General features: G+C 38.5%; 3 long non-coding RNA genes and 1 pseudogene across 3 annotated transcripts; 1 reads left to right on the top strand and 3 right to left on the bottom strand.

Moving 5' to 3' along the window:
• Window positions 1–142,432: 142,432 nt before the first annotated feature.
• Window positions 142,433–148,000, bottom strand: LOC135231182 (uncharacterized). Its single transcript, XR_010321728.1, has 3 exons — window positions 145,535–148,000; window positions 144,531–144,612; window positions 142,433–142,967 (listed from the first exon to the last, which is right to left on the bottom strand). It is a non-coding gene; the product is annotated as an uncharacterized LOC135231182 (long non-coding RNA).
• Window positions 148,001–150,039: 2,039 nt separating this feature from the next.
• On the bottom strand, window positions 150,040–226,320 carry LOC111753172 (uncharacterized). Its single transcript, XR_010321727.1, has 3 exons — window positions 217,223–226,320; window positions 160,882–161,023; window positions 150,040–153,179 (listed from the first exon to the last, which is right to left on the bottom strand). It is a non-coding gene; the product is annotated as an uncharacterized LOC111753172 (long non-coding RNA).
• A 2,928-nt stretch (window positions 226,321–229,248) lies between these two features.
• LOC111753173 (uncharacterized) lies at window positions 229,249–267,787 on the bottom strand. The gene is made up of 3 exons (XR_002788056.2): window positions 263,329–267,787; window positions 240,754–240,833; window positions 229,249–231,409 (listed from the first exon to the last, which is right to left on the bottom strand). It is a non-coding gene; the product is annotated as an uncharacterized LOC111753173 (long non-coding RNA).
• Window positions 267,788–286,346: 18,559 nt separating this feature from the next.
• Window positions 286,347–288,358, top strand: part of LOC135231181 (high mobility group protein B1-like) — a 4,022-nt pseudogene continuing 2,010 nt past the window's right edge.

Raw genomic sequence — 288,358 nt, 5'->3', positions numbered from 1 at the left:
GGAGTTGTCTGTGAACTCTCTGGAGTCCGGGTCCTTTAAATAGGTATGAAAATCAAATTCACTTAAAAGCCAAATGAACAAAGAAACAGAGTTTAGAACAATTGTGTAGTACGATTTAGAAAAAAATAATAAATTGAAAATAAAATGCATTAAATTGTTCAGAGTGGTTATCTGTAAATAGTGAAATTCATTTCCCCTATACTTTTGTGAATTTTCAAAATTTTATAAGTAGCCAAAAACCCATTGCTGTCAAGTTGATTCTGACTCATAACAACCCTATAAAGAAGTAGGACAGAGTAAAACTGCCCCGTAGGGTTCCCAAGGAGTGGCTGGTAGATTTGAACTGCTGACCTTTGTTTTTGGTTTGTAGCTGAGCTCTTAACCACTGCTCCACCAGGACTCCTTTATAAAGTGGCAAGGATTTATAAATTCTAAATAAAATGTATTTTATTGGTTTCCAATTAAAAAGTAAAATATGCATTATTTTTATAATTGTGGAATATATATATATACAGGATATATACTTTTCAATTTGCATGGATTTTTTTAGATTAAACCTAGAATGTTATCTGTGAAGTGAAGCCTTACCTCTGTACCATCCCTGGGGCACATTGCTTTTAGCTAAGAAGCATTAGAAGGTCTACAAATTTCAGTATAAACGTTCTTGAGAGCATACCATAACTGCTTCCCCATCCCACCCACCCATACACACAAAACCTCTGTCTTGGCCCTGTGATGTCATAAAAACCTACCTCCCTCGATTATCCTCTCTAGCATCTCCACAGCCTTCTCTTAAAACTACCTTCCTCATCTTTCGAACCACTCTATCTCAGCACATGTAAACACACTCAGAAACACATAATTTTCACCCATAACAATAAAGCCCACCGCTCTCAGCTGTGGCATACATATGCACATATGTTATAACCTGTCTCTATGAAACAGCCTGTGCATTTAGACTAAATAATAATGGAAAATGATTTACTCGACATAGTCCCAATATTCATATATTATTTATTATAGTAATTAGCTTGATGCATATCAGAAAAGTGGAGTGCCGTTTGCATTTTTTATGCATAGGTTTTTGGGGTTTTTTGTTTTGGTCTTTTCCCTTTACCTTTCTTTCAGCTACCCATTAAAATATTTTACTAAAAAATAAGAGAAGTGCTGAGTGAAAGGTGGAATCTCTGTACTATGGTTGCAGCTCTTCTGTAAATCTAAAATTATTCTGAAGTAAATGTTCAAAAAAAAAAAAAACAAGAAAAGGGAGAGAAGGAAAAGCAGAGAGAGAATACGAGGAAGGAAAACAAGGGGGAAAGTGGAGAAAAAGCAAAGTGTGTGGTTTTAGGGACCAAGAGATAGCGGGACCCTCACATATTAAGGGTAGAATCATTATGTCTGCATTTGCGTATCCGATGATCTGTGGCAATCAGTTTTTAGTACTGAGATATAGTGTTAATTAGGGCTTATGTACCTCCAAGTCAATTAAATTTGGTTTATTAATGCATAATTCAATATTGTTATGTATAGCAGAACACTTAAAAGGATTTTAAAATGCTGTCTTCTGATGTGGCCTGAAATATTTCAAGGAAACACCCACTGTCAAGAGTGTAAAAAGTGAATAATTATGGGAGCCCTAAAACCCCACAGTTGAGCAGACAAGACAGCTGCTATTATTAAGCACTCCAAATTGAAAGTATGGATTCTATCATTACAGGAACAAAGACAGCGCTGTGATAATTAAGGAAGAGCTATCGTTTCCATTTTTGCTAGTGTTTTTGGTAGAATATTTAAAGCCACGAAAGGTTAAAATAGAGAGCTCAATTTCTCTATCTTGTTATTCGCTTAGATGAATGCATTTTTCTACCAATAGTAGTCATAACAGAGCTTCCGATCCCGGCGACATCAAGAGAAGACAGCACCAATCTTGGCAAGAAATGAAATGATAATAAACATAGCGTAGACTCAGTGGGGGTGATATTGTTTAATATCAGCGGTGATTGAAACTACCTTCTAGATGACTGAAGCTTTGTTGGCCTCGTCTGTTTATATTAATTCCTCCTTTTCAAAGGCCATTATCTGAAATTGCGTGTTATATAACTTGTGCCGCCTCCCTCCAGCCCACAGCACCACTTCTAAAGCAACTTGATGGTGCATATTGTGGAGGAAAAAAGAAAAAAGAAAAAAAATCTTCCTTAGGGTCAGCATCCAAGGAGATTACAATCTTGAGACTGTAATGGGAATGGATTAAACTTGGAACAATTTTCTTTTGTCATGTGAATTGAATCCTGTTGTGCTATTTTCTATACTCCTTTCAATATTTGTCACATGCGCATGCACACACACACACACACAAATGATCTATGAAAGTGTTAGCACTGCTTAAGCAATGCTGGTCTTATTGTAACCTGGTCAGAATCTTACAATTTGATTGGATCTGAATTTTCACTCCCTGAGAAAACAAAGCAGGAAGACAAAGACAAATCTACTCAACAGCCGACATAACACACAAAGGTCAATATCCTTTGATTCAAGCAGGCTTAACAAGGACAATCGATGATCTTCATGGTGATATCATACAAAAAAAAAAAATTGAAAGAGAAAAGAAAATGTCACAACATAAATCTAACCTCGTGACAGCAATTACACCCTCTGTAAGGGGGAAAATTACATGGTACAAAGGTAGTTCGTTCTCCAGGCAGCATCAGGTTTTCAGGTTCCCATTGTGGGCTCCCCCTCAGGTGTCAGACCTTCCACATTCTCCTTAACTACCAGGCTTACACCAGTGGCTGCCAAGGTGATTTCAACTCATGGCAACCCCATGTGTGTCAAAGTAAAACTGTCGTTCCCTGGGGTTGTCAAAGATTAATTTTTCAGAAGTACGGTGACAGGGCTTTCTTCTGAGGCACCTCCGGATGGACGTGAACCATCAACTTTTCAGCTAGCACCCAAGCACATTAACCATTTACACCACCCAGGGTCTTCAACTACCTCTGAAGTTAAGATGGAGCCATTCCAACATTGACAGCACCTGCAGACTTTGATATTGCATTGAATAGACCAACACAGAGGAAAAAAAAACACGTGTTAAGGAAAATAACAGACTCACTTTCTCAGAACTTGGTTTTAACCTCTAGCGTGCCTTTGTATCAGGTAGAACTTCTGGCTGCAATGCACAGTCTTCAGTACTCTGGCTGCATGCAAATTTATTCATTTGGATGAAACCTAAAAATACAGTATTTGCACTACTTATTTTTACACCTATTTCAAGTAGTTCCATGAGCAACAAAATAAAATACATCATATTAGAGTATGCAGAGAAAAAGAACTACATGCTTTAACATAGTTGAAGCCTAAAGTATTTCATCTTTTATTACGTGAACCTAAGTGCCCTATCCCATATTTGTTTTACTTTAAAATAATTCATTTGCTGGCACATATTTTTCAAGTGTTTGGATGGAACATAGGATTGTTGTTGGCCCCCGACTCATGGCAAACCATGCACAATGGGATTTGACCATTGTGATCAATAGGGTTTTCACTGGTTGATTTTTGAAAGTAGATCTCCAGACCTTTCTTCCTAGTCTATCTTAGTCTGGAAGCTCTGCTGAAACTTGTTCATCATCATAGCAACACACAAGTCTCCAATAACGGATGTGTGGTGGCTGTGCTTGAGGTACATTGGCTGGGAAATGAAACTGGGTCTCCTGTATGGAAGGCAAGAATTCTACTACTGAACCACCACGACCCTCTAAACATAAGGATCAGAAAATCAAGGCTTCAAGTCAGTACAATCATGGGTTGATGTGCTATTTTCACCCTGTAACATCAGAGATCAGCACTGTCTTTTGGACCAGAGTTTTCACGTGTGCTTCTTTCTCAGGAACAACTCAGACAGAAAAGACTAGGCCTTAGTCCTATCACGTCACCAGAAGGACTTCTGAGTGTTTCTGAAAAGAGGTTTACCAACTAAGAGACACTCCTTCAAATCCACTTCACTCTGTTTTACATTTACATGCTGCTGGTGACTCGAAATCTTAAATAGGTACAAGTAATACAGTCATATGGCATCTCTACCAGTGTAGTCACAAAACAGGCCTATACCACTATTTCCATCAGGATTTTTCCTAAATATAAAAATTGATGGAACTGAAGAACCAACTGATAATATTAAATAATATTTACTGAGTCCTTGTCCCATGCTGGATGCTAAGCACTTTACGTGTCAACTCCCTTATACCTCTATCTCATTTGATGTTGTTAGCTGCCATCAAGTTGGCCCCCAACTCATGGATACTCCTGGCACAAGGGAAGGAAATAGAGCCTAGTCCTGTTCCATTCCCATGATCAGGTGTAGGTCAGGCTATTGTGATCTGCAGAGTTTTCCTTGGCTGATTTTTGGAACTAGATTACCAGCTCTTTCTTTCTAGTACCTCTTAGTCTGAAAGCTCTACTGAAACTTGTTCAGCATCATAGCAACGTGCAAGCCTCTATTGACAGAGGGGTCGTGGCTAAGCCCCCAGGATGGAAGGTGAAGTTTCTAGCACTGAACCACCAACAGCCCTTCTATCTCACTTAGGAGGGAGATGAAATTACTGTACCATTCTACAGAAAACTGAAGCTTAAAGAGGATATATAATTTACCCAAGTTAGCACAGCTAGTAAGTAGCCAATCTAGGTCTAGGATTGGTATTTAAAGGCCCAATTTATTCTCTCTCTACCCCTGCTCTTGATATGGGGCCATCTATTAACTGACTGATAGAAATAGTTATCCAGAGCCTTCCAACATTCTGAATGATGGTGACTAAGCTTTCATTTAAAAAGCTGCACTGTTGAGGTGTTGAGGCAGAATGATTAGGGCAGTTGCTATCTATATCTCTTCTGAGATTGTTGGGCCAATTTCATTTATTATTTATTCCAAGCACCCAAATATCCTGTGTGCTGCCATAAAAAGGGAAAATAAGCAAGCAGATATTTTTAAATACGGATAAAAGTATAGACAAAGAGATAAAGTTAGAGCTACAGATACTAGATCAACTATCTGAACCTGAAAATGGTAAATCGCTTTTCTCAACCATAACTAAATCAGAGCCTGAAAAACAGTCTGAATGTCAATACACATCTCTCGACCTTACAGTCAAAACTGCTCATTGTGCGTCATTATCTTGAGTTGTAATGCATAGCAGCTGCTTGGACACCTGGGACAAGTCATCTTTTATGAATGTTCTGATCCTGTAATCCATCAAGAATGTTTTTCTTCATGTGTGGGCTGCCTGGTACTCTTAACACCAGGGTTATCTAGAAACAGGACTAGAGCAGTGGAAAATCTCAGTGGAAATCATTGCTTTCGTTTAATAGTTCTTGACTTTGAAAAATCTGTAACTCGTATGGCACATCAAGACCTGAATGATCTCTGAAAGTCTTGCAAGAGTTTTGCGTGCCCTAAAAAGCAATACTAAACAGTATTATGTTGTCCCTGTGCCTGCAACTGTTGCCTATTTCTCAAATTAAAAAACAGTAGCAAATGAACAACTCTCTAAACATAATTGCCTCTGAGTTTTGGAGAGTTGGAAATTGTTGATAGAACTTAAAGGACGGCAATATGATATTAGTAAACAGTGCACACATTGTTATTGTTGTGTGCCTTCAAGTCAATTCCGACTCATAGCAACCCTGTATGACAGAGTAGAGCTGTGCCATAGAGTTTTCTTGGCTGTAATCTTTATAGCTCATCCTCATAGCCACTCTGTAGTACACAGTAGAACTGGCCCATAGGGCCTCAAAAGCTGTAAATCTTTATGGAAGCTGACTGCCGCATCTTTCTTCCACAGAGCAGCTGATGGGTTCAAACCTCCAACCTTCTGGTTAGCAACCAAGTACTTTAACCACTGAGCTAGCCACAGGGTTGCTGTGAGTTGGAATCAACTTGATAGCAGTCGATCTGGTTTCTTGGGTAATTTTTATGGGAGCAGATTGCCAGGTCTTTTCTCCTGCAGAGAGGCTGGTGGGTTTGAACCCCCAACCTTTCAGTTGGCAGCTGAGCTCTTAACTGTTGCTCCTCCAAGGCTCATTAACACTACACTTAATATTGATAAATATTTATTTATTACAGACTAAACTGTTGTTATTTGGAATTATGGTTTATGTTCCTTTCAGAATTAGTAAAAGTGATAGTTGCCAATGGGAGCAACACTGGACAAGAGGGGAGTTTTAAAATTATATAGAGGACATCATTGGTTATATTGATTGTGAGTGTGCTAAGATATTTAATGCGTCAAGACTCGGCATGCTATATGTCTTGCAAATGCACAGAGTTGTCCTGTACATTTTCTAAATGTCTCCCCAGGTGTTGAGATGTGCAGACATTGAATGACATTATTTATCTTCCACACTAGTTGAACATATTATTTTAATACAATTACTTTCTTTTCATTTCTTAAAATTATTAAGCTTAGGATATTATACTGATTTTCATATTACATTGTAGGTGTTTTTGTCTACGAATTTCATTTCAGAAAAGTAAAGTGTATGTTATAAAATAGTTGTTATGGAAAGAGACTTATCTGATACAGCTGAGAACTACAGGGAAAGAAATGAAGGCATTAAAGTGTAGTAAAGCATAAGACTGAACCTTAGAAACATCTAAACCATAAGATGTACAAAGAAGTGTAATTATGGCAAATTATGAGGGGTAAAATCTGCCAATGTCATGTTTTAGTGCTCAGGTTTGGTTTAATAACTCAACCTTCTCTGCATCCATAGCGAACCAGCTAGGTGAATGTTGATTCAGGGCTATTTCAATACCTTACGAGAGTACCATTTAGAACTGTTCAGGAAAAAGTTGCTACTACCACTTGTCTATGTCAGGCTTTTGTTGCATATTGTGGTGATGATAGCAGTGGTTTTATTTATTCTTTAGTACCTGTGAGAATTATTTATGACTTTTCCAAGTGAAGCTCTCAAAAGCTAAGGCAAGAAAATTAGTCCGGAAATTCTTGTTTGAACGACTCTAACTTCAAAGTATTTATATTTTAGCCCATCTGGGCTATATGACTGGAGTCTTGCCCAAAAAGATGTGACCTTTGAATATGCTTCAAATACTCAGTAGGCCAGTTGGAATGAATGCTATGGGGATCAAAGAACCTGCTTCTTTAGAGAATGATCAAGACGAAGGTACATGTAATCATCCCTAGTGAGACTGGGTCCATGTACTTGATAATTTGATCACCTGCATGATTATAAATCTTAAAATGTACTCACTTCTGAATACCTTTTACTTATTAAAGAAACATTGACATCTAGCCATATAATGCAGAATTATCTTCAAAGAACATCTAATCAGTTTTATTTTCTCTGAAGCCAAAAGGATCATTAACTCAGCTAAAACTCCAAAGAAAGTAATAATTGAAAACCTAAATTGAACTGTATAACAAGATTGTTTCTAAATATTGCTCAATGGTAATTTTTCTACCAACAGAAGTATGTATGTTATGAAGTGTTCAATTGTGGCTGGAACAAATGATAGGAGTGATCCGTGAATGAATGTATCTCCACAGTAACTGAAAATACTAATTAAAACCTTATTTTGGAGATATGAGTAAAGCTAAAGCACAAAGAAGTTTCCATATATGCTTTTTTTTCTTCTAGAAAGATCATAGTTAATCACATTTGTGTAAATAAATAAATAAACATGAAACCTAGATGTGCTTTCTATGTGTGCCAGGTGCTCTTACTTAGTTTTTACATATATTAACTTAATTATCACAACAACTCTATGACGTGAGTACCACATTTCCCAACTAAGAATCTGGTGAAGCAGCTTGTCCTAGGTCACATGGTAATGTAAAACTCAATGACATATGATCTGGAATGCATTAAAATAAAATTCCATTCAACGAGCTAATAAGTGAAAATATCAGGTAATGTAGTAAAAATTCAGATTTCATTTTACTTGAATCCATAATCAACACCCATGGAAGGAGCAGTCAAGAGATCAAAAGACACATTGCATTGGGCAACTCTGCTGCAAGGGACCTCTTTAAAGTATTGAAAAGCCAAGACATCACCTTGAAGACTAAGTTGCGCCTGACCCAAGCCATGGAATTTTCAATCACATCATATGTATTCGAAAGTTGGACAATGAATAAGGAAGACTGAAGAAGAACTGACACCTTTGAATTGTGCAGTTGGCAAAGAATATTGAATACACCATGGACTACCAAAAGAACAAACAAATTTGTCTTGAAGAAGTGCAACCAGAATGCTCCTTAGAGGCAAGAATGGTGAGACTGCGTCTTACATACTTTGGATATGTTGTCAGGAGGAATCAGTCCCTGGAGAAGGACATCATGCTTGGTAAAGTACAGGGTCAGCAGAAAAGAGGAAAACCCTCAACGAGATTGATTGACACAGTGACTGCAACAATGGGCTCAAGCTTAACAACGATTGTGAGCATGGCACAGGACCAGGCAGTGTCTCATTCTGTGATACATAGGCTTGCTATGAGTCGTAACCAACTCGATGGCAGCTAACAACAAGAACAGTGAAAATTCAGGGAGCCTGGTTGTGCAACGAATAAGTACTCGGCTGCCAAACCAAAAGTTGATGGTTTGAACCTATACAGCCCCTCTGCTAGAGAAAGACTTGGTTATCTGCTTCCATAAATCTTAAAAATCCCATTGCCATCGAGTTGCTCCCGACTCGTAGCAACCCCATAGGACAAAATAGAACTGCCCCATATGGTTTCCAAGGCTAAAGTCTTTACAGAAACAGACTGCCAATCTTTCTCCCCAGCAGCAGCTGGTGGTTTCAAACTGCTGACCTTTCAGATGGCAGCCTAGCACTTAATCACTGTACCACCAGGGCTCCTTACACCTAGGAAAACCCTGTGGGGCAGTTCTACTCTGTCTCATGGGGTTGCTATGAGTCGGAATAAGCCTGATGGCAGCCAACAACAACAACTGTGAAAATTCAGAACTATAGATCTGTAAAGTTAAGACTCTTGCAGTAAGTAGTGCTAATTTAAGCAAAAAAGGCTGTAAGGGAGACTTTAGGACTGCCTTACAGAACCCAAGAGTAGGCTGATGGCTAGACCTATGGAAAGACTACATCAAGAATAGAAAAGCTGTCAAAAGCCCCACAGATTTTTTTTTTTTTTGGTCTCTCACATCTGCCTATCTCAGGCTTGGCTGCTGAATTTCCCTGTCTCTTTCTTTTCTCCAGTTCACATAACCATCCATGGCTTTCAACCCATTTTGTTAGTTTCCGGTCACAAGGAGCAATAAATTCTCTCAGTCCAAATTCCTGGGTAAGGGTCTTTAATTGTCCAGATTGGCTAAAGTAACACCCAATAAATGAATAGTTAATTAATCATAATGAACCAAACAAACCAGCACCAACTCTATAATTTATCCCTAATAAGGTTTACGGCTATGAGCTGGAATCGACTTGACAGCAATATATATATATTTTTTTAAGGGTTATGGCAGAGATTACTAGACGATGCTAACCATTACCACTATCTATTCCTGGTCCACCCAACTTTATGCAGCTTTGGGCCAGAGAGTACCAATCTGACTTCTGGGAGCCACTCCTGCCACCACATAGAATGATAATTTCCAGAGTTTTGGACAGATGCCTTAATAGGGCATCTACCTCAAGAATAACATGGTTAAGTTGTCAAATAAATATTCAAGAGAGAAACTTGCAAGTGGCTCTAGAAGTTCCTCCCACACTGGCCTATAGTTTTGTGGAATCATTTCAGTGTGTCCAGGTCAGATTGTCAGGTTTTTCAGGTCAGAAACTATATTTGACTAGATTATTTATAACATTTGGGTCCTAGGGAAGTAACATTAAACTAATTTATAGGAAACAGCTAAAAAAAAAAAAAAAAAAAAAGAGAGAGAGAAAAGAAAAACTCAGTCCTAGTGTAATAGAGTGAAAAAAAAAGGCCTGAATCAAGAATGGCAGAATCGTGACTGATCCTAGGATATAAGAATCCTGGTATGGATTGAATTGTGTCCTCCAAAAATATGTGCATCAGTTTGGATAGGCTGTGATTCCCAGAGCTGTATGATTGTCCATCATTTTGTCACCTGATGTTATTTTCCTATATGTTGTAAATCCTACCTCTGTGATGTTAATGAGGTGGGAGAGGTGGCAGTTATGAGGCAGGACTCAGTCTACAAGATTGGATTGTGTCTTGAGCCAATATCTTTTGGGATATAAAAGAAAGAAGCAAACAGAGAGACGGGGAACCTCATACCACCAAGAAAGCAGCACTAGAAGCAGAGTGCATCCTTTGGTCCCAGGGTTCCTGCGCGAAGAAGCTCCTAGTCCAGGGGAAGATTGATGAAAAGGAACTTCCTTCAGAACCAAAGAGACAGAAAGCCTTCTCCCGGAGCTGACGCCCCGAATTTGGACTTGTTGCCTACTAGACTGTAAGAGAATAAATTTCTCTTTGTTAAAGCCAGCCACTTGTGGTATTTCTGTTACAGTAGCACTAGATGACCAAGACAACCTCTCAGGAGATCATGTTATAGATCAGCTGCTTAATAAAAACAGCCACATCACATTGGATAATCATTGCTGGTAAATTTCCCTTTTCCCCTCTAAGGAAAGTATATGTCATCTAAACAGATAGTGCCAGACCTCTAGGATCAGGGAGCAGTCTACACCAGGTAGTAGTGTAGGGTAAACACTGAAAATTCACGCTTTTCTCCCTCTTCTCTGCAGTTTGCCTTCTCTGAGTAATAACTGCTTTAGCTACATTCTAGACCTAAGAATACCATTGTGATCCTATAGGAGTAGTTCCTAGATTCCTCAGCAAAATATTTTCAAGCAACTCTTAGCATCAAATAAGTTTTCAAGGGCAATTTTCATCTTCTTTATTCAGATTTTTTACTAGTTTTGACACCAGAAAATAACCTTTTAAGTATATGTGCATGTATTGAGTATACATGACATATGAAATACAGCTTAATTACTATCAAGATCATATTGTAAGCAAAATTCTAAATAAGAGATGTAACTGGCGGGGTCAGAATGAAAGGCCAAGAAGAAGTATAAGGACAAGTGAATCAAAGCAAACAACAGCTTAGCCCAACTAATAAAGAATGTTTGCCTCGAGCAAACAGCTCTTATAAAGAATTCTTTATATGAGTTTAAGCTAACGACGGTTAATCTAAAACAGAGATGAGAACTTTGAAGGGCAGAAAGCTTAAATTAAAGGTAATGAAACAATATGGGCAGAGATGGTAAGAATGGTGACACAAATCGAAGTAGATAACCAACGTTACTGAACTGTTGGTGTAGAAATTGTGAATGGATGCATGTTTGGTCATGTATGTTGCCACCAAAAATATTTTTAAAAAAGAACAAGTAATGTCTGGGTTTGTCAGGCTGGATGAAAAATACAAGGTCAAATTGTACCTGTATGAATACAGTATCGGGTGGAATTTCCAGGAGCCAACCGATTGAAATTACAGGGAATCAATCATCCACAACCTACCAAACTAGTTGCATTTGGTCATACGAGTGGTGTACTGCACAGCCCTAGAGGACACTTCACATATTAGTCATATTAGAGTTGCATAGTTATTACAAACCCATGACAGATAAGAGCTTCTCTTAAGGGTGATAGAAACAGTGGGAAACAAATAAGGGTGATGGTTGTGCAGCATGGTGAATACAATTAATATCACTAAAAAAGAGAGAACGTACCTTGAGGAAGGGGTGCCTTTTTCAAATTCACATAAAGTTGCTATATGGGCTAAAGTGGTGTCAATGATAATTTTTGTATAGGTAGAATGCAAATGAAATTAAAGGTTACAATGGAAACTCACTGGTCAATATTAACAATCATACTTTTTATTTATTTTTTTATTGTGGTAAAATACATTGCATTTAAAAAATGTGCTGTTTCAACCACTCTTAAGTATACAGTTCAGGGATATCAGTCATAATTAACCAGGTTATGCAACCATCACCGCTACCCATTTTCAAAAAGTTTTTGTCACCCCTACCCCTTTAAGCAATAACTTTGTTTTTAAGAATAGACAAAATATCATGTGTTGGGCAGGAAATCCAGCGCCTCATCTTTGGGCTGTAATACACAATCAGTGGAGACCGCCTAGTTACCCACCTAACTGTAGTAACCGGCTCTTCGTAGCTCCTGATTTTGCTTAAATAGATTCTAAGGCCACGATTTGATTTACAATAGCTAAAATTTCTTTTCTCATAATAAATTGTTCGTGTCTTAGAATTTTATACAAAATTCTAAAGAAATCCTCCACATTTATTCTCTCTGCATGTGTGTATGTGTGTGACTACGTGCGCGTGTGTGTGTGTCCTTGAGGTAAATTAGATATTCTGTGAGTTTTTAGAATTTGAGTTTCCTTAAATTATGTAATTTGTTTAGTAGAGAAAAAGAAATCACCAGAGAACAAGCTTTAGCAATCGGGTTTGAGGTGTTGAGTAAAGGAGGCAGAAGGTATCACGATTAAAAGTGCTTTAACTGCGAACTACAGCCCTTATGTTGGAATGTTAGGTAACTAACCAATGGTTTATTTTATAATTTGAAAGCCAAACTAAAGTTGAAAGGAAACTCTGTCTTGCCAGTGATGCTAGGCTTGGAGATGCGCATATTCACATGGGAGGCACGCAGCAGGTATGAGAGCTTGGGGCTATTGCTGCTGGCTGTTGATTACTCTCTGTGTAATTTGAAAAGCTTTCTATTCCCACAGCTTTATGTAATATATCAACAGTAATGGATTCATAATCATTATCTAGACTACTGGAGGTTTGGCCACTGTGACAGATGTCTTCTCAATTTCACATCACAGGCTCTGAGTTTTTCCTTCTCCCTCTGGAAAATATCTTACATAGGAATCTAGCATTTATGTATCTGATATTATGTTTACTTCCAGTGGTGACATTAGGCATCAATCTCTAACTTCGAATGAATAGTTAATTAGCCATAATTAGCCAAACACACCAGCACCAACTCAGCATACTTTTTCTCCACAAGGGCTTATGACAGAGATTACTAGATGATGCTAAGCATATGGTTAAACTCTGGATATACCTTTGTTTTTAATATTTGTAATGGTCCCTTTTTTTGGCTATAAATTTAGAAGCACTATTCTGTCTTAGATTCTCTACATGGAAAATGTAGAGGAATAATTCTCAAACATCTCCACAAGGCCTAGCAGTAACCCTTAGTCAGAAAAGGTTGTCTCTACCACCTTAACACTATTGTCAAATTGACAACTCTTTTTTTTTTAATTTTTATTGTGCTTTAAGTGAAAGTTTACAGATCATGTCAGTCTCTCATACAAAAGTTTATATACACCTTGCTATATACTCCTAATTGCTCTCCCCCTAATGAGACAGCCCACTCCTTCCCTCCACTCTCTTTTCCTGTCTACTCCTCCAGCTTCTGACACCCTCTGCTCTCTCATCTCCCATCCATATAGGAGATGCCAACATAGTCTCAAGTGTCTACTTGATCCAAGAAGCTCATTCTTCACCAGCATCTTTTCCTATCCCATTGTCCAGTCCAATCCCTGTCTGAAGAGTTGGCTTTGGGAATGGTTCCTGTCTTGGGCTAACAGAAGGTCTGGGGGCCATTACCTCCGGGGTCCTTCTAGTCTCAGTCAGACCATTAAGTCTGGTATTTTTACTAGAATTTGGGGTCTGCATCCCACTGCTCTCCTGCTCCCTCAGGGGTTCTCTGTTGTGTTCCCTGTCAGGGCAGTCCTCAGTTGTAGCTGGGTACCATCTATTTTTCTGGTCTCAGGCTGATGTAATCTCTGGTTTATGTGGCCCGTTCTATCTCTTGGGCTCATAATTACCTTGTGTCCTTGGTGTTCTTCATTCTCCTTTGGTCCAGGTGAGTTGAGACCAATTGATGCATCTTAGATGGCTGCTTGCTAGCGTTTAAGACCCCAGATGCCACTCTCCAAAGTGGGATGCAGAAAGTTTTCTTAATAGATTTTATTATTCCAATTGACTTAGATGTCCCCTGAAACCATGGTGCCCAAAGCCCCACCCCTGCTATGCTGGCTTTGAAAGCATTCAGTTTATTCAGGAAACTTCTTCGCTTTTGGTTTAGTCCAGTTGTACTGACCTCTCCTGTATCATGTGTTGTCTTTCCCTTCGCCTAAAGTAGTTCTTATCTATTATCTAATTAGTGAATACCCCCTTCACTCCCTCCCTCCCTCCTCCCTCACATAACCATCAAAGAATAATTTCTTCTCTATTTAAACTATTTCACAAGTTCTTATAATAGTGGTCTTATGCAATATTTGTCCTTTTGCAATTGACTAATTTCACTCAGCATAATGCCTTCCAGATTCCTCCATGTTATGAAATGGTTCACAGATTCATCACTGTTCTTTATAGATGTGTAGTATTGTGTAAATATACGATAAATTATTTATTCATTCATCCATTGATGGGCACCTCGGTTAAGTCCATCTTTTTGTTATTGTAAACAATGATGCAATGAACATGGGCGTGCATATATCTGTCCATGTAAAGGCTCTTATTTCTCTAGGATATGTTCTAAGGAGTGGGATTGCTGGATCATATGGTAGTTCTATCTACGGCTTTTGAAGGAAGCAACAAATCGATTTCCAAAGTGGCTGTAGCATTTTACATTCCCACCAGCAGTGTATAAGTGTTTCAGTCTCCCCACACCCTCTCCAACATTTATTATTTTGTGTTTTTTGGATTAATGCCAGCCTTGTTGGAGTGAGATGGAATCTCACTGCAGTTTTGATTTGCATTTCTCTAATCGCTAATAATCGTGAGCATTTCTTCATGTGTCTGTTAGCTACCTGAATGTCTTAGTGAAGTGTCTGTTGATATCTTTTGCCCATTTTTTAATTGGGTTATTTGTTTTTTTGTAGTTGAGTTTTTGCAGTATCATGTAGATTTGAAAGACCAGACACTGATCGGAAATATCATAGCTAAAAACTTTTTCCAAGTCTGTAGGTAATCTTTTTACTCTTTTGGTGAAGTTTGTGGATGAGCACAGGTATTTGATTTTCAGGACCTCCCACTTATCTACTTTTCACTTCTGCCTTGTTAGCAATGTTTTATATATTCTGCCTTGTTAGCAATGTTTTGTTTATGCAACATATTAAAGCTCTTAACGTAGTCCCTATTATTCTTCCATAATCTTTATCATTTTAGATTTCATGTTTATCTCTTTGATCTATTTTGAGTTCATTTTTGTGCGCAGTGTGAGGTGTGGGTCTTGTATCATTTTTTTGCAGATGGATATCCAGTTATGCCGGCACCATTTGTTAAAAAGACTATCTTTTCCCCATTTAACTAATTAGGGGTCTTTGTCAAATGTCAACTGCTCATATGTGGATAGATTTATGTCTGGATTCTCAATTCTGTTCCACTGGTCTCTGTATCTACTGTACTTGTACCAGGCTGTTTTGACTACTGTGGCAGTATAATAGGTCCTAAGATCAGGTAGAGTATGGCCTCCGATTTTGTTCTTCTTTTTCAGTAACGCTTTGCTTATCCAGGGCCTTTTTCCCTTCCATATGAAGTTGGTGATTTGTTTCTCCATCTCATTAAAGAATGTCATTGGAATTTGGATTGGAATTGCATTAAATCTATAGATGGCTTTTGGTAGGATAGACATTTTTACAATGTTAAGTCTTCCTATTCATGAGGTATGTGTTTACACTTATGTAGGTCTCTTTTGGTTTCTTGCAGAAGTGTTTTGTAGTTTTCTTTGTATAAGTCTTTTACATCTCTGGTAAGATTTATTCCTAAGTATTTTATCTTCTTGGGGGCTACTGTAAATGGTATTGATTTGGTGATTTCCTCTTCTATGTTCTTTTTGTTGGTGTAGAGGAATCCAACTGATTTTCGTATGTTTACCTTATATCCTGATACCCTGCTGAACTCATCTATTAGTTTCAGTAGTTTTCTTGAGGATTCCTTAGGGTTTTCTATGTATAAGATCATGTCATCTGCAAATAGAGATACTTTCACTTCTTTATTGCCAATCTGTATGCCTTTTATTTCTTTTTCTAGCCTAATTGCTCTGGCTAGGACTTCCAGCACAATGTTGAATAAGAGTGGAGATAACGGGCATCCTTGTCTTGTTCCTGATCTCAAGGGGAATGCTTTCAGACTTGATCCATTTAGGATGATGTCAGCTGTTGGCTTTGTATAAATGCCCTGTATTATGTTAAGGACTTTTCCTTCTATTCCTATTTTGCTGAGAGTATTTATAATGAATGAGTATTGAACTTTATCAAATCTATTTTCTGCATCAATTGATAAAATCATGTGGTTCTTGTCTTTTGTTTTATTTACATGATGGATGCATACCTGGTAAAAATCACACTTGTCATGGTGAATTATTTTTTTGATATGTTGTTGAATTCTATTGGCTAGAATTTTATTGAGGGTCTTTGCATCTAAGTTCATGAGGGATATAGGTCTGTAATTCTCTTTTTTGTTGTGTCTTTACCTGGTTTTGGTATCAGGGATATGTTGGCTTCATAGAATGAGTTTGGGAGTATTCTGTCCTTTTCTATGCTCTGAAATACCTTTAGTAGTAGTGGTGTTAACTCTTCTCTGAAAGTTCGGGAGAACTCTGCAGTGAAGCCATCGTGGTCAGGGCTTTTTTTGTTGTTGGGAGTTTTTTTTATTACGTTTTCAATCTTTTCTTTTGTTATGGGTCTATTTAGTTGTTCTACCTGTTTTTGTGTTAGTTTAGGTAGGTAGTGTGTGTCTAGGAATTCATCCATTTCTACTAGGTTTTCAAATTTGTTAGAGTACAATTTTTTATCCTAATCTGATATGATTCTTTTAATTTCTTATTTGGGTTATTTGCTTCTTCTCCTGTTTTTCTCTTGTCAGTTTGGCCAATGGTTTATCATTTTTTTTTAATATTTTGGTCTTGTTAACTCTTTTAATCATTTTTCTATTCTCTATTTCGTTTCAGTCTGCTCTAATTTTTATTATTTGCATTTTTCTGGTGCCTGAGGGTTTCTTTTGCTGTTCTCTTTCTATTTGTTGAAGTTGTAGGGATAATTCTTTGATTTTGGCCCTTTCCTCTTTTTGGATGTGTGCATTTATTGATATAAATTGACCTCTCAGCACTGCTTTCTCTCTGTCCCAAAGGTTCTGATAGGAAGTGTTTTCATTCTCATTGGATTCTACGAATTTCTTTATTCCATCCTTAATGTCTTCTATAATCCAGTCTTTTTTGAGCAGGGTATTGCTCAATTTCCAAGTGTTTGATTTCTTTTCCCTGATTTTTCTGTTATTGATTTCCGCTTTTATGGCCTTATGGTCAGAGACAATGCTTTGTAATATTTCACTGTTTTGCATTATTCTAAGGCTTGCTTTATTACCTAATATGTGGTCTATTCTAGAGAATGTTCCACATGCACCAGAAAAGAAAGTATACTTGGTTGCTGTTGGGTGGTGTGTTCTGTATATGTCAATGAGGTCAAGCTGGCTTATTGTGGCATTTAGTTGTTCCGTGTCTTTATTGAGCTTTGTTCTGGATGTCCTGTCCTTCACTGAAAGTGGTGTGTTGAAGTCTCCTACTATTATTGTGGAGCTGTCTATCTCATTTTTCAATGCTGATAGAGTTTGTTTTACGTATCTTGCAGCCTATTGTTGGGTGCATAAATATTTAATATGGTTATATCTTCTTGGTATATTGTCCCTTTAATCATTATGTAGTGTCCTTCCTTATCCTTTATGATGGATTTAACTTTGCAGTCTATTTTATCAGAAATTAATATTGCCACTCCTGCTCTTTTTGGATTGTTGTTTGCTTGGTATATATTTTTTCCATCCTTTGAGTTTTAGTTTGTTTGTGTCTCTAAGTGTAAGGAGTGTCTCTTGTAGGCAGCATATAGACGGATCATGTGTTTTAATCCATTCTGCTACTCTCTGTCTCTTTATTGGTGCATTTAGTCCATTTACATTCAGCGTAATTATGGATAGATGTGAATTTAGTGCTATCATTTTGATGTCTTTTTTTGTGTGCTGTTGACATTTTCTTTTTCCCATTTAATTTTTTGTGCTGAGTAGTTTATGTTTATCCTCATATTTGTTATTGTTGATTTTGCTTCTGCTGAGCCTCTAAATTTTTCTTGTATTTTATTTTGATGTGTAGCATAGTTCATCTCCTTTGTGTTTACCTTCATATTTACCCCTATTTTTCTAAATTTAAATCTAACTTTTATTCCTTTGTATCACTTTGTCTTCCTTTCTATATGAAAGGTCTATGACTACGAAGAAATTCTTAGTCCCTCTTTATTGTTTTAATGTTGTCTTCTTTTACATAATAACATCGCCATTTCCCTGTTTTGAGCACTTTTTTTTATCTTGATTTATTTTTGTCATTTCTCTGAGTGGGTTGACGTCTCGTTGCTCTGTCCAGTGTTCTAGTCTTGGGTTGATACCTGATATCACTGATCTTCTAACCGAAGAACTCCCTTTAGTATTTCTTATAGTTTTGGTATGGTTTTTATGAATTCCCTAAACTTCTGTTTATCTGGAAATGTCCTAATTTCACCTTCATATTTGATAGACATTTTTGCTGTGTGTATGATTCTTGGCTGGCAATTTTTTTCCATCAATGCTTTATATAAATCTTCCCATTGCCTTCTTTTCTGCATGGTTTCTGCTGACTAGTCCTAGCTTATTCTTATTGACTCCTCTTTGTAGGTGACTTTTTGTTTATCCCTCGCTGCTCTTAAAATTCTCTATCTTTGGTTTTGGCAAGTTGGATTATAATATGTCTTGGTGACTTTCTCTTAAAAATCTACCTTACATGGAGTTCAATGAGCATCTTGGATAGATACTTTCTCATCTTTCATGATATCAGGGAAGTTTTCTGCAAACAAATCTTCAATAATTCTCTCTGTATTTTCTATTGTCCCTTCCTGTTCTGCTACTCCAATCACTCGTTGGTTATTTCTCTTGATAGAGTCCCACATGATTTTTAACGTTTCTTCATTTTTTTTTAGTTCTTTTATCTGATTTTTCTTCAAATATATTGGTGCCAAGTGCTTTATCTTCAAGTTCACAAATTCTGCCTTCCATTTGCTCAATTCTGCTCCTTTGACTTCCTATTGAGTTGTCTAATTCTGCAGTTTTATTGTAGATCTTCTGAATTTGTGATTGCTGTCTGTCTATGGATTTTTCCAGCTTATTAAATTTTTTATTATGTTCCTGAATAACCTTTTTAATTTCTTCAACTGTTTTATCTGTGTGTTCCTTGGCTTGTTCTGCATATCACCTGATTTCCCTCCTGATGTCTTGAAGGGTTCTGTACATTAATCTTTTGTATTCTGCATCTGGTAGTTCCAGGATGCACTTTCGTCTAGAAGACCCCTTGATTCTTTGCCTTGAGAGCTTGTTGAGGACATCATGGTCTGTTTCCTTATGTGAGTTGATATTGACTGTTGTCTCCAAGCCATCTATAAATTATTGAATTAATTTATTTTATATTTGCTTACTGTGTCATAGCTTCTTGCTTTGTTTTGTTTTCATATGCCCAGATGGGTTGCTTGAGTGAGCTAGCTTGATTATTTTCACCTTTGGAGCTCTGACGTCCTGTCCCCAGCTGGCTAGAGCTGTTATCAGGTATATCAGTCTAGGAATCCATTCAGTTTTCTTGTATGAATTCAGCTCAGGTTTCCAGGTAGCTGATCATCAAATGTGTGGCACAGGCTCTGTTCTACAGTCTTAGAGGGGCAGGGGTGATTGGGGTAGGTGCCGGTATGTGGTTGCAGCAGGGGCTCATGCTTTGAACAAGGCAGGGGGCTGAGAATCATCCCCCAAGTGTCTCTGAGGAAAGCATGTCCCTCTTCCCTAGAGAGTACAGGTTGGTGGGTTCTGCAGACAGACCATGGGCATCCAATGTTTTTGGTTGTAAGGACTGAGAGGTACCTTGGACTCCTGTCACTCTGACTGGGTGACCTGAATGGAGCCACCAGTCCTCAGGCCCTGATGTGGGTAGGTGAAGACCCTGTTTAATAGGCAAAGCAGTGTCAAACATCAAACATCCACCTCTCCACCACACAGCAGATACAGTTGTAGTCTGCCAACAAGGGCCTATTCTCTTTAAATAGGCCCACACAGGTCCATTCAGGGAGAAATGCACTCAAAGTCCATGGACCATTTATGCCTGGATAGAAGCCACTTCTATCCTGAGCTCCCCTCCCCTTCCCCCGGTGAGTGGAGCTGGCAAATTATCTTTTCCTCCAATTGCAAATTTATTCATTCCCAAGGCTGGAAGGATGGCTCTAGGCACTCAACAGGGCCTATCTCAGTCTCAGGGAAATCAACAGCTGCTGAAGCCAGCTTGGGGTAGGAGAGCACCGTAAAATATAAGCAAGTACTTAGCTTTTGCCAAGAGCGCCGTTCTTCTCTGGTTTCAGAGGTGTGAGTAGGCTGTGTGACTGGCTGCTTCTCCCTGAGGGAACTGCAGCTGAATGCTAGTACCAGCCCACAGTAGCCACTACAGAGAATGATGCCTGAGGGCTCCTGATGATTTAGGTCCGGTAACTCCTCTCTGCTTCTGAACTGTCCCTTCTTCCCCCTGCTGCTCAGTTCATTTTCTAACTTTGCCTTTGATGTTCAGGGCTCCTAGCTTGTTCTAAATATACTCATTTCACTCATTTTTTTTTTGATCTTTTTTGTAAAAGGGCTCACCATTGCCTCTTTCTATTCTGCCATCTTGGCCCCACCTCCAAACTGACAACCCTTTATAAGGGATATTTCACACATATTCAACACACCTCATATTTTTAGCTCTTGTTCAGTAGATTTCTGGTTAATGTATAGGAAAAGAACATTCCCCTCTGTTTATTGTTCAGTTTCTTAACAACCACTTGGGATTAAGACATACATACATTTACCGTAACTACTACTAGTTGAGTTTGAAGAAATAACTGCAAACATCTGGTATTACTTTATCTTTGTGATTTCTTTAGCTTTGAATAAAAATTGTTGTTGATACTGTTTTGAAGTATTTGTTACCTGATATGTTTCATCTAATTCCTGCCTCTTTTTTCATTTTCATTTTTAATACAGTGTACCAGTTGCTACTTTGAAATAATTTTGAGCATCTCAGATACAGGAGTAGATAATAATAATGAGTTACATGAGAGAAAGACAGAGAAAGTGAGAGAGTGCCACAGAAAGTAGGTCCTTTGGAGGCAAAGATTTTTGTCTTTTTGGTTTATTATAGAGCATCCAGAAAGCTCAGACTAAGAGTTTAAAAAAAAAAAAAAAAAAACTGTCTCCCTCGAGTTTGAATGCTTTTGAAGAGCTTACCTTTCTCCATTTGCATGTTTTCTTATTCATCTGACAGTAGTGGGAGGTGAGCTGGAAAGAACTGTGAAAAGTATATGCTTGGTATGGATGAGTCTGAGATTTTCATAAGCAATTCCATTTTCTAGCATCTGCGATCAATTTCTTATAATGGATTGAATACAAAACTCTTAATGCATCATTTGAAAGTTCTAAATCTGCCTAGTCTACCATGCACATCCTCCACTTTATCCTTTACTGCATTAGGGAGGTCTGTTTAGTCATATGGTGACTAACTCATTGAATGGCCCCAAGAAATATGCCTAAACAGATTACCTATTTCAGTGTGTTAAAGAAGGTCTTAGGTCTAATTGGAAAGCCAATGGCACTCCCTTGTTAGAAGTCCAGGGACAACCGTAAGATAGAGCTGACACAGAAAAATGTTTCTGATCAGGAGATCAAAGATAGTTCAGCTTCTTTGCTTAAACACCATGTCACCTTGGGCAATGTACTTAATCTCTCCACATCTTGGTTATTCATCTGTAGAGTAGATAAAATAATAATACCTAGCATTGGTGTGAGTGTTCAATGCTTGAACAGTAAGCACTGAAGGAGTAATGATAGCTGCTATATTTCACAAGTATACATAGTATCTAGAAATGTCAGACTTGATTCATTTTTATTAGGAGCCTGGATTAATTCCACTTTCCCTGGAGTGGGCAGAAGTATGGTATTATTTTTCTTTTGAAAGAATACTCCAACAATGGAACTGTGCAAAATATGGAACATAGCTCCATTGCCAAAAGATTTCAATGAGGCCTAAGTGGCCCCTTGTCATGCATGGATAATGAAGAAATAAAACCCAGATATGTGGGTTTCTAGATAGCCAAGGAATCCCTCTGACTGGAAGGTCTGGTGATTTGTCCCAAATTTTGAGGTCATTGAAGAAAAAAGTTGGAGGACTGCTGGAATAAATTGACAAATAGGGTAAAATATTGATGATAAATTCTTAAAGGAGAGAAATAACTCCAGCTGTTACATACTTTCCTTCACTGGGAATCCTAGCAAAGCAATGAGGGTTGACTCTGTGACAGCAAGCTTAGAAATGTAGCAAGTAAGATTTTGGGTTCTACCATATTTGTTAAAATCTAGCCATTATGCCCCCAAATGACTGAAAGTCTGGTCAAATCTTACCTATTACCTGAAAGAAAACAATCTTGGTCCTAGCTCAACATGACTATTCAGGTCATCTCTTAGGCCAGAGAGCCAAACTTGATTGTATGCCCAAATTAATAATCTTATTCTCTCCTTTTCTATCTATCTACCCTTTCTTCAAAGGAACCCTGATGGTGCAGTGGTTAAGTGCTTGGCCAATAACCAGAAGGTAGGTGGTTTGAACCGACCAGCGAATCAGTGAGAGAAAAAACCTGCATCCTTCTCCTGTAAGGAGTTCAGCCTAGGAAACCCTATGGGGCAGTTCTACTCTGTCATAGAAGGTCTCTATGAGTCAGAATTGATTCAATGGCATACAACAACAGTTTCTTCAAGGTCCAGATTTCATTCTTTGTGATCAAAGTTCCATTCTGAAAGGAATATGTTACGTCCTTACATTTCTTCATAAAGGACCAGCTACAAAACAATCAATGGTCTCACTGCTAATATTGATTGCTTCTCAAAGCAAAGTTCTAATGCTGGAGTCTGCTAAAAGGACTCTCTTGTGCAACAGTGAGGATGCAAAGGAGCAAAGGCAAGAGAGAAACATGTCTGGCTACAATTTTATTAGAGACAGTAACTTCTCTAAGGTCATGTTAGACTCTGAGATTCCATGATTCAATGACTCCTTTCACCTATGCAGAAAAAATTGCAGCCTTGTTTCTGTGAAAGCCAGGGCCTTCTGTTTAATCAGACAGCAGTTGTCCCAGAAATCAGTTGGTAAATGAAGTATCAGTACTACAGTCAATTTTAAGGAGACTTTTGAGTAATCCACGAGCCTAGATTATAAAGGACTAGTGATAAAAAGAACTAAAAAAAGGAAAAAAAATGTAAAATAAAATCCATGGCTTGAAAAAACAGCTTCACTCAAAAGTTTGGAGAACTAATCTTGCTATATTTTTGGATTTAAAGTAATGTATATGTTTCACATGATTTGGTTATACTATTTGGTACTATTTTTTTTTTCTATATTGTATTACAATGATTAAAAAATAAAAAAGGTTGAAAACCTCTTTTTTTCTATTTCAGATTAAATAATTCAGTGTAATGCCTCAAAAAGTGAAATCCAATTTCATCCATGACCTCTGAGGTCTTTTTGGTCTCTACTCTTCAAGATGCTAGGAGTCTAAGTCTATGAAATGCTAAACATGCAACCCAAATCTGCCATGACCAAGTCGATTTCAGGTTTCCATTGTTACCAAGCTTGCGGACTAGATGGATATGGGCTTCATAGAGTGTTTTTCATAATTTATCTGGTTGTCTTTCGGTGCTTAATCCTTCAGTGGGAGCGACAGCTTGACATAATCACCAGCTTTAAATAGGTAATTCCATTCACTATCAGTTTTTAATTTTATTTCCTCATTCTTTTATTGATGCAGCAAAATGCTGATTAATCTGCAGAGCTCAGGCAAGCCCAGGGTTGTCAGTATTAATTTTACACTACTGCACTTTCATGTTTGGTCTTATACAGTAATTAAAGGAAATCATTATGAAGTTGAAATTAAGCTAGAAGTATAATTCTCGGCTTTAGTTTGCATGAGTCCAATAGATGATTCATAGTAATCTTTATTATTTTCTTCATTTAGCCAAGATCTTCCTTTTCTAGTAATATACTTAATCTCATGTATTTTTTAATTTTTTGTCAATGTCTCTTTTGTTTTATAGGCTATAACCTCCTCCAAAAAAAGTCAAAGTAGGTGGGAGTTTTTTTGTTTTGTTTTGTTGTTATTGTTTTTAATTTGCTAAGAAGACAAGTTTGCTAAGAACAGTGGTTCTCAAAGCATGGTCCCCAGAGGAACAACATCAAAATCACATGGGATCTTGTTAAAATGCAAATTCTACTAATCAGAAATCTAGGTGTGGGGCCCAGCAATCTGTGTTTTGGCAAGCCTTCTAAGTGACTCTCATGTATCTTAGTTTTAGAACCTGCTATAGGGTTTTTATAGCTATAGCTACTAACCAAAAGGTCAGCAATTCAAATCCCCCAGGCACTCCTTGGAAACCCTATATGGCAGTTCTACTCTGTCTTATAGAGTTGCTATGAGTCAGAATCAACTCGATGGCAAGGAGTTTGGTTTTTTGGTTTTTCTGCTTGTTTGTTTGTTTTTAATAGGGCTTCTAAAGCATTTCACAGGCCGTATCTACCTTAACCCTCACAACAGCCTGTGGAGTGACATCATTCACCCTATTTCATAAGCGAAAAAATGAGGGATCAGAAAAGTTCAAAGACTTCTTAAATTCACATAACTGGTAAGTGGCAGAATCAAGATTCAAACCTGGAATTCCAGAGTATTCTTTCTATCACATTAATGGACTTCAAAAATGTTTCAAATACACAGCTGTTCAATGTATACGTGAGATAACACGAAGTTATATAGGGCTACAAATCCCCACCCACTTACCTATAAACCAGGCCCCATATACAACACACACTCTCACCTACACCCAAGGTGGACACTCAGTCATCTGTTGGCAAGTTCTTCAAACCGTAACATGCAGGGCTTCTGTATAGATTATGTCCAGACTGGTAAAGGTCTTTCACATCATGTTAGAGAAATTGAGCTTTACCTATTAATCAGTGTATGAATTAGAACTTTATGCTGACCCCAGTAATGATATGCAGCCTCTAAACATTTGTTGGCTAAAGATGAGTAAGTAGAAACATAAAACTCCCAGATTTTCATGGATAACTCTAATAATGGGAAATATCTCTGTTAATGACCCCAAATGGAAATAAACAGTCAAGATCCCATAAGAGTCCACAGTGCCCCTCTCCCACTCAACCCAGCCTCCCTCACATAAAGGTGTTTTTTTGTTTGTTTTAAAGAATTTCCAAATCCTAATTACACCATATCCTTAGTTGTTGGATCCTTGTTAGTGTCAAAGTTGTTGCCTTTGGAGCAGAATTCTTAATTCTGATTTGCCTAATAACCATGCATCGCCAAGAATTGCCCTCAGCCTCATCGCATTATCATTTGCACTTGACAATTAGAAAATAGCTGATGCTCAGGAGATAGACATAGAGAAATAATTTTCATAGTTGTGAAAGGAGCAGTTAGACCAATTAAAAAATTACTCTGGTGGAAATGAAGGTCTGGGTTCTCTGGGAAAAATGGGAACTGACAGAACTACCAGGAAGAGACTATGCCAAACCGATGAATTAGAAACCTCAGTCTCTAAAACGAGGAGGTCCTTGTGAGCAAAACAGCGTCCCTAGGATTAAAAAACCAAAACCAAACCCACTGTCGTCGAGTCAATTCAGACTCATAGTGACCCTGGTAGCATAGTGGTTAAGTGCTACTGTTGCTAACCAAAAGTCATCAGTTCAAATCTGCCAGGTGCTCCTTGGAAACCTTACCGGGCAGTTCTACTCTGTCCTATAGGGTCGCTATGAATTGGAATTGACTCGACGGCAGTGGGTTTTTTGTTTTTTTTAAATGTTTGGTGGAATTCACCAATGAAGCCATCTGGATATGGAGTTTTCATTGAGAGCTGAATTTTCATTACTGATTTAATCTTTTCATCATATGCTTATTTAGATTTTCTATTTCTTGAGTTAGTTTTGGTAATTTTTGTGTTTCTAGAAATTTGTCTATTTTCCCTAGGTTATATAATTTGTTGGCATGTAACTGTTCATATATTTCCTCTTAATATCCTTTTTGTTTCTACGAGGTTTACAGTAATGTCTCCACTTTCATCTCTGATTTTATTTACGTTTACTTTCTTTTTGTCAGTTGAGCTAAACATTTGTCAATTTTGTTGATCTTTTCAAAGAACTGATTTTTTGTTTTGTTGATTCTATTTTTGTACCCTGTGTTTCATTAGTCTTCCTTATAATCTTTATTATTGTCTTCCTCCTTACAGGTTTTGGGTTAACTTGCTCTTCCTTTTCTAGTTCCTTAAAGTATAAAGTTAGTTTATTGGTTTGAGATCTTTCTTAATGTAAGAATTTACTGCTATAAATTTTCCTCCGTTCACTGCTTTTACTGCATCCTATAAGTTTTGGTATTTTGTGTTTTTATTTTCATTCATCTGTAAGTGTTTTTCAATTTTCTTTTTGATTTTTTGATCAGTTGGTTGTTTGAGAAAGTGCTCTTTAATTTCCACATGTGAAATTTTTGGTTTTCCTTCTGTGATTGACTTCTAGGTTTTCAATTTTTATCAGAGAAAGTGTACTGTATGACTTTGACTTTTCAAAATTTATTGTGTTCTAGTGTATGGTCTACCCTGGAGAATGTTCCATGTGCACTTGAGAAGCATGTGTATTCTACTGTTTATGGAAGGAGTGCTCTCTATATATCTGTTCACTCTAGTTGGTTAGTATATTTGAAGTTTTTTATTTCCTAAGAGATCTCATTTCTAGCTGTTAAATCCATTATTTAACATGAGGTATTGAAGTCTCCAACTATTACTGCAGAACTGTCTATGTTTCCCTTCAATTTTGTCAATATTTTCAACATACATTTTGGAGCTCTATTATTTCGCACATATATGTTTGTAATTGTTATATCTTCCTGATGAGTTAAAATTTTAATCAGCATATGTTGTTGTTGTTGTTAGGTATGGTGGGGTAGACTTCATCCCATAGTGACCCAGTGTACAACAGAACAAAACACTGCCCGGTCCTGCACCATCTGCACAATCATTGTTATGCTTAAGCCCATTGTTTGCAGCCACTGTTTCAATATATCTCATTGAAGGTCTTCCTTTTTTTTATTGACCCTCTACTTTACTAAGCATGATGTCCTTTTCCAGGGACTGATCCCTCCTGATAACATGTCCAAAGTATGTGAGACGAAGTCTCACCATCTTTGCTTCTAAGGAGCATTCTGGCTATACTTTTCCAACACAGATTTGCTTGTTCATTTGGTAGTCCATGGTATACTCAATATTCTTCATCAACACAATAATTCTAAGGTATCAATTCTTCTTTGGTCTTCCTTATTCACTGCCCAGCTTTTGCATGCATATGAAGTAATTGAAAGCAGCATGGTTTGGGTCAGGGGTACCTTAGTCCTAAAAGTGACATCTTTGCTTTTTAACACTTTAAAGAGATCTCTTGCAGCTGATTTGCCCAGTGCTATGCGTCTTTTCATTTCTTGACTGCTGCTTCCATGGGTGTTGATTATGGATCCAAGTAAAATGAAATCCTTGACAACTTCAGTTTTTTCTCCATTTATCATGATGTTGCTTATTGATCTGGTTTTGAGGATTTTTTTTTTTTCTTTTTGTTGAAATGTAATCCGTACTGAAGGCTGTGGTCTGATCTTCATCAGTAAGGGCTTCAAGTCCTCAGTTTCAGCAAGCAAGGTTGTGTCATCTGCGTAATGCAGGTTGTTAATGAGTCTTCCTCTAATCCTTATGCCATGTTCTTCTTCATATAGTTCAGCTTCTCAGATTATTTGCTCTGTATACATATTGAATAACCCTGAGTTACACCTTTCCTGATTTTAAACCATGCAGTATCCCCTTGTTCTGTTTGAACAACTGCCTCTTGATCTAAGTACAGGTTCTTCATGAGCACAATAATGTGTTCTGGAATTCCCATTCTTCTCAGTGTTATCCATAATTTGTTATGATCCACACACTCAAATGCTTTCGCGTAATCGATGGAGCTCAGGTAAACATCTTTCTATTACACACTGCTTTCGACTATGATCCCCCTGACATAGCAATTATATCCCTCATTCTACATCCTCTTCTGAACCCGGCTTGAATTTCTGGCTGTTCCCTGTCTATGTGCTGTTGCAATTGCTTTTAAATGATCTTCAGCAAAATTTTACTTACGCATGACATTTATGACATTAATGGCATTGTTTGATAATTTCTACATTTCGTTGGATCACCTTTCTTTGGAATAGGCATAAATATGGATCTCTTCCAGTCATTTGGCCAGGTAGCTATCTTCCAAATTTCTAGGCATAGGTTAGTAAGCATTTCCAGTGCTGCCTCTGTTTGTTGAAACATCTCAATTGGTATTTCATCAGTTCACGGAGCCTCGTTTTTCACTAATGTCTTCAGCACAGCTTAGACTTCTTCCTCAGTAACATCAGCTCTTGGTCATATGCTACCTCCTGAAATCTTTGAACATCGACCAATTCTTTTTGGTACAATGACTATGTGTATTCTTTCCATCTTCTCTTTTTTCTTCTTGTGTCATTCCATATTTTGCCCATAGAATCTGTTATGGTTTGAATTGAGTACCCCCAAAAATGTGTGTCAACTTGGTTGGTTCATGATTCCCATATGCCATCTGATGTGATTTTCTTATATGTTGTAAATCTTACCTCCATAATGTTAATGAGGTGAGATTAGTGGTAGTTATGCTAATAAGCCAGGACTCAATCTACAAGATTAGGTTGTGTCTTAAGTCAATCTCTTTTGAGATATAAAAGAGAGAAGTGAGCAGAGAGACATGGGGACCTCATACCACCAAGAAAGTAGTGCCAGGAGCAGAGCAAGTCCTTTGAACCTGGGGTCCCTGAACTGAGATTCTCCTAGACTGGGGGAAGACTGAGCCAACACAGAGAGAAAGCCTTCCCCTGGGGCTAGTGCCCTGATTTCAGACTTGTAGCCTACTAGACTGTGAGAAAACAAACTGCTTGTTGAAGCCATCCACTTGTGGTATTTCTGTTATAGCAGCACTAGATAACTAGGACAAAATCCTTCACTATTGCAACTCAAGACTTGAATTTTTTCTTCAGTTCTTTTAGCTTGAGAAAAGCAGAGTGTGTTCTGTTCTGGTTTGCTAACTCTGTGTCTTTGCACATTTTATTATAATACTTTACTTTGTTTCCTTGAGCTGCCCTTTAAAATCTTCTGTTCAGCTCTTTTACTTCATCATTTCTTCCATTCACTTTAGCTATTTGATGTTCAAGAGCAAGTTTCAGAGTCTCTTCTGACATCCATTTTAGTCTTTTCTTTCTCTCCTATCTTTTTAATGACCTCTTGTTCTGTTCATGTATGATCTCCTTGATGTTGTTGCACAACTCATCTGTTCTTCAGTCATTAATGTTCAATTAGTGTCCCACCTGAGGACTCATCTTCCAGCACTGTATCAGACAATGTTCTACTACTCTTCATAAAGTTTTCAGTGGCTAATCCTTTTCAGAATTAGACTGCCAGGCCCTTCTTTCTAGTCTTTCTTAGTCTGGAAGCTCAGCTGAAATCTGTCCTCCAGGAGTGATCCTGCTGGTATTTGAATACCAGTTCTATGAGTCAGAATTGACTCGATGGCAACGGTTTTTTTTTTTTCTTTTGGGTAGCATAGCTTCCAGCATCACAGCAACACACAAGCCCCCACAGTACCACAAACTGATAGACGGTTGGGGGAAATCAGTATATAAGTTTTTTCCTTGTCTATAAAAAAAAAAAAAATTTTTTTTTTAATAGTAAGAGTTTTTTTTTTTACATAAAGCCCATTTTTTCTGACATTAGTACACCCTCTCAGCTCTCTTTTTGTTACTATTTGCATGGAATAACTTTTTCTATTCTTTCACTTTCAACCTGCGTTTGTGGATCTAAGATGACTGTTTTTCAGAAAGCACATTATTGGATCATTGTTTTTTTCTTTATCTATTCTGCCAGTCTCTGCCTTTTGACAGGAGCTTATCCATTTATATTTAAAGTGATTGCTGATAACAAAGAACTTATTTCTTCCATGTTTCTATTTGTTTTCTGAATGTCTTATACTTTTTTTGTTCTTCATTTCCTCCATTACTACCTTCCTTTCTGTTTATTTTTTGTAGTATAATGTTTGGTTCTTTTCTCACTTTATTTTTTGAATATTTTCCTAATGATTATTATAGGGATTTCAATTAACAGCCTAAATTTATCATAATCTAGTTAGTTTGATTAAATTTTTCTGTATTGATTAGGTTCTATAAAAAAAATTTTTTTTTACATATTAATACTTTTATGCATGTTAATGTAAATTTATAATTTTTTATATACATCTGTCTTTTAAATCATGTAGAAAATAAAAAGGAGTGACAAATCAGAAATTTAATAATACTGGTTTTTATATTTATAGGAGCCCTGGTGTTGCAGTGGTTAAAGTGATCGGCTGCTAATTGAAAGATTGGTGGTTGGAAACCAACAGCAGCTCCAAGGGAGAAAGATGTGGCAGTCTGTTTCTGTAGAGATTAACATCCTTGGAGACCTTACGGGGTTGCTATGAGTCAGAATCGACTTGATGGCAGTGGTATTCTTAATATTTACTCATGTACTTATGTAGGTACCTATACCGGTGTTCTTTATTTCTTTGTATGGCTTTGAGTTACTGTCTAATGTCCTTCCATTTCAGGCTGAAGGGCTGCCTTTAGCAGTTGTTGTAGGGCAGATCTACTAGCAACACACTCCATCAGCTTTTGTTTATCTGGAAATGTCTTAATTTCACCTTCATTTTGGAGCATAGTTTTACTAGATTCCGAATTTGTATGTGTGTGTGTTTTTTTTTTTCTTTCATCACTTTAATTCTATCATCTCACTTCTTTGTGGTCTTTGTGTTTTCTGATGAGAAATCTGCTATTAATCTTACTGAGGATTCCTTGCATATCATCAGTCACTTCTCTGTTTCTACTTTCAAGATTCTCTCTTTGCCCTTGGATTTTGACAATTTGATTTTAATGTGTTTCAGTGCTGATCTCTTTGTGTTTGTCTTTCTTCAGGCTTGTTGAGCTTCTTGAATGAGTACATTTTTATCTTTTATCAAATTTGGTTAAGTTTTTGACCATTATTTCTTGAAATATTCTCCCTTCCTGTTCTCTGTCTCCTCTCTTGCTGGAGTTACCATTATGCATATGTTGGTATGCTTGATGATGTACCATAGTTTGCTTAAGCTCTTTTTGTTTTGTTTTTTCATTTGTTTTTTTCTGCTCTGGAGGTTAAATAATTTCAGTTGACCTCTCTTAAAGCTTACTGATTCTTCCTTGTGCTTGCTTAAATCTGCTACTGAAACCCTCTAGTGAATTTTTCATTTCAGTTTTTGTATTTTTCAGCTCCAGAATTTATTTTTTGGTTTGTTTTCATAATTTCTAAAATCTATTGATGTTCTCTATTTGTTTACACATTGTTTATTTGGTTCTTTTAGCTTTTTGTTCATACTTTCCTTTAACTTTTTGAGCTGATTTAAGGCAGTTGATTTAAAATTTTTGTCTAGTAAGTCTAAAGTCTATACTTCCTCAGGGAGAGATTCTATTAATTTATTCTGTAAAAAGGCCATACTTTGTTGTTTCTTTGCATTCTTTATAACTTGATGTTCAAAACTGAACATTTTGAATATTATAATGTGGTAACTCTGGAAATCAAATTCTTCCCCCTCCTCAGTGTTTGTTTTTCTTGGTTGCTGTGGGCTGCAGCTGTTCGTTTAGTGGCTTTTCTAAATTATTTTTGTAGTCTGTATTCTTTGTCATATGTGGTATCAGAAGTTTCTGTTCCTTTAGTTTTTTTTTTTTTTCTTTTTTTTTTCAGCTAGTGTTTTGTCAGATTTCCTTGAATACCTGGAAAGAAAGAAAGAAAGAGGAGAAGGCAGTGGAGGAGGCGGAAGAGATAAAAAACAAAAAAATAATATAAAAACAAAACAAGTCCCAATTTTTGCAGACTGGCTCTGTGCTGGAGCACTCCTTCAACATTTAGCCAGGTCATTTATAACTCTGCCTTGGCCTTCACTTCCTGTTTTCACTGAGCCTAGAGATCAATCAGAGGTGAAAGCTTATAGTCTCAGGTTGCTTTCTGATAATGTCTTCTGTCCTGAGCAGAGCATGGCAGTCTAAATTTTCTTTTGAAGGTCTTAATTTCCCAAAGAAACTCTCTCTCCAACTTTTTCTCCCAGGTTTTTGGCACTGTACCGTGTGCCTCAACCATAATATTGTGCCCCCGATGGCTGGGATTTGTTTGTTCTCCTTACAATGTTTTTTGAGGAATACTCCTCTCTTTTCTGCCCTAAGTTCCAAGTTGGGCAAAACAAAGACAAATACCTTGTGTTATCCTTCGTGTAGCCCCAGACTGCTTAGAAAAGAAAATTATTTGTGAAAAAAGGTTTGTTTGGCTCCCAACAGTGCCATGGAACAGGGTCTCACACTGATAATGAGGATTACTATCTTACAGAATGCCATCCCACCAGAGAGAGGTTTGGGCAAGGGCAAATGAAAACAACACAAATTTTTCTAATGTTTTTTAAGTTGCCTTTTCATTGGTTCAGTGTTTGCTTGGGTACTGTAAATGTTTGACTCTTTTTTTCAGAGTCCTAACAAAGTTGGTTCTGACAGTTTATGCTTGATATATATATATATTTTACAATTCTATGGATGGAAAACCCTGGTGGCATAGTGGTTAAGAACTATGGCTGCTAACCAAAAGGTCAGCAGTTCAAATCCACCAGGTACTCCTTGGAAACCATATGGGGCAGTTCTACTCTGTCCTATAGGGTTGCTATGGGTCAGAATTGGCTCGACAGCAATGGGCTTATAATGGAAGGATGGGTGCTTAGAGCTGCTTAACCAGTAACAAGTTGACGTAGAATAGATTCTGATTCATGGCAGCCCCATGCGTATCAGGGTAAAACTGTGCTCCATAGGGTTTTCAATGGCTGCTTTTTTTTGAAGTAGATGATTAGGCCTTTCTTTCAAGATACCTCTGGATGGACTCAAACTTCCAACCTTTTGCTTATCAGCTGAGTACCTTAGCCATCTGTGCCACTCAGGGATCCCTTGGAGCTGCTTACTCTATCATTTTCTGAAGCTGCATTTTTCTATAACCTCAGAGCATTGTTATAACAATTAAACAAGATAAAACATCAAAAACACTTATCTCAGTCAATATAACTATCACTTCTAATTTGTGCCTATAATAGATAAAGAACCCAGGTTGCGAATGATTATAAATGTGTGTGTGCATGTACATGAAATTTATTATTTTATATGGGTTATCCCTATGACAGCTTGACTCTCACATTCCTTCTATGGTTCAAATAACTACTTCATAACATATTTATTTTATCAAGTTCACATTTTTTTCAAAATGAGTCACTTTCCCATAATCTTGTCATCTACCAATTATAAATTTCTTCTTAGGACAGGCTACATATGTTTTTTTCTTCTTATCTCTTCACTTCCTCCCCACTGCAATACCTAGAGTAAATTGTAGGCTTTCTGTAAATTGTTTTTCAATGAATGGATATTTATAATCGTAACTTTTGAAAACAATACTGCAAATGTTTTATCCCAAGATAACATAATTTGCTAATTTCTTCTCTAAGCATTTCAAATGCAGAATATCCGAACTGGAATATTTATGCAAATGTTTGCCTTGTGAGGTAGCAATTGATGGGAGGATTTCTACCTCATAGAGCTCTAAATTCAGGAGGATTATATGGGGCCTGGAGCCCTGGTGGCACAGTGGTTAAGAGCCTGGGTGCTACAAAAGGCTGACAGTTCAAATTTGCCAACCATACCTTGGAAGCTCTAATGGGCAGTTCTACTATGTCCTATAGGATGGCTATGACTTGGAACCGACTTGATGGCAACACGGTTTTTTTTTGGCAGTTCATTTATTATGATTTCTTATTTTATAAAATAGTAAGCTAAAACCCAAATTGACCCAGAGAATTGACTTATCAAGGACTCAAGCCATAGTCATCTAGCCTCTGTAGCAGGCTGCATTTAATTAATATCCTTGGCTTCACTGCAGCCCAGACCACAGATGATCTAATAGCTTTAAGCGGCCCTAAGAGTACTTTTGTCTATGGGGGAAGAAATACATTAGCATTCATTCTGCTGTACTCTCTCAAAGTCTTCTCTTCCCTCCTCTCTTCTCAAAAGTACACACACACACAACTTTCACACACTCAACAAAGCAGAGTCTTTCTGACCACCAGGGGGCCGCTATGATAATGGACAAACTGAGAACAAACATCTTCCTGAGCCACTCCCCTTGTTTTGTTAAAGAAACAACTATGTGGATAATAAGAATATGAAAAATATTGCCTTTCAAAAACTGGAATCTGTATTTAAATGACTGTACCTACTTAAACTCATTCTGGTAGTAAAATACGATGTAGCCAAAGAACTTAGTTTTGACATATTTTCATTCATTAACTGTATTCAAATCATCATTCTCCTTCAAAAATGACTGTATATTTTATGATTTTAAGAAATTATTGTTTTTATGTGATAAATTGTATTATAGATAGTGTTTTTAAAGTCCTTAGCCTTTTTTTAGAAATATATTTCAAACTATTTATGGATGAAAATGAGATGATGTCCATGATTTGCTTCAAAATATTTTAAGACAAAAGAGGAAGTAGATGGAAAATAAATGAAACAAATTTGATCATGTGTATTATACATAGGTCAAAACAACGTAATTTAGATACTATATGTACACTTATTTATATAATCTAATTTGATATTTAAATGGCATAGGTAGATGGATAGATAGAAAGATAAAAATCTTACAAGGAACCTCAAATATAATCACTAGATTTTTAGGGCAGGATTACAGAATTTTTTATCAATGTTTTTCAGTTTTTTTCTGCTTTACGTAATGAATGTGTATGAATGAATACTATCATCAGAAAAAAAACTATAAATAAAGTTTTTGAAGATAAAATGTAAGAATTTGGGGACATTAAAAATTGTATAAAGAAGAATAATTATATCCATTTCCCCCTGCCATATTATAGAACGTCATCAAGTAAAACCACTGCTGTAATTTAAGAGCGGGTAAAGTAGTTTACGTGTAAACTATAAGTAGGTTCCTTCTTTACTCAAAGTGTATCTATGCCATAAGTACTATTTTAGTGGCCATCAAATCAGATCCAACTCATGACGATGCCTTGCATAACAGAAGTAACTGTTGCCCAGTCCTGTGCCATCCTCATGATTGTTGGTATGTTTGTATCCACCGTTGTGGCTACTGTTATCAATCCAGCTAACTGAGGGTTTCTTAGAGCAGTGGTTCTCAATCAAGCAAGATATATCTTCTGCTCCCCACCGCCCAGGGACATCTGGCAACACTTGGAGACAGATCGTTTGTCACAATTTGGAGAGAGTGTGCTATTGGAGTCTAGTGAACAGAAACCAGAGATACTGCTAAACATCCTATAATGCGCAGGAGGGCCCCCCACAACAAAGATTTTCTGGCCTAAAATGTCAATAGAGCTAAAGTTGAGAAAACTTTTCTTAGAATCATGCTATTTCAGAGCTGGAAAGAGTCTTGGTTCCACATAGTACCTTCACACTTGAAATTCAGAAGCTATGAAAATAGATTTTTTTTTTTCCCTCAATAAGTGTCGAAGCAAATACTATCAAGATAGTGAATTACACCTGGGCCAACAAAAATTCTGTTGAAACTAGATCGATCAATCGATCTATCAATCTATCTGTCTGTCTATCATCTATCTATCTATCTATCTATCTATCTATCTATCTATCTATCTATCTATCATCTATCTATCTATCATCTATCTATCATCTATCTATCTATCATCTATCATCTGTCTATCTATCATCTATCTCTCTATCATCTATCTATCATCTATCTATCTATCTATCTATCACCTATCTATCATCTATCTACCTATCATCTATCTACCTATCTATTTACCTATCTATCTATATACATTTTTTTTTTCTGAGAATTGTATTTTTTAGTGTTTAGAGCCCTCAAATATGAGAAGATTCTCAAGTCAAGGATACCAGCGTGGTTAATTTTACCCTATCCATTGCACAAAGAGCTCAGAAAAATTGTTGAATCTAATTTAGACAGTATAATCACTCATTACAATAAGAAGCTTGATTTTTTTTTTTTTTCTCCAGAACTTGGCTCTAAAACCATTGTCCCAGTTAGACCTGTCAAAAGAGGTTTTGTTGAAAATGTGTTATGAATTGACCATGGCCATCTTTAAACATGGGAAATCAATTTAGAGACCATTTTTTGGCAGCTTTAAATTGAGCTCTTCCAGAATCACTCAGACAACACAGAACCTTCATAGAGTTGTGCAGTGAAGTTGAACTGGCAGACCTCACCTACTCTGCTTGATATTAGCAAAATATAAATATACCTAAACCTCAGTAATGACAATGTAATATTATAACAAGGATCACACCTCTCCATATTATAATAAAGATCTAATACATTAGCTAATTTTGAATGTGTTTTAAATAGCCTTGCAACCGGTTCTTCATATAGAAAATCAAGCTCACCCCAAGTGAATCATGGATCTGAGCATGGCAACAATGGCTACCACCATAACAAAAATAGAGATGACCAGATATTACATGTCTGCCTAGAAATTGGCCAAAAAAACAAAGCAAAACTCCCGTGGAATTTGAATCTAATCAAGTCTCTATCTACCTACCAATTTATAGGAAATCTAGACTGTGGGAAACTCCATGAGTCTAAAGACGCACCCTCTTCAACAAATAAATTGCAAATAACTTCTTTTTAAAAAAAGAAATGAAGATGGGGGTGCTGTTTATATGAAAAAACACTTAAATATTAATAAAAAGTAGGTAAAACTAAACTACAGTGTTCAGGGATACTCATTTGGATGATAAAACAGTGAAAGAAAGGATGAAAGTATAAGATAGTCGTTTATTTTAGGAAAGGAGAAGAGTGTTGTGATTGAGACAGAGCCCATAGGTGACCAAAGTTTTGTTTCTTAATCTAGATGGTAGATGCATTTGTAATAATCCATTAAGATCTACGTTTGTCTCATGCAGTTTCCTGTATCTGTTTTATTTTATAATAAATACTTGTTTTTTCCTATAAAAGCAAATCACTCTTTACTTGACTATCTCAGGTGACCTCATACACAGATTAAGAAAATGATGTATAAAGGTCATACGCAGTGTCCATGGTGTCACAGGGTTAGCATTGCCCACCCAGGTAACACCACACAAGGAGAGTTTGAGCCAAATATTCTTAAACCGTACTTTCTACACACAATCTTTGCCTTACATTTGTGGTCTCTTACCACTTTAACTGACATAAACTGAAAAAAAATGACTTTCTAATATAAAAAGTTGGTGTTCCCATAACTGTAGTGCTTAATCACCACTTCTATGACGGTTTAGTACCACTGAAAATGCATATCTCCAATCCATCATGGGTAATGGTAAGTACTGCATGTTTTGCAAAATTACATTTTTAGCATTTCATTATATACACAGTAAAATGGGTGACACTTCAAAGGTCCTAATGACTTGTCATTTGCTGAAATTGGTTAGGTCAGTAACTCTCATCGCACTGCTCATTTGTAGCCAACTCTCAATTATCCATGGGTAGATTATCCAGAGGAGGCATTGCATTAAAATTCACATCAACAGCCATCAATTCTTGACTACAAGATGTGCGCCTGGGAGGATGCTTTTGACAGCATTTGCTCCAGTGCCTAACTTCACAGATGAGAAATATAAGATTAAATGACTTGTCCAAGGCCAATCGTCTGATATATGGTAAAAAGATAGGACTAGAATCCAAGTTTGTTTGGCACCAGGACCAGTAGTCTTTGCATCGGTATCTCTTGAATAATATACACACTGTGTTCTTTTCCAGGATTTAACTTGTTTTTTGGTGATGTTTACCTGTTACTTGTGATCCGGAAATGCTACCACTGCTACTCTTTGCAGGGAAAAAATGTGCTTCATTGGAAAACTATGCATTGTCCATAGCACACCCTTCCTCATTATTTGATTCTAATTGTATGGGAGCTATTTTAGAACTGTAAGCCATAGATAATTTTGTAAGTTGCTGTTGGGTCGAATTTGACTCATGGCTGCACCAGATAGGCAGAGTAGAACTGCTTCATTGGATTTACAAGGCTGTGACCTTTCTGAAACAGATTGCCAGGCCTGTCTTCTGTGGAACCCTTGGGTGAGTTCAAACTTCCAACCTTTTGGATAGTAGTCCAAAGTTTAACTGTTTGCGTGATCCAGGGACACCAAATAACCCATAGCAATGCAAAATAATTTTTGTCTATACATATGTAAGTTTTATTTGGTGGACATTCAATTGCCATCCCTCCACAACTATGAAAGAGGACTGTTGCCTCCATTTACACATTCGATATTCCTGGTTTATAAATGTGTCTGTTCTTTGGATTCCCCTTTGAACCAGGTATAATATTTTGCTTGGTTCTCTCATTCATTAATGAGTTAAATGAAATCTTTAATGTGTTCTTTTGTATATTCGTATGAAAGTCATGGTTTTCCCTTTTTTTGAAAACTATTTTTAACAACCACTGTTACTGTTCCTACTACCACTAAAAATTACTTTGTATATTAATACCACTGAATTAAGAAGTTTTGTATTATCAGAAATTCACCACATTCTGAAAATTGGGCTAATATTTTTCTTTGACTATCTTATCTAATCTTCATAAAAATCCTATGAGGTAAGTAAACCTTATTGTTATACCTCCATATTAATGAAGAACCTAAGGCACACAGAGGGTAATTAACTTGCACGTGGTAACACAGCTGGTGAAGTACCTAGAACTTGATTCCCAATTGTATCCGACTCCAGAATTCATGGTCCTAATCATAACACCATATTGGCTGCTGGCACAATTTCACTTAAGCCAGATTATTTCCTCCTCTGGGGAATGGAAGGAGAAATACAGACCGTTTAGAAAGAAGTTGGACAACTGAAGAAAAGGTGATGTTTTGCCCAAGTTTATTAGAAGACTGTATCTGTATCTCATCTTAAATATGAATATGGGTGGAGGGATTACCACAAGGTCAATGTAATCAAATTGAACTCAGATTATTCATTATGTTTTAATTGTTATATTGGAAATACCGGAAATTCCTGAGATACCACAACTGTAAATAACATGGTATAAATATACAATACAAAAAATTCTCCTAATGTCAATAGAAAAAAAGTATCAGGATGTTTGCTATCAAGGATCACCTATTTCCTAATTTCCTTTATTATTATTAAAAATTATGATTATGTGTTATCACTAATTCCAAAAAAATATAACCGGTTTGTACATAGATATACTTTTATCTACCCAAAACAGACACTTTCAATAGATATTTGTAAACATTTGCATATATAAAAAAATATTTTTTTAAATATAAATCCTGTAACATATTTATTTGCCCTTACTAATTTTTATGTGTTAACCTGATTGAAAGTCCATGTTTGACCTTTCATTTTCACATTTCTGAATCTTACTAAATCTCTCCATCCTCTGAATTTCTCTGGTGTTCTTTCATATTCTTGTCTCTGAACTATTCACATTCCACCCTTATTTATTATCAGGGTCAATTTTTCCTGATTCTTTACCTGCAAGACCACTAGCATGTGGAGCCTAAGTGACCTGTGTGATAAGTCATAGCTTCAAGTTCAGTGGAACTCTTTCATGCCCACTGATGGAAACATTCTCCCACTGAGAAATAGACATCTGATCTGGCAGAACCTAAGACTGAGTTGATAGAAACCACAAATCCACAAGTGGGTTGGTCATTAAGAAAATGATGAGGGAGATTAATGCTACTTCAACCACCAGATTCTTGTGTTCAGTAGCTAGAACACTGGACTCTTGCATTCTAGCTATTGGGTGAACATATATCAGCCACAGGTTCAGTGTGCATGCCACATCCTGCAAGGCGTTGTCCCTGAACACCACTGGAGCATTTTCCATCTGTATTCTCAACCTCGTATTTTATTGCTCACCAAGCAGGCTGCATTTTGCCCTCTAAACGTTTTTTCAAACTTGATCCCAGTACAGTTCCCTTTTTTCAAATCTTTATCATCTCTTATTTGGATTTTGCAATTGCTTCTCCTAACTGGTCTCTTTGCTTCTTGTCTCATATTCATTCTCAATAGTGTCAATAAGCATGATATTTCTAGGATACACGTTTAAGCTTGTCATGTTCTTAATTCAAGACCTCTGATGGCTCAACTTCCTGCAGAATAAAGACTCCTACTCCTTGGTATAGTACTTATGATTTTTGTCATCTGGCTTTTGTTTTCCTTCCTATATTAGTCTCCCACTATTTCCTAACACCAAAACTATATTAGCCTTACATGTCTATCAGTTTGTCATTCACACAGTTACTATATCAAAAAGAATTGGTTAATGTTCAATATTTCAGGAGGTAGCATATGGTCAAGAACTGAAGTTCACTGAAGGCATTGGAGAAAAACAAGGCTCCAGAAATTGACAGATCACCAGTTGAGGTGTTTCAACAAATGGATACAGTGCTGGAAGTGCTCACTCATCTATGCCAAGAAATCTGGAAGCAGCTTCCTTTCCAACTTACTGGAAGAAATCCATATTTATGCCTATTCCCAAGAAAGGTAATCCAACCGAATGTGGAAATTATAGAACAATATCATTAACATCACACGCAAGCAAAATTTTGCTGAAGATCATTCAAAAAGGCGGCAGCAGTATATCGACAGAGAACTGCCAGAAATTCAGGCCGGTTTCAGAAGAGGACTTGGAATCAGGGAGGTCATTGCTGATGTCAGATGGATCCTGGCTGAAAGCAAAGAATACCAGGAAGATGTTTACCTGTGTTTTATTGACTATGCAAAGGCATTCGACTGTGTGGATCATAACAAATTACGGATAATATTGCGAAGAATGGGAATTCCAGAACACTTAATTGTGCTCATGAGGAAACTATACATTGATCAAGAGGCAGTTGTTCAGACAGAACAAGGGGATACTGATTGGTTTAAATTCAGGAAAGGTGTGCGCCAGGGTTGTATTCTTTCACCATATCTATTTAATCTCTATGCTGAGCAAATAATCCAAGAAGCTGGACTACATGAAGAAGAATGGGGCATCAGGATTGGAGGAAGTTTCATTAACAACCTGTGTTATGCAGATGACACAACCTTGCTTGCTGAAAGTGAAGAGGACTTGAAGCACTTATTAATGAAGATCAAAGACCACAGCCTTCAGTATGGATTACACCTCAACATAAAGAAAACAAAAATCCTCACAACTGGACCAATGAGCAACATGATGATAAATGGAGAAAAGATTGAAGTTGTCAAGGATTTCATTTTACTTGGATCCACAATGAACAGCCATGGAGGCAGCAGTGAAGAAATCAAAAGACGCATTGCATTGGGCAAATCTGCTGCAAAGGACCTCTTTAAAGTGTTGAAGAGCAAAGATGTCACCCTGAAGACTAAGGTGCGCCTGCCCCAAGCCATGGTGTTTTCAACTGCATCATGTGCATGTGAAAGCTGGACAATGAATAAGAAGGACCAAAGAATTGACGCCTTTGAATTGTGGTGTTGGGGAGGAATATTGAATATACCATGGGCTGCCAAAAAAACAAACAAATCTGTTTTAGAAGAAGTACAGTCAGAACTCTCCTTAGAAGCAAGGATGGCGAAACTGCTTCTTACATACTTTGGACATGTTGTCAGGAGAGATCAGTCCCTGGAGAAAGACATCAGGCTTGGCAGAGTACAGGGTCAGTTGAAAAGAGGAAGACCCTCAAGAAGGTGGATTAACACAGTGGCTGCAACAATGAGCTTAAGCATAACAACGATTGTTAAGGATGGCTCAGGACCAGGAAGTGTTTCATTCTGTTGTGCATAGGGTCGCTATGAGTCGGAACCAACTCGACGGCACCTAACAACAACAACAGGCATAATAAAAAATATGCAGGTAATCCTGTAATACTTGATACACAGCAGTAACAGCATATATCCCATTAATTATAATACCACATAACTAACATTTATTAAAAGCCTATAGAGTTGCTATGAGCCAGAATCGACAGCAATGTTTTTTGTTTTTTGTTTTTTTTTAATTACATGCAGGTCTGTACGTTCATCACAGGGGTTACATCAGCCTATGTGAATCAGTCAACTCCCAAACCCTGGGCTTCTTGGGGATAAGAATTTGTTCTCTTCTCCTTCAATGTCTAATATATAACCTAATACAAGCCTTGATGATTGGTGTGCAATAATCACTGAACTGAATTAAATTGAATTGTTTGGGATACGCTCTGTTTACCACCATTTCTTCTACATGGTTAACAAAACAGTCATTCTTTTTTTGTTATGTCACTCAACACATTGAAATTTCAAACTTAATTCTTGCCTGAGGGTCATTCTTCTAAACAACTGGCTCCAGTCTTGCATAACAATTTCATTTAGCCTGATTTTAGCTTTTTATCTCAACAATAACAGCTTCCAGAGCAACAGAAAGAACTTTCAGACTTGTTATTCCAGTAGGAATTGGTGAAGGTGAGGGCAGAGGAGAATAGGCAAAAGCTCCATCATGTCTGGCACACGGAACGTTTGCTCTTCTTTCTGTCATGTGTGCCAGCGCCTCTGTTTAACTGAGTCGAGGATTAAAGTATTGAACAAGCAAAGAGTTGCTCAACTCACTGGAGAGGCAGGTCTTATTCAGTATTTGACGGGTAACCTCTTCATTTAATTACGATCGGTACTTATTTAAAAATTCCTGTATGGCCTATACACAAATTCTTTGCTCCTTCAAAAAAACAAATTCTTTGCTCCTTACCAAGGTTGAAAACATGTAGTAGTCTGCCCTTGGGAAACTGAGAGAGTCTTCCTTGTCTCTAGGCTGTGAAGGCTGAAACAAATTAAGTTTCCATCTGTCCCCTGGCTGTTTGAGTTTAAACAATCTCAAAAGAAGTCTAATAAACAGGCAGACAAGACTCCACTTGAGTTGGAAACCTGTTTATAATCTAAAGCTAAGAAGTTTAAGGAATCACAGACCAGGCTTGGGCATGTTAGATCTATAATGAAGATTCAAAGAATTGCAATTTAGAAGGAGGAGTAGAACAAGGCGGTGCTGCTGAATGAAAATGAACGCAATTTGTTTTGCTTTTTCAATGTGTCTCAAGGCAAGAAGGAGGTCAGAAAAGCTATAGGAGTGTTCAGAAAGTGATCTGTGTCATAGCGGAGTGGCAAATGGCCTATGTAAATTAAAGCTCTACGCCAAGGTGAAAAGCACGTTCTCAGTAGGTAGACAATGCCATTTAAGGAGACTGATGGTTAAAGCTACCTCATTGCTAAGGTGGCCTAGATGCTCATTCAATAAATATTTACTGCCTGGTCCCGGAGTACAGTGGTGAGCACTAGGCTTTGCCCTTGTAGTTCCAATATTTTAACATAGGAAACTAACCAAAAAAAAAAAAAGTTTTTGTTAAGGATAAATTTTTAAAAGCTTACAACTTGTGGCAAGACCCTAAAGAAGACCAGTACAACAAAAAAAAACTTTATACTTCTAATGATAAAGTTACTAAGGCCACATGTGCAAAGATACCCCATACTTGACCTATGTCTGTGGAGTGGCAAAAAACAAAACAAAACAAAAGCAAATCCTAATACGTGCACACATGCACGCACACGCGCACACACACACACACACACACACATACACACACACAGAGTTCATACCCTAATTCTTCTGATGACTCATTTAGATCTGTTCCAACCGTAAGTTTTGACCGCTCTGGACTTTCCTATCAGTCAGCTATCTATGGTAGCCAGAGGGTCTGATTTTTATGTACGAAGGACACAACTGCCTATTGAAACGTGGCTCTAAGTTTTGAGTTTAGAAGTTTAAATTTTCTAAATCAGGACAACATAAAGTAAATGACGGGCCAGTTTTTCTATTTCATGTAGTCCAAGTGCCCATGGATTCTGATTACTTAATGTCAGTAATATTTAATATATCACCTTCACAAAAATGCGGTAACTTTGTTAGCAGGCTGAAAGAAGAAAAAATACACAGAAGAAAAAGAAGTGTGGGTGGAGCTAAAGTGAAGTTATAAGAAATAAAATCATCATTAAAATGTACCAACCTAACAGTCCTACATGGCAAAAATCAATCCCTGATGATGTAATGATCCATATATTATTTTAATGAAATGTCATCTCTCAGAGAGAATATTACTGCCTGTCCTCTCACCCAAAACAAAAGTCTAATAAAATCTAGATTTAGAAGACTCAGGTGCTTTGCGGAGTATCACAAATTCTGTGATTGCTTGGGAGTGTTTATCAGTGATGTCAGAATGTTTGTAAATCTTCCAAATACAAATATACATTCAAATTTCCGTTTTCATATGCCATGAGTACATACAATCAGATTCATTATGCTTTCATTTCTTCAAGTAGAAAAAGAAATAATTAAACAGATAATACCAACAACTTTGTTTTTTTCTCTTATCTTTTGTTCTCTTGCTTGGTTTTTAAATGGATCTTAAATATTCAGATTTGAATTAATCCACGGGTCATGGGACTCTGTCAACACTGATCCATGAGCCACCCTCTTTTGATTTTTTTAGTTGTTCATTCATTCCTTTCTAGTAAATAATAAACATCTATGACCCCGACACCCAGGCCAAGAATCAGAACACTAACAATTGTTTATATATATCTTCGTGTTCCTCCCTGTTCTGTCCTTCTGCCTAATTCTCTAGTCCAAGTTATCCATCATTCTCCTTTTTGTATCTATTATCCCCTTGTGTTTTGATAATAACTTTATTATATATAACACATGCTTAAGAAATAGTTTTATATGAGCTACTTCTACATTTTTTAAAGGCTATCATGTTATATACAGCTTCTGAGATTTTCTTGTCACCTAATAGATTATGATTATCCATGCTACAAAGAGTTGTTTTTCACTCATTTTTACTACTGCATAATATCATATTGCATGAATAATTTTTTATCCATTCTCCTCTTAATGGTTATTGTGTTTTTTTTTTTTTTTTTTGCTTTTTCTTCTTTTTCTTATGGCTATTTTGAACAGCGCTGCTATAAACTTTCTTATACATGTCTCCACGTATAGATAAGCATATATGCCACTTTCATTTTTACGTAGGAGAGAAACTGATTGGTCATAGGATAGAATAATGTTCATTTTCGCAAGATAATGCCAAGTTGTTTGTCAAAGTGGTCGTACCATTTCATTCTCCCATTAACAATGTATGAGACCTAACTGGTCCTTATTCTCTCCAACAATTGGCATTATCAAATATTTAACCATTTCAATCAAATGGATGTAAAATGGAGTTTTATCGTAGTCATGATTTACAGTAAGCTGATTACTAATTCAATTATGTCTTCATACATTTGCTGTCTACTGGACTTCTGATAATTTTATTGTACAATTGTACTAAGCACCCTAATGGTGAGTCATTGATTCTGGGTAGGAAAAGTGTTGTTAGTCAAAACCACTCTAATTTAGTATCTAAGTTAGGAACTCTGCTATGTATCTATAATTTTACCACCTAATAACTCCAGAAATTCTGAAATAAAAACTGATGAATCTCAAATACTCGGGATGCTTTCTGAATGTTGCAGATGTTTTAATTTAATATATAAAAATTAGTTGTAACTTTTTGGAGGTTTAGCTTTATGGGAAAGTAGAACTCTTCAATTGGGATTGGCTTATGTTAGACCTAGGCTCTGCAGGTTGGGTGGGTGTAGACTTTTCTTCTAGTCTGTAAATACCTCAATTCTACTTTAGGATGCACAGATAAGCATTTTCTTTGTCTTTTTTTTGTTTCATAGGGGTTTATTTGGTTCCTGGATGACATAATTTATAAAAGAACTCAAGTAGGCTAAAATCTGTGTACAAAGCTGTAAATCGTTGCTCTATTTACATCGCCATACTTAGTAGTAGCAGGACTTATCTACAATTCATCTATATGCTCAATGATAGAAATATCAATTATCCCCCTCCCTCACCATCCAAAAGAGTTGTCAAGATGGTCTGATATGTTGTGTGCTTTTTTTTTCCTTTAGGGAATCTAAATATTAACAAACTTCTCATCTTGGCTAGGCATCAGAAAAGGGAGAGCAGGAAATCAAGAAGAGAATTTAAAAGCTAGAATTAACATGATCACAGGAGATAAGTTGTCTCCAGTCCAAATTCCAGGGGTGCTACCTTGCTTGAGGGCCCATGGCACCTCTCCAAGTAAAATGATGATATATTCATATCCTGCATAATGATATCGCCCAAGTGGGAGAAAATGTAGAAATTATGTAGTCAAAACTCAATTACTAGCCTCTCAAAATAAAGAGGCTTTCCTTTTGGAATTAGACTCTATTATTTTTGGCAAAAATTAGAGATTGACTTGTTTTGGGAATTCATTTTAAATATATTTTGTTCTATAATAATCAGCACAGGATTGTTCAGCAGCTTTTCAGAAAAAAAAAGTGATATTTCAGTTGCAATGTTGTATCTCCTCACAGATTTATTTTGTCAGTTTTAAATAAAAATGATCCTTGGGTTTCTTACATTTTTCATTTTATGGTCTTAGACAAAAACAACGTCAGCAAAAGGACATCAATCTGTATCATACAGCTGAATAGCCTGTTCCTCCATTCCAACCAATCAATTCAGACTTTTGCAATTATTCCTCATGTTTGAATATTTCCATCATAGATGAAAATTAATCCTTTTGAAAATTGAATAATATTTACAAATTGGTTGTAGCATACATTTTTATTTAAAGCTTCCACTATTAATGTGCAACTCATTTTAGGGCACAATTTGTGTACATAACTAGTTGTCTTCGGTAGATGCAAAGAATATTGACAATGGCACCTGAGCGGTGGGTGAGTAGAACAAGAGAGGAGAGAAACAGATTATACCATAAATGATCAATCATAGCCACAAGTGGAGCTTTGGCAGTGGAGCAGGACCTTGCAATCATTCTTCAAACCACTGCAGCAAAATCACATCTAAAGATTCAAACGATATGCCTGACGTGAGGTATATGGGGTGGTACTTAGCGAATTCTGACTTTGAGTTAGGGGATATATCCCTAACTTTCCATTCTCCTAGGTAAGATGGTGCTCTGGCAGGTTTTATCCAGTCAACCAACAAACATTTATTGCATACCTACCATGTGCCCAGTACTTTGAGAGAAAAAAATATACATATTTGCTGTCTTCAAAGAACTCATTGCTTTTGACTCCGACTCATAGCGACCTTAGAAGACAGGTTCCATAATTATCCATACTCATTTTACATATGTAAAAACAGAATCACAGGTATGTTAAGAAATCTTTCCACGATTCACCAGCTAAAAAAAAAACCCAGCTAGTAGGTGGTAAAATGAGGTTTGACTCCAGGCAGCCTGGACCCAGAGCCAAGTTCTCAGCCTCCACACTAAATGTCTGTGTATAGATGACAGCAAGTAATTAATGCTGCTAGAACCAGCAAGGAGGGAACCGTATAGGTGGATATTTCAAAAATGACTCCCCTGAGTACAAAGAGTTAGATGACCTCTTTTCAGTGTCCCCACCGCCTTTGGCATACCTCATTTAGAGCACTATTCCCGGGATGTTGGGATTAAAGAGTGTCTTGGTATGTTGTTTGTTACTTTCCCAATGCCTGACACAGTGTCTGGCACATAGTAAGTGCTCAATACATGTTTAGGAGTAAACACGGTAAAGGAAATTGATGCAAGATACTGTTTATATATGAAAATTGAAGTTATTTGCAGAGTGATTAAGGAAAGTTTACTAGAGCAGATAGCACTGAGTTTTCATTTGGATAAAATGAGTTGATACATTTAAGATGTTTCAATGCCAGGCACATAGAACAAGCTCAGTAAGTGTTTAATACAGAGATTTATTAATATCGAAATTATTAGTTATTATTTATCAGAGATGGGTCTATACAGATGTGCAGGGGGTTGTCAGATGGACAAGAGAGAGCAGGACATAATTTCTGCTTTTACTCATACTTAACATCCCTAACTCAGTGTGTGCTGATAACCCCCAACTCTTTTAACTTAGATCTATATTCTCAGCTTTTTAACGGCTCCTCAATCTGTATGGTAGCACGCTGGCAATAGTTGAGGAGAAGGCAAGAGGACTGTCTTAGTCACCTAGTGCTGCTGTTACAGAGGTTCCCCAAGTGGATGGCTTTAACAAAGAGAAATTTATTTTTTCACAGCCTAGTAGGTTACAAGTCCAAATTCAAGGTGTTGGCTCCAGGGGAAGGCTTTCACTCTGTGTCGGCCCTGGAGGAAGGTCCTTGTCCTCAAACTTCCCCTGGTCGAGGAGATTTTCAGGTGCAGGGACCCTGTGTCCAAAGGATGCTCTCTGCTCCTGGTGCTGTTTCTTGGTGGTACGAGGTCCCCAACTCTCTGCTTCCTTCCCTTTTCTTTTATCTCTTGAGAGATAAAAGGTAGCATAGGCCACATCCCAGGGAAACACCCTTTACCTTGGATCAAGGAGGTGATCTGAGTAAGAGTCTTGTTACAATCCCACCCTAATCCTCTCAACATAAAATTACAATCACAAAATGGAGGACAGCCACACAATACTGGGAATCATGGCCTAATCAAGCTGACACATATTTTGGGGGGACAGAATTCAATCCATGACAGGAGCTAAGGCCATTAGTCAAATATAGAAAGAGAAAAAGACCAAGGCTATAACTTTGGAAATCCTCTAAATTTGGGGGAATAATAGATGGGGAAAAAAAAAAAAAAAAAAAACAGAACATTAAAGAAGAATAAAATATTAGAGAAGCCAAAACTAAAAAAAGAAGCTTTAGGGAAGAACGAGGCATTTATACATTTATGTTTCCTATGTGTTATAGAATCAGCTTTTTTTTTTCCTACTTTGCCGCACACCCAAACATAAGTGTGATATTTTCTGAAAGTCTCTGCAGCTCAAATGTGTGCAATAATAAAGTCTCTTTTTACCCCAACCTCTCCTAAACCTAGCACATTTCATCATTTGTGGTACTTGCGGGATTATTTTAGATACACTTCTCATCAGCACCAGCCTCCACTGCACGGTGATTTAAATTTCACAAACAAAATCAACAGCTGGTGAGGGTATTGCTGCTTATATTGCAGAGCTGTGCCATCTGTTTCAGTGCTGCCATTTGCAAAATTTCTTATATGACATGTTGCACGATCATTTCATATGTGAAGTTCATGATAGATCCTTCTAGCAGTGGCCTTACTGGAATCAAAATTGGCATGAATTTTGGTTTTGAAAAAGACCCTTTCCAACAATAAGGTATTGCTGTATATTAACGAAATTGAAAGAACAGTATCTCATATAAATGCCTTTGGCATACAAGCAGAATTCCTGATGCTGAGAACTGCCCCAAAGAGTTTCCAAGGAGTGCCTGGTGGATTCGAACTGCTGACCTTTTGGTTAGCAGCCGTAGCACTTAACCACTATGCCACCAGGGTTTCTGTTTTTTTGTTTGTTTGAGAGCTGCTGGAGTAAAACCATGTAATCAGAGACGTTTCAGATTCGTGGCCTCCAACCTCAGCGGTTGCCAGGCTACATTGCTTTGTGTTCAGCACCACCTCCTAGTCACATTTTCTTTAGCGGTCATATAACAAAATCTCACTTCTCCCCAAAACCCAGACTTGATGCCTCCTCCATCACTCTTAGCTTATTGACATTATATTCTACTTGTTCAAGAAAGTGAGACCATAACACAGCTCCTCCTGCCGTCTTTGTCTCCTGGCATCTAGAGTGTATTTCCATCTACCTGTGTCCTTTCAGCTTTCCTTCTTATCTTAGCGAAAGAGGATTTCTTCTTTCTATTTAAAGCTCTCTCTGCTATGAATTCTAATGTTTCTTTGGGGACCTGGTTTCATCATTTATCCTTCTTTTCTCTTTCCCCCTCCCTCTTTCTCTTTCTTTCCCACCTTCCCCTCTCCTTTCCTCTTTTTCTTCCCCTTCCTCCCTTTTCCCTTTTTTCCCTCTCTGTCTCTCCCACTCTCCTCTTCTTTTTCTCTCTCTCTCCCTCCCTCTTCCTCTCCCTCTTTCCTCTTTTGCCTGGCTCTTTCCCTAAAATTTATATACACTTTTATTTCTCTCAAATCTTGAATAAAGAAACACCTCTTTGAGACTCTATATTCCCTCTACCTCTATTTTCTTACTGTCAAGCTTCCTTAAAAATTTCCTAATAAGCAATTTATTCCACAAACTGCTGTCATCTGGCTTCTATTCCCTGCACTCTACTGGAACTGCTCTTGCAAAGGTCACCAAGGACTTTTATATTTCCAAAGACAGTTTTTATTTAACATGACCTCTGCAAATGATTACTCTCTCTTCTCATTCTGAAGACTTCTGTCCTCTCTGACTTTCTCAAACACCAGACCTCTTTGTGCTTTGTACTTTCATAGCTCTCAGGCCCTATTGGCTTTCATTTGGCTTGATTTTCTTCTCCTGCTTTGTTTTGACTGGTACCCTGGTTCCAGGCTACATGGAACAGACATGTTAATTCCATTTTGTTCTTTCATCACAAGCTGCCAATGTATTCAGCGTTCCACCATTACAGGGACCATGTTCTGAACTCTTGCCTTTGGCAAAGGCACCTAAACAATACAAACCAAACTCTTAGCCTACTAACCCACCCAGTGAGAGACATATAGAACATAATTTAGTAATTGATCTGTGTTCTATTATTATTGTAGTGAAGTTAAGTCCATATGAGTAGTTAAGATGTGCTATTTGTTTGGTTGTCCCTTCAAGGTCAGCAATGGCAACTAAGGATGAGGCAGTATGATGCATTTGTGGGCATTTATAACAAGTAATTTGTTTTGATTGGCATAAACGGAAACTGTCAAGTCGATTCCGACTCATAGCGACCCTATAGGACAGAGGAGAACTGCCCCATAAAGTTTCCAAGGAGCAGTTGGTGGATTCAAACTGCTGACCCTTTGGTTAGCGCCTGTAGCACTTAACCACTATGCCACCAGGGTTGAGGGTCAAAATGAGGAGCAGTAAGAGGTAAAGGTGGATATTGAAACCAGCTGATAATGAAGGGCTTTGTATTTTCTGTCAAGACAGTAGTTACATGCATTAAAAAAAGAAAGAAAGAAAAAGTATATGGAAATTGTAAAAAGATACATGGCTGACCTCATATCCAGAGATTGCTACTTAGTAGGTCTGAGTTTGAGTGGCAGGGAAAAGCTCTCATATAATTTTGAAGAAAACCACCAGTTGAAAACCATCATGCTAAGGAGTTTGGATTTTAGGGGGAAGCTATACAACTAGGATGATTGGCATAATTAAATTTTCATAATTACCAACTTCAGTAGGGCTCTCAGTATTATTTACCACTCTAGCCACATTTCCCCCAAAAGCTTCTCCCTTTACTCTCTACAAATTACATCCATTACACACAATTTTTTTCTAATTTTCCCCCAACCAAATTCACAAATTATCTTGTCTAAATCCATTCTTTCTTTTTTGCTTCTTTCCTCCTGTAAGTAAAGATTAAGTATCCCTTCTCTTTTCAAGGCTTATCTCTCTCCATCTGTCTTGTATGTGCTATTCCCTCCCAGTCTTCCAGGAACACCTTTTTTTAAATAATCTTTAATGTTTGATTTTTTTCAAATTCTCTCCCTTATCTACTAGATCTTGTTTATCAATATTTGAAGGTACTAGCGACTTGAGTAAACTTTAAAAATAAAATAAGTCCCGTGACCTGATAGCTCTCTCCAGTTACCATCCTTTCTGTCATCTATCTTTCATAGTCAAATGAATTACAAGGTTGCCTGCTTGCCTGCTTCCTACATCTCATTAACTTGTCAACTAATTCCATTCTAACTTCTCAGCATCACCCTACACAAACTTCTCTGGCTAAGGTCAAAATAAGCAATCTGTGGCTAGACAATAGATGTATCTCAAATCATTCAGACCTCTGAGCACCATTCAACACAGGCAACCGCACCTTCCTTTTTGAAAGAGTCCCTCCTCTTGGCATTTATGATTCCACATGCTTCTGGTTTTCCTCCTACTTCATTAGTCCCTCTTTTTTATGATTCTTTTCTGACTCATCTTTCCCTACTTGACCTTGAATTGTTGGAATTCCCCATCTCTCCACCCTGGGCACTCCTTCTTCTCATTCTGTATTTGCTGACTCCTTGATATTTTCTACTTTCATAATTTTAAATACCACCTGAATACAAATGTGTTGTGGATTAAATTATGTCCCCCAAAACAAGTGTTGTAAATCCTAACCTCTATACTGTGGCTATAATTCCATTTAGGAATGGTTTTTATTTAAGAGGCCATGTCAGTGTAGAGTGTATTTTAAGCCAATCACATTTGAGATATAAAAAGAGCAGATTAGGCATAGAGAGGCAAGCAGAGATGGGGTAAAATAGATACCACACCACATGAAGATCATCAGGGAACCAAGGAGTAAGGACTTTCCCCAGCGGCGACAGAGAAAGAAAGCTTTCCCCTGGAGCAGGTGCTCTGACTTCGGACTTCTACCCTCCTAAACTGTGAGAAAATAAATTTCTGTTTGTGAAAGCCACCACTGGTGATATTTCTGTTATAGCAGCACTAGATAACTAAGATACAGTGGATCCCAATTTATGCCTTTTCTTTACATCTGTCCTAAGTCCAGACCTATAAATCTAACTGGAATCACAAGCCTAACTGAATTCTTGCTCTTCCTTCCAATATGATCCTTTACCCACTTTGCTTCCTGATTCCAAGCCAGAATGTCACATTTAAAGATACTTTCTTTGTGCCTATTCTATACCTAAATACATCTTAAATATATTCACTTCTCTGTAATACCACAGTCAGAATACAGTCCAAGCCATCAATCTGTCTTAGATGGACTGCTGAACCATATAATGCCACCACTTCTAATCCTGACTATCTCAAATCTATTATTTTAAAAAGCAACCAGAGTGATAACTAGAAAGATTCTAATAAACTGCAATCAGATTATGTCACCTTTCTACTTTGAACCTTGACAAATTTCCATTGCACTAGGGATAAAATCCAACATACTGCACATGGCTTATCACCCTGCCCCATCCAGAGCCCACCTTCCTTTCTAGTTTCATTCTCTCCCTCATTTGCTACACAATAGATACACAGCTCTTTTCTATTTCTGAAACATGCATGTTCTTTATTGCCTCAGGATCATCACAAAAGTCATCCCTTCTGTCTGGAATGTTCTTTGCACATCTCTTATTACCCACTTCAGAGCTCTAGTGGCACAGTGGTTATGAGTTGGGCTGCTAACCAAAAGGTTGGCAGTTCAAGTCCACCACAGAAACCCTGTAGGGCAGTTCTACTCTGTCCTATAGGGTCACTATGAGTCAGAATCGACTTGACAACAATGATTTTTTTTTTTTTTTTGGTACTACCCACTCCAACTTCTGCTCATGTTTTGCATTGTTAACTTCAGCTCATCCTGCAGGGCACAGTAAAATGTTACTGTCTGTGAGAGATTTTCTCTGGATCCTTCTCTCTATGTAAAGACCTAATTATAATCTCTCATCATACTCTTTACTTTTCCTTTATGCAGTTAACTACAACTTATTGTTAAAAATTCTTTTCTGTGGTTATTTATTTAATAGTTCTTTCTCCCATTTGACTCCATGAAGGCAGAGAACCATGCATTGTTTTTGTTTATACTATGTCCTGAGTCTAGTACCATGTTTGACATATAGCAATGAACAGTACATACCAGAGAGGCACTCAGAGGTTTTAAGAGAGTTGCCACGGGTCATACTTAATTTTTGAGAGATCCAAGTAAGTGACATCAAGAACAACAGACAAGAAAGAGATAACCCTTGAGTTAAGGAAGAATTTTAGAGGGCTATCACTACAATTGGAAACCCTGGTGGCAGCAGTGCTTAAGTGCTACGGCTGCTAACCAAAAAGTCAGCAGTTCGAATCCCCCAGGCACTCCTTGAAAACTCTATGGGGCAGTTCTACTCTGTCCTATAGGGTTGCTATGAGTCAGAATTGACTCGACGGCAGTGGGTCTTTTTTTTTAATCACAACAATCTGAGTGAGACATAGAATCTAAGACAGAGCAGTGTCAAAAAAGATGGGGAATAAGTGATAGATTTTGAAAGATAGTTAGAAGATGTTGTAAATGGACTTGGTGAAAAAATTTAATGTGGTTGTTTAAAAAAATTGAAAGAGCCAGGGCGGCTACCTGGATTATGGTGTGGAAAACAGCTTAGCGATACTATTAACAAAGTTAGGAAAAATGTACAAGAAGAAGAAAATTTTGAGAAGTTAATGAGGTTAGTTTTAGGAATGTCTTGTGAGACTTCCAACTGAAAGTGTCTAGTTGGTATTTAGATACACATCAGAATAGACTGGAAGTTGTCAGAATATGAGTAGCAGGGGAAGCAATAGGAGAGAATGCAATCTTTTGGGAAAGAAGAAAAATGTGTTAAAGAATGGTAGAAAATAAAATATAATCTCCACTTTCTTCTGAAAACCCACTAAAATATCACGAAAGATTGTTTTTTTAAAGGAATACACACACTAAGGAAGGTATAACAGAACGGAAGACAACGGAGACAAGAGATGCCAGTAGATTTTTTGAGGATGCATTAAGGCATAAAAAATGACTTAAAACAGTGAATGTCAAATTTCTCAATAATATGCAAGGCAATTGAATCTTCAAAAGTTTTAAAAATTTTATGCAGAAGGCAGGTATGAAGAGTAAGACTGGAAACCAGGAGATAAGCTGACAGTCTAGGATGTCCAGCCCTATGGCCAGATAACTCTTCTCACCTAGAAAAGAGACCAGGGTTTATTCTCAGGAAAAACTGAATGAGAGACACTTGTCTGTGGGAACAGTAGGCATGAGAGAAAGCAAGCTTAAGAATTCAAGGTAAGCCAAGGAGAAATTTATAAATCCACAGATTAAACTGGGGTCCACTGGCTGCCTTTCCTAGCTCAACACTCAGAACACTTGCAGTCAGATAGAAGCACACATATCGAGAAACTCTGTGAGCCTAGAGGAAGGGCTGATAGATGCTGAGATTTGAGGATTACACATTGAAATGATCTAGCCCTCATACGATCAACCTTGAGTGAAGCCCAATGGCCAAGAAACCCTGCCCTAAAACTTAGAATGTCAAGTATTTCTTTTATTTATGTGTAACTAAATGCCAACAAGGATTTGAAGAATGTCTTATGTAACATGACCTTGAACACAGAAAATCTTAAGGAATCCACTAAATAATCGTTAAAACTGATTAGCAGTTTCAAGGTTGTGCCTGGATACAAGATCAAAAGACAAATAGCAGCTGTATTTCTATGTACTGTTGTTGTTAGTTGCCATTGGGTCGATTTCAACTCGTGGTGATCCCATGTATGCAGAAGAGAATACTCCATGGGGTTTTCAAGGCTGTGAACTTTTGAAAGCAAACATCCAGGCCTGACTTCTGAGGCACCTCTAAGTGGGTTCAAACTGCCAACCTTTCAGCTAGTAGTCAAGGGATATACTGCACCACCCAGGTACTCCTTTCAATATACTAGCCACGAGTAACCCAAAAATAAAATTAAGAAAACATCTCATTTATAATAGCAGCAAAATAAATACCTAAGAATATTTTTTTAATAAAGTGCAAGACTTGTATACTGAAAAATATAAAATCCTTATCGAAGGTAATTAAAGAAGACCAAAATAAATGGAAAGATATTCTGTGTTCATGTATGGGAAGATTTAACACTGTTATGATGCACTATTCTCCAAATTGACCTATAAATTTAATGCAGTCTTTATGAGAATCTCCAACGGTTTTGTTGCAGAAATTGACAAGCTCATCCTAAATTTCATATGGAAATTCAAGGAACTCAGAATAGTTAAAACAATCTTTAAAAAGGACAAAGTTGGAAGGCACATACTTCCGATTTTCAAAACTTTCTAAAGCTAAAGTAATCAAGATAGTGTGGTACCAGCATAAAGACAGACATCTATATTGAATTGACAGCCTAGAAAAAAAATCTTACATTTATAGTCAACTGATTTTCAGCAAAGGTGCCAAGAAAATTCAATAGAAAAAGAGGAGTCTTTTCAACAAATGGCCCTGGAACAACTGGAAAGGAATGAATTTGTACGCCTAACATCATACACAAAAATGAACTCAAAATGAAGCAGAGATCTAAATACAAGAGCTAAAACTACCCAAACTATTACAAAAAAAAAAAAAAAAAACTGAGGAGCAAATCTCTGTGACCTTTGGTCAGGCAATAGTGTCTTAGATATGCCACAAAAAGCACGAGCAACAAAATAAAAATAAAATATAAATAAATTGGGCTTTATCAAACCTAAAATCTGTGCATTGAAGAACACCATCAAAATCATGAAAAAACAGCCAACAGAATGGAAGAAAATGTTTGCAAATCATATAGGACAAAGTACTTGCAGGCAGACTATATAAAGAACATTTAACAACTTGACAATAAAAGGACAAATAAACCAATTAAATGATGTGCAAAGGGTTTGAACAGACATTTCTATGAAGAAAAATATAAATGACCAATAACCACATGAAAATATGTTTAACATCATTAGTTATTCCCCATTGCCATCTAGTTGATTTGTACTCATAGCAACCCTATAGGACGGAGTAGAACTGCCCCATAGAGTTTCCAAGGAGCAGTTGGTGGATTCGAACTGCTGGCCTTTTGGTTAGCAGCCAAACACTTAACCAATGTGCCGCTAGGGCTTCTTATTAGTTATTAGGGAAATGCAAATCAAAGCCACAATGAGGTATCGGTATCATTTAACTCCCACTAAATATGTTGCCATAAAGTTGACTCCGACTCATAGCGACCCTATAGAATGGCTACAATTGAAAATAGAAAATAGCAACTGTTCACCAGGATGAGGGTGGGGAGAGGGAATTAAGACCCTCATACACTGCTGGTAGAAATGTAAAATGATGCAGTCACTTAGGAAAACAGCTTGACAGTTCCTCAAAATGTTAACCACGGAATTACTATAAGACCCAGCTATTGCAGGCCTCGGTATACCCAAGAGAAATAAAAACTTCTGCCCACACAGAACTTGTACATAAATGTTCACAGTAGCATTAATCATAATAGGGAAAAAGTAGAAATAGCCTTAAAATGATGAATGGATAAATAAAATGTGGTATACGATGGAAGGAAGACCGAAGAAAAATTGATGCCTTCGAATTATGGTGTTGGAGAAGAATATTAAACATATGGACAGCCAGAAGAATGAACAAGTCTGTCTTGGAAAAAATACAGCCAGAGTGCTCCTTGGAAGGAAAGATGCAAGACTTCATCTCACATACTTTAGACATGTTATCAGAAGGGACCAGTCCTTGGAGAAGGACATCATGCTTGGTAAAGTAGAGAGTCAGCGAAAAAGAGGAAGACCCTCAAGGAGATGGATTGACACAATGGCTGCAACAATCAGCTCAAACATAATAATGATTATGGAGATGGTGCAGGACTGGGCAGTGTTTCACTCTGTTGTACACAGGGTCACTATGAGTCAGAACTGACGAGACAGCACCTAACAACAACATACCATGGAATATTGTTCAGCAATAGAAAGAATGAAGTACCGACACAACTTACAACATGGAGGAGCTGTAAAAACATTACGTTTGGTGAAAAGCCAGTCGTAGAAGACCATGTATTACATAATCCCACTTATGTGAAAAGTCCAGAACAGGCAAACCCACGGAGAGACTAGATGAGTGGTTGTCTGGAGTTAGGGCAGAAGTTAGGGGAAAAAGAATGATTGCTAGTGCATATGGGTTGGGATTTCTTTTAGGGGTATTTAAATATTTTAAGATTAGATTGTAGCGATGGTTGCACAATTTTGTGAATGTACTAAAAACTGTAAAATGGATTATCAAACTAATCAACAAACCTAGTTTGTAGTAAATAATAACAGAAACAATAACAAACATTTGTACAACCTTAGCCTCATACTAAAATATTTTAAACAGCCGAGAATAAGACACAAATTGATTTCAGGCCTTGAATGATGAAATCATTCAATACGGTTCCAAGCATCCTGGGGTTTCCAAAAAATCTAAATTAATGATTCTAAGTTCCTGAATCTGGCAGAAATCTGAGATCATATCTTCCATCCATCTCCCTTCAGGAAGATTCGGTAAAATCAAACCCACAAAAATAGGTCATCCTCGGTGCTGGTTTAAAATCATACTAGGAGTGCAGTTTCACAACCTCTCTTGGTTAAGGTTACAGTTATTTGATCTAATGGGATACTCAGGCAGAGGCAAGAGTTTCTTCTTTCGATCTTTATAAACATGACATTGAACAGCCTGGAAAAAGATGGAGGTAGGGCAATAGAGAAGCAAGGGTACAGCTAAATGCCTCAGAGGAGAGTGTTCGAGGTCAGGCAGTGAGACTGAGAAGCAGTGAGAGATAGAAAGGAAAACCGACATGGCAGAAGGCAGACAGAGAAGAAAGAAATGGGATAGAAAAGGTAAAAAGAGTAAAGAATGAGTCAGAGGAATTTTGAAAAAGCCAAAAAGAGAAGGGAAAGGAAAATTATATATAAATATATATGGAAAATTAAATATATGCATACATAATTTATATATATTTATAAATATATATATTGTATATTTAGATATAGTATATATATATTTAAAAAGCTTCTGTTTAACATCTTAACCTATTCTTTAAATATTGATGAAATTGGAGCAAAGTGAGATATTTTGGCTCTGCTACTTGGTCTTTACTGGGGACACTGGTGTTCAGTGGTAGAATTCTCGCCTCCCTGAGGGAGACCCATGTCTGACTTCCAGCCAATACACTTCATGTGCAGTGACCACCCATTTGTCAGCGGAGGCTTGCATGCTGCTATAATGCTGGTAATCACTGGAGATTGGAATGCGAAAGTTAGAAACAAAGAAGGATCAGTGGTTGGAAAATATGGCCTTGGTTACAGAAACGAAACAGGGGATCCCATGATAGAATTCTGCAATACCAACAACTTCTTCATTCCAAAAACCTTTTTTCACCAACATAAACAGTGACTACACACAAGGACCTCGCCAGATGGAATACATAGGAATCAAATAGACTGCATTTGTGGGAAGAGACTATGGAAAAGCTCAATATCATCAGTCAGAACAAGGCCAGGGGCTGACTGGGAAACAGAACATCAATTGCTCATATGCAAGTTCAAGTGGAAATTGAAGAAAATTAGAACAAATCAGTGAGAGACAAAGTATAACCTTGAGTATATCCCACCTGAATTTAGAGGCCATCTTAAGAATAGATTTGACATGTTGAACACTAATGACCAAAGACCAAATGACTTGTGGAAAAACATCAAGGACATCATACATGAAGAAAGCAAAAGGTCACTAAAAAGGCAAGAAAGAAACAAAAAAACAAAACAGATGTCAGAAAAAAAAAAAAGAGACTCTGAAACTTGTTCTTGAATGTCGAGTAGCTAAAGAGAAAGGAAGAAATGATGAAGTAAGAGAGGTGAACAGATGATTTCAAAGGGCGGCTCGAGAAGACAAAGTAAAGTATTATAATGATCTGTGCAAAGACCTAGAGATGAAAAACCAAAAGGGAAGAACACACTCTGCATTTCTCAAGCTGAAAGAGCTGAAGAAAAACTTTAACCCTCGAGTTGCAATACTGAAGAATTCTATGGGGAAAGTATTAAACGACTCAGGAAGCATCATAAGAAGATGGAGGGAATACACAGAGTCACAATACCAAAAAGAACTGGACAATGTTCAACCATTTCAGGAGGTACCATATGAGCAGGAACCGATGGTACTGAAGGAAGAGGTCCAAGCTGCACTAAAGGCATTGGTGAAAAACGAGGTTCTGCGAATTGATGGAATACCAAATGACATGTTTGGACAAACCGATGCAGCTTTGGAAGAACTCACTTGTCTACGCCAAGAAATTTGAAGGACAGCTACCTGGTGAACCAATTGGAAGAGATCAACATTTATGTCAACATTTTTCCCAAGAAAGGTGATCCCACTGAATGCAGAAATTATCGATTTTTTTTTTTATCACCAATATCACACGCAAGTAAAATTTTGCTGAAGATTATTCAAAATGCAGCTGCAGCAGTTTATCGACAGCGAACTGCCAGAAATTCAAGTCGGATTCAGAAGAGGATGTGGAACTGGAGATATCATTGGTGATGTCAGATGGATCCTGGCTGAAAGCAGAGAATACCAGAAGGATGTTTACCTGTGTTTTATTGACTATGCAAAGGCGTTCGACTGTGTGGATCATAACAAATTATGGATAACTTTGCAAAGAATGGGAATTCCAGGACACTAAATTTTGCTCATGAGGAACCATTGCATAGATCAAGAGGCAGTTGTTGGAACAGAACAAGAGGATATCACATGGTTTAAAGTCAGGAAAAGTGTGCATCAAGGTTGTATCCTTTCACCATACCTATTCAATCTGTATGCTGAGTAAATAATCTGAGAAGCTGGACTAGACAAAGAAGACTGGGGCTTCTGGATTAGAGAAAGACTCAGTAACAACTTGTGTTATACAGATAACACAACTTTGTTTGGTGAAAATGAAGAGGACTTGAAGCACTTACTGATGAAGATCAAAGACCACAGCCTTCAGTATGGATTACACCTCAACATAAAGAAAACAAAAGTCCTCACAACTGGACCAATAAGCAATTTCATGATAAATGGAGAAAAGATTGAAGTTGTCAAGGATTTCATTTTACTTGGATCTATGATCAACAGCCATGGAAGCAACAGTCAGGAAATCAAAAGATGCATTGCACTGGGCAAATCTGCTTCAAAAGACCTCTTTAAAGTGTTGAAAAGCAAAGATGTCACCGTGGTGCCTGGCCCGAGCCGTGGTGTTTTCAATAGCCATCTATGAATGTGAAAGCTAGAAGATGAATAAGGAAAACTGAAGAAGAATTGATGCTTTGGAATTGTGGTGCTGGCAAAGAATATTGAACACCCCATGAACTGCCAAAAGAAAGAGTAAATCTGTCTTGGAAGAAGTGCAACCAGAGTGCTCCTTAGAAGCAAGGATGGCGAGACTATGTCTCACATACTTTGTACATGTTATCAGGAGAGATCAGTCCCTGTGGAAGGATATCATGCTTGGTAGAGGGTCAGCAAAAAGGAGGAAGACCCTCAATGAGATGGATTGACACAGTGGCTGCAACAACGGGCTTAAGCATAACGATGATTGTTGAGGATGGTGCAGGATAGGGCAGTGTTTTATTCTGTTGCACACAGGGTCTATGTGAGCTGGAACCAACTCAATGGCACCTAACAACAACACAATGATGCTGAACAGGTTTCAATGGAGCTTCCAGACTAAGATAGAGTAGGAAGAAAGACCTAACAATCTACTTCCAAAAATCAGCTATTGAAAAAAACCCTATGGGTTACAATGGTCTGACCATAGGAATGGAGCAGGACTGGGTAGTGTTTCCTCCCATGGAGTTGCCATGAATCGGGGATCAACCCCAGGACAGCCAATAACAATAACCTTTGCTTTTTTCTCCAGGAGCAGAAGGGGTAGTTTAGACAGGCAATGGAAAATATACGGATGAACTGAACTAGCAATAAAGTAGTCCAATATTTTACAATATAGTAACCCTGAAATAACAAAGCTGAATGGCTTAGTGTTTTCTGATGAATTAGCTAAATAATAAATACAAACTTTTTTATTTTATCCAATTTATAATAAATATTAATGGCAAAAACGATACAAAATAAAACAAAAATTGCACATAGTAAAATTTGTTCTTGACTAAAATTTGACCAAAGAAGGGAAACTTCTTGATAAAATTCTTACCTGTAAAATTTGATTTAGAATAATTGGACTTGGTACGTATAATGCCAAAAAACAAAATTTCTACTTGCAGATGTTATAATTGGTTGATACGAATTTAAAAATTTTTGATTAACAAGACTTCATTTCCATTGAAAATTTCACATGGAAAATAATGATGATGATAATTTCAGGAAAATAGAAATGAACATTTAAAAAACTGAATATAATTTGAGTGTGCTAGGCAGAAAGTTGATTAAGGAATTAAATTGGCTTAATCGGGGCGGGGAGAACCTTCTCTGTACATATTTCTTTTATCCAGGTATGTTCTTCTCCATGTGCTCAGGAGACATTTCTGAATTTGTATATGCTGAGACTTAATGAGCTCCTCTGTGTCTATTTCTGAGAAATCTTTATTTAGTTGTGCTTCTGATAAACATTGCAAGTTCAAGAGAGTAAGTGACCTGTATTTCCCGGGATGAGAAGGGAGCAGATGATCTAATAGATTTTCTTGCCTCTAATTTTTGTGACTAATATAGAGGTTCTGTTTTGAAAGGATCAATTTCTGGCTCTATTCTGGTTTAGCTACAATACTTAGAATAAAATGTGTTCTTTCCCAAGAGCCATGTCCTCAGAACTACCTTAAGCATAATTTTGAAAGGGATAAGCAAGTCAGGATTAGAAACCAGAGTGGCCATGAAGCTCACCAAAGGCCTAAAGGAAACAGAGGTGGCCTAATTAAATTCTGACAGTGGGGTTAAGAGAAGTCCTTAAATGTTTTCCCTCTCCCTGGTTTCAGGTTTCTCTATGGAGGACCTGCCACCGCTGTTGTTTGCTGCCTGGTAGATATTACAACTTATAGTGACCCCATAGGACTGAGTAGAGCTACTCCATAGGGTTACCTAGGCTGTAAGCCTATAGGAGCAGATCACCAGGTTTTTTCTCCTGTGGAGTCACTGGTGGGTTCTAGCCACCCACCTTTTAGTTAACAGCCAAAAGCTTAACCATTGTGCTACCAGGGCTCTGATTTGCCACTAGAGGAATTCTTTTGTCTCTTGTTCCACCCTCTCCCTCACTTCTCCTTATCTGATTAGTAAATTGAAAGAGGGGCCAGTGGTGGTTCAGTGGTAGAATCCTTTCCTTCCATGTAGGAGAGACATGATCAGATTCCCAGGCAATACAACTCCTGCACAGCCACCACCAATAAGTCACTGGAGGCTTGTGTGTTGCTATGATGCTGAACGGGTTTCAACAGATCTTCCGGATTAAGACAGACTAGAAACAAAGGCCTGGCAATTTATTTCCAAAAATCAGCTGGTAAAAGCCCTGTAGATCACAATGGCCCAATCTACAACCAATCACGGACATGGCACAGTACAGGCAGCATGCATTTCCACTGTGCATGGGGTAGCCATATGTCAGAGGCCCAGTAGAGCGAGAACAGCAAAGTTGAAAGAATGAATTGATTATGCCCTTCTCAGTCCCCTCCTCTACCTCTTTGGATGCCAGTCTACCCTCAAGGAAGATGCGTTCTGTGCTCCTCGTTGCTATAAAATTCAAAGGAACACCCTTTCCTCCTGCCATGGCCTCCATATCAAGAACAATCTGTGATTTTTCTACTTCCGCCTGGTCAACAGACTGAAAAATCTATCCCATTAATGGAAACAGAATTAGTAAGTCCATTTTGCTGCATATAAAGCTGAAATATTGATGATCAGTCAAACTCTCATCTCTCAGATGGTTCCAAACTCAGGCAGGGAAGAGAAGGGTCTTATTTATTGGCTGTTAATGCTCACATATAAATCCCAATTCACATTTTTTCTCCTCTTTAGTTATTTCCAAACCCTGGTGGCATAGTGGTTAAGTGCTAGGCTGCTAAGCAGAAGGTCAGCAGTTCAAATCCACCAGGCACTCCTTGGAAACTCTATGGGGCAGTTCTACTCTGTCCTATAGGGTTGCTATGAGTTGGCATCGACTCGAAGGCAATGGGTTTGGGTTTTTTGGTTAGTTATTTCCTTTCATGGAAGCCTATGGATTTTTTAAAAATAGGTTTTGTGTACCTGTACTTTTTTTTTTCTTTTTAGGGAAGGAACTAAAAGTCAGAATTTGGGATACAGTTAGCATTTTGGAGGTCTTGTAGAATTTAAAAGCCCTAGCATTCTTTAAATTTAGAGGACACAAAATTCAAAGGACAAAAGAATGGAGTTGGACAATGAAAAGAAGCTGGGGTAGTAGGTAAGGCAAGGAAACATATGTTTACCAGGAACAGGCTTGTTTTATGAAGAAAAGATATTGAAAACAAATAGAATATGTTTTAACCTACAATATGTGGGTAATGTAAAATAAACAGAATTATCTTGAATAAATATAGTGTAGTTTTTTTTCTTTAATCTCAGAGCACATCCATATATATATACATTTTTTGTGTGTGTGAAATTGACCTTATATTGGGAAAATTAGTTTTGAGTCTCATGAGATTTACCTTTTAAATAAAATGAGCATTTGGAAACCCTGGTGGCGTAGTGGTTAAGTGCTACAGCTGCTAACCAAAAGGTCGGCAGTTCAAATCTGCCAGGCGCTCCTTGGGAACTCTATGGGGCAGTTCTACTCTGGCCTATTGGGTCACTGGGAGTCGGAATTGACTCAACGGCACTGGGTTTTATTGGCTGTGTTAGTATTTTGCAAAAGGAGCCCTGGTGGCGCAGTGGTTTAGTGCTCGGCTGTTAGCCAAAAGGTCGGTGGTTCGAATTCACCAGCAGCTCCTCTGGAGAAGAGACCTGGTGATCTGCTCCTGTACAGATTACAGCCTAGGAAACTCTATGGGGCAATTCTACTCTGTCATATAGGGTTACTATGAATTGAAATCAAATCAGTGACACAACAATAACAATGTTACTTTGCAAACAGTCTGGTAGATGTTTCAGTCTTCCCAGATCATATTGGATTTATTCAGTAATGTAATGGAAACTACTCTGCAAGGGAAGCATACGTATCCCGAGGATTAAACTTCTATTTATGCTTGTATTCGTTATTATCATCAATGAACACCAAAAAATTGTTATTCCTATTAAATGCAGAAAAAAAAAAAAAAAAAACCTGTGAGAAACAAGGGAGGAAGCTCTGACTATGAAAATGAAGATCTCTCTAATAGGCTTCTCTGGCTACCCTGAGAGTAGCTCCCAAGGAAATCAGAAATCCTAAAGTAGGTGAAGTTTGTCTTTCAGAAGTTTTCTCCTGCTTTGGGTTCTCCCTTAGGAAACATTTAACCTCATGATGGCCTTTCAGGGCTTTGAACTTGGACTATCTTGACTGAGACAGTAAGAAGAAAGCACTTTTGCTTTTCCCCAGTCCCTCCAATTCATCTGGCTCATTCCTACACACCCTGGAAGACTCCAGTAAATGTTCCTTTCTCTGAGTTAGAGACCTCTCTATTTCTATAATTTCCTGTGCATACCCAAGCAGGGAAGACTAGAAGGAATGCCTTAGCCCAAAGGAGAAACTGTGGCAGTAGGAAATGTCAGAGCAGGTAGTGCTTTCTCATACCCCATAATCACCATGGATACATTTGTCTGTTCTACCTTCACCAAGGCCCAGCCTCTCTATTATTACTCTTTTCCAATTTGATAACAATTGGGAGATAGAAGCCCTCTACACGAGTATTCTTACCCATAATATAAGCATCCCTGTTCACAGAAAACTCTCCAGTTGTTCTAATCTATATCCAATCCAGACATTCATTGAGCTTACTAACAAGCTACAGAGGCAATTAACTGATTGGAATTTTATCATTATCATTGTCATTGTAGACAGGCACTTAATAGGTGTCCCTAGAGTACTGCACATTGCACTAGATGCTAAGAGCATCGTCTTCTTTCCCCTGGAAAAGATTTTAATGAATAGAAAATAGCTAAAATCTAAATACAAAAGAGAAAGGCAAGGGAAATAAAAGGGATTAATAATTGGTCCTTAAGTAAAGAGCCACCTGGACTTTGCTCGTTCCTTTCTAATACCACTAATCACAAGTCACTCAAATATTTAAAGGAATCTACTTATACAAATATACTTATGGATAGTTAGATAGATGTAACAACATCCATAAATGTCTAAAGATCTATAGATCCAGACAAAGGTGTATCTGGAAGATCTATCTACATAGATTTTTATCCAGTACTAAATGCATAGACACATATTTCAAAAAATAAGTCTCATTAGGTGCTCTTAATACATTTTATATGAGGAGCTAATAATAGCTTTAATTGATTGAAATTGATTGAGTGACTTTAAGAATTTATTTTCCAAATATCACCTGAACTTTCTAATTCAAATGTGGGCACTAAGCTGCAGCAATCTTGCATACACTCCAGGCAAGAGCTGCCACAGGAACTAAGTAAGGAAATTTTAAGGCTAAATACAAATAGTTAAGCAAAGATGTAAGTCTAGGCCTAATTTAATTTGTAAGCCTCAAAGTAGTATGGTGTTATTTAACCTAGTACGAATGAGCTCTCAGAAAGTGTTTTATCTTTAGCCTGAATAATAGGAAATAAATAAGCCCAGAACATGTAGATCTGAAACCACTGGTTAATAAAAGAACTTTCCCAAGCAATAAGCTAAAACCGAACATGTGCCAAACATGTACAAGGTTTTGACCCAAGGCACACCTTACACCAATCCTGCCTCAACAACATGTAGAGGTCAGGATCTACAACACATAAAATGGAGGACCGCCACACAAAACTGGGAATCATGGCGTAGCCAAGTTGATACGTAACCCCAAACATCACAGTTCCATATAACTTATTTGCATAGTCCCACTCAATCATTGTATGTGAGTCACAAAGACCATGGCTAGAAGGGCCGTATTAAGTAATTCATTGCACCACACAAAATTAAACATCAGTACGGGCCACATTTCAGGAATGCAATGTAATGTAACCTGGGGAGTGGTTTGGATAACTAGAAAGCCTTATACCTGATGTGTGAGTTATTTGTCTATTTGTTTGAGTGGCACACTGTTTGTTTAAGGTGAGTTCTGCTTAAGGACTGTTCAAAGGGAGAAAGTGTATTTGCTGATAAGGAAGAAAAAAAGTCACTCCATTTTGTGTAGACATTCTCAGGAGGCAGCATTTAACAGACAGGAAGTTCACAGGTACTGGAAGGCAGAATTTTTTCCACTGAACAACAGGCATCTGATAATCTATCTGGCTGTTAGAACACACCTGCTAGCCACGTCTGCCCATGCTGGCAAAGGCAGAGCCAAACACAAGAAAACAGCAGAGGGCAAATATCCACCACTCTGCTATCAGTGGACACTTCTCTGTGGATCATTCCTTCTGGCCAGCTGACCCTTCCACCATTGTCTGTATTCTAGGTCCCCAGGTATTAATTCCCCTTTTGAGATCAAGTTCTTTCCAACATTCTATGTGTGGCTTTATGCCTTCATGGTCTCCAGACTCCCAGCTAAGTCTCTTGGTTCCTACTGCCTAAATTGTAATAAGGCTTAGATGAGATTATGAATGTTGGATATGCTCAGTGAATAATAGTTGGTGTTAGTGTTATTACTTCTCCCCAAAACTTAACCTCAGCCTACTTCTCTAAACCACAAAAGCAGGTGGCCTTGGGAAGGGATCGAGACAGCAGAGAGGAGAAGGAGTAATTGTCCTGTGACACAAACTTTAACGGCCTAACCAGTGGAGAAAGAGGACTGATTCATAGGTCAATAGAGATAGAGTCACTACCAGAAACAACATGATGCAGAAGTAAATAAAGAATGCTGTGGAGGACAGAGTCCCAGGGCGGTGCAAATGGTTAACGTGCTGATGTTAACTAAAAAGTTGGCAGTTCAGTTCCACCCAGAGGTACCTTGGAAGAAAGGACTAGTGATCCACTTCAATCAGCCATTGAAAACACTATGGAAAACATTTTTACTCTGACACACATGTGGTCATCAGGAGTCAGAATCTACTCCACAGTGACTAACAATGACGACAATGAAAGTCTTCATCGAGGAAAGCAAGACCATAGTTTGTAAATACATTCAGACCTAACTTAAGTTCTCTCATACTAATCCCTATTCTATATGTTCCCCCGGGACTGATTTATTTGACTTTGACTCCTACTACAAGATTTTTCTAGAATTATCAGAACACCTTGTGTCCTGTTATTGCACCAATTAGCTTTTGCTATGTAACAAACTACCCTAAAACTTAGTGGTTTAAAAGAACAGCCATTTACTTAGTTCGTGAATCTGTGGATTGGCAATCTGGTTATGGCTGATCTTGACTGGCTTTACTCATGCATCTGTGATCAGCTGGCTGATATCAGGCCTGGCTGGTTTTGGATGACCATTGCGGGGACAGCTGGGATGGCTGGGGCTTATCCTCGCATATCTTTCATTTTCCAGCAGGCTAGACTGAGCTTGTTCACATGGTGTGTTCGCAGAGTCCCAAGAGCAGCAGAAGCAGCAAATCAAGGCTCAGCACATGCCTAGCATGTCTTTTAGCATATTTTATGGGCTGACACAGCTTCAAGGGGTTAAAAAAAAAAAAAAAAAGGCAGGGAGGATTTTACTTTTTGATTAGAGGAACAGCAAAGTCACATTGTAAAAGGGCATAGCTATAGGAAGGGAAGTACTTAGCATTAACTTGCAATCTATCGCAGCCAATCAGTGGACTCACAGAGGAAGTCAGAGGCAGATTTTCCTTGCCGGGATGGACTAAATTATAGTGATGCACTCAAGATAACCAAAAAAAAAACAAACCCAGTGCCATCCAGTCGAATCCGACTCAAAGCGATCCTACAGGACAGAGTAGAACTGCCCCATAGAGTTTCCTAGGAACGCCTGGTGGGTTCAAACTGCCGACCCTTTGGTTAGCAGCCGTAGCGCTTAACTACTACGCCACCAGGGTTTCCGCACTCAAGATGGGGGCTGGTAATAAACATGTCTAGTATCTTCACTGATAGAGAGCAGATACCAAGCAGGTCAGACCTATTACTGCAGCCTAAAATTTCATTCCACTAGATAACATAACATAGTATTTAAAAGCCAAGATTTATATCAACATAGCTTAAAATACTTTAGAATCAAAAGTATTTAAATATTGCATGGCAGTTAGTACATCTTTTCTGTAATTTGGGGTAGGATTGGGAGGAGCCAGGAGGGAATAATTTTGCTATTGTTTGCTTCTTCTGGTATAGTTGTGTTAGAAAAAAAAAAAAAAAAATCAACAGCCAGAATAGCTTAGATATGAATCAGAGTGGCAATGTCAACTGCAGTTGTCCTTTCTTAGTGCAGAATTCCAGCTTGGCCAAGAAGGTCTGAATAGAAGGGTAAGAAAGGAAGAAGGAAAGGTTAGAACAAGGGAGAGAAAGAGTATCTGTCACTTGGTCTGAATCATAGGTCATGGGAATGGTAATATATTTTTCATGTACAAAAGCAATAAAACCAAACCCATTTCTGTTGAGATGATTCCAACACATGACAACCCCATATGTTACAAAGTAGAACTGCTCCATAGGGTTTCCTTGGCTGTAACCTTTACAGAAATAGATTGCCAGGTTTTTCTTCTACCGTGCCACTGGGTAAGTTCTAACTGACAATCTTTAGGATAGTAGTCAAGCATAAACCATTTGTGCCACCCAAAGAATCACTGTCCGTTACTGTATTCGATGTGTGAGATTCATAGGTACAGACCCTTTCCTTATAGTTAAGAAAATATCCTTCTGCTGAAAGAGACAGACCCAAAGGCAAATATCAGTAAAACAATAAGCACATGTACAAGATTCCATGGAAGCACAGCAGAAAGATCTAGAAGAGGAGTTTACAATGAGAGTGGGCATTGGCAGAGGGGATGCCTGGGCGTGGGGGTAGATCATAGATTTCTCAAGATATTACAAGGTACAAACATCTGAACTGATGCTTGAAAAGTAGTGTGTTAAGAACTTGGAGGGGTGCTCAAAATAGAGAGAAAATTAAATTAGACACTGGGAATGAAATAAGCAAATCCCTGAAGCATAGGAAAACATATTTTTCTGGCAGGACCAGAGAAATGTTGAGAGTGGGGGAAGCATTGTTTCGAAAGCATCTAGTTTCTGTTTACGGTGATGGAAAATTTGGCAATGGACGTTGGTGATAGTTGCACAATGGTGATTAGTATAATTGGCCTCTCTGAATTGTACACGTCAAAAATGTTCAATTGGCAAATGCTTAGTTGTCTATGTTCTTACGACAATAAAAAAAAAAAAAAGAGTGGCCAGATTATAAAGCACATGGAAAGAAGTACAAGACCTAAGACTAAAAAACTATCCATTCTACCCAATAGAACTAGAATATCCAAGGGCTTAAGATTCCCATCTTCAGGGACAGAAATCATGGGGTTGGGGAGTGTCATACCCCACCTCCACAGCTGCATAGTATTTAATGTCTGGTATTTTACCTCGGCCTATAATGAAACTTTCATTAAAACCCAAAACCTTCAGTTGATAGACAAAATATTGCCCTAGTTGTAAAATTACTTAAACAATTTAAGCAAGAAAAATGTAAATTATATATATATATATATAAACCAAACCGATTGCCATTGAGCCTATTCTGACTCAGAGTGACCCTATAGGACAGAGTGGAACTTTCCCATGAGGTATCCAAAGAAAGGCTGGTGGATTCGAACTGCTGATCCTTCGGTTAGTAGCTGAGCTCTTAACCACTGTGCCACCAGGGGTCTAGTTAGATAGACAGATAGATGATAGATAGATGATAGATGGATAGATAGATAGATAGATAGATAGATAGATAGATAGATAGATAGATAGATAGATAGATAGATAGATGATAGACAGACAGATAGACAGACAGATAGAAAGATATAGACATACATTTGTGTGTATATAGATATACAAAATGTATATGTATAAAATGTGTGTATATACATATATATAAAATCTGATAGTTTCACCTCTGTTAACAATGAAACTCTCATGAAAACCCAAAGACTTCAGTTGATAGACAAAATATTGCTTTAGTTGTAAAATTACCTAAACAGTTTAAGCTAGAAAAGTCTAAATAAATTATATATCGATAGATAAAGATTTGTATGTATGATAGATAGACACAATGTATATATACAAAATATGAATGTATACATATATAATAGTGTGTATATATACACATATACAAGGAGCCTTTGTGGCACAGTTGCTAATAATATACGCACACCCAAGAAAGCATTCTATTTTTACCAAATTCTCTTCTCTATCTACTAAGGAGCTAAGGGACTTACCTCATTATAAGTCCCAGGGATATGCTTTCCTTCCCACAAAAGAGGAAAAGGGGGAGGGGAAATAGATAAGTTTCCAGGGATGGTTTTGCACACAAATGACAGGCATAGGTTTCTAAAGGACGGTTTCCAACCTGTTAATAGTTTTCTGTACACAACAGCTGCAATCCATGAAGCAGATAAATATTCATGGCACAAACCATTTATATGTATTGAATGTATATTCATGAACAAATGGCTTCCCCTGCCCTTAATAGTGTTTGCTGTGCAGTCAGTGAAGAATGGACCAAGCTTCCCCTGGCTGCTACTGCTGAGTACCTATGGCAACATCTTCTGAATGTCAGTTCTGCAGTGGTTACAGACGGGACAATAGCCATGAAAAACACAAAAATGTACCCAGAATCACTCCTCACTCTTTCCAGATATTGGATCACAACATCTTCATGCATCGAATATTAATGGCAAATTTTATATGGCTGCTAAGTTATTTTTCAGGAAAAGTATTACATATTCAAGCCTGTGTAACCATATGTGCACTGTAATATCCATGGTTGACCCTTCTCTTTCAAATATGCTTTGTCACACCACTGCCCTCCCAATGAGCTTTACTAAGAATGCTGGAAGTGGCGTTTGAATAGGCTGAATAGTTTTCTCAGGTAATCCAGCATCCAGTTGCCATGGTCTCAATCAGAGTGTTATGTGCAGCATGGACGCACGAGAATGACAGTGTGAACTATTCAACAAAAGTCTTTGTTATTGAGAAAGTCTTAGTAGATGGTATGCACTTTTGAAATTGGGCACATCGTTTGACAAAAGCGTTGTTTGCTCCATTAGTTTATCCAGGAGGCAGGCAAGAATAGAAACAGGTGAGGAAATGTGCCTTGTTGAACAAGAATCAGGAGTCATTATAAGGTTTTCAGGCACCGAACAAAGCCTGCTAAAAACAAAAAAAGAATAAAATGAAATAATTTAAATAGTAAATACAGGCAAAGGAGTCCTTCAGCTTTGCAGACAAGGCCTCCTGGTTCTCTCTCTCAAATCTCCTTGGTCATCTCCCAGCCCCCTTTAGAATCAAAGCAAAATAATTTTGACTCAATCAGAAATGCCAACCTTTCCCTTTCTCTTTCTTGGCATTTGCTGTCGACACAGCCCTAAGAGGTGTGTTTTGAAGACCATTGCAATAAACTGAAAACACAATCTGAGACCATTCTGTCCTTCACATTTTTATAAGGATACTCAGTTTTATCTGAAATTTACTTTGCAAAGTTAAATAGCACCTAATCCTTCCCAGCAATTTCCATCCGAAATTGTACATTGTAACTTAGTATAAAATATGAAAAAGTTTGAGCTCTTGGTGCTATGGAGACTGAAATGGCATATGGTAATTGATGAGGAAGAAGCAACTTGCTAGACATATTGAGGTTCCAGAAACATCATGGATTGTAGATATACTTGACTAAGATGAAGCCATGCCTCTCTAGAAATAAAATGGCTGTTACCGTAGTTTCAGTATTTAAAACAACTGGTGATTTTGTCTAGCATTGTATTTTAAATTTTCTATAAAGATATGTACCTGAAATTTCCGTAAATAAATAAAAAGGTTCTCTAGAGGATGGTGAATCTCTACAGACCTATAATTAATTCCCTAGCTTCCTCCCATGTACGATTATACAATATGGGGCACATTACTATAATCTTTCCCCCCTGTCTAAATAAAATGCTTAGTATACATGTCAGATTCCTATGTCAAATTTATACCATCCTTACTAATGAAAAACAGTTCATATTGCAGTTCAATAGCAATCCTCAATTGTCAGCCACTTCATCTGAAATAAAAATTAAAGGCATAGAAATTGATCTCATCTCATTCATCCATTTATTTGAATTATTTCCTCAGTTCTTATTATGTTCCGATGCTGTGCTACGTAGTAAACACAGTCCCGTCTCTCAGTAGGTTTTTAGTCTAAAAGGGAAAGCAAATGAAGCAGGCACGCATAATGCAATGGGCGAAGTGTTCCAGCAGGAAGAAGTACAAGTGTCATAGAATTCAGAATATTTAAGACATTTGCCAAGGCCCGCAAGACAGTAATAAAGCCTGGAATCGAACTCAAGTGTGTTAGGCTCTTAATCATCATACTACACCTGCTGCCTATGTGAAATATTGATTTGTCTGTACCCAAACTCCCATACATAGGAGTTGCCACCTCAGAACAGCCACAGGAAAGTCTCTTCCTTCTTAAGAAGGATTGTTTAGACTCATGTAACATGGCTGATCTTAGCCACAAAAAAGACCAAGGTGAGAAGTAGAAAACAGGATTCTCATGAGGAGTCAGGGCTCCATTAGCAAAGAACAAGAGCAGGAAGGCTCTAGCTCCATCGGGTTCCTGAATCTCATCTGGTCTCAAGGCCAGTCTCATTGCTCATTGCCTAAATTCAAGAGCTGGGATGAGCTCTCTTCTCTCAGCTCACCAGCCTATGGGAAAACTGCCACTCACTGCTTCCTGGGGCTACCACTTTAGGGGATGTTGTTGTCTTGGGGAGGAAGGGGTAATGGCACAGATCTAGCCTATCCTCTAGTTCTATAACTGCATTTGCAACATTCCAAATACCACCCCAGGGCAAGAACCCTTTGTAAATGTTGGCTCTGCATAGGAGCCCAGATGTTACAGGAGTTATCAGTTAAGCCCTAGAGGCAAAGACATGAGCACAGAGAGAAAGGAGCAAAAACATTGTGAAGTGTGTGGTTAGTGTCTATATCATGATTAGTTCAGTACTTACCCTAGGGTGTCATGGGTCAGTACTAAACTAAAAGGTGATTGAGAACCAACCCAGAAGCACATTCTGAGTCCTGAAAATCTATCTTTTTAAATGATATATGAAATTTTACCCTCTTGTTATTTGAGAATTTTATAGACCTTTCACTAGGTAGATAGATGATAGATAGATAGGCAGGCAGGCAGGCAGGCAGGCAGACAGACAGGCAGACAGATGACAGACAGACAGGTAGATAGATAGATAGATAGATAGATAGATAGATAGATAGATAGATAGATAGATAGATAGATAGACAGACAGAGAGATAGATACCCTTGGAGAAATTCCAGAGAAAATTTACAATTGAGAAGGTATGAAGCTACTTGAAATCATTCATACTGGAATATTTACCAGCTACAGTTCTCAGCAATCATCTATATCAATAGATAAATATATAATTTTTCTTTGTTGGGACAGGAGAAGGTGACTATTGAATGTAGGAAAATTGCAAAATTATGAAAAATGTTGCAGCTTCTGTACTGATATCATGAGTCAACATTAATTGTTCACATTCTACCAATCACCACCCAAGCACCAGGCATTCTATGCGAGGTGGCTCTTCATGCCTCAGTGCAGTGGGAGCAAAGCTTTCTTTTGCAGGGAAATTAAAAAAAAAAAAAAATTGAGGCAGGGCCAAGATGGAAGAGTGGTCAGACACTTCCTGTGGTCTCTTTTACAACAAGGACCCTAAAACATAAGTGAAGCAATATATATGACAGTCTAGGAGTCCTGAACAACAAAGAAAAACTTAAGGAGTTGGACTGAGCAGCAGGAGGAGGGAGAGACAGCTCAGAAGCATTGAGAATTTGCCAGACCTGACCTGACCAGCACCCTGAAGCCGGGATCAGCCAGCATGCATGAACTGAGGCAAGCAGTAGTGCTCAGGGTGTGTTTTCCACACCAGGAGAAAACAAGCTGTGGAGAGTCTGCACAAGCCTTGGATCCAGGGAAAACAGCACTGAATCTGTGAAAGTTAAGGGCAAGCATCTGACCTACCATGCATGATCAAGAAAACCCTTTCTTTCCCCCCTGGGAAGTACCTTCCTACCATTCACCTGCCAACTCCCCACTCTGCTCTGATCCTGTCCCAGCTTCAGAGATTGCCTTACCCCCCCGGGCCAGAAGTGGGACTTGTTGCATGTCCTGAGCCATTCTCCTGGCTTTGGAGAGGGAAAAAAAATTAACAAATAACAAACGGGAAAAAATAATCTGCCAATTCTTCTAAGCCAGGACCTCAAGGCACAGCCCCTTTGCCAAGGCACGGGCATAAGGGGTTCACAGACTGTGAATGCCTTTCACCCCTGCCTAGACCTGTGTGGGCCCATTTCAACAGCATAGGTCTTCATTAGCATAGTACAACAGGGTATATACCTGAAGCCTATTTTCAACTGCAACAGCTAAGAGGGAGATGTAGATTAGTGACATTTGACACCACCCTGCCCATTAAGCAGAGTCCTCACCTATCCACATCAGAGGCCTGAAGAGTGGTAGCTCCACCCACTCCACCTAGCCACTCAGGACAGGGGTCCAAGAAGTGGTGCCTCCCAGTCCTTACACCTAGCAGCATTGGGTGCCCAATGTCTGGCTGCAAAACCCACCCACCTACATGCTCTAGGGAACAGGGATATCCCTTCCACCCAAGTACTCAGGGGCAGCTGTCAGTCCCCTAAATTGCTCGTCACATAACCCCCCACTGCAGCCAGATACCTGTGCCTGTTTGAATCACCCCTAAATAGCTCTGCCTGTCTAGGACCATAGGTGAGAGCCTGCACCACACAGTCGGTGACTGATGACCTGGACACATGAACTAAATCAACATAAGCAAAATAAAAAGACTCCTGGGGTCGCATACCTAGGAACACTTCTAACCACCTAGTGACAGGATGTGAGAGCTTGAAAGATACCAATAATCAAAGTAGTTCACATGATCAGCCTATTTGGGCATATAAAAACAAAACAAGAAGCTAGAACACAGTAAGCAAACATAAAATAAACAAATATAACTTATTGATGGCTTGGAGACAACAATATCAAATCACATAAAGATGCAGACCATGATGGCTTCAGCAAGTGACCAAAACAAAGAACCAAGAAACCACCCAGAGGAAGATAAGATCTTGGAATTACCAGGAGTAGAATTCAAAAGATTAATATACAGAGCTCTTCAAGAGATCAGGAAGGAGATCAGGCAAAACACAGACAAAGTAAAGGAACCTGCCGCCAAAGCAATAGAGGAACTTAAGAAGGCTAAACAAGAACAAAATGACAAATCTAACAGGCTGCAAGAATCCATAGAGAGACAACAAATAGAAATCCAAAAGATTAACAATCAAATTTAGGAATTAGACAACTCAATATAAAGTCATGGGAGCAGAACTGAGGCAATGGAAGTCAGAATTAATGAGATGGAATATAAAGCACTTGATACCAATTTATTTGAGGAAAAATCAGCTAGAAGGATTTAAAAAAATGAAGAAACCCTAGTAATTATGTGTGACTCTAGAATCACCTATGAGTGATTGGGGTACCAGAACAGGGGGGATAACAGAAAATACAGAGAGAATTGTTGAAAATTTGTTGGCGGAAAGCTTCCCTGATATCATGAAAGATGAGAAGATGTATGTATCCAAGAAGCTCATTGAACCCCATACAGGGTAGATCCCAAAAAAGTCACCAAGACGTATTATAATCAAACTTGCCAAACCAAAAATAAAGAGATTTTAAGAGGAGCTAGGGATGAATGAAAAATCATCTACAAAGGACAGTCAATAAGTCTAAGCTTGAACTACTCAGCAGAAACCATGCAGGCAAGAAGGCAACAGGATAACATATATAAGGCCTTGAAGGAAAAAAGCTGCCAGCCAAGAATTATATATCCAGCAAAACTGTCTCTCAAATATGATGGTGAAATTAGGGCATTTCCAGATGAACATAAGTTAAGGGAATTTGTAAAAAACAAAACTGTGAGAAATACTAAAGGGAGGCCTCCGGTTAGAGAATCAATAATATCGGATAACAACCCAAGACTAGTACACAGCACAGAACAACCAGATATCAACCCAGATAGGCAAGTCACAAAATAAGTCAAAACTAAAACACTAAAAACTACTGGACCTAATAGAAGATTTCAGCAGAGTATCAGGATACAAGATAAACACACAAAAATCAGTTGGATTCCTCTACATCAACAAAGAGAAAGTTGAAGAGGAAATCATCAAATCAATACCATTTACAATAGCCCCCAAGAAGATAAAATACTTAGGAATAAATCTAACCAGAGATGTAAAAGACCTATACAAAGAAAACTACAAGACACTACTGCAAGAAACCAAAAGAGACCTATATAAGTGGAAAAACATACCTTGCTCATGGATAGGAAGACTTGAAATTGTGAAAATGTCTATTCTACCCAATCTACAGATACAATGCAATCCTGATCCAAATTTCAACAAGATGAAGGAATAAATCACCTACTTCATATGACAAGGGATGAGACCCTGGCTAAGTAAAGTATTACTGACAAAGAAGAACAAAGTGGGAGGCCTCACACTCTGATTTGAGAACCTAATATACCACCATTGTAGTCAAAACAGTCTGGTCTTAGTACAACAACAGATACATAGACGAATGGAACAGAATTGAGAATCTAGACACAAATCCATCCACATATGAGCAGTTGATATTTGACAAAGGCCCACAGTCAGTTAAATGGGGGAAATGCAGTCTTTTTAACAAAGGGTGCTGGCATCACTGGATATCCACCTGCAAAAAAATGAAACAAGACCCATACCTCACACCACGCACAAAAAACTAACTCAAAATGGATCAAACACCTAAATATAAAATCTAAAAAGATAAAGATCATGGAAGAAAAAATAGTGACAATGCTAGGCACCCTAATACATGGCATGAACAGTATACAAACATAGCTAACAATGCACAAACACCAGAAGAGAAACTAGATAACTGGGAGCTCCTAAAAATCAAATACTTATGCTCATCAAAAGACTTCACCAAACAAGTAAAAAGATAACCTATAGACTGGGAAAAAAAATTTGGCTACGACATATCTGATCAGGGTCTAATCTCTAAAATCTACAAGATACTGGAAAACCTCAGCAACAAAAAGGTAACCCAATTAAAAAATGGGCAAAGGATACAAACAGGCACTTCACCAAAGAAGACATTCAGGTGGCTAACAGATACATGTGGAAATGCTCAGGATCATTAGCCATTAGAGAAATGTAAATCAAAACAATGAGATACCATTTCACCCCAACAAAGCTAACACTAATCCAAAAAACCCAAAATAATCAATGTTTGCAAGGTTGTGGAAAGACTGGAGAGCTTATACAGTGCTGGTGGGAATTTAAAATGGTACAACCACTTTGGAAATTGATTTAGTGCTTCCTTAAAAAGCTAGAAATAGAAGTACCATAGGATCCAGCAATCCCACTCCTCAGACTATATCCTAGAGAAATAAGAGCCATCACATCAATAGATATATGCACACCCATGTTCGTTCCAGGACTGTTGGCAATAGGAAAAAGATGTAAACAACTTAAGTGTCCATCAATGGAGGAATGCATGAACAAGTTATGGTATATGCACACAATGGAATACTATGCAATGATAAAGAATAATAATGAATCCACGAAACATCTCACAACATGGTTGGATCTGGATGGCATTATGCTGAAAGAAATTAGTTGCAAAAGGACAAATATTGTATGAAACCACTATTTTAAGAACTCAAGAAAAGGTTTAAACACTTTAGAAAATATTTCTTTGATGATTACGAGGGTGGGAAGGGAGGGGTAGGGGAATTCACTAACTAAATAGTGAAAAAAAAAAAACAAGGAAACTTCTTGCCATCTAGTACATTCTGACTCATAGCAACCTTATAGAACAGAGTAGAACTGTCCCATAGAGCTTCCAAGGAGTGCCTGGTGGATTTGAACGCTGACCTTTTGATTAACAGTCATAGCTAGCTCTTAACTACTACTCCATCAGGGTTTCCAACTAGATAAAAATAGTAGGCAAGAATTAGGTGAAGCAAAGGACAACACATAATATAGGAAAATTCAGCACAACTGGATTAAACCAAAACCTAAGAAGCTTCCTGAACACAACCAAACACTTGGAGGGACTGAGTAGGGCTGGGGTGTGGGGACCATGGTTTCAGGTTACATCTACCTCAATTGGCATAACAAAGTTTATTAAAATTATGTTTGGCATCCCCCATTTGATGAGTGGCATCTGGGGTCTCAAAAGCTTGCGACCGGCCATCTAAGATGCATCAACTGGTCCCAACCCACCTGGAGCAAAGGAGAATGAATAACATCAAAGACACAAGGAAAATATTAGCCCAAGAGGCAAAAGTGCTACGTAAATCAGAGGCTCCATCAGTCTGAGGCCAGAACTAGATGGCGCCCAGTTACCACCAATGGCTGCCCTGACTGGGAACACAACAGACAGTCCCTGATGGAGCAGGAGAAAAGTGTGGTGCAGAACTCAAATTCTAGTAAAAAGACCAGACTTACTGGTCTGAATGAGACTAGAGGAACTCTCAAGGACATGGCCCCAGACTCTCCGTTAACCCAGAGCTAAAACCATTCCCAAAGCCAGCTCTTCACACAAAGTTTAGACTGGACTGTAAAACACAAAATAATAGTCCTGAAGAGTATGCTTCTTAGATGGAGTAGATACATGAGACTAAGTGGACAGCTCCTGTCTGGAGGCAGGATGAGAAGGCAGAAAGGGACAGGAACTGGTTGAATGGACATGGAAACCTGGGGTGGAAAGGGGGAGTGTGCTGTCACATTATAGGGATTGCAACTAGTGTTACTATCAATATGTGTATAATTTTTTGTATGAGAAATTAACTTGAGCTGTAAACTTTAACCTAAAGGACAATACAAAAATTTTTAAAAATTCAAATGTAAAACCTGATGGGGATATAAGTTGCCTGATTGTAGTATATTTACATGCCCATTTCAAATAACCAATGGAATTACTTACAGCTACTCAGGATTCATTTACGTTAGAAAATTCACCTTGACAGGAACTATCTGCCCTTGGTCACTGAGGCTCAAGCCTAATCTATTTCTCACTGAAACACACCTCTATCCTCCAGGTTTGCTGTGGGCAGAGTGATTTGCAATGTGTTTTTTGCTTCACTGAAAAAGTGACTCAGGAGAGATGGAAAAACTGCCCTGAGTGGATTCCAGCTGACGTTTATTTTTTCTCAACCCACAGAACCCAAAATCAAAAATGTCTATAAGCTTTTCTCATATTTCAAAACTTCATAAAAGTACACCAGACAAACAAACAAAGCCAAACACAACAGCAAAAAATATGTTTTAGAGGAATTAATTCAACACAATGCTGTCGTTGTTCCCCAAACTGGGGCAGGAAGACATTACCAGCCAGGGACAGGCATGTGCTTTTGGGAACAAAAGCTTTTCCGACAAAGGCAGGCAGCAGGTGTTTGCCCACAATGGATGTGACCGTGACCTTTTAAAATTAGTGGCTACAAAGGCCTGAGGGAGCTGTTGTCAACCTCCATGTCTAACCCTGCCACTCCTCATTTTGAAAATTCCATTATTAGGAAGGGACAGTAAGCGACCAATTCTTCGTGTAGACTTGTGTCCTGGTTGGAAGACCAACTGGCGCACACAAATGGGCTCAATCCTGTTAGCTCTGTTGAAGAAGTTCATCCTCCTCTGGTCTGTTCTCTAACGGGAACTTAGGTGCCCAGAGCTGGAGGCAGCAGGTGTCAGGACAAGGGTGTGCATAAAGAAATATCAGCACAGAAAAAGCACTCTGTTTAATATACACATTGAGGCTTGTATACTCAAGGTGAAGCAAAATAAAACCTGCTAACTATTTCATGTTATAGTCTTCTAAGAAATACAGAAGAATTTCCACTTCATTCATACATTACATAGAATCCACAAAACATATGATCCAAAGTGACTCCTATTTTGGATTTAACACCCCTTCCCTGGTCTTCTGTTCTTAGGTGGGTATGTGCTTCCCTTATGTCTCATTTAGGTTTCAGCGTCAGCAAACTCTATTTTCATTTATATAAGCTCACATTTTACAACAGGATGTTATAGCAATCTCAAAGGTTCCATTCACCATGATGTGAAAGAGATTTATTTTGCTTCGATGATTCCTGTCAGAAAAGAAGCTAATATGTTTGTTTTCTTTTTTGCTTTTTTTTTTTTTCTTCATGAATCAGGGGCTACTTTGAGGTAGACGCAGTCAAGCTATTCCCCCAATATATGAATTATACTTTCTTAGTCCTTTTTTTGACAAGAAGCCCTGATGGTGCAATGGTTAAACTCTTGGCCGTTAACCAAAAGGTTGGCAGGTTCAAATCCACCCAGAGGCTCCACAGGAGAAAGACCTGGCAATCTGCTTCTGTAGAGATTACAATCTAGGAAACCCTATGGAGTTGCTCTACTCTGTCACATGGAATTGTTATGAGTAGAAACCGACTCAACAGCACCCAACAACAACCACCACCAATTCTTTTTGAAAGCCCAAGAAAGGAAAGTGGTTGACATGGATGTACTAGATCTTATACTTCCCAGGACTTTTCACATTATTTTATTCACCCCTTACTAAATCCCATGAGAAAAATCACATTATTAGTCCCCTTTTAATGATGAAGAGATGAAAGCACAGAGAAATAAAGTAATGTTGCCATCTCATAAGTGGTGGACCTGGGGTTTAAACCCTCTCTGTCCTGAAGCTGATTCTCCTTTCACAATACTACACACTCTTCTTGTATTATAACAACTCTATTCATTTCTGCTTCTTTCATTTCCCCAGTATCCCACATCAGATATAGAATCAACTGGACAATAGAGGTATTATTTTAAAATGAGGAGGAGAGCAAGAGCAGCTGAGTAAGGAGCTATGACCCCAAGATAAAAAAAAAAAAAAACAGAGCTGGGAAATCTTGCAAAACAAGAATGAGAATGATAAGGGGAGGGAAGGGAAAAATGTTTATTCTCTGAGAACTGAGGTCTGGTTCCAATTTACTTTGAAAAGAAGGTCAATGAGAATGAATACTATTTCTTTTCAGATATCTTGTAACTTCCCAGCTGGTTGCCTTTTTTGTTATCCCAGTCTTGTAGCTACTGGAAGGAAAAAAAAAAAAATCTTTTCAAAGATTGAAGAATTTTGCTTGTGTCACTGCTGAGCTGAGGAGCAATTGGAAATTGATTAGAGGCATAGTGGATCTGGCACCTGGAGGAAGTATTGAAAGGAATAGCAGGAAGTAACAATGTAAACGGGTAAATTTTGTGACCCCTGAGACTTTTGGATAAGAAGAAAAGGGTGATTTTATTTCTCCTCAAAAATATAATAATATCTGATGTTTTTTGAGTACTTTCCATGTTCCTAAAACTATTTTAAGCATAGGGCATCTGTTAATTCCTTTAACCCTCAAAAAACCCTATGAGATGTATATTTTTATACCCCATCTCATAGAGGGAGAAACTGAGGCCCAGAGATATAATTTGTCCACAGTTATACAAGCCATTCTTTTTCTTTTTTACCCTTCATTGTTTTACTCTTTAAAACATTTCTTATAAAGAAGACCTGGATTTACTTATCTCCAACTTAACTCTTTAACAGAATAAAATTTAGTTTCCTTCTCCCCCACCCAGCCCAACAACACACAAACATACCATTCAGAAGCATGACCAATGATCTTTTAAGTTCTAATTTCAGCAAGCTACTTTTATTCCTCGTTCTACTTCTCTTCTCTGAACCATTCATACTGTTGACTCTCCTTGCCTTTTGAACAAACAGGTGTGTCCTACCTGGCTCTGCTCCTATTTTGCTAGCTACTTAGCCTCAATTATCTTAGTAGTTTCAGGCATTTATTTACTTTTGGATATCTTCAGCCTCTGTCCTCCACCAGCTTCTCTTCTAGTTCCAGAAAACAAATCTCAGTGACATACAGAAAGTGTGGGCAGGAGGACATCAGAATCCCCTGGAAGACTTTTCAAAACTATTGATGTCCTCTCCCAAGATCTTGGTTGTGCTGATATACCCCTATACCTTGTTGAAGGGTGGAGGCAGAGAAAACTATGTTATCTCCTTCCTTAATATCCAGGGAACCCAATTAGATGGATACTTGAGAAGGAAGAGTTCATTGTCTTTTTTTTCCAAAAACTATAGAGTCTTCCTGTGTTGAAATCAACTCAACGTCATCGGGTTTGGTTCTTGGTTTATACCTCTCTCATTCCCACCTCCAGAATAGGTACTCCCAAAAATCACTTTTGGCTGTCTTTTGCCTGCCTCTTTATCTTTTAAATAGCACATATTGAAAATAATAAAAAGAAGGAACTAGAGGTTAGGGAAGAGAAAAGAGGGAAGTATGTGGAACAGACAGTGTGTGTTTTTTCAAAGCAACATTGGGAAAGAGACATAGAGGAAGCTGAGGCCTTGGAACCCATTGCCACTTCTGTTATGGGGGAAATGGTAAGAGCAGTCTGGGATGTTTTGGTGTGCTGTGACAAAAAGTCACCAAGAGCAGAGATGTGCTAGGCAATGCTGTATTTTGAGGTGAGAAAGGAGTGTTTTGAATATGGCCTCTGTATGTCAAAAGATTCTCTCCTTTAATCCTCCCATTTAAACATAACAGTAAATAACCTATTTTACTATTTGTGTGTTAGTAAGTATACTTTTTGCTTGGTCAAACAGTCTTAACAAGTGCTAAAATTACTATTTTGGGGGCCAGACACTTTGCTAAGAACTTTCTATGTACGGTTTTATTTCATCTTCACTACAACTCCATGAAGAAGATACTAGAATGGTATTCTTTTTGCAAAGGAACCAAGAACTATCCCCGGCAAAAGCAGGAACCTGTGTCAGTCTGATACTAAAACCGATGCTCTTAAGCAATGTTATTCCACATCTAATGTGATTGCCCAACATCATTTGTCATCAGAGAAATTCAAATTAAAAACACAATGAGATACTGCTGTACATCCATCAGAATGACTGAAATTAAGACTGGCACCACCAAAAGTTTGCAAGAATACGGAGTGACTGTAACTTTCAAACACTACTGGTAGAAGTGTCAAACACTCTAAACACTTTGGAAGAAAGTTGGGCAGTTTCTAGCAAATTTAAATACATACCTACCCTTTGACTTAGCAATCCCACTCCTATATATTTACCCAAAAGAAATAAATACACATCCACATCAAATATCTATAATGAATGTACATAGCAGCTTTATTCATAATAGCAAAAAACTTGAAACAGTTCAAGTGTCAGGAAAATGGATAAAGATATTGTGATGTATGGTTTCAGTGAAATACAACACAGCAGTAAAAAGGTACAAGCTACTAATACGCTCAGAGGAATAAATGGATCTTACAGGTATTATGCTGCAAAAAGAAGCCAGACACAATAGCGTACATTTTGTGTGGTTCCATTTATATGAACTTCTAAGACAGGCAAAGCTAATCTATAGGTAAAGAAAATGGAAACAGTGGTTGCCTCAGAGCAGCGTGGGAGGGGATGACTTTCTGAGATTACAAAATGTATTTTATATCTTAATAGGGGTAAGGGTTACATGGGTTATATCTATTTTGTCAAATTTGTGCAGTCAAGATTGGGTCATTTCAAATTACATAAACCTTACCTTAAAAAAAGAACTATATAGAGAAATAATGAAGTGGGGGAGACAGGAAGAAGGGAGGGGTCTAGAAACAAGAACAGTGGAATGTGGATAACTGTTGAAGCTGGGCAATGGGGAACATGGAGAAACAGTATTCTGTTTATTTTGTGCCTGTTTGAAATTTTCATAATAAAAATTTTCAGAAAGTAATTAACAAATTCTTAGTAACCTGTTAAAAAATTAAGATACAAATGAACAGGTGGTTTGAAGCCAGATTACTGATCAACGGGGTCCAATGAATAAACCAAGTCTGATCATGTTTCTTAGCTTCTGTAAGATTTTGACAGCTTTTCCACTCCCCACCCTATAGAATACAATGTGAGTTTCCCATACAGTTCACAAGAGTCTTTATAGAAAAGATGTACACACACACACTGAAAGTAGTATACAGAGTTCTTTGAAATATATTGTTCTATTATCGACTTAGAACATCTCTATTAAGATTATCCCAGTTTGAGAGGTAAAACAATTGATATCGATGAAGTGGTTAAAAAGTGGATGGATTATAAGTGGTAGAGCCTGGAGAAGATTTACTTTTTTCACTCCTCCTTTAGTTTTTTTCTCTGCCATTTATTCTACTCCCTCTGTTTTTTTTTTTTCTCTGTGGGAAGCAGAGTTCCAAAATGACCCCAGTTCCAAACTCCTGGTCTACATGCCCTAAATAATTCCCTCCCCTAAAGTGTAGACATTGGTTACTAATCAGTCAACTTCTGAATTCATCAAAAGGGACATTATCCTGGGTGGATCTGGCCTAATCAGGTGATCCTTTTAAGCCACACTGCTGTTAAATCAATCCCAACTCATTCAACTCTGTAGGATAGGATAGAACTGCCCCATAGGGTTTCCAAGGCTGTAAATCTTTACAGAAGCAGGCTGCCACATCTTTCTCCCATGGAGCAGCTGCTGAGTTTGAACTGCTGACCTTTTGGTTAGCAGCCAAGTGCTTTAACCACTGTGCCACCAGGGCTCCTGATCCTTTTAAAAGAAGGTGCATTTTCAAAAACATGCTCTCCTGCCAGCTTCAAAGATGAAGCAAACTGCCATTTTGTGAGGATGCCTACGGAGGAAGTCATATGGCAAGGACCTGAGGGTGACTTCTAAGAGTAGTGGGTGGACTCCAGCTGACAGCTAGCATGAAAAATGTACCTCAGTCAAAGAGCTTCAAAGAACTGAATTCTGTCAATAACCACATGAGCTTGAAAGATATCTTTGGGCCCTCAGATGAGGTCATGGCCTCTGTCTCAGTCTGGTGCGACCCTTAGCAGAGAACCTAGCTATCCTGTACCCAGACTCCTGACCCACAGAAACCTTAAAATAATAAATACGTGTTGTCATAAGCCACTAAATTTGTGGTAATTTGGTACACAGCAATATAAAACTAATACCCCCTCCTTTTTTCCTTTTGTGTTCCAGTCACTCTGAACTTTTCTTCATTTCCTAACAACTTCCCTGACTGTGGTTTTGCAAGGGCTGTTCCCTTTGCCTGGAATGCCTTTTTGTCTCCTCTGCCTATCAAATACCCACTCATGATCAGCTATCCAATCAGCTCTCCCTCTCCTGGTGGCCATGGATGATTGCTCCCTGCTCTGTACTTCCACCACATCCTGCTCATGCTCGCTGTCTTTCTCCCTCTCATTAGAATAGGACTGACTTGAGAGCAGGAACTTATACTCTTCATGTTTATGTCATTTAGAGCTAGCACAGAGCTTAGAACATAGTAGCCACTCAGTAAATGCATTGTCTTTCATTTGGATGCTTTTGAAGTTTTTTCAATTTTGTTGTTGTTGTTAGGTGCCCTTCGAGTCGGTTCTGACTCATAGCGACCCTATGCACAATAGGACGAAACATTGCCCGGTCCTGCGCCATTGAAACAATCGTTTTTATGCTTGAGCTCATTGTTGCAGCCACTGTGTTAATCCACCTCGTTGAGGGTCTTCCTCTTTTCTGCTGACCCTGTACTCTGCCAAGCATGATGCCCTTTTTCAGGGACTGATCCCTCCTGACAACATGTCCAAAGTATGTAAGGCACAGTCTCGTCATCCTTGCCTCTGAGGAGCATTCTGGCCGCACTTCTTCCAAGACCGATTTTTTTGTTCTTTTGGCAGTCCATGGTATATTCAATGTTCTTCGCCAACACTATAATTCAAAGGCGTCAACTCTTCTTTGGTCTTCCTTATTCATTGTCCAGCTTTCACATGCATATGATGTGATTGAAAATACCATGGCTTGGGTCAGGCACACCTTAGTCTTCAGGGTGACATCTTTGCTCTTCAACACTTTGAAGAGGTCCTTTGCAGCAGATTTGCCCAATGCAATGAGTCTTTTGATTTCTTGACTGCTGCTTCCATGGCTGTTGATTGTGGATCCAAGTAAAATGAAATTCCTTGACAATTTCAATCTTTTTTTTCCGTTTATTATGATGTTGCTCATTGGTCCAATTGTGAGGGTTTTTGTTTTCTTTATGTTGAGGTGCAATCCATACTGAAGGCTATGGTCTTTGATCTTCATTAGTAAGTGCTTCAAGTCCTCTTCACTTTCAGCAAGCAAGGTTGTGTCATCTGCATAATGCAGGTTGTTAATGAGTCTTCCTCCAATCTTGATGCCCCATTCTTCTTCACATAGTCCAGCTTTTCATATTATTTGTTCAGCATACAGATTAAATAGGTATGGTGAAAGAATACAACCCTGACGCACACCTTTCCTGACTTTAAACCAATCAGTGTCCCCTTGTTCTGTCCGAACAACCACCTCTTGATCTATGTAAAGGTTCCTCATGAGCACAATTAAGTGTTCTGGAATTCCCATTCTTCGCAGTGTTATCCATAGTTTGTTATGATCCACACAGTCGAATGCCTTTGCATAGTCAATAAAACACAGGTAAACATTCTTCTGGTATTCTTTGCTTTCAGCCAGGATCCATCTGACATCAGCAATGATATCCCTGGTTCCACGTCCTCTTCTGAAACTGGCCTGAATTTCTGGCAGTTCTCTGTTGATATACTGCTACAGCCGTTTTTGAATGATCTTCAGCAAAATTTTGCTGCGTGTGATATTAATGGTATTGTTCTATAATTCCCACATTCGGTTGGATCACCTTTCTTGGGGATGGGCATAAATATGGATCTCTTCTAGTAAGTTGGCCAGGAAGCTGTCCTCCATATTTCTTGGCATAGACGAGTGAGCACCTCCAGCGCTGCATCTGTTTGTTGAAACATCTCAATTGATATTCCATCAATTCCTGGAGGCTTGCTTTGCGCCAATGCCTTCAGAGCAGATTGGACATCTTCCTCCAGTACCATCGATTCCTGATCAAGTATCTGTCAGTTTGTCATACTGTGGGGTCTTGTGTGTTGCTGTGATGCTGGAAGCTATGCCACCGGTATTCAGATATCAGCAAGGTCACCCATGGAGGACGGGTTTCAGCTGAGCTTCCAGACTAAGACAGACTAGGAAGAAGGACCCGGCAGTCTACTTCTGAAAAGCATTAGCCAGTGAAAACCTTACGAATAGCAGAGGAAAATTGTCTGATATAGTGCTGGAAGATGAGCCCCCCCAGGTTGGAAAGCATTCAAAAGATGACTGGGGAAGAGCTGCCTCCTTAAAGTAGAGTCGACCTTAATGACGTGGATGGAGTAAAGCTTTCAGAACCTTCATCTGCTGATGTGGCATGACTCAAAACGGGAAGAAACAGCTGCAAACATCTATTAATAATCGGAATATATGAAGTATAAAAAAAGTAAAAAAAAAAATTTATTTTTATTTTTTTTTCAGTGTGAATCTAGGAAAAATGGAAATCGTCAAAAATGAAATGGAACACATAAACATCAATATCCTAGGCATTAGTGAGCTGAAATGGACTGGTATTGGCCATTTTGAATTGGACAATCATATAGTCTACTATGCTGGGAATGACAACTTGAAGAGGAATGGTGTCGCATTCATAGTCAAAAGGAACCTTTCAAGATCTATCCTGAAGTACAACGCTGACAGTGATAGGATAATATCCATATGCCTACAAGGAAGACCAATTAATAAGACTATTATTCAAATTTACAGACCAACCACTAGGGCCAAAGATGAAGAGATAGATTTTTATCAGCTGCTACAGTCTGAAATTGATCGAACATGCAATCAAGATGCATTGATAATTACTGGTGATTGGAATGCAAAAGTTGGAAACAAAGAAGAAGTATCAGTCATTGGAAAATATGGTCTTGGTGATAGAAAGAATGCAGGAGATTGACTGTTAGAATTTTGCAAGACCAACGACTTCTTCATTGCAAATACCTTCTTTCAACAACATAAATGGCGACTATACATATGGACCTTGCCAGATGGAATGCACAGAAATCAAATTGACTACATCTGTGGAAACAGACGATGGAAAAGCTCAATATCATCAGTCAGAACAAGGCCAGGGGCCAACTGTGGAACAGACCATCAATTGCTCATATGCAAGTTCAAGCTGAAACTGAAGAAAATCAGAGCAAGTCCACGAGATCCAAAATGTGACCTTAAATATACCCCACCTGAATTTAGAGACCAGCTCAAGAATAGATTTGATGCATTGAACGCTGGTGACTGCAGACCAAACGAGTTGTGGAATGACATCAAGGACATCATCCATGAAGAAAGCAAGAGGTCATCACTGAAAAGACAGGAAAGAAAGAAAAGACCAAGATGGATGTCAGAGGCAACTCTGAAACTTGCTCTTGAGCGTCGAGCAGCTAAAGCAAAAGGAAGAATTGATGAAGTAAAAGAACTGAACATAAGATTTCAAAGGGCCTCTCGAGAAGACAAAGTTAAGTATTATAATGACATGTGCAAAGAGCTGGAGATGGAAAACTAAAAGCGAAGAACATGCTTGGCCTTTCTCAAGCTGAAAGAACTGAAGAAAAAATTCAAGCCTCAAGTTGCAATAGTGAAGGATTCCATGGGGAAAATATTAAACAATGCAGGAAGCATCAAAAGAAGATGGCAGGAATACACAGAGTCATTATACCAAAAAGAATTAGTCGATATTCAACCATTTCAAGAGGTGGCATATGATCAGGAACCGATGGTGCTACTGAAGGAAGAAGTCCAAGCTGCTCTGAAAGCATTGGCGAAAAACAAGGCTCCAGGAATTGATGGAATATCAATTAAGATGTTTTTCAATTTAGCAGACATTTATTTTCAGACCTCTCATAGTGTCTCTGGAAAAGAAAAAAGATTAGTAAGTCCTGTCTCCTATCTCTACTCTTGTAGGAGGAATAAGATTGACACGCGAACAGTTGTAAGAGGCGGAAGATGACCTGTGTCACAAAAGAGACCGAATCCAGTTCTGTGCGCGTCTCAGACAGGGGAGGATCACGGTCTGCAGGATGGAGGAGAGCCTGACACTGCCTTCCAGGCTCATCTGAGCATTTTAGGAAGCAATCCTTTTCCATCATCATCAAGGAGGTTTGGCTTAGTCATCTAGCACTGCTGTAACAGAAATACCACAAGTGGATGGCTTTAACAAAGAGAAATTTATTTCTTCACAGTAAAGTAGGCTAAAAGTCCAAATTCAGGGTGTCCGCTCCAGGGGAAGGCTTTCTCTCTTTGTTGGCTTTCTCATCAGTCTTCCCCCAGACTAGGAGCTTCTCTGCGCAGGGACTGTGGGTCCAAGGATGCGCTCTGCTCCCGGCTCTGCTTTTTTGTTGGTATGAGATCCCCCTGTCTCTCTGCTCTCTTCTCTCTTTTATATCTCAAGAGATCGTCTCAAGACACAATCCAGTCCCGTAGGTTGAGGCCTGCCTCCCTTAAGGCAACTGCCACCCATCCTCCCTCATTAACATCGCAGAGGCAGGGTTTACAACATACAGGAAAATCACACAATACCTGGAATCGTGGCCCAGCCCAATTGATACACACATTTTTGGGGAGACATAATTCAGTCCATGACAAGGTTGGAACAAGGAAGGACAAAAAGGTAGCTGCTGTTATCTTTCAGGTAGCTGTATGGTGGACACACCTCTCCCAGCATTCCATTGTTCTTTGAGAGCACATTGGAGCACAACAGCTGTGAAAACCGTTATAGAAAAAGGCAGGTCACAGAGAGGGAAAGGGCTGTTGAGCACTGCCAGCTTCCCTTTGAGACCCTGAGGGCAGCAGGACCATGAGAGACTTGGCGACATATGGTCTTGTTTGATGTAGTGTGTGGTGCTTCTCACAGGAGCAGGCTTAGCTGCTCTTGGTGAGAAACCTGAGGAAAGCGTCCCTACAGCTGCTTATGTCAACCTGTGCATCATGTGGCTGCTTGCGCTGTGAGTCAGGTACCCACATCCTGTTGCCTTATGCTCATCAGTTCTCCCTTTGAGTGGTATCAAAGAGGATATGCTTTTTTTTTATTTTCAAACAAATGTCTGTTATTTTTTAGCAGAAAGTAGATGCATGTATGAGTTCTACAGAAGTCCATCAATTGTGGGCCAGGCTTAGTTCCCCCATAACACTCTGAAGCCTGTAGCACAGACTGAACAGAGAGTCGACACGCTTAATCATTTGGTATAATTAAATGCTCTTTTCTTTAATTCTCACCTATTTCGTTTGCACCATTCAAATAAACCTGTGGAGAATTGTACACAGCACCTGTAATATTAAAGTTTACTTATACTTTAAATTAATCAGATATTTTGATCCAGCTATTTCTTTGAGCTTGCAAAATGTGGTGGATATAAAGTCATGATTATGTTGAACTCAGTTCTACCTCTTTGAATCTTATTTACTTAATTAAGTAGGCTAAAATAATAACCAGATCATTAAATCAATATAGGTGCTCATACAGAGATCTTTGTTTTGATCAAACATTTTTAGCTCTGGACGGGTGTGAAGAAAAGAAAGGGGGTCAAGATTTAATGGAAATGGACCAAGATTGAGGGGACAGTTACACGATTTTTCCCGATTTGGACCATCCCCTCAGCCTATACTGTTTTGGATCATTTATCGTCTAAAGTCAACAGTACCCTGGTTTCCTGGAGTAAGGACCACAGAGAAACACCTCCTTTGGCAGCCACCTCACTTTGGGACTTTCCAACATTCTCCTCAGTCTCTAATACACTTAATGTAGTGATGATGACACATGTCTTGGCAAAATACCCCCATGCTTAGAAGTAGAACAACTCCAATGTTCTTGATTCTATTTTAGGTTTTTACTGAATTTATCTGCCCACCACAGTCTGACTCCTTTAAACCTGGCCTAGTTTTTTCAGACCTTAGCTTGATTCGGCATACAAATTTTCCAGAATAAAGAAAGCAATCACGTTGCCTACTAGAATTGGAACGAGGTATTGTAAACAATGTTGTATTAAGCCATAAATTTCTAAACCCTGTGGTCTCCATTTAAGTTGGTCAATGTTTATGATGTTTCCATTCATTTGCTCATTAAATGGGACATGAAACACAGCTCATAAAAATAAGCTCATGACTTGAGAGTTATAAAGAAACTCTTACAAAATTTTCTACATTTTGCTCCTGTTCACTGACTGCTTTTAACTTTTCTCAGTGGGTTTTTTAAGGAACCATGGGCTGGGAAAACTAAATTTCAGAAGTTTGAAAGGCATTTGATGATGGGAAGTAGAAAAAGTAAAAGAGACGTTATGAAAAGCAGACAACCTTTAACTTTGACAAATTAATATCTAAAAACAAAGGCCCATATACATTCATCCACTGTACATTTACATCCATTTTGGCAGTACATACATCAACTGATAAATGAAGAAATACTGACTGCTCCAATGATGGTGCTCGCTCACTCAACAAGAGTACAGATTTGGGAGCTCTCTTACTTTCATCTATATAGCTGAGTTGATTTTATTGCATTTGTCTCTATTATTTTATTACATGAATGAAAGTAAAAAATTGAAAATGATAATATGAATTATAAAATTTATAAGTCCAATATGCTAGAAATGAAGACAAAATCATTGTGATAAAATGTCATTGGATAGTTATTGCACTAAATCAGGCCAACTAAGTCAATTCAACTGTTAAAGAACAGAACTCAAAATAGCATAAAATATTAGAAGTAGATCTCCTAAGATTGCTAGGTGAGATTTAATTGTTTTGTTGTTAGTTTCCATCAAGTTGGTTCCAACTCATAGCAACTCCACACACAGCAGAACAAAATGTTGCCCACTCCTACACCATTTTCACAATCATTCCTATGTTTGAGCCTGAGACAGATTACTCAATAAGTAAGGTAAGAAAGTGCTTAGAGTGTCAAGAGCGGCACCAGTTGTCCAAAGCAAAGACCCATAGATGTCAAGCAGACAGGACACAAGGAAAAGCAAGTGCTTCAGTGGAAGGAAACTGGCAGAACACTAAACGCGTAAGAATGAACTGGGTGGAAATAAAGTTTACAGAGGGTCACAGGTACACCCATGCCTTAGTTATGAGGTCCCTACTACTTCGACACTTTCGTTGACATCTGTCTTTTATGGTCCCCTCCTGTGTAATTGAAAACCCTTAACCTGATGGGTGTCTTAGGTGTATACAATTTTTCCTAATAAACAAGAGTTAGGGGTAGGCTGTCAAGTCTAACTCTTGCTACATTTTTATAGTGGGAGATCAAGAGAATTTTACATTGTTGAAACAACTAAGTTCACTGACTCATTTTCTTTGTTGTAGAATATATGGAATATTCTTTTTATGGAAAATGTGGTATATAGGAAAAATCTTAACACCCTACCTCCACTAAAAATTTTATAATCCAGTTCATCTCATTCTGCTAAAATGCCATATATCTCTTTTGCATACAATGGCTAATATTATAGTTATCTTTAAAAAGAAATTACATGAAATTACATGATGTATAGCAAACACGTACACACACATGCAAACACTCACGTAAATATATATATATATATATATGTATATATAAGTAAACCCTCTTGGTGTAGTGGTTAAGAGTTTGGCTGCTAATCAAAAGGTTGGCCGTTCAAATCCAGCAGGTACTCCTTGGGAACCTCATGGGGCAGTTCTACTCTGTCCTACAGGATCACTATGAGTTGGAATCAATTTGACGGCAACAGATTTATATATATAAAACTCAAGTATTCTATTCAAATGCATGGACAAACAGAGGAGGGGGACCACAGATTGTCAGTGTCTGGCCCTGCTTTTAGCCCATTATTGCAGCTGTTGTGTCAATCCATTTCATTTAGGGTTTTCCTCTCTTTCACTCACCCTTTGCTTTATCAAGCATGATGTCCATCTCCAGGAACTGGTCCTTCCTGATAACATGTCCAAAGTGAGACAGTCTCCCCATCCTAGCTTCTAAGGAACATTCTTGCTCTACTTCTGCCAAGACAAATTTCTTCCTTCTTCTTCAGTCCATGGTATATTCAATATTCTCTGTCAACACCATAATTCAAAGGCATCAATTCTTCTTCCTCAGTCTTCCTTATTCATTATCCAGCTTTCCCGTGCATATAAGGTAATTAAAAACACCATGGCTTGAGTCAGGTGCAATTTGGTCCTCAAGGTGACAGACATCTTTACAGAGGTCTTCTGTGGTAGATTTGCCCGATGCAATGCGTCATTTCATTTCTTGACTGCTACTTCATGGGCGTTGATGTTGGATCCACGTAAAATGAAACCCTTGACAACTTCAATCTTTTCTCCGTTTATCATGATGCTGTTTATTGGCCCAGTCATGAAGGATTTTTGTCTTCTCTATGTTGAGGTGTAATCCATACTGAAGGCTGTGGTCTTTGATCTTCATCAGCAAGTACTTCAAGTTCTCTTTGCTTTCAGCGAGCAAAGTTCTGTCATCTGCATAACACTGGTTGTTAATGAGTCTTTCTCCAATCCTGATGCCATGTTCTTCATATAGTCCAGCTTCTCGGATTCTTTGCTCAGCATACAGATTGAATAAGTATGGTGAAAAAAAGAATATGACCCTGATACATACCTTTCCTGATTTTAAACCACAAAATATCCCCTTGTTATCTTCCGACATCTGTCTCTTGGTATATGTACAGGTTTTGCATGAGTACAACTTAGTGTTCTGGAATTCCTATTCTTCACAATGTTATCCATAATTTGTTATGACCCACAAAGTTGAATGCCTTTGCATAGTCAATAAAACATGGGTAAACATCCTTTTGGTATTCTCTGCTTTCAGCCAGGATTCATCTGACATCAGCAATGATATCCCTTGTTCCATGTCCTCTTCTGAGACTGGCTTGAATTCCTGGCAGTTCCCTGTCAATGCACTGCTGCAACCATTCTTGAACTATCCTAAGCATAATTTTGCTTGCATGTGTTATTAATGATATTTTTCAATATCTTTTCTAGACTAGTAGGAATGGCTAATAATAGTAGTTTATAGTTACCCACCACTTAGCACATACCAAGGGCTCTTTTAATATATATACTACATACATTTCTTCCCTCACATGAGTGCTATTATGAGAATTAAAGTATATACTTTATATATAGTTGTATATATAAAATATATACATTACATAATATATAATAAATATATATAATTTAATTCTCATTAGTTCTTTTTTTAATTATGACGATTAAATTTCTTTCACATCTTTTATTTCCTTTGTGTCAAATATTTCACTATGCAATGCTAGTTTCACTGAAGTCATTGGGTCCTCATGCCTCAAATATATATATTATATAGAGAGAGAGTATATTGTTATATAATATATATATGCAGTATATAGTTATATATACAGTATATTTTTATATAATATATACAATTTAATTCTGATAACAATGCTATAATATTGTTATGGGAATGTTTTTCTTTCTGTATACACAGTTTTGACCCTTTTAAATATTTATCTGCCACCACAGATAAAATGAGAAATAACAAGAAAATTGATGAAACAATGCTTTTAAGATTTTTTCCTGATAAATTTCAGAAGAACACGTAAATCTAAATGCTTATCTGTGATGAACTATTGAACCCTTGGAGAGTCTAAACTGGTTGAACCTTGGATATTATGAACAACAACTATAGTAACACAACAGATGATGGTTTGAAAGGAAGTCATATGTTGGCAATAAATGTTAGTCTTCAACCCAAATAACACATTTTATACCGTAGCCAATTCGTTTTGGTAGTTTGTAATTCCACAACTAGATCAGTAAAGCGGAACATTCAAGAGAATTTGTGAAATAAAAAATTGGTTTCATTTAAAAAACTAGACGTATGGTCAATTTGACTAATATAATGTGTTAAAGTACAAAAGGGAGAAAAAACAGGAGCAATTGTCTGATGCCATAAAATAGAAAAACCCAGGTTTTTTATTTCTTTCCCAATATCACAATTCCAGGGGAAAATAAATTTATTTGTGATTGGGTTACTTATCCATTCAATTTTTTAAATAAAGCTTTTCCTGCTACTACCCTCCAGGAATGAACACCAAAAATAAGGAAGAAAGAAAATCTTAATTAAATTGTATAATAGTCAATACTGCCATAATTTTACAACTTAAAATAGTGTATGCAAATAGCTTAAGAGACTACCATATTAAAACTTTCTGTATCGTAGAGAATTCTAATAAAAAAGTTATCTAGTATCAGGCCCTGACAGCCATAAATTGAGTTTAAGTCAAACTGACCCAGAACTATAATCTTACTTCCACTTACAGAGGAAAATAAGAGTGTGGTAATCGTTAGCACTATTTCCCCAAGAATAGCGGAGCTGTATTTATTACCTTCCTACAAAAAATTTTTTTCTTTAATGGAGAGTCATTCAGTGAGCAGTGTTGTTTACTTCTTTGCAAGCTTGACTCCCTGGAGAAGGAGTTCCACTTGATCACATCTGTATCACTCTCAAAAAACGTGACAGAATTCTTAGGCAATGCAGAAGTATAACACTAATGACGTAACTCGAGGAGTGTGGGTCCTGCCCAGTGTGACCCCTGGAGCCAATTGACAGATGCCAGGCCTCTGAGAAAGAGAAAGCAGACTTTATCGCAAGCTCGTCAAGCAAGGAGGTCAGAGACTAAGTCTCAAATCAAGCTTCCCAAGGTTGGGGACTCTAGGGCAGTTACAGGGTTTGGAACAGGGAATTTATGCATAATTTATGAAGCTTCTGGGAAAAGGCGAGTAATTTCAGGAACTAGTTCACATGTATGGGCATGCAGTAGGGGGTGCAATATCCCAACTAGCGGGCATGTGTTTTTCGGGGGTATGACACACGAAGTTTATCTAAGGCCAGCTTTGTGGCTTATTACTCACGTCTGAATGGAGAGAGGGTGGCGGTGTGTGGTGAAGTGGCTTGAGCAGAGAAAGAGTAAAACGACCTTGAGCTGCTACACAGAATGCCTTATCAGGAGCTCACAGAACCCAGGTGTGATGGAAGGAGGGAGAACAGTTTAACCCTGTTGGTTACAGTGAGAATAACTAGGTTTATTTAGCACCTACCATGGGCCTTTCGGAAACCCCGGTGGCTTAGTGGTTAAGTGCTAAGGCTGATAACCAAAAGGTCAGCAGTTCAAATCCACCAGACGCTCCTTGGAAACTCTATGGGGGCAGTTCTACTCTGCCCTACAGTGTCACTATGAGTCGGAATTGATTGGACGGCAGCAGGTTTGTTTTTTTTGGTTTGGTATGGGCCTTTCAGAGCCCTGGTGGTACAGTGGTTAAGAGCTCAACTACTAACCAAAAGGTTGGCAGTTTGAATCCACCAGCTCTCTGCCCTGTAGAGTTGTTATAAATCAGAATTGCCTCAATGGCAATAGGTTTGGTTTGGTTATGGGCCTTTCAGGAGTCCCTGGGTGATACAATCAGCTAAGTGGTTGGTGGTTCAAATCCACCCAGAGGTGCCTCGAAAGAAAGACCTGGTGATCTGCTTCTGAAAGGTTACAACCTTGAAAACCCTACGAATCTGTGTGTATATGCCTGTCTATCTCCATTGCATATGCACAGAGGCTGTGCCTCAAACTTCCAGGCAGCCATTAAACTGCTAGGAATGAGACACATACACCCACTGGTATCAACCATTCTGTGGGTGCTACATTCATCTGTGATAGAGCCAGATACAAGAGATACTTAGACAGTGTTGGCAAAGTGAAAGCCATTACTATTATTTGTAAAAACAAACAGTAAACAATAATAACAAATTTCCAAAGAAGAGCCGCTTACCCTTCCGCCAAATCACCCATGTCCTTTCTTATGTCTCTGGGCAGACACGCCATGGCTCAGGTCAGATGCCGTGTTCACGTCACCGCTGCCTCTGGCCACCACCACGCTACCCCAGAGGTTTCTATTGCGCCACTGGGCCTCGCTGGGCCTCACTACTGGCTGGAGGACCCTTCCACAGAATCTCCTGAGCCTCTGCTGCCAGCTCCTGCCATGCTACCTGGGCCTATGGGGCTCTCTTGGCACCACACTACCCAGGCCCCTGCTGCCCAGGTCAGGAGGCATGCAACCTTTGCACAGGGCACACTTAGGCCTCTCTTAACCCACACAAGCAAACATTACAGCTCTTTTACCTCTGCTGCCAAGCCTCCTGCCCAGAGGCTTCCAGCTCTGCCCTACTGTAGGAAGGCTCCTGTATGAGAGCCTTATTTGCACAGACATAATAAACTGTCCAATTTGTGCAAGGGTTTTGCGTACATTATGTTCATAGTTCCAGTCAATTATTTTGTGGCAATTTCAAGACCATGGCTAGAAAGATCATATAAAAGCAATTAACTGCACCGAAGGGGCGCAGTTCTACTCTGATACGCATGGAGTCACCATGAATCGGAATTGACTTTACGGCAACTGGTTTGGCTTTTTTTATGGGCCTGTCATTATATACATTTTCTCATTTAATCTTCAGAGCAGTATTTTAGGGGAGCATTATGATTCTCATTGTACAGATGAGGAAACTGAGGTCTCAAGGATTTATACTAATCGATTGTTACATAAACGCCATAACTATTATTGTATTCACACGTATAGCCATTATCATTATTAATATTAGTAGTAGTAAAAAATAAAATAAAATGACTTGACCCTGGAAATGTATGGTAGCCTGCAAAGCAGAGATTCAGTGTTTTGCAAAATGAAACCTCTTTCACCAAAATGTTAATATGCACCTTGATTTTGCATAAGGTGAAAAACAGTGCCGGTAAACTAGTCAAGAACCTTACAATTTAGCTTTTAAGATATATTCCTCGGTATGTTCCCTGGAAATAGTAAGCCTTAAAACTGTGTTTTAAAGAAAAATGGCCACACATAATATAAGTAAACGATTGCCTTCGAATGTAAATCTCCTTATTCATAAACAATCACCGTTCACTGAGTCTAAAAGGGAAACCTTCTAACTGAGTGCGCTCTTCACCCAGAACTGAATGACTAACCAGGCAGTACAATGGAGGGACTAGATTTGCAAAGAAAGCTTAACAGATAGGCTAGCCCGAGCTAATGAGATCTGTGCATATGACATAATGTGGCTGTTGAGCGTCCTCAGGCCTCAAACCTCCAGGCCTTTCCCTGGAGATCTGTAAAGAGATGGGCTACAGTCCCCATGTAAGACAACTAAAAGAAAAATTAATGTAATTAGAACATAAAAATGGAAGTAAAGTAATTCTCAATGAACCACATGCCGTTTTTAAATAATGTCTTTGACCAGTTTGAGATGAAATACATAACGTGTCACAGGCACATCTTTCCTAATGACAAGTGTCCTACCAGCCACCACGTACCTGGGTCCATTCATTTCTTCCTTTTCTTTCTCATCTTTTATCTCCTTTGTGTCAAACCTCTCGTAATGCAATGCTATTTTCACTGAAGTCTTTGGGTGCTTATTGTTGTTTTTACCATTTCAATAAAACATTATACGGGGAAAATATGTTTTCAGAAAACTGAAATCATTGATATTCACGTACACACGCACACAAAAGCAAATGAAAAAGAGTTTAATCAAAGTCATGCTGAGTTTGCTGCTAAGTGCTGTATGGGCTGACAAGAGACTATTTTGTAATTTTATCTAATGCTTTTTATACAAAGTTTTAAAAATCCATTCTTTGCTCACTCTTAAGAAAGAACAATTATACTTTGTTTTTGGAAAAGTAAAACGTAAACACACAAATCTGTTGGAAAGGAAAAAAAACAGAAACATTTAAATTCTGTTTCCAGACTATCTTTAAATCCCAGTTAACAGAATCTCTGCTTAGTATCTTGTACTGGAAGCTATGTTTTTGTATTTCATCTTCTGAAAAGGGAATGTAATATGTAACCACTAGCTAATAGTTGAGAAATTATTCAGAAATACACTAAGTCCTAAAAGCGCCAGATAAATTATACCCATTCCCAACAAATTGTTTCAGGTAGTTTTAATTGTCCGAAAGGGCCTCTTTAAATTCTGAGATTCCGCTTTTTTCATTCTAAACAAAAACGAAATTTTCTCTGGTAGAGCACAGACCTCAGGTACCTCTCCATCATCCCATGGAATTCACATAAAGGAATTCTGTCTGTCATTGTGAAAGGTTTCCAGAATGAGGGTTTTGTCAAACTGGCCATGCCTGTATTAAAACTTTTCATTCATTCATCAGGATAGTTTTTGCATTTTTGTACTTATCTAGCAATCTCTTTCCTAAAAGGTCAAGATTCTTTTAACTTATTTGCACATCCAGTTTTTTTTTTTTTTTTTTTCAATCCCATTCCTAGCATTTGTATCTATGAGTTATCAGGATTGAATCTGAATGTAAGATTTAACATTTTTTTTTTTTTTTGAGCCATCATCTCAGGTAATAAGCAAATGGGAAAATAAGTCAATCGGAATTCATTATAAAACAAAGACCTATGAATAACTGGCATGCCAGCTTGTAAACAAGCAAGAGACCCGGTGGGTGACCTTCCCTGGACTAAACTCTAGATGACCCCTGGAAGGCATTTGTAGCTTAGAAGGGATACATGCCCACTGTGAGCCCTTAAGAAGGCAAATGAGCCATTTCACGGCTGATGCCCATGCACACACACCTGGGGGACTAACCCTTTCAGATTTCTTAGGCTCTATTGTTAAGGAGATTGTTAAGAGTTTGGATATTTTTTATAATCATCTGATATTGCTGATGTTTACTCAGCCCGGCCCATCCTGTTCCTGGGTGTCCGGTATTTTCAGAACACTGACTCATTCAAGCACTCAAGCACCACTTAGGACATTGCAGTAATAACCTGCTAAATGCCACCTGAGTCTGTGAATACCCAAGTAAATATTCCTGGTTCCTACCTTTGATTTCACTGAACTGGGGGTGGGGGGACGGGAGGTGGGGACAGCACATGGCCTTTACAATAAAAAACATTGTATTCACTTTAGTGTGAGAGTTAGAACTCAAACTTTTCCAAAGATTTTTATGACCCAGCTTCAACTCCATTGCTTCAGTGAACTCAATCAATCATTCCTTGATTTTATACAATTACAAGGGCAAGTGTATAGGTCTGTACTCCTGGAGATAAGTGTGTATATATATGTATATATACATATAGAGAGAGAGAGAGAAGGTACTACATTGGCCCTGGTGGCACAGTGGTTAAGTGCAATGGCTGGTAACCAAAAGGTCAGCAGTTTGAATCCACCAGGCGCTCCTTGGAAACTCCATGGGGCAGTTCTACTCTGTCCTATAGGATTGTTATGAGTTGGAATTGACTTGACAGCAACAGGTTTGGGTTTTTGTTTTTTTTTTTTTACTATATCACCAAACCAAACCTACATAAACCAAAGGAAATTTGCTACTTTTATTTATTTATTTTTGACCAATCATTAAAGCTTTATTAGTCCAGCGACGTGGTTATAGGTTTGTATGCTGGCTTCTTGAGTGTTCTCCATCAAATTTATAGAAAAATGCATCTTGCCATATCTGCATAATATCTGAGTTGTAGGAAATCTATTACAAAGAAGACACAATCCCTGTTTGCCAAGGAGGTGACAGTTTAATGGGACAGTTTAACCCCATGTGACAGCTGTTATCGGAGTACAACTGGAGCCCAGAGGTTGAATCTCATGCAATCTTGGGGAATTTCAGGTGGAAGTTATTTTCAGAGGAATACTTTCCGATTAATAAAATGATGCCTAACATAATTTGTACTGCATATAGAATGACCACCTGAAAAAATGTGTTTACTTCACTCAGGTTAATTATTCAGATGCTTGCTTCAGGCTTTATACAGATTTTACACCTAATCAAGCAGTCCTTGGAGGTAGATTTTTCTATCAAAGCCAAAGGTAATCATAAGGAAGAAAAATCTGCCTTAAACAGTAAAAGTTAATCTTGTATTTCTAATGTGTATGTATACAGCACAGAGTAACAGGGAGTATGGAAATAAGGATGGGAAAAGATGGAATTTCTGAGTTCTAATTTGCTACAAATTATGACTTGGACAAGCCACTGAACTTCTTTGTTCTCAGTTTTCAAGAAGAAATTACAAAGACTTTGAAATCAGAAACACCTAAATGTGAATCTCATCTCTGCTCTGTATTATTTGCAAACTTAGAAAAGTTCAAAAATATATCCACTTGCTTTCTCATTTGTACCATGAGGATAACAGGAACTATCTAAAAAGTTGTTTGTGAATGAAATAACATTTCAAGTTCCTTACATAACTAGCACTCAAAATGAATATTTATTTTCACTTGAGAGAATCAAGATGAAAATATTTTAAAGCAATAAGTAAGTTCTATTCCAATGTACAGAGTTCCTGGGTGACATAAACAAAAACATACTACTAACAAAAGGTTGGCAGTTTGAGCCCACCCAGGGGCATCTTAGAAGAAAGGCCTGGCAAGTTACTTTTTGAAAGAAAACCCTACGGAGCACAGTTCTACTTTGACACGCATGCAGTCACCATGAGTCGGAACTGACTCAAAGGCAACTGGTACTGGTAAGAGATTGCTACCTTTATTGGTGGTTCAAACTCACCCAGCTACTTCAAAAAGTATTAGTAATTTTATGGCTGAGAACATGGTTTTGATATATATCACCAAGATTAGTTACCTATTTGTTTTTAAATGAGATGTTCTACCTTGATTAGAACAGCCATGAGTAAACCTGTATTAGTCTGTATTTCAGAAAATGTCAAAATTCGATACCTTGCAATTCTCAACAAGAAATCAGCCTCAGACAACATAAATATAAATATTATATGCCTGCACTTGTAACAAGGCTTTAAATTTTATTTTAATAAATAATTATTTTAAACATAGACCACAGACAAGTGAACATAACCCATTAATTGCTACATGTTCTGCTATTGAGCATGGGTAGTGTTTGGTCTTTAGAGATGACTTTAATAATATCCTCACTATGCCATATATGAAGCCCTGGTGGCAAAGTGGTTAAAAAGCTTGGCTGCTAACCAAAAGGTCAGCAGTTTGAATCCACCGCTGGCTCCTTGGAAACCTTATGGGGAAGTTCTACTCTGTTCTATAGGGTCACTGTGAGTCAGAATTGACTCAACAGCAACAGGTTTGTTTTTTTTTTTTTTTTTTGGTATGCCATATATATGAATATATATATATAAATTTATAAATATATGTAAGTATATCAGTGGCACTGGGTTTTTGTATATATACACTTGTATACACATATAAACATATTTAGTTATATATATGTGTATATATGTACATATACATATACTGGTGTAATGGTTAAGAGCTACAGCTGCTAACCAAAATGTCGACAGTTTGAATCCACCAGGTGCTCCTTGGAAACCCTGTGGGGTAGTTCTACTCTGTCCTATAGGGTCGCTATGAGTCGGAATCCACTTGACGGCAACGGAGGGGGGGTGTGGTTGGTATATATGTGTATATATATATGTAGTTATCAGGAATATCTTGTTGCATAAAACAAAACCATTTTGATATTCCTGATAACTAAATCACTTCATATAACAATATATAGAATATATAAAATGTGGAGTGGTGGCCAAGATGACAGATTTGTCACCATACCACACCATCCCTCTGTGGCAAACACTCAAAAAACCAAGCGAAACACATACAGATGTCAATATTGGAACCCTAAGCATCAAATGAAGGGATAAAGAACTAGATTGAATATCAAAAGGCAAAAGAAACTGACTGAAAACAGTGAACAAGGAAAGGTGGAATGGAGGTGCCTAGTCAATGGGACCATCTTAAGACAAAGAAAGCTACGATGTCGGGTGAGAAGCACAGGAGGCAACTTCACAGAATTCCTATCAGGGCACAGAGATACTGAGAAGACACACCCGAATTGAAACAAGGTGATCAGTGGCATAAGCTCCCCTATCCCTGCAGCCAAGTTCACCAGGGACCACTGTATGAGTCCCCCCTTTTTTCTTACAAAAGACAACTACAGTAACTACCACAGTTAGACAATCCTGAGCAATAGTAATAAACAATAATTTATGAATGGACAAACAGGTAGATAGATACACCAAGAGGTGCATGCAGGGATGTAATGGAACACACCCACCAGCAACTATATGTTTGGTGGTAGATATTTCTACATACATAATTGTAGGTGTGACTCATATAGAACACACAAGGGGTGAAGTCAGAGAAATGTCTTAGACATAATCAAACACCTCAAGGGATGAATTTCCTAGGCTGGAAGACAAAGGACCACAGACTCGGGGAATATCTACATTAATTGTCACAACACAGTACGTAAAATCAGTAGTAGTCTGCACCCTACTTTGGTGAGTTGCATCTGGGGTCTTAAAAGCTTGCGAGTGGCCATCTAAGATACAACTGTGAGTTTCTTCCCATCCAGAGCGAGGGATAGTGAAGAAGACCAAAGAGTCAAGGGAGCAATTAGTCCAAAAGACTAATAGACCACATGAATCACAGCCTACACAACCCTGAGACCAGAAGATCTAGATGGTGCCTGGCCACCACTACCCACTGCTCTGTCTGGGATCACAACAGAGGGTCCTGGACAAAACAGGAGAAAATTGTAAAACAAAAAAAATCAAACATAAAAGACTGGCTTGCTGGTCTGACAGAGACTGGAGGAATCCCCGAGACATGGCCCTAAGATGCCCTTCTGACCTGGAAACGAAGCCATTCCCAGAGACAACCTCCCAGCCAAAAGATAGAGAAGCACATAAGATAAGCAATAACATCCAAGAGGAATGTACTCCTAAGAACAATGAATTGTAAGATGAGAAGGCAGGAAGGCGTAGATAATTAGGGCAAAAGAAAATGGGGAAACCAGGGCAGAAATGGGGAGAGTGCTGACACATTGCGGGAATGAAACCAAGGTCATTATGTACAAACTATCGAGTGGGAAACTAACTTTCTCTGTAAACTTTCACCTAAAGCACAATTAAAAAATATATATATATATATATATATGAATATATACAACGCTGGGTAATGATCAAGTGTGACACGAGTTAGCAGCATCCAGGAAAACCTCCAGATTCTGTAAATTAGTTGTCACACTTGGCCGTTAGCCACTATTCAATGTCGCTGTTGGCTGCTTTCGAATCTACCCTGAATTCACGGCGACCTCCTCCACCGTGAACTAATCTCTGCTCAGTCCCGTGCCATCCCCACCATCAGTTGCAGATCAGATCATTGTGATTCACCCGACTTTCACTGGCTGATTTTCAGTAGTAGACCGCCACACCTTTCCTCCTAATCTGTCTTAGTCTAGAAGCTCTGCTGAAACCTGTTCAGCGTCATGTGAACATGCAAGCTTTCATTGAGAGGTGGTGACTGTTTATGACTGTTCAGAGCACGGTTGGTGCGCTGGTTGAGAATCGAACTCAGCTGTCCGGCATTAAAGTGAGAATTCTACCACTAAACCGCACTGCCTTCCCACACTCTATATATTCTATTTATTATAACACGAAATGATTTAGTTATCAGGAACATCAAGAGGGTCTTTAGCTAGGTAGGTAGATAAGCAGATTGGTAGGTAGGTAGGTGGGTAGGTAGACAGAGAGATGGTCTGTGCCATCTAGTTGATTTCGACTCATAGCGGCCCCATGTGACAGAATGGAACTACTCCATAGAGTTTTCTAGACTGTAATCTTTACAGGAGAAGATCATCAGGTCTTTTTCCCATGGAGTCACTGGGTGGGTTCGAACTGCCAACTTTTAGGCTAGCAGTTGAGTGCTTAACCATTGTGCCATCAGGGCTTTTTGTTAGGCTTAGTACTTTTTTTTTTCTTCTAGATGAATTAAAAGGATACTCTGGGAGAAGGAAAACCATCACAATAAATACTAACGTCATTCCAAAACAGTGTGTGACAGCAACTGCAGCATACCTAATACTATATGAGGACAGTATCCTAAATGTGTCATCTGTCTGAAATCCATTTTATTAAATGTTTATAAACATTTAATAATGGAATTGTTAGTGAGGTTATTGTATGTGGTCCAGTGGGTGGTCAGAAGGAAATTATATTCAAATCTCTACAGAGTACCTATAAGCAAGCCTTTCAGATAGGTGCAGTGAGAAACACAAAGATGAATAAGACAAAGACGCTTTGCTCAGGGAGAGATAGACCTCATCACAACTGACTATTGTGCAAGGCACAAAGTGGGCGCTCGACGTTCTTTATATGAATGAGTTGTTATCAGTGCTCTCATAGAAATATAAACAATACACTAAAGGAACATAAGAAAAGTGGAATGCTCATATTGCATGATCGGGAAGAAGGCGGCATTTGAACTGAGCTTCAGAGAATCAGTAAAATTTTAAATGGGAAAGAGAGAATGGAGAAGATGTGCAAAAGCAGAAATGGAGACATTCCGTGTCCACCTGTGCCTAGTGCTGCTGCTTTCCTTCACAAACTCTATGTTTTCTTCATTCAAAAAAGAACTAAACTTGTCTTTGATTCTTAACACTAAAGATGATTTGCCTGCTGCTTTGGCAAGTGAGCAAGCCTCTTTTGAGCTCCTATTCCCTCACGTATAAACTAAGAATCGTAACCAGCATCATGGAGGGGTATCTGAACATTAACTGAGACGCTATGTTTATGACCGTGTCTGGCACCTACAAGGCTCCCCATATACCATGCTAGTATCAACTGCAGCAATTCCAACAATGTGCATTGCCTGAAACGTCAGATTTGTGTCTAGAGAATAATTGTGTGAACGGCTGAACATAATCAAACCAACTGTTTTTTCCTCGCATATAGCTTTTTTTATAGCTTAGCTATAGTCTCATGATATTTTTTGACCCTTCTAGACTTCCTCTCAAGTTAAGGAGAAGCAAAATGTTCCATTTTGTGACCTCAGAGGCTCAAATGCATGTCCTAACGTAGATCAACAGACACACGTCTTAAGAATTAAAACATGTCTTTATGATTCAGGTAACATGAAGATGGGTTCATCAGTTATTAACCCACATGGAAATAATTCATCCTTAGTGTTAGATTTCAGAGAACATATGCCATGTGAGAGGTTTTCTGTTACAAATATTTATGGTCTATGGCATAATATTTTTAAATATATTTATAGAATAACTCAAAAAATATTTAGACCCCAGGCTGGGCTAGAATGTTAAAGTATGAAATATATAATTTCAAAATGGCACAAACTGGATTGCCAGGCATTCTCTGACTCATCATTTAGAACAGCACTTTCATTATTAAATGTTTATAAACATAATAGCCCATATATCTTTTCATAACCATTAAAGTAAATAACCCAAAAAGATCATTTTGAAAACTATTATGTTTATTGTCAAGCAAAGCAGTATTTAGATTCCAGCCTAGAAAATGGGAAAATATAAATCAAATGCAGTATCTAAGAGTGGGGAAATTAAAAAAAAAAAAAAAAAAAGCAGCAACTTTTAATAGATTGACCTTTCAAAAAAAAAAAAATCCTTAGTATTTCTTTCTAAAGTATTCTTTGAGTTGAATGAAAGAATTTGAAAAATCACTTAGACAGTCTCAGAGTATGAAAAATAAGAAAGGAGGTGCATATCCCTCCGCCCTTTGGAATCATTTGCTGTCATTTAGGGATGATTTGATAGACACATGTGCACTGCAGGAGCAAAAGAAATAAAGCAATAGTTAAGAGTCTGATGGAATCACTTGGGGCGGGGGGGAGCAAATGCTTAATGCACTTGGTTGTTACTGAAAAGGTTGGAGGTTGGAGTCCACCTAGAGGTGCCCCAGAAAACAACCCTGGAGATCTAATTCTGAAAAATCAGCTATTGAAAACCATAGGGAGCATAGTTCTACTCTAACACACACATGGTCACCATGAGCCAGAATTGATTTGATGGCAACTGGATTGGAAGTTTCTGAAATGATCATTGTCCCCAGAAATGAAAAGAATAATGTTTACTATGAATAAGGCGTCTTGACTGAATATGGAACTTTTTTCCATTTGCCCTAATCCTTAATTTCTTCAGATTGCAGTTGCCATTTTCCCTGGAGTCTTCAGCCAAGGGATGGGAAAGCATAAAACAAGATATGGGGTAAATCATGAGAAATGAAGGAAAAAACTTATTATGCTTTTCCTGCTATATCTTTTTGGTGTGAAAATGACAGGGGGGAGGGAATCTGAAAATTAAGAGAGACTTAGTTGTTAAAATTTGGTTTTCAAAACAAGATTGGTTTGTATTACTGTAATGTCTACTAACACACATTTCTGTGGATTAATATGGAAACAAATCTTGTTTCCTCACCATGCTTGCCAATATAATTTATTTCTTTTTCAGAATTACTTTACAATAAAAGGTAGGGGTGGAGTGTTTCTTTCCCCCTGTTGTTGCTGCTCAGGCTGAATTACTCTGGAAGGATTACACGATGATGACAATAATATCAATTAAAATTTCAACAGTGACTGTCACACATATATATAGCATTTTATGTTATCCCATTTAGTCTCCAAAACCCTGTGGGATAGCTTGTTGTTGTTGTTAGGTGCTGTGGAGTCCGTTCGGACTCATAGTGACCCTATGTACCGCAGAACGAAACATTGGCTGGTTCTGCTCCATCCTCACAATCGTTGTTATGCTTGAGCCCATTGTTGCAGCCACTGTATCAATCCATCTCGTTGAAGGTCTTCCTCATTTCCACTGACCCTGTACTTTACCAAGCATGATGTAGCTTGAGTAGGTGCTATTATCATTTCCAACTTATGCACGAGGAACCAGAAGTTTCAAGGAACCAATTGACTTACTCAAGGTCACATGTGTTACCTCTGGCACAGGAACTCAGGTTCTCTCCTCAGTCCATCCTTGCCTAAGCTTCCGATCGGCTTTCCCATGAAGTATACATTCTCTCTCCTCTCGAATACCACACAACTTTTAAAGGTTCTTAAGATGTATTTGGAATATGTGATTTATACTTGGGAGCCCCTTTTCATTTTCAGAAAATACGTAATTTTTTTCTTTTCACAAAGCTTATCAATCTTTCAGAGTAACCCAAGAATTGTTGCCAAGGTTGTTCTCAAGCAGAAAGCTTACAGATATGTATTCTAATAAAATAAAAATAATTTTTTGTCTTTGTTATTCAAACATCAAAGTGATTTTGATATAAACTCCTAAATTGAAACTCACAAGGGCAGACGCTCTAAATCTGCTTTATCAACCGCAATAGCCACTAGCCACAAATGGATATTTAAATTTAATTTAAAATTAATTGTTAAATGTTAAATAAACAGGAATAATATGGGGGAAACAAATTAAATCAATTCACACACACACACACTCACACACACACACACCTGGTAATTGAACAAGGGTTACTCTTAACTGCAGAGGCTTAACTAGGGTATGGCGGGTATGGCAGGTATTGCACTGGCCCTGGGTGAGTGCTACCACTGAGCAGTTTCTATTAACCCAGTATGTCCAGGGGTCATAAAGGGCACCTACGGCATGTACTGAAATTGCACCTCTGTCCAAATATCCGGCACCCCTCTTTTAGAAAACTTTGCCCTAATATTGCTCAAAAATACAAGTCAAGGTCACTAATCCTTTAATTAACATATTACCGTGTTTGAGGAAGGACTTTGGGCCACCCCAGGTTAATGGGAACTGTTCAGATGTATCACATACCCAGGGTCAGTACGGTATAGTGTGAATGGTGGTACCATCAGTTAAGATACAGACCACAGGGGTAGCCATGTGATGCCTACCAGTACTAATGTGAAGATTATGGATAATAATTCAAAATTTGAAATTCCAGACACAGATAGCAATGTTATATCATCAGTATAACATTCTCTTAGGGTCAAGGGTAGTACTCCTTTGCTTACCTTCTTCCCAAATCTACCTCGAATGGTAAAAAATTGCTTTATCTTTCACATCTTTTGAGTAGAATGTTAAAAAATTTCCAGAGGATCTAACGTATTTCTGTGGATAAGTTTTAGTCAGTGAAAATGCTCATATCAGATCTTTCCTACTATGAAAATACAGAAACATTTATTAAAACAAAACAAAAATTCTATGGCTGAACAGGTGAAGGGTTAAATGGTATAGAGAGAAATTATTGATTGAGAAGAGAAAAAAAAGCGGAGATGCTGGAAACAATAAATAAATATGTTTCTATCAAGAATATCTTTTCTTTCTTCATGTTCTGCCTCTGCTTTTACTATTTATTTTCATATTTTCATCTATACAAGACATTTTAGCATCTGCGCTCACAGGAAATTCCTCTTCCTTCTAGTCAGGCAGGATGCATGAATGAATCCCTCTAGTAAACATACTAGATAGGCAGGCTCTTCCAGGGACTCAGAAACTTGGGGATTAGAGCAGCAACTAGCACCCTTCCACACAGGGACTTTTCACTGCCCTGCCTATTGGGATGCCTTCTGCCAGCTCTAGAATTAAGGCTGGACAATGTTTAACTCCTTGGTGGTCCAGGAGTTAAGGCCAGTCCAAAGTATTAAGAGAGAGGTTTTCTCTGTGATTCCCATTTAATTTTTTATTAACAATGAAAAAATTGAAAAATATTTGTTTCTGACACTATTTGCTGCTGGCTATTTTTGACACATAAACAATACTTAATTTTAAGCTCCTTAAATTAAATTACCAGGTTTGTAGATTAAGAGGAAAATTTGCATATTGTCCATGGGATTGTTGTGGGTAGGAAGTTGTGGAAAGAAAAGGTCTATATTTGCCATCACAGCTCAATCACTCTCTCTTCTACCACTATCGCCACCAGAAACAGTAGGGAAAGATCAGTGTCACATTCACATTAGTCTGTGTCATATGTCAGCAAACTTCAACCAGCAGCCGAAATCCAGCCCTTCACCTGTTGTTGTAAATAAAGTTTTATGAAAACACAGCCTGTCCTAAATTGAACTGTGTCCCCACAAAATATGTGTCAACTTGACTAGGCCATGATTTCCAGTATTGTGTGGTTGGCCTCCATTTTGTGATTTTCCTATGTGTTATAAATCATAATGTCTGCCCATGGTTAAAGAGGATTAGGGTGGGATGTAACACCCTTGCTCAGGTCACATCCCTGATCCAATGTAAAAGGAGTTTCCCTGGGGTGTGGCCTACACCACCTTTTATCTTACAAGAGATAAAAGGAAAGGGAAGCAAGCAGAGAGTGAGGGACCTCATACCACCAAGAAAGCAGTGCCAAGAGCACGGGAGCAGAGTGCATCCTTTGGACCCAGGGTCCCAGTGCAGAGAAGCTCCTAGTCCAGGGGAAGATTGATGAGAAGGCCAACAAAGAGAGAAAGCCTTCCCCTGGAGCTGACACTTTGAATTTGGACTTTTAGCCTACTTTACTGTAAGGAAATAAACTTCTCTTTGTTAAAGCCATTCACTTGTGGCATTTCTGTTATAGCAGCACTAGGTGACTAAAACACCTCCACACCCATTAGTTTACATATTATGTATGGCTGCTATCACACTGGCAAAATTGAGCAGTTCCAACAGAGATCATAGGGCTCACAGATCTTAAAATATTTCATATTCGGCCCTTTCAGAAAAAGTTTACTTTGATCACTTTGATCTAAGGTAAAGCAGGGTCAATATTTAACATATTTTAGTTCTTTTGACAAATACTTGTGGAACCCTTACAGAGTGCTAGGTTCTAAGGATATAAAAAAAAAAAGGATATAACAGAGAACAAATCCAATACCATCTTTTGTCTCACAAAGCTTCTCCCCACCCTACCCCTCACCCCTCCTCCCAGTTTCACTGCTACAGTCTCTATTTAGCTTTTTTCTTCTATACCTATTAAAAGGCACAGGCAGGTGTCACAGTAGAGCAACAGGCGTAGGATAGGGTATCAGCTAGAGTTGCCAAATAAAATACAAAACACCCAATTAAATTCAGCAAATATGTTCTGAGTTGTAAAAGCGGCTGTGAATGGAACCAAACCATTTTTTGGTTTGGTTTTTTTAAACAAACCCATTGCTGTTGAGTCTATTCTGACTCATAGCACCCTATAGGACAGAGTAGAACTGCCCTGTAGGATTTCCAAGGCTGTAGTCTTAATGGAAGCAGGCTGACACATCTTTCTCCCAAGGAGTGGCTGGTGGATTCAAACTGCTGACCTTTTGGTTAACAGCTGAGAGCTTAACAGCCGCACCACCAGGGCTCCTTTTGAGAATGGAACGAAATGCCATGAAATAATTCCTTCCCCTAGTGGTACATCCAGAGAGGGTCAAAGAGAAGTGGTCAATCTACTTAGAGTATTTTTATTCCATTGTCAAGGCACACAGGAGAGTGATGATGAAGTCAATGGACTTTAAGCATTAGGACAAGACCATACCTGCTGTGAGTTACAGGTGTCGAGCTATTTAGAAAATGATGCTAATAAACATTAAATGCAATTTTTTTTTTTTTTTAAGGAGGGGAGTATAAAAAGCTTTCTCCTCTTCTTTCTGGAAAGAGAATCTGTGCCTAGTGCAAGGAGGAAAAAACTGAGTAGAATAATTCATGAGTGTTGAGAAATGTGAGAAGCACCCTTGTGTACAGGTATACATCTCATGCTAAAAAAAACCCTGGCTTAACAAATCTGGGTTCTTCATCTTGTGATAACAAGAACAGAGAACGGGAAGGACAAAACCTGGTGGTGGCTGAACTTGTCACTTGGGTGTAAAACCCAGATCCAGAGAGTAGTCACATGGGCAGAATCGAAACCTTCCTAGCAGCATAACAGTGAGAGCCACGCAGCTAATTCCCAGGAACGGAAAAGCAGGCAAGAGACACAGTGTTTGCTATCTATGATAGAAGAGAGCACCAATGCTACCCATCAAACTAGTTATTTGTGTTTTTGGAAGTAGCGGCTATTTAATTCTTAAGTATAAATACTGTAGAATATCAAACACAGTGAAGAACTTTGTAATGGGGGGTTAAAAATCAAACCTGGCCTATATCAGCTAAATCATAAGTAACATCTAAATTTAAAACATAAATGAGAAGCAGCTTGTTTTCAGGTCACCCCTGAAGGGACTTCATCAGATCTTGAGTTTGTCCCAGTGGCAGACTGCACATTTTTTCCCCCAGCTGTTTCCCAGGAAGGATTTTCTGGTTGGTTACACTTGCTCCCACTCATTGGTCCAGTGCTCTGGCAGAACAGGAGATTCTAAACTAGTCCAGAAAAAGAGCGTCATGTACACTACTCTGCTGGGCGCTAAGGGCAGAGGTTTGATCCATGTGCATGCTCCTGGACATTCATGTTTGACTAAAAGGAACCAAATTTTAGATAAACTAATGTAGGACAAAGGGGAGAGCCTGGTAGCACAGGACCTGTGACTGAGGCGGAGGCAGCAAGAAGAGAGTAAAAGTGAGTGAGGTTACCAAGGGAAGTGTGGTGAATAGGGATGCTCTCTTTGACGGGCATCCCATAGGACAAATGTCTGCTGGCGTTGGCTGAGGGAGGTTGCTACAGCAAGAGAAGACTGTGCCAAAAGAGTGATGAGAGGCTTGGAAGGAGAAGGAAGGGGGAGGAGAGGAAACAAGGAAGAGGAGAGCCTGGTGAGAAAGCAAATGTGCCAGTACAAATCCTTCTGGAAAACCTGGTGCCAGCCAGCCAACACAGGAAGTTCATGTTGAGGGCTGTGCTCAGTATAGCGTACCCATTAACCTTGGTGTTGTTGACAAGGCTGGAGAAAGAAGGTGCTGATAATGAGGGGTAGGATCCACAAGATGCAAATGTTTTTTGAAAGTGCTAATTTGTTTGCAGAGGTAAAATATTCTGAAAAGTTTCCCATTTCCACTGGGTTTATAATGGTCTCACCAGTGAGCTGTTTGAATTCAAAATTAAGATTTACTTTGAAATGTTTCACCTTAGAAAGATGGAGCAGAAGCATAAGAAAAGAATGTGCTTAACTATTGTTGTTAAAGCCAAGTATTCAGTCAGCCTTCTTCTCCTGCTAAATATTCAAATTGAAGAACCAGAGGATGAAGGGGAAAATAAATGCATTTCTTATTAGAAAATGCAAATTAGTGCCTGCACATTGCCTAAATTCCTCCAATATATCCATTCAGTTGTTTTCTTTCATAACCATCTAACTAGAAAAGTTATATAATTTTTTTGTTGGTAGGGGAGTGGGAAACTCTGTAAATTTTCTTTTTTTCAAAAATTGTACTTATAATTAAAGAAATGCAAATTAAAGCTATAAAATAACTATTCTCCTGTCAACATGGTGAAGATTCAAAACGTTGATAAGTTCCCAAGCTGATATTAAAAAAATAATAATAAAAAAGTTGCTACAGAGTAATTCATGGTGGCGTAGTGGTTAAGTGCTATGGCTGCTAACCTTTGCAAAGGGTCAGCAGTTCGAATCTGCCAGGCGCTCCTTGGAAACTCTATGAGGCAGTTCTACTCTGTCCTATAGGGTCGCTACGAGTCGGGATCGACTCGATGGCACTGGGTTTGGTTTTTGGTTTTGGTTTAATCTACCACTATATAAGGAGAATTTCTGAGTCTTAAAAGTGCTAGAGCTAGAAAGGCTGGCATTATCCAGTTTGGTGGTTCACAACTTTCACTGCACAATGGAACATCTGAGAAGCCTTGAAAACATAGAGATGCTCAGGACCTCAGCCCAGGCCAACTGAGGCCAAGCCTATTCTGTATGCACAGCTAAGACTGGGAACCTTGTCTAACCTCTTACCAGCAAGATAAGGACATTGGGTATTGGGAAGGATAAATGACTTGTCAAAGGTGTTAACTAGGCGGGTTGGAAGATGTGTTATTCACAAGATACTAATTGATGGTCTAGGCTGCATGGTAGCGAATGACCCAGAGAGTGGAATTAAGCATAACTTCGTTATTAAAATCAGAAAATTACAAGGCATTTTTTTCTTATTCCCAGATATACTTTGCCTGAAAAGCATCATTATTGATGATGTTTGTCCATATTAGTCCAACATTAGAAAAATAGACCTCATGCTGCCTTAATTGTGAGGAGATAATTTCTTAGAACATTGCGTCTGGAAGAGTTTAATTGCCTTAATTGCTTGCATCATAACTCATCAGCCCATCAAACAAGTTGGTAGGAAGACTCAACAGCTTTATTTAGATGTATTAATGAATGAATACCACAACCTGTGTTATTCCTCAATATAAAGACCAGGAACATATTTTGTTAATTATTCTCTTTTTTTTTAATCTAGGAAAATGTCTAAAATTTAATACACAAATCATAAGTTTTGAACTATTCTACAAATAAACCCCCACACTCCATTGCTGTCAAGTCCATTCCAACTCACAGCAACCCTATAGGACAGAGTAGAACTGCCCATAGGGTTTCCAAGGAGCAGCTGGTGGATTCAACGGCCAACCTTTTGGTTAGCAGCAGAGTTCTTAACCACTGTGCCACCATGACTCCAAATAAATCCCAGGACACATTTAATTATTATGAATATTTTTAAGATAACATTTTGCTCCAAAAATTTTATTTACTTCACAATTTTTCAATCAATGAAGAATTTGAAATTCACTTCAAATTCTCACTGAGTTTTCTGCTAAAGTTAAAGAGATCCTTCCCCACACACCCATCATGGTTGCACAGCTCAGAAATCAGAGTTGTTCAGCTTTTCCCACTAGAGGAAGTCAGGAGTCAGAGGCTGTTTGAGGGCAAAATTGCAAAATTTCCTCTCCAGCGGTACCAGCTTCCAAGTCTCAGATACCCGTCCCATGAGTCTGTGTCATAAACATGCCCCATTTGAAGAATAAGAGGATTATAGTATAAAATGAAGTCCTCTTAACCCTTTCTAAGTCTTTGAGACATCTTCCACCATGTATGGACAAATCAAAACATGGCTTGAGGTAGGACAAAGAGTAATAATTCATGAAAGGCTGAAAACTCCACGGTGAAATCATAATATGCTTAGATGTGTACAGAGATCTAAAGTCAATTTATAGCACTTACCTTAATGTGTATGATCATTCTAAAGATATATCAGAAATGTCTTTGGTCTGTTGTTGGCTTTTTAAATTTCTCCTCTAGAAAAAAAAATAAATTCTAACAAACTTTTCAATATTTTCTATGAACAATGTAAATAAAGCTAGACTCCAGCTTAAGCAATAACTTCTTAAGCGTTTTCCCCCTCTCAAATGAGAAGACTTTAGTTATTGAGACCATTATTTTGCCGTGTGTATTTGAATTCATTGTTTGTGTTTATCTTTGTTTGTTTTTGTTTATTGTTTTCCCACATGTGGAAACAGTTAATTTAAAGAGGAGCCTCTATTGGCATATTTGGAGCAGCCTCATTAAGTCTTTCAAAACATTAAATCCTCTAGTTTTTATTTCCCTTTAGATAATGTGATAAATCCTGTGGGCTTTTGCCTGAGCTAAACAATGTGACATTTATTTATTCAAAAGCATTTTCCAAGAACCACCTAAAAAAAAGTTTTCTTTTAAAATTCCATAATAATATTATCCTAATCCATCATTTTGCTTGCTATTTGCATAGTCATTTCGTTGGCTAGTTTATGATAAATGGAATTGAAAGGATTTTCTTACACTGTCATTTTTCACATAACTCTTTTTATTACTAGAACAAAATTAAGGGTATTTTCCTCCTGAGACTCCTTCCACTGGTCTCAACTTACTGAAGAAACATAGGGCTACTCTGGCATCCTGCTGATCTTATATATGAAACCTGTCTTCCTCTGCTTGGCTCCCCTCCCACTTTGACTCCCTGAAGACTGTATATGAAACAACGGTCATGAGATCTCCCATCCGAGTCTATGCAGACAAAAGCACGAGACATCCAAGATTCCATCACATCCAAAGCTTTCTACCAGCCATTGAATTTATACTTCTTTTGTTACCTCTTCTCAAGTCCGTTATGACTTTAACATGGCATGTCCAGCTTCCGTAGCACATTCATCAATGGCTGAAGTACACTATTTTTCTCTAAGTCAAGTTTGAGCACCTATTAGATGCCAAAGGGGAGTGTGGCAAAAGGTAAGACTAGATAGAAAGGCTAGTTGAAGTTCATATGTGGTCTTAAAGACATGGTAAAGAATTAGAATTTTATTCTAAATGTGATGGAAGGGGGCTACGGAATTCGGCAGTAAGGACAAACCCTCTAAAGAATGTAAAAATTGAGTTGCTTAAATAGAGAAGTGTTATGAATTGAATTACTTCCCCAAAAAATTTGCGTTGTAAATTTCAAGCTCCATGCCTGTGGTTATAACCCCATTTAAGAGTGGGCTGGGATTGTTATGTTAATGAGGCAGGATTAGCATAGGATGTATTTTGAATCAATCTGTTTTGAGATATACAAGAGATTAAATAAGCAAGCCAGCAAGCAGAGATGAGGGCAGATAAACTCCATGCCATACGAAGATCACCAAGGGGCCAAGAAACAGAAGCTGAAAGACAAGGACCTTCCCTCAGAGCCAACAGAGAGAAAGTCTTCCTCTAGAGCCGGTGCCCTGAATTCAGACTTCAAGCCTTCTAACTGTGGGAGAATAAATTTCTGTTTGGCAAAGCCACTCACTTGTGATATTTCTGTTATAGCAGCACCAGTTAACTAAGACAAGAAGTAATAATGTAAACCAGATGCGGTGGATTAAAAATTAAATGGGCAGTAAGAACATGGACTCAGGGAATATACGTGAAGAAACTACCTATACCGTCTCTAATAATAACCCATGTAAGCCTAGTTGGTATTTAATATGAGGAATTAAATACAAGTTTAATGCCTAGATCTAATGCAAACATTTCTGCACCTTCAGTGGAAAAAGAACCAGCAGTACTTGGGCAAATGACTTAGGCCTATTATTTAAATAGGTGAATTTTTTTCTCTTGTAAAGTGACTACTTATAGAACAAGTTTTAATTCTTCCACAGCTTGTATTCAGGATACTCTAAAAATATGTTTTCCCTAAAACCCATACTAGTGCTGTCGAGTTGATTCCGACTCATAGCGACCCTATAGGACAGAGTAGAGCTGCCCCATAGAGTTTCCAAGGATCGCCTGGAGACAGATATTTATGTACTTGCACCACTATGCCATATAGACTTAGGAGGTTAAGAAATAGTAGGTCAGGAGATTTTTTTTTTTACTTATGCCATCAGGCACTAGATACCATTAGCTTCACGTCCTTACTCATTGATATTTCACAAGTGAAATCTAGAAATCATCTTTGTGCTACCCTGTGACTTTTCTTTCTCACATCAAACTTCTTCAGTGATTATATGAAGCCTTAAGTAGGTCATAATAATGGCCAGAGATTACCATCTGCTTGCCAGTGCAACCTTGGAAGATAGCACTACATTTCATAAACAGGAACTTTTGGTTTATCTCACCTAGCTAAGAGTAGTCATAATACAACTGGGACTTCTCTCGAAAATTTGCAGTGATAGCCAGAGAATATATTAAATGCTTACTTTTTTTTTTTTGGCCTATTTGGTGGATTGGTGGGGTTCAGAATTCTAATTAAAATTAAGTGAGATAACATATTCAAAATGCTGAGCACTATATCTGGTACAAAATGTTTAGGGAATGAGTTATTGGAGAAGTAAATCGATGTACTCTGCTATTATAGTAATAGCTAATAACACAGCTGTTATCAAGAAGAGACTAGAAACATGTCTTGGACAATTACCAGGAAATCAGGCCATACCTTTGCTCTGCTTGCATTTCCTGGTTAATTTTTCTCCTTCTCTAACTGGCTTTCTCTGCTGCTCTGTTCCCAGGGTTTCTCCACTGCTCCTGAGTTTAAATCCTTGTAATATGTTAATGTGTTACTATTTATCTACATTCTTTTGTTCCATGTTTTAAATCTCTGGGATGATCTGATTGGTTCGGCTTAAACGTAGTGTCTATTGAAGGAAGGAAGGTTTACACACGACGAGCATGGTTTTTGGTTAAATTATCTAGGAGTCACACATAAATGGAAGGCAACCCAACTGATACCCAACTGATAATTGGTGGGGGTAACATTTTATTGAAAGTAAAATAAACTAAAAGAGATCAGGAGAAGATGCAAGGAAAGACCAGAAGACAATGATGACTTTGAATCAAATGGAAGGAAGACAGATTTGAAGTCAATAATCACGGAAGAATCATGTATAATTTAGTGGGGCATCTTTGTGTTCATGGTCTGAAAATGCACTTTGATTAAGGTTTGCCACATACATATGTTTCCAATTAACTGTATTTTGAAAATCCTATTATATTCATCTCATTAAGATGTATAAGTGATTTTTTTTTCAGGCAACTTATATACTTATAGTGCATTCTTACACAAGGATTAGGAAATATGAGATCTGGCTTATGAACCTTTTCACATTTTCTGTTACTTCTTGTACATTTATAAAACAAGAGTAGCACAAAAGTCCACTTCCGAATACATTTTTTCATATTCTTTTATCGTTGAATGGAAAGTAGTTTACATTAAAGGAAAAAAAAATCTGGTTAAACTTGAGTTTCTGCCGAAGTAGCTGAAGATTTAAGATGGTCTAGGCTACAAGTTGAAGTTTGGAAAAACAATTCAACTTGCTGACTTTTATCCTCTCTTTTTGACAAGACGGCCATGGGTAATTTAGGCCTCTGGCTATGAAATGTGAACCTGTCCACCTGTATTATTGATGAATACTAGATGGGTTCAGGTACCAGCGATTTCGGTTTCTCTGCAAAAAGACCAAAAGGAAATTTCCTGAGATGAAAAAAAGTCAAATGGACAACAAAAATATGGTGATAATAATAACAACTAGCATTTATAGACTACTTATGATGTGCTTTTTTTTTTTTTATGATGTGCTAGGCATTGTGTTTGCTAAGTACTATAAATGACTTATCCAATTTAATTCTTAAAGAGTACTATCATTGTATCATTTTGAAGATGAGAAGATCAAGTCCTGAATAAATTAAGTAGCTATCTAAAATCATAGCAGCTAGTAAGAAGATAGAACTGAGATTTTACCCCAGGTAATATGTTTTTTTTTAATATGACTTTAGGAGCTCTGGTGGTAGAGTGGTTAAGTGCTTGGCTGCTAACCAAAAGGCCAGTGGTTCAAACCCACCAGCAGCTCCGCAGGAAAAAGATGTGGCAATCTGCTTCCATAGAGATTACAGCCTTGGGAACCCTATGGGGGCAGTTCTACTCTGTCTTATAGGGTCACTATAAGTCACAATCGACTTGACAGCAATAGGCAACATGACTTTAGAACCATCATTCTCTAACAAGTATTAACTTACTACACTTCACTGTGTGTATCTTTCACATTGAGGATTAAATTTCAGGCAGATTCAACATGCCATTCAAGCACTCCCTCTTCTCTCGGGGCTAAACCGTATATCTTAATTCTTTTAAGCATGAGATGAAAATATCTGGGCAATTGAAATAGAGATAGGTGAAAACATTTTATGTGTAACTATTTCCTAGTTAATATAATTCACAAACAGTAACTAGGTATTACTTGCACTTCAGCTGTTTAAATGGTTCTGAGCCCGCAAGCTAGAATTTCTCATTTCTGGATGGGGAAGGAAGCAGTGGGGAAAAGTTGATAGAAGGATTATGCCCAAGACTATAATTAGTTATCTGCAGGAAATCACAAAGAACTATTCCAGAAGAGAGGATGAGTGTTCTGATCTTTCTAATTACTATCTCTGAAGAAAGATTGTAAATCCAGGTGGTAATTTGGTTATAATATCCAATCATTTATGGTAAAATTCAACTGTAACCTTCAACCATGGTAAAATAACATTACAACTTCTTTTGCTTTATTCTGGATAGAAATGGGCACATTTAGTGATGTCACTAGGGTTGGTGGCACCCAGTGTGGTAATTCATACTGCTAATTATCACAATATTGTAGGCAAAAGGCCATAAAATTTGACAAAATCAGCAACTGTAAGAACACCAACAACAACAAAAACAACAGTGTGTGCTTGTAGCACATGCAGACAAAACCACAAGGTTTGAAGGATTGCTGTAATTGGGTAATAATGACAGCTCTGACCATAGCACATTACAAGGTTCAAAAAGTAAATTAGCAGAAAGCTTTAGCCTTGTAAGTATATCGAAAAAATGTTTTGTTGTTGTAACTAACTGCAGAGATATTTTTATAAAAATAATAATAAATTTCTGCTGAAGCACTACACAAAAATGTTATAGAAAGTCATTTGGTGACACCCCCTCTGACAGTGTCATCCAGTGTCATCTGCACTGTCCACAGTGCCCTAAGGATGCTTAATCTATTTATATAAATATGGATATATAGAGATACAGATGTACCAAAAATGATAAACAAGGAATTTGCATGTTCTTCATCATTCTAAATAAAATAGGCAGATATCTTACAAGGGAGATCTCAGTAACCTTGATTGTCAAATCTTACTTAAAATAATGGCCATAATTTATTATTTTCATTTACTCTTATGAAAAATAAAAATAATGCATGGTGTCCAGAAATTTTCAGCTCCTTTGTTTATTTGCCGGTGATATCGTAACACTTCCTTACCATAAAATTCCAGATTTCTTCCTACTGTGTGGATGGAAATAAAAGGGAGACAGAAACCTTCTCCCAGGAGTACACTAAATGTGGGACAATAAAAACAAGGTTAAAGAGATTTTCATGGGAAAAAGCAGATGGTTTCCTTACTTCAGCATTAGCAGTTCAAACCAAAATCCTGAACCACAAATTCTTTTACCCTACCAAAGAAGTCTTCATCAAGAATACTCTGCTTTGTCTAAAATCAAAGTAAACAGCACTCATTTTGAAAATGTATATAGATTCAGAGTTGGAAAGCATAATTAAATTTTACTGTATCAAATATTTTCAAGTATTTTCTAGAAAGTAGATATGTTCTTTGCCATAGTGAAGATCAGAAAATTTCCTAAACATTTTCTTTCAGGATCTAAATTTGAAGAGAATTTAAATTTATCTATGTGTCTTTTTAGCTATGCTCCTTCTCAGTATTATTTCAGTAGTTGATTTTGGAATGACAACGTATATCCTTAACTTGTAACAGTCTTCTTAGAGTTAATAATGTAGAAATTTTCAACCATATAGATTCGTTTAACTTCTCCTCTGTTCTTTATACTATAATTGTCAAACACATTACGTATTCTTATAAACCCCATCGGAAACCCTGGTGGCATAGTGACTGAGTACTATGGCTGTTAACTGAAAGGTCGTCAGTTTGAATCCGCCAGGCACTCCTTGGAAACTCTATGGGGCAGTTCTACTCTGTACTGTAGGGTTGCTATGAGTCAGAATTGACTCAACGGCAAGGGTATAAACCCCATGAGACAATATTATAACGTCTCCTTTTTAAGAGTCATATATATTTAAAGACATTAAGGAAAAATAATCTGCATATTTAACCTGATATTTACCTTTCTTAACGCTCTTCATTGCTTCCTGAGGATCTGAGTTTCTATTTACTATCATTTCCCCTAGTTCTGAAGAATACTCATTGTTGTTGTTGTTAGGTGCCGTTGAGTCAATTCTGACTCTTAGCTACCCTAGGTACGACAGAACAAAACACTGCCCTGTCCTGCACCATCCTCAGGATCCGTGTTATACTTGAACCCACTGTTGCAGCCATTGTGTCAATCCATCTCTTTGAGGGAATGCCTCTTTTTCTCTGACACTCATCACGCATGATGCCCTTTTCCAAGGACGGATCCCTCCTGATAAGTCCAAAGTATATGAGACAAAGTCTCCACTTCTTGGCTTCTAAGGAGTGTTCCGGCTGTACTTCTTCCAAGACAGATTTGTTCGTTCTTCTGGCAGTCCAAGGTATATTTAATATTCTTCACCAACACCATAACTCAAAGGCATCAATTCTTCAGTCTTCTTTATTCGTCGTCCAGCTTTCACGTGCATATGAGGCCATTGAAAATACATGGCTTGGATGAGGCACACCTTAGTCTTCAAGGTCACATCTTTGTTTTCTAACACTTTAAAGAAGTCTTTTGCAGCAGGCTTGCCCAATGCAACGTGTCGTTTGATTTCTTCCATTGGAGTGGATTATGGATCTAAGTGAAATGAAATCCTTAACAACGTCAATGTTTTCTCTCTTTGTCATGATGTTGCTTATTGGTCCAGTTGTGAGGATTTTGGTTTTCTTTTCTTTATGTTCAGGTGTAATCTATACGGAAGGCTGTGCTTTTTGATGTTCATCAGTAAGTGTTTCAAGTCCTCTTCACTTTCAACAAGGAAAGCTGTGTCATCTGTATAATACAGGTTGCTAATAAGTCTTCTCCAACCCTGATGCCACATTCTTCTTCACATAGTCCAGCTTCTCAGATTGTTTGCTTAGCATACAGATTGAATGAGTATGGTAAAAAGATACAGCCCCGACACACACATTTCCTGATTTTAAACCGTGTAGCATTCCCTCGTAGTGTTCAAACGACTGCCTCTTGATCTGTGTTCAGGTTCCTCATGAGCACAATTAAGTGTTCTGGAATTCCTGTTCTTCGCAATATTATCCATCATTTGTTATGATCCACACTGTCGAATGCCTTTGCATGGTCAATAAAACACAAGTAAACGTCTTTCTGGTATTCCCTGCTGTCAGCCAGGATCAATTTGACATCAGCAATGATATCCCTGGTTCCACATCCTCTTCTGAATCTGGCTTGAATCTTTGGCACTTCCCTGTCGATGTACTGCTACAGCTTCTTTTGAATGATCTTTAGCAAAATTTTACTTGTGTGTGATATTAATGATATTATCCAATGATTTCTGCATTCGGTTGGATCACCTTTCTTGGGAGCAAGCATAAACATGGATCTCTTCCAGTCAGTTGTCCAGGTAGCTGTCTTCCAGATTTCTTATTATAGACAAGTGACCCCTTCCAGCATTGCATTCATTTGTTGAAATATCTCAATTGGTATCCAGTCAATTCCTGGAGCCTTGTTTTTCACCAATGCCTTCAGTGTAACTTGAACCTCTTCCTTCAGTACCACTGGTTCCTGATCATATGCTACTGCCTGAAATGGTTGAATGTTGACCAATTCTTTTTGGTATAGTTTTTCTGTGTATTCCTTCCATCTTCTTTCGATGTTTTCTGTGTCATTTAATATTTTCCCTACAGAATCCTTCAACATTGCAACTCAAGGTTTAATTTTTTTCTTCATTTTTTTCCACCTGAGAAATGTCAAGAGAGTTCTTCCCTTTTAGTTTTCTAGCTCCAGGTCTTTGCACATGTCATTACAATGCTTTACTTTGTATTCTTGAGCCACCCTTTGAAATCTTCTGTTCAAATCATTTACTTCATCATTTCTTCCATTTGCTTTAGCTACTTGATGTTCAAAGCAAGTTTCAGAGTCTCTTCTGACATCCATTTTGGCCTTTTCTTTCTTTCCTGTCTTTTAAATGACCTTTTGTTTTCTTCATGTATGATGTCTTGATATCATTCCATAACTCCTCTGGTCTTCAGTTACTAGTGTTTAATGGGTCAAATCTTCTTGAGATGGTCTCTAAATTCAGGTGGGATATACTCAAGGTCATACTTTGGCTGTCATGGACTTCCTCTAATTTTCTTCATCTTCAACTTTACCTTGCGTATGAGCAATTGATATTCTGTTGTGCAGTTGGCCCCTGGCCTTGTTCTGACTGATAATATTGAGCTAATATCCATTAGTTTTTTTTTGTTACACAGGTCTGTTGGGAGTTAATTCTCTTTGTATCTGAAAATGTCTTTATTTTGCTTTTTCTTCTTGAAAGATATTTGATTATTTTCTCTGGATATAGAATTTTGGATTGACTGTTTTTTTCTTTCAACACTCTAAGGATGTTTTTCCATTGTATTGTGAGCTTCATAGTTTCTATTGGGAAATTAGTAGTTTTAATCATTGTTCCATTATTGTGATGTAACATTTTCTTTCATTTGCTTTCAAGATTTTCTTATTTTCTTCAGTTTTCTGGAACACAGATTATGATATGTGTAAGGGTGGTTTTCTTTAAATTTGAATTTGTCCTTTTGAAGGTACACAGAATTTCTTACATCTGAATATGCATGTATTCCTCCAAATTGGTGCATGTTTTGGCTGTTATTTCTTTCAATATTCTTTCTCTTTTCTCCTTCTGAACACCAATTACACTTATACTCTACCTTTTTTATGTTATTCTATAGGTCTCTGGGACTTTTCTTTTTTTCAATTGTTCCTCAGATTAGACAATTTATATTGCTTTGTATTAAAGTTCGGTGATTAATTTCTTTGTCATCTTTATTCTTCCATTAAGCCTGTTTAGAAAATTTTAATTTTAGGTTTGAATTTAGAAATTACCATATGGTTCTTTGATATGTTTCAATTTCTCTGCTGAGTTTTTTTCTATTTTTTACTTCATGGAAGCATTTTTTTTTTTAATTTATTCAACATAGTTATAAAAGTTGCTTTAAAGTACTTAGTTTGCTAATTCCAAAATCTGATTAATCTTGGGATCTATCTTGGTTGAGTATCTTGTCTCTTTAGACTTGCTCACCTTTTCCCAAATCTTTTGCATCATGTAATTTTTAATTGTATCCTAGACAGAGTGAATAATTCAAGAATTGTTGGCTTTTTTTTTTTTTTCTTGCTTTAGCAACAGATTAATTTGGTTGGTTCAAATGTAAAATTACTTGTTCTGGGGGCAAATAAAATATCAGTTTTATTCTTAGCTAGGCTGCTTTAAGTCTGCCCCACAAATGTATGTTTGAGGAGTCAGTCAGAGATTTGGGAAAAATGTATATATGTGATCTGGAGTTTCTCTTCTCTGGCTTTCTCCTTTCCTGTATTCACCCTTCGTATTTCCAGCAGCTATGGTTTCTGGAATCTCTATTCTCTAATTTTTCAGGGCATAAGACTATGGGTCTTCTATTAGCCATTCCATGAAGCACTATCAATGGGCTGTCCTCATGCTAAAAAAATTATAACGATGGGCCACTCACACCTGCCATTCCATTCATCCAAATATCAATTTCTGTCCAGACTCTGCCTACTTTTCTTTACTCTCCAGTGCTGTAAATAATAATAATTCTGTTCAAATTTAATAGTTATTATCTGAAGAAGAGTTGGTATAGTAAGAGGTTATTTGATAATACCAGAAGTCAAATTCAAAGGTTATAAAAAGTAGACTCTGCTTGCTTTTTCCTCTTTTTCTTTCTCTCCTAGTCCTTATCCTCCCCTCCACCTCCTTTTCTTCAATTGATTGTAGAAATAAAATTTGAAGAACATGGATTGTTTGAAAATATTGTTTGCTGTTATTTTAGATTTTTATTTCTTTTTTATGAAATGAGTCACTTCTCTTCTTTTCAAACACATGAGTCAAATTTACTAAAAGAATTGAAGTGTCTGGTAAGATTTTAATCAAAGAATACGAAAAGTCTCAAGAAAGTAGAGAAGGAGATAATTCCAAATATATAGATGACATGTCAATGTAGTGAAGATGTGAACATGGAAAAAAAGAACCCAGACTCCATCATAAGAGACAACAAAGGACACTCCATAATGATTAAAGGATCAATCCACCAAGAGAACATAACCATAATAAATATCTAAGCATCCAATGACAGAACTCCAAAATACATAAGACAAACCCTGACAAAAACAAAAAGAGAAATAGACAGCTCTACAATAATAGTAGGAGACTTTAACACACCACTTTCAATGATGGACAGAACAAGTAGAAAGAAATTCAACAAAGATGCAGAAGATCTAAATAACACAATGAGCCAAAGTGAGCTCATAGACATATACAGAGCACTCCACCCAATAACCAATAGCATCGCAGTATACATTCTTCCCCAGCATACATGTAGCATTCTCTAGAGTAGACCATATCCTAGGCCACAAAGCAAAGTCTCAAAAAATTAAAAAATATTGATATAATACAAAGCATCTTCTCAGGTCACAACATTCTAAATCAATAATGGAGGAAAAGAAAAAAATCAAATACTTGGAAACTGAACAATTCCATGCTTAAAAACCACTGGGTAATAGAAGAAGTTAAAAATGAAATAAAAAAATTCCTAGAATTGAAAGAGAATGAAAATACAACATAACAAAACCTTTGGGACATAGCAAAAGCAGTGCTCAGAGGCAAATTTATAACAATAAATGTACACAACAAAAAAGAAAGGGCCAAAATAAATACCTTAACCATACAACTCAAATGAATAGGAAAAAAAGCAGCAAAAAAAAAAAAAGAAAGAAAAAAGCCCAAGGCAGCCAGAAGAAAGGAAATATTAAAGATTAGAACAGAAATAAGCAAAACAGAAAGAAAATTGAAACAATCAACAATGCTAGAAGCTGGTTTTTTTTTTTTGAAAATATCAATAAAATTGACAAACCACTGGTTGAACTGACAAAAGAAAAGCAGAAGATGCAAACAACCCAAGTAAGAAATGAAATGGGGGAATATTACAACAGAACAAATTGAAATAAAAAAGAACATAACAGAATATATGAAAAATTGTACTCCAGCTAACTTGAAAACCTAGAGGAATGAACAAATTTCTAGAAGCACATTACCTACTTATACTATCACAAACTGAAGTAGAAAAACCGAATAGACCCATAACAAAAGAAGAAAATGAAACCGTGCTTGTTGAGTCAATTTCAAATTATAGTGATCCTGTAAAAAATAAAAAAGGAGCTCTGGTAGTGCCGTGGTTAAGAGCTTGGCTGCTAACCAAAAAATCAGCAGTTCAAATCCACCAGCCATAACACAAACTAAGGTAGAAAAACTGAACAGACCCATAACAAAAGAAGAGAATGAAACTCATTGCCATGGAGTTGATTCCGACTCATAGCAACCGCATAGGTCATAGAAACTACAACAACAACAAAAACTCTGGCCTAAACATCTTCACTGGAGGATTCTACCAAACTTTCAAAAAGAGTGCACACCAATACTACTCGAATTATTTCAGAGCACAGAAGAGAAAGGAATACTCCTGAATTCATTCTATGAAGCCAGTATAACACTGATACCAAAGCCAGGCAGAGACACCACTAAAAAAAAAAAGGAAAATTAGATACCAATATCATTCATGAATGTAGATGCAAAAATCCTCGACAAAATTCTAGCCAATAGAATTCAACCAAAACCAAAAAAAACAAAAAGTTGCTGTCGATTCCGACTCATAGCAACCTTATAGAACAGAGTAGAATTGCCCCATAGGGTTTTCAAGAAGCTCCTGGTGGATTCAAACTGGTGATCTTTTGGTTAGCAGCTGTAGCTCTTAACCATTATGCCACCAGGGTTTCCATAGAGTTCAACCAAACCAAAAAAAAAACCAAACCCAGTGCCGTCGAGCCAATTCCAACTCATAGTGACCCTATAGGACAGAGTAGAACTGCCCCATAGAATTTCCAAGGAGCACCTGGTGGATTTGAACTGCCGACCCTTTGGTTAGCAGCTGTAGCACTTAGCCACTACGCCACCAGGGTTTCCATAGAGTTCAACAGCATATCAAAAAGATCGTGAGTATCATGAATTGAATTGTGTCCCCCCAAAATGTGCATCAACTTGGCTGGGCTATGATTCCCAGTATTGTGTGATTGTCCACCATTTTGTCATCTGATGTGATTTGCCTATATGTTGTAAATCCTGCCTCTATGGTGTTAATGAGTCAGACTCAATCTACAAGATTAGGTTATATCTTGAGTCAATCTCTTTTGAGATATAAAAGAGAGAAGGGAGCAGAGAGACATGAGGACCTCATACCACCAAGAAAGCAGCACAGGCAGCACAGTGTGCCCTTTAGACCTGGGGTCCCTGTATTGAGAAGCTCCTAGACCAGGAGAAGACTGATGACAAGGACCTTCCTCCAGAGTTGACAGAGAGAGAAAGTATACACCCTGGAGTTGGTGTCCTGAATTTGGACTTCCAGGCTCCTAGACTGTGAGAGAATAAATTTCTCTTCCTTGAAGCCATCCACTTATGGTATTTCTGTTATAGCAGCACTAGATAACTAAGACAGTGGCCGTCTTAGGCTGAGTTCTCTACAAAGGCAAAACCAGTAAAATATATAAATATACATAGGCAGAGAGAATTATATCAAGAAAATGGCTCAAGCAGTTGTAGAGGCTGGAATGTCCCAAGTCCATGTGTCAGGATAAAGGCTTTTCTTGATTCACACAGGGGCTGTCAAACCCAAGATCAGCAGGTCAGAGAACAGGGCTTTTGCTCACAGGCTGCAAGGTTTGATCAATTCCAAGATCAGCGGTAAAGACCACAGGTAAGCTGCAAGCTCAAGTTCCAAGAACCAGAGGTCAGATGAACAGGAGCCAGCTGCAGGATCCAGAATAAGGAAAAACCCCCAAGCCTTGCCAAAATGTCTGTTTATATTCGATACAGGCTACACATCCAAGGAAACTCAATTTCAACTGATTGGCTACTCACAGCAGATCCCATCATGGGGTGATCATATATCAGATCTCAGCAGGGAAGTGATCACATTATATGACTGTCAAAACACTAAGAATTATGGCCTAGCCAAGGTGACATGGTCTTAACCATCACAATGACCAACTGCGATTCATAAGAAGAATGCAAGGATGGTTCAACATTAGAAAATCAATCAACATAATCCACCACATAAATAACAAAAGAAAAGAATCACACGATCATCTCAACTGACACAGAAAAAGCATTTGATAAAGTCCTGATAAAAACTCTCAGCAAAATAAGAATAGAAGGGAAATTCCTCAACATAATAAATGTCATCTATACAAAAAAAAAAACAGCCAACATCATTCCCAATGGAGAGAGACTGAAAGCATTACGCATGAGAATAAGAACCAGAGAAGAATGCCCTTTATTATCACTCTTATTCAACATTGAACTGGAAGTCCTAGCTACAGCAATAAGACGAGAAAGGGAAATAAAGTGCATCCAAATTGGTAAGGAAGAAGTAAAACTATCCTTATTGGCAGACAATATGATCCTATTTATAGAAAATCCCAGAGAATCCACAAGAAAACCACTGAAACTAACAGAAGTATTCATCAAAGTGGCTGAGTGCAAGACCAATATACAGAAATCAGCCTGATTCCTCCACAATAAAAAAGAGGATGCTGAAAAGAAAATCAGGAAAATAATACCATTTATAATAGCCCCCTAAAAGATAAAATACTTAGGAATAAATCTAAGTAGAGTCAAAAAAGACTTATATAAAGAAAACTGTACCTCAACATAAAGAAAACAAAAATCCTCAGAAATGGACCAATAAATAACATCATGATAAATGGATAAAAGATTGAAGTTGTCAAGGATTTCATTTTACTTGGATCCGCAATCAACACCCATTGAAGCAGCAGTCATGAAATCAAGACACGCATTGCACTGGGCAAATCTGTTGCAAAACATCCCTTTACAGTGTTGAAAAGTGAAGATGTCACCTTGAAGACTAAGGTTTGCCTGACCCAAGCCATGGTATTTTCAATTGCATTATATGTATGTGAAAGCCGGACAATAAATAGGGAAGACTGAAGAATAGATGCCATCAAACTGTGGCAAAGAATATTGGATATACCATGGGCTGCCAAAAGAATGAACAAACCTGTCTTGGACGACGTACAACCAGAATGTTCCTCAGAAGCGAGGATGGCAAGACTGTGTCTTACATACTTTCGACATGCTGTCAGGATGGATCAATCCTTAGAGAAGGACATCATGCTTGGTGAAGTACAGGGTCAGCAGAAAAGAGATACTCAATGAGATGGATTGACACAATGGCTCCAACAATGGGCTCAAGTATAATGATTGCAAGCATGGTGAAAGACTGGGCAGTGTTTCATTCTGTGGTACATAGAGTCATTATGAGTTGGAATCAACTTGATGGCACCTAACAACAACACAACAATAAAGAAAACTACAAAACACTACTGCAAGAGACCAAAAGAATGCTTCATAAATGGAAAACATACCATGTTCATGGATAGGAAGACTTAACACTGAAAATGTCAATCTATACCCAAAACAATAGATAAAATGCAATACTGATCCAAATTCCAACAACATTCTTTAATGAGATGGGAAAACTAATCATCAACTTTATATGGAAAAGAAAGAACCCCCAGATAAGTACAGCATTACTGAAAAAGAATTACAAAATAGGAGGCCTCACACAACCCGATCTTAGAACCTACTATACAGCTATGGTAGTCAAAACAGCCTGGTACCAGTACAATGACAGACACATAGACCAATGGAACAGAACTTAGAATGCAGAATTAAATCCATCATATGCATTTGACACCTAATCTTTGACAAGGGTTGGAGTTCATTAAATGGGGAAGAGATAGTCTCTTAAACAAATAATGCTGGCAAAACTGATGTCCATTTGGAGAAAAATGAAACAGGATCCTTATCTCACACTGTAGATGAAAAATAACTCAAAGTGGATCAAAGAACTAAATGTAAAACCTGAAACTGTAAAGTTAGTGGAAGAAAACACAAGGATGATGTTGACCAAAAAAACCCACTTGCTATCAAGTCGATTCTGACTCACAGGGACCCTACAGAACAGAGTAGAACTGCCCCATAGAGTTTCCAAGGAGCGCCTGGTGGATTCAAACTGCTGACCTTTTGGTTAGCAGCCATAGCTCTTAACCACCAAGGTTTCCAGGGACAGTGCTGGGGAGGGGGTGCTAATTTAAGGTATGAATAGAATATCAGGCATAACTAAAAATGCACAAACTCCAGAAGATAGATAACTGGGACCTCCTAAAAATTAAATTCTTATGCTCTTCAAAAGACTTTTACAAAAGAGTAAAAAGAGAACCTACAGACTGGGAAAAATTATTTGGCAATGACATACCTGATAAAAGCTTAATCTCTAAAATATACAGAAAACTTCAACAACTCAACAATAAAAAGACAAGCAACCCAATCACAAAATGGGCAAAGGACACAAACAGACGCTTCACTAAAGAAGTCATTCAGGGAGCCAACAAATATACAAAACGATGCTAGTGATAATTAGCCATTAAGAGATGAAAATAAAAGCCACAATGAGATACCATCTCACCCCTGCAGTAATGGCAGTGATGAAAAATTCAGGCAACAATAAATGCCAGAGAGGTTATGGGAGAGATTAATGCACTGCTGACGGGAATGTAAAATGGTATAACCACTATGGAAAATGATACGGTGCTTCCTTAAAAAACTAGAAATTGAAATACCATAAGATCCAACAATCCCTTCCTAGGAATAGATCCTAGAGAAATAATAGCTGTCACATGAATAGACATATGCATACCCATGTTTGTTGCAGCATTATTCACAATAGCAAAAAGATGGAAACAACCTAAGTGTTCATCAAGGGAGAAAAAAAGAATGAATAAATAACTTATGGTACATATATGTAATGAAATACTATGCAACGATAAAGTACAATGATTAATGTGTGAAACATTTCACAACATGGATGAATCTGGAAGACATTATGCTGAGTGAAATAAGTCAATCGCAAAAAGGCAAATATTGTATGAGACCACCACTATAAAGACTCTTGAAAAGGTTTACACACAGAAAGAAACAATCTTTGATGGTTATGAGGGAGGCAGGAGTAGGGAGGGGAAATCACTAGATAGTAGACAAGTGTTAACTTTTGTGAAGGGACAGACAACACACAATATAGAAGAAGTCACATAACTTGACCAAGGCAAAGTCATAGAAGCTTCCTAGACACATCCAAACAGCTTGAGGACCAAGTTACTGTAGCCGAGGGCCAGGAACTTGGTCTTGGGGGACACCTAGTCAATTGGCATAACACGGTTCATAAAGAAAATTTTCTACATCCCACTTTGGTGAGTAGCATTTGGGGTCTTAAAAGCTTGTGAGTGGTCTTCTAAAACACATCTATTGGTCCCATGATGTTCAGACCAAAGGAAAATGAAGAAAACTAAAGACACAAGGGAATTATTAGTTCAAAGGACTAATGGGCCACATTAACCACAGCCTCCACCAGCCTGAGCCCAGAAGAGCTAGATGGTGCCTGGCTACCACCACCGACCACTCTGACAAGGATCACAATAGAGGTTCCCAGAAAAAATGTGGGAGAAAAATGTAGAACAAAATTCAAATTCACAAAAAAGACCAGACTTACTGGTCTGACAGAGACTGGAGAAACCCCTGAGATTATGGACCCTGAACACCCTGCTAACTCAGAACTGAAGCCACTTCTTAAGTCCACTTTTCAGCCAAAGATTAGACAGACTTATAAAACAAACAATAACACACATGAGGAATGTGCTTCTTAGTTCAATCAAGTATTCAAGACCAAATGGGAAACACCTGCCCTTAAGCAAAGACAAGAAGACAGGAAAGGACAAGAAAACTGGAAGAATAGAAATGGGCAACCCAGGGTGGAAAAGGGGAGAGTGCTGACACATTGCTGGGATTGCAACCAATGTCATGAAACAATTGGTGTATAAATTTTTGAATAAGAAACTAATTTGCTCTGTGAACATTCACCTAAGGAATGAAATTAAAAAAAAAAAAGGAACCAAGAAGAATTTGGCTTAATTAGCATGTATAAGACAAAGGATTGAAATAAGAGATTCTTAAAGACAATTATGATGATGATCCTGCATAGTATTTATAAAGCACCCCCTTCATTCAAGGCAGGATCACAAATGCTTTGTATGTGTTTTCTCATTTTATACTCAAAAATCCAACAAAATATGTACTAATATTACCCCTTCTTCTTTATAGGTAAAATTCAGGACTCTAAAAGTTTCAATCATTTGTTTCAAATCAAGCAACTGATGAGTAGTGGGGCCAGAAATCAAACACAGGTTTGATTGACTCCAGTTTCCATGCTCTTGACTGCCCATGTTGTACTGAGGAAGAATAGTAAAATTAATGATAAGAAAACGCCATTTAACATGGATAAGTAAGGGGAAGTCAGTGCAGAATTTTTTCAAGGGACATGGTAAAATTAGTAAAAAAAAAAAAAAAGATTATTTTAGAAAGTGTCTGTTGTCTGATAATAGCCAATAAAAAGGGTTTCTGACTTCTAAAATTGAAAGAGAACTGGGCAAGGATATTGACTATTGTAGAACAAACAATGAGATTTATTAAATATATTTAAAGCATTATCCTTTCTCTAGGATGTCAACCTTACTGCCCCTAACAAGATTCGTTATTATTGTGAAAAATAAGGTAAAGTATTTTGATCATCTACCAGTGCTTTAGGAATGTTGACTATCAAGTGTAGTCACAGCAACTTCTTTAAAAATACCTAATAGACATACCTATTTCTGACCACCTGTTTACACAAAATCCCTGCTGCTCAGTCACTGACGCATTAAAGGCTGCATTGATGTAGGTTGACAGAAACAAGCTACTGATCAACCTGAACAAGTGTTTGCATTAAATAATAATTTATACCACGCATAAGCAAAGGTAGGTACACTCAGTGTGGGGTGGCAGATAAAGAAAGTAGTTATTTCTTGTTTAGACAGAAAGCCCTGACAAGGAAGAGCTCATTAGGGTCTCTGGAGAGTGGCTGACAGCTGAGGAGCTGTCGGCTCTGTCAAAAGACCTCTGAAAATAATTCCTGCTTTTGAATCAGATTTTCTGAATCACCAGCAGGATGCCTTGAATCACATTGTTTGCTTCCTTGCCTGTTTTCTTACCCTTCAGTGCTATCTGAATATGTCCAAAACCTTAGTTGCCTTCAAACTTTTTTTTTTTTATTTTCGCATGTAGGCCTGCAAACAAACTGGAATCTGATTTCTCAGACTTTTTTTTTTTTTTTTTAATCCATGGTTCTATTCTACCTAATTAATGCCAGGTCTTGCTTTGAAATATGCAGTTACTGAGAATATGTCATCCTGTGTGTGTGTGTGTGTGAGTGTGTGTGTAAGAGGGGGAAAAAATGAGAAAGAGTTCCCGACTTTTGTGTCTCTAAAATGAACACAATAAAGAAAGATGGTAGGAATAGAGTGCGGAGTTTGCAAAAGGAAAATTTATTCAAATAACTGCTGAGCAGTCTAGGGTCTTAAAAACCTATGAGGAGGCAGGGCCAAGATGGCTAACTAGGTAGAAGCTACCTCGGATCCCTCTTGCAACAAAGACTCGGAAAAACAAGTGAATCGATCACATATATGACAATATATGAACCCTGGCCATCAAACACAGATCTAAAGAGTAGACCTGAGTGACAGGTGAGCAAAAAGATGCACCCTGAAGCAGCAACCACCTCTGAAACCAGCGTCCAGCTCCACAGTCTTGAGCCCTCACGATTCCCTGGTACTGAGTGGTGGGGCTGATTGCGGCTTGCTGAGGCAGGGCAGGCATGGGATGCAGCCCTAACCCCTAGCCCCCTGGGGTAACCTTGGTAGAGACTCAGCCAGCTCAAGAAGGCTGCACACTGACAAGGCTAACAAGAGAATGAGCAACCACGGGGAAGGAATGACTGTTTTCGGAGCCTGGAGTCAGCGTCCCAGTCAGAAAACCTTGGTGCTGGGATTTGGACTGGGCAAAGGGGAGCTGAGCATGGCATCCTGAGATGGCGCAAACACAGGCGGCAGCCCTAGCCCCCTGAAGTGACCTCGGGGGAAGCCCAGCCAGCACAGGCAGGCAGCACAGTGACACAGCTGACAGGAGGAGAAGTCTCCGGGAGGCAGCGACTGGTTTTGGAGCCTGGAGTGCAGGTCCCAGCTGGGGAACCTTGGCGCTGGGCTTTGGACTGGGAGCAGAGGAGTTGACCACGGCTTCTGAGACAGCACAAGCACGGGAAGTGGGCCTGACCCTTGGGGGTAATCTCGACCCACACAGGGCACACAGGCTACACACCCCTCCCTTGGAAATCTCAGATAAAGCAGTCCTCGCCAAGCAAGATAAGTAACTGTCTATATTGCTGGGTGCTACTCCTATCTCTCTGATCCCTCCCCTCCCTGCCCCAGGGACGAAAAATCCTTCTCTGACTTCCCTAAATTGGAATAAATATACAGAACCAGCTCCAGCCAAGCATATGAGATCCACAGTCTTTGGAGTTCATCCCTACAGAGAACAAGGTGGCTATTATAATGCAAAGGCAATTCTGATAGAGATCTGACTGTAATTGTTTTAGCGGAGCACTGGAAAGACAAGTTTTCCAGGTCTGATATCTCTACCTAATAAATAGAGCCCTCACTGATCCACAATGGGGAACTGAGGGCTGAAGCTCCACCCAAACCACCTAGCCACCTGCCAAAGGGGTCTAAGGATACTGACACCAATCAATCTTTAGAGGTACATGCATTGGGTGCCTAAGGTACAGCTGCAGAGCCCACCCACCAAAGTGCTTTAGGAATAGAGACATGCCTACCTCACTGGCATGTGGGGGAAGGCTGTCAGCATCCTGACACCCTGGAGTGTGACCCCCTGCTGCTACTAGAATCTGGTGCACACAACTATTACCACTACTCCTCTGAGTTAATAGGTGACAGTGTACACCACACACTTGGTGACCCCAAATCAGAACACCTAAGCTGATTCTATTCAAGAATAGTGAATGGACTCTTAGGCTTATATATCTGGTAACAGCCCAAACCAGCTGGTAATAGGACATAAGTGAGTCAAAGGCTACAACAATCAAGACAGCACAACCTAGTAGCCCATCTACATATACTGAAAGAAAACAAAGTAAGATAAGACTCAGTGAGCAAATATAAAATAAATCATTACAATATCTTATAGATGGCTCGGAGACAGCAGTCAATGTCAAACCACATAAAGAAGCAGACCATGATTGCTTCTACAAATCCCCAAATTAAAGAATCAAAATCTTTCCCAAATGAAGATACAATCCTCGAATTGCCAGATGCAGAATATAAAAAACTAATATACGGAATGCTTTAAGACATCAGGGAAGACCTCAGAAATGAAATAAGGCAATCTACAGAAAAAGCCAAGGAACACACTGATAAAGCAGTTGAAGAAATCAAAAAGATTATTCAAGAACATAGTGGAAAAATTAATAAGTTGCAAGAATCCATAGAGAGACAGCATTCAGAAATCCAAAAGATTAACAGTAAAATTACAGAATTAGCTCAATAGGAAGTCAGAGGAACAGAATCAAGGAACTGGAATACAGAGTGGGGCAGTTGGAGGATAAGGCGATTGACACCAATATAGTTGAAGAAAACTCAGATAAAAGAATTTTTAAAAAAATGAAGAAACCCTAAGAATCATGTGGGACTCTATCAAGAAGAATAACTTGCATGTGATTGGAATCCCAGAACAGGGAGGGATGACAGAAAATACAGAGAGAATAGTTGAATATCTGTTGGCAGAAAACTTCCCTGGCATCAGGAAAGAAGAAAGGATATCTATCCAAGATGCTCATTGAACCCCGTTTAAGATTGATCCAAAAAGAAAATCACCAAGGCATATTATCATCAAACTTGCCAAAACCAAAGATAAAGACAAAATTTCAAAAGCAGCCAAGAATAAAAGAAAAGTCTCCTACAAAGGATAATCAATAAGAATAAGTTCAGACTACTCAGCAGAAACCGTGCAGTCAAGAAGGCAATGGGATGACATATATAGAGCACTGAAGGAGAAAAACTGCCAGCCAAGGATCATATGTCCAGCAAAACTCTCTCTCAAATATGAAGGTGAAATTAAAACATTTACAGATAAATTTTTCACAAGCTTAGAGAATTTGCAAAAACCAAACCAAAGCTACAAGAATTACTAAAGGAAATTGGTCAGAAAATCAATAATATCAGATAGCAACACAAGGTCACAGAACAGAACATCCTGATATCAACTCAAATAGGGAAATCACAAAAACAAATTAAGATTAATTTTAAAAAGAAAAAAATGCTCAAACAGGGAATCATTGAAGTCATTATGTAAAAGATCACAATAATCAAAAAGAGGGACTAAATGCAGGAGGCATAAATCTTCCATATGGAGAGGAAAACAAGGCGATATAGGATGATACAAGTTAGGTTTTTACTTAGAAAAATAGGGGTAAATATTAAGGTAACCACAAAGAGGTATAACAACTCCATAACTCAAAATAAAAACCAAGAAAAACATAACGACTCAGCAAACATAAATTCAACTACTATGAAAATGAGGAACACACAATTTACAAAGACAAACGTCTCAGCACAAAAAAGTAACTGGAAAAAAGAAATTTTCAACCACACACACAAAAAGGCATCAAAATGACAGCACTAAACTCATACTTATCTATGATTACGTTGAATGTAAATGGATTAATGCACCAATAAAGAGACAGAGAGTCTCAGACTGGATAAAGAAACACGATCCGTCTATATGCTGCCTACAAGAGACACACCTCAGACTTAGAGACACAAACAAACTAAAACTCAAAGAATGGAAAAAAACATATCAAGCAAACAACAAGCAAAAAAGAGCAGGAGTGGCAATATTAATTTCTGACAAAATAGACTTTAAAGTTAAATCTACCACAAAGGATAAAAAAGGACACTACAGAATGATTAAAGGGACAATTGACCAGGAAGATATAACCATATTAAATATTCATGCACCCAATGACAGGGCTGCAAGATACATAAAACAAACTTTAACAGAACTGAAAAGTGAGATAGACACCTCGACAATTATAGTAGGAGACTTCAACACACCGTTTTCGGAGAAGGACAGGACTTCCAGTAAGAAGCTCAATAGAGACACGGAAGACCTAATTGCTACAATCAACCAACTTGACCTCATAGACTTCTACAGAACACTCTACCCAACAGCTGAAAAGTATACTTTTTTTTCTAGTGCACATGGAACATTCTCTAGAAGAGAGAATAAAAGAAACCTTTGCAGAATCCAAAACATCGAAATATTACAAAGCATCTTCTCAGACCGCAAGGCCATAAAAGTAGAAATCAATAACGGAAAAATCAGGGAAAAGAAATGAAATACTTGGAAACTGAACAGTAACCTGCTCAAAAAAGACTGGGTTATAGAAGACATTAAGTAGGGAATAAAGAAATTCGCAGAATGCAACAAAAATGAAAACACTTCCTATCAAATCCTCTGGGACACAGCAAAAGCAGTGCTCAGAGGCCAATTTATATCAATAAGTGCACACATACATAAAGAAGAGCCAAAATCAGAGAACTGTCCCTACAACTTGAACAAATAGAAAGCGAGCAACAAAAGAATCCATCAGGCACCAGAAGAAAACAAATAATAAAAATTAGAGCTGAACTAAATGAATTAGAGAACAGAAAAACAATTGAAAGAATTAACAAAGCCAAAAGCTGGTTCTTTGAAAAAATTAACAAAATTGATAAGCCATTGGCCAGACTGACTAAAGAAATACAGGAAAGGAAACAAATAACCCAAATAAGAAATGAGATGGGCCATATCACAACAGACCCAACTGAAATTAAAAGAATCATATCAGACTATTATGAAAAATTGTACTCTAAGAAATTTACAAACCTAGAAGAAATGGATAAATTCCTAGAAAAACAGTACCTACCTAAACTAACACAATCAGAAGTAGAACAACTAAATAGACCCATAACAAAAAAAGAGATTGAAAAGGTAATCAAAAAACTCCCAACAAAAAAAAAGCCCTGGCCCGGATGGCTTCACTGCAGAGTTCTACCAAACTTTCAGAGAAGAGTTAACACCACTACTACTAAAGGTATTTCAAAGCATAGAAAATGATGGAATACTACCTAACTCATCCTATGAAGCCAGCATATACCTGATACCAAAACCAGGTGAAGACACCACAAAAAAAGAAAATTACAGACCTATATCCCTCATGAACATAGATGCAAAAATCCTCAATAAAATTCTAGCCAATAGAATTCAACAACATATCAAAAAAATAATCCACCATGACCAAGTGGGATTTATACCAGGTATGGAAGGTTGGTCCAATATTAGAAAAACCATTAATGTAATCCGCCATATAAATAAAACAAAAGGCAAAAACCACATGATCTTATCAATTGATGCAGAAAAGACATCTGACGAAGTCCAACACCCATTCATGGTAAAAACTCTCAGCAAAATAGGAATTGAAGGAAAATTCCTCAGCATAATAAAGGGCATCTATACAAAGCCAACAGCCATCATCATACTAAATGGAGAGAGCCTGAAACCATTTCCCTTGAGAACAGGAACCAGACAAGGATGGCCTTTATCACTGCTCTTATTCAACATTGTGCTAGAGGTCCTAGCCAGAGCAATTAGGCTAGACAAAGAAATAAAGGGCATCCGGATTAGCAAGGAAGAAGTAAAATTATCTCTATTTGCAGATGACATGATCTTATACACAGAAAACCCTAAGGAATCCTCCAGAAAACTACTGAAACTAATAGAAGAGTTTGGCAGAGTCTCAGGTTATAAGATAAACATACAAAAATCACTTGGATTCCTCTACATCAACAAAAAGAACATCGAAGAGGAAATCACCAAATCAATACCATTCACAGTAGCCCTCAAGAAGATAAAATACTTAGGAATAAATCTTTCCAGAGATGTAAAAGACTTATACAAAGAAAACTACAAAACACTTCTGCAAGAAACCAAAAGAGACCTACATAAGTGGAAACACATACCTTGCTCATGGGTAGGAAGACTTAACATAGTAAAAATGTCTATTCTACCAAAAGCCATCTATATATACAACGCACTTCTGATCCAAATTCCAATGACATTTTTTAATGTGATGGAGAAACAAATCACCAACTTCATATGGAAGGGAAAGAAGCCACGGATGAGCAAAGCATTACTGAAACAGAAGAAGAAAGTAGGAGGCTTCACTCTACCTGATTTTAGAATATATTTTTACAGCCACAGTAGTCAAAACAGCCTGGTACTGGTACAACAACAGGCACATAGACCAATGGAACAGAGTTGAGAACCCAGATATATATCCATCCACATATGAGCAGCTGATATTTGACAAAGGCCGAGTGTCAGTTAATTGGGGAAAAGACAGTCTTTTTAACAAATGGTGCTGGCATAACTGGATATCCATTTGCAAAAAAATGAAACAGGACCCATACCTCACACCATGCACAAAAACTAACTCCAAGTGGAACAAAGACCTAAACATAAAGACTAAAATGATAAACATCATGGAAGAAAAAAATAGGGACGTTAGGAGCCCTAATACAAGACATAAACAGAATACAAAACATTATTAAAAATGGCGAAGAGAAACCAGATAACTGGGAGCTCCTAAAAATCAAACACCTGTGCTCATCTAAAGACTTCACCAAAAGAGTAAAAAGACCACCCACAGACTGGGAAAAAATTTTCAGCTATGACATCTCTGACCAGCACCTGATCTCTAAAATCTATATGATTCTGTTAAAACTCAACCACAAAAAGACAAACAACCCAATTAAAAATTGGGCAAAGGATATGAACATGCACTTCACTGAAGAAGATAATTCAGGTGGCTAACAGATAAATGAGAAAATGCTCTCGATGATTAGCCATGAGAGAAATGCAAATTAAAACTACGATGAGATTCCATCTCACTCCAACAAGGCTGACATTAATACAAAAAACACAAAATAATAAATGTTGGAGAGGCTGCGGAGAGATTGGAACTCTTATACATTGCTGGTGGGAATGTAAAATGGTACAACTACTCTGGAAATCTATCTGGTGTTTCCTTAAAAAGTTGTAAATAGAAATAAATAGAACTACCATAAAAAAACATACAACCCAGAAATCCCACTCCTCGGGATATACCCTAGAGAAATAAGAGCCTTTACATGAACAGATATATGCACACCCATGTTTATTGCAGCACTGTTTACAATAACAAAAAGCTGGAAGCAACCAAGGTGTCCATCAACGGATGAATGGATAAATAAATTATGGTATATTCACACAATGGAATACTGTGCATCGATAAAGAACAGTGATGAATCTGTGAAACATTTCATAACATGGAGGAACCTGGAAGGCATTATGCTGAGTGAAATTAGTCAGATGCAAAAGGACAAATATTGTGTAAGACCACTATTATAAGATCTTGAGAAATAGTTTAAACTGAGAACACATTCTTTTGTGGTTACGAGAGGAGGGAGAGAGGGAGGGTGGGAGAGGGTTATTTACTGATTAGATAGTAGATAAGAACTACTTTATGTGAAGGAAGGACAACAATCAATACAGGGAAGGTCAGCTGAACTGGACTGGCCCAAAAGCAAAGAAGTTTCCTGGATAAACTGAATGTTTCGAAGGTCAGTGGAGCAAGGGCGGGGGTTTGGGGACTATGCCTTCAGGGAACATCTAAGTCAATTGGCAAAATAAATTCTACTGAGAAAACATTCTGCGTCCCACTTTGAAGTGCGGTGTCTGGGGTCTTAAATGCTAGCAAGCAGCCATCTAAGATGCATCAATGAGCCTCAACCCATCTGGATCAAAGGAGAATGAAGAACACCAAGGTCACAAGATAATTTTGAGCCCAAGAGACAGAAAGAGTCACATGACCTAGAGACTTATATCATCCCGAGACTAGAAGAACGAGATGGTGTCCAGCCACAACCGATGACTGCCCTGACAGGAGCACAACAGAGAACCCCTGAGGGAGCAGGAGATCAGTGGGATGCAGACCCCAAATTCTCATAAAAAGACCAGACTTAATGGTCTGACTGAGACTAGAAGAATCCCAGAGGTCATGGTCCCCAAACCTTGTGTTGGCCCAGGACAGGAACCATTCCCGAAGACAACTCACCAGACATGGAATGGACAAACAATGGGTTGGAGAGAGATGATGAGGAGGAGTGAGCTACTTGTATCAGATGGACACTTGAGACTGTGTTGGCATCTCCTGTCTGGAGGGGAGATAGGAGGGAAGAGAGGGTTAGAAACTGGCGAAACGGTCATGAAAGGAGAGACTGGAAGGAGAGAGTGGGCTAACTCATTAGGGGGAGTGTAAATGGGAGTATGTAGTAAGGTGTATATAAGTTTCTATGTGAGAGACTGACTTGATTTGTAAACTTTCAATTAAAGCACAATGAAAATAAAAATAAAATAAAAAAAAAGCCTGTGAGTGGCCATCTAGGATACTCCACTGGTCTCACTCCTTTGGGAACAAGGAATAATAAAGAAAACCAAAGGCGAAAGGGAAAGATTAGTCCAAAGGACTAATGGACCACATCTACCATGGCCTCCATCAGACTGAGTTCAGTACAACTAAATGGTGCCCAGCTACCACCACTGACTGCTCTGACAGGGATCACAATAGAGAGCCCCAGACAGAGCTGGAGAAAAATGTATATCAAAATTCTAACACAAAAAGAAAGACCAGACTTGCTGGCCAGACAGAGACTGGAGAAACCCTGAGAGTATGGCTCCCGGACACCGTTTCAGCTCAGTACTGAAGTCACTCCTGAGGTTCATCCTTCCGCCAAAGATTGAACAGGCCCATGGAATAAAACAAGACTAAAGCGGAACACCAGCCCTGGATCAAGGACTGAAAGGCAGGAGGGAATAGGAAAGCAGGTAATAAGGAAGCCAGGGTTGAGAAGGGAGAGTGTTGACATGTTGTGGGATTGTTAACCAACGTCATAGAACAATGTGTGTACTAACTGCTTGATGAGAAACGAGTTTGTTCTGTAAACCTTCATCTAAAGTACAAAAAACAAAACAAATAACTGCTCTTCAAAAAAAAAAAAAAATCCCTATGGGCAGATCCAGTCTAGGGTACAATGTTTTGATGATCTACCTCTCAAGTTTCTTCTGCTCAGACACTACAGATTCTAATTTTCTATTCTGGAATCAGAATCTAATTCAAAACACACATTTCAGCCCTCATTACCACCATTCCCAGATTTATTGCCTATTCACCTTTGATATCTTACCTTCCCCCTACCCATGTATCTCTTCCCCCTCCAGCCCCAATCACAATACACCCACACACAATATTGCCCTCACAGCAGTGTTACCCTCAGTTTCAACCTCTCTTTGTATTTTCGGCCACCCTGGAGCAAAAGTGTCTATCATTGGTTGGTGAGTGTAACCTCCCTCCCAAGTTACAAGATATATGAGATTTTGCCTCAAAGGCTCAGGGTTGTTCAAGAACTACTCCTGGTAACCCTATCACTGCAGGGTGAATCCCTTTAATAAAATCATAAAACCTGTCTCACCCTTTGGCATGTGAGTATCTTGTCTTTCATCACTGCTTTTGGGAATGTTTCAGGGGTGTGACAGAGTTAAGCCATTGGCCAAATAAATTCAATTACCAGATCTACTCCTGCCACATTTCTTCAGCTCCTGACCTGTTAAACCCTTGCTGAGGTATCTCCTTGACCTTTGATTCTGCTCATAAACAGGAAGCTTTAGAAGCCATAGAAGAAAATCAACTGCAGATGGTAAGGTGTGGTTCTCAGACATACCTGGGTTTACATGCTGGTTCTGCCATTTTCTAGCTATGTAATCTTGGGTCAAGTTGAACTCTTTAAGCTTCACTTTTCTTATCTGAAATGTGAAAATAATAATGGCATATAACAAATATGTATGTTAGCATACATCATCATATATGAAAAGTTAAGAAAGGTAAGTGTGTGTGGCATTGTGGATAATGACATGGGCTGTAGAGCTCGAGTGTCTAACTTCAAATCTTGGTTCTGCAACTTCTAGCCATGTAACTTGAGTAAAATTATTTAACCTTTCTGTGCCTCGGTTTCTGCATCTATAGAATAGAGATTATTGTGAAGATTAAAATGAGTTGACACATCTTAAATTTATAGAATGAGATTTTACAGGACTTAAACTTGTAAGATCCCCATAATTTAGCTAATGTCATAATTATTATTATTATGTCATATACACCTACCATTAACGAAAATGAATTAGACAGACTTGTCCATCCCTCAAACATTCTCTGCCTTGCATTACATTATTCCTTCATCAAAGTATGAATTATAATCCTATTTGTTCTTCAAAATGTTGTTCAATATGTTACATTTTTTAGAGAAACCTGCCCGAAATTATCCCATTCTAGGTACATTCTGGCATTTTTCTAAAATCTGTGTTAGTTGTCTATATATTTTCAGTAAAAATAAAGATGATCATGATCACATAACAATAATAATGAAAAAAGTCTACTTGTATTTTATTGGGTGTTTTCTATTTTTCATACACTGTGATGGCTAATTTACATAAAATGTCTCCTATAAGACTTAAAACAACTCGTGAAACAGGTATAACCGTGATCTCCATTTTATAGATGAAGAAATTAAGGCTTAGTGAAGTTGTGTATATTGTTTAGAATTAAATAACTAGTCACTGGCACAGTCAGGTTCAAACTCGAATATACTTGTCAAAAAACCCTAAATTTTAAACCATTCCTTAAAGATGAAAACCTCATCTTTGTATCCCCCAGAGTTCTGGTCCTCACCCAAGATATTTGTTGAATTGAATTGTCCTAAATAACCAATTTCAGTTCAATATCTTTCTGTTGCTCTCTCATGCTGAGCAGGACTCCCTGTGTGCTCCAACACATTCTGACATGTCTCAAAATCCCCTTTATTTTCTCTTGTATCTGTCACAATCCCTGTAAGAAAAAACAGCATATTGAAAGATTTTAGATTTTTAATAGAGGAAATAGGTTAGCTAAGAGCATCATGTTAGATGGAGAAGTGCCCAGGGACCAGCAACAGTGGGAATCCATAATCACTCCCTCGACCAGAAAAGACAAGGGGGAAGGGTGGCGTTAATGCAGCCAGTGGGAGCCAGAGCCTTGAAACTGAAGCCATTCAGTAAGAGCTATGACTGTAGAAGATTGCAGCTACTCTCACTGTGATGAAGCAAGAAGAGAGCAGAGGGGATATATACTGTAATCTCTCTCTCCCCATTCTCCTTTTATCTGGGGACTTTTGATTGGCTGCATCCAAACAGAAGCCAATGTGCAAGGAAACTAGGGTGATTCAGGGCACAGAGCAGGACAGAGAAAGGCAGAGAATGGATGTGGAGGAGTAAACAGACAACTACCAGGGTACCTTCCATCAAAGCTAACCTTTCAGTAAAGAATTTGGACATTTTTTACTAAAACTAAGAATATGCCCACCTTATGATCCAGTAATTCCACTCTTTGGTATATACCTAAAAGAAATAAAAGTACATACGTCCACCAAACTACATGTACAAGAATGTTCATAGCACTTTTATTTAAAATAGTCAAAAACTAGAAAAAAAAATCTATTAATAGTAGAATGGAAAAATTGTGGTATATTCATAGAAGAGTATACAGCAATGAAAAATTAGAAGTTCCTGATACACACAACAACATAAATCAATCCCATAGACATGTTGTTGTTAGGTACCATCAAGTTTGTTCTGAATCATAGCGACCCTACATACAACAGAAGGAAATACTGCCCAGGCTGCATCATCCTTACAATCATTGCCATGGTTGAGCCCATTGTTGCAGCCAATATGTCAATCCACCTTGTTGAGGGTCTTCCTCTTTTTCTCTTACCCTCTACTTTACTAAGCATGATGTCCTTCTCCAGGGACTGGTCCTTCTGATAACACGTCCATAATATGTGAGATAAAACCTCGTCATCTTTGGTTCTAAGGAGCATTCTGGCAGTACTTCTTCCAAGATAGGTTTGTTCGTTCTTCTGGCAGTCCATGGTATATTCAATATTCTTCGCCAACACCATAATTCAAAGGTGTCAATTCTTCCAATCTTCTTTATTCGTTATCCAACTTTCACATGCATATGAAGCAAGTGAAAATACCATGGAGTGGGACAGGTGAACCTTAATACTCAAAATGACATCTTTGCTTTTTAACACTTTAAAGAAGTCTTCGCTAGCATATTTGCCCAATACAATACATCGTTTGATTTCTTGACTGCTGCTTCCAGGACATTGATTGTGAATTCAAATAAAATGAAATCCTTGACAGCTTCAATCTTTTCTCCATTTATCATTGTCTTAGTTATCTAGTGCTGCTATAACAGAAACACCTCAAGTTGATGGCTTTAACAAAGAATTATTTATTTCTTCACAGTAAAGTAGGCTCAAAGTCCAAATTCAGGGCTTCAGCTCCAGGGCAAGGCTTTCTCTCTCTTTCAGCCTTTTCATAAATCATCCCACAGACTAGGAGCTTCTCCATGCAGGGACCCTGAATCCAAAGGATGCACTCTGCTCCTGGCACTGCTTTCTTGCTGGTATGAGGTCTCACTGTCTCTCTGTAGCTTCTTTCTTTTATATCTCAAGAGATTGCCTCAAGACACAATCCAATCATGTAGATTGAGTCCTGCCTCACTAACTCAACTGCTCCCCATCCTGCCTCATTAACATCATAGAGGCAGGATTTACAACATATAAGAAAATCACACAGCCAAATAGACACACATATTTCTGGGGGGACATAATTCAAATCATGACAATCATGATGTTGCTTATTGGTCATAGACAAAATTAAAAGAACCAAATTCAAAAGAGTACATACTGAATGTTTACATTATACGAAGTTCAAAAACAGACAAATCCGACTTGTCATCATAGAAGTCAGACTAGTTTTTACCACTTGGTGTGTTTAAGAAAGAGTGTTGAAGAGGCTGATATGGGTATTGACTGAGAAGGGACAAAAGGGAGCCTTCGGGTGGTAGTTACTTGTGTACATGTATATGTAAAACTTATTGAGCTAGGGATTTAACACTGATTCATTTCACGCAAGTTATGTCTCAGTTCAAACAACAACCACTGCCACTGCTAATATTGCTCTCCTCCCAGGTAGCTAGTCACTCAGGATTAGGTTGTCTACGAGGTGATAACAGTAGGTAATAGGCTTAATCAGAAAACACTTCTGCTTTGTAAACTAGATATTTCTCACTGATAGTAAAAAAAAAAGAACAGATTACTAAGAAACAAAGGTAAAAAAATCTTTTGTTTCTGGAAGACATTTGAGCAGTGAATCCTATAGCAGCCCCTTCAGAAACAAAGAAAGTGGGTAGAGTTGATATTTTGGGGTGGGCAGAACTTTGGGTCCCCTCAAATCATGCTATGCTGGCAGACGCCTGTGTAAGTTTGACTCACAGGACCGTTCTGAAATGCTACTATCTCTTATGGGGTTAAAACTTCAGACAAGTGTGCTAAATAATCCATCCTTATGAAAAGTGGCCAGAGATAGTACATGACTGATTTTTGAACATAATTTATTTTTTGGCTTGGTGAATGAGGTAGAATTGAGTGAAATTATACAAATTCTCCTAGCTTGCTGTATTCTCATTTACTGTTAGGTGAGTTTTCAATGCAACAGTTATTAACATTTCTAAACAGGAGGTCCAATTACATGGCATTTTAATATCCTGACCTGTAGATAAGAATCTAACAGATTATCTTAGCTACACTTCTGTTTCAATGGGCCTGCCTGACTCTATGGTGCAGAAACCACATACAGGAAATAAATTTTTCCCCATAAGAGTAGAATTAATGTTTCAAAGCACCCGGGCTCCATTTTGTAAATTGCTTCTCTGTGATATGTTACTTGGGAAACCAAAAAGCAGTGTATAGAAATACACAAGAGAAAGGACAACTGGAGTAGGTATTACAATGAAACAACTATTTCAAGATAATCTCAGAACCAGGAGGGGAGTTGAGGCAGTATATAGTTGGGGGTAGTAGAATTTGCATAATCCACGTCTCCCAGGTCACAATAGTTTATAGTGTCACAGTATAACACTTCTCTGATCTAATCCCACCAGATCTGTGAGAACTTCACCCCAAATTCCTCTCAAGTACACATGTTAGTCTTCAGGGGTCCTCTTATCTGTACTCTATGAACAAAAGCACAAGGCTACCATATATCATTCACCATCTACCTCTTTTCCAACCCAGCTCAATCTAGGCATGTCTCCTGTTGAGACCAGTGCTGTTGTGCACAGCACTTAACATCTATGCTATGGCCATTCTTTTTAGTCAGTGCCAGGGTTGCCTACAATATTGCTGTTGATGCCTTAGTGCTTTCTCTATGTCAAGAAATCAAACGACATATTACATTGGGCAAATCTCCTGCAAAAGACCTCTTTACAGTGTTAAAAATACAAAGATGTCACTTTGAAAACTAAAGTGTGTCTGACCCAAGCCATGGTGTTTTTAATTGCCTCATGCAATTAAAGAATTTATGAAGAAGAATTTATACGTTTGAATTATGGTGTTATTGAAGAATATTAGATATACCATGGACTGCCAGAAGAACAAACAAACCTGTCTTGGAAGAAGTACAGCCAGAATGCTCCTTGGAAGGGAGGATGGTGAGACTGCATCTTATATACTTTGGGCATGTTATCAGGAGGTTCCAGTCCCTGGAGAAGGCCATCATGCTTGGTAAAGTAGAGGGTCAGTGAAAAAAAAGGAAGGCTCTCAATGAGATGTATTGACACAGTGGCTGTAACAATGGGCTCAAACATAGCAACAATTGTGAGGATGGCGCAAGACCAGGCTGTGTTTCATTCTGTTGTACACAGGGTTGCTATGAGTTGGAAGCAATTCGACAGTACCTAACGACAACAGCAACTGTTAATTTTTTTTACTTCTTATATTATAAAATATATGATAACTGCAAAAGAGTATTATACACATACACACACACTTAAATAATGATAAATAAATAAATGAAATTAACCTCTTGTATCCACTATTTAGCTTAAGAAATAAACTTTGGCTTAGATTTGTAGCCTCCTGCATGTCCCTAAGTGCCTTCCTCTGCCCCCAGTATTCGATACGCTCACAAATCTTTTATTGATAATCCACCCTCATCTTCCTTTTTAGTTTTCCACTCATACATGTTTCTGTTAAGAATATACTGAGGATTTCTGCATCTGACATTATGGCCATCCAGGTGTATTAAAGGACCCTCTTCCTGAAAAAAACAAAACAAAGCATTAACCATAAAAAAAAAAAAAAAATACACAGGCTATATTCTTTGAGATACAGTCAATTTGCAAAATGAAGGGAAATCTTCATGGCTTTCCCAAAAAAGTTTAGCTAGAGCAGAACTAGAGGGGCACTCAGACTGGAGCAACAGGAAGCTGGTGGGGCAAGTTGCCCTGAGCATGGATCCTGATAACACCATTATAATTGGGACACTGAGCCTAGGGCTAGTGCACAGATGGAGAAGCCAAGCCTGGTGCTCTAATGTTGAGCCCAGAAACTGAAGGAGGTCTGAAATGGTCCCAAGTCAGTGGCAAAAGCAGACATCGAAGAAAACCCTCCCTGGAAAAGAGATACATTTATTTGGGTGCAAGGAATTCACCCATATTAAAATCAATCAGTAAGTTCAAAATCAAAGGATATCAAGTACACAAAAAACATAGCTATCATGAGAAACAATAATTATAGACTTTGACTCATTTACTTTGGACAGATCATCAGAAAAGTTCAATGGCTAGAATCATGCTTGATAAAGTAGAGGGCCAATGAAAATGGGGGAAATCCTTAATGAGATGGATGGACATAATAGCCACAACAATGGGTTCACACATACCAAAGATCATGAAGATGGTGCAGAACCAGGTGTCTTAGGCTGGGTTCTCTAGGGAAGTAAAACCAGTAAGTTATATAAATATACATAGAGTTTATATCAAGGAAAGGGCTCACGTGATTGTAGATGCTGGAACGTCCCAAGTCCGTGAATCAGAATAGTTTTCTCCTGATTCACATAGCCGCAGGGGCTGGTGAACCCAAGATTAGCAGGTTGAAGAGCAGGGCTCTTGCTAACAGGCTGTGAAGATCAAGGATTCCCAAGATTAGCAGGCAACCTGATAGCTCAAGTCCCAAGAACCAAAGGTCGGAGGAACAGGAGGCAGCCACAGGATTCAGAGTGAGCAAAAAGCCAGAACATCTGCTTATAGTTGGATACAGGCCACACCCCCAAGGAAACTCCCTTCCAACCAGTTGGCTACTCACAGTAGATCCCATCACGGGAATAATCACATATAAACACTGAAAATCATGGCCCAGCCAAGCTGACACACAATCTTCACCATCACACCAGGCAACGTGTCATTCTGTTAAACGTAAAGCTGTCGAGAGCTGCAGCTGACTCAATGTCAACTAACAACGGCAACAATAAACAGCCTCACACACAAGGATTGTAGATACTGAGAATATTACATAAAAAAAAAAATTTTTTTTTTTTTTACATACAGAATATAAAATAGTTATGTATGAAATGTTTAAAGAAATCAAGGGCACAAAATCAACAATAATAATTACGTATTTTTTTTAAAGGGCAAGACCCCGTTGTTCCCATCCTTTCTGTGCGGGGGAATATTTTTAACTACAGCTTAAGTTTCATTAATCTTTTAGGAACATCCCAGTTTCTGCATCTCTACCTGTCAGCTTTATTTATTATATTTTTCTACATTATGCGTATTTTACCTAAGTTTTCAAACTTATTGACAGCAAGTTCTTAATATTCTTACTGTATTCTTATCTTGCTGCACCCTTAGTTACATATTTGTTTTGTAATATTGTTTCTTCTTTCTCCATTGTTCTTGTTCAGACTTGCCAGAGTTTTGGTGGTGTTAGTATTCTTCTCAACAAACCGGTGTGTGCTATTTTATTTCTTTCTGCTCTTACCTTTACTATTTCCACCCTTTACTTCCTTTTGGTTTATTGTGTTGCTGTTTACCGAACTTCTTCCCCTGAATGATATGCTGAGTATTAGGCTCCAAATCCAGCCTTCTATACTAAGTGGGTAAGTGCTATGGCTGCTAACCAAGAGGTCAGCAGTTCAAATCCGCCAGGCGCTCCTTGAAAACTCTATGGGGTAGTTCTACTGTGTCCTATAGGGTCATTATGAGTCGGAATCGACTTGATGGCAGTGGGTATACTAAGCTTTGTGATGATGTTTCTGCAAAGGACATGTCTCCTTTGTCAGAAGGCCTGTTGTTGGATTCCATCAATAGGAGAAATTTGAAGGGAGACCGGGTGGCAGGAGAAGAGTGACTTGTTCATTTGCGATTATTTTTCCTGTCAGGTCACCCACCACGGCCCTTTGCCCTGGCAGTTTTTTGTCATTCCTAATAAAAGTTTCATTTTTCCCTTCATAGGTGCCAGCACCAAATATCTTATTTCCCTAGAGTTGCTGTAAAACAAATACACAAGCAGTGGCTTTAAAGAACAGAGATTTATTTTTTCACAGTTTTAGAGACTAAAATCAGGGTCTTGGCTGTGTCAGCTTCTTGTCAGTAGCCCCAGGCATTCCTTGGCTCCTTGGCAATCCTCACATGGCATCTGTCTTCCTCTATGTGTGCATGTGTGCCTATACTGCTCTGTATATAACTCAGAAGTGACTAGGTTTAGGATCCACCCTACATGGGTATGACCTCAACTGATTGAATAGATTAGATTAGATCATAGAAAGTGATTACGTTACATCTACAGATGGAAGAGTCAGGATTCCAACACATATTTTAGGGAGGGCACAATTCAGTTCACAACAACCAGCTAGACAGTGCCCGCTCCTTACGTGTTTGAGTCCTGCCTCCACAGAGCCTCTCTCCAGAGCTTCTGAGGTACCAGCGACAGCTGAGCACTAACCTCTCCTCAGAGCAGCATTATGTGAGGTCCGTCCTCCAAGCTTCTAGGATACCAACAGCAAGCCAGGCAGGTGGCAACCCTCTTTGGAATTCAGAGTGCCAATTCTGTGGGCCCTCCACCAAGCTTCTAGGTTCACATCATCTCAGCTTCTTCCTTTTGTTTCTCCAGCACTAGGAGTGGTAGTATCTCCCTTCTAGTGTTCTCTTTTTGCATTTTCTGTCCTCCTGCACCTTATTAACAAACTCTCTGTTATTTACCACACTGAAATTACTCGAGTGGTTTCTGTTTCTCTGAGTGGACCTCAACTGATGGAAATGTCCGGCTCATTTATTTTCATACTTTTCCCCAGCGTAAACACTTAAGGATTATGCAAGATTCTCTATTGCCACACCTGGCTTGTCAAGTGTGCACAGCAGAGGACAATCTGGGAACTACATCTCCTAGAATGATCTTCTCCATATGTTCTGTAAGTGTGGATTTCAGTCTCTAAGAGAAGAAGAAAGAAGCCATTATTAGAAGAAAGAGCACATACCAGATCTAAAATTTTCAGTAACTTCTGGGTAAGCTTTGCTGTTTCAGTGCTTCCAGGTTTTTTTGTTTTTGTTTTTTAATTGTTGTTCTTTGTTTTGTTTTTTGAGATTCTTCAGGGCTTTTTTGGGAAAGCTCCTGAGAACTACCTGGAAGTCCTTTTTTATTTTAAAACATTTCTTTTATTATAACGTCTAGCTAATAATCAGGCCATGCTTCCTACTTCATTAGGGTCATTTTTTGTTTATTTGTTTCCTACTAAAATATGATCATATAGAGATCAACTGATTAATTGGATTTTTTATCCCTATTTCTCTACTAGTTGACTTATTTTCAGTGAAAGGGTTTCTAAATGGCCATTAATAAGGAAGTCTACTGAATATCTCAACTGTTTTGAGCATTTAGGATTCACTCAAAAAAAAAAACGCTATAAGATTATTCTTCAAAACTACATATACAAATAAAAATATACGAACTGGCTTCCCATATATTAACTTACAAATTCTCAAGCAGTTGCTCTAAATGGAGGCTGATTATCAGAATAACCATAGGAAACTTTTAACACATAGATGTCTGAGCCTTATTCCTGAAGACTGTGCCTGCAAAGCTGGGTTTAGGTATCTATATATGTTTGGATGAATTTGGATGATCGGCCTTGTTTTAGAACCACTGCTTTGTATTACCTTTTAAATAATCCTGTCATGTCATGTTTTTAATATCCATCCCAAGTGTGTCTCCAGTACATTTTTCTCCCTCATGGGCCCCAGTATTGAAGTGCACGTCCTGAAGTCATTTGTGAGCTACAGCTTAGAGGGTAGGCGTGAACATCTCCTCCCTGACAAGGATCACTTATACCGTACACAGTGTCCCTGGACCATGCTTATTTCAGAATGAATGCTAATGATAGACTTGTGAAATCAACATGTTGGACTACACATTTTTATTTTACAAATGCAGACTAAGTCAGGAATGCCAAATGGCAGTGTCACAAGCCTTCCGTTCTCTGCCAACCCATTGCCTTATGGACTCAAATATGTTGATCTACAAGCAGATGGTTCTTCCTCCACTCCAGATTATTACATAAGAAGAGGTGCGGTGGGTTGAGTGTGCTTGATTTCCAGGAAGACCAGCACAAGGTCTGTGACAAGGCCCCAGGTGTAGCGGAAAGAACAGAGCTTCAGAGACAGACATGTCCTGATTTAAGTCCTGGCTCTGTCTGTTTCTGATCATGAGAACTTCAACTCATCTCATTTAGCCCCCACTTCCTCCTCTGCAAAAATGGAGATAATAATATTTATGTGCTTATGTGTACTGTGTGTGTTTATGGGAAATTTGAATAAAATGTATACAAAGCAACCAGCAAATAGAAGATACACAATGAAAGAATTGCTTTTTAAAAAATCTCTGTATGAGAAAAAAAAGTTCTCCTCCTAACCTTCCTCCCAAGTGGCATTTCTCTGAATTGAGGAGGTTATCTGATATGATTTAATGTGAACCTAAGTCAGCAATCCTTTGGCAGGAACTCCTAACAATGGTTATTATAACATAAAACACATAGAGACTGAAAAGACTGTCTAGAAGGGGTAATGTTTATCTGATTTTGCTTTCTCCAGGCACTAGAATCTTGACTCTGGAAGTCTAGCTGAGTTCAAACACCTTTGGCATCTAAAAATATCTATACTTATGTGGGGGTGCCTACAAGGAAGAAAACAACATAGCAGAGACCCTGATTTGAACTTTTAGCTTCCAGAGCTATGAAAAAAATAAAATAAAATTGTTCTTTAAAGCCACCCTCCTGTGGTATTTGTGTGACTGCAGCACAGGTAACTAAGACACCTGACTTTGGACGCCCATGGGAACCTGACTGGTATCAATGTATGCACCAGTCTGGAAGACTAACATCCCATGGGGCAACCCGTGGTCAATGTGAAGATGGAGGCAATGGATAAATGCCCTGATCTTCTGCCTCTCGTCTAGACAATTCAGAGGTACATTCTACATAATCACTCACATACTCCCAGTGTGATCGAGCCCCAGTTGACCACAGTTATGACCAGTTTGGAAACCCCGGTGGTGTAGTGGTTAAGTGCTACAGCTGCTAACCAAAGGGTCGGCAGTTCGAATCCGCCAGGTGCTCCTCGGAAACTCTATGCAGCAGTTCTACTCTGTCCTATAGGGTCACTATGAGTCGGAATCAACTCGACAGCACTGGGTTTGTTTTTTTTGGGTTTTGGTGGCCAGTTTATTTTGGCCATCACTCACTCTGTATTTCACTTTCCCAGTCTCCCACTTGTGGTCCCTGAGACCTCATCCCAAAATAAATGAGTTTCATATAAGGTGTGTCTCAGACTCTGCTTTCTGATGGAGACCCAAGCTAAGACTGTATTGCTCAGGCTGACCAATAAGCTAAATAAAATTCCTGAGTCCCTGAGATTACAGGCTACCGCAAGAACATCTTGGCTTTGCAACGGTTCTATACCGCATCTTTCTATTATGAGTGTTCTGAATTTTCTCCCTTTGCTCTGTTTCTCTGCAGTGGCAGAGAAGCCAATGAGCTATTCAGTTTTGGTGGGGAGGGCTGATGTCCCTTTTCTACTAGTGGCAGGGCTAAAAATAGACTGATTCTCTTTTGGGCAAAAATATAGAGGCCATAACCCTTCCTATATAATACTGTAAACCCACCACATCTCTAGTAGAATTAGCTCTGGGGCTTCCTGGTTTATCCAGTTTACTCATAAAACCATTCAGCTTAAAATTTTTTTCCCTAAGACAGAAGGTCCCCAAATCTGTTTTCTACAACATGCTCTTTTGCCAGCACTAGTAAAATAAAAATATTTCCCCCCATAAATTTTACTTAGAGTAGCTTTTCTTTTTTAAGCTGGACATATCACCAAACACTCAAAAATAGAAAATTATAGCACCAAGCGGCACACTCTTGACACAATTTCTTCCTTACTTCCTTTCAGTTTCCTGCTGGAGGACTTTTCAAGACATGCTCTCCTCCTTATCTGCTCTGAGCCAGGGAGTGTTGGCATTGTTGTGTTCCTATGTTTACACATAACTATAGGTGTCGTACTTTCCCCTTATGCATTCACTAGGGGTGGGTGAGGAGAATAAATCTGGGAAACAGTACAGCCACTCATGTTCCATGTATTTAGATCAGACCTTGAACAGATGACTACAGATGAACCTCTTTCACTCAAAGCTCTATTATCATACAAAATATCTTCTTGTTCTCTAGTGAGGCCAGTTTTGCTTCCTCCTTTTAATCAGCCCTATGTTTTTTGGCTGGGTTTTGTTTTGTTGTCACCACAGGCACTTTGACCCCTCCTTCCAAAACACAGGAGAATTTCCCCCTGACAGTTTTTGTTTCTCTTACTTCATCTCCCCCTAGGATCTCCCTCTTCAATCTTTCTTTTCTTTCCTCTTAGGACGCAGAAGCACAGAAAGGACATGAGCTTTGGAGTCAGACTGTCAGGGGCTCTAATCCCTGCTCTATCTACTACTATCTGTGTAAACTCCTCACCCTGAGTTTTTTCCCCCGTAAAAGAGAGATAACAATATGTTTCACAGAAACATACTGTTTCACAGAATTACAGAATTTTTTGTTAGCTGCTGTCACGTTAGCCCCCGACTCATGGCAACCCCAGGGCACAACAAAAGAAATGTTGCCTGGTTCTGTGCCATCCCTACGATCCATGACTGGTTGCAGATTAGACCACTGCGCTCCATAGAGTTTTCATTAACCTATGTTTGAAAATGGATCACCAAGCCTTTCTTCCTAGTCTATCTTAGTCTAGAAGGTTCACTGAAACCTGTATGGCATCATAGCAAACAAACCAGCCTCCACTGACCAGTAGCTGTGCATGAGATGCACTGAAAAGGAATCGAACCTGGGTCTTCTGCATGGACGGAGAGAATTCTACAACTGAACCACTGCTGCCCTCATCATCTCTCTATTAGCAGCTATATTTTCCTTGCATATATAGTCTGTTAAGCTTATTCTAGTTCTCCCTTTACAACTAAATCTCATTTTCCCAGCTAACCCTGCTTCCCTTGTACCAGTTTCCATGCTCACTCAATTGAACACTATACCTTGGTCAGTTTTTAATGAATGTCCTTAGCCTTTTACAATATGTCTTGTATTTTACAGCATTAGTTATCCATTGCTGAGTGACAACAAGCACTTATCGTCTAAAGTTATTTCTTATCTAATCCAACAGTGTCTTAGCTGAGTAGTTCTAGCTCAGAGTCTCCCACTAGGTTGCAGTCAAGCAGTTGGATGAAGTTGTTATCATCTCCAGGCTCTACTGGGGCTGCACAACACAAAACATAGTATCTGCCATAGAGCGTATCTTGGCAGTCAAGAATTTGAGGTATCAATTTTAAGTCAAAATTTTAAGTTATCATTAATGTCTACTGATTTACTCATTGTGGGCTTACAGTCTGGCTCTTCACACCTAGGACAGGCAATCTCCGTCTTAGGTTCATATCGTGCTTCCAATTTGGGGACCTAATGGTTTGAAGTTCACAAAGTCTAATGGGACTCTTGCCTGGTGAAAGTTTGCACTGTCTCCACGTGGAAGTGACCTTCAGTCAAGCACAGAGTCACTTTGAGAGCATTCCAGCAGCTGAAAATGGGCTTAGTGGGCCCAGAATTCTGCACTACCTAGTTGAGCAGAAGTAGTCTTGGCTTACAACCTGTTCAAACTAGATTTTAACAATTTAATCCTCAGCTATGGAGAAATCACAATGACTATAATACTGGCCCCACTGGTGCAGTGGTTAAGTGATAAGGCTGCTAACCAAAAGGTCAGCAGTTCAAATCCACCAGCCACTACTTGGAAACCATATGGGGCAATTCTACTCTGTCCTTTAGGGTTGCTATGGGTCAGAATCGACCCGATGGCAACAGGTTTTTTTGTTGTTGTTGTTTTATTTTGTTTTTTGGTATGACGCTGGCCACTCTGTTTGCTCCTCCAGATCCACTCTTCAGCCTTCTCTGCCCTGCTCTGTGCCCTAGGAAGCTGACCTGCATGGACTGCATCAGTAGGCTCCCTGGACCTCTGGCTTCTGGTAGGCTTTGGCCAACTGAAAGCACTGGAAGGGAATCGAAAAGGCAGGAAGAGGCTGAGGCTGGGGTATTTACCCCCAGCTCCTTCCCTGACAGGTTTCAGCATTAGCTAGATTTCTCTACCAAAGGTAACAGATCCTGTCAGGAGCCCCTCTTTGTAAAGCTGTACACTCCAGGCCCCCGAAACCACGTACTTCTCTCACCCACTCAGGCTTAGAAGTGGTAACTGTTCTCCCACATTTGCTAAACATCAGGGTGCTTCATTATCACTTTTTTCCCCAAAACCCTGCCCACAACTTTATTAGTCCTTTATTAAATTCTCCTCCATCATCCAGTTTGAATGCATCATCTGTTTCCTGCCAGGACCCAAACCGATAGCTATTATGAAGTAGCTGTTTTTAAACAGCATAACCTCCCAGGATTCCTGCAGGTGTATGTCAACTGTCAAGTATAGTTACAAGTAATTAAAAGAACAGACTATTGAATTACTGAGTTGTTATTTTAATGAAACTTTGTGGCTGGCAGTAGTTTTCACTTCTAGAAAAACCTATGTGAGCAATCATTCATTGCCAAAATTTGCAATCAAGAGCTAAATAGTAGTTAATTGGGGATCATTGATATTAAATCCAGCAAAATACTTCATGATTTAAAATAATGGTTAACTTTTATTGAGTGCAGGGGTATGGCAAGCATTGCATGAAAGGACTTAGGTTTTTAAACATGTTTAATCCTCACAACCACTCTGTGAGGTATATTAGCTTGACGTGATAGATGTGAAAACTGAGGCTTAGGAAAGAGAAGTACTTAGCCCAAGGGCACACAGACAGTCACTGGTGGAGCTGGTGTCCAAACCCAGGTTATCAGAATCTAGAGCCTACCTTCTGCTCAATCTTTCTTGATGAGGAAAAACTAAGAAATAATGACGAATGTGTGTCTTTGTTTAAATGCAAATGTTTGCTAATTTATGCATGGTATAAATAGGCTGCTTAGAATTATAAGTAATACCACTTTCTACTTCTAAGACTTCTTTCTATTCCAAGCTTGATGGTTTGATAAGAAGAGCTAGAGTTACTGTGATTTTCAGGTGTGATTCACAAATAGAAACAATTCTGAATTCATGAGACATATGTACATATGCAGAAGTGTCTAACTCTAGTGCCTCATCATTCCTCAACTGGAAAGTGGTTGATCTCAGGTCACCTTATAAATACTGGTCATGTTTACACAAACTGAAATACCAGATCATTCCTTGACCTGAATGAGGCTTTGTTTCAGTACAGTGTTATCAGAATTGGTGTTAAGGAAGAAGACTTCTTTGTCTAGTGAAGCTGTAAGCATTTAAACATCTGGTTGGTTTCACTCCAGAGGTGTTTGCATTTCATTGACAGATGGAGCAATTTTCAAATGGTTTTCAATCAATTTGTACTAGACAAGTGATTGTAAATGATTTCCTGAGCGGGGGGGGGGGGGGGGACTAGGAAAAAAATGTAATTTAACCATTGTGTTTAACTTTTTAGTCGGAACCGACTCGACAGCGGTGGGTTTGGTTTTTGGGTTTTTTATTATGAAATAACTACCACAAAAACCATGGCAAGGAGGTGAGGTCCTGTCTATTGTTAACGCTGTTTATTTCCATGGTGTTTGGTAATTTTAGTTTATGTGTATTTTTTTCCCCAGGAAGGGAGGCACTGAATATGTCTAAAGTGTGATTTTTGCCCATTTTTTATAAATATGTTACTCTTTATTTTGGCTTCTTTGGGTGACATCTCTCAAATTCTATTTTTTGGGTTATACACACTTTAGGTATTAGCATTATTTCTATGACTTTTTAAATAAACACCCAAGACATTATCATGACTCTTTTATATAGCCAACTTTCACTTAAATTTATCCACGTGTTAACTGTAAATTTTGCTCTTCATTTCTCCTTGCATTCATCTGGGATTTTTTTTTTTTTTTCCTTACTGAAATATACTGTTTAGATTTAATTACCTTAGTGAGGGTTGTTGGCAGCAAACTATGTTTTTCCCATTTCTTCTTCTTTTTTTTTTTTTTTTGCTGAACAGGCCTAGGCTGTGGGGCAAGCAGTTCTGCCGTCTGAGCCATTTGACTCAGCAGGTCCTAAGTTAGGAGATGTATCAGCGAGAAGAAAAGGTGCTGTGCAGAGTTTAAGGCAAGCCGCAACAGGAAAATCACCCTTAGAGATCTGAAGAAAGGTCATGCCTCCTGCAGCAAAAAATTGCACACCTTTTTAAAAATGAAAGCATGCTAAGTGGTCCTGGTAAAGACTAAACACCTGACCATGAATCACAAAATGACATGAATCTAGAAGTTCCTAATATAAACTGGGTTCTGCCAGACACACCAAATCATAAGGTCGGGCTTGCCCAGACGCAATCCATCAAAAGCTAGAAGCAGAATATCTGGGATCAAACATAAGGCAGGTCAGGAGGTACAAACACAAGGTAGATACAAGCAGGTGGCCCCACATCACCCACTGTGATTACATTAGTGCCTCTTTCTGTGGATAGCTCATGGAGGAAGAAAAAAGTCAAGCTCAGTTCATGGATGGGCTTTTTTTATTACCTGGAATGTAGGTTCATAAGTGGAAACACGCCACAAATAGGCTTTGGCCACACTACAGCCTCTTTTAATGATGTCTTCAAGGTGAGGTCTTGTGAAGTGAAATTCTCCCAGTGGACAGAGCTTCAAGCAGTGTAGCTGATCTCTATATGTGGAAAAAGAAGTTTCTTAATGTAGAATATGTATGCGTTCAACAAATAGCTTAGTTGATTAGTCAGATACCTGGAGAAGAAATACTAGATCAGGGACAAGGAGGTCTGGAATAAAGGCATGTGGATTAATCTTCTGAGTTAAAGACAGATAATCTTTGCATTAGATGTTACCATCCACCAGAGAACAACAACCAAGATAAAGGTGCTAAATAGCCAAGTAGATGGAATGACTTGGCCAGTTCACATCAACCACTCTCTGTCTTTAGCTGTTGCCACGTGGTTTCATGAATGTAGAACCATGGCGGCAGGTAAAAAGGATACGCATGGGTCCACCAGCATGGGTTTCTACTCACCAAAGTCACTATTGAATGTTCAACCTACTAGCAACAGTGACTAATGCTGAGCCTAGTATATAGCAACATCCTTTGAGGACACCAATGATCCACTTAGGGGTATAAGTTGACTCCATTGTATCTCTTCTACCCTGGAAAGATTTATTGGATATGAGTTAGATTTCCTGTTCAACGGGCCTTAACAAGAACCATTATCCAAGGGTTTAAAGTATTTGAGCCACTGAAACGGGATTCCCACCTAACATTGACATCACACCAGTGGATTTACTTTAAGGTCAAAAAGATATGGTGGATGGGGAAAGTGATTATGGGATCTGCTGAACTGATAACACATCACCCACAGGCTGTAGATCTGAGAAAGTGATGGAAATGCTAAGTGGTCTAGGGGACTGGAGGAGGTCTAGCATCTGAGAAAGGAAGGTTCAGATGGTACATATCTTATCACCACAGGGTACGATCAGGATTGTGAATGTCAGTAGAAAATTCCCAAAGGCCTACCTAGCCTCATTCAAGCAGTTATAGCAAAGGTAGGATTCCTGCCAAAAGACCAAGCAAAAGTGAGGATCTGAGATGGGTATATGGACCAACAACACATTCCTCAATGTCATGATGTTTGTAATTTCCTAGGGTGGAGGAAGGCAGTGGCAAGAGCCCTTGACCTTGACCCAGTAGAATAGCCTTGGTCAGTGGTTTGACCTTTGAATTAATGAGTTTAAATCCTGTGTGGAATTAACAAGTTTAATTACCTGATATTATTTAAACCAGAAGAGATCAAATTAAGAGCTTTATAACATCAGTAGAAATGGGGACACCAGCGCTAAGTTGAGCTCTATGATAGAAAAGGTAAAGTTATCTTTCTGCACATTTGAGCAATAGTTAGAGGTTTTAAGCACACTGATGTTGTTGTGTACCACTGAGTTGATTCCAACTCATAGCGACCCTATAGGACGGGGTGGAACTGCCCCATAGGGTTTCCAAGGCTGTAATCTCTATGGAAGCAGATTGCCACACCTTTTTCCCACAGAGCAACTTGTGGGTTTAAACCACCAACCATTTAACTAGGAGTCTATAACTTATCAACAGTGCCATCAGGACTCCATGTCAAGCACACTAAAACTAAAAACCAAACCGGGTGCTGTTGAATCAATTTTGACTCATGGTGACCCTACAGGACAGAGTAGAGCTACCCCATAGGATTTCCAAGGAGCAACTCATGGATTTGAGCTGCCAACCTTTGGATTAACAGCTGAGCTCTTAACCACTGTGACACCGGGGCTCCTCAAGCACACTAACAAACTACACATGTAATATTCTTACAGTGGGTACTCTTAAAAGCCGCTTTGAGAACTTTCTAGGACTAGACCCCAAATCAGTCATTGTGGTCCATTCTCATTCCTGGGGGAGAGGTGATTTAATCCAGGAGGAGGAGATAAATTCACCTAATTCTTAAAAGTATAATCAGTTTCCTTTGCCCACCACCTAAATTTCATTTAACTATTCACTTAAAGTCACAGAAGATTTTCCGGAATACTCTAATTCTCCAAAACTTCAGCCTCATGCGTGATGGTAGGAATGTAAATTCATACAGCCACTGTGGAAAAACTGTTTGGTAGCTTCTCAAGAAGTCAAACATAGAATTACCATATGACCCAGAAGAATTGAAAACCGGTGTTCAAACAAAAATCCGAGCGTGAGTGTTTATAGCAGTGCTAGTCACAATAGCCAAAAGGTGAAAAGAACCCAACGTCTATCCACAGATGCATGGATAAACAAAATGTGGTATGTTCATACAACAGAATATTATTCAGTCATTGAAAGGGATGAAGTATTGATTCATGCTACAACATGGATGAATTCCGAAAACATGCTAAGTGAAAGAAGCCAGACACAAAGGCCACATACGGTGTGATTCCATTTATATGAAATACCCAGAATACGAAAATCCATAGAGACAGAAAGCAGATTTGTAGTTGCAAGGGATTGGAGGAAGGGGACAAAAGGGAGAGACTATTTAACACTTTGGGATCTCCATCTAGGGTGATGAAAACGTTCCTAAACTGGAGGGTGGTGGTGGTTACATAATATCATGAATGAACTTAATGTCATAGAATTGTATACAATGATATAAAATAGTGAGTTTTATGATATGTGCATTTTACCACAACTAAAAAAAAAAAAAAAAGATCTCAAATTGAAATAATAGGTACGTCCCTTGTTTTCCAAAACCATGTTTTGATTAAATGGAAACACTCCTACAGCACTAACTGAAATGGGTCACCAGTTTTTCCTTGTAGGAGATGAACCAGGACTTTGTGTTGAGTAAAGTTGGTCAGCTGTTCTACAAGGAAAACACCTGGCACGGAGTCCTGGGCTCTTTTAAGAACTGCTAGCTAAGCCTCCTCCCCAGGGTAAATGCAGGGAGGTGCGCTTGAGTCCAGGTTTGTGTGGGCCACACCCAGCAGCTAATAAGTTGTTCTGAACTCTATGTGCCCCATCTTAATAACCAGTTCTCCTCCCCCTGTGTAATCATGTGGCTACTCAGATGCGGACAGCGAAAACCATCAACGATTTGGAGATGAGACAGAGTCCAGAAAAGCAAGAAAACTCATGAAAATATAAATTTAGCTTGAGGTGTTCCCTGAACACAAGGCAGAGACCAGAATTAGGGCTTGTCCTAAATTTGAAAATTGACAAAATAGTGGCTTCTCTGAAAGCAGAGCCCTTTGGGTAAAGAACATCTCTCAAGCAGGGGTTAGACTCTGTGCATGAGTGCAAGGGAGATGATCAGAACCAAATTTTTGTGACATCGGGTCAGAAGAGTTTGCCATAACTTAGAGCTGAGAAAACCAACACACCAAGTAGCAAGGAGTGAACACTTAAGCTTCCTCCATCCCAAAATGACAGTTGAAGGATCTAGACTTTAAGTTACAACTAAGCCAGAAAGAAAACTAACACTTTACTAAACATTAATGGTCTTCAAATATCAGACCCCGAGCAATATTTCCAACCACATCTCTTATTATTCCCTGCTCTCCATCCAGCTCTTCATGGTTGTGGTTTTGGCTTTGCTCCTTGTTTATCTTATTGCTGTATTTAATATATCATTATATTGAGGTCTAATTTGTACACATTAAGATAAAGAGATCTTAAGTGTACAGATACATGAGTTTTGACAAGTGTATACACCAGTGAAACCCATACGCAAATCAAGAGATAGAATATATATATCACCCAAAAAGCTCCCCTATGTTCCTTTCCAATCAGCCCCCAACCCAGTCACAAGCAAACACTGTTCTGATTTTTAACACTACAGATTAGTTTTGCCTTCTCCTGGGTTTCAGATGAACAATTCTCCCAAGAAAGTACTCAGCTTCAGGTATCACCCTGATTCAGAAGAGGGTATGGGCATAACGAAGGAAGAGCTCTAATGAACAAGATAAAAGTGTAAAATGATAACAATAAGCAATTTCAAATCCGTGCTCATATTTTTAAGTTCAGTTGAACAATAAAATGAAGCCCATTAAAATCTCAGTTTATTTGTGAGACTCAATTTATACCTGTCTCAGTATTTTTTTCTCTGAAATCACATCTTTGTTTCAAAGACTGAATCATTCTAGTTATATCAGTATCTTAGGATTTTCTTTGTTTTCATGTAACAAATATATCTGTGTTTTTAGGTAAGATATGTTTAAGTGTCTAAATAAAAATAATCTAAGAACAGCTGCTTCTTTATTGTCACAGACCATTTATTTTAAAATGCATATGGTCTATAAAGTACTTAAAGAATAAAGCTATTACTACGCTATTCCCAGTATTGCTGCCATCACTACTGTTAAGAAGATTTTATAAAAACACTGGAAAAAAGGGCAAGGTCATCAGTAATATTCTTGACGTGGTTTTACAGGACTCAGCCACCGTCCTGGTAACTTCCTCTCCCTCCCCGATCTCAAGACTTCTCCTTCATTTGCATTACACCCCGATGTTAACAGGAGGAGATAGTCTGAGAAACCTACCGCACTTTAGGAGCCCGGCTGTGTAATCCGAAACAAGCCTAATTCTCCTTCTCCAGGGAAGCCTTTAAATATTCAAAACTATTCTCTAAAACTCTTCAGTGAGTGCATGTAAAGACGAGGAGTTCTGAATAAGGTCTCTAGTTTAGTTGTATCAATGTCAGTTTCCTGGGTAGGATAATTGTACCACGGTTATGTAAACGTTAACGTCAGGGGGAGCTGGGTGAAGTGTATGGGGAAAATTTCTATACTTTTTTTTTTAACAACGTCTGTGTGTGTCTAAAATTTTTTCAAAATAAAAAGTTAAAAAATATATATTGTCTCTGTCTTTAGTCCTCTTAGGACAAAATTTCCACTTCCTTTAACTAGTCCTCCTTGGATAAAAATTTCTAGAAATAATGCCTCCAATTTCTCTTTTGTATACAACATAACTGAACATTTTAAGGAAAATTTATCTTGCCTTTTTAAGCACTTTAAGGAAAATTTATCTTGCCTTTTACTTACTCTCTATACATTAATTTATATTCTTTCTATAAAAATAAATTTAATTTACACAGTTTTTATTTCGGGAACCAAAATGATTGAACCAAAAAAAAAACCTTTTGCCAGTCGAGTTGATCCTGACTCATAGTGACCCTATAGGACAGAGTAGAACTGCCCCATAAAGTTTCCAAGGAGCATCTGGTGGGTTTGAACTGCTGACCTTTTTGTTAGCAGCCGCAGCTCTTAACCACTACGCCATCAGCGTTTCCAAATGGCTTGAGCATCCCCCAAATTAACCCTTTATTTATTCTTGATATTTTTGTTATACTATTTTAATCTAGGCTTTGTTCTGTTCCCAGTAAATAATGAAGACAAAATTGAAACAAGAGAACATTCTGAAAACTAGAATACAAAAACATTTTCAAGAGCATCAACCACTTTATAAGCAAAGAACAGCCAACTGTGTGACCAGTTATAATGCAATTCCTTTGAAGTAGATATAATTATACCCTGATTGTGTTATGTAACACAATTAATACTTATAAAAAGCAAACGTTTCTCTGTGCTACTATTAAAAAATAAAATAAAAACAAAATTTTTCTTCTAAAGCCTGAGTAATTCTGATTTTTGAGTAGAACATCTCTGCAGATAATCTCCTGTGCCTTTAAGTGCTTATTTGTAAAGTAACTGTAAATTCTTAAAGATGTATACTCTGAAAGTATGTGTCCATTGCTCAGTAGAAACAAATGTATCTCCTATATTGTTTAATGTTTGCTGTAGTACCAGTTTGGGAGCTAGGTGGGGACTGAATATACATGAAAATAGAATAAATATTTCTTAAAATGTGACTATGGAAAAAATTTTACAATTTTTATCTGTTAAAATTCAAATTATTTTAAAGCAGAAACCTAAATCTGATGTCAGTTTCAACGTTCATTTAAATATGTATGTTTCACAAGTTACGGCAAAGTATGTTTTTCAAAAAGTTATTCAGACCGAGAAGTAATATGACTGAAATAGTTAAGAATTTCATTACTAGTACCATTGTTCATATGTATAATATTCAATTATAATTTTCTCTTAAGGACAAAGAAGCCACTGAGTGGTACAAACAATTAGCATGCACACTTGATTGCTAACCAAAAGATTGGAGGTTTGAGCTCACCCAGAAGTGCCTTGGAAGAAACACCTGGCGATCCACTTCTGAAAAGTCAGTCATAGAAGAACCTATGGGGCACAGTTCTCCTCTGACACACGTGGGATCACCAGGAATCTCATCAACTTGACAGTAACTGGTATACTGATCTGCTTAATAACAATGGAAGAATATCGTAGGAGCTAGATGAAATCAGGTCAGGACTGGGACATGACTTTTTCATCTATTCCTAATTCAACCTTCAGTTCATTATTTCAGTTAAGCTGTAATGAGAATCTAGTACAGCCTAAACTTGATAGGACCAGATGCTAGAACTGCAATCAATCATAAGGATACTATTTTTTAGTCTATTTAATATATCTCCCCCACAGCATAATACTATAGTTCCTAAGACCTCAGTGTGCCCTATTTCTGAATGCTGAAAATATCTCTAGTTTAACCTTGCATTTTTGCCTGAGTCAGATAATTTATTCTTAAGTATGACATGCTTCCCTCAAGTTACAAAGGAAAACAATTTCAAAAATGGGTATAATAAAAAAAAAAAGTCCACGTTTACAAGTAAATGAAGGCTATGAACCAACTGATAAACTGCCTGCTTGGGCATGTCATGACCTAATTTTTTTGTAACTCATCCTATTATTAGTCATGTTTGGTGACTTTGAACACTAGTGTTAGACTGTATGTCATGCCCAGGGGTGGTTGAAAACTTACTGGGATTTGCTTCTAGAAAACTGCTTTCCCTTACAAATAAAGGAGAATGATTTTATACAATAATTTCAAGAGAACCAGCAATGGAAAAGGCACTTTTCTAGGACTTGAGGGGAATCTAAAGCTAATCAAAACATGGCCTTGTTTTCTAAGGAGGTTAAAGCCCAACAGAGGAATGAAAACCAATTAAACCATGATGCAAAACATCTTCTACGTGGCAAAAGCAATGTCTTAGAAGTATTTTATTTTAACAGGGCTGGGGGTTGAAAAAAGCTTCCCAGAAGGAAATAACATTGTGTTTGGCCTAGAAGGATGAATTTGACAGAAAGAAGGGAAGGACCCTAAAGGCTGAGATCAGTAATTTCCACAAAGATGCAGAGTCAGAAAAAAACTAAGGCATACTTAGGGAGCAAAATTGTTTATTATGGGTAAATACATGGTGACTCAAAGAGCACAAGGCCAGAAATCAAAGTAGGAAGGAGATTGAGATAAGATGTTGAAAGGCCTTGAGTAACAGACAGAGGAATGTAAACGTTAGTCTATAATCAATACTCTAGGCAGGGAAACAGCACAATCATTTTGTGTTTGGCAGACAATTCTAGTGGCCATGTCTGAGACTGATTAGAATAAACATAGATCAGAAAAGGCAAACCAGTGAGAAGTCAGATGCAATTGTCTGGGAAGAGGAAACGAGGTAAAGTGTACGCCAACCAGGGATGTGGTAGTAGAAAGGGTGGATGATTCAAAAGACTTTGTAGACGTGTTGCCAATAGGATTTGGTGATAGGTGTCACAAGAGTGACGGAGAGGAAGAGTCGAAGATAATTCTCAAAGGTTCTAGTCCTAATGATTGGGTAGACAAATATCAGACACATTTACACCGCTGTGACTTTGGATAGCTGTTTCTTCTGCCTGAAATAGCCATTCCCCATCTACTCCCTATGGACACTCCAGCCCCGCTTCAAATCTCAAGTTGCAATCCATTTCCTGCAGAACAGATACCCAGATTCCCTGCCCATAATCCACTCATACATATAATTCGTCATTTCTATATGTTCATAAGATATTTGTACTTCTGCTTTCTCTTGTAGGTGATGACTTACATGTCTGTTTCTCCACTGGTATATAAGTGCCTTATTTTTCATAATACCCAGTATGATGATGCTCAGCAAGTGACCTCTGTGGTTATTTTCATTTGTGACATTTCTGGATGTTGTCTATGATTAAGGGGGTCCAAAGAGAGGCAGCATTGAGCAATTTTTCTTGAAGTACGGCATAAAACTTAAAGTCAAATTTGGATTTTAAATGGTTATGTTCTGATTTTAATACATGTTTGACAGAAAATTAGATTCCTAGCTCTTGAATTTATAACCTAACAGAAGTTAATAGTGAGTCATGTGCACTCAAGTAAAATCACCCTTCCACAGGCTGCCTGCTCCTATCAGACAGTATAAAATAGGGGTCTATGATACCCAGAACTTCCTGCACCCTAAAATGCACAGACTTGATACCATTTTCTACCTGGAGACCACCTTTATTATGGTTTACAACAATCACCCCAAGATGCCTCAGAATCTCAGGTCAAACTTCATCTTCCACATTTTATCCCCACATATTTCTGTACATCCTCTATTCTGTCCCCCATCCCCCAATCTTCTATAACTCCTCAAACCCTTTCACTATGCATTCGGGCACCTGCAGTCCATAATCAGCAAAATTTGAAATACACTCAGTCTCTTACTTGAATATTTCTTTCACCTTCTTAATTTAAAAACTAGATAACGCATAAGAATAATATTTCCCCTCTCAGGAGGCAGCTGTTTTCTTTCTGCCACACCCACTAGGCCTAAAGATGGAGTAGGTGTCCTCCCTATTCCTCATAAAAACTTCCAGATCATACTCATTCCCATACACTCATAACATCAGGCTATACTACCCATTAACCGTTTTTCCCTCATGAGTAAGTCAGTTTGCCATACTGTGATGGCTTGAATGTTGTAATGCTAGAAGCCATACCAGTGGTATTTCAAATACCAGCAGGGTCACCCAAGGTAGACAGGTTTCAGCTGAGCTTCCAGACTAAGACAGAGTAGGAAGAGGGGCCTGGTGGTCTACTTATGAAAAAACCAGCCAGTGAAACTTTATGAATAGCAATGGATCATTGTCTGGTACCGTTCTGGAACAGGAGCCTCTCAGGTTGGAAGGCATTGAAAATACGACTGGGGAAGAGGTGCCTCCTCAAAGTAGAGTAGACCTTAATGTTGTGACTGGAGTCAAGCTTTCAGGACCTTCTTTTGCTGATGTGGCACAACTCAAAATGAGAAGAAACATCTGCAAATATCCATTAATAACTGGAACATGGAATGTACAAAGTATCAATCTAGGAAAATTAGAAACAGTCAAAAATGAAATGGAATGCATAAAGATTGATATCCTAGGCATTAAGGAGCTAAAATGGACTGGTACTGGCCATTTTGAAGAAGACATTCAGATTGTCTACTATGGTGGTAACAACAAATTGAAGAGGAATGGCAATGCATTCATCATCAAAAAGAACATTTCACCAGTACAACTAGATGGTGTCCAGCTACCACCACTGACTGCTCTGACAGGGATCACAATAGAGGGTCCCAGACAGAGCTGGAGAAAAATGTAGAACAAAATTCTAACTCAAAAAGAAAGACCAGACTTGCTGGCCTGACAGAAACTGGAGAAACCCTGAAAGTATGGCCCTCAGACACCCTTTTAGCTCAGTGATGAGGCCATTTCTGAGGTTCACCCTTCAGCCAAAGACTGAACAGGCCCGTGGAATAAAACAAGACTAAAGGGGCACACCAGCCCTGGGGCAGGGACTGGAAGGCGGGGGGAACAGAAAAGCTGGTAACAGGGAACCCAGGGTTGAGAAGGGAGTGTTGACATGTTGTGGGGTTGTTAATCAATGTCATAGAACAATGTGTGTACTAACTGATGAGAAACTAGTTTGTTCTGTAAACCTTCATCTAACGTTCAATAAAAAAAAAAAAATAGAAAAAAAAAGAAGAGAACATTTCAAGGATCTATCCAACACTGTCAGTGATAAGATAATATTCATACGCCTACAAGGAAGACCAGTTAATGCAACTATTATTCAAATTTATGTACCAACCACTAAGGCCAAAGATGAAGAAATGGAAGATTTTTATCAACTTCTGCAGTCTGAAATTGACCAAACATGAAATCAAGATGAATTGATAATTACGGGTAATTGGAATGCAAATGTTGGAAACAAAGAAGGATCTATAGTTGGAAAATATGGCCTTGGTGATAGAAACAACACCAGAGATCCTTTGATAGAATTTTGTAAGACCAATGACTTCTTCACTGCAACATAAGCAGTGACTATACACATGGGCCTCATCAAGTGGAATACACAGGAATCAAATCGACTACATCTGTGGAAAGAGACAATGAAAAAGCTCAATATCATCAGTGAGAACAAGCCCAGGGTCCAAATGTGCAACAGACCATCAGTTGCTCATATGCAAGTTCAAGTTGAAGCTGAGGAAAATTAGAACAAGTCCATGAGAGCCAAAGTATGACCTTGAGTATATCCCATCTGAACTTAGAGACCATCTCAAGAATAGATTTAATGCATTGAACACTAAAAACTGAAGACCAGATGAACTCTGGAATGGCATCAAGAACATCATATATGAGGAAAGAAAAAAGTAATTAAAAAGAAAGGAAGGAAAGAAAAGACCAAAATGGATGTCAGGAGAGACTCTGGAACTTTCTCTTGAACTTAGAGTAGCTAAAGCAATGGAAGAAATGATGAAGTAAAAGAGCTGAACAGAAGATTTCAAAGAGCAGTTCAAGAAAGTAAAGTATTATGACATGTGCAAAGACCTGGAGTTAGAAAACCAAAAGGGAAGAACACACTTGACATTTCTCAACTGGAAGAACTGGAGAAAAAATTCAAGCCTTGAGTGGTATATTGAAAGATTCTATGGGGAAAATATTGAATGATGCAGGAAGTATCAAAAGAAGATGAAACACACAGTGTCACTACACCAAAAATAATTTGTCAACATTCAACTATTTCAGAAGGTAACATATGATCAAGAACCAATGATACTGAAGGAAAAAGTCCAAGCTGCACTGAAAAGAATAATGAAAAACAATGATCCAGGATTTGATAGAATACCAACTGAGATGTTTTAACAAAAGGATGCAGCACTGGAGATGCTCACTTGTCTATGTCAAGAAATTTGGAAGACAGCTACCTGGCCAACTGACTAGAAGAGATCTACATTGTGCCCATTCCAAAGAAAGGTGATCCAGCCGGATGTGGAAATTTTCGAACAATATCATTAATATCATACACCAGTAAAATTTTACTGAATCTCATTCAAAAGTGGTTGCAAGAGTACATTGACACAGAACTACCAGAAGTTCAAGCTGCATTCAGAAGAGGTTACAGAACAAGCATTATCATTGATGATGTCAGATGTATCCTGGCTGAAAGCAGAGAATACCAGAAAGATGTTTCCATGTGTTTTATTGACTATGTGAAGGCATTTGACTTTGTGGATTCTGACGAATTATGGTTAACATTGCAAAGAATGGAAATTCCAGAGCACTTAATTGTGCTCATGAAGAACCTGTACATAGACCAAGAGGCAGTCGTTCAAATAGAACAAGATGTTACCACCTGGTTTAAAGTCAGGAGAGGTGTTGCTCAGGTGTTTATCCTTTCACCATACTTATTCAAACTGTATGCTGAGCAAATAATCCAAGAAGCTGGACTATATGAAGAAGAACGGGGCATCAGCATTGGAGGAAGGCTCATTAACAACCTGTGATATGCAGATGATACAACCTTGCTTGCAGAAAGTAAAAAGAGCTTGAAGCACTTACTGATGAAGATTAAAGAATACGGCCTTCAGTATGGATTGCCTCTCAACATAAAGAAAACAAAAGGCCTTACAGCTGGACCAATAAGCAACATCATTAAAATGGAGAAAAGACTGAAGTTGTCAAGGACTTCATTTTATTTGGATCCACAACCAATACTCATGTGAGCAGTGGTCAGGAGACCAAAAGATGCTTTGCCTTGGGATCTGCTGTAAAAGACCTCTTTAAAGTGTGGAAAAGCAAAAAATGTCACTTTGAATACTAAGCTGTGCCTGTCCCAAGCCATGGTGTTTTCAATTGCCTCATGCGCATGCAAAAGCTGGGCAATGAATAAGAAAGACTGAAGAATTGACGTCTTTGTATCATGGTGTTGAATATACCATGGACTGCCAGAAGAGTGAACAAATCTGTCTTAAAAGTACAGCCAGAATGTTCTTTAGAAGGGAGGATAGCGAAATTTCATCTCACATACTTTGGACATGTCAGCAGGAGGTTCCAGTCCCTGGAGAAGGACATCATGCTTGTTAAAATGGAGGGTCAGAGAAAAAGAGGAAGACTCTCAATGAGATGGATTGACACAGTGGCTGCAACAGTGGGCTCAAGCAGAACAACGATTGTGAGGATGGCACAGGACTGTGCAGTGTTTCATTCTGTTGTACACAGGGTCACTATGAGCCAGAACCAACTTGGCGGCACCTACAACAAAGAAAACAACACTTCTTTGCTCCTATCTTCTACTCCCCATCATTTCTCAAAACTCCTGGCTCCTTATCACTCTCTACAATATTATTCTTGTCTTAATTCTTTATGGCTTCAATACTTACTTAGATAATTGTTTCAACGTCCTGGCTTTCTATTCCTTAAATACCCATCTCCCCAGTGATTATATCCTACATCCACCTACCTTGTTCCCATGGTCCTACTCTAAACCTCACCATTGCGAATAACAACACCTCCACCAAAATTTTAATTTTAAATATCCCATACCTAAACCACCAAGAGACAGATGAGTTGAAATGGACTAAAATGCTGACATAATGAATGCTTTCCCCCTAAGCTCAGGAAAAAGGTAAAAATATCCAGTCTCACCATTGCTATTCGACATTGTACTAGAGGTCATACCCATTATAAGTATAATAAAAAAAAAAGTAAATTAAATAAATTAATAAAAAGCATAAAGTTTAAAAAATAATAAATTTGTATTCACAGATGACAATATTGTTTAAATAGAAATCTTAGGACTCCACAAGAACTTGCAAATGAATTTAGCAAGGTCACAAGATATAAGATCAGCCTATCAAAATCAATTATACTTCTATATAATATCAACACAAATTTGAGGACAACAAATTTAAAATGCCATTTAAAATAACATTAAAAACGTACAATATGTAGAAGTAATTTTGTGAAAGCACATCTCTTATGGATTGAATTGTGTCCTTAAAAATGTGTATCAATTTGGCTAGGCCAAAATTCCCAGTATTGTTTGATTGTTCAACATTTTGTCATCTGATGTGATTTTTCTATGTGTTATAAATCCTATTACTATAATGTTAATGAGATGGATTAACAGCAGTGGTGTTGATGAGATCTACAAGATTAGATTGTATTTTAAGCCAATCTCTTTTGAGATATAAAAGAGAGAAGCAAGCAGAGAGACAGGGGGACATCATACCACCAAGAAAGGAGTGCCAGGAGCTCAGCCCATCCTTTGGAGCTGAGGTTCCTGCACAGAGAAGCTCCTAGACCAAGGGAAGATTGATGACAAGGACCTTCCTCCAGAGCCGACAGAGAGAGAAAGCCTTTCCTCCAAACTGATGCCCTGAATTTGAACTTCTAACCTACTAAAAAAAAATACTAGACGGTGAGAAAATAAATTTCTCTTTCTTAAAGCCATCCACTTGTGGTATTTGTTATAGCAGCACTAGATAACTAAGACAACATCCAAGGCTGCTATCCTAAAAATTACAAAATAGTGTTGAAAGACATTAAAGGAGTCCTAAATAAGTGAAAATATATGCCCTATCCATGAACTGGAAAACTTAGTATTGTTAAAACGTCAATTCTTCCCAAATTGACAAGTGGATTCAATTCAACCCCAATCAAATTCCCAACATATTTCTTTTTCTCTTTTAAAAAAACTTACCATGGTAATTCTAAAATTTATATGGAAATTTTTGGAATAGCCAAAACAATCTTATATCAAGACATACTGCAAAAGTATACCAAAAAATTATGGTATTAACAAAAGGTTAAATACATAAATTAATGTAATCCTTGCTTCTAAGGAACATTCTGGTTGTACTTCCTCCAGGACAGATTTGTTCATTCTTCTGGCAGTCCATGGTATATTCAATATACTTCGCCAACGCCACAATTTAAAGGCATCAACTCTTCTTTGGTCTTCTTTATTCATTGTCCAGCTTTCACATGCATATGAGGCAATTGAAAACACCACGGCTTGGATCAGGCGCACCGTAGTCTTCAAGGTGACAGCTTTGCTTTTCAACGCTTTAAAGAGGTCCTTTGCAGCACATGTGCCCAACGCAATGCATCTTTTGATTTCTTAACTGCTGCTTCCATGGCTGTTGATTGTGGATCCAAGTAAAATGAAATCCTTGACAACTTCAATCTTTTCTCCGTTTATTATGGTGTTCCTCATTGGGCCAGTTGTGAGGATTTTTGTTTTCTTTTTGTTGAGGTACAATCCATACTGAAGGCTGTGGTCTTTGATCTTCATTAGTGTTCCAAGTGCTTTCACTTTCAGCAAGCAAGATTGTATCATCTGCATAATGCAGGCTGTTAATGAGTCTTCTTCCAATCCTGATGCCCTGTTCTTCATATAACCCAGCTTCTTGGATTATTTGCTCAGCATACAGATTGAATAGGTATGGTGAAAAGATACAACCATGACACACATCTTTCCTGACTTAAACCAATCAGTATTCCCTCGTTTTGTACAAACAACTGCCTCTCGATCTATGTAAAGGTTCATCACGAGCACAATTAAGTGTTCCGGAATTCTCATTCTTCACAATGTTATCCATAATTTGTTATGATCCACACAGTCGAATGCCTTTGCATAGTCAATAAAACATAGATAAACATCCTTCTGGTATACTCTGCTTTCAGTCAAGATCCATCTGACATCAGCAATGATATCCCTAGTTCCACGTCCTCTTCTGAAACCGGCCTGCATTCCTGGCAGTTCCCTGTTGATATACTGCTGTAGTCATTTTTGAATGATCTTCAGCAAAATTTTGCTTGCATGTGATACAATGATACTGTTCTATAATTTCCGCATTCAGTTGGATTACCTTTCTTGGGAATAGGCATAAATATGGATCTCTTCCAGTCAGTTGGCCAGGAAGCTGTCTTCCATATTTCTTGGCATCCACGAGTGAGCACCCCCAACGCTGCGTGGTGGCACAGTGGTTAAGAGCTACAGCTGCTAACCAAAAGGTCGGCAGTTGGACTCTACCAGGCGCTCTTTGGAAACTCTATGGGGGCGGTTCTATTCTGTCCTATAGGGTCACTATGAGTCGGAATCGACTCGATGGCAACAGAAATATATATATATACATGTACTTAATTGATATTTGACTCAACAGCACTGGGTTTGTTTTGGTTTGTTGAGATAGATGTTAAGGTTCACTTTTTTCATATGTCTTTGTCAAATATCAATTAAATACATATATATATATATATATATGTTTCTGTTGCCATTGAGTCGATTCTGACTCATAGTGACCCTATACGACAGAGTAGAACTGCCCCTATAGAGTTTCCAAGGAGCGCCTGGTGGATTTGAACTGCTGACCCTTTGGTTAGCAGCCGTAGCACTTAACCACTACACCACTAGGGTTTCCCATCTATCTCATACTATCTACAAAAACTAATTTGAGGTGGATCATAGACCTAAATGTAAAAGCCAAAACTAGAAAGCTTTAAGAATAAAACATTGTTAAGTATTTTTTAAACTTGGAGATACTCAAAGATTTCTTAGAGAGAACACTAAAATCCCTAACTATAAAAGAAAATAAATGATAAATTAAGCTTCATCAGAGTGAACGTATTCTGCTCCTCAAATGACACTGTTAAGAAAATCAAAACGTAAACCACAAACTTTTGAAAAAGTATTTGCAAATCAAAAATCTGCCAAATAACTTGCACCTTTTATTCTAAACTAAAGAAGTCTTGCATATCAATAATTACAAAAAAATTTAAATAGGCAAAAGATTCCAATAGGCACCTTCCAGAGAAAGGCTAATGGCCAAGGAGTGCATGAAAATATCATCAACATGATTAGTTACTAGGGCAAGACAAATTAAAACAATGAGATAACACCTCAACCCCATTACAGTAGCAAAAATTAAAAAGAAAAGGCTATGAAGCAACTGGAACTCTCGTTCACTGCTGGTGGGAGTGTAAAATGACACAAAAACTTTGAAAAACTGTTTAGTTTTTTTTTTAATCAAATTAAACATACACCCACCATATGACCCAACAATTTCATTCCTAGATTTTACCCAAGAGAAATGAAAACATGTGTCTACAAAAAAGACTTGATAGCCACTTTATTCATCAGGTCAAAAAGCTAGATACAACCCAAACATTCGTCAACAGGAGAATGAATAAACATATTGTGGCATATTCATACAATGGAATTAATACTGAGAAATAAAAAAGAACTAATGATACATGTAACAACATAGCTACATCTCAAAAATAGTATGTTGAAGAAATAAGCAAAACATAAAGGAGTATGTTGCTATTGTTAATTGTCATCATAATAGATTCCAACTCATGGCAACCTCGTGTGCAGAGTAGACCTGCTCCATGGGGTTTTCAAGGTTGTGACCTTTCAGAAGTAAATCACCCAGCCTGTTTTCTGAGGCACCTCTGGGTAGATTTGAACCACCTACCTTTCGGCTAGTGTTCAAGCATTTAAGCTTTTGTGCCACCCAGGGACTCCTCATAAATAGTGTATGCCATGTTTCATTTATATGAAATTCACCAATAGGAAAAGCTAATCTACGTTCATAGTAATCAGAACAGTCATTGCTTATATAAGTGGAATTTAACTAAAATGATGTACAAGAGAGGGTAATTGAAATATTTTATGCTGTTTATGAAAGTACAGATATTAGAGGTATATACTTTTGTGAACATCATGATAAACAGAAAATACTGAAGTTGTCAAGGGCTTCACTTTACTTGGATCTACAATCATCACCCATGGAAGAAGCAGTCAAGAAATCAAACAAGGTATTGCATTGGGAAAATCTGCTGCAGAAGACCTCTTTAAAGTGTTAAAAAGTAAAGATGTCACTTTGAAGATTAAGGTGCGCCTGTCCCAAGCCATGGTATTTTCAATTGCCTCATAAGCACATGAAAGCTGGACTGTGAAAAAGGAAGACTAAAGAAAAATTGATGCCTTAGAATTGTGGTGTTGCCTAAGAATACTGAATGGACTTCCAGAAGAAAAAAACAAATCTGTTTTGGAAGAAGTACAGCCAGAATGTTCCTTAAAAGCTAGGATGGAGACACTTCATTTTACACAGTTTGGGGATGTTATCAGGAGGTACCAGTCCCTAGAGAAGGACATCATGCTTGGCAAAGTAGAAAAGCCCGTTGCCATCGAGTCAATTACAACTCATAGAGACCCTAGAGGACAGAGCAGAGCTGCCCCATAGAGTTTTTCAAGGAGCAGCTGGTGGATTTAAACTGCCAACTTTTGGTCCGCAGCCAAATGCTTAACTACTGTACCACCAGGGCTTCTCTGGCAAAGTAGAGGGTCAGTGGAAAAGAGAAGACCCTCAAGAAGATGCGTGGACACAGTGGCTACAACGATAGGCTGAAACACAGCAATGATTGTAAGGATGGTGCTGATCGGGCACTGTTTCGTTCTATCGTGCATAGTGGTCACTATGAGTCAGAACTGATTGCATGGCACCTAACAACAACTTTTGCCAAAAGTCGTTGTATTGTACCCTTATGATCTATGCATTTCATTCTGCACACATTTTATCTCAATTAAGAAAAAAATTAAAAAGGCAAGCAGGGAAATTTGAGTATCATCTCAGTTTTAGTCAATACCAAGGAATTATGTTAATTTTGTTGGGGCATGATAATATTATGTAAGAAAGCATTTATAATTTTAGAGATATATACTGAAGTATATACGGATGGGAAAGCCTGGTGGCATAGTGGTTAAGTGCTACGGCTGCTAACCAAAAGGCCGGCAGTTCGAATCCGCCAGGTGCTCCTTGAAAATTCTACGGGGCAGTTCTACTCTGTCCTGTAAGGTCGCTATGAGTCAGAATGACTTGATGGCAGTGGGTTTACATATGGGTGAAGTTATATGATAAACACATTGCTTTAAAACAATTCAGCAAATATAAAAAAGATTCAAAAGCAGACAAACAAATGTGCCAAAATATTGGTAAGTGTGCAATCTGGTTGAGGGGTATATGGGAGTTTAATATACTATTCTCTCTAATTATTTGAACACTTAAATCGTCAAAATAAAAGTAAATTTTGAAGAAAGAACTTAGTAAAAAAACAAATTGCCACATGACAATATAACACCCCACACATAGTCCAACAGCAAATTCTGTTGCCTGTAACTTTAATACACACCCAGAATACATCAATTCTTACCACCTCCAGTGACAGCTTCTTGAGTGAAGCCACTTTCATCCCTTAACTGCACTGTTACAAGAGCCTCTTAACCACTCTCCCTACGGCCACAGTTCCCCCATGACATCTATATTCTACTCTAAATTAAGAGCCATCTTTTCAATTCATAAGTCAGGTCATGTGGCTCTACTACTCAAAATCTTTGAACAATTTCCCCATCTCTCAAATTATGAAGTTCAAATTCCTTACCTTTGCTTTTGAGGTCCTACGTGCATTTGTTCCCTACTTCCTATCTGACCTTATCTCCTACATCCTCCCATTCACTCACACTGCTCCAGCCACATGGACCTCCCTGCCCTCTAAAAAATGACAAGCATGAGCCTGCATCAACGTCTTTGAACTTGCTCTTCCCTCTGCACAGAAAACTCTTACCTCAACTAGCCACGACTCATGACTCACTGCCTCGCTTCCTTCAGGGCTCTGCTCAGATATCATCTTATCAGAGAGGTTTGCCTTGACCACCCCGTTTGAAATACCACCACACCATACACCATATATAGTTATTAACCTGATTTATTTTTCTTCCTATCCCTCATCACTATCTGACATGTTGTATTCTTACTTGTCTGTCTCCCTCAAATAGAATGTAAACTCCTTGGGGGCAGAAGTCACTACAGTTTTGTTTACTGCAGAACCTTCAGCACTTAGGATATTATATGGCCTATAGTGTTGTTGATGTTGTTGTTGGGTGCCATTGGGTCAATTCCTACTCATAGCGAACACATAAGACAGAATAGAACTGCCCCAGAGGGTATTCTTGACTGCAATCTTTACGGAAGCAGATTGCCAGGTCTTTGTTCTTGCACTAGGTGGGTTTGAACTGCCGACCTTATGGTTAGCAGCTGAGTGCTTAACTGTTGTGTCACCAAGGCTCCTTTGGCACATAGTAGGTGCTCAAAAAAATATTTGTTACTGTAAGAGGAGTCAAATGAGTCATAGTGTCAAATTTAATTCTGGGTTTAGAAATTCAGCTTTGACCCCTAAACAAAAGTGGTTCCCTATTCTCCTAATCCTGAAATAATTTGACCCACTTGGGGCAGGATGGAGAAGCCATGACCGATGATCTCACCTACTATCTGGCAACAGGATAAGGTTACAGAATAGATGAGATTTCAAACTCTCTAGAGAAGAGGCAGTGAGGTGGGACTCTCCATGGAGTCCAGTGTTCCTCCAGGCATGTGAATCATTGGCTCCTCCCTAGGCAAGAAGGACAGTGGCTGGGAGTGTGGGTGGTAGAGGGAAAAACCCATTTTATCTGCCTAAGACATTCAAGAAGGCCGAGTTCCTATTTATGGTCCAAGGGAGAAATACTGGGAAAAGGATAGAACATTTCCTACCACAATGAAGATAATGATGATGACCGTAATAAAGGAGATAATGATGTTTCTTTCCAATTCCCTTCTAAGCCCATCAGAATCAAATTAAATTACAGGCAGATAGGCAGAAAGAATTTTTTTTCTCTTCTCTAAACCCCAGGGTTTCCATCATTTGTACTCTAAATCCAGATCTCTGCCCCATCCACCCACAAAAATCCACACAAAAGAATTGTGGATGTATTGCATTGAGAAGATGACCATCCTTTTTCAGAAGGGCATGGCTAGTGGTAGCGATGGTTAGATTTTGTGGCCACAGAGCATACAGTAAAAATTTGTCTAGAATCAGTTCCAGTCAGCCTTAAAATTTACTACTGTGCTACCTTGGACAACTTACTTAACCTCTCCGTGCTTCAGGAGTTCATCGGTAAAATAGGTAAATAATAATACTTCCTGCACAGAGATGGTCTGAAGAATAAATAAATTGATATTTATAAAACTCCTGGGAAATTGCCTCATATAAGTAACAATTCAACTAAATATCACTCAGTTTTCATTTTCCACAATCAGCTTTACAATTACATTTTATGGGATTCCAGAAGATGTGACTATATATTTGTGAAGTACAAATAACAGAGTATTTTTCCTTAGAGTAAAGATAAATAGCATTTGTACTTTGTCATTATTGATACAGTAGCTCTGATGTAAGCCAATAGGAGGTAGCCATGTTCATATGTTTTTCATTAAAAAATAAAATGTATTTAACTTCTCCTCCTGATAAATCCTTGCTGAGCATTCTGATGGTAAAAGTATAAAACTGATGCTTTAACTCAAGATTTCATTAAAGATTTACTTTACAATGTCTTTTGGTGAAGATGTTGGGTAAAATATTTGTAAAGGAGGAGATATAAATCAGTAGCTGGAATCAGATACAAAAGTCCCATCTGCAACCGAGCTATTTGGCAAAGATGACTTTATTTTGGCAGTTTGTGAAAAAAGAATAACAAGACATCAGGCACTAGGATATCAGCTCTATAATTCTACTATAGGAGTTGTTCTAGTCAACATTGTCTGTTAATGATTTGGATAATGACTAAGGTGGCATGAATATCTAATCTGCCAGTTCCACAAAGAATGGAGAGATAATGAAAAGTGTGGATGGTCAGTTGGAGAATTAAAAAGAGCAGGGCAGCCTGGACTGTTGGATAAATACAAACTAGCTATAATAAAAGATAAATGTGGAATGATGTTTATAAAAAAATGTAGAATGACGTAAACAGCAAAAGTTCCATACAGTGGTTAGTCATACATCTTGGCCCTTAGCTAGAAAATGCAGATACAAAAAAATGAAAAATATTTGGTACAAGTTTCTCATAGTATTTGGTCTAGTTGAGGAAAGAGATCCAAAAAAATCACAGTAGAGTGACAGGCATTTTCATACAAGTACAGAGAAGTAGCATTTAACCCATCCAATGGACAGTGAAGGGTAAAGGAAGATGTCCCGGTGAAATAGACCCTCGGATTGAGAAGGGCTTTATTCTAGCCATACTAGTAGAAACCAGTATGATGTACACAGATAATTTTGAGTACAAAAGTGCAGAGCAGGAAATGGTGAAAGATGTTGGGAAGGAGAAAACTAAACCATGGGAAACACTAAGTCATGTACAGGAACTAAAAAAAAAAAACTTTTTTTTTTTTTTTAGGAGCAGGGCTTTATTGTGTAGGCATGAGGAGCTAAGGTAGAGATTTAACCAGGATGTGGCATGCTCAGACTTGCATTTTGTGTGGCTCTTACTAGAAATAACATAGAGAATGATCATGATGGGGGAGGGAGGGAGGAGGGAACCGCAAGAGACTGAACACACAGACCTGCGTAAGAGGAGTCAAACACCTCAATTAGTCCAGTGTTACTGTGGGCACTCCATTATTTAAGAACCCACCAAAAAAGAAAATAAATCCATAGATGAGCAGAGCAGCGGCGGTCAGAGACATACAGGGAGAACAAAAGAATCCTGAGTCGTGAAACCCTCTGAAATAGAGTTTCAAGGAAGACGTGATTTACCCAGAGATCCATTAAGATAAGGACTTCAAAACGACCTTCATTTTTCTCAGTAGACCAATTGTTAGACTTAATAGGGGAAATTTCAGTAGAGCGGTTGAGATGGAAGACAAATTAAAGTGTATTATAAATAAATAAATAGATGGGAGGTGAGTAAGTATAGTATGCACTTTCTTTAAGAAGCTTGGTATGAAAGAAATGAAAGAGATAAGGTCATAGCTACAAGACAGATTCCGTTTCATTTAGTTACAGAGGAAAATATTTGATACGGTTTAGAGGCAGAAGCAGCTGAGCCAGTAAATGAGAAGAGAAATAAAAAGGAATAGGAAAAGTTCTCAGGAAGAAAGAAAATAATGAATTCCACAGGTGGAGAGGTTACCTTTCATAAAAAGAAGGTCATCTCATCCTATAAAAAATGGAGAGAAATAAGGGTGAATGCGGCTCATATAGGTGGATAAGAGTATGTGAAAAGTTGTTGTTAGCTGCTGTCAAGTCAGCCCCCAACTCATGGCAACCCCAGGCACAACTGAACAAAACACTGCCCAGTCCTGTGCCATCCCCATGATCCATTGCAAATTGGAACATTGTGATCCACAGAGTTTTCACTGGGTGATTTTTGGAAGATCTTCAGGCCTTTCTTCCTAGTCTATCTTACTCTGGAAGCTCCCCCTGAAACCTGTTCAGCATTATAGAAAATACACAAGCCTTCATTGACAGACAAATGGGAATCATACCCAGGTCTCCTACATGGAAGGCAAGAATTCTGTTACTGAACTTCAACTGCTCACATACAAAAAGCTCAAAGTCATCAATTTTCTCACAGACATATTATTTGGTGGTACATTTCTCTTTTGTTTGTTTTAAACCACATTAATACAGGATTCAGGAATCCCAACTTGACAATAAATGTGTGAAAAAAAATCCTAGAAGTCAGCAAGATGACAGAGGTATTAGGACAATAAATGTGGTCCTACTCTACTTCCATGGACATAGACATCCAGGTCACATTCCAATATTATGTTCAGTTTTAAACATAATATAAGATGGACATTGTAAAATAAGGTCATGTTCAGAGGAGAGATAATAAATGACCATAATTCTATAAGCCCACTTAGTGAAGAACAGTTGAAGGAGCTAGGCATTGTTTGCCCTAAGAAAGGAAAATTTAGAGGTGAATCTATCATAGAGCAGGCAAAGTATATTTGCTCAAAGGTGCTCCTGGAAGCAGCATTAGGATGTGACAACAGAGGTAGGTTTTATTTCAAGAGAAGGAAATACTCATTAAGAAATTTGTGCAACTGTAGTGAGAAGTCACATGGGGAAGAGATGAGCTCTCTGTCACCGAAAGTGGTTAAGACAGTAGTTGATCAAAGAGCAGGGAGGTTGTAGCTGGGATTCCTGCATTTGACACAAGTTGGGTGTCTTCCAACTGTATGTGTCCATAATTGTGTTTTTAAACATGGTTTACACATCCTTGAGCAGTTATGGGATGAGCTATAGAGCACATGAAGCTTAGTATTTAATGGGATATTGAATGTGTTTGAACAGCAATACAGATAAAGCTAGAATGTATAAGGTTTGCACTATAGGGATTTGACACTGACTTTTGCAGCTTGGATTAACTGCATAAACCACTGAAATGGTGATTTACTATTTCAGAGCAGTGAATTCCAACCTGTAGTAATGATGTTTGAGGAAGATGACCAGAAGCTTTTCAGGACCTGGAGCTTGATGAAAAAGGAAAAAAGCTCATGTGTGTGTGGGAGGGAAACCCTGGTGGAGTAGTGGTTAAGTGCTATGGCTGCTAACAAGAAGGCTGACAATTCAAATCCACCAGGCATTCCTTGGAGACTCTATGGGGCAGTTCTATTACTCCGTCCTATAGGATCACGGTGAGTCGAAATCCACTCGGTGGCAATGGATTTTTTGCATTTGGTGTATGGGAGAATAGAGTTGTATGCAGGTATGTTAGAGACGGAGTGAGAGGGTTGAAGAAATAGGCAAATTTCCAATCTAGCACCCAAACAATCAATTTTACTACAGAGGAAAAGGTAAGCAAATGAGTTGGTAGGACCCTAAGGGATCCTGGTTACTCAGAGAAAGTGGTTCATGAGTAGTAATATCTTAAGATCAGGTGCTGAGCTGCTTTCCATCAACTAATAATGAGCTGATTCATTGGCACCAACTGAAAACCATTAAGCCTAGCTTTAAGTGAAAATATGGGAATTTATTATAGAGACATGAGGGTGTCCTAAGAAGTAGGGCCTCAGGAAGGAATGGGAACCAGAAATTACAATATTATTGAGACAATCTCTCCTCTGAGTATCTGTTTCCATCTTAATCTCTGTTGCCTCTGACTCCTAGTTCACATGGAAAACCAAATGTTATATTAGTCCCAGACCTAACTTCCTCTCCAAAAACTACACTCATTGGCCTAATTTGTGTCAGGAACATATTCCTGGCCAGAAAGGCAGGCCTCATTGAATTAAATGACTTCCAGGAGCCCCATCATTGAAACTTCATAGATGGGATTGAAAGGAAGAGATTTCTAGAGAAGCTGGGAACAAACGAATAACAATAGGTATTCACCAAATGGGAATAAAAGCTCCTCTAATACACTGGCATAACTGTCTTGAATCCTTAGATTCCTCCAAACCACAGAAGACAGCTAAAGCCATGGAAGTGGCAGACAATGAGGTTTTTTTCTCGAGATTGACCAATGTCATCCAAAAACTCTGAAAGTCAACACGGCAGAGCAGTTATATGTGTGGACTTTACAATTAGACCTCTCCAAATTCTGCCTCTGAAGAGCATTGGCTGTGTGATTTGGAGCTAGCTAATTACCCTCTCTGTGCCGTTTTTCTTCATCAGTGAAAAGGGGCCAATGTTAGCACACATCTCTTGAGGTTATTGAAAGTGGTAAATGAGATAACACACTCAAAGTGCTTGGCATGGTGCGTGGCAGAGAGCGAGGGTTCCTGAAATGGTGCCACTGTGCTGAAGCGACTGCAAGCATTTCAGATGGGGGCAAGAAAAGAAATTCCCCTCCCCCACTTTCATCTTCTGCAACAGCAGCGGATCTAATCACTTGCAATCTTACCACGCAAGCAACCCAGCCAACTCTAGACCTTCCTCATGTTTTAGATTAGAGGAAGGCGTTCAACAAAATGAGAAGTAGGTGCATTTCAATTGCAGCACTATCCTTTCCTTTGGGCAGCTGTGCCCTTGATCCCATGCTCCCACTACAGTTGTGGCCACCTAAGAATGCTAAGGTCTTGTTCTAGGGGCAACGCACAGTAGTGGAGAAAATTTCACCCCAGCTGATGTGCCACTGATTAGTCAAGTAATTCAGGGGTAATTGATAGTTTTCTGGATTTTTTTTTTTTTTAATCCACTTGCTCATTCATAAGGTTTTCAGTGGCTAATACTTTTCAGAAGTAGACCACTGGGTCCTTCTTCCTAGTCTGTCTTAGTCTGAAAGCTCACCTGAAACCTGTCCAATATGGGTGACCCTGCTGATATTTGAATACTGGTGACCTAGCTTCCAGCATCACCGCAACACATAAGCCCTGACAGTAAGACAAACTGACAGACTGGTTTTTGTCAGCAGGGTCATTTTCCCTCTGAAGGCTCAAGGGAAAGAACTATTCACGCCTCTCTCCTTCCTGGCTTCTGGTGGTCGCTGGCAATCCTTGCTTGTAGCTACATCACTCCGATCTCTGCCTCCATCATTACACGGGAATCTTCTCTCTGTGTTTCCACATGACTTTTATATAAGGATACCAGTCATTGAATTTATAGCCCACCCTAATCAAGACTGATCTCATCTTAACTAATTACATCTGCGAAGGCCCTACTTCCCAATAAGATCTCATTCTGATGTTCCAGGTGGACAGAAACATTTAGAGGACAATATTTAAGCCAGTACGATGATATAGTCATGAAAATATTGCTATACTTTTTAAGGACGAGAGCTATCATATCTCTACACTGCAAACAACGAGCAGTCAAAACATTATGTTTAGTGTGCTTTTATATATGAATGCTAATGGCAGAGCTTAAAAAGAGCTTTGAGACAGCCGAATTAATAAACTACATTTCCTACAGTTATGCTGACTTTTTCCTTTTTTCACATTTACTTTTTACCTATATCCTGTACTAGTTACCATAATTTTTTTTGAAGCTTTAGTGAAGCTGCTGCCAATGGAAATAAGTTTCTGTGTGTAATTTCCCTTTGCAAAACCAACATCTTCATTCTGGTCCTTTGGAAGTTTCGGCAAACCATTATTAAGTAATGATCAAGATATGTAGGCTATTCCAGCCTATTTACTTTGTTTTCTAACTTAATATCTGGTGTAAGAAAAAAAAAAAAAAAACCCATTGCCATCAAGTCAATTCCAATTCATATAAGACAGAGTAGAACTGCCCCCATTGAGTTTCCAAGGAGCCCTGGTGGATTTGAACTGGCTACCTTTTGGTTAGCAGCTGTAGCACTTAACCACTATTTACCAGAGTTTCCATATTAGGTCTGATTTTTAGTAATTTGGTATAAAATAGTATGCTACGTAATTGAATTGTATAACCATATAGTTTAATAACAGCAAATCACATGGTTCTGAAATCCTGCATGTTGTTTTTCTAGGGCTGAATGTTGATAGGAAGAAGGGCTAACAGAGGGCTCTTAGGACTCACATTTTCTAGTGTGTTAGAATTTTTTCTTAATTTAAAATTTAACAAAGGATGTAACTATGTGACCCAGAAGCCTGCATAGAAACATAAGATTTTATGAGGACACATGGAGTAACCATAAGAAAAAACTAAAGCCAAACAAGTTCTGTGGAATTTCTGGCCCATAAAAGTTGCATTTATTAAGCTGAATTTGGAAAGCTTGCACTTAATGAGCATTAAACATTTATTTGCCACTTATCATGTTCTAGACACTATACTAGCAGGAACTCAGTCCATTTTACCAAGAAGCTGACTATAGCTAAGGAGTCCTGGCAGCACATTGGTTAAAGCACTCAGCTGCTGACCAAAGCTCTGCAGAAGAAAGATGTGGCAACCTGCTTCCATAAAGATTTACAGCCTTGAAACCCCCCTGGGGCAGTTCTACTCCATCCTATAAGGTTGCTATGAGTCAGAATTGACTCAACAGCAATGGGTTTCGGCGGTTGACTATAGGTATACAACTCTACTGAAGCGACATAAATTGGTATGTTTTAGGATAATCTACTCCGGAGTTTCATTCAAAGCAGCTCCCCAGATTACTGGTTTTGTTGCAGCTGAGGACATCCTAATTGGCTGGGCTATGGAAAGTACCATTTTCTAAGTACTTACGTGATGAACTAGGAGGAAAAAAAAAGTAGGGGAGAAAAAGTCAGGGATGAAAGGAAACATTTATTGAGCAGTTACCATGCAGCAAACACGTTCATATTTTCTCATTGAATCGTCACAATGATCTGTGAAAGAGGTATTAGCATCTCTACGTCACACATGAAAACACTGAAAATCAAAGCCATCACTCAAGGTACTCAGGTGTATCACTAGTGAGGAGGCGAGCCAGGGTGTGAACACGCATTTGACCCTCAAATCATGGCTCTGGCCCCTGAACCATTATTCAGAGCATATGGTTAGATAGAGTTGTTTCATTATTCTCCCCGGGACCACCATCTACACCTATCCACTCCCTTACCCTTCTTACCACACATTCTTAACCCAGTCATTTTATGCAATTCTAAGCTTCCTTGTCCCACTGTTGAAATTCAGCTAAGAAAAATTGGAATGGACTCTGCCAAGCTACAGAAGCCAAGGCATCAATGGCTGATAAAGCATTAATGGCTGACAACTCGTGTTCACCTCACCAGGAGTTGACATCTGTCCATTGTATCTAAAGAAATAAATATCTAACAACAGAATGTCAGAAATCTGTATCAAGCCAATAGCAGAAAAGGTTTTAGTAAAGGAGGCCATTTCAGAGCCCTTGAAAGCACACCCCATAAAATGCTTGTAGTATAAACAACAAAAGCAGGATCTTTAGTATGATCTCAATTGCATACAGGAAAAAAATGTAGACAAAAGGGTCAGTAGGACATATGCCAGAATATTACTATTACTGCAGTCAGAGCTTAGGTGATTTTTTTTCTGTTTTAAATGTTTCTATTCTCTCTTTATCTGTCTCTCTCCCATAAGAATGTATTATTTTGATAATTGTTGTTTTTAGTTGCTATCACTTCAAGTCTATTCCAACTTGTGGTGCCCACATACGTTTTGATGATCAGAGACAGAAAGTTAAAAGCGGGTGTAAAGTACTCCCTCGAGACAAGGCTGCCTGGAGGGAAAAGCTAAGCACGTGCTTTACTCTCTGGGGTAAATTTAGCTTCGCATATCCAGATATATATTTTAAGGCAAGCATTACTCATGGAAACATTGAGACTTCCATCTGAATGCTACTTCTGTGAAGACATGTTCTTAGTTGTGGGTCATGTTTCTGAATAAAAGATCACAGTATTGTAACAGGATCTTTTTCCTTCTCTTACTTCCTCTTTTATCCCCCTAGCAAGCAAGGCTAAGGTCCATTCAAGGTTCTGGATAAATACATACCCACACCAACTGCCATCGAATCATTTCTGACTCATAACAACCCTATAGAACTGCCCCATAGGGCTTCCAATGCTGTAGTCTTTCCAGAAGAGTACTTCCACATCTTTCTCCCATGGAGCAGCTTCTGGATTCAAACTGCTGACCTTTCAGTTAGCAGCTGAGCACTTAACCGCTGCATCACCAGCACTCACTCAGATAAAAACACAGCCAGGCAAAAAATACTGCAGCCTCAAGCTTGTCCCACCACTGGAACCTGAATTCCTACACTACCGGAAGACTGTGGAAATGCCAAGCCCCAAACCTGAGCAAACGTTGGTCTGAGACTGTTGCCTTCCCCAGGGCTCCAGAGAAGCTGTTACGACATGGCTCCTACAGAATATCTGCACCACTTAGGGCACACATGGGATTCCCATCTACCACTGTCTATGCCAGCACATGCTCACTGACAAAACCTACCATGCCAGAAGGAAATCAGATGAGGGAGAACCAGAAGAAGAAAGCAAGCAGGAGAAATTACAACCAAGGAACTTGATTATAGCAGAGAATGGGATTTTGAAATGAATATGCTTAAATCCTCAAGGAGGTGAAGAAAGGAACAGAAACATAAGGTTAAAAAAGTAAATTATTATTTTTAAAAAAGGCAGATTTTAAAGGGCCAAATAAAATTTCTAGAAATAAAAATAAAACAGCTAAACAGAGAATACATGAAAATAGAAAATCATGCAGAGTGCAGGTGAAATATTTAATCAAAAAATAATTGGTTGGAAAAATATTAATAGGAAGTTGAGACGTGAAGTATAAAAAGAGAATATCTAACATACGTGTGTGTGTACGCGTGCATGTATGTGCATACAGAGAGAGAGAGATCCAGAGGGAAGATAAAGGAGGAAATGGTAGGAAAATAATATTTTAAGTGGTATTAGCTTCAATAATTACATGGGTCCTCAAGTCAAAGTGTTGTCTAATATCAAACAGAACAAATTACAGTGAATCTGTCCATAGGAGCATAATAGTGGAAGATTAGAGTTGTAAGGATAAAGGGAGAATTCTAAAGGGGACCACAGAGAAAAGACAGACGACCTACAAAGTGATCGGAATCATCAGCAGCAACCACAGAGCCTTTATCCAGCTAACCTATTTTTTATGGATTGAATTGTGTCCCCCAAAAATATCTGTCAACTTGGCTTGGCCACAATTCCCAGTATTGTGTGATTGTCCACCATTTTGTCACCTGATGTGATTTTCCTATGTGTTGTAAATCCTATCTCTATAATATTAATGAGATGGGATTAGCAGCAGCTATGCCGATGAAGAAAACCCTGGTGGCATAGTGGGTCAGGTGCTATGGCTGCTAACCAAGAGGTCGGCAGTTCGAATCCACCAGGTGCTCCTTGGAAACTCTATGGGGCAGTTCTACTCTGTCCTATAGGGTTGCTATGAGTTGGAATCGATTCGACAGCAGTGGGTTTGGTTTTTTGGGTTTATGTTGATCAATCTAGAAGATTAGATTGTGTTTTAAGCCAATCTCTTTTGAGATATAAAAGAGAGAAGCAAGCAGAGAGACACGGGAGACCTCATACCACTAAGAAACGAGAGCCAGGAAAATAGCATATCCTTTGGATCTGGGGTCCCTGTGCTGAGAAGCTCCTTGACAAGGGGAAGATTGATGACAAGGACCTTCCTCCAGAGCCAAAGAAAGAGAAAGCCTTCCCTGGAGCTGATGCCCTAAATTTGAGCTTCCAGCCTACTAGAATGTGAGAGAATAAACTTCTATTTGTTGAAGCTTCCTCTTGTGGTATTTCTGTTAGAGCAGCACTAAATAACTAAGACATCGTCATTTAGAAATGAAAATAAAAATAGAGAATTTCCCAGAGGCATAAGGCATAAGCAACTTTACAATCCACAGTCCCTCAGTAAAGAACTACTAAAGGATATACTTTGTTAAAAAAAAAAAAAAAAGAACCCCAAAAGAAATGAAACCCAGGAGTAATTATGAGCAAATAAATTAAGTAATATGTTAACATTTAAAATTATACAGGTATTATAGGAGTGTTAGTGATATATAGTTTTATAAAAGTTTCAATACTTTTCTGTAATGCACTTTTTTTTTTACCAATTTTTGTTTCAAAAAGTAATAATAGTAACAGCTAATATTTATAGAGTATTTGTCGTTTTCCAGGTACTGTATTAAGATTTTTTTTATGAAATATTTATTTCTTGCAACAATCTTGCAAGATAAATCTACTTGTTATTCCCATTTTACAAGTGTAGAACTTAAGGCATAAAGCATTAATTTTCCTAAGGTCACATACACCCTGGGTAAGTCATTTAACATAAAGTGTCAAAACTCAATTCCCTCAGCTATGAAATAAAGGTATAGGTATTTGCTCTGCCCATGTTACAAGGTTATCATGAAGATGAAATAATACAAATATGTATTTAAATGCTTTAAAAATTCTGAAGTGTCCAACAATTTGAAATTACAAAAAAATAGGATATGTATGCCAAATTTGAAAAAGAAAATTTTTCCACATAGTCGATAGATAACATTTTGTGTTTGGCCATTCAAATTATATTTATTTATATGGTTTTAGTTAATGAGTACAATTTGGAAGTTATAAAGCAGGGAAGTTTCATTACATATTTGTTTGTTCGATTGCTTTCATATTTCTAACCCACATTGTTACTGAAAGGATTTTCAGGCAGCTAACAATAAATAACAATCATAAGATAAAAAAATTCATACTTTTTTTGTTTTTAAAACATATCTTAGATTTTATTTCTAAATACAAATCTGTAAAAGCAAATTCTAATTAATCTAAAATATAACCCAGTTCCACATAGCCTCTACCACCACCCCTCACCGTGATACACACACATAAAGCAAATTTAAACAGCAGGAAAAGTTCATATTGTCTCTTTTAAAAAATGAAGATTGCTACTTTTCATACTCCTGTGGCATGGTTCAAGTTAATGATGTGCTAATGTGATATTAAAGTAGTAACTCCTGCAGTTATAACAGCCTAATCGGGCAGCTGACTTCTTGACAATATTGCTAAAATGCTGGATTTCGCTCTATTTCCATAAATAAATGGAATCTGAAAGTCATTGCCTGTTAGTCACTGCAGTTTAGTAGGTCTCTTATTTATTTTGGATAAGCATTTCATTTGCAAATTAAAAATTAAGTGAGAAAGTGGGCCAGAATTTGATAGAGACACTGCTGGGTAGCCATTCCTTTTGGCTCCCATAATTAATAGAGAATTTTTAAGCCTATAGAAAATGAGAACAGATGTGGATAACAACACAATTTGTTATTTATGAATGCAGGTTTTCTCTGAAGGTTTAGGAATTATCAGGCAAACTATTCACTGAATCTCAAAAAAATCAATAAATATTAATATCAGAATGAAAATGTTTTCACTATAATTTGAAACATGAATAATACCCATTACGCCTTTGAAAAACCCAGGACGCCCTGAACACTTATTAACTGTGTGTCATTGGATGATTCAGAGAGCTTCTCTGAATTGCTTAGAATTCTCAAGCAGACGAGTAAAAAAAACATTCTTGATAAAGAAAAGCTTATGCATTGTTCTTTTTGAGTTTTCTCTGGATCTTGTGGCAAAGTAAAAAGAGGTTTGACTATGGAATCAAAAAATCTGGGTCTAAATATTGGCCCTGCCACTTAATAGCCAGTGTAAGTAAGTTTAGGTTCCTTAAAGATGAGTTACAATTTCCTCATCAATAAAATGGCAATAATGACAACTTCTGAAAAGGGTTATTTGAAGATAAAATGGAAACAGAGCTAGTGCACAGTTAATTAAATCTGATTTAGAAATGAGAATATTCCACAAAGATGTTAGTTAAGCTTATTCACATTGGGAATCCTATTTTGACCAGTAGGAAGCTGATGACAGCTTTCCGGTGGAAATGAAGAGAGGTAAAAAATAATACTGTCCCTACATTGTTGATTGTGATAGTTACGGCTGTATGGAATCTGACTAGAAATATATATATATATATATATATATATATATATATGTATGTATTTTTTTTTTTTATGTATACCAAGCTAGGCTGCATTGACATATTAACTACATTTATGACATAATGGCTTCTGAGCAATGTATTGGGTCACTAATTTATTTAATAGTTAAAATTTATTACATCAATATTGCTTTTGTTATACTGTTTGGGCTTGCTCTGAGAAAGATACAAAAAAGAATTGGTTTAATGAATACCTGATAATATGTAGCTGATACACTGTACAACCATTAATAAAACAGAAAAAGTTGTCCCAAAGCATCTCAGAAATCACCTATCCCTATGTTCTGTATAGTCCAAGAGATCCCACAAGGTGCCTCAGGCAATCCAGGAAGTGATGAGAGGGGAGATTGAGTCGCAGGCTCCACTCCCTTAGTTTAGTTACACCAGCTCTGTTCTTATTACTTTTTACTACTGACCTTTTCTCTAAGATTTCATTTGAACAAAGGGTTTGGCTGCTATTAAAACATTTAAATAGTTGATTTAGTCCCACTTCCTCATTTAAAAGATGAAAAAATTGAAGCCCAGAAAGACAGCACAACCCCAAAAGAAAATCACCAAGACATAGTATAATCAAACTCACTAAAAGAAAGACAAAGAAAGAATTCTGAGAGCAGCTTGAGAAAAACAAAAAGTCACATACAAACAATAAACAATAAGACTAAGCTCTGATTGCTTGGCAGAAACCATACAGGCAAGAAGGCAATGGGATGACATATGTAAAACCTTGCAAGAAGAAACTGCCAACCAAGAATAATACAACCTGCAAAACTCTTGCTCAGAGATGGTGGCAAAATTAGGACATTTCCAGATAAACAGAAATTAAGGGAATATATAAAAACCAAACCAAACTTAAAAGAATTATTAAAGGAAGTCCTTTGACTAGAGAACCAACAACATAAGACTACCACCTGAATCTAGGACACAAGACAGCATCAGCCAGATATCAACATAGATAATTAGTTCTCAAGGATAAAACAAAACTAAAAGATTTACAATAGGGAACCAGAAAGGTCAATATGTAAATGATAACAACATCAGAACAATAAAAGAGGTAATAAATCATGAAGGTATAGAATTTTCAGATGGAGAGGAAGTCAAGATGAAGTTGAGTAATAAAAGATTGATTTAAACATAGGAAGATAGGGGTAAATTTCAAGGTAACCACAAAGGAAGTTAACAAACCTACTCATCAAAATAAAGAAGAAAAACATAAAGTCTCAGTAAGCAAAATCTACAAAAATGAAAGAAATGGAAAAAAAAATCTACGAACAAAATAATTCAGCACAGAAGAGTAACAGGAACAAAGAAAAAAAAAGCACTACAAAATGGCAGCAATAAACTCGTACCTATCAATAATCACACTGAATGTAAACAGCTTAAATGTACCCATAAAGAGACAGAGAATGACAGAATGGACAAAAAAAAAAGGTCTCATCAATATGCTATCTACAAGAGACACACCTTAGAACAAGGACATAAATATATTAAAAAAAAAAAAAAAAGGATAGAAAAAAACATACCAAGCAAAGAACAATCAAAAAAGAGCAGGAGTGGCAATATTTATCTCAGGTAAAATAGACTTTAAAACAAAATCCACCATAAAAGACAAGGAAGGACGTTATATAATAACTAAAGGGACAATCCACCATGAGGACATAACCATAATAAATATCTACACACCCAACAATAGGGCTCCAAAATACATAAAACAAAGTCTAACAGCACTCAAAAAAGAAACTGACTGTTCCACAATAATAGTAGGAGACTTAAACACAATACTCCCAATAAAGGACAGAATATCTAGAAAGAAACTCAACAAAGATACAGAAGATCTAAAAGCCACGATCAACCATCTTAACCTCATACATGTATACAGAACACTACATACAATAGCAGCAAAGTACTCATTCTTTTCCGACACATGGAACGTTCTCCAGTATAAGCCACATTTTAGGTCACAAAGCAACCCTCAACAAAATTCAAAGCACTGAGAAAATCAGAACATTAGTTACACAGCTCAAACAAATGGAAAGAGAACAGCAAAAGAAGCCCACAGCCATCAGAAGAAAGGAAATAATAAAGATCAGAGCAGAAATAAATGAAATAGAGAATAGAGAAATCAACAAAACCAGAAGTTGGTTCTTGAAAGGATCTACGAAATCGGCCAACTACTGGGCAAATTGACAAAAGAAAAACAGGAGAGGACAGAAACAACCCAAGAAATGAAATGGGAGACATTACAACAGACCCAACTGAAATAAAAAGGATCATAAGAGAGTACTATGAAAAGCTATACTTCAACAAATTTGAAAACCTACAGGAAATGGGCAAATTCCTAGAAACACACTACCTGTCTAAACTAACTCGAACTGAAGTTGAAAATCTGAACAGATCCATAACAAGAGAAGAGGTTGGAAAGGTAATAGTAAAAAACTCCCAACAAAAATAAAGCCCTGGCCCAGATGGCTTCACTGAAGAATTCTACCAAACATTCAAAGAAGAGCTTCACCAGTACTACTGAAACTATTTCAAACTTTAGAAAAGGAAGGGATACTTCTGGATGCAATGAAGAATCTGCGAAACATTGCAACATGAATGGACCTGGGGGGCATTATGCTGACTGAAATTAGTGAATCACAAAATGACAAATATTGTATGAACCCACTATTATAAAAACTCATGAAAACTTTTACATACAAAAAAAAACAATCTTTGTTGGTTACGAGGGAAGGAGGGAATGGGAGGGAAAAACAATAAATAGACAATAGATAAGTGGTAACTTTGATGGAGGGTAAGACAGTACACAACCCTGGAGAAGTCAGCACAACTTGACCAAGACAAGGTCATAGAAGCTTCATAAACACATCCAAACTCCCTGAGGGATCGAATTACTGGGCTGAAGGCTGGGGACCAAGGTCTTTGGGAACATCTAGCTCAACTGGTATAACACAACTTACAAAGAAAATGTTTTACATCCTACTTTGGTGAGTAGTGTCTGACACCTTAAAATCTTGTGAGCAGCCATCTAAGATACTCTACTGGTCCCATCCCAGCTACAGCAAGGGAGAATGAAGGAAACCAAAGTCACATAGGAAAGATTAGTCCAAAGGACTAATGAACCACAACTACCACAGCCTCCACCATACTGAGTCCAGCACAACTAGATAGTGCCCAGCTACCAACACTGACTGCTCTGACAGAGATCACAAGAGAGGGCCCCAGACAGAGCTGGAGATAAATGTAGAACAAAATTCTAACTGACAAAAAAGAGACCAGACTTACTGGTCTGACAGAGACTGGAGAAACCCTGAGGGTATGGCCCCGGGATACCCTTCAACTCAGTACTGAACCCACTCCTGAGGTTCACGCTTTAGTCAAAAATTAGGTTCATAAAACAAATGGAGACCAGATGGCCATACCAAGCGAGGGGGAAGATCAAAAGGGCAGGAGGGGACAGGTAAGCTGATTAATGGGGAACCCAAGGTCGAGAAGGAGATAGTGTTGACATGTCATGGGGTTGGCAATCAATGTCACAAAACAATATGTGTATTACTTGTTTTTGAGAAACTAATTTGCTCTGCAAAAACCTTCATCTAAAGCACAATAAAAAAAATAAAAAAAATAAAACAGCCCAAATTGCCTAAGATCAAACAGAAGTCAGCCCTCAAATCAGTACCATTTAAAAAGTGTCCAGATTCCCCATCTATGTTATTTTCACCACACCACTGTCTTGTTGGTAACATTAATCCCTACTATGTCCTGAATGTTGAACACTGTGCTAGGTGATTTACCTGTATTAACTAATGAAGTCAGCAAAATTTCCAAGTATTTTCCCCACGTAAAGATGAGGTTGAAGAATGTTAAGCAATTTGTACAAAATCACACAACAAAGGAGTGGCAAAGTTTACATTCAAACCCAGTGTGTCTAACTCCACATGTGTTTTCCAAGTTTAGTGAAACTTGAATGTTTTTTATTGTTCATCAAAACAACAGTTCCCAGATGAGGCCCACACTGCCCAAGATGTTGTAGAGAAAACATAAGGTGATGCAGAATAACGAACAAGTAAACGTTGGCTATTCAATGGTCAAAACTTGGTGCTACTCTTTATGTGAACTTTATTAAAATAGAAGCACAATTAATATAGTTGTAGAAACGCCCAATAGAAACCTTAATTGAGAATTGCTTCCATCTTTAACTGGGTTGAGATTGTCAATAATCATCTCTCTTATTTTATGTTGGTCCTGTATTTAATTAGAGGCAGCTTGTAACTTTTCCTCTCTTTGGTGTATCCTAAAGCATGTGTTTGCACGTATTAACTTATGTCTTTGTTCAAAAGGTCTGCTGCTCATATTGCAAGTCAAATTTGTACATGGGCTCATAAGAGGGGAATATCGCAGAGATATCTTCCCAGTGGCATTGTCACTTTTCAAGTTTCAGGGTTAGGCCCATTTTCTTGTTTCCCGTATCTTCCAACACAGATCATCCATGTCATTTTCAGAGTAATTGTGTATAATTCAGTTTTTGTCCTATTGTATTTTTTTAAGTGTAAATCTACATTTCATTTATACAAAATGCTGATGTACTTGATCCTTAAAAATCTCTATAACGTGAAACCATTTCAGATCTAAAAAGAAACTATTAAAGAAAAAGTGATCGGTTAATGAAAATCTAAGAAAAAAGCAGAGTGACAATAATTCTATAGTGACTAGATCTGAGGTTATCAGAGAGAGAATATTTCTAATATAATTATTCTTCAAGTTGTTGTTAGTTGCCATCCAGTTGGTGCCAACTCATAGCAACCTTATGTACAACAGATCAGAACATTGCCAGAGCCTCTGTCATCCTCACCATCTTTGATATGATTGAACCCATTACTGCATCCACTGCGTCAATCCATCTCATGGAGAGTTTTTTGGAGGAACGATTGATCTAAAGACCTGAAGCTCACGCCGAAAAATCGTTTCATTTTGAAAGTGCAGGTGATAGCTCTATGATAATGATAATAATCAGGCATGTATTTGAAAAATGTAACATCTAAGCCCTAGAAGGCAAACTTCATGACAATCTCTTTACCTTCCTAAAATGTATGATAAAAACAGAAAAACAAATTTTAGAAGACTGACACATTACCTGAACAAAACCACACAGCCGTGAAAATGTAAAATACACTTAGAAAAGGCAGTAAGGAGGAAAGCATGTACAAATCTGATTTGCAATATGAGCAGCAGACCTTTTGAACAAAGACAGAAATTAATATGTGCAAACACATGCTTTAGGATACGCCAAAGAGAGGAGAAGTTACAAGCTGACTCTAATAAAATACAGGACCAACATAAAATAAGAGAGATGGTTATTGACAATCTCAACCCAGTTAAAGATGGAAGCAATTCTCAATTAAGCATTCAGAAATGTTGGAACAAGGCTAAAAAGCAGGCAGATTAGACCAGATGTGTGGAGCCATCAGTATCAGATGCAATGAGTCTCTATATCAGTTAAGGGGCTCAAATTTAGAGGCAATGAGAAAGCAAGGAAAATTCCATCCAGGAGAGTGATATGGAGAAAGTGGTCCTTTAAGAAAACGTTCCTGCTGGCATATTTGAGAGAGATCAGAGGTAAGAGAAACCAGAAACAAGAAAATCAAGTATTAAATGATTATAATTGCCTAGGAGTAAGTGGGGTCAAGGCCTGAATTAGGATGCTGGCAATGTAAATGGAATAGGGACAATTTGGAAAACATTGTAGAGAAAGAATTTCTAAGACTGGTTGACTGATTTGATAGCAGAAGAGATGAAATAAAAAATGCAAGGCTTCCTGCTGGGATAATAGTTGTACAATTTTCTCACTAGTATATTCAATCCCTTCCTTTTCAAGAGCTTTCTCCTTTCTGCTTTTAAACTTGCCCATGCTTGAATTAGCATAAATGTTTGGAAAAGGTAAAAAAAACAGTTGCCCTCAAAATGTTTTTGAGGTAAACCATTTTTGCAATAAGAACCTGTTTGCCAGCCAAAACTCAATTTGTATTCAAACTGCGGTTTACATACTCTGTCCAAGTATGACAGATGTTTGAATCAATTGGTTCGCAAGTCTTATTTTTTTTCTCAGCTTCAAGAAACAAAATCTTCTTAAATTATCATCTGTCACATGCATTTACCAAATCCTTGCGATGCATATAAACCCCTACAAAGCTAATTGAAAAACAAACCCTTGGCCTACAGGATCTAAAAAGAAAGGTAGTATGGATATGGTTTTTTTTTAAGTGCTTTAAAAAATTACAAAAGCGTGTACAAAAAAAAAAAAAGGAAAGAAAATACTTTTGTCTACCACCCTAAAATTTTTTGTAACTTCTTGGCCTAGTGTTTAAAATAAATTTTAGAATAATTTCTATAAAAAAGATTTTATAGAAATCTTTATCAGATCCTATAAATTACATGGGAAAGTTTGACACATATAATATTATAATCTAATTAAATTATTTTAAATGTCTCTTCATTTGTTCACATCATCTCTAGTATGCTAGAGTCTATTAAAAGTAATTCTGTATAAGTAAAGCGAGTCTGAGGCTACTTCTACATATTAATCATGAATGATAAGTATTTATTGACTGTCTCCTATGTAAAGATAATGGCTAATACCATGAATACAAAATAAATTGATACAAGTAACCGAACATAGTGGGAAAGAAGTAAGTATAAACAAATATAAAGGTCAAAGAGGGAGAAAAGACACCATCATAAATATGATTTTTCCTATTTTCTGGCAAGTGTTTGTGAATAAATTCCCTTATGTTCTTGATTTTAACAGCATGGAGAATTTCTTTATGTGCTAAATGTTTGTGAGAACATTTAATTAAGTTTTCATTTACTGTATGTTTGTATGCCCACTAGCCCATAAGTCCACGAGGATTTATTTATGGCTCTATTCATAGCAATGAGAGCATTGCTTAGCACATATTGGATGCTCAATAATTTTTATTAAATGAATGAGTGAGTGCAGTGCATCCAGAGTCATAAAATGTGGCTTTGCCACAGACGACTTAAAATCTACATAGAAAGAAGAAGGACGAAAGATACCAGTTGTTTAGCATTTACTACTTGCCGGTTTTCATGTATTAAATCATTTATTCTTGCAAGGACCTCACGAGACAGCTAGTATTCTCATAATTGGTGAGCACTACTATCTGCTTTTGTGTGTGTGTGTGGTAAGTCTATGTGAAAAAAATTGCCATTTCAACATTCTTCACATATACAATTCAGTGACATGAATTATTTCATCATGTCCAACCATAACCTTATCCATTCTCAATTTTTCCAATCCCCTTAAAAGAAACTCAGTGTCTCCTAAGTATCGAGCCCTCCTTTTTCCTCTTCCACCTACCCCTGGTAACTATTAATAAACTTTGGTCTTTATACATTTGCCTATTCTAGAAATTATATATGAATGCTATCATATAATGCCTGTCCTTTGGTGACTGACTTATGCCACTCAGCATAATGTTTTCAAGGTTCATCCATGTGGTAGCATGTATCAAGACTTCATTTCTCTTTACAGCTGAGTAATATTGCATTGTATGCGTGTTCCACATTTCGTTTATTCAGTCGTCTGTTGATGGATATCTAGGCTGTTCCCACCTTTTGGCTATTGTGCATAGTGCCGCGGTGAACCCTGTAGTACAACTATCTGTTTGTGTTCCTGCTTTCAGTTCTTTTGGGTGTACACCTAGGAGTGGAATTTCTGGATCATATGGTAATTCTGCTTAACTTTTTGAGGAACCTCTGAACTGTTTCCATAGTGGCTGCACCATTGCACAATCCTACCAACTATGGATAAGGGACTATCTGCCTTTTAAAATGAGGAAATTGAGGTCTATGGAGGTTATGGAACTTACCCAGAATCCTAGTTTTTAAGTGGCAAAGCCAGTATTTGTCTGAATTCAGGGTTTATACTTTTTAGTTTGCCACACTGCCTCTCTATGTGTGAAACACAAATGATAAAACACAGCATACAATTAAATAAAAAATATCTGGGGGTGACTTTAAATAATATGGAAATTGGATAGTCAGAATAGGCTCATGGAAAAGTTGGGATTGAGTTCCCTAAACCTGGAAACAGAGGAGTAGAGAGGAAGTCATTTCCGGAAAAGCAATTTCAGAACTCTCGTCAGGACTTTTAAAAGTCAGTAAATGTTTTAAAAATGTTATTAGTTGATTGGCACTATAAATAATGTGGAGGTAGAGAAGCAATTTACTCACAAGCTGCATATTTAGCACCAGCACAGCATTGGCACACCAACAATAAGGTTGATACAGTCTTGACTTTTGCCTCCTCATAAGACTATACTGAAAAATAATTGAGTGGGGAATTTTTAGAATATTAACACTAAACTTTACTAATCTAAATGATAATACTCAGTATCTGAGTCCGTGTTATGCTTAATGATAACTGCATAGAAAAGCAGGAAGAGTCCATAAGATGTTCTGATTTCTGCAAAGAGCTAACACGGTAATTTTACCACTTGATGAGAAGGGGGACGTTAATTTTTCAGTGCAAAATTGGCAATGACCTCTGTAATGCTTTGGAATGACTGGGCTTTCTAGATTCAGATAAATCGTAGACAAGATATCTTATTAGTTAAGCATTGCTTTTTCCAAAGCAATGCTTACTGGCATTACGATGATTCGAGAAACCCATTCTGACTGTTAATGAAAACTTAATGGAGCTGACATAAGTAAGATGATCTTAAGCCTGCCTCACTCTCTAAATTACTTTTTTGTTGTTGCCTTCTGGAAAGTCACTGGGTCATTGAACACTGATGTCACGCCAGGGTGTGGATTACTGAAGAAAAACTGGTGAACAATATTGAGAAGGTGAAAGAGGTCCGGAATATGGCCAGGCAGATCTTAAAACCCATTGCCATTGAGTCTATTTCAACTCATGGGGACCCCCATGTTACAGAGTAGAACTGCTTCATGGGGTTTTCTTGACTATAAGCCTTACAGAAACAGACTGCAAGGCCTTTCTTCCATGGAACCACTGGGTGGGTTCAAACCACCAACCATTAAGTTCATAGTCAAGTGCAAACCATTTGCACCACCAGGGACAGGCAGACCTTAGGGTCGTATAAAAGATGAAGTAAGAACCAGAACATCAGAGGAAGGGCTAGAAAATCAGTAATTTAAAAGCAATCAAGGCAGATCCGATTATGTTTTCCAACTCTATCATTTAATAGCTTTGTTAACTTGGGAAAGTTACTTAACTTCTTTGAGCTTCAGTTCCTTCATTGTAAAGACAGATTATAAAAATAATATCTACAGCAAATGGTAGTTGTGAGGATTAAACGAGAAAATTCATGCAAAACACTTAGCAATGTGCCTGACACAGATAATTGTTCACGAAATGATAGCTTTCTGTCATCCATATCATCATCATCATTATTGATATCAATAGGAACAAGATAAATATATAGAAATTAAGATATGAGAAAGAAAAAGGAGAAATAACTACATCTAGTGCCTGAAGACAGTGAAGAATCAGAGTTCTTGTATGGCAGGCCCTAGGACTACATAACAGTGGAAAGAAAGTTAGAGATCATCTACGCTATTGCCTTTGTTTTACAAAGGTGCAACCCAAAACTAAGAACTAAGAGTACGCCTACTTTTTAAAACAGTTTGGCAGGTTCTTTATATATATATACAAAAAGCATCACAGCAACACGCAAGCCCCAAGAGTACAACAAACTGACAGATGCATGGGGTAGTACTATAAACCCACTAAGTTCCTTTTTAAGTATTTGCCTAAGAGAAAGGAAAATGTATGTCCACACAAAGACTTGCACGCAAACATTCATAGCAGCTTTAATCCTAACAGCCCCAAAACTGTTGAACAAAAATCAATGTCCATTAACAGATGAAAGGATAAATAAATTTTATACAGTGGAACACATTCCGTAATAAAAAAGAATGAACTACTGGCACACACAACAAAACAGATGAATCTCAAAAACCTTATGCTAGTAGAATAAACCAGCACATAAGAGAATGTACTGTCTGATTCCATTTTTGTGAAATTCTAGAAAAGGCAAACTGACCTATAGAAGTCGAAAGGGTTTTAGTAGTTACCTAGGACTCAGGGAGGAGGGAATTAACTGGGAAGGGGCACAAGGGAGCTTTTGGGGGTGATGGAAATGTTTTATACCTTGATTGTGCTAGTGGTTACACAAATGCACAAATTTGTCAAAATTCATTGAAACCGTACGCTTAAAATGGGTGTATTTTATTGTAAATAAATTATACCTCAATAAAGTTAATTAAAATAAAAAGAGTGAGATATGGCTGGATGGCTTATTCCTTTCAGGGACGCTGCTAGGACTCAATGCCAGGTCTTCTACCCCGCCTCAGCTAGGGATCATAAAGCAGAGCTTTGCTGAATTCATTAGTCCAACATTCTGATATGCTTGCTTTTATCCTGAGAGATAGTTTGGTGAAATGGCGTAACTCTTGGATTTGGTGTCGCAAAGGCCTGATTTTGTGTCATGACTTCCCCTCTTAGCTGTGTGGTCTTGGGCAGATTGTTAGACCTTTCTGAGCTACATTTTACTTATCTTTTAAGTGGGGATAGTAAGGCTGTGATAGGATAACTATAAGGATAGAACAATATGATAGAAAAGGCAACCAGAAAATGGTAGGAGCTCAATAAATTGGCTCATTGTTGGCTCAAAAAAAAAAAAAAGTATTAAAAAAAAAGCGAAACCCAGTGCCGTCGAGTCGATTCTGACTCATAGTGACCCTATAGGACAGGGTAGAACTGCCCCATAGAGTTTCCAAGGAGCGCCTGGTAGATTCGAACTGCCGACCCTTTGGTTAGCAGCCATAGCACTTAACCACTACACCACCAGGGTTTCCAAAAAATAGTATGGCTACTATTAATTCATTTCTTCTAAAGAATATGTCAGACCTGGAGCTGTGCCAAAGGTAACTCTAGTCTTAGAAAGTTGTAAGATAATGCTTCTAGACTGTATTCATTCATTCAACAAATATTACTGAGTGCCTCTGATGTGCCAAGCACTGTTCTTAGAATTAGTAGAGAACAAAGCAGTTAAAGGCTTTGCCCTCAGGCTCTTACATGCTAGTAGGGAGAGCCCGCCAATGGATAAACCAATACATGTATAATAGCACTTAACCACTACTCCACCAGGGTTTCCAAAATAGTGTGAGAGAAATCACTGGTTGCCATGTGGACTGTTTTCAGGGTTTAGAGTCCAAATGACTGGTCCAAATCCACCGCCTCTTTTCCTCTGAGAGACATAGTGAGGAGGAGCATCTGAACTCTAAGCTGCCATTTTTCATCAACATGGGAAATTTTGTCTTCCAATTCCATCTTGTAAGTGGTGACTTGTCCTCATTCTGATTTTCTCTTAAGGATGAAAACACAAAATCCAAGAGCATGCTGCAAAACAGTGCTTACATTATTTTAGGCATTATTGCTAATCTACGTAAACAGAGTGAAGTGCAATGAAACAGGAGCCCAGCATCAGCCCTAAGAGAGCAGAAAGTAAATGTCAGGACTGAGGTCACCCTGGACCTTGGCCTCCTTTAACAAGCGACACTAAACCTTGAAAACAGTCTTGATGGCAACCAGTGATTTCTTTCACACAAACTATTCCTAACCATCCAAGGTTATTTTCTAGCAGAAATCTACAGAGAAGGACAAAGACTAGAAGTGTTTCCATTTCTTCTGGCTCCAGCAGAATCCAATTGAACACTATATTACTCTGGCTACACCCTGTGGCATGGTAGAATATAACCCCAAGAAGCCTCAGGGATCATTCCTGAGGAGCACCAGTATAAAGCCAGCAGGGTAATGAAAGCCCAATGTGGTTAAGAGGTAAAGGCAGGGTGTATGGACAGAATGCAAAACTCACAAAAACAGATGTTGGAGTCAGTGATAAATATGAGTAGAGTCAAGATGGAACAGCAAAAAATAAAGACATGGTGGAAATTCAAGAGAGCGGTCATAAGTTCTCAGGGAAAGAATGTTTTGATGGAGCTCTTCTGAAAAGGCTAAGAAAGTCCCTTCTTGATGCTATTGCTGTGCTCCTTAAAGTCGTTTTTTATAGCTTATCTCATTCATTTTGGATAACCTGAACCTAAACACTGTTCTCATTAGTATAGACCAGGAAAGTTAGTTGTGTTAGTAAATATCCTACAAAAAAAGAATTGAGAAGGAAGGTAACAGGCTGCCCAGTTTTGTTGTGGGAAGACCTTGAGTATTTAGTCAATTCTGCCCATGAGTATGGACTAAACATTAAACAAACCAAAAAATTGCAGTTTATTTGGTTATTGCTGAACCACAAAAGCACTGAGTTGAAATCTGAATTTAATTTTAGACAGACATGGAGGTATGACACTGCTTAGTTTCCTGAAGTACGTAGAATGTCACCTGTATCTGTCCAACACACAGGCCAACCAGTGACCACGCTTTCTCTCACATTTGTAGAAACTGCTGTGGAATCTACATTAATTAGCATATAAAGTTACCCCTCAAAAAACAAAGAAAATTTAGAGGAAGTAGAAATGTTATAAAGCATTTCCTAACTTCAATGATATTACTTCTGTAAGAAATACAAAATAGAGCAAATTCTGTATTTTAAAACTTTTACTCAAAATTGAAAATGTATGTTCATAACAATGCTGATGTATTACAGTTGATACTGTGTATTTTGCATTTTTATAAGTCCTCCACATGCCAGTTATCAAAAATAGGCCATATTGGTCTGTACTTTACAGTTTCCAAGTATTGTTGGAGACATTCACTCACTTAATTCTAGGGAAAAAAACTTGAAAGACAAACATGACCACCCAGCCACTGTCCTGAGGAAACAAAGACTCTGGTATAAACTAGCTTCCCAAATTTCTACAGGCAGGAAATGGCAGCACAGAGATTCACACAAAAGGCCTCTGATTCCAAAATCCTTTTCATTTTCTCATTTCTACCTTTTCAGTAAAACCTCAAGCCATAATTTGATTCAAGTAAAACTGATATGTGAAGATTCTCCCCATATCCAAGGCATATTTCATATTCATACATACTAAATGCAATAGTTTTACTTATGTGTATGAAAGAGAGAGACAGGAGACAGACAGACAGACAAGGGGCCCATAGGAGAGGAGAGAAGTTTCTCATTTAGTCCCTCAGACTTTTCTCTAAACTTTTCCTTTTTCCTTTTTTAACCATTTGATGTATTGCCCCTGACTCATGGCAACCTCATGCACAACGGAACAAAATGCTGCCAGCCCTGCACCATCCCCATGATTGGTTGAAATTGGACCATTATGACTCGTAGTTTTCATTGACTGAATTTCAGAAGTAGATCACTGGGTCTTCCTTTCTACTCTGCCTTAGTCTGGAAGCTTGGCTGAAATCTGTTCAATATCATAGCAGCATGCAAGCCTCCACTGACAGAGGGATAGTGGCTGTGCACGAGGTGTCTTGGCCAGGAGTAGGGCCCAGGTCTCCTACATAGGTGAGAATTCTACCACTAAACCACCAACACCTCTTTGCTGTCTTAGAGCTCTCCATTTCCCTATCCAAACTGCAAAGCTAGTTAGGCTTCACTGAAACCCATGAAGTCAGAGCCCTCAATATAAAAATAGTTTTTGCTGATAACCCTGCTAATACATTTGTTTCTGGGGTAAACTAAATAGTGGATTTTAAGACTGGTGTACCCAAGCAATTATAACTATGCAAACCAAAAAAACCAAGCCCACTGCCATCGAGTCGATTTCGACTCATAGCGACCCTATAGGACAGAGTAGAACTGCCCTGTAGAGTTTCCAAGGAGCGTCTGGCGGATTTGAACTGCTGACCTCTTGGTTAGCAGCCACAGCACTTAACCACTATGCTACCAGGCTTTCCACTATAACTATGCAGTCTTAGCTAACTATGCAGATTCAATATTTTTATTAATTTTGAATATATATTATTTTAAGGTATATTTATATGTATGGGAAAAGTGTCATAGGATCCTGCTGTTACATATGCAATAACTAAATAAAAAAGAATGCCATATAGTATAAAGATGGCAAGGAGGTTTCAATTACAAGCTTACTCTGACCAGTTGGTAGCTGCCATTTGGAATTTTATGTTATAAACTATACAAAGAGGCCAAGAGGCTGAAGTTAAGAGGCCAAGACCAGGGCCAAAGGAGAGGAATACAGAGATTGATTAACATTGCCTGCCATGGCTTCAGGAGTTCAGAGTGACACTTACTTGCCATTCTAAAGTTATTATATCTTGCCAGACTGAGGAATAAAATATTAAAATGTCTTTCATTAAAAAGCAAATTTATAATTTACATGTCAGTCTATAAAGAGAATCACATTTTTATTTCTAACTTCTGAGTCGGAGTTCTGGATGGACTCTGAATGATGGTTTTAATCAATGGCGCATTGGGTAATTTGAGATTCTGAGACTGAGCCCAGTAAGACATCTGGCTGGGTATGTTTCAGGATGTGGAGCAGTAAAGCAAAGAGGATGAGAAGGAGTAAAATAATTGAAAAAGCTGCTTCAGGACAGACCAGGCTATTTAGAAGTATGCTAAATATTGTCAGCATCTGACATGGTTGCTTACTGCCACATCAAAGTTCAACCTGTCCAAGTTCAACACGTCACTCCCTGCTCCACCCCTACCATTTGTCCCTGAGGCCTCTTTCCAATTCAAATGTGACCCTGTTTGAATCTACAGGGAGGCCCAGCATGAAGTTCATACATAAATACTGAAATTCAAAACAGTTAAATTAAATGAAAGTTGAATATAACTCTCTTATTTTTCCCTAATGGCATTTCATTGTTTTGTGGAGCCCTGGTGGCCCAGTGGTTAAGAGCTGTGGCTGCTAACCAAAAGGTTGGTGGTTTGAATCTAGCAGTTGCTCCCTGGAAACCCTATGGGGCAGTTCTACTCTGTTCTGTAGGGTTGCTGTGAGTTGGCATTGACTGAACTGCCATGGGTTTGTTTTTTTTTTTGTTTTTTTTTTGGCTTGCTGTTGTTAGTTGCCAGCAAGTTGTCCCCTAACTCATGGTGAGCCCATGTACAATGGAACAAAACACTACTCAGTCCTGCGCCATCCCCATGATTGGTTGCAGATTAAACCGTGGTCTGGAATCTCCGCTGAAACCTGTTCAGCATTGTAGCAACATGGAAGCCACCACTGAAGATGGGTGTTGGCTGTGCTTGAGGTGTATTGGCTGGTAATGGAACCCAGGTCTCCCTCATGGAAGGGGAGGGTTCTACCACTGAACCACCAATGCCTCGCAATACCATTTCACTGGGTCTGTCAATTTTGGTTTACCTTTCTGAAGCGGCCTACATTTGTGCAGCTAACCTTTAGTTTTCGTGATGGTTCTGACAGAGAGTTTGTAGTATTCTAACATCTAGAAGAAAAACAATATAAACGAAAAGCTGAATGAGTTTCCAAGCCCTCCCCTCCCTTTCAATTACCAAGAAACTTTAACAGCCTGTTTCCTCCTTATTTGACGTTCATGAATAAAGTGATTTTCTTTTAGGAGTTGCTGTGAGGTGATGAAATCAATGAGTTGTGCCTGAATTAAGTCTCAAATGTGCTACCTTGGCAAGTAAAGTGCAATTTCAGAACTTAATCCTCTTTTGATCATTTCTGCTTTCAAATCTTTGATGATGTAGGTAGTTACAGGAATATTCAGTGGGCAGATGTAATTGTTTCTATTTGTAAAGTTCCTGGAGGAAAGGAAAACAGACCAAGGCTCCCCACTGTGAATTGTGGTTTGAAACATATTTAGCCAATGAATATGCAAGCCACAGAAAACACTGTGGAAAGAGGACAGCATGTATTTCTTGGACAGGAAGTCATTGGGCCACGAAATGCAAGGAGTTAAGAGGAAAATTTTCCTCACTGTAGCCTCCTCCAATTAAACCCCCAGGCAAATGCTCTTATTAATCACTTGCTACTTCAGATGTGACTTTCTAGTCCATTGTTTGGTTTTCGTAATCACATTCCTATTTTCTTCATACAAGCACCTTTTAGGTACTATAAATCCGGAAGCCTGCTGGAAAGACAGATAAATAAAACCAAGCCCTGCCTTCAAAAACAGATCACGTTTTTGTGGTTCCAGGAAATAATGCCTACGTTCGCCTCCTTAGGGTGCCCCGCCATTACTCTATCATCTGAAGCAGCAATTCCCTGACATCTTATACTCCCTTCCTCTGCATTTATTTTCTTTATTGCTCTTATAACTTCCTGGAACTATGCTTCATGTTTATGTAATTATTTATTGTCAGTCTCCTCCCAGTAGAATACAAACTTCATGAAGGCAGAGATTTTATCTGTTTTGTTCACCTCTGAACCCCAGGGCCAAGAGTGGTTCCTTGTATGTAGAAAGCTCTCAATACATATTTGCCGGATGGATGGAAGAATAGATGTGTGAGTGGTAGGTGGTATCACATAGTGGCTAATGCTTGAGTTCTGAAGTCAGATGTCTGGGTTTGAAATGTGTCCACAACAGGTTACCTTGGGTGAATTATTAACTTACGTAAAGCCTTGGTTTTCTCATCTGTTATATGGAGATAAAAATAGCACTCGGCTTATGAATTGGTTGTGCCTGATGCATAATTAGCATTATATAAATATCAGCTGTTGTTATTATTATAATAGAGGTGTGTACACAACACAAAAGAAGCACAAAGGCAGAGAATGCTCCAGCTGTGTCTTAGGGAGAAGGGTACCCCTGCAGAGGAGACAGAAATGATGTAAAAAGTACAGAGATAAGAAACAACTTCATGCTTTTCAAGGATGGTTGAACGCAGGAGTGTCAAATCATCCAAGCTGTCCAAGAGCAATATAAAAATCGTGAGAGTACCAGAATGGCTCATAACATACTTTCATCAATTACATAAAGAGAATTGTATCACCTATCTTCAACAGGACCCGGCGATATTGAACACATTAGGAAGCTCTAGCAGTCTTTTCTATAGCTAAACATCACACCTGTTTTTAAAACTGAAAGCAATGAAGTGATGCAGGGTGGTAAAAAAAAGAAAGCATTTGGGCCTGTCCTGCTGGCCACAAGGCTTTAAACTTGCTTGAGACTTTTACCCCATGTACCACACATTTGAGAGAAGTGAGTTACAAAGAACTTTGGCAGTTAAGAGAGTTGTCCAGAACTCCCTTTTGCCCACTTTTGACCTACTTGTCCTTGGGCCCATCTTCAGCCAACTCTGAGTTCTCCGTCTGTAATTCAGTCTCAATCTCTGCCTCTTGCTTCTCCGACCCTGAAGGCTGTATAAGCCCCCACTGGGGTTTGGACCTCTTCTGTTTTAAGGGAACCTTGGAAACCCTGGTGGCGTAGTGGTTAAGTGCTGTGGCTGCTAACTAAAAGATCAGCAGTTTGAATCCACCAGGCACTCCTTGGAAACTCTATGGGGCAGTTCTACTCTGTCCTATAGGGTTGCTTTGAGTCAGAATCGGCTTGGCGGCAACAGGTTTGGTTTTTTGTTTTTTGACTTAGACCTTTGGCTTGCAGCATTCTTTATTACGTGGGTTGGGCAGACGCCTCTCCGTGGATCCTCAGAGCTCAGCCCCCAGGCCCTACCTCCAACTGTGTGGTCAACACCCAAACTCTAGCCCCAACCATAGTCCTTCAACACCCCCGGAATGAAGAATTCAGAGTCAGGAGTCATGGGTTTCAATGCCAGTTATGCCTCTTATAATTATACTCCAACATTTATATGGGTTTTCCTTGGTTAGGAACTACCAAATAGGCAACTCAGGGAGAACAAGACCTGTAATCTCCCCTCCCTCTGAAAGTGGCAGGCACCGAGGCCCGAAGAAGGAACCCTGTTTGCCTGTGCTTTAGAGAAGTCCAATGGGGCAGGCAGAGTATGGTACCCAGAGGAATTACAATAGGGAGCAGGTGAAGAATTACATAGAAGTTGGTATCAGGGGATTTGAACACAGAGTCAGAGGAGCCCTGGCTGGTTGGGTCAATCTGGGGTAAGGGAGAAATCCAGGAAAGGGTCTTGCCCAGATAATGAAGCAGGCAGGTTGTAAAAAGAGAGATACGGAACAGTACATAGCAGAGCTCCATCTTCCCAGTGACATGGAAAGGTCTAGTGTTTTCTTTGTGGGTTTAGAAGGAGCATCATAAGGCCTCAGTTTGAGGAACCATGTTACCAAAGGAAGAACTCAGGAACAGGGGACAACGATGAAGCCTGTTTGCAGGATTGGAACAAGTAGGTGATATACTTTATTCCCAGGTCATCTGCTTCTCCTCTTAGCTATGGTTTCTAATCTCTCTGTCTCAATTTCCTTATCTATAAAAGAGTCTCAAAATATTTTCCAGCCTACTGAGTTTTGTGAGATTTAAACAATTTGCAGGTAAAAGGCTTATAACAGTGCTGGATATATACTAAACATTTAATAAATATTCATTCATTATTTGTTTTTAAGGGAAAATAAATATTTAATTAGCCATTATTTTTTGGCTGTCACTTTTCCAAGGGCTTTATAGGAATTACTTCATTAAATCCTTAAACAACCCTATTAGGTCTGAACTATTATCGCTCCCTTTTTGTAGATAAGAAAACCAAAGCACAGTGAACTAAACAACTTGCCCTAGGTCACGCAGTAAGAGAAGACAACCCAAAAAACCAAGAAGACAAGCTGGGATGTAAATCTAGGCAACCTAATTTCAGAGTCTGAGCTCTAAACATTCTGCTTACTCTGCTGCCTCCTCAAACAGGGGACATAGCATTGCCTTCTGAGACTTAATCTATAAAATCAGCACAGAGATATGCAAAATCTCTCCAAGGAGGCAGAATGGCCATCTGGCCAGAGTAGGCCTTTCTTATAAACTCATTACAGTTATTAATGTGACATCTTAAAAGAGGGGCTGGTCAACCACGGAACACAGAAAAATGGGGATCCTAAAGGCAAGACTAATAGCATGTGTCCAACCTTAAGGGAGAGGGGTCCTTGGTCAGCAGATCAAAATATTAGAGCAAGCTAGGCAGGGCCCCCAGCTATCTTAGTGGAAGTATATTTCCTAAGGTCAACCAAGTCTTTGCTCTGATGTTCTGTTCACCAAGCAAATGTCTGATACATTTGCCTATAGCAAGAAAAATACGTTGCTCTAGGGATTCAAATATTTGAGTAAATTAATGAAGCATACTCCTGGTTTAAATCCCAGTCACTTCTGTGTTTATTTAGTGTGATACGTCCCTCAAAGTCTACTCTACTCTCAAAAGACACAAAATCAGGTCTTCAAAGTAGAAAAACAGACATACACAGCAATACAAAAAATACACTAAGATAAATGCTCACAAAGGCTCTCACAGCCAGCCAATCAGCCTTCTCTAGTGAAACGCCTTTGCCCCCATAAGCCATCTTTGTAACTTTAATATGTGAAGAGTAGGGCCTAGCCAGCTGCAAGGAGTTAGACTAAAAAAAACACTTGCCATCTAGTCCATTTGACTCATGGTGACCCCAAGTCTTTCAAAGTAGGGTTTTCAATGGTTGATTTTTTCGAAGTAGATCACCAGTCCTTTCTTTTGATGCACTTCCAGGTGGACTCTAAACTTTCAGTTAGCAGCTGAGAGTGTTAACTGCTTGCATCACCCAGGGACTCCTAGGGCGTTAGGCTAAGGCATTTTAACTCCTAAAACTGTCCCTTTCTAAGATAAGGCTTGGTGGGACTAAGCCTACAAGTGGGTCTGAGTAACTTCATAAATTAGCTGTGAGGAGAGTACAGAGAAAGAAACTGATAATGGGGCAGGAACTGATGCCTACTAACTATTATGTAAAGTCAATTTCCTTTGGACCCTCAATTTCCTCATGTAAAGAATTGTAACTTAACGAACTACTTCACTCACCTACAGAGCCTTTGTAAAGATAAAAATCTATGTGAAATTTCTTTGTAATCTGTATGTAACTACACAAACATTAGGATTGCTAACCTGAATCTTGCATCTAGTGACTGGCACTGCACTTGCTAAATCCCGGGTACAGTTTCAAGTACACTTTGTATATTAACTCATTTCATGCTCGCAATAGTTGTTGGTTGTTGCCTTTGAGTTGGCTCCCGCTCATGGCAAACTTACATATAACAGAATGAAACTTTCCCAGTCCTGCGTCATCTTCATGATCATTGGCAATTTTGAGTCCGTTGTTTTGGCCGTTGTGTCAATCCATCTTGTTGAGGGTTTTCCTTACCTTTACTGGCCCTCTACTTTACCAAACATCGTGTTCATTTTTAGCAATCTGTCCCTCCTGATATGTCCAAAGTAAACAAGTCTAAGTCTTGGTCAATGTTCTGTGATGAATAGGGTTTTATTGGCTACCTTTTGGAAGTAGATTGCCAAGGCTTTCTTCCTAGTCTGTCTTAGTCTGGGAGTTCTGCTAAAACCTGTCTGTCATGTGTGACCCTGCTGGTATTTGAAATACCAGTGGCATAGCTTCCAGCATCATAGCAACATGCAAGCCTCCACAGTAGGACAAACTGACAGATGGGTGGTAGATGCTCACAATAAGCCTATAGTAAATGCTGTGGAGTGTCATTCAGAAACCCCCTGCAAGACCAAGGTGCTTTTTTCCCAGCTGACAAAGAAATGTTAGTGGCTGACTGTTCAGAACTGAGTTGCTGTCCAGAAATTGTCTCTGTCCAAAGGGAACTGACTCACTAGGGATACTGGCATCCGATAACCAGTTGTTTTGGGTAGAAAGGGACAAAAGTGCTCAGCCCTGTTGCCTTGATGAGATAGCTCTAAAGGACCATCTATCTCCAGAGAGCTTCCTGTGGGATGGGCTGAGGCCTCTGTTGCAGCTACATCACAGGCCGACTTCTGCCCCATCCTGCTCTTCTCACTCCCTTACAGAGCTGATCCCAAAAGCCCCTCCCTGACCCAATGAGCCATCTACATGCAAATATTTGTCTCAGAATCTGTTTCTGGAGCATCTGACTTAAGGCAAACACTAAGGAGTAGTATTATCATCAACCCATTTTTACACAGATATTAAGCAATTTACTCAAATTCACACAGCTAGTAAGTGGTAGAGCCAAGATTTGAAGCCAGGCCATCTAGGAAATAATTTTACTGGACATATAGCACAGGAATTTCTCTAAGCAGATGGACTGTTTGTGTCAGAAAAGTAGCTTGATTAATGGTTGGGCTAGAAGCTTAGGCTGAGGACCTGAATTTTGGTTGCTGCCATAACATCGGAGGAAGGGAAAAACTACTGTGAAAAAAAAAGGAATAGATTTGAATAGGGAGGGTTTGGGGATTAATCTAGAATGAAGGATGTACTGGGTTAAATGACGTCTTCCCAAAATTCGTGTCCTTCCCAGAACCTCAGAATGTGACCTTATTTAGAAATTGGCTCATTGAATGAGGTCATGCCGGATTAGGGCGGGCCCTTAATCCAATATGACTGGTGTCCTTATAAGAACAGAAGAAGAGACACAGAGAAAAGAATGCCATGTGAAGGCAGAGGCAGGGACTGAAGTTATTCTTCCACAAGAAAAGGAACACCCAGACCCTAAAGCTGGAAGAGGCAAGGAAAGATTCTCCCCTAGAGGCTTCAGAGGGAGCATGGCCCTGACAACACCTGGATTTGCCTCCAGAGCTATGAGAAAATTAATTTCTGTTGTTCTAAGCCACCTAGTTTTTGATCCCTAGGTACAGCAGCCCTAGGAAACTAATAAAGATGGGACATGAAAGGGGGAGAAGTAGAGGGAGAGAGGGTCAATTTAAATGGGGGAAAGATACGGGCTTTGTGATGTGTTCCTTCCCAGTGATATGCCGCCCTCCAAATAACTTCAGTAAAATCTCCCCAACTCAACAAATGCTTGATGTGTTTTGGATACCTTTTGGAAACCTGAGAAGTAGTTGAGTTCTGCACCTGATTTGACCTGGAACGAAATGGAGACCACTCATCCACCCTGAATGTGGACAACAGGACCATGAGAAGAAATTTTGAAATAGTCTGGAGCTTCCCCAAGTTGAGAAATTGAAGTTAAAGGCAAGCATACCATATCTTAAGGGCTGTCAGACCCAACCGAAATGTGGATGATATGGACTTGAAGTGAAGTAAATTCAAGGGCTACTAACAATAGACTCCCCACTTTGACCTTAAGACTTTATAGAATCAATTCTATCCACCCAACTCCCGGAAGGACTATCTATTCCTGTAAATCTTCAGGTCCATTAAGAGGACTTTTTTACGTCCTTCAACATGTCTAACACAAAGGGAAACACTGTACTGAAGATTGATTACTAGAAGATTTCTGTAAGGAATTTATAGTACCTAGACTGCTTGTCAAAAGGTTGACAATTCGAACCTATCCAGCAGCTCTGTGGGAAAAAGATCTGACAATCTGCTCCCATAAAGATTAAGGCCAAAAAAAAAAAAAAAAAATCTTATGGGGCAGTTCCACTCTGTCACATGAGGTCTCTATGGTTGAAATTGACTCAATGGCACCTACCAAAGACAGACTGCTTGTGAACACATACTATTTTTAATGATGTAACAGTGCTATGGCTAGGCTGATACACAACACTTTTATTTGATATTTACTTAAAGAAAGGCTGTGGAACAAGAAAAACACTACTGTCTAGTATAGGAATTTTCTATTCAGGTGGCCTGGGCTAAAAAGCCTAGCTCTGCTATCTACCAGATGTATGACTTTGGGCAATTAATCTTTCTGTGCCTCAGTTCCCTCAAAACTCACCTGGGTGGGTTGTTGTGAAAATTAATGAAACACTTAAAATGCTGGCTCTCCCATAGTAAGTTCTCAATAAATGACAGCTATAGTAACTGTCTTTCACACTATCAAAATATGATGTACCTGAACAGTTACAAGTTATGCCCAAAATGCATATAGCACTTAAAATTAAGCAGAACAAAGGAAATGCAATGCCTTCCAAGACTCATCCTACCCATCGAGTAAAGCTTAAACCATTGGCTGAGGGTCAGGCAACATGCATCAGCTACTCAGGCCGTTGTACGTATTTCAGATAGATACTGCCTGAGCCGAGTACCTGTATCATTAGCTGTGACTACTACAAAATTAAAAAGAAAAATTCTTGGCTCAAGCCTCTAATGATAATAATTTAAATTATATGTTTTAGTCCATTACCATCATCAAAGAGACAATCCGATGGCATAAGAATATAAATACTAGGCCAAGATATGACTTCAGAATACCATTGTCTTTTGCTCATTTTAAAAAGTCTTAGGGACAAAAGGAGTGACATCTCCTAAACTATAACCGCTATGAAAAGAAATGGGGTAAAATAGTTATGTTGGGTAAGGTTTATATTAGGTAATAAAAGCCAAAGATCTGATTTATTCATCAAGTTTGACTCTTTTTAACGAAAACTCCTATATGGTGGGGTCCCAGTCTTAGCAAGACCTGTCCATGATCTCAGCATTATAAATACCACCATTTAGAAAGAGAGTGGTGGTTTCTCATCTGCAAAATAAGGAAATGTCATCATTAGAGAATCAAAATGAGATAATTTATATAAAAGCAATTTGAAAACTCCAAAATGCATGTATGGTAGTTATTATTATAAAGGGAGTTAAGATTTCTCAGTGAATTCTGGATACCATTATGTGAAAATAAAATAAAATTTGAGCATGATGTTCAAAAGCAGTACTATTTGTACACCACTGAAGCTCTGGCAGAGCATTTTTATCTTTACAACATCTGTTCATTCTCATGACCACCTTTGGAGGAAGTCACTTGTTGTTTTGCCTGTTTACCAAGAAGATGAGTGAAATTCCAGGTAACAAACATACACAGCAAAACCAGGACTCAAACATTCAGTTTATGATTTCAGACCTTAGCTCTGTCTTGTATGCCTCCTTTAGAGAAGAGAATTCTGCAATAGAAGTCTCTAGACTTAGCATCTCCTCTCATCGTTGTGCATCGCTTTCAGTTATCTGCAAAATAGAAATAATACAAGCTAACTTCCCCCTTTTATAAGTGAGAAGTAGCTCAAAAATATGCAAGAGGTGGCAAAAACCATGTCACCCCCACAATATTTTACCTGTTATCTTCCAGGAAAAAAAAAAAAACAAACTAGAGTCATTTATCTAAGTCAAAGCTTTGTGTCCAGCAGGCGATTATACTAGTAGCTATGCTTTATGCAGCATACACCTGATGCGGCCAAGTTGACTCCGACTCATAGCGACCCTATAGGACAGAGTAGAAGTGCCCCATAGGGTTTCCAAGGAGCAGCTAGTAGGTTCAAACTGCTGACCTCTTGGTTAGCAGCTGAACTTCTTAACTATTGCGCCACCAGGGCTCCTACGCTGCATACTAAGTGCCCCAAAACTGAGGGACTTAAAATAATTAACCTGCATTATTGGTCAAAAGTTTATGGATCAGCCAGTGGTATGCCTGGTCCCAACTAAGGTCACTTGTGCATCTGTGGTCAGCTGTGACTGGGATGAGTGACTCTGTTGCCCTTGCTTTCCTGTGTATCTGCGGTTTGGCTAGCTGTAAGTTGGTTAGCTTCAGCTGAGACCATTGGTCCCTCCCTGTGTATAGGTTCGCTATGAGTCAGAATCGACTCGACGGCAGTGGGTTTGTTTTTTTGCGTGTGTGTGTGTGTTCTTCCATCCTCCAGGAGGCTATCCCAGACTAATTCTTATGGCAGCAGTTTGGGTCCAAAGGAGGAAACAAAAACCGGCAGGGCCTTTTAGGGCCTAGGATCAGAACTGGGACATTTTCCCTTCCACTGCATTTTATTGGGCAAAGCAAGTCACAAGACCAGCACAAAGTCAAGAAGTAGAAAATAAATTCCACCTCTTGATAAAACAAGCTGCAAACCCACAGAAAAGAGAGTGGACATGGAGAGTCGAAGAATTGAAGCCATGTTTTCAATCAACCCACTGTGGCCATTAATATGTTATATCACAGAGGAGGCAGGTCTAGCATATTAACACCTACTAATATACATATATTTTTAATATTTTTGCTTAGGTTAATTGGTTATCACCTTGTAACATGGAAAGATCTCAGGTAATCAGTTGAGAAACTTAGTAATAAAACATAATAATGTACCCATCTTTATATTCCTAACACTTAGCACTGTATCAGGCAAATGTAGCCATTCCATTAAAATAATAATAATAGTGATAAAAGAAATGAATAAAGGGAAAATTACTATACTAGGAATCAGGGAACCAGAAAATACGGTTCACAGTTCAGCTATGCCAAATTACCTGTAGAACTTTGGAAGAAAATAATTGATACTTAGTAGGCATTCTAGACACAAAGTTAGACTGAGCATTCTCTAAGTAGTCTTGTTTATTACTATTATTTTAAAGTATTAGTGCTACAAAAAAAAAAAGAAATTGTGTAGATGCAACATAAAAAAAACATACTCATTATATATTTGGGGAGACTGAGGCTAGGAAAACTAATCACCTGGCTAGAAAATACAGATGATTGATATCAGAGATTAGAACTCAGACCTCATGACTCCCAGCCTAATCCCCTTGTGTTACTTACTCTATTATGTAGTTTTTCAAAGTATAGTCCGTGAACCAGCAGTATCAACATTCCCTGGGGGCTTCACTGAAACGCCTGCTGAATCAGGATCTGAATTTTAGCAAGATTCCCAGGTAATTCATATATACATTAAAGCTGGAGAAGCTCTAGGCTTCCTAATAAATATTTCAAGGCCAAAAAACCTAAAATAATTTGCTTAGTTGGGGGAATGGTCCTTTGCATATCTTAACACTAAAACCATTTTTTCTCTATACCTTCCTCTTCCATTTCTCACCCTCTCACTACTTAATTTAACAACTATCTCCTGACTACTTGCTCTGTACTAGGTATCTTAGAGCCCTGGTGGCACAGTGGTTAAGAGCTACCAATGCTAACCAAAAGGTTGGTAGTTCAAATCTACCAGCCACTCCTTGGAAACCCTATGGGGCAATCCTACTCTGTCCTATAGGGTCACTAAGGTACCTTAGAAACATAAGGAGCAGGCCCTTACTGTCCTGGAGCTGACACTCCAAAAGGGAGTCAAAACCCCCTTGCTCTCTTCCCAAATCCTCCTTCCTTCCTCTGTGCCCTCTCTTTGCCCTTTACCTTCCCAACATCCTCCCACTTCCCATCTTAATGATTCCATGGCTCGAAGCTAATTTAGGAAGTTGTTGGTTTAAGAGCAAAGTACCTTGTTCTTTTGAACTTCCAATTCCAGAGTAGCACGTGATTTAAAATGTTGAAGAAGTTCGATCAGACCCTCTTCCAAGCAACTTACAGCAACACGAACCAAAAACTGTGAGCCTCTAAAGTATACTCAAGCACTCTCAACACTTTGTTGGAAATTCTGTATGAATGCAATATAGGCTAGTCACACACTTTTGTTTTGTTTTACCTAATACAGTCTTTTCTCTAGGAGAAACTGAGATACTGGAACAAAAATAAAATAAAATTGTATTTTTTTTTTCTCAAGTGTTTAATGCCAGCACATCTACCTCTATAAATAAAACATTTAGTTTTCATTCAGGATAAAAAGGATCTGTCAACAACAACTGGTTAATGTTAATCAAGAACTTAATACGAAACAGACAACTGATTTAAAAATTTTTCAGTAAATTAGCTATTTTCTGATGAGCATTATATGGAACGGAGTCTTCACATTACACAACTGGATCACCAGAAATCATGGCTTAAGTGATACTACTCAATTCCTTTGAGGCTTATAAGCCTTGCATTTTATGTTTCAGTGTTTGGAAGAAGTATACCTTTCTTTCTTTTTATACTCTCTCATAGGCGCTCCTTGGAAACTCTATGGGGCAGTTCTGCTCTGTCCTATAGGATCGCTATGAGTCAGAATTGACTCGACGGCAGTGGGTTCATAGTTCTGAAGAGCTCAGAGCTCTTTACATTCTTCTTTCCTTCACTTGCCTTCTCCTCCTTCAAAGATATTCCAAGACGATTCTGCTTTTCAAAATCAAGACTGCTTGAACTTTCGCTGAGAGTAATGAAATTTCAATCTTCCACACAATGGCAACTGCGTCCTCTTTCTACTCTCTTAGTGTAGTCAGAATAGCAACCGTCCAGCGTGAACAATAGGACTACTTCTCAGTTCTAAGGGATTGGCTGTTGCTGAACAGCAGTGCATGGAAATAATCCTTGGAAATCCCATGGGTGACATTTGTCATTCCTTATCATCCATGCAGCACACAGCCGGAACTTGATAAGACACCCAGAAAGGAGATAATGGCTGCTATCAAGCTGTCTAGGTAGAAATAATAATAATCTGTTTATGGAAAAGCAGCTGTCCTATTGTTTCCGATTTCATGAAATCCCAGAATCAGATCCTCTCTCCCATGCCAGCCCCATCCCCTTTCCCCATGCCAATCCAATCACGTTGGGGCTTTAATGATGGGCATTTTCTTTCATGCTCTTTTGATACAATAGACAAAGATTCACATAAATACCCCATAATCATATTCAGTCACATGATGAACTTTAAAGCCTAGAGACCAGACATCATTTTTGAAATCTGTAAGAAGTTATATGTCAGAGGCATTTTATAGGAACATGTGAAGCCTGGGAGAGCTTTGTAATGAATATAGGAAATCCCTTGGATCCCTTTTTAAGACATACACAAAAGTCAGAATTATTGCAAATGAACATCCCAGTGATCATTGTAGCCCGGAATCTTAACACCAAGAGTTTCAAAGGTAGATCTCAATTTCTCAAAGTGAAACCTGAAAGAATTGTGATACTCTGGGTGGCAACAAGGCAGGTCACATTTACGCTCACTCCTTTTCGTTAGTGCTAACAGGGCAGCCAAAGGCTAAGAACAATCTGGCTGTGATGTCGTTGTTCTACATCCCTCTGGAAACCAGATTGTTCCTCTGGCTAGGGAAAGGCCTCCCTTGGCTGAATACATGGTCACTTTACTTAACAGTGCTCAGATAGCACATTGCCTTTGTCACTGTCATCCTCGCTAGGGTTGTCTGTGAATGCTACACTCCTCTATCTTCAATGAAAGAATCAGGCAGCCATGCCCTTCAGGGTGAAACAATACAACTGAAGAGAATCGAATATATCAGTTGCTTATTCTCTCTATGCAATACCAGGATGCCATCAAAGCCTGGGTTTTTCACTTCTAGGCTGATGGATACCGTTACCCCTACAATAAAGTGATGCCATAAGTGTGCCTTATTATAGAAAGCAGAGGGGGAGGGCTGCCTTTGTCAATTTTTCTTGTGGTTTTCACAGCAGTTGTTATCACCTGCAATTTACCTAAGCTGTTTCCCCTTTTGGTAAGGCACGACAATGATCAAAGAAGAATAAGGAGAAGAAAGATAGGTACATGATAACGGAGGACACAATATTGAAAAATTTTCCCACTGACTAGTTCCTTGGATTTGTATGGTCGAATCACTCTGTAAGTCAGATTTCTCCTTTACCTTACCTTTCCAGTTGCTGTCTGTCACATGGATCGAATTTTGCCCTCCAAAATATCTGTCAACTTTGCTAGGTCATGATTCCCAGTATTGTATGATTGTCTACCATTTTGTCATCTGATGTGATTTCCCAGTGTATTGAAAATCCTATCACTATGATGTAATGAGATGGATTAGTGGCAGTTATATTGATGAGACCTACAAGATTAGATCATGTCTTAAGCCAATCTCCTTTGAGATATAAAAGAGAGAAGCTAGCAGAGAGACATGGGGACCTCATACCACCAAGAAAGCAGTGCCAGGAACAGGGAATGTCCTTTGGACCTGAGATTCCTATGCTGAGATGCTCCCAGACCAAGGGAAGGCTAATGACAGGGACTTTCCTCCAGAGCTGACAGAGAGAGAAAGCCTTCCTCCGGAGTCAGCGCCTGGAATTTGGACTTGTAGCCTACTGGACTGTGAGAGAATAAACTTCTCTTTGTTAAAGCCATCCACTTCTGGTATTTCTGTTACAGCAGCACTAGATGACCAAGACACTGTCTAGTCAATTCGAACTCACGGCTACCCGATGTGTGCCAGAGTAGAACTGTGCTCCATAGGGTTTTCTTTTTCTTTCTTCTAATTGTGGTGAAAATATACACCCAAACATTCACCAGTACAACAATTTAGAAGGGTTTTCAATGGCTGATTTTTTTGGAAAGAGATCACTAAGCCTTGCTTCTGAAACACCTCTTGGCAGATTCGAACCTCTAGCTTTTTGGTTAGCAGCCGAGTGCATTAACTGCTTGTACGACCCAGGAACTCTGATGTCTCCTCACCCCTGAATCAGTCCAGGTCTCTTCTACCCAACAAAGGGGTGCCCAGCTGATTTCTTTCTTCTCCTCTTCTCTCCTCTGTCTACACTCCTCTCCCCTTCCTCTGCCCTTTCCTTTCTCCCCCTTTCTCTGTATGTCAAGTGACTGTCACACTACATGCAAGCATAGGTCAAGTAATGCTGTCTCTGTGAGGCCTTGCTCTACCCTATCCCACCTTTTCCCATCCTCCACCAGAATTAATCGTGGCATTTTATATATATTATAGCTATTTTTCATTCTGCATTACATGCCTTTTTGACCAGCCAGAATATGAACCCCAAGAGTAGGTATAATGCCTTCTTTATTTATTTTTTTAAGTCATCTTTGGAAAGGTAATTTAGCAAAGTGAATAAGGGAATGGCTTTTGTGTCAGACAGACCTGGATTTGAACCTTAGCTCTGATATTGACTAGCTGTGTGTCCTTGAGCTTTCTGTGACTCAATTTACTAATAGGTAAACTTGGGCTACTTCATAAAATTTATGAAAGGATTAAATGAATTAAAATATGTATATGTAAAACATTTAGCATAATGCTGGCATACAATACGTTCTCAATAAATGGTAGCTATAATTACCTGTATAATGAAGGAAATCTGGCGGCCCAAAGGTTAAGTGTTTGGGTACTACCAGAAAGGTTGGCAATTCAAACCCACCCAGCTGCTCCGAGAGAGAAACACCTGAAAATCTGCTTTCATAAAGACTGTTGTGTGTCGTTGATTTGATTCTGATTCATAGTGACCCTATAGCAACTCTATAGGACAGAGTAGAACTGCCCCATAGCATTTCTTAGCCCGTAATCTTTTTTTTTAATCTTTACCAGAGACCTGGTGATCTTTTAATCTTTACTAGAGAAGATCACCAGGTCTTTTCTCCTGCGGACAGGCTGGTGGGTTCAAACCACCAACTTTTCCGTTAGCAGTCCAGTGCTTAACTATTTCACCACCAGGGCTCCTTCTGTAAAGGTTACAGCCTTGGAAGTCCTATGGGGCAGTTCTCTGTACATGGAGTGCTTAGGAGCTGAAAATCAACTCAACAACACCCAACAACAACAACAACATAATAATTTTAATTAATTTGATGTTCCTGGCCACCCCACAGTAGACTATCAATAAATATGAATTGAAGAATGAAGTTAAAGAACAAATGAAATATACATACTGTCATCCTCCTGTTGTAAACTGCGTTGGTCTCTGCTTATCTGAAGTCTCAAAATGAGCTATAGACTGCCTATGGGAGGTGTATCAGAGAAAAAGAAGGTGATCACAAGAGAGTTCGTAATGAGTCTTCTTTCTGGAAGCTTTACTATAGGTAGTGGATTCTAGAAACCCACACAGTTTTCTCTGTGAGGACCTTTGCCATAAGTACAGAATTTACCACTCTCCTTTTCTGATAATGAGGTGAAAACACAGCTGGGGCAGGTACCTCTCGCCCATGACCAGGCAGGCCCACAAAGGGGAACACAAAGGAGATCATGGTGATGTCTGCCTACCAGGCTGAGTCATGACAGCATTCAGGAAACATGGAGATGTGGCCTTTGACTCATGCTTCCTTCTCACAATAGTCCTTTATTACAAAAATCATTACAAATCATCTGGTCTCACATCACGAGTACCTGTAAAATTCTGAGAGTGTCTGGATTCAAACCCCTCCATAAGACACCAGAGGGGTTAACGTCTGGCCAGCAATCACAGTCTGGCAGCAACTATCCCACACATAATGGGCATTGTTGTCCCTGAGATTTTGTCTGTTTTTTCTGGCAGGCTTTACTATTTGGATCCGATGCCAAAACAGAAAAGGAAAAAATCAGTCTGCAGTTGTTGTTTTTTTTGTTTTGTTTTGTTTTTCCTTATGCATACATACGACAAAGCTGATCATAGAACTGTTGTTTTGCTACATTTCCAGGAAAGTTGTTGGCTCACTCTTCAGAGAAGATGACTTATCGACTTAAAATACATTTATTTCAAAAGGAAATTCATTCATATATGTATGTGAGGCACTCTTAACATCCTAATGTGGCTGCCTTCTCTCAGATATGAAACACCACATTACAACTGTACTAGCTGATAAGTGAACTGTGGCTGGCCCATCCATCTGTACGTAAAATCCATTTGCATGACGTTATTAATGTGCTCACTCATTAACCTTCCCAGGTCACTTGCAATCTCAGGATTTGTTTGTCACTCCCACCTGATGGGCCCCCAGATGTTCCCATCTGAAGCCACATGAACATGTCTTACCAAGTTACCACTATAACAAAACCTCATGATAAAACACCACATTCCATTTGAGTAGGAAGGACTGGGCTTTTTTAAATTTCCAATCTGTTGTGAATCAACACATCCGTAAAATCTGAAATCATGCGCTTGGATATCACAACACATCAAAGTGTTATAAAGGTCATAAACATTCTGAGTTTCTGTACTTAACCACGAACAAATGGTTTGTGGACCAAACTGGTCCATGAAGCACACCTTGAGTGGCATTGATGACCATGAGCTTAGTTATATAGCTGCTTGGCCATATTTTAGATCAGGGTTCACAAACTTTTTCTGTGAAGGACCAGATAGTAAATATTTGAGGCTTTATGAGCCATATGATCTCTTGTAACGAAATGACTTGGTGCTGCTATTGTAGTGTGAAAGCAGCCACAAACAGTAAGAAAGTGAGTGAACATGGTTGTGTTCCCATGAAGCTTCATTTACAAAAACAGGCCACAGGCCAGGTTTGGACCACAAGCTGTAGTTTGCCAACCCCTGGACAATGATGACGATGATGGCGATGATACCTAACATTTACTGACCAGCTACTATGCGCTAGGCCCTTTCTATCCTTCTAAACTCAAAGGTTAGGTTGTTGTTGTTAGTTGCTGTCGAGTCAGTCCTGACTTATGGCAACTCTAAGCGTGCAGAGTAGAATCACACTCCAAAGGATTTTTAAGGCTGTGACCTTTTGAAAGCAGATCAGCAGGCCTATCTTCCGAAGTACCTCTGGCTAGGTTTGACCTGTCAACCTTTCAGTTAGTAGTCCAGCGCTTATCCATTTGGACCACCCACGGGCTCCTCTTAGGTTATGTAACATTGTTTTAATGTTGCAGAGGATGAAAATGTGACATAAAAAAAATTAAGAAGTTATCTCATTTTATTCTGAAAATAGGCGAGTGGTCCAGGATCCAAATCACAGTCTCTCGGCTATTCTTTACTATACTATGAATGATTTTGTGGTATCTTTTTAACTATGAACAAAAAACATAATATATTAGCGTGGTCTTGGTCATCTTCTTCCCTTTCTCATCTCCCCACTTGTTGTCCATGTCAACAGTACCAAAAGTTTTGGTGTCCTATCATGTCGTAGGGCCTATATGAAATCAAGACCAGGTTTGGATACAGCTGATAACAAAACACTCATTAAAACATTCATTTATTCAGCAAATACATGCTAAGTGCTCATTATGTGTCAGAATCTGTTCTAAGCTATGGGACTACAGCAATGAACAAAACACACAAGATCCCACCCTTTAAGAGCTTAATTCTAATAAAGGGAGGTAGAAAATAAACAAAAAGTTATGTATTATGTTGGGGTGGAAGCGTAGTCAGTGCTTTGAAGAAAAAGAAAGCAGAGTAACAGGATAGAGAATGACAAGCAGATATTTCTATTTCATCAAATCTTTAGCTCTCCCTCACCAACTAAAATATATAAATTCTAAATACAGCTATACTTTCAAATATATCTAGTAAGTATTAAAAAAAAAAAAAAAAAAGAACCCTTGCCATCAAGCTGATTCCAACTCATAGCAACCCTATAGGACAGAGTAGAACTGCCCCCTCAGGTTTCTAAGGAGCGACTGGTGGATTCGAACTGCCAACATTTTTGTCAGAAGCTGTAGTACTTAACCACTGTGCCAACAGGGCTCCACTATACTAAGTATAAGAACACAGTATTTATAGAATGTTTTTGTACCTTCTTTTTATCAGTTATTTCCCCTCTTCTTGTGTAGGAAAGGATAGTGAGGACAAAACTAGTTCATTCATTCAAGTTGCAAATATTTATTGACTGCCTACTTTACCTACTTTGAATATCTAAAGTGTACCTGACCCAGTCCATGGTTTTTTCAACATGCCTACAAAAGCTGGACAATGAAAAAGGAAGACAGACGAAGAATTGATGGGTCTGAACTGTGGTATTGGCAACGAATAGTGACTATTCTATGGACTATCAGAAGACTGAACAAATCAGTTTTGGAAGACATACAACCAAAATGCTCTTAGAAGCCATGATGGCAAGACCCTCTCAAATACTTTGAACATGTTCAAATACTTTGAACATCAGGAAAGACCAATGATTAGAAAAGGACGTCATGAATGGTAAAGGAGAGAATCAGTGAAAATGAGGGAAACCCTCAGGGAGATGGATGGACACAATAACCACAACAATGGACTCAAACACACCAAACAGCATAAAGATGGCGCAAGACTGAGCAATGTTTCCTTCTGCTAATTATAAGGTCACCATGAGTTGGATCTGCCTCAAAGGACCTGAAAACAATAACACTTTGTGCCAGGCTCTGTTCTTAGAACAGTGGAATTCAACAGTAAGCAAAATAGGCAAATATCCTTCCGCGAAGTAGCTTCCATTATGACCAGGGTAGCCGGACAGAAAACAATATAAACATGTGTTAGAAAGTAGTAAGTACAACGGGGGAAAAACAAATGCACAGCAGAATGAGAAGAGAGGAGTGTGTAGGGGATGGGGGGCAGGTTGTAATTTAAAATACTCCAATAACTTTCACTCTTTCAGGTAATATGTAGCTAAAACAATACCTATTTGAGCATCAACTCCTGGTTTTTAGTTCACTCATTACTACAGTCAGTGTGTCATCAATTAAGAGAAAATGCAGGATGTTTGGTACTGAGTGTTCTATTTAAGTCCGGAGAAAGAAATGTTATTCTTTCAAAGTCATTTTTGCCCTTCCTTTTCCCTTGCTTCAGAGAAAATTCTAAGGGGCTGGCAGCTAAAACAATGTAGGGATGGGAGAGGGGAAAGGAAGGAAAAACTGAGGGCCAGCATTCATACTGGGTGATTGTTTTAACAAGGATGTAGCTGTGGCCCAACCCTCTTGGGTCCCAGGACGGCCTTGCTAGGGAGCCCACAGGAGCAGAGCTGGCAGACACTGAGTATTTTCCATTAAGCGTGGCATTCATGTTTTTAAAAAGTAATGAGATGTTAATATAGATTTGAATTTTAATCAGATCCAACTTGGGAACAGGGTGTTTTTCTGCAAATGTGAAATATTTCTAAGCTTTTAGGAAAATGTCACCCATATAAAGGCTAACTACTGTTTTACATATAAAACTGCCATTCTTCATTGGTTTTTCAGGGAAGAGAAAAATACGAGGATCAAATGAAACATCGCTGCAGAGATTTCTTACTTTCTTGTGAACATTAATTGTTTCTGAGTTGTTTTTTTTTTTAATAATTCCTACAAACTAAAAAAACAGCTTGGAAGCCTAAGGCAATGATTAGGGGGTTTCAGCTAATAAATCATGAAAATAGACGTAATTGAAATTTATTTCTTGAGTATAGTAGTATTAATTTAAGGGAGCCCAACAAATTCTTTAAAAATATTATTTAGCCTTAGTGCTAGAAATGCCAATAGCAGTAATTCTGCCTAAAATCTAAGGGCATTCGAATTCAAGTCTGTTTGCCTAGGAGGCACATGTGCTTGTAACCACCACACTATTCTACCAGCAATAATACTGTTAGCTTAGATGTCTTGTGTTAATACCTACTCTATGCCAGGCATTTTGCTAAGTACTTTTACAGAATGTATGTTAATAAATCCTTACCACAAACGTGTCAGAAAGATCGTACTCCCATTGTACAGAGGAGAAAAATGCCTGAGAGATATTAAATAACTTGCCCAAGGGCACACAGCTAGTGAGGCAGGATTCTAATCTACCTTTTTGATTCCGAAATCAACGTTCTTATTATTTTTCCTACATTCCTCACTGTTATTGTAGTTATTAGTTACCTTCAAGTTAATTCCGACTCATGGTGACCCCATGTGTGCAGGGTAGACCTGTTCCATAAGATTTTCCAGGCTGTGACTTTCAGAAGCAGATCGACAGGTCTGTCTTCCAAGGCACCTCTGGATAGGTCTGAGCTGCCAAACGTTTGACTAGTAGTAGAGAGCTTTACTGTATGTGCCACAAACATTTAATTAATTCTCCAACCAGCAGAGCAAGCTCTTCGGCAAACCTCAGAAGAAAGTCCTCTGGAGTGTCAACGGAGCAGGCTGGGTCCTGGGAGTCACCTGGATAAGCCAAGCTGTATTGCCCACGACAATTCTATTCCACATTTTTTTGGCCATATAGGAGATAGGATCCCCTCCACTCCATCCTCTTTATACCTACCACCCTCCCCCTGAGAATTCTATTAAGGTCACTAAAAATAAGAAATACAATGTCAGAGCCAGGAGCTGGTGAAAGCTAGGAAACTAGGGACAAGAATTCCTTAGACCTCCCCCATTCTAGTCTGACTTTTTCATTTCTTAGAGAAAACAGAGGTGAAGTCCCACAAGTGTCCATGTCTGAGGGATGGGCCTTGCCTGCAAGCCTGATATTTTCTATATGTGGATATATTTGATTGTCTAAACATATGTTTAAAATGCACAATCCTATAAATTAAACATTCAGAGTAGTAAGTCAAATATATTGGAGAGAAGGGGCAATCGTTTATTCAAGAATTTTTTTACATTAAAATATAAATCCCTATTTCACTATTATATTTGTTTGCAAAGTAAATGGCCTGAAACTGTGAGTTACTGACATTTTTTTCTAACCTACACAGAACAAACTGGGCCACAAAGCATCAATAATAGGGCAAAGGTGAAGGGGACTATGTACACTTGGGGGGAGCCTGAGAAACTTTCTGATAGGCCCCTCTAAAAACCACTGGTTCAAAACATCTTAAATGGATTTTCATTTACATAAATTAAATGTCTTCATTTTAAAATTCACACATATCATCTATAGAAAGATTTTGCCTAAGTCATCAGCCGGGGTATTTCTATCAGTGAAATGGAACATTGGTCTACAGATGGCCAATTTGGTGTGCATCGGAAGCATTTGGGGTGGTTTTCAACTTATATAATTTGGACACCACAGCTGAAAATTCTCCTTCAGTGGGTTTGAGGTAGGACCTGGGCAACTGCATTCTAGCTAGTCCCTCCCACTCTTGCAGACGTATGCATAATTCTGAAGCACATCTGATTCTGAGAACCACTGGATGAGTTAAAACAAAATGGTAGTCAATCTATCCAGGCCGGGGGAGGAGAGGAAGGCAGTCTGCAGGTCTACATGGAAGCAGGAAACCATTCCAGACTCTGCTAGAATGCTGACTGAAAGGGTATAGCCAAAATTTGTAAAGAGGAACCGAAGGCTACAGCTCTTTAACATGATATATTTGGTCTATAAAATGTATTTGATTTAAAATTAAAAGAGTCACTGATATTTATCTCCTGGAATCTTCTCTCATTCACAAGACCCTACCCCTATTCTTGCATGGCCTTATTCATTCTCCATATTTCTATCATTGTAGTTCCTGACACAGAATTTCGGGTGAGGATCAATAGGTGCTTCTATGAAAAACAAGAAAATGGAAAGCATTATCCCTTCTCAGTGCTCGTTAACCCAAAGTGCTCGTAAGCACAATGATAGACTTGATATTTTTCAGAGAAGAGGCCGTAAGCATCAGCCTACATACACATGTCAGATCACTGACCCTCTCAAATGAGTCACTCAAGATGAGAATGTCAACTTAATTGAGAGAATGTGAATCAATATTATTTAAAAAAAAAAAAGGTACTGAGGTCAGTTTCCACCATATCAAAAATCGAATACTTGTAAGAACATAATGGAAAATGGAATTGGAGAATCCTGCACCCAATTTACTGCTTACTTGGTGACAATCGCTTGGTTAGTGATATCAACTCTTCAAAGAGGAGATAGTATAGAATGAATTGTTTTCCAACCGCCTCTTAATTCTGTAATTTTCTCTATGAATCATCCACTCTACTTCAGGTAACTGAATTTTGGAAGATACATAATCATTCCTATTTCATTTCTTTTCCTCACTTCAAACATCGTATAGTAAATATTTTATAAAAGGCCGGTAAACTTGAAAGATATTTTCATTGAGATATGCCAGAGATAGGGCAGCTTTCTTCTCCTCCTATATTTCTATTAGTTAATATTTAAAAAGGCCAATGAAATAGTCTATGCTCCATCATTTTATTGTCTGCTGGCTCCCCTACAGCCATCATGGGGAAGATTTTTGAGCACAGACGAGCTATCAGATCTGTACTCCTGGAAATGAGGAGTTTCTGCAGTGAAGAGCAGTTACATTCTAATTATATTAATTCAGACTGCAATTTCTTTGAAATATAAAGGACCTGCTGTCAGGGTGGTGTGGACAATGGAGGCTGCACATGTCAGCAACATGACAAATTCCTCGAGCAGAGTGCCAGATGTATTGTTGCCCAGGATTCTTTCCTGAGAGCAAATTCAGGAAGCACTCTCACTGGCAGCTCTGGAGTAAGGGATTGGTTCATTTGTTCTTTCCAAGTTGCAGGTACATCTGCCAGGAGAGCCTGCCAACAGATGAATTGGTAATTAAAATCATTTCCGTGGTTGAAGGGAGTGATTCGGCAATTGTGCCTCTTTTCTTTCTTTCTGTTCCTGTGTATGGGGGAAAAAAAAACTGGTGAATATTGACATGAATTTACCATGAGCAGGACTAGAATTGTGTGATTCATTAGTGCCTCTTCAGACATTTTAGAAATTGAACACCTTTACTGGGCTTTATTTATTCAGCTTGTTCATAGATTTCTGAAGTTTTGTTCTTTGCCAACACTGTAGCTTCCTTTGGATTATAAAATATCTTTGCTGACATAGCAAAACCAAATGAGTCAAATATAGCTAATAATATTACCAATTCACAAAAAAAGCATATGTATCCCTTCCCTACTATTGTGTTAGAATAAATAATAAATAATGATGATATAGGAGCCCTGGTGGCATAGTGGTTAAGAGCTCATGCTGCTAACTAAAAGGTTGGCAGTCTAAATCCACCAGCCACCGCTCCTTGGAAACCCTATGGGGCAGTTCTATTCTGTCCGACAGGGTGGCTGAGTCAGAATCAACTCGATGGCAACAGATTTGATTCGTTTTTTTTTTTGCTAAATAATTCTAAAATTGATCATAAATAACTGCTAGTTTAGTACCTTCCACCTAGTAATTACGCACCAAGTATCAGTTTTGTTGTTCTCTTCTGTGTCCAAAAGAGACATTACTTTGTCATCCACACATGGCACACACATCATCATCATAACAACAATGATGACAAATACAATTAACATTCATTGAGCATTTCCTATGAGCAATCTAAGCACTTTATAGGTATTTATTTATTTTATCCTTACAAGTCTATGCTGTTTTATCCCTAGTGTACAGAAGAGGAAGCTGAGGCACAGAGAAGGTAACCTGGGCAAGCTGACACAACTAGGCAGTACCGGCACTAGAGTTCTGACCCAAGCAACCTCAGCCTCAAGCTCTGAACCTTAACCACTTCACAGTAATGACATAAGTTTATATAAATAGATAAATTGTAATAACTTTCCCCGATTATCTAACAGCCCATTAATTAATCAGCTTATCTTTCAATGCTTATCCACTTTTTTTTCTTCTTCTTCTTCCTTCCCTCTTGAAAAGAATGTTTCAAGATAAAACCTTAAACTGCTGTAAGAATTACTTTCTTAAAATCAAGACAGCAAAATAATTTGGATTTATGGACACTGGTGACATAGAACTTCACTATCAAGCATCAAGTTATTAGCCTGACATTAGGGAGGTAGGTAGGTAGGTAGGTAGGTTGATAAATAGATAGGTAGATAGATAGACAGATGTATAGATAGAGAAATGAAGCACATCAAATAAATTAAATATACAGCTTCTTAATGATATTAACAAAAACAAGAACTCATTGTTCACTGTAGAGAATACTAGAAAACCAACTCATTATTCTACAAACTGGTAGATAAAGTAAAAGAACAAAGCATTTACCCTGGATTTCTTATATGAGCTTTATTTCAGGCAACTAAATAGGTAATGAGGAAAAGTTTCTCTTTATAGAAATACCCCAGTTAATAAACGGAAAAATATATAGAAATACCCCGGTTAATAAATGGAAAAAATAAGTCAAAGAATTAGGATATCACCGCTTTGTAGTAACTAATTAATTGATGGACCAGGCAAAAATCCTAAGTAATTGATGTCACACACACACACACACACACACACACACACACACACACTTCCCTTGATGGAAATATATACCACTACCTATAATTTTTTAGTCTTGCCCAAAAAATGGGATTAAAATCTGATAAAATTTCTAGATCTAACTACGAACTTACAGAAAGTACAAAGTGAAAGTTGATGAACATGTTTGACAACACCCCAGGGAACCAAAAAAAAAGAAACCAAACCCATTGCTGTCGAGTCGATTCCAACTCATAGTGACCCTACAGGACAGAGTAGAACTGCCGCATAGATTTTCCAAAGAGCGCCTGGTGGATTCTTCAGGGAACAGAATCAGGAAAATTCAGACTTTGAGAAAATCAGGAAAAACAATCCCTTTTTTTTTTTTTAACCCAACATCTCCATGAAAAATGATACACCACAATGCGTCGGCTTTATTTGGATCTGGATTCAAACAAAATGTTAAAAAGTGACTGTAAGACGATGGAGGATATGTGAACACTGGGTATCTGTCGCTATTAGGGATTACTGTTAATGTTTTTAGGTGTTATTTTAAGTATTGTCATTATTATAAAGAATTCCTATCTCTTAGAGATACATACTGAAAAATACACAGATGAAATGACAGGATGCCTGAGATTTGCTTCAAATTAATGGGTGGTGTAAGTGTGGTGCAAATGGCTAACGCACCCTGCTGCTAACCAAAAGCTTGAAGGTTCCAGTCCACCCAACGGAGCCTGAGTAGAAAGGCCTGGTGACCTACTTCTGAAAAATCAGCCGCTGAAAACCCTGTGGAGCACAGTTTTATTCTGACCCACATGGGATCACCCTAAGTTGGAATTGACTCCACGGCACCTGGGTTTTTTAGTAAGTGTAGATGAATAGATTGGCACTGAGTGGATAATTGCTGAAGGTTTGTAAAGCAAAATAACCATTGTAGCTCATTATACCATTTTATTGTCTTTTGCCTATGTTCAGGATATTTTATAATAAAAGTTTATATAACTTGGAAATTTACTTAAGTTACTAGAGCCTCAGTTTTCTCATTTGTAAAGCAGAAAATAACAGTATCTAGAGTGGGAATAATAACACCCCCTCATAGATTTTTCTAAAAATTTAAATAGTAATAGTATGTTTAAAGCACCTGGCACATGTTAGGTGTTAGATCATTTTTAAGGATGCAGTCTGGACCATTTATGACTGAATTTACTGGTTTGAGCTTAGTGGAGTGTCCACGCCATCCTTTGAACATAGCAAAAATGAAGACAGAGGAGCAAGGACAAGGCCTACACTCTGACACAGCACTTTTTGGGCACCGCAGTAATGATGTTTTCATTGTTGTTAGTTGCTGTTAAGTCAATTCCAACTCATGGTGACCCCACATGTTCAGAGTGGAACTGCTCCATAGGATTTTTGAGTCTGTGACATTTCAGAAGCAGGTCACCAGGCTTGTCTTCCAAGGTGCCAGGTGTAGACTTCCAAGGTGTTATAGTCTAACATTTAATGATTTGTGTCACCCAGCCACCACGAAAATGCTAGTTGAAGTTTTTTGTTTTTTGCTTTTTTTTCATTTTGCATACAGTTACTATTTTTAGATTTGTTGACCCTGGAACACGGGAAGTAACCCTAGTTTTGCTCAACATTTTTATTCAATTCCAGGTGCAAGAAGAGTGGGTACAAATACATCACATCTACCAAAGCTCCACTCTCACTTCTGCAGGCATTCTTCTGTTATGAAATACCAAAAATATCAGATTATCTTCAAAACCAATTCATTCCAAATCCACCAATTTCCCCAACCCATTCCAATTCTCCGTAATCATTTTCTTTTTGCTTTGATATTCCCATCCTACTGCTTACCCTGACAAATCCCTGTTTACAAAAGACCCAAGTTAAAAGAAAAAAAATAAGAAGTGAACCCCAAGGGACCCAAGGCCAGGAAAAGATTAGATTGTAGAGAGGCAAGGTCTGTTCTCAGAGAAGATAAGCCCCGGGTAGGAACTCTGGTTAGTTTTCCAGTGGCTGGTTTTTTTTGTTTAGTTTGTTTTTTGGCTCTCTGGGTCCTGTTGGAGACTTCAATGTGTAAAAAGCTGAGGCTGGACTTTCTCCAGCTCATGCCTGCATGCCAACCAACTAATCTTATTTCTAATAAAGCCAGTTCTTATTTTTCTAACTTGCTTCCAATCCTCAAATGCAGCGCCAAAGAAAACAGAAAGTAATTAAAATGTCAACACTTCCCTGAAAAGGCACATAAACTCTGTTTAGATTTTCCTCCCACTGGAAACTTTGCTTTTCTATAAGGCGCTGGGCTCCATGCACAGCCACCAGCGTCACCTACAGAGAGCCGGTCGATCAGGCAATGAACATAAATCCCCCTCTCCCTATTACCTTGTTTGCATTTCTTCTTCTCCCTTGCCATTTTCCAAATGGAAAGATCCTATAAATGAAGTGCTTAAGCCTGTCTCTTATAATGGACTGATATCTACTCCATTGTAATGTATCCAAATTTTATGCGGTATGAAATAAGCTCCAGCAGCAATAAGCTGTTTGATCTAACGTGAACAAAGTAATGTGGAGCCTAACAGCTTATTATGCAGAGCAGTCCAATAAATTAGCTGAGCACCATTTTGCATAACGAGAGTCTGATTATTCCTTTTACCTTCATTTAGATTGCTTCGGATGGATTGTGACTCTCTCCAGAGTGAATCAGGTTTACTTGAGACAACCTCTTTTTTAAATGTATTACATGAAGAAATAAAGATAAGGAAAGAAAAAGAGGAAAACACGTGGCATCATTTTGTGGTTTTGTTTGGCCAGACTAGTCCCTCAAAAGAGATTTCCCCACTGAGAGGAAAATTTTTGTGACCACTGGATCAGGAATTGTTTTATTCAACCAGTTGCTGTCAGGTTGAGTCCAACTCATGGCAACCCCATGTGTGACAAAGTAGAACTGTGCTCCATATGTTTTCAGTGACTGAATTTTCAGAAGTAGATTGCCAGGCCTTTCTATCAAGGCATATCTGAGTGGACTCAAACATCCAACCTTTTCGGTTAGCAGCCAAATGCTTTAACCATCTACACCACCCAGGGACTCCACTGCCTTATTGGTGACAGTCAATTTGTCCAAATAAAATGTTCATCACCCCGCATAGTTCCTATTCCTATCTTCTTCACATAAATTCCTGCTATTTCCCTGACTCAATTTTGCAAAGCACCTTAAATTCCATTCTTGATTTTATTACCTTCCTCTTGTTGATAACTTTTAAGTACATCCCACTTAGCTTCTGATTTTTGTCTCTGATTTTCTAATTTTTCTCCCCTGCATTCTTTGGATTCAATACTCCTCTGGGAATGTGAGAAATGCTACTGACAGCACTAGGTTGTGCAGGAGAAAGGTTAAAAAACACTGTAACATGTTGGTACTAGAGCTTTGAGAAGTACTGTAGTGGTAGCCCTGCATTTTTTTTTTTTTTTCCCCCTGGAATTTGCTCTTTCATTCAAAAGAGGGAAGGAAGTATTCAGTTTCTTCTCTCCAGTATCTCCCCAACCTTGGCCTCTCTCCTGCCCACACCCAGTTACTTAGCACTTTGGGGCACGTATCAGGCTGACCAGCCCTGATGGTCAATGTGTGCAGAGCTCGTGAGGCCCCATTCTAGCACCACAGCCACACCTCCCCACAAAGGTCTTTAGAATACACCCAGAAAATGGCTCCTGCAAATCACACATCCACTATTTTTGAGAACAGACTATGAATCAAGCACCTCTTTAGTCCCTATAGCAAACTTTTAAGGCTGTTGTTATTGTTTTGTGCCATGGAGTTGGTTCCGACTCAACAGACCCACTGTATAACAGAAGAAAAACCGTCTGGTCATGTACCATCCTTACAATTGCTGCTATGTTTGAGCCCATTTGTTCCAGTCAGTGTGTCAATTCACTTCTCAAGGGTCTTCCTTTTTTTTTTTTCGCTGACCCTCTACTTTACCTTGCGTGGTATCCCTCCTGACAACATGCGTAAAGTACATGAGACAAAGTCTGGCCATCCTCGCTTCTAAGGAGCATTCTGGCTGTACTTCTTCCAAGATAGATTTGTTCATTCTTCTGGCAGTCCATGGTATATTCAATATTCTTTGCCAACACCCTAGTTCAAAGGCATCAATTCTTTTTGATCTTCCTTATTCATTGTCCAGCTTACCCATGCACAGCTTGGGTCAGGCTCACCTTACTCTTTAGAGTGACAACTTTGCTTTTTAACACTTTAAAGAGGTCTTTTGCAGAAGATTTGCCCAATGCAATTCATCATTTGATTTCTTGATGGCTTCTTCTTTGGAAGCCCGAATGGTGAGACTATGTCTCACATACTTTGGACATTATCAGGAGAGATCAGTACCTGGAGAAGGACATCATGCTTGGTAAAGCATGCTTGGTAAAGAGGGACAGTGAAAAAGAAGAACACCTTCAACATGATGGATTGACACAGTGGCTGCAACAATGGGCTCAAGCATAACAACAATTGTGAGAATGGTGCAGGACCAGGCAGTGTTTCATTCTGTTGTACATAGGGTCACTATGAGTTGGAAATGATTTGACGGCCCCTAACAACAACTAACAGCTTCCATGGGTATTGATTGTGGATCCAAGTAAAATGAAATCCTTGACGACTTCAATCTTTTCTCTGTTTATCATGATGTTGCTTATTGGTCCAGTTGTGAGGATTTTTGCTTTCTTTATGTTGAGATGTAATCTATACTGAATGAAGGCTGTAGTCATTATTCTTCATCAGTAAGTGCTTCAAGTCTTCTTCAGTTTCAGCAAGCAAGGTTGTATCATCTGCATATTGCAGGTTGTTAATGAGTCCTCCTTCAATTCTGATGTTGTATCCTTCTTCATATAGTCTGACCTCTCAGATCATTTACTCAGCATACAGATTGAGTAAGTATGGTGAGAGGGTACAACCCTGAATCACATCTTTCCTGACTTTACACCACACAGTATCCCCTTGTTCTGTTTGAATGACTGCCCCTTGGTCTATGTACAGGTACCTCATTAACAGTTAAGTGTTCTGGAATTCCCATTCTTTTCAATGTTTTCCATAATTTGTCATGTTCCACACAGTCAGATGCCTTTGCATAGTCGATAAAACACAAGTAAACATTTTTCTGGTATCCTCAGCTTTTAGCCAGGACCCATCTGACATCAGCAATGATATCCCTCATTCCACATTATCTTCTGAATCCAGCTCGAATTTCTGGCAGTTCCTTGATGTATTGCTGCAATTGTGTTTGTTTGAATTACCTTCAGCAAAATTTTGCTTGCCTGTGATATTACTGATAAAACTGTTCAATAATTCCCATATTCTGTTGGATCATCTTTCTTTGGAATAGGTACAAATATGGATCTTTTTCCATTCAGTTGGCCATGTAGCTGTCTTCCAAATGTCTTGGCATAGACAAGTGAGCCCTTCCAGCACTGCATTCATCTGTTGAAACATCTCAGTTGGTTTTCCATCAGTTCCTGGACCCTTGTTTTTCACCAACACCTTCAATTCAGCTTGGACTTCTTCCTTCAATATCATCGGTCCTTGATCATATGCTACCTTCTGAAATGACAGAAAAAAAAATTTTTTTTATTAATTTTTTGGTACAGTGTTTCTGTGTATTCCTTCCATCTTTTTTTTTTTTTTTTTTTTTTGATGCTTCCTGCATTTTTCAATATTTTACCCATAGAATCCTTCAATATTGCAGCTCAAGGCTGGAATTTTTTCTTCAGTTCTCTCAGCTTGAGAAATTCCGAGTATGTTCTTCCCTTTTGGTTTTCTAACTCCAGATCTTTGTACATTTCATTATAATACTTTACTTTGCCTTCTAGAGCCACCCTTTGAAATCTTCTGTTTAGCTCTTTTATTTCATCATTTCTTCCTTTCACTTTAGCCACTCTACATTCGAGAGCAAGTTTCAGAGTCTCTTCCGACATCCATTTTGGTCTTTGCTTTCTTTTCTGTCTTTTTAATGGCCTTTTGCTTTCTTCATGTATGATGTTCCTGATGTCATCCTACAACTCATCTGGTCTTTGGTCATTAATGATTAATAGGTCAAATCTATTCTTGAGATGGTCTTTAAATTCAAGTGGAATATACTCAAGGTTATACTTTGGCTCTTGTAGACTTATTTTAATTTTCTTCAGCTTCAACTTGAACTTGCATATGAACAATTGATGTTCTCTTCCTCAATTGGCCCCAGGCCTTGTTCTGACTGATGATGCTGAGCTTCTCTGTCATCTCTTTCCAAAGATGTAGTCAACTGTATTCCTGTGTATTCCATCCAGCAAGGTCCACATGTATTGTCACTATTTATATTGTTGAAAAATTGTATTTGCAATGAATTCATTGAGTCTTACAAAATTCTATCATTTGATCTTCGGTGTTGTTTCTTTCACTAAGGCCATATTTTCTGACTACGGATACTTCTTTGTTTCCACAGTTCCCATTCCAATCCCCAGTAATGATCAATGCATCCTGATTGCATGTTCAATCAATTTCAGACTGCAGAAGTTGGTAAAAATCTTCAATTTTTTCATCTTTGTCATTAGTGGTTGGTGAGTAAATTTGAATTAACTGGTCTTCCTTGTAGGTGTATGGATATAATCCTATCAGTGACAGTGTTTTATTTCAGGACAGGTCTTGAAATGTTCCTTATACGGTAGAGGTCATTATCCCAATGTCATAAATGAAAACTGTTACTTAGGGAGATTAAATACATTGTCAAAGCTACATAGCAAGGGAAGTGGCTGAATTAGAATTCAAACCCAGATCTTCTTAACCTCAAATACTATGTGCCACATTACATTATTTGCTGAAAACATTGTCAGCGTTATTGTCGAGGGAAAAACTCAAAGTGGGTGCTACACTAGAAATGAGGAAGAACCTTCATAATCACATAGATAGAGGTTGTTTTTACTGTACTTAAAATAGGATAAATAGGTGGTCTACCAATTCTTCTTTTTACAGAAACGTTTGCATTTCGTTTTTGGATTATAAACTCCTTGAGACCAGGACATTTGTTTTGTACATAACAGAACATCAGTGAGCTATGGCACTTCATTCAGAAAACTCTAGGCTCTAGTTCTGGCTCTATTTACCACAAAATGTATATCCTCAAGATACCTGGGTGGTGCAAAAGGTTTGCGCTCACTACTAATGTAAAGATTATCAATTCAAATCCACCCACTGCTGCCAGAAAGAAAGGCCTGGTCATCCATTTCCATAATGACTAAAGCCAAGAAAACCCTATGGGATGCAGCTTTACTCTGTAACACATGAGGTCGCCATGAGTCAGAATTGAATCCACTGTGAAAGGTTTTTCTTTTCTTTTTTTTGGAGGGAGAGGTAATAACCTCAGGCAAGTGAGTAAACCTCTTGAGTTCCAGTTTGCATAACTGAAACAGTAGGTGAATATACCTCATAGAATTGTTGGAATGGTTAAATGAGATAAATTACATAAACACATAGCATAAGGAAAGTAACCAATAAATTCTAGTACTCTCTCTCCATACCCACCCCAGCCATTTCATGCATGGGGATATTCCTTGGAAGGGTCAATAAGACACAAAATGTTGTGACTGAAGGATTTCCTGATTGACACCCTTCCTCTTGCATTATTTTCTTTTACAATTATTTGTTACCACATATTTACTCATCTTATGAAAATGAGGTTTTTAAAACATGACTTGAATTCTAAAACTTGTAGTCATGAAGTGAATAAAGGTACCTGGAATCCATTTCTTTTCTCCTAACTCCTCCTTCTTTATCGCTTTACTTCTTCTCTCCAGGTTGTGACAGTGAGTGGTGCTGATAATGTAAGAAAGCATGAGATCAAGATCTAGGATATATAATTTGAAACATTTATCTCCTCACACCTCTGACATGAACATTTCCCTTTGTCTGAGGTGAAGAAAAGCTAAGAAAAACAGCAAAAGGCAAATCTTACTTTTTAGAGAATCCAAGGAGAAATTGGAGAAGAAGAAAATAGGGATCCCCTGCATGAGGAAAACATTACATTGTAAAGCTTTGTTCTATTATAACTGACTTCAAGTTTTAAAGATAGATAAGGGGAACACTTAGTTTGTTGAAGTCTGAAAGAAATGTTGATAACAAGAAATATTATACAGAATCTATTTTAATGAATGGCTATTTCATGTTTAGTTTACGACAACTATCCCCTGGAGAACTCAAATAATTTTATACTCACTATGTCTTTGAGACAAAGGCAGAGTATAATCGAATGAAATTTTACTTGGGAAACTGGTAGCTCAAAGAGGTTAAGTAAAATATACGGAGCCACACAGCAATTTTATGACAGAAATTATTTGGAATTGAGAATGGGGAAGCTTTAAATGAGATAACAATAGATAAGATCCTGGGTAGAGCAGTTTGCTTGGCGAGGGCTTTAAAATGGGGCAACAGCCAGTTCCTGTAGAGGTGATTCTAACTCATGGTGATCCCATAACAGAGGTGGATGCAAACCCCCAACATTTAGGCTAGCAAACGTGCTCATTAAATGTTTATGCCACTGTAGAGGGGGCCATTTTTCTGATCTGGAAAATGAAATTTATGAAATGGAACTTACTGTCCTGAAGTTCAGCTTCAAAAGAGAAGTTTACACTAGGCACCACAATGGTGGGATCAGGTCAATGTGTGTGTATATATGCATTTTTTTTTCTTGGAGAGGTTGCTTTAAAAACTGGGGTTTCTTTTTGTCCATTTTTACCTTATTGGAAAGGCTGTTCCTTTTTTAGGCCTTGCCACAGCTGTGCTTTTTTCTTTGTCTCTTCATGGAACCTTGTCTTTATATTTCACACAGGATGGCTGCCATCTGTAAGCACTTTGTTGACATCCCGCTCTCACTCTAGAACAGCCAATTTAGGGTGACATGAACAAAACAGGGGACTCAGGGCTGACACAGGCAGGAGTTCAGATCAAGGAAGACTCTGTCAGGCCTGATTTGGATCTAGTTAATGAGGGTCTGATTGAATTTACCATCTTCAAGACATTGTCAGGCCTTTTGGGCCAGTAAACACTTTCCTTTATTGTTCTGCACAGGAACAGAGATGAAGTCTAGCTGTCAATGCAAATACTTGTGTGTCACATGTTGTCGGAAGTCGTGCCTTGTGTGAGTGGTTTGCTGGGCCATCTTAGATAAGTCATTTAACCTTCTTCTGTTTTAGTTTCTTCATCCGCAGAAGTGTGATAGCACACATCGGGCTTCGAAGGAAAGGCCTATTAGGAGGACTGTGTAAGACGTGTTACTTGAGGGACCTAGGATTTTGCAAAAGAAGTTTGCATCACTTTTTGCTAAACAGGCTGTAATCTTGAGGTGTTAGGGCAACCTCATGGCAAGCTAGTCTGAGAAAAACGTCTTGCCAAGAAAACATCAGATCTGAGGGAAGACAGGGTCATTTTTGGTATTTTGTGCATTTGGAGGTGACTTCTGACAAGGGCTTGCTGTACAGGTAGTTCCCGACTTACAACAAATTTCCATTCTGATGACTCTGTCGGAAGTCGGTTCTGAAGTAAGTCAAATATATATATATGTTTTTAGTTTTCATTACCTTCTATTGTCAGTATCTTTATAAATCCAATATTTACTTGTCTTCAGGGCTTGGAAACATTACATATAAACATACACAGATATTTTAATACATACATAAATATATAAAAAATACCCAAATCATAGAGATTACTCTGATGATGAAGGAGAGTTGGATGATGGCGTTTTGTCAGTCGTGGTAATAACTCCACTTGTGGAAGGTTCTGGATCGTCTGGATTATCCCTGGGAATGGGGATGGTGTTTCTACTCAGAAAAGTAGTGAGAGTTGTCTATGGTCCTTTTCTTTTTTTCTTCACATATGTCACCATGCGTCTCACTGCTCCCCAAATCCGCCTATCGACTTTAGCAAAGTGTTTGGGCCCATGTTTTCAAGCAACTGAAGCCTCTGATGTAGTTTAGAAAAGTAAATCTAAATGACAGTTTTGAACAGTATATCATAAAACTAAACATCTGAGAATGATGACATCCGCAAATTACGCACTGCAACATAGTATATAGTATGCATTACTAAGGATAGGATGTAAAACAACAACAAAAAAAAAACCAGAATGGATGATCATTAGTGCAGCTCATCATAACTCAAATAACTTGTAAGTTGGGGACTAAACACAGACAGGCACACTAAAAAAAATCCATTGCCATGGAGTAGATTCTGACTCAAGGTTACCCTCTAGGACAGAGTAGAACTCTCTGGTAGGGTTTCCAAGGCTGTAAATCTTTAAGGAAGCAAACTACCACATCTTTTTCCCACAGAGTGGCTGGTGGGTTTGAACCTCTGACCTATAGATTAGCAGCTGAGCACTTAACCATTGTGCCACCAGGGCTCCTGAGTTGGGGACTACCTGTAGATGATCCACGGGAAAAACTGAAATCATGAAAATACTATTTGAGTGTCCAAATTAAACTTACTCATAATTGAAAAAAAGGAAAATACTCATGTGTTTGGCTTCAGCTTATAAATTACCAATAACATCTTGGCAGTTCCATTCTTTTGCTTGGGGGGAACTTTGGTAATGAAGACAGCATGTAGCTGCATGTCAACCATGGCGAACCTGTTGTTAGTCCATAAGAATGTGAAAGGTAGCACCCCTGATTTTGTTGTCCTCTGTTATGATCTAGATGGCACTCAATCTCCCAGACCAGATATGCTCTTATGCACACATAGACCAATCAGCATTTATTTGGGGGAACAACTAAAACGGTTCTGGAGTCCCTGGGTGGTGCAAATGGTTAATGCATGAGGCTGATCACCAAAAAGGTGGAGGTTCCAGTCCACTCAGAAGTGCCTCAAAAGAAAGGGCTGTAGATCTACTTCCAAAAAATCTTCCACTGAAAACCTTATGGATCACAGTTCTACTCTGATACAAATGGGGTCACCATGACTCAGAGTTGACTCCACAACAACTGGTTACTGGTTATAACTCTTCCAATAAACTCCTTAAAAAGACACATAGATGAAAATACATCTGAAATCAGAAAACTTTTCATTCCTGTATTTTAAAATCCTGGTTATATCTTTTCATGCACATGAGTCAAACTCAGAGGGATCTCTTATTTCCCCTCACCTTCTTGCTTGCTTACTCTCCTTCTACCCCCTCTACTCCCTTGAAACTACCAGGATGGGACCTGTTGCTTTCATTGTGTGAATTTCCCATTGGCAGAGCCTCAACTCTTCAAATCATTCTGTTTCCCCAAAGGGAATCACCAGATGTTCTGTCTGTGATCAATGTGCAGTGGGCTGTTTGCCTTTGCCTGGGCTTGCCCATGTGTCCTTGCAAAAAATACAAACAGAGGTGCTGCAACTCTGCCCCAGGGTGGAGGGCAGGCTTCAAGTCAGCAACAAACCCAAAGGCAGGAAATGCTTGCTGCTCCTTCCCCTGTGTGTGTCTGCTGTACATGCAGGAGGATGGGCTCCTTCACTGCAGAATTCTAGGGCATGAATTAAAGCTGTGGAGCCTGAACAGTGAGGATTCTTTGGGATAAAAAGCCACTTTTAAAGAGCTGTGACAATTTTGCCGATCTGTGTTATTCAACACTTTAAAAATGCTTAGTCCCTTTGTCCCAGCAATTTCATTTCTGCTAGTATCATGGGGAAACAGTTGTGTGGTTAAAGCTTTAAAGGTACAGTTCTGTTCACGACATACTGTTCATAGTAGCAAAAAACTGGAATGGATCTAAATGTTCAGTAAAGAAGTATTTAGTTAAAGAAATCATGATGTCTATCTGCATTTCTCTCTCTCATCCTCTACACCAACCAAAAATCCCATTGCTGTCAAGTCGATTTTGACTCATAGTGACCCTATAGGACAGAATAGAACTGCCCCATAGGGTTTCTAAGGAATGGCTGGAGGATTTGGACTGCTGACCTTTTGGTTAGCAGCCGAGCTCTTAACTACTGAGCCACCAGGGCTCCCCATACTACACCAGCTGTATCTATATTTATCATTTAAAATGAGGTGAAAAACAGGTTTTTTTAAAAAAAATTAGATTGTAGAGATCCTTGGAGAGCTTGATGAAAGCCGTCAATCATCTCCCCAGGAGAAAAGGCCTATATGCACCACACTTTCCATATAATATCAGGAGATTGCAATACCAACTTGTCTATCATGCAAAGGTTAACAACCTTAATGTAATGAACTTAATAGAATTTAATAATTCTGATATATTGAGAAGTGGAAACAGGTTAAAATCTCAGTTTTGGTTAAAAAAATTATATAAATATAAATATATATATTTGTTTAAAAAAAAAAGGCTTCGAAAGGTTCAACATGAAGGTGCTGACAATGGCTATTTCACCCAGGCGATGATGGTATGTGTGTTTTCCTTTCTTTTTTTTCTCCCTCTTGTTTTTTTCTCCTGCCTTCCTTCACTCCATCCCTCCTTCCTTCCTTTCTTCCTTATTTTATCCCTCTCTTCCTTATTTTTTTTTTTACTAATTTGTATCTTCTACCATTTCTTCAACTAAATATAAGTAATTTTTATAAGAAGAAATATGCTGCACAAGTTAGTATTAATTTTAAAAAAATATCAGTTTTGGCAAGTGTGTTATAAAAATCGGTGAGAATTTTAGCACTTCTCTTTTTCTCATGAAAAGATGAAATACTAGAATGAAGGGAAATTAGGATCAGGGGACTCTACTTCTGTGTGAGATTTAATTGTTGTAGTGTGCTGTCAAGTCAATTAATTAGGGCCAATATAAAAAAGTATAAATTAATAAACTTCCTTTCAACATAATATAGAGATAAAACATTTAAAAAAAGATTAAAAATGAACAGGAGCCAATTCATAAATGCCAGAATCAAACATGATAATCAAGAAAAGCTAGGCTAAAGTTAACCTTTAGCTTGATATCAAGCATAACAGCATTTCCACTTACGGAAAGTCCTTTCGGGTATCTATGGCGACTCAATGTCTTGGGGGATTATGGGTCCGGCCCAGTGTGGCTTCCTATTTCCTTTACCTTATCAGAAGCCTGAAGAGACAGTAATGGTTCACTGGTAGAATTCTCACCTTCTGCAGGGGAGACCCGGTTAGATTCCTCAGGCCCAGCTACCAGTTTTCAGTACAGCTTCCAGACCAAGGCAGACTAGAAAGACCTGGCATCCTAATTCCAAAAATCCGCCAATGAAATCCTTATAATCACAGTGGTTTGATCTTCATCTGATCATGGGACTGGTGCAGGGCTGAGCAGCATTTTTTTCATTGTGCGTGGTTTCACCATGAGCTGGGGACAGAGTTGATGGCAGCCAATAACAACAATGAGGAGCTAGAAGAAGTTGTGCCATCTTTGCAGACCTTGTTCTCTCAATTTGAAGGTGAAGTTTCCATATTTGTAAAGGAGCTCTGGCAGCACAATCATTAAGCATTAATTATTAACCCAAGAGTTGGCTGTTTGAACCACCAAAAACTCTGTGGGAGAAAGACCTGGGGATCTGTTCCCGTAAAGATTACAGCCTAGGAAACCCTATGGAGTAGTTCTACTCTGTCCTGTAGAGTTGCTATGAGTTGGAATCGACTTGACAGCACACTACAACAACAACACCACTTATCTTTTATTTACCAGCAAGTGTCTTTAAGAAAAGAAGTTAATTGTTGGACTGCAAGGATATCTGCTCAATATCTATGCCCCTTTTCTTTTTTTTTTTCTTGAGTAAGAAGGAGCCTTTGTATTCTTTAGGCAACCACCTCCTTACTCTTTCAGCTGTAGCTTGTGGGGCTGCCATCATCTTACAGCTCCAGGATGAGTACAAGCCTCAGGCCTGCTCAGGTCATTAGGACATTTTCTCTCTCTTTCTCACACTACACTGATTGCTTCAGGGATGGTATATGTTCCAAACAATGAGATGTGAAGAGGGCACTTTTGATGGAGTTGTTCTAGAGCCAAGGCTTCTCAGCTGGCAGAATCCAAGCCTAGAGTTGCTGACGGCCATGCCATGGAAAGAACCTGCAGAAGAATGAAGGCAAAGTAGTGAAGGAGACACAAATGGAGAAAGGTGAGGAAGTGGGGAGGGCATCAAGTCCTGGGGCTTCGTTTGAGCTCCCAGATCCACATCTGCCTGAAGCAAACTTGCCGTGGGGATTTTCAATTATGTGTGACAATACATTTCTTCCTTTTTTTTTTAAGATACTTTGAGTTTGGTCTGTTTCACTTTTAACCAATTAGGCCCTGATTAATATACTGGTCTAATAGTAATAACAATAATACTGAATATTTCTCAAGTGACATACCCTGTATAAGTCCTTAATATATACTTTCTGATTTCATTCTTGCAGTAATTATTTTTAAGAATGGAAACTAAGGCTCAGAGAGGTGAAGTAACTTGCTTAAGATCCCTTAGCAAGTAGTAGTAGATGCTGGATTCAAACTCAGATATGGCCGATTAGAAAATCCCATGTTCTTAATGAGCGTGCTACCCCCAAAGTAGAAGGAGTCCTGGTGACACAGTGGTTAGGTGCTCAGCTACATACTGAAAGATCAGCGGTTCAAACCTACCAGCCACCCCACAGGAGAAAGACGTGACATTTTGCTTCCGTAAAGATTATAGCCTTGGATACCCTATGGGGCAGTTCTTCTCTGTCCTATAGTGTCGCTATGAGTTGGAATAGGCTCAAAGGCAACGGGTTTGCTTTTGCTTATCTCCCAAGTAGTGATACTTAATGGAAGTGAGGCCTGACAGCTGGTGAGTTGCTCATCCCAGGTAATCATTTCTTTTTTTTTCCCTTTAAGGCCTATGTGATTTTATTTCTAATTTTTTGTCTTCTACTAAAATATTCACAGACATTTTCAACAATAAAGTGTGCTATTTCTTTTTTTCTAGTACAGGCCAAAATCTCCACTGGGTTCTTTTTTTTCAATTATATTTTTGTTGTTACTGAGAATATACGCAGCAGAACATACACCAATTCAACTATTTCTGCATGTACAATTGAGTGACATTGATTACCTGGGCATTCACTTCTAACTGCAATTTAGGAAGGGAAGCCCTGAGGATAGCAAATGAGTATTTGCTAAGTATGGCCAGTTTTAGGGTTAAAGTCTCTTAACCATCAGTTTCCTTGTCACCACTTCTGTCACTTTTGCTTTCTGAGTATTATACAATATTTAACAGAAAATTCCCAACCAATGTCTCTTCTTTTTAACCGTCAAACCCATGGGGAGTCTGGAGGAGAAGCTAATTTACCTGACACATACTGTACGACTTCTCTGGGGGCTTGCTTCAGCTGCTAATGGTGCAGACTTAGAGACAAAGCAGGGGTCTTTTAGGATTCAAGAATCAAGCAGGAGATACAAGGCCAGTTTAGTGACATGTTGTTATAAGCCCAGAGTGAACTTTCTTTTCATTCATGAAATGAAAATGAAGAGAGTTATCGTGTCGCCCCTCCCCCACACGTAGGGATGGCTTATACTTTACATAACAGAAGAATTCTCTCTTGAGGACGGAGAAAACAAGGTAAACACATGTCTGGGAAATATGGTTTTGACTCTAGCACTGATGTTCACACTGTACTCATAACATCCTGTTCTCTGCTGGCTGTGATGTGGTAGATAGCAGTCCCTCCCCAGCTGTTACAGAGAGCTCATTCTTCATAAAGATGCTCCTCTTTGACACCCAGCAAATGGGTCACTGCCCCTCCTCCTCTGTCACTTATAGTTAAGGGTGGTTGCTCTCAGTTGCTTTGAGAATGCCCTTTCTACCTTCTCCAAAATTAGGTCTTTAATTCCTTTGGGATATTTGACAAACTTAAAATTTTACTGGAAGCCCAGAGAGTACTAGTGAGTAGGAAAGAAGTTCCAAAAAAACAAAATTGTTTGGCATAGAAGAAAATTCTCTGTTAATCCCTGCAACTATAGAAAGGAAAGGAAGAGTGGGTTTTAGAGAAAGATGTAATGAAATCTAAAATTGAAAACCAAACCCACTGTTGTTGAGTCTATTTTGACTCATAGTGGGCCTATAGGACCAAGTACAACCGCCCCATAGAGTTTCCAAGACTGTAAATCTTTAGAGAGCAGACTGCCACATCTTTCTCCTGCTCTACTGCTGACCTTTTGATTCACAGCCAGGTTTTAACCACTATACCACCAGGGCTTCTTCAGTGAAACATGGTACTGAGGAAAAAAAACAGGGAAGTGAAATTATCCTCTTCCTAACCCACTGCTGTCGAGTCAATTTCAACTCATAGCAACACCATGGGACAGACTAGAACTGCCCTATGGGGTTTCCAAGGCTGTAAATCTTTACAGAAGCAGACTATCACATCTTTGCCTTGCATCCTCTTCCTAGGGACTGGAATTTCTGACTTCTGATTGACCAGATCCACTTGATTCTGACTCAGTAATGGATTAGAGGAGCAGGAGATGAATTTTTGTTCAAGGTTTAACAAAGTCAATTCCAACTCATGGCGACCCCACATGTGTCAGAGTAGAACTGCGTTCCATAGTGTATTCAATGGTTGAGTTTTTCCAAGCCTTTCTTCTAAGGTGCCTCTGGGTGGACTCAAACCTCCAAACTTTTGGTTAGCAGCTGGGTGCCTTAACTATTTGCACTACCCAGGTAATCCTTAAAATAGGATAACAATATTTAATTTGCTGGATAGAGCAGTTTGCTTAAGGACAGAGATTTTGCTCTTAAGTCCTCCTCTTCATACTCTAGGACCTAGGGTGGGGCAGGGCGGGGTGGGGCATTTATGGAATGGATGTTTACTGGATCTTTGTCTAGAAATCTGGGATGGAGCACAAAAGTGATGTTTAAGACGAACTGTACAAAATGAACAGAATTTCCAAAGGCAAATACTCTGTGGGCTGGGGTTGGGGAGGGATGGTATTCCAGCAGAGGGAAGAGCTGTGTAGCACCGTAGAACCATGAGTGTAGATGGGTTGTGCTGTGAAAAACGTAAGTAGCAGGAGCTAGAGCATGGGCAGGTTTGCCTTTTGGAAAGATGAATATGACAAGAGTAAAGGATAGAACTAAAGTTGGACATAGAGAGACCAGTTAAGGAACACTTATGATCATCAGGGTAGGTGAAGGTTCATGGTGTAATAGTCATTAAATCGAGTTGAGCAACTTGGATGTTAGGTGGCTGGCCACAATCACTCATGAAACATGGCCCTCACTCCTGCCCATGACATTCATCACATTTAAATCACAGTCACGTCTTAGCAAAATTACAAACTATACATCTTTGGGATTACTCTAAATGACAAATCTGCAAAAGCCATGGTTGAAAAGAAAAGAAAGTCGAGGACAGGAACCTGGAGAACACCAATTTATAAAGGGGTGAAGAAGAAGAGGAGCCCATGAAGGATACCTAGAAGGCAGTGAAAGAGGAAGAAGGCAATCCCGGAGAGTAGAAAATTGAAATTAAGGAGAAATACGTCAGACACAGGGAAAAAACATCATTGGCAACAAATGCCGAGAGGAAGCCAAGTAAGAAAAGGTAAGACAAACAGAAAAACATCTATCAAAGATTGAAAACATGGGGTAATTGGCAGACCTTGGCAGACGGTTTATATGGAGTAAGAGTCCAGAGGTCCTATTACAAGCACATTGTGGGGTGTAAAGCAGCAAGAAGTCCCTAGGTGGTGCAAAGGATTAACGCACCTGACTGCTAACCTAAAGGTTGGAGATTCCAGTCCACCCAGAGGTGCCTCGGGAAAAAAAAAAAAAATCAGCCATTGAAAATCTCAGGGAGCACTGTTCTACTCTGTACACATCGGGCCACCGTAAGTCAGAATCAACTAAACAACAACTGGCTTTAAAGCAGCAGAGACAGCTTATACGGAGCATCTTCTAAGAGGCTCATCTATAGAATGAAGGAAAGAGAGAGGTACAGTCTGGGGGGCCTGTAAAATTAAGGTAGGAATATTTTCTTCTTTTTTAAACAGGGGACAGATTGGAGCACATTTAAGGAATGAGGGTAATAAGCCTGGGATAGGGAAGTAGTCTAAGGATGCTCTGATCAACAGAACTATTGATGGTGGAAATCAGTGATTTGGGTGAAACTGTGGGGGTGGTTATACATGTGTTAAGAAAGGGGAGTTTCATCGTAAGGAGGCAAGGACAACCCAGGCTTCTTCTAATACTATACAGCACAAGTGGAGCTGGCATTTTAGACTCTAAGGAGTCAGAGACATCCAATGTCAACTCCCAGACTTATCTCTTAGTACCGGTGTACTCTTGAACAAGCACTTCATGTTTCTAAGACTAAGTTTCCCCACCCATAAATGGTAAGGGTTTCAATCTCCCTGCTCCCACTGACATTTCTTCCTCTTTCCTACTTTATCTTTCCTCCCTAGCACCTAAACTTTCTTAACTTATTTTACTGATTTTTCTTGTTTATTATCTGTCTTTTCTATTAGGATGCAAACCCAAGGAAGGACTTTTTTTTTTTCTTTCCCTATTTTCACTATTATATCCTGAGCAGTACAATACCTGACACGTAGTAGGTGTTCAAAAGGAAGAAATTAATGAATGATTAGGATGCTGCAGAGCAGAGTTCCCCAACTCGGGCACTACAGTCATTCGGAACCAGGTAGTTCATTTGTTTTGATGGCTGTCCTGTATATTGTAGGATGTTTATCAGTTCCCCTGGCCTCTAATCACTAGATGCCAATAGAACCACACTCCCACTTGTGACAAGCAAAAATATGTCTAGACATTACCAAATGTCCCTTAAAGGGCAAAATCACCTTGGTTTGAAAACCACTACAACAAGAGTAAGTGCTAAAAATGGTGGCTTTTTTGTTTTGTTTTAATATTATTACAATGGAGGAAGGAATAAAAAGTGAAAGTAACACTTGGTCACCAACTTCTCCCACAACCTGTTTAATTTGAGGTGGAAAAAAATCCTACAGGTAAGATGGGGTTGGCTTCACAGCAAACTGACATTTTACTTATTGTTTTTACTGAGAAATATGTTCAGAAGAAAACAGCTCACAAATCAAGACAATGCCTCCTTAGTCTCTCATCTGTTGATTGTATTTAAGGTATTTTCTCCTTTGTCACCTCTTTGGGCAAATAATAATCGCAAAAATAATTATGCCTATCCATATAGCCTTGTATTGTCAAATCTGACATTGTATACAGACAACATATGGGTCAACGCTCTAAAGAAAATGATGACTCAGTCTCCACATTCTAGTTCTTGAAGATAAAGGGTCAGAAGATACAACTGAAGTTTTCCTCTTCGGGATCACCTTGCCTTTCAGATTTCCATTTTTACTGCTCCATTCCTTTGCTTTGAATAGAAATCAATTTGTCTTTGATTAAAATGGGCAATAATCTCTTAGAGTCAGAAAATTTCATAAAATGGAGACTGATCTAAAAATTGCTTTTGGGAGCATTAGGGAAAAAAAAAGTGTCCAGAAAAAGAGCTCAAAATAAACTGGTCCCTAATTCTCCCCTAATTTTTTTTTTCCCCTGGTTGCCTTCAAGTTGATTCTAACTCAGGACGGCCCCATGTATGTCACAGTAGAACTATGTTCCAAAGGGTTTTCAATGGCCAAAGGAGATTGCAAAGCCTTTCTTCTAAGGCACCTCTGAATGGCCTGGAATCTACAATATTTTGGTTAGCAGCTGAGCCTTTTCACCACCTAGGAACTCACCTCCTAAACATAAAAAAAAAACATAGATACTGCTAACTATGGAGGAGCCATTAGACCAACAAAAAGCTATGGGTCGGGCAACCATATGTCTCAGTTTGCCTAAAACAATCCCAGTTTATGCCTGCTGTCCCAGTATAATAATTGGTAGCAGACCCTTTTACTGTCAGAATGTACAGGTTTGAACAATGAAGTATATGCTTTCCTTATTTAAAAAAAACAAAAAAACCAGTTGCCCTTGAGTCAATTCCAATTCACCATGGCTCCGTGAGTGTCACAGGAGAACGTGCTCCAATGGGTTATCAATGACTGAATTTTCAGAAGTATATTGCCAGGCCCTTCCCAGACACCTCTGGGTGAACTCAAACCTCCTACTTTATGGTTAGCAGCTGAACATGTTAACCATTTGTACCAGGAAGGGACTCCTGTATTCAGACTTAATTAGCATTTGGCTGCCTCCATCAGTGTTTCAAAGTGGTTCATTCTGCTGAGAATTTGCATTTCCACCCCAGATATATTGAATCAGAATTTATGTTTTAACAAGATCCCCAGATGATTCTTATGTATAATAAATTTTAAGAACCACTGCTGTACTAGTTGCTCTCAGAATTGGTCCCTAATCCAGCAGCATTAGCATCACCTGGGAACTTGTTAGAAATGCGAACTCTTTGCACAGGTACTAACCAGTTGGAAGCCCTGGCCTGCATAAAAGAACAGCTGGTTTTATATAACAGCAGGCTGTTTACTTTTCTATCTCTGCACCTAGGGCATGTCCCAGACTTCTCTCAGCACTCTATGGCAGAACTAGCTACAGGGATTGTACTGTCTGCTGCACAAGTTCAAAGATAAACTATCTGTGAGTCAATAAATAAATCGGCCCGCCACCTAGCTTATTGATCTATATGTCATTTTTCTCCCCACGCTGACAAAAGTGAAATAGTAATTAGGTTATTATGTTGTAGAGTTTGCCTTGCTCAGTTTCCCTAGAAGGCATTTAGATCTAGAGAAGCCAAGTGGTGTGAGAGTTGACTCTTGGTCAGCCTGGGAGAAGAAACTGGCTGCCTAAAGAGCTGGTCAGAATAGACCCTTGATAAGAGTCTTCTTGCACCAGAGCCATACCCTCAGATTACCATAGGGGTGATATTTAAAAATAGCCAACTGAACAGGAATGCCCCCATCTCATTACCAACAAGATAAACCTTTTTTTTTTTTTTTTCCAGGACTAAGAACACAGTTTAAAAGGTTACAAAAGGGGAGTCAGGGCCAAGATGGCAGAATAGACAGACACTTCCAGAGAGACTTCTTACAACAAAGACTCAAAAAAAACAAGTGAAACGAGTATATTTATGACAAGCTAGGAGCTCTGAACATCAAAGGCAAAGTTAGAAAAGGAACCAAGAGACAGACGGAGGAAGAGATGGCTCAGAAGTACAGAGAATTTACTGGACCTGAATCGCCAGTTGCCCTCAGACACCACTCCCGGGAGCAACTGTGGTGGGCTGATACTAGTGTTTGGCTGCAGTTTCCTCAAGGGCAAGCAGCCAGCAGTACAGCCTACTCACACCTCCGGAACCAGAGAGGAATGGCACTCTTGGGAAAAACTAAGTACTTGCGTATCTTTTACTGCGCCTCCCCACACCCAAGCCTGCTTCAGCAGCTATTGATTTCCCTGGGCCTGAGATAGGCCCTGTTGAGTGCCTAGAGCCATACTCCCGGCCTCAGAGAAGGAATAAATTTGCAACTGGGGGAAAAGATAATTTGCCAGCTCCACTAACTGGGGAAGCTCAGGACAGAAGTGGTTCCTGTCCAGGCATAAATGGTCTGTGGACTTTGAGTATCTTTCCCCACTGCATGGACTTGTGTGGGCATAACTTAGGAGAATAGGCCCCTGTTGGTGGACTACAGCTGTTTCAGCTGTGTGGTAGAGAGGTGGGTGTTTGGTGTTTGACACTGCTTTGCCTATTAAACAGAGTCCTCACCTACCCACATCAGGGGCCTAAGGACTAGTGGCTCAACTCAGGTCACCAAGCCACCCACGACAGGGGTCCAAGGATAACTGATACCTCCCAGTCCTTACAACCAAAAATATTGGGTGCACATGCTCTGTCTACAGAACCTACCCACCTCTATGCTCTAGGAAACAGGGACATGCTTTCCTCAGAGACACTTGAGGGATGGTTCTCAGTCCCCTGCCTTGTTCAGAGCGTGATCCCCTGCTGCAAACAGATACCGGTACCTACACCAATCACCCCTGTACCACAGACTTGATGATCAGCTACCTGGACACCTGAGCTGAATTCACACAAGAAAAGTGAATGGAACCCTAGACGGATATACTTGATAATAGCTTTAGCCATTTGGGAACAGGATGTCAGAGCTCCAAAGGTAAAAATGATGAAGCTAGCTCACTCAAGCAACTCATTTGGGCATATCAAAACAAAACAAAGCAAGAAGCTAAGATACAGTAAGCAAACATAAAATAAACTAATACGATAACTTATAGATGGCTCAGAGAAAACAGTCAGTATCAAGTCACATGAAGAAACATACCATGATTGCCTCAACAAGCTATCAAAACAAAGAATCAAGGGATCTTCTAGATGAAAGAGCCTTTCTGGAATTACTGGATGCAGAATACAAAAGATTAACATACGGAACCCTTCAAGACATCAAAAAGGAAATTAGGCAATACACAGAACAAGCCAAGGAACACACAGATAAAACAGTTGAAGAAATTAAAAAGATTATTCAAGAACATTATGAAAAATTCAATAAGCTGGAAGAATCCACAGATAGCAATCAGAAATTCAGAAGATTAAAAATAAAATTTCAGAATTAGACAACTCAATAGAAAGTCACAGGAGCAGAATTGAGCAAGTGGAAGGCAGAATTTGTGCATTTGAAGATGAAACACTTGGCAACAATATATTTGAAGAAAAATCAGATAAAATAATTTAAAAAAAATGAAGAAACCTTAAAAATCATGTGAGACTCTATCAAGAGAAATAACCTATGAGTGATTGGAGTACCAGAACAAAGAGGGATAACAGAAAATACAGAAAGAATTGTTGAAGGTTTGTTGGCAAAAAGCTTCCCTAATATCATGAAAGATGAGAAGGTATCTATCCAAGATGCTCATCAAACTCCACATAAGGCAGATTTTAAAAGAAAGTCACCAGGACATATTATAATAAAACTTGTCAAAACCAAAGATAAAGAGAAAATTTTAACAGCACCTTGGGATAAACAGAAAGTCACCTACAAAAGAGAGTCAATAAGAATAAGCTCGGACTACTCAGCAGGAACCTTGCAGGCATGAAGGCAATGGGATGACTTATATAAACCATTGATGGAAAAAAATTGCCAGCCAAGAATCATATATACAGCAAAACTGTCTCTCAAATATGAAGGTGAAATTAGGACATTTCCAGATAAACAGAAGTTTAGGAAATTCATAAAACCAAACCAAAACTACAAGAAATACTAAAGGGGGCTTTTGGGTTAGAAAATCAATCATATCAGGTATCAACCCAAGACTAGAACACTGGGCAGAGCAATCAGATGTCAACCCTGACAGGGAAACCACAAAAATAAATCAAGATAAAAAAACACTCAAAACAGGTAAACAGCAATGTTACTATGCAAAAGAAGACAATATTAAAACAACAAAGAGTAACTAAGAAATGTAGTCATAGATCTTTCATATGGAAAGGAAGACAATGCAACACAAAGAAATAAAAGTTAGGTTTAAATTTAGAAAAATAGGGGTAAATATTAAGGTAACCACAAAGGAGACAAACTATCCTACTCATCAAAACAAACTACTAGAAAAAAATAGAGACTCAGCAGAAACAAAAGCAACAACAAAGAATATTAGGAAAAGACAATACATGAGGATAAACTACTCAGCACAAAAAGTGAAGTGGGAAAAAGAAACTATCAACAACACACAAAAAAGGACATCAAAATGATAGCACTAAATTCATACTTATCCATAATTACACTGAATATAAATGGACTAAATGCACCAATAAAGAGACAGAGCTTGGCAGAATGGATCAAAAAACATGATCTGCCTATATGCTGCCTACAAGAGACACACCTTAGACTTAGAGACACAAACAAACTAAAACTCAAGGATGAAAAAATATATACCAAGCAAACAACAATCAAAAAAGAGCAGGAGTGGCAATATTAATTTCTGACAAAATAGACTTTAAAGTTAAATCCATCATAAAGGATAAGGAAGGACACCATATAATGATTAAAGGGACAATATACCACGAGGATATAACCATCCTAAAAATTGACACACCCAGTGACAAGGCTGCAAGATATATAAAACAAACTCTAACAGAATTGAAAAGTGAGATAGACATTTCCACAATAATAGTAGGAGACTTCAACACACCACATTTGGCGAAGGACAGGACTTCCTAAAAAAACCTCAATAAAGACACGGAAGATCTAAATGCCACAATCAACCAACTTGACCTCATAGACATATAGAGAACACTACACCAGCCAAGTATTCTTTCTTTTCTAGTGCAAATGGAACATTCTCTAGAATAGACCACATATTAAATCATAAAACAAGCCTTAGCAGAATCCAAAACATCGAAATATTACAAAACATCTTCGCTGATCACCAGACCATAAAAGTAGAAATCAATAACAGAAAAAGCAGGCAAAGGAAATCAAACACTTGGAAACTGAACAATACCCTGCTCAGAAAAGACTGGATTACAGAAGACATGAAGGATAGAATAAAGAAATTCATAGAATCCAATGAGAATGAAAACACTTCCTTTCAGAATCTTTGGGACACAGCAAAAGCAGTGCTCAGAGGTCAATTTATATCAATAAACGTACACATACAAAAAGAAGAAAGGGCAAAAATCAAAGAATTATTGCAACAACTTGAACAAATAGAAAGAGACCAACAAAAGAAACCCTCAGGCATCAGAAAAAATCAAATAATAAAAATTAAAGCAAAATTAAATGAAATGGAAAACAGAAAAACAACTGAAAGAATTAACAAGACCAAAAGCTGCTTTGTTGAAAAAACAAACAAAATTGATAAAGCACTGGCCAAACTGACAAAAGAAAAACAGGAGATGAAGCAAATAACCTGAATAAGAATGAGATGGGTGATATTACAACAGACCCAACTGAAATTTAAAAAATCATATCAGATTACTATAAAAAATTGTACTCTAAAAAATATGAAAACCTAGAAGAAATGGATGAATTCCTAGAAACACACTACCGACCTAAACTAACACAAACAGAGGTAGAACAACTAAATAGGCCCATAACAAAAGAAGAGATTGAAAACGCAATCAAAAAACTCCCAACAACAACAAAAAAAGCCCTGGCCCAGATGGCTTCACTGCAGAGCTCTACTAAACTGTCAGAGAAGAGTTAACATCACTACTACTAAAAGTATTTCAGAGCATAGAAAAGGATGGAATACTACCAAACTCATTCTATGAAGCCACCATATCCCTGATACCAAAACCAGGTAAAGACACCGCAAAAAAAGAAAATTATAGACCTATATCCCTCATGAACTTAGATGCAAGAATCCTCAACAAAATTCTAGCCAATAGAATTCAACAACATATCAAAAAAAATAATTCACCATAACCAAGTGGGATTCATACCAGGTACGCAGGGATGGTTCAACATTAGAAAAACAATTCGTGTAATCCATCATATAAATAAAACAAAAGACAAGAATCACATGATTTTATCAGTTGTTGCAGAAAAGGCATTTGACAAAGTTTAACACCCATTCATGATAAAAACTCTCAGCAAAATAGAAATAGAAGGAAAAGTCCTCAACATAATAAAGGGCATTTATACAAAGCCAATAGCCAACATCGTCCTAAATGGAGAGAGCCTGAAAACATTCCCCTTGAGATTGGGAAACAGACAAGGATGCTCTTTATCACCACTCTTATTCAACATTGTGCTGGAGGTCCTAGCCAGAGCAACTAGGCTAGATAAAGAAATAAAGGGTATCCAGATTGGCAAGGAAGAAGTAAAAGTGTCTCTATTTGCAGATGACATGATCTTATACACAGAAAACCCTAAAGAATCCTCCAGAAAACTATTGAAACTAATGGAAGGGTCCAGCAGAGTATCAAGATACAAGATAAACATACAAAAATCAGTTGGATTCCTCTACACCAACAAACAGAACATGGAAGAGGAAATCACTAAATCAATGCCATTTACAGTAGTCCCCAAGAAGGTAAAATACTTAGGAATAAATCTTACCAGAGATGTAAAAGACTTCTACAAAGAAAACTACAGTACACTTCTGCAAGAAACCAAAAGAGATTTACATAAGTGGAAGAACATACCTTGCTCATGGATAGGAAGACTTAACATTATAAAAATGTCTATTCTACCAAAAATGATCTATACATTTAATGCAATTCCGATCCAAATCTCAATGACATTCTTTAATGAGATGGAGAAACAAATCACCAACTTCATATGGAAGGGAAAGAGGCCCCGGAGAAGTAAAGCATTACTGAAAAAGAAGAACAAAGTGGGAGGCCTCACTCTACCTGATTTTAAAAACTATTATACCACCACAGTAGTCAAAACAGCCTGGTACTGGTATGACAACAGATACATAGACCAGTGGAACAGAATTGAAAGTCCAGACAGAAATCTGTCCACATATGAGCAGTTGATATTTGACAAAGGCTCCAACTCAGTTAAAAAGGGAAAAGACAGTCTTTTTTAACAAATGGTGCTGGCATAACTGAACATCCATCTGCAAAAAAAATGAAACAAGATCCCTACCTCACATCATGAACAAAAATGAACTCAAAATGGATCAAAGACCTAAATTTAAAATCTAAAATAATAAAGATCATGGAAGAAAAAATAGGGACAATGCTAGGAGTCCTAATACATGGCATAAACAGTACACAAAACGTTACTAACGATAAAAAAAAAAAACGATACAGAAGAAAAACTAGATCACTGGGAGCTCCTGAAAATCAAACACCGATGTTATTCCAAAGAGTTCACCAAAAGAGTAAAAAGATTACCTACAGACTGGGCAGAAGTTTTTAGCTATGACGTTTCTAATCAGCCCCTGATCTCTAAAATCTACATGATACTGCAAAAACTCAACTACAAAAAGACAAACAACCCAATTAAGAAATGGGCAAAAGATATGAACAGGCACTTCACTAAAGAAGACATTCAGGTAGGTAACAGACACATGAGGAAATGCTCACTATTGTTAGCCATTAGAGAAATGCAAATCAAAACTACAATGAGATTCCATCTCACTCCAACAAAAATTTTTTTTTTTTTTCTCCAACAAGGCTAGCATTAATTCAAAAACCACAAAATAGTAAGTGTTGGAGAGGTTGTGGAGAGATTGGAACAATTCTACACTGCTGGTGGGAATTGATTTGGCACTTCCTTTAAAAGCTAGAAATAGAACTACCATAGGATCCAGCAATCTCACTCCTTGGAATATATCCTAGAGAAATAACAGCCTTTACATGAATAGGTATATGCACACCCATGTTCATTGCTGCACTGTTTACAATAGCAAAAAGATGGAAGCAACCATGGTGCCCATCCACGGATGAATGGGTAAATAAATTATGATATATTTGCACAAGGGGACACTACACATCAATAAAGAACAGTGATGAAACTGTGAAACATTTCATAATATGGAGGAATCTGGAAGGCATTATGCTGAGTGAAATTAGTCAGTTGCAAAAGGACAAATATTGTATAAGACCACTATTATAAGAACTCGAGAAATACCTTAAACAGAGAAGAAAATATTCTTTGATGGTACAAGAGGGGGGAGAGTGGGAGGGAGGGAGAAAAGTATTCACTAATTAGATAGTGAATAAGAATTACTTTAGGTGAAGGGAAAGACAACACACTGTACAGGGGAGGTCAGCACAACTGGACTAAACCAAAAGCAAAGAAGTTTCCTGAATAAAATGAATGCTTCGAAGGTCAGTGTAGCCAGGGCGGGGTTTTGGGGACCATGCTTTCAGGGGATATCTAAGTCAATTGACTTAATAAAATCTATTAAGAAAACATTCAGCCTCCCACTTTGGAGAGTGGCGTCTGGGGTCTTAAACGCTAGCAAGCAGCCATCTAAGATGCATCAATTGGTCTCAACCTACCTGGACCAAAAAAGAATGAAGAAAACCAAGGACACAAGGTAATTATGAGCCCAAGAGACAGAAAGGGCCACATAAACCAGAGATTACATCAGCCTGAGACCAGAAGAACTAGATGGTGCCCAGCCACAATCGATGACTGCCCTGACAGGGAACACAACAGAGAACCCCTGAGGGAGCAGGAGAGCAGTGGGATGCAGACCACAAATTCTCGTAAAAAGACCAGACTTAATGGTCTGACTGAGACTTGTAGGACCCCGGTGGCCATGGCCCCCAGATCTCTTAGCCCAAGATAGGAACCGTTCCCAAAGACAACTCTTCAGACAGGGATTGGACTGGACAATGGGATAGAAAAAGATGCTGGTGAAGAATGAGCTTCTTGGGTCAAGTAGACATTTGAGACTATGTTGGCATCTCCTACCTGGAGGGGAGATGAGAGGGCAGAGGGGGTCAAAAGCTGGCGGAATGGACATGAAAGGAGAGAGTGGAGGGAAGGAGTGGGCTGTCTCTTTGGGGGGAGAGCAATTAGGAGTATGTAGCAAGGTGTATATAAATTTTTGTATGAGAGACTGGCTTGATTTGTAAACTTTCACATAAAGCACAATAAAAATTAAAAAAAAAAAAAAAAAAAGATTACAAAAGGACCAGGAGTTAACAAGGTAATCACATGCCCACTCCAATCAGAAGTCTAATGGGTCGTCATTACAGAGGGGCATTTTTTCCAAAGCCAGGCTGAGAAGGAGAGACCAAAAACTCAGGAGTAGTTAATAGTCAGCCTGAGATTAGATATCCCTTTTTTTTTTTTTTTTTTTTTTTACTAGATAGGTAGGTATCAAGGCTTTTTGTGACCCAACAGCCTCTGTTACCTAGCCTCACTTCTCACCACCAAGCTCTTCAATGTCCAGAATGTACTACTTTCAGTTTCTCAAACGTGTCATAGACCCTCTCATTTTGGAATTTTGCATATATTATTCCTTAGAACATACTCACCCCTCCCCCATCATTAATTCCCATTTATTTATCCCTCAGGTCTCAGCCAAAATGTGACTTCCTCCAGGGAACCCTTCCTGACCATCCAAATTGGCATTAGGGGCCCCTCTTAAAGCATCCACTTCATACTTCCCATTGTCAAAAGGCTCTTTACTCAGTTGTAATTATCTGTTTATTTATCTATCATCCCTCATACATTATAACACAGGAAGTGAGGAGCTGTGTCTTGTTCTTTGTTCCTCTCCCTCCACCCCCAACCAGGTAACACATACAATATACCTGGTACTTCACAGGTACTCAAAAGACATTTTATAGTGAGCATGCAATATCTCCATCACCTTCTTATTTATGCTGCCTACCAAGTATCAGACACTTTCTTTCCAAAATTATTGTGAAGACTAAATTAGATAATGTATATATTTGCTATTCAATAAATAATAGGTAATATTATTAAGGAACCCTGGTAGTACAATGGTTAAGTGCTCAGCTGCTAACCAAAAGGTTGACATTTCATACCCACCTAGTGGCTCCACAGGAATAAAGACCTAGCGATCTGCTCCCATAAAGATTTCAGCCTAGAAAGCCCTATAGGGCAGTTCTACTCTGTCACGTAGGGTTGCTGCGAATCAGAACATTGACCAGTTTTTTTCGGTATGGTTACTCTGTGTATTCCTTCTATCTCATTTGATGCTTCCTGCATTGTTCAATATTTTGCCCATAGAATCCTTCTAAGCTGCAACTTGAGGCTTAAATTTTTTATCTGTTCTTTCAGCTTGAGAAATGCCAAGTATATTCTTCCCTTCTGATGTTCTAACTCCAGATCTTTGCATATTTCATTATATTTTATCTTCTCAAACCACCCTTTGAAATCTTCTGTTCAGCTCTTTTACTTCACAGTTTCTTCTATTCTCGCATTTTGAGGATGGCAAGACTTCATCTCACATACTCTGGACATGCTATAAGGAGAGACCAGTCTGTGGAGAAGGACATCTTGCTTAGTAAGGTGCGGGGTCAGTGAAAAACAGGAAGACGCTTGATGAAATGGATTGACATAGTGGTGACAACAATGGGCTCAAAAATAGCAATGGTTGTGAGGATAATGCAGGACCAGGCAGTGTTTCACATTGTTGTACATAGGGTCTCTATAGGTGGCAACTGATCCGATGGTACCTAACGACAACAATATTATTATTTTACTTAGGCCTTACTACAACACTGTGATGCTGGTATTAGAATCTCCCTTTTAACAAATGAGTAAATTGAGTCATAGAGAGGGTAAAGTGACTTGTCAGAAAACAGCAAAGTCAAGATTCTAAGTATCTTCCTGACTTTTAAACCCCAGCTCTTTCACAATAAACACTCTGTAAAATGTAAGAAAGAAAGGAAGAAGTAAAGAAAGGGGAAAAAAACTAAGGGAGGAAGGAAATAAAGGAGGAAGACAGGAGGGGGGATTGAATTTATACCTCTTGTTGTTAGTTGCTGTCCAGTCTGCATCCGATTCATGGCAACCTTATGTATAACAGAACAAAACATTGGCTGATCGTGCACCATCTTCATGAGCATTAGTATGTTGCCGCTGTTATGTCTATTCATCTCATGGAGGGTTTCTCTTGTTTTCACTGGCACTCTGCTTTACCAAACATGATATCCATGTCTAGCGATTAGTCTCTCCGAATGACACGTTCGAAGTAAGCAAGCCAAAGCCTTGCCACTGTCACTTCTAAGGAACATCAATCCTTGAAAAATTCTTCAAACAAGTGTCATTGCATTGTTTTTCATATAACATCCAAGCTTCAACAGTTACAGGTAAGAATTTTGCAGGAAAATTGTAAAAACAAGTTAAAAACTCTGCTCTAATTGGGCTTTCACGTTACTTGAACATGCTAGCATAGTATGTAAAGAATGATACTCTTGCCACAGCGGCTTCAACTTGTCCATCTACCACTGTGAGTTATCTCCCCATTCTGACCTCCCTTCAGCTTGTTGGGGTGAGTCACACCAGCCTTGTGAAAGGGGATGAGTCAGAAAACTTGGCCAACTAGTTTAGCAAATTTAGGTCAAGAATCCACATGGAGAGTCATAAATGTCACAGAGAGCAGCTTTTCTACGTAGCTGCTTAAACCTGGAATTTTAGCAGCCTTTCTCTACAGATAACAAACAGTCAAAACAGGCAATATTTAAACACTCTCACACCTAGTAGCTGTGGAAGATTTACCATGACAGATTAACACCGTCTTCTCCAAAAAGAGAAAACCAATAGCTAAAAAAAGACTTCCTTAACAGCACTATAATCCAGAGAACTCAGAGCAACTATATGTGAGTAATGCATTTTCTTCATGTACATTTTCCTGGTTAATTCCTATGTGACCACTGATGGAAAATTATCTTGGTCAGCCATTCTTTTTTTTTTTTTCTGATTTTTATTGTGCTTTAAGTAAAGGTGTGGTGCAACAAAAAATCTCATTTGTTTTTGATAGGAATACAAATGGTACAGCCACTTTGGAAGATTATTTGACAGTTGTAAAGATAAACACAGACTTGCCATGTAATTTAGCAATCACACGTCTAGGTATTTGCCCAAATACGTTGAAAATATATGTCCCCATAAAAATCTGCAGAAGAGTGTTTATTGCAGCTTTATTCATAACGGCAAAAATTGGAAGCAACTGAGATAACCTTCAATAGATGAAAGGATGAGTAAACTATAGTATATCAATATAAAGGAGCATTATTCATTGATAAAAAGGACTGACCTGTCAAGCTACAAAAAGACATGGATAAAACTTAAATGCATATTGCTAAGAGAAAGAAGCCAGTCTAAAAAAAACTACATACTGTATGATTTCAACTACATGACATTCTGGAAAAGGCAAAACTATAGAAACATTCAGAACAAGGCCAGGGGCTGACAGCAGAAGAGACCTCAATCGCTTGCACGCAAGTTCAAGCTGAAGCTGAAGAAAATAAAAACAAGTCCACCAGAACCAAAATATGACCTTGACTATATACCACCCGAATTTACGGACCATTTCAAGGACAGATTTGATGCATTGAATGCTAATGACCAAAGACCAGATGAGTTGTGGGATGAAATCAAGGACATCATACATGAAGAAACCAAAAGGTCATTTAAAAGAGAGGAAAGAAAGAAAATACCAAAATGGATGTCAGAAGAGAATCTGAAACTTGCACTTGAATGAAGAGTATCTAAAGCAAAAGGAAGAAATGATCACATAAAAGAGCTGAACAGAAAATTTCAAAAGAGCAGCTCGAGAAAACAAACTAAAGTATCAAAATGAAAAATGCAAAGACCTAGAGTTAGAAAACCAAAAGGGAAGAACATGCTTGGCATTTCTGAAAATGAAAGAACTGAAGAAAAAATTCAAGCCTCAAGTTGCAATACTGAAGGGGTGGCACAGTGGTTAAGGGTTTGGCTACTAACCAAAAGGTCGGCAGTTTGAATCCACCAGCCGCTCAATGGAAACCCTCAGGAGCAGTTCTACTCTGTCCTATACGGTGGCTATGAGTCGGATTTTACTTCACTGCAACAGGTTTGGTTTTTTAGTTTTTATGGGGAAAATATTGAATGACTCAGGAAACATCAAAAGAAGATGGAAGGAATGCAAAGAGTCACTGTACCAAAAAGAACTGATCGACAATCAAACATTTCAGGAGGTAGAGTATGTTCAAGAGCCGATGGTGCTAAAGGAAAAAGTCCAAGCTGCACTGAAGGCATTGGCGAAAAACAAGGCTCCAGGAATTAAGGGAATACCAGTTGAGATGTTTCAACAAACAGTGTAATGATGGAAGTGCTCACTCAACTATGCCAAGAAATCTGGAAGACAACTACCAGGCCAACTGACTGAAGAGATCCATATACATGCTTATTCCACAGAAAGGTGATCCAAAAGAATGCAGAAATTATCAAACATTATCATTAATATCACATGCAAGTAAAATTATGCTGAATATAATTCAAAAACTGTTGCAGCAGTACATTGGCAGAGAAATTCCAGAAATTCAAGCTGGATTTACCAGAAGGAATGAGAGATATCACTGCTGATGTCAAATAGATCTTGACTGAAAGTAGAGAATAACAGATGTTTACCTGTGTTTTACTGACTTTGCAAAGGAATTCGATTGTGTGGATCATAACAAATTACGGATAACATTGTGAAGAATGGGAATTCCAGAACACTTAATTTTGCTCATGCATAGCCTGTACATAGACCAAGAGACAGTCATTCAAACAGAACAAGGGGGTACTACTGCATGGTTTAAAATCAGGAAAGGTGTGTGTCAGGGGTGTATCTTTCAACATACTAACTAAATTTTTATGCAAATAACATGCACCTTCTATGTTACTTTTGCCAGTGGTGTCCTCCCCTCAGAAGGTATTTTCATAAATGCCAGTATGTCAATTTTTTTTACATATTACTGTAAAAAGAAAATTAGTGTAACATGCTTACAAATATACCTTGTGGGAAGAGTACGCCATAAACAAACAAACATAGAAGGCACATGTTATTTTTATAAAAATAACAGTATTCAATTTTAATGCTGAGAAAATAGTTTGAGAAGCTGGACTATATGTTGTGGCTAGCATAGCAAAGAATGAGAATTCCAGAACACTTAATTGTGCTCTTGAAGAAACTGTACACAGACCAAGAGGCAGTTATTCAAATGGAACAATGAATACTGCATGGTTTAAAATTAGTAAAGATGTGCATCAGGGTTGTATCCTTTCACATACTTATTCAATCTGTATGCTGAGCAGATATTCCAAGAAACCAGACTGTATGAAGAAGAATGCAACATCAGGATTGGAGAAAGACTCATTTAACAACCTGCGATATGCAGGTGACACAATCATCCTTGCTGAAAGCAAAAAGGACTTGAAGGACTTACTGAGGAAGATCAAAGAGCACAACCTTCGGTATGGATTACACCTCAACATAAAGAAAACAAAAAATCCTCACAACTAGACCAATAAGCAATATCATGATAAACGGGGAAAAGATTGAAGTTGGTAGGATTTCATTTTACTTGGATCCACAATCAACACCCATGGAAGCAGAAATCAAGAAATCAAATGACATATTGAATTGGGCAAATCTGCTACAAAAGACCTCTTTAAAGTATTCAAAAGCAAAGACGTCACCTCGAAGACTACGGTGCACCTGACCCAAGTGATTGTATTTTCAATCACCTCATATGCACGTGAAAGCTGGACAATGAGTAAGGAAGCGTGAAGAAGAATTGATGCCTTTGAATTATGATGTTGGCAAAGCATATTAAATATACCATGAACTGCCTGAAGAACAAGCAAATCTGTATTGAAAGACGTACAGCCAGAATGCTCCTTGGAAGCAAGGACAGTGAAATTTCATCTCACGTATTTTGGACATGTTATCAGGAAAGATCAGTACCTGGAGAAGGACATTACGTTTGGTAAAGTAGAGGGTCAGTGAAAATGAGAAGATCCTCAAGGAGACAGATGGACACAGTGGCTGCAATAATGGGCTCAAATATAGCAAGGATTGTAAGGATGGCACAGGACTGGACAGTGTTTCATTCTGTTGTCCATAGGGGTCACTATGAGTTTGAACTGACTCGAGGGCACCTAACAATAACACAAACCAAACCTGTTGCCATCGAGTCTATTCTGACTCATAGCAACTCTATAGCAGAGTAGAACTGCCCTGTAGGGTTTCAAAGAGTGGCTGGTGGATTCGAACTGCCAACCTTTTGTTTAGCAGCTGAACTTAACAACTGTGCCACTAGGGCTCCCCAATAACAACACAGAGACATTAAAAAGATCAGTGGTTGGCAGGAATTCAGGGAAAGGGCAGGTGAAGTGCAGCACATTTTAATGGCAGTGAGACACAATTCTGTATGATAGTGTAATAGTGGACATGATATGCATTTGTCAAATCCCAGAGAACTGTACAACACAAAGAGTAACCCTAGTGTAAACTATTAACTTTAGTTAATAACAATATTTCAATTCTGGTTTATCAATTGTAACAAATATACAGGAATGCAAGATGTTAAAAATAAAGGAAACTGTGTACAAGAGTGGGAGAGTATATAGGAACCTGTGTACTTCTGCTCAGTCTGCTACCAGGGTGGTATTACCAGTTAAGTATTCAGCTACAAACTGAAAGATTAGCATTTTGAATTCGCCCAGAGGTACCTCGGAAGTTCTACTCTGAAACACACGGGGTTGTCATAACTTAATGGTGACTGCTTTATTTAAAAAGAAAACAAAAACCTGTTCTAAATAATAAACTCTATTAATTTTTCAAACATAAAAGCAAAAATATAGGAATTGAATAAAATGGCAGCACAGTTTTATGCAAGTTAAATGATGAGAAACAAATGCTGCAAAAAATATGGAAATTTATTTTGAGAAAAAATTAAAGCAAAGGTAAAACTATCATTGATTTTGAGTAAATTAGAAATGCATGCAGCCTACTATTACATTTCTGGTGAAGTGAGATAATATTTCTATTTCTCTGAGAAAATAATTTATTAAAGGAAAACTTGATTGTGTGATGTGCTAATTTTAGTAAAGAGATCTAGTTGAAATTTTGGCTGTAATGATCAAAAAGTTGTCCAAAAGTCCCCCAAAGATAAATCTTACCAGGTGGATGAAGACCACATGTATTTCTAAGTGTAGGCTGACTCCTATAAGGCGACTTTGTCTGCATGTCTCTCTGAGAAGAAAATGATGTAACGAGTTTTTCTGACACAATGGTTACTAAACATTATCTATTTATTTTGTGAGGATCAGTGAAGTGAGATACTCATTTTATTTTAAGAATTCCCAAACTTTAGAGTTGGAAAAGGAAACCGAGACCCAGGGAAGGTGACTTGCCCCACATCACACAGGGAGACATATAAGAGCTGCAGGTGGAACCCAAGCTTCCTGACCTCTGGGCCAGTCTGAGTTACAATGAGCCCTTCGCCTTCTTTGTAACTGCGCTTTTACGAATTCTCTCTTTCTCTCTCACACACATCCGTCCACACACAAAGTAAAGAATATGCAAATGGAAAAAGCTATCAACTACATTAAAAAAAAAAAAAGCAGTTGCTTGTTGCCTGGACTCCAACTTGTGGTGACCCTATGTGTGTCCAGGTAGAACTCTTCTCCGCAGGGGTTTTCAGTGGCTCATTTTTCTGAAGTATATCAGCAGGCCTTTCTCTCAAGGTGCCCTGTATGAGCTAGGAGTACTGGTGTTGTAGCGGTTAAGCACTCCCTGCTAACTGAAAGATTGGTGGTTCAAACCCACAAGCCGTTCCATGGGACAAAGATATGGCAGTTGGCTTCCATAAAGATTTAAAGTCTTAGAAACACTATGGAGCAGTTCTGCTATGTCTGACAGGGTCGCTATGAGTCGAAATCAGATCAACAGCAGTAGGTTTGGGTTTGGGTTTGGGCTGGGTTGGACTTCCAACATTTCGGTTAGCAGCCAAGCTTCTTAACCGTTTGTACCACCCAGAGGGTCCCATCAACTAAACAGTAAAACAATCCTCTGCTAGTGTTAGATGGCAAGCAGGAAAAAAAAAAAAAAAGGCAGAAAAGATACCTGTTATTTTTTAATAAACCCACAAAAGAGGTTTTTCAGAGAAAGCACAGTCAATTACTCAAGCAATTTTGCTGTCTACTCATAGATTGGAATTTTTTATACAGCAAACAGTTTCATGTTTAAATATACAAGCCCAAGTTGAACAGATTGGAACTCTTCAAAGGACTCAAAGTAAATATTATACTATCATTGGCAAGAAATGATTTTTTCCAAGGTGGCATTCATGTACATTCCATACTGTGTCTATTTGGGGTTTTCTTTAGCAACTTAATTTATTTTATGTACTCATATACCATAAGTTCAGATATAGTTATTTTTAATAAAAAGACAACTTGAAAAATGAACATGAACTGTAACTTTTTTCAAAAGCAACGTACAGATTTGATATGTATTATCCAAGTTCTAGAGCTAAGGCCAGTTTTGGATCTCCTGAACTTTGGCACATGCTTAATTATCTGGCTCAAATCAGGGAGAGATGCCGGAAAACTTAACTCTGCTACCAAAGATATACACCACTTCTATGGCTGCATGTTAGGGCTAGCTAGTTGTAAAAAGTGTACCAGGCACTTCTTTTTCTAGGCTTAAGTTTTCTAAAGTAAAAAATGAAAAACCTGAAATAAATCATTTTGTAAGTCACTTGCAGAAAAATACCCTGATCAGTATCTGACAGAGGTTCTGCCTTTTAGTTCTCACTGTTATGATTTACCCTCAGATCTAAATAAGACCCAGCATATGTCCCAGAAAAGATCTGGCAAGAGGATAACATACATAGGAAAGGAGGTTCTATATAAAATCTAGAAGTCTGCTCAATACCATGATTTCTATATATTAAAATAAGAAACAAAGGGCTAGGTGAAAGCCCAGAAGTCAGATATACTTTGTAAGGCTGGTACCATACCCCCAATGAATATAAACTTCAAGTTGTTGAAAGCATGAATCATGTAAATATTTTTTTTTAACAAAAAATATTTGATCTTTGATCTTCATCAATAAGTGCTTCAAGTCCTCTTCACTTTCAGTAAGCAACGTTGTGTCATCTGTGTATTACAGGCTGTTAATGAGTTTTCCTCCAATCCTGATGCCCTGTTCTTCTTCATACAGTTCACCTTCTTGGATAGTTTGCTCAGCATACAGATTGAATAGGTATGGTGAAAGGATACAATCCTGATGCATGCCTTTCCTGACTTTAAACCACACAATATTCTCTCATTCTGTTCAAACAACTGTCTCTTGGTCCATGTACAGGTTCTTCACCAGCTCAATTAAGTGTTCTGGAATCCCCATTCTTCGCAAAGTTATCCACAGTTTGATAATGATCCACACAGTCAAATGTCTTTGCATAGTCATTAAAACACAGGTAAACATCTTTCTGGCATTCTCTGCTTTCAGCCAATATCCAGCTGACATTGGCAATGACATCCCTCATTCCATGTCCTCTTCTGAATCCTGCTGGAATTTCTGGCAGTTTCCTTTTGATGTACTGCTGCAACAACTTTTGAATGATCTTCAGCAAAATTTTATTTGTGTGTGATATTAATGATATTGTTAGATAATTTCTACATTCTGTTGGATCACTTTCCTTTGGAATGGGCACAAATATGGATCTCTTCCCATCAGTTGGCCAGGTAGTTGTCTTCCAAATTTCTTGGCAGAGACAAAGTGAGCACTTTCAGTGCTGTATCTGTTTGTTCAAACCTCTTAATTGGCATTTCGTTAATTCCTGAAGCCTTGTTTTTCACCAATGGTTTCCGTGCAGCTTGGACCTTTTCCTTCGGCACCATCAGTTCTTGATCATATGCTACCTCTTGAAATGGTTGAACTTCAACCAATTATTTTCTGGTACAGTGACTCTGTGTATTTCTTCCATCTTTTTTTGATGCTTCCTGCGTTGTTTGATATTTTCACTATAGAATCCTTCACCATTGCAACTCAAGGCTTGAATTTTTTCTTCAGTTCTTTCAGCTTGAGAAATGGCGAGGGTGTTCTTTTGGTTTTCTAATTCCAGGTATTTGCACTTTTCATTATAATACATTACTTTGTCTTCTCAATTCACTCTTTGAAATTTTCTGTTCAGTTTGTTTATTTCATCATTTCTTCCTTTTGTTTTAGGTATTCTATGTTCAATAGCAATTTCCAGAGTCTCTTCTGACACCCATTTTGGTGTTTTCTTTCTTTCCTGTTTTTTTAATGAGCTCTTGCTTTCTTCATGTCTGATGTCCTTTATGTCATTCCACAATTCATCTGGTCTTCAGTCATTAGTGTTCAACACATCAAATCTGTTCTTGAGATGGTCTCTGAATTCTGATGGGATATACTCAAGGTCCTATTTTGGCCTTTGTGGACTTTCTAATTTTCTCCAACTTGAACTTGAACTTTTATATAAGCAATTGATGATCTGTTCCGAAGTTGACCCCTGCCCTTGTTCTGACTGATGATATTGAGCTTTTCCATCATCTCTTTCCAGAGAAGTAGTCAGTTCAATTCCTGTGTATTCCATCTGTTAAAGTCCACATATATAGTCACTGTTCGTGTTGTTGAAAAAAGGTATTTGCAACGAAAAAGTCATTAGTCTTGCAAAATTCTGTCATTTGGATAGTGTCATTTCTATCACCAAGGCCATATTTTCCAACTACTATTCCTCCTTCTTTGCTTCCAACTTTCACATTCCAATCACCAGTAATTGTCACTGCATCTTGATTGCATGTTTGACCAATTTTGGACAGCAGAAATTGGTAAATATCTTCAATTTCATCATCTTTGGCCTTAGCGGTTGGTGTGTAAATTTGAAAAATATTCATATTAACTGGTCTTCTTTGTAGGCATATGAGTATTATCCTGTTACTAACAGCGTTGTACTTCAGAATGGATCTTGAAATGTTCTTTTTGACAATGAGTGTGTTGACGTCCCTCTTCAATTTGTCCTTGCCAACATAGTAGACCATATAATTGTCTGATTCAAAATGGCCAATACCAGTCCATTTCAGCTTACTAATTAATGCCTAAGATATCGATCTTTATGCCTTCCATTTCATTTTTGACGACTTCTAATTTTCCCAGATACATATTTCAATACATTCCATTTGAGATTATTAATATATGTTTGCATTTGTTTCTTTCATTTTGAGTTGTGCCACAACAGCAATGAAGGTCCCAAAAGTTTGACTCCATTCCTCCCATTAAGATTGACTCTACTTTGAGGGGGCAGCTCTCCCCAGTCATATTTTGAGTGCCTCCCAACCTGAGGGGCACATCTTCTGGCACTCTATCAGACAACGTTCTGCTGGTTATTAATAAGGTTTTCACTGCCTAATTTTTCCAGAAGTAGACCTCCAGCTCCTCTTTCCTAGTCTGTCTTAGTCTTGAAGCTCAGCAGAAATCTGTCCATCATGGGTAATCCTGCTGGTATTTGAAATACCGGCGGCCCAGCTTCCAGCAACACGCAAACCACTACATTATGACAAACTGGCAGATGCTTGGGGTGAAAGTAAGAACCATTGTTTATATGTTGATCAGTTTGGTGGAATTTATGTGATAAATGACATTGAACTGTGACTGTTTCTTAGTAATGACTTTGAAAGAAAACAATCATGACATCTTCTAAGAGCATTGCATTAATTCAAGTAAACTACACTTTATGACATGCATATGTTACATACAATACAACACTAACCCTAATCTGATTCCTAATTTTGCAAATACCTAAAATCAAATTTTATAAATTATACTCCAAGCTTTTACATTATAACTTCAGAAATGGCTTTCCATGTTGAAAGCAATGATCAAAGCAATGGTAGGCACCAACAAATGAGAAAAAATTTACCTTAAAGAGCACAGAAATATTCTTTTAAAAATCATATAATTTATAGAAAACAATAACTTTCTAATAAAATATTAATGATTCTTTGCACTGATCCAAGCATCAAACAAGAAATTTAGTACTGCAGTTCCTGAAAATGGGGTGATTGCCAATTTAAAATATGGGAAGAGAAAGTATTCACCTCCCTGAAGGAATATACACAGTCCTTTTAAGATAAGTACGTTTAAAGAAAAATGTTTGGGACAACACTACTTCCATTGTAGGGTTTTTTTTTGGGGGGGGGGGCTTTCTTTCATATTACTATGTATTCCCAGATGTCTTTAGTTCCAGTGGGGAATCTGTACTGGAAATGCATTTATTACCACTTGGCAAAACACACACAGTAAATGGATATTAGAGTTAAATTTTTATTTTTGTTTTTAATCTGTGACTAGCTAAAAAGACAGACTTTAATCTTTAGGCTGGATTATACTAAATAAAAAGATTAATCAGATTAAAAAAAAAAGAAAGACAAAATCAAATTTTCTTTCTAAAACAACATAGCAGTAGTAGAGAAGGTAGTTAAACTCCATTGCCACCAAGTTGATTTCGACGTATAGTGACCCTATAGGACAGAGTAGAACTACCCCATATGGTTTCCAGGTCTGTAAATCTTTACAGAAGCAGACTGTCACATCTTTCTCCCACAGAGTGGCTGGCAGGTTCAAACTGCCAACCTTTCAGTTACCAGCCAAGCACTTAACCATAGTGCCACCAGGGCTCCTAGACAAGCTGCTTAGTGGTGACATTATGTTAAATAGAAATAAATAAACAAATTATATATATATATATATCCAAACCCAAAAAGCCAAACTCAGTGCCATCGAGTCAATTCCAACTCATAGCAACCCTACAGGACAGGGTAGAACTGCCCCATAGAGTTTCCAAGGAGCACCTGGCTGATCTGAACTGCCAACCCTTTGGTTACCAGCTGTGACACTTAACCACCATGCCACCAGCACATACCCAAAAATGGTGCAAAAAGGCAGGCATAACATACCAATTGCTTTGACATGGTCAAATAAATATATAAATTCATAACAGCATTGGAAAACAAGAAAGAATGATGACAGTACAAAAGATGGTAAGATAATCATAAAGATATAGGGGAGATAGGATTGAATTGGTAAAAATGGCAATAGAGAAACATATAGAGAGAAGTGGTGTGGAGATGGGAGTAACTATAGGGTTCTTCAGGCAGAAGGATGTCACAGAACAACTGTCACAGTGATTAATTGGGACAATGCATTTTGAGCAATCAGGCTTGTCAGCCAGTCCACTACCTCCCGACTACGCTGAACAAGAAAGAACAGCAATTGCCACAGACTAAATGAAACAGTTGAGTGTGAGTTCTGAGTCCAAAATGATGAGGTAGTTCATTGCTATAGATAGCTAGTGATACCTTGAGACCAATTAGAAGTCCAAACCTCCTCCTAGCAGGACATTCAGTCCTTCCCCACAATCACTAGAGACAAGTTCCTATAGCCTGAACCAACTTCTACTAAAATGTGAACAAGTTATTTAAATATGTATACAATAAAACAATGAAGCCAAGATAAAGGATGATATGTGATAAAAGAAGTTGACATGAGAAAAAACAACAATACAAATATATTTTTTAAGTTTAAATCATTTTGGCTGTATAATATAAAAATATTATTTCATTATAATTTAGAATTAAAATTTCAGATGTATAATCCTGAACAGATGGTACCAAAGGAAGAAGTCCAAGCTGCACTGAAGGCATTGGCAAAAAACAGGGCTCCAGAGATTGACAAAGTATCAATTGAGATGTTTCAGCAAATGAATGCGGAGCTAGGGGTGCTCACTAGTCTACGGCAATAAATTTGGAAAAGAGCTCTCTGGCCAACTGACTGGAAGAAATCTGTATTTGTACCCATTCCAAAAAAAGGTTATTCAACAGAATGTAGAAATTATCAAACAATATCATTACTATCACACAAAAGTAAAATTTTTGCTGAAGATCATTCAAAAATGGTGGCAGCAGTACATAAATAGAGTGCTGCCAGAAATTTAAGCCATATTCAGAAGAGGACATGGAACAAGGGATGTCATTGCCAATGTCAGATGGATCTTGGCTGAAAGCAGAGAATACCAGAAAGATGTTTACCTGTGTTTTATTGACTATGCAAAGGCATTCAACTGGGTGGATCATAACATATTATGGATAACATTGCAAAGAATTGGAATTCCAGAACACTCACCTGTACTCATGAGGAACCTGTACATAGCACAAGATGTGGTCTTTCAAACAGAACAAGGGCATACTGCATGGTTTAAAATCAGGAAAGGTATGTGTCAGGGTTGAGTGCTTTCACCATACTTATTCAATCTGTATGCTGAGCAAATAATCCAAGAAACTGGACTAAATGAAGAAGAAAGAGGCATCAAGATTGGTGGAACATTCATTAACAACCTGTGATATGCAGATGACACAACTTTGCTTGCTGAAAGTCAAGAGGACTTGAAGCACTTACTAATGAAAACTACAGCCTTCTTTATGGATTACACCTTAACATAAAAAAAAAAAAAAAAAAAAAACCTCACAATCGGACCAATAAGCAACATCTTGATAAAAAGAGAAAAGATTGAAGTTGTCAAGAATTTCATTTTACTTGTATCCACAATCAATGCCCATGGAAGCCACAGTCAAGAAATCAAATGACCCATTACATTGGGCAAATCTGCTGCAAAAGACCTCATGAAAGTGTTAAAAAACAAAGATATCACTTTAAGGACTAAAGTGTGCCTGATCCAAGCCATGGTGTTTCCAATTGCCTCACATGCATTATGAAAGCTGGACAGTGAGTAAGGAAAACCAAAGAATAATTGAAGCCTTTGAATTATGGTGTTGGGGTAGAATATTGAATATACCATGGACTGCCAGAAGAAGAAACAATTCTCTCTTGGAAAAATTACAGCCAGATTTCTCCTTGGAGTTGAGTATGGTGAGACTTCATCTCACACACTTTAGATATGCTATCAGAAGGATCCAGTCCCTGAAGAAGGACATCATGCTTTGTAAGATAGAGGGTGAATGAAAAAGAGGAAGACCCTTGACAAGATAGATTGACACAGTGGCTGCAACAATGGGCTCAAACACAGCAAGGATTGTGAGGATGGCTCAGGACTGGCCAGTGTTTTGTTTTGTTATACATAGGGTCGCTATGAGTCAGAACCAACTCAATGATACCTAACAACAACAAGGCACAAGGAAATTTAAAAAAAAAAAAAAAACTAAGGTTCTCATTTTGTGCTCTGGGTGCACATAAATACTGATGAACTCTAGTGGTTGTCAAAAATAATTATTTTAAAGATATATCTTTAAAAGGTAAAACTTCTGGTTAAATATGATAGATTAAATACATATTTGCTTTTATTTTCTTTTGAAATCCTACTAAAAACTTGAAATCAAACACACACACACACATACATTTTAAAACAATAATAGCAAACAGAATTGCAGAGGAAATTGTAACAATGAGGTGTATTTTAAACAAAAGAAAGCAGATGGGTAAGTGGTAACTGATTTAATAGATCACAGAAAACTGATGTTTGGTCCTGAAGAAAGGATGTCAACGGGAAGCAAGGCAATTTGTGCAGAAGAAATCCAGAATGCTTTAGGATTTGGAGGTTCCAAGTACTTCTGAAAGCGAGGGTAAAGGGTGGAGCCAAAGAAAGGAATCTTGGAAAAAAGTCTGACTAAGAAACAATTAAAGCCATTTGCCTTTGAGTCAATTTCAACTTATGGCGACCGCACACGTGTCATAGTAGAAATGTGCTCCATAGGGTTTTCAATGTCTGAGTTTTCAAAAGTAGATAACCAGGTCTTTCTTTCAAGGCACCTCTGGGGGGACTCTAACCACCAACCCTTTGGTTAGTAGCCAAGCTCATTAACCATTTGCACCACCCATAGTTAAAACCAAAAACCCATCGCTGCCAAGTCAATTCCAATTCATAGCAACCCTATAGGACAGAGTAGAATTTCCCAGAGGGTTTCTAAGACTATAATCTCTAAAAAAGCAGACAGCCACATCTTTCTTCCGTGGGGCAGCTGGTAGGTTCCAATCGCCAAACTTTCAGTTAGCAGCCAAGTGCTTAAAACCGGTGGCTGTCAAGTGGAGCCCAAGTTAGATTAGCAGGAGAGTGCTTAGATCCCCCAAATGTTCTCCTCCATCTCAACAACTGGGTGAGTACCTCTAACCTGCATGAATAAGACAGGAGAGTAATAATTCTGAAGAAACTGAATCTTAGAGATTCTGGACTCTAGACACATGAAGTATAGCTGAGAACATAAATTCCAAAATACCTGTCATCTTCGATTCCCACTCATAGTGACCCTATAGGACAGAGTAGAACTGCCCCATAGGGTTTTCATGATAAACAGAGAAAAGATTGAAATTGTCAAGGATTTCATTTTACTTGGATCCACAATCAACACCCATGGAAGCAGCAGTCAAGAAATCAAAAGACATATTGCATTGGGCAAATCTGCTGCAAAAGACATCTTTGAAGTATTGAAAAGCAAAGATGTGACCTTGAAGACTAAGGTGCGCCTGACCCAAGCCATGGTGTTTTTAATTGCCTCCTATGCATGTGAAAGCTGCACAGTGAATTAAGAAGACTGAAGAAGAATTGACGCCTTTGAATTGTGGTGTTGGTGAAGATTATTGAATATACCATGGACTGCCAAATGAACAAACAAGGCTGTCTTGGAAGAAATATGACCAGAATGCTCCTTAGAAGCAAGGATGGTGAGACTATGTCTCACATACATTGGACATGTTATCAAGAAGGATCAGTCCCTGGAGAAGGACATCATGCATGGTAAAGTAGAGGGTCAGTGAAAAAGAGGAAGACCCTCAATGAGATGGACTGACATAGTGGTTGCAACAATGGGCTTAACCACAACAATTGTGAGGATGGCACATGACCAGGCAGTGTTTCGTTCTGTTATACATAGGGTCGCTGTGATTTGGAACCAACCTGATAGCAACTAACAACAACAACAAACTTTATTTCAGGGTTAAAGAATAAAAATTAAATTAAAAAAAATTGAAAAATAAAATACAGGGCTTGGACTTAAATGTCCCCAGAGGAACAGAAAATTGATATAAGGTTTTTCTTATTTCTAGTAAATTCCCCTTTTTGGTTCAAGTTGTGTTTCTCTCCTTTGCAATGAAAAATAATCCTGGCGAATACATATTAAAACCCTCAGAATGACAGCAAATGTTCCAGAGTGACTTAAGACCATGTGTCAAGACATGGGTTTTGCTGGTAAAGAACCATGGATGCTTACTGAAGAGAGGCAGTCATGAGCTCAGTTGTTTTAAGGTAAAATAATTGGCCATGAGTCTTCCTGCAGCTGAGGATTTAATCAGTCATGAGACCACATCGTGTCAATTTTTCATGAGCAGTTGAATCGAGAAACATTGTTTTCTTATGGTTCAAAGAAGTATTATTATTAGCTAAGAGGGCCAATGTATTTAAGACTGGAGACTCTTTCATTACTCCAAACATCAGATATTGAAGTCTGAAAGGTCATGACTGACCGCCCACAAGGAATTACTCACTAACTGACTTGAATAATGCCTGGAATGCATTTCTCTATCTGTCCAGTTTTTATCCAGAATGAGAATCTTGAACTACCCTAGAGAGACAACTTCAGCAACAGCAGCATGATTGTTATCAAAAATATTTCTTGATCATCTGTATTATGGCATAAAAATACATCGGGAAGAAGGATCGTTAGATTATGGGGAAAGAGAGATGAGCAACCTGATTGTTTTAACTTTTTATGGACACTTTGAAATATATACTAAATGAGGAAGAATAATACAACAAACCCCCTTGTATCCATCTTCAACAATGATCAACTCATAGACAATCTTGTTTTATCAATATCCCTCTCTTTCATCCCTCCACCGGACTATTTTGAAACAAAGCCAAGATATCACATCATTTCATCCATAAATATTTCAATATATATACATCTTCTCTTAACTTATTGACTATCTCGTTATCCAACATTTTGTGTTTACAATAGTAAAAAATCTACTGATTATTTTGCACATTAATGATGTACATCTGGCTAATGAATGCTGTGGTGAAAGGCGAGACTAATGGTGGCTTTGATGGTTAAGGTCATATATCAACTTCGCTGGGCCATAATTCTCAGTGGTTTGACAGTTATGTAATGATGTCATCATCTTCTGTTTTCACATAACAATGATTTTCCAACTGGTCTTTGGAACCTAACCATGTCTATAAGTGAGGAGAGGGTGTCATCCAAAGATAAGAACTCTTTTTAAAAACATAACCACAATACATTATCATACCTAAAGAAAATGAACAATAAGCCCCTAATATTTTTTTTATTGCTAACTGTCCAATCAATGTTCACATTTCCCCAATAGTTTTATAATTTTATTTTGATTCTGTTGATCTGAACGAGAATGTATTTGTTTGCTATTTAGTTACCCAGTGATACAGTGTGTATAGAGAAGACAGGATAAATGTTTGATTCTTTCCCTTCATATATTTGTTTTCAAATTTATCAGTTGGTTACCTAGTGTCTTAGTCATCTAGTGCTGCCATAACAGAAATACCACAAGTGGGTGGCCTTAACAAAGAGAAATTTATTTTTTCACAGTCTAGGAGGTTACAAATCCAAATTCAGGATATTGACTCTGGGGGAAGACTTTCTCTCTCTCTCAGCTCTGGAGGAAGGTCCTTGTCCTCAATCTTCCCATGGTCAAGAAGTTTCTCAGGTGCAGGGACTCCACGTCCAAAGGACGCACTCTGCTCCTGGTGCTGCTTTCTTGGTGGTATGAGGTCCCCAACTCTCTGCTTGCTTCCCTTTCCTTTTATTTCTTGAGAGATAAAAGGTGGTGCAAGCCACACCTCAGGCAAACTCCCTTTACCTTGGATCAGTGAGGTGACCCGAGTAAGGGTGGTGTTACAATCCCATCCCAATCTTCTCAACATAAAATTACAATCACCAAATGGAGGACAACCACACAATACTGGGAATCTTGGCCTAACCAAGTTGATACATATTTTGGCGGGGGGGGGGACACAATTCAATCCATGACACCTAGTATCCTCCAAAGATGACCAATGGTTCTGGGTTTGGGTTTCTTTTTTTTTTTAGGGGTGTGTGTGTGTATATGTTAGTATCACTCTGAATTTAAGCATAATTGGTATGTTCCAATCCACTACAGTCATTATTTTATTAATGCCCAAGTTGTCCCATCTTTGGCTAGAGAAGCCTTTCCCACCTGGCTCCAGAGTATTTTAGATACAATTCCAAAAGTCATTAATAGCTTCCCTGTTCTTTCATATGAGAAATTAATCTATTAATTAATTAGTTAAGTGTATCTCATGTATTTCCTGTCCCAGATCTGAAATCAGCTCTCTCCCAAAGAGCCCTGGGTCCTTTTAGTGGGGAATTGAATTGAGAGACCACAACCTGAGAACTACCAGTACCAGTTGCTGTTGAGTCTACCCTGACTTGTGGTGACTCCACCCTGACTCGTGGTGACTCCACCCTGACTCATGGTGACTCCATGTGTGTCAGAGTAGAATTGTGCTCCGTAGGGTTTTAATGGTTAATTTTTTGGATGTAGATCACCAGGCCTTTCTTCTGAGGTACCTCTGGATTAGCAGGCAAGCATGTCAACTGTCTGAACCCAGGGACTCCATCTAAGAACTACAACGTACCCGCTGCTGCACCGTCAATTCCAATTCATGACGACCAATGTGTTTCAGATTAAAACTATTCCGTAGAGTTTTCTTGGCTATAATTTTTATGGAGGCAGATTGCCAGGCCTCCCACCATCTGGGAACTGTTGTTGGTTGCCATCGAGTTGACTCCAACTCATGACAATGCTATGTATGCAGAGAAGAACTTCTCCATAGGGTTTTCAAGGCTGTTACCTTTTGGAAGTAGACCACCAGGCCTGTCTTCTGAAGTACCTCTGGGTGGATTCAAACCTCCAGCCTTTTGGTTAGTAGTTAAGCAGTTAAATGTTTATGCCACCCAAGGACTATATGTGGGAACTAAAACCAAAAACCAAAACGCATTGCCACTGAGTTGATTCTGACTCATAGGCAACTCTATAGGACAGAACAGAACTGTCCCATAGGGTTTCCAGGGCTGTAAATCTTTAGGGAAGCTGACTTCCACATCTTTTGCCCACAGAGCAGCTGATAGGTTTGAACCTCTGAGCTTTCAATTAGCTGCTGAGCACTTAACTACTGCTTCACCAGGCTTTATTTGGGAACTACCAAACTAAAACCAAACCCACTGCCGTAGAGTCAATTCCAACTCATAGCAACCCTAGATGACAGAGTGTAACTGGCCCATAGTGTTTCCAGGGAGTGGCTGGTGGATTCAAACTGTCAACCTTTTGGTTAGCAGCCAAGCTCTTAGCCACTATGCCAACAGGAATATGATCTGGGAACTAAAAACAAAAAACCCAAACCTGTTGCCGTCAAGTCAATTCCAACTCATAGCAAACTTATAGGACAGTAGAACTGCCCCATAAGGTTTCTAAGGAGCACCTGGTGGATTTCAACTGCTGACCTTTTAGTTAGCAGCCGTAGTTCTTAACCACTACACCACCAGGGTTTCCATCTGAGAACTAAAAAAAAAAAAAACCCACTGCTGTGGAAAAAGTTGATTCCAACTCATAGCGACCCTATAGGGCACAGTAGAACTGCCCCCATAGACTTTCCAAGGAGCTCCTGGCAGATTCGAACTGGTTAGCAGCTGCAGCACTTAACCACTACGCCACCAGGGTTTTCTACCAGGCTCGTTAGTAGTTCTAGGTCTTCTTAGTGAATAGAGCTAGGGAACCTGCATTTTTTTCATATGAAAATACATCACAATTTCAATTGATAATTACAACATAAAATACAAGACTACAAGGTTTTTACATAATCTCCTTGATCTTACATCTGAATTGCCTTTCTTCCATGCCAAAAATCCTAATTTCTAACAACACCAATATAATTTTTCATCTGCTTTCTCCCATAGTACTCCCCCCGCCCCAAAATAAAGTACCAATACTATCACCAACAATTAAGATTAGGAAAAACCGTTTAAGATTTATTTGACAATTCTTTTTTCATAGGGTATAAGTCACAGAAAAAAGACCATTTTTTTCAAGTCATTTGAAATTATTGCCCTCTCTCTGTGATTATGCCACTAACTTGAGATGCAAGTTTATTTGTGTCATTTCATTTTCCATTTTTAAGGATTGCTTTTCTCATGGTGAAATTTGTTTTATAATCATGCTAAATGTTTATATGATTTTTAATTTAAAGCAAAAATTAAATACATGCAGAGACATCTAGTTACTAATCCTGTCCCTGCTCTATCCTGTTTTCTCACTCTGCCATAAATAACATTTCCTCTGTTTTGTTTTTTTAAATAAGCAAATTCATATTCAGGTTATCTTCTTCTTAGATAAATGGTAACATGCTTACACAGCTTTCTCCACTATTTCTTTTTTTTTTTTTTTTAACTTAACAATAAATCCTAGGAATCATTTCATGAACTTATTGGTTTTTAAAAAGTGCATCATTTTCCTACCCAGGTGAGAAATTGGTCTATAAAATGGGACCATTCGTAGGCAACTGCTGGGAAAAGGAAGATTTAAGCCTAATGTATTATTTAAAAAATATATGCAGATTGGGGCTTTGTAGTAAACCTTCATAATATGACTCACCAAAAACACAGCATCGCGCTGGGAAAAATTAGAGTAGGTGGCTTTGCTCCTGAGAGGCATACACAGTGTACAATTTTACCGTGCAGAATGCTTTTGCTACTACAATTTCCCTTTGCTTTGCCTTTTTGAAAAGTGATGTTCCTTCCTATTTTAGTAGCACCATTTGCATTCCTATTATTCACATTGAACTGAGATTTCCATTTTTATCTTTCCTTTGTTACTTGTTTTCATTCCAGAACCTCTTCCCTAGCTCTTTGCCTTTCGTTTATCTTGCCCTTAAATGGAGGCCTCATGCTATGGGAACAGTGCCATGAATTTCCTAACCATCATGCCAAGCCTCTTCCCAATTTAATGATATAAGTTCCCTTGAACCATTGCCAACAAAGTTAGGACATCCCACACATTTGCTATGGAAACACCTTCATGACTAATGGTCTCTCAAATTAAGTCATTTTACAATCAAAGCTAGAAGTAGTTTTAATTTTTTTAAATGTATTCTGCAGCTAGAAAAAAAAAAACAGCAATTCTTTAAAAGTTGTGAGTCACAATATTATCACACTCAGTTTAGCTGAGAGGTTGTTGTTGTGTGCTGTCCAGTCGATTCCAACTCATAAGGACCCTATAGGACAAAGTGGAACTGCCTTTCAGGTTCCCTAGGCTGCAATCTTTACAGAAGCAGATAGCCAGGTCCTTTCTCCCATGGAGCAGCTGGTGGCTTCCAACTGCCTTTCAGTTAGCAGCTGAGCACTTAACCATTGGTCAGGGCTCCTTAGTGGAGAGGTGGACTCCTGCAATCCCAGTTCCAAGGTCTGCATATAATGAAAGCAAGAGTTTGTTCATACTCACCTGTTTCTTTAGCTGAGTAGCCTCTGTTCTCTTCTGCTTTGTGTTTAAATGTTCAGGTGTTTTCATTATAATGCATTATTTTCCTTAGAACAGAAGCAGGAGTATTCAAGTCCCTGAATGATCTGAATGCTGCCAAATCACCAAATGACGTCCTGCCACTTTTTCCTCTCGTATTTTAATAGCAAATTACGTAGACTTCTCCAAACCCACCAAGCCAATTCAGGCCTTTATTCAAGCTATGTATTGTCTCTACCTGAGAAGATTTTGTCCATTACCCAGGTGGGTCTCCCTTTCATCCTTAAAAACCTCGTTCAGGTGTCTCTTGCTCTAGGAGGATTTCCCTGATCTACTTTTCTCCCCTGCCCAAAGAGAGTTGATTATTCTCTCTCCTGCATGATTTCTCACGTGCCCATCGAACTGCGACCATCCAGAGGGCAGAAACCATGTCTTGTTTATTCATTCCTTGTCACCTGGCACCATGCCTGACGAGTATTTGTTACTTGATAAATGAGGTTAATTAAATGATCCAATGAGCAAATGGTCATGTGATGGACCCTCCCATTTGGGAAAGGTTGACTGAACTACTACCTACATTGCACGTTAGATAAGTGTCTGCATTCAGACGTCCTCTGTTACACCTCTCTGTTGGAAAGGAACAGGGTTGTAACATATATCTCTGTTTTCTAATCATGAAAAATGACATTAAAGTGGTGGGCACTAGAGTCTGGCGGAAACTTTTTTTTTACTTGGAGGAGGCAAAGTTGGCTTTGCCACTCTGTTCTTTTAGCAAACCAATTGTCAAAACCCATTCAGACAACCATCTCAGGAATCCTCTTCACTGCACACTGGGCCTTCCTAGATGATCCTCCATGATGTCCATGTCAGCCTGTCTTGTTTCTGCCAATCCCGCTAATCCTCACTTTCCATATCTTATACCTCTAATTGAGGGCATTGGTGGTTAAGTGGTAGAATTCTCACCTTCCATGAGGAAGACTTGGGCTTGATTCCCATCCAATATGCCTTATGTACAGCCACCACCCATCCATCAGTGGAGCCTTACTTGTTGCTATAATATTAAGCAGGTTTCAGTGGAGCTTCCAGATTAATACAGACTAGGAAAACAGGCCTGGTGCTCTACTTCTGAAAATCAGCCAATGAAAGGTCTGAATCACAATGGCCTGATACGCAAGTGATCATGCGGATGGCGCACAACCAGGCAGTGTTTTGTCCTGTTGTGTGTGGGGTCATTTCGAGTCAATTTGACTGCAGCTAACAATAAAAACAGCAACATATAGCTAGTTAAAGGCTGGCCTGTCCTGTAAGTCATTTCTACAGATCCCAAAATGGCAAGTAGCCAATCTGATGAATTCATCTATCCCATTGTGGAAAAGTAGAGTGGCGTTTCCCTTGTTGGATATAAAATCACCTAGATAAAATTACAGATGGCCAGGCCTTGTTCCTATGTTTTCTTATTCAGTAGGTCAAAGCACCTTAGCAATTTCAGTGAAGTGAGTCTTGGAATAACCAGAGGAGAAGCACAATCCCAGGGTACACACTAGGCTCTCTAACGTGACTTTGCAACTCAGTAAAGAACACAGAAGGGAAACACCCTCTGTAGTTGACCAGCAGAAGTAAGTTTGATTCCACTTATGCCTTAAGAAACTCCAAATGCAATGAACCAATTTTGGGTTAGCTCCCCAATCTGAGAAATGATATTTTAGTCCTTCTTACATTTACCTCTTCATAATGAATTTTTAAATACAAGTTCATTTGGAAGCTAGTAATATATTGTGAAGTCCTTGGGTGGTCCTAATAGTAAGGTTGGAGGTTCAAATCCACACAGAAGAAGTCCTGGCAATCTACTTTTGAAAAATCAGCCACTGAAAACCCTGTGGAGCACAGTTCTACTCTGATACATTTGGGGTCATCATGAGTTGGAATCAACTCAATGACGGCTGGTTGGTTTGTTAAACACTTTACAAAAAGTTATCTCCCACTCCTCTGCTCCATTGCAGAGTCAGAATCTCGTGGGTATGATCGATCTGAAGTTGAAAATCTCAGCCCCTAGGAAGAGAATAACTTCACTTATACCGTTTTTTTCTCAGCATCAGGTTTCACTGAAGGAGCTCTGGTGGCACAGTGGGTGAGATCCCGGCTTCTAACTGAACGGTCAGCAGTGGAACACGAGAGAGAAGTGGCAGTCAGCTCTCTGAAGATTACAACCTTGGAATTCATGGGGCCATCCTACTCTGTTCTATAGGGTCGCTATGACTCAAAATCAACAACATCAAGTTTGTTTTTTGATTTTAGGTTTGATTTTTTCTTTCTCCAAAACCCACTCTTCCTTTCCTGACTCTGTAGTTGCAGCTTCCTCCTATGCTAATTTTTTTTTTTTTTTTTAATTTCTTTCCCACTCACTAATACTCACTGGGCTTCCCATAAAATCTTAAGTTTCTCAAATATCCCAAAGGAATTAAAGACCTAATGTTAGAGAAGGTAGAAAGGGCATTCTCAAAGCAACTGAGAATAACCACCCTTAACTATAAGAGTGACAAAGGAGGAGGGGCAGTGGCCCATTTGCTGGGTGTCAAACAGCAGCGTCCTTATGAAGAAAGAACTCTCTGTAACAGCTGGGGAGGGACTGCTATCTACCACATCACAGTCAGCAGAGAAGAACAGGATGTTATGAGTACAGTGTGAACATCAGTGCTGGAGTCAAAACCATACTTCCCAGATGTATGTTTACCTTGTTTTCTCTGTTCTCAAGAGACAACTCTTCTGTTACATAAAGTATAAACCATCCCCACCCGGGGGGAGGAGAGACACTGTAGACATGATAATCCTCCTCATTTTCATTTCATGAATGAAAAGAAAACTTACTATGGACTTAGAACCACATATCACCAAAGCAGCCTTGTATCTCCTGCTTGATTTCTTGAATCCTAAAAGACCCGTGCTTTGTCGCTAAGTCTGCACCATTGGTAGCTGAAGCAAGCCCCCAGAGAAGCTGTACAATATTCATCAGGTAAATTAGCTTCTTCCCGAGACTCCCCATGGGTTTGATGGTTAAAATGATGACAGAGAAATTGGCTGGGATTTTTCTGTTAAATATTGTCCGGGACTCAGAAAGCAAAACAGCAACAGGAGTAGTGACAAGGAAACTGATAGTTAAGAGACTTTAATGCCTAAAAGTGGCCATGCTTAGCAAATACTCATTTACTATCCTCAGTGCATTCCTTTCTAAATTGCAATTAGAAATGAATGCCTGGGTGATCAATGTCACTCAATTGTACATGCAGAAATTACTGAATTGGCGTATGTTCTGCTGTGTATATTCTCAATAACAACAAAAATAAGTAAATAAATAAAAGAACACAGGGGAGATTTTGGCCTATCTTAGAAAAAAAAAAAATAGCATGCTTTTCTGATTAGAGGTTCTGAGAATATCTTAATAGAAGATAAAAATTAGAAAAAAAAATCATTTAGACCTTAAAAAAATAAAAGACAGACAGCCACTGCAGTACACTGAGCTCCACAGAGACAGCACTAGGCCAAGCAGAGCCGAATGGAACTGGATGACTCTGTGCTTCATGGATGAAAAATAACGAAACATGGGCAAAGGACATCCTAAGAAGTCGAGAGGCAAAATGTCATCATATGCATTTTTGTGCAAACTTGCCAGGAGGAGCACAAGAGGAAGCACCCAGATGCTTCAGTCAACTTCTCAGAATTTTCTAAGAAATCCTTAGAGAGGTGGAAGACCATGTCTGCTAAAGAAAAAGGAAAATTTGAAGACATGCAAAAGGTGGACGAGGCCCATTATGAAAGAGAAATGAAAACCTATATCCCTGCTAAAGTAGAAACAAAGAAGAAGTACAAGGATCCCAATGTATCCAAGAGGCTTCTTTCAGATTCTTCTTGTTTTGTTCTGAATATCACCCAAAAATCAAAGGGAAAACTATTGGCCCATCCATTGGTGATGTTGCAAAGAAATTCAGAGAGATGTGGAACAATAGTGCTACCGATAACAAGCAGCCTTACGAGAAGGCTGAAGGAGAAATATAAAAAGGATATGGCTGCATATCGGGCTAAAGGAAAACCTGATGCAGCCAAACAGGGAGGAGTCAAAGCTGAGAAAAGCAAGAAAAAAAAGGAAGATGATGAAGAGGAGGAGGATGAAGAAGATGAAGATGATGATGGTAAATAAGTTGGTACTAGCGCAGTTTTTTTTTCCTTGTCTATAAAGAATTTTATGCTCCTGTACACAACTCATTCCTTAAAAAAAAAAAAATTGAAATATAAGGCTGCGAAAGATTTGTTTGTCTTTAAAAAAAGAAAGAAATGCCTGGGATGAAAGGTCCACAAGCTGTCAGGCCTCACTTTCATCAAATATCACCACATCAAATATCACATCAACCAAACGTGCTGCCTCCAAGTCATTCCA

The sequence above is a fragment of the Loxodonta africana genome, chromosome 4 (assembly GCF_030014295.1).
Source record: "Loxodonta africana isolate mLoxAfr1 chromosome 4, mLoxAfr1.hap2, whole genome shotgun sequence".
Taxonomy (NCBI): Eukaryota; Metazoa; Chordata; class Mammalia; order Proboscidea; family Elephantidae; genus Loxodonta; species Loxodonta africana.
The sequence above is the reverse complement of the archived record's forward strand: the minus strand, read 5'-3'. Positions and strand labels throughout refer to the sequence as shown.